Source organism: Schistocerca gregaria, chromosome 1 (genome assembly GCF_023897955.1).
Source record: "Schistocerca gregaria isolate iqSchGreg1 chromosome 1, iqSchGreg1.2, whole genome shotgun sequence".
Lineage (NCBI taxonomy): Eukaryota > Metazoa > Arthropoda > Insecta > Orthoptera > Acrididae > Schistocerca > Schistocerca gregaria.
Genome location: NC_064920.1, coordinates 257510459 through 257760864, shown reverse-complemented (window position 1 = coordinate 257760864; position 250406 = coordinate 257510459). Strand labels below are relative to the sequence as shown.

The 250406-nt window shown below is 41.5% G+C and overlaps 1 protein-coding gene across 2 annotated transcripts; it reads right to left on the bottom strand.

Annotated features, from left to right (window-relative positions):
* Positions 1-33834: 33834 nt before the first annotated feature.
* On the bottom strand, positions 33835-187982 carry LOC126339466 (uncharacterized). Of its 2 annotated transcripts, none has more exons than XM_050001634.1 (2): positions 187421-187982; positions 33835-37038 (listed from the first exon to the last, which is right to left on the bottom strand). In XM_050001634.1, exon 2 carries the CDS (start codon positions 36987-36989, stop codon positions 35331-35333), a length of 1659 nt encoding a protein of 552 aa, XP_049857591.1. In that variant the 5' UTR covers positions 36990-37038; positions 187421-187982; the 3' UTR covers positions 33835-35330. The 2 variants fall into 2 exon arrangements, with proteins under 2 accessions (XP_049857591.1, XP_049857592.1); XM_050001635.1 differs by lacking the exon at positions 187421-187982 and adding an exon at positions 187089-187183.
* Positions 187983-250406: the final 62424 nt, after the last annotated feature.

Genomic DNA, 250406 nt, shown 5'->3' with positions numbered 1-250406 from the left:
ATCTAAATTATCATCACGATTTGAAAAGATTTAAAATTACGATCTGAAAGAGTAGTAATAAACTTATCGTCTAAAAGTAATAAAACTTTTTCTCCAAATGTAGTTGGTAAAATTTTCGCTTTTCAAACAAGATTTATATTTGTTTGGGTGTTGATAATTTAGCTATAATTGTTAAGTTCAGTTAATAATTATTCAATTAAGTTCTTTTCTATTTATATAAAAAAAATTAATACATCAAAATTCAAAATGTTTTCGTTTCAGGAATGTTTTAATTTTTGAAAAACTAAAGTTGTCTGTTTTTATTTTCTCTAGTTTTCTAAAATATTTCAAAAGGGAATGAAAACAAATAGTTAAAAGTTCTTTAATTTTTCTAGTATTATGTAAACAGAAATTTTCTTTTTACTGTACATACTAACATATGCAATTGTATCATTTGGGATATTTCCCTTAAAGGACGCAAATAATTTCATTGTTGTTTTTGAGTAATTAAAACATCCATTCTTCTAGATATATTAAATACATAAATAATATAATTTTGAATAAAACAGCAAGGCATATGAAATACTGCAGAATAATTATAGTTAGTAAAATCTGTTTCAATATTTCTTTTTCCCTGTAAACCAGAAAAATTCGATTGTTTACAGTTTGAAAAAAGAACTGGAATTTTTGAATTTTGAAGTCTTTCTTGTACTAATTCAGGTGAATATTCTGAGTCATATTTAACACCAGAAACAAGAATTTCCACACATTTTATAACAATTTTACCTTCTTTTGGAAGTGTAGAATCATCATTTTCAGTAGTTCAACGAAGAATAGACTCTTCTTGATCTTTTATCAATCTCCAAGTTAAATCACCTCCAAAAATACTTTCTTTATAATCTTTAAAATATCCACCAAACAATTCTAAAAGATAAATTACTTCATTCTGTTTAGTTTTAATTTAATAAGAGTTGAATAAGAAATAAAATGATATTCGATTCTAGTTAAAATATTATTTCCTTTTTTAATTTTAATAACACCAAACAATTTTAAAACATAATTATCAATTAGTTTAATATTTGATTAACCATCTTATAAAGTTGTGTACTATTAGGGCGAATCCAACCATAACCAATCTTAATATTAATTTCTTTTTCCATATTAGGAAGATTTAAATTATTTTTTTTCTTTTCTCAATAATGATAAAAGAGTGAAGCTGACAACTTTCGACCCATGATGGAATGGTGTTGTGTTGTGTGGCAGCACTATGGTGCAATTTTTTGGAGTTGGTCATGTTTGTAGATGACGTGTTGTTGTATATTACAGTGCCTTCTGCTGGTGTGTGCTACATGCGGAGTTTAGCATGTGCTGTGGGGTTCATCTGAGTCTTGGTTATCACTGTGGTAACATCAGCTTATTTGAACCTAGGTAGTCAGTACAGTAATGTGGATTTGGAAGTGTTTGGTTTGTTTCCAGTGAGTTATTACGTGTTTCTCTCTCTCTCTCTCTCTCTCTCTCTCTCTCTCTCCCTCTCTCCCCTCTCCCTCCCTCTCTCGTGCTCTCTCTTTCTTTGTGTGTGTGTGTGTGTGTGTGTGTGTGTGTGTGTGTGTGTGTGTGTGTGTGTGTGTGTGTGTGTGTGTGTGTGTGTGTGTGTGTGTGTGTGACTTTTGTGTTAGGTTTGATTGGTTTCGTGTTTGTCGTACAAAATGAAATTTAATATCTTTTTTGTCAGTGTTGTATATGACTGATAAGTTTACCAGCTTTTCATTACATGGCACTCCGGGTGGCAACGTGTTATTGATGATAAAGTTTCTGCAAACTCTGAGGATTAATAGCAGAATATCTTAGATGCCATGCCTGTGGGCAGTGCATGATGTTGATAAGATATCTGGCACCAGAGAGCTATACAGATGGCTTTGTCAGCTTCACATTATCTGGCATTCAGTATGTCATGTTACATCTAGGTTGACTATAAGAGGGTTTGCTTTGGTTACATGTTACTTTTGTTATAGGTGCATGAGACAGAGAGGAGTGTTTGAACCGTTTTAGATTGGTTTTGCTTTTGTTGAGATGTTTTCAAAGTATGTGAAGTGTAGGGGGGAAGTTAAGTGTGCCAGGGGTCATTATTAAAATTGATGGGTCGCAGTTCAGTAAGAGAAAGCATGGAAGGGATGGTTCTCAGGTTGGTTTGTGGGTGTGGGAGGGAGTTGTTATTTCGGAAGGTGGGTATGCTGATTGTGTTTTTAGGGTTTTGTGGAGTCATAGTAGCAGGAAACTTGCAAATTCACTAAGTGGGGTAGAATTGGTACATCAGACACATTTTCATTGCATAGGGGTTTGAGGAAGAGGAGCTATAACACTTAGCAGTTGGCCATAGTATTCAATTTAAAGATAATGACGTTGGATGCTTGCATTAATACATAGAGGGGGTTTGGGGTGCAATTAAATATGTTTTAGGAAGTGAAAAGTTATGCTCTTCCAACCCGCAATGAGAATGTATGGGCTGAGTGTGTTTAGTTGAGGGGCTTCTTGTGTGTATTTGCGGGGAGTGGAGGGAGGTTGTGGGTATTGTTTGTGAGGTTGATGGGGCAAGTTATGGTTTGGGGGATGGGAGGTTGTTTAGAGGTTATTTAGGAAAGGATCAATTTATTTGCTTTTTTTAAAGGAGTGATTCATTTTGATTTTCGTTTGTTCTTTTATTTTGTTTGTTTTGTTTCTGGGAGCGGTATCAGCTGGTTTTGTGTTCGTTTATAGGTGGGAGGCTGTGTGTGTTTCTGGAGAAATTGTGTGTATGTGTTTTCATAAATGTGATGTTTTGTCTGCTTTATAATTATGATATTTCAGTTATCATTTAACTGATCTCATGAACATGGGGCTTTTTGGGTTTTGGAGTTCTTCGGGGTTTTGGTTTTGGTGGTGTTTTGTCAGCTTTGTAAGAGTGTAGTTTGTGATTGTGGGTCTTTTTTGGAAATTTTCATTTCGGCTTTTAGGAGTTGAACCATGGACCTTGCCGTTGGTGGGGAGGCTTGCGTGCATCAGCAATACAGATGGTCATAGTGTAGTCGCAACCACAGCGGAGGGGTATCTGTTGAGAGGCCGGAAAAATGTGTGGTTCCTGAACAGGGGTAGCAGCCTTTTCAGTAGTTGTAGGGGCAACAGTTTGCATGATTGACTGATCTGGCTTTGCAACACTAATCCAAACGGTCCTGCTGCGCTGGTACTGCGAATGGCTGAAAGCAAGGGGAAACTACAGCCATAATTTTTCCCGGGGGCATTCAGATTTACTGTATGGTTTAATTATGATGGCGTCATCTTGGGTAAAATATTCCAGAGGTAAAATAGTCCCCCATTCAGATCTCTCGGTGGAGACTACTCTGGAGGATGTCGTTATCAGGAGAAAGAAAACTGTCGTTCTACGGATTGGAGCATGGAATGTAAGATCCCCTAATCAGACAGGTAGGTTAGAAAATTTAAAAAGGGAAATGGATAGGTTGAAGTTAGATATAGTGAAGTTCAGTGGCAGGAGGAACAAGACTTTTGGTCAGGTGACTACAGAGTTATAAATACAAAATCAAATAGGGGTAATGCAGGAGTAGCTTTACTAATGAATAGGAAAATAGGAGTGTGGGTAAGCTACTACAAACAGCATAGTGAACGCATTATTGTGGCCAAGATCGACACAAAGCCCACACCTACTACATTAGTAAAAGCTTATATGCCAACTAGCTCTGCAGATGACGATGAAATTGATGAAATGTGTGATGAGATAAAAGAAATCATTCAGGTAGTGAAGGGAGACGAAAATTTAATGGAATTAAACGAGTAGATACAGGAAGACAAGGAAACATAGTGGGTGAATATGGATTGGGGGAGAGAAATGAAAGAGGAAGCCGTCTGGTAGAATTTTGCACAGAGCACAACTTAATCATAGCGAACACTTGGTTCAAGAATCATAAAAGAAAGTTTATACATGGAAGAATCCTGGAGATACTAGAAGGTATCAGATAAATTATATAATGGTAAGACAGAGATTTAGGAACCAGGTTTTAAATTGAAAGACCTTTCCAGGGGCAGATGTGGACTCTGACCACAATCTATTGGTTATGAACTGTAGATTAAAAATGAAGAAACTGCAAAAAGGTGGGAATTTATGGAGATGGGACCTGGATAAACTGACTAAACCAGAGGTTGTACAGAGTTTCAGGAAGAGCATAAGGGAACAATTGACAAGAATGGGGGGAAAAAATACAGTTGAAGAAGATGGGTTGCTCTGAGAGATGAAGTAGTGAAGGCAAAAGGGGATCAAGTAGGTAAAAAGACGAGGGCTAGCAGAAATCCTTGGGTAACAGAAGAAATACTGAATTTAATTGATGTAAGGAGAAAATATAAAAACGCAGTAAATGAAGCAGGCAAAAGGGAATACAAACGTCTCAAAAATGAGATCGACAGGAAGTGCAAAATGGCTAAGCAGAGATGGCTAGAGGACATATGTAAGGACGTAGAGGCTTATCTCACTAGAGGTAAGATAGATAATGCCTACAGGGAAATTAAAGACACCTTTGGAGAAAAGAGAACCACTTGCATGAATATCAAGAGATCAGATGGAAACCCAGTTCTAAGCAAAGGAGGGAAAGCAGAAAGGTGGAAGGAGTATATAGAGGGTCTACACAAGGGCGATGTACTTGAGGACAATATTATGGAAATGGAAGAGGATGTAGATGAAGATGAAATGGGAGATACGATACTGTGTGAAGAGTTTGACAGAGCACTGAAAGACCTGAGTCGTAACAAGGCCCCGGGGTAGACAACATTCCATTGGAACTACAGACGGCTTTGGGAGAGCCAGTCATGACAAAACTCTACCATCTGGTGAGCAAGATGTACGAAACCAGCGAAATACCCTCAGACTTCAAGAAGAATATAATAATTTCAATTCTAAAGAAAGCAGCTGTTGACAGATGTGGAAATTACGGAACTATCAGTTTAATAAGTCACAGCTGCAAAATAGTAAGGCGTACTCTTTACAGACGAATGAAAAAACTGGTAGAAGCCGACCTCGGGGAAGATCAGTTTGGATTCTGTAGAAGTGTTGGAACACATGAGGGAATACTGACCCTACAACTTAACTTAGAAGTGAGATTAAGGAAAGGCAAACCTACGTTTCTAGCATTTGTAGACTTAGAGAAAGCTTTTGGCATTGTTGACTGGGATACTCTCTTTAAAATTCTGGAGGTGGCAGGGGTAAAATACAGGGAGCGAAAGGCTATTTACAATTTGTACAGAAACCAGATGGCAGTTATAAGAGTCGTGGGACAGGAAAGGGAAGCAATGGTTGGGAAGGGAGTGAGACAGGGCTGTAGCCTCTCCCTGATGTTATTCAATCTGTATATTGAGCAAGCACTAAAGGAAACAAAAGTAAAGTTCAGAGAAGGTATTAAAATCCATGGAGAAGAAATAAAAACTTTGAGGTTTGGCGATGACATTGTAATTTTGTCAGAGACAGCAAAGAACTTGGAAAAGCAGTTGAACGGAATGGACAGTGTCTTGAAAGGAGGGTATAAGATGAACATCAACAAAAGCAAAACAAGGATAATGGAATGTAGTCGAATTAAGTCGGGTGATGCTCAGGGAATTAGATTAGGAAATGAGACACTTAAAGTATTAAAGGAGTTTTGCTATTTGGGGAGCAAAATAACTGATGACGGTCGAAGTAGAGAGGATATAAAATGTAGAATAGCAATGGCAAGGAAAGCATTTCTGAAGAAGAGAAATTTGTTGACATTGAGTGTAGATTGAAGTGTCAGGAAGTTGTTCCTGAAAGTATTTGTATGGAGTGTAGCTATGTATGGAAAAGAAACATGGACGATAACTAGTTTGGACAAGAAGAGAATAGAAGCTTTCGAAATGTGGTGCTACAGAAGGGTGCTAAAGATTAGATTTGTAGATCACATAACTAATGAGAAGGTATTGAATAGAATTGGGGAGAAGAGGAGTTTGTGGCACAACTTGACTAGAAGACGGGACCGGTTGGTAGGACATGTTCTGAGGCATCAAGGGATCACAAATTTAGCATTGGAGGGCAGCTTGGAGGGTCAAAATCATAGAGGGAGACCAAGAGATGAATACACTAAGCAGATTCAGTAGGATGTAGATTACAGTAAGTACTGGGAGATGAAGAAGCTTGCACAGGATAGAGTAGCATGGAGAGCTGCATCAAACCAGTCTCAGGACTGAAGACAACAACAACAACAACAGGCATTGTTTTATTGGTATCGAGCGCATCATTTGAACTATATACAGTATGTTAAGGGAAATGTCCTATTCCAGTTTTCATGGTTGGGGTTATTGCTTTTTTGGTATTGTGGGCTTCGTTGAGCTGTACAGGTCGACTGAACCGTACGATTCAGGTTTAATTTGAGTCTGTAGGGCTCCATTGTAAGTTGACCGCACTTTTTTTGCTTTACGGAGTGGTGGGGTTCAGAATGTTGCTCAAATTATGAAAAATTCAAATTTCTTCCATTTGCCATTGTAAGATACACTCCTGGAAATGGAAAAAAGAACACATTGACACTGGTGTTTCAGACCCACCATACTTGCTCCGGACACTGCGAGAGAGCTGTACAAGCAATGATCACATGCACGGCACAGCGGACACACCAAGAACTGCGGTGTTGGCCGTCGAATGGCGCTAGCTGTACAGCATTTGTGCACCGCCGCCGTCAGTGTCAGCCAGTTTGCCGTGACATACGGAGCTCCATCGCAGTCTTTAACACTGGTAGCATGCCACAACAGCGTGGACGTGAACCGTATGTGCAGTTGACGGACTTGGAGCAAGGGCGTATAGTGGGCATGCGGGAGGCCGGGTGGACATACCGCCGAATTGCTCAACACGTGGGGCGTGAGGTCTCCACAGTACATCGATGTTGTCGCCAGTGGTCAGCGGAAGGTGCACGTTCCCGTCGACCTGGGACCGGACCGCAGCGACACACGGATGCACGCCAAGACCGTAGGATCCTACGCAGTGCCGCAGGGTACCGCACCGCCACTTCCCGGCAAATTAGGGACACTGTTGCTCCTGGGGTATCGGCGAGGACCATTCGCAACCGTCTCCATGAAGCTGGGCTATGGTCCCGCACACCGTTAAGCCGTCTTCCGCTTACGCCCCAACATCGTGCAGCCCGCCTCCAGTGGTGTTGCGACAGGCGTGAATGGAGGGACGAATGGAGACGTGTCGTCTTCAGCGATGAGAGTCGCTTCTGCCTTGGTGCCAATGATGGTCGTATGCGTGTTTGGCGCCGTGCAGGTGAGCGCCACAATCAGGACTTCATACGACCGAGGCACACAGGGCCAACACCCGGCATCATGGTGTGGGGAGCGATCTCCTACACTGGCCGTACACCTCTGGTGATCGTCGAGGGGACACTGAATAGTGCACGGTACATCCAAACCGTCATCGAACCCATCGTTCTACCATTCCTAGACCGGCAAGGGATCTTGCTGTTCCAACAGGACAATGCACATCCGCATGTATCCCGTGCCACCCAACGTGCTCTAGAAGTTGTAAGTCAACTACCCTGGCCAGCAAGATCTCCGGATCTGTCCCCCATTGAGCATGTATGGGACTGGATGAAGCGTCATCTCACGCGGTCTGCATGTCCAGCACGAACGCTGGTCCAACTGAGGCGCCAGGTGGAAATGGCATGGCAAGCCATTCCACAGGACTACATCCAGCATCTCTACGATTGTCTCCATGGGAGAATAGCAGCCTGCATTGCTGCGAAAGGTGGATATACACTGTACTAGTGCCGACATTGTGCATGATCTGTTGCCTGTGTCTATGTGCCTGTGGTTCTGTCAGTGTGATCATGTGATGTATCTGACCCCAGGAATGTGTCAATAAAGTTTCCCCTTCCTGGGACAATGAATTCACGGTGTTCTTATTTCAATTTCCAGGAGTGTAGATAGCTAACGTATAACTGACATGGAATAAATTACAGCTTGGTTGCAAGAAGAAATTGTCCATGTCCTGCTTCAGAAATGATTCTTGCATTATGCTAAAGTGATTTCGGCAAATAATCCAGAATAAACATTCAGACACATCTGCCGAATAGGGACGAAGGCCATAAACAACTATACAACACTGTATCACACCCAGGAAACTTGGAATTAAGGAAATTCAGTTAGTCAGTATGTACCTGTGGTATAGCAATATTTATGGGTAAACATCAGATGAATAAACAGAATACGAAGCTGTGTCTTCGCAAGCAAGCAATGAGGCATCGCCACAAATCGTCCTAATATTTTTTTTGTATTCAGAGTCTCCTAGCAGAACAACAACTACTTCCAAACTTCATAATTTTCATACAGCTACAAGTGTTCCTCTAGACTTTTTTACTATCTGTCATTCATGAATCTTTCAATCAGAAAAAGCACGAAAGGAACTCACTTTTGTGAATAACTTTTGTGTAATAGCTTTCACTGTCACAAGTACACAACATTAACACGCCACCTTTCTTATATAATTTCGTGCGTTCATGTCGCACTGCGATACAAAATATTCATAGGCAATACTTCTTTCGAACTGGAAGGATCTACGATGGATTATCGATCTAAAATCATGGTACACACGCAACAATATGTGTGCTCAAAATGTGGGCACAAAACATCAGTGCAGAGAGATTGTATCAAGTACGCAGATATTAAATGTGGCGGAATCGCAGTTGAAGTGATTTGTTGACTGAGGTTTTGCTTGTGTGCCGTGTTTGACAGCGTGAGCGTTTGTTCGTCGCCTTTTTTTAGTGTGTTGCAGAGAAAGAATTGGCCTTTTCCTCGCCTTTTTGCAGTCCACTTATTTTACTTCGGTTGCTTGTACTAGGAGTATTGTGTAGTTAAAGGTATTTAAAATGAGTGCATTTAAGTGTGAATTTTGCGTAAACGAATATAATTACCTGAATACTCTGAGGCGGCATATTTACAAAGCACACCCACAGCATCTGAACGATTTCGTACCTCATGTTAGAAATAACGAACCTCCATGTTCCTACCAGTGCCACAAAACCGACAAGAGTTTGACTCGCAAAAGATGTTTAAAACGCCACAAACAAAACATTCATGGCGTAACGCAGCAGGAGAAGAAGTTGTAGTGTGTGATGGGTACATTTGAAGCCGAGTTTTGGATTGATCATTTCCAATCTGCTCAGCAAATAGAATGAAATCTGGAGTTCTCTAATGAAGGTGAATTTTTAAAGTGGGAAGAGGAAATGGAATGCATTACACAATCCAGTATCCTCAAACACTATTGATTGCAGCTTACATCCTGTGGCAATAAGCCCAACACTTCACTTTTTTTTCATAGTGGATTTTAGAATAATGACCAAATTTGGATGTATTTGGATCACTACACTGCTTCTGGAGTGCTTTTTGCATCGATTCTTCGAACATAGCAACTTCTCCCACCTGCATTAATATTTTAACAAGCTTGTATACCTCATTTCTGTTTTCCTTGTGCAGAATTTTACTTTTGGTGTTGTTCCTCCATGCTCTACCCATATGCCAAGCAAAGAAAAGTCTCATTTTAGGAGCTCCTATTATTCTGTTCCAAGCAATACTGTATGACTCCGACAGATCTGACATTAATACCTTGGGGAAAAACTGTCCAATCTGTGACTTCATATAGTTGAAAAATACAGGCAACACATCACTGTCATTTCTGCCAGAAACGAGGAAAGTGCATGGAAATCTTTGCCTCGTATCATCCAGTACTGTTATCATCGTAAATTCAAAATCATAGTCATTTAGACTGAGAGTCCCATTAACACTAATATAATTATTTCCGTATTTTTGCCAATAATTCACCATGTGCATTATTAATTGTCACTAGCATGAAATCTTCCCTTGTTAATTCCAGATTACTATGGCTTATAAAAGCAGTACATATGGATCACTGCTTTGCTTAACTTTGTGTACTTAAGCTTCAATGATGGTGATTGCATCATTCGTGAGAGACTGACTATGAAGCCAAATTATAAGAAGCTACAACATTATGCAAGCCCTACAGCATTGTGAGATGTAATATCACCAAATTTGAATCCTGCATTGTTGATCAAAATTTGTCAAGAACAATGGAAAACAGGAGTCCTACATAAAAGTGTGCAGAAATGCTCTGGTTCTTGTGGTGTCAGATTTAGATACTTGAGTCTAAATTGTGTCCAACATGAGTGGATCAAAAATTAACAAGGCACTTTCCTTCCTTATAGAGGACTTTCATCTCTGCAGTACATTTTCCATTGATTTTGTTTCTTCCAAAATATTTGGTGTTTTGTCCTTTCACCTTTGGAGATAAATTGAGCTGAACAAAGGCAAACATACTTAAAAGTTGAGCAATCGTCAATAAATTTAGCAGCATGGTGTTTGACGAATTTGAGTTATGAAGTGCATTCCCTTTCCTCTTTCAACTTACAATCAAACCAAAAATTTTGAGAAACAGCTTAAAATATACACATCATACAGTTCAATGTTTTCTGCCACACTATGCCATGAGTATTTCATTGGATGTGTTTTAATTTCTTTTACAAGTAAAATTCTTGTCGAATATGGAGCACTGGTAAGGAACATGAAGATCCATTATTTGTAACATGAGTTATCTTTTCGTTCAGCTGCTGTGGGTTCACTTTGGTCCCAGAATCTTGCGATAATTGTACTAGTTTCCACAAACTTCACACTTAAAAGCACATATTTTAAATACTTTTAACTACACAAAACTGCTCAATGTCATATACAAGCTACTCAAGAGATTCCTGTATAACAGACTCAGCCCAAAAATACTGGAATCAAATATTAGATGAACAATCAAGATTTCGACCTAATAGAACCTGCACTAATCAAGTACTTTGCCTGATGTCATATATAGCCAGGCTACCGGAAAAAGTAAAACACATCAGTTGCATTCATAGACCTGTGCACAGCCTATGACACTGTCTGGAGACAATGCCTGCTGTACAAACACATACAACTAACCCCATGCAGAAATATCATCAGACTCGTCGATAACATGCTTGCCCGGAGAGTTCTTCAAGTGATTACTGTAGAACAAATGAGCTCTACCAAAATTCTCAATAATAGGCTACCACAAGGCTCAGTCCTTGATCCATTGTTCTTCAGCCAGTGTGCTCCCTGCCGCCGTTGGATAAGCAGCTGCAGCAGCAAGTCGTATACCCCTAGATTACTTATTTGTTACATAGTTTAATTCTTTATTTCTTTGCGTGTTTTTGGGTACTTGCATTGTTTAATTCATAAATTTCGGGCGTGCTATAGTATTTGAGAGTTGTAGCATCGCGCTTTAGTGTTTACTTCGTAGATTCTTACTTAAATTGCGTGTGAGTTTCGTATAGGAGGTGTAATTTCGAGTTTTAGCTACTGTAATTGTAAATTCAGGAAGGTTGTAGTGCAGTCATTACGCATTTGTACAGGTTAGTTAATACATTCTTTGCATGTTTTCCTTGCATTATCTAGGCACGGACTCATGTTTCAGTAACTGTTGTTCAACATCGATTAGAATGGACAAGGACTGTGATTGCTGTGTTCGGATGAGGGCTGAGTTGGCATCCCTTCGCTCACAGCTGCAAGCGGCGCTGGCTTCGGTCACGCAGCTTGAGGCTGTTGCCAATGGGCACCACTATGGGGAGCCGGACTTGGGGACCACGGGGATGTCAACCTCGGCCCACCTGTCCCCAGATTTGTCTGCCGCTGTGGTTGCCCCGGCTGCTGCCCGTAGTGGGGCTGAGCTCTCACCTGTGGTTGATTGGGAGGTCGTTCAAAGGCGTGGCAGGCAGCGAGAGACGTCCCCAGAGGCTGATCAGAAAGTCTCCCTAGTCCGTCTGACAAACAGGTTTCAGGCACTGTCTCCGATTGAGCCAGATGCAGCTGCCTGCCCTGTTTCAGAGGATGATTCTAAGCCTTCAAGGTCCGGGCAATCACAGGGGGTAGGCTTATTGGTAGTTGGGAGCTCCAATGTTAGGCGTGTAATGGGGCCCCTTAGGGATATAGCTGCTAAGGAGGGGAAGAAATCCATGGTGCACTCCGTGCGCATTCCGGGTGGAGTCATTCCTGATGTGGAAAGGGTCCTTCCGGATGCCATGAAGAGCACAGGGTGCAGCCAGCTGCAGGGGGGGGGGGGTAGCACATGTCAGCACTAATGACATGTGTCGCTTTGGATCTGAGGAAATTCTCTCTCAATTCCAGCAACTATCTGATTTGGTGAAGGTTGCCAGGCTTGCTTACGAGATGAAGGCAGAGCTCACCATCTGCAGCATCGTTGACAGAACTGACTGCGGATCTTTGGTGCAGAGCCGGGTGGAGGGTATGAATCAGAGGCTCAGATGGTTTTGCGACCGTGTTGGCTGCAGATTCCTTGACTTGTGCCAAAGGTTTGGTGGGGTTTCGGGTTCCGCTGAATAGGTCAGGAGTTTACTACACTCAGCTGGTGGCTACACAGGTAGCGGAGGCTGTGTGGTGTGTACTGGGCGGTTTTTTAGGTTAGAAGGCCTTGGGAAAGTACGGGGTGGGGTGCAATGTCAAAGGGTGCATGGCAAATACAGGACGTGCTTGGATCAAGGAACAGTCGGAATTGTAGTTGTAATTTGTTGTAGTTGTGCTGGGAAAGTCCCTGAGCTTCAAGCGCTAATAGAAATCACAGAAGCTGAAATCGTTATAGGTACAGAAAGCAGGGTAAAGCCTGAAATAAGTTCTGCAGAAATTTTTACGAAGTCTCAGATGGTGTTCAGGAAAGATAGATTAAGCAGAATTGGTGGTAGAGTGTTTGTGTCTGTCAGTAGTAGTCGAAGTAGATACTCTGTACGAATTGGTATGGGTGGAAGTTATACTTAACAGCCGAACTAAGTTAATAATTGGCTCCTTCTACCGGCCCCCAGACTCTGATGATATAGTTGCTGAACAGTTCAGAGAAAATTTGAGTCTCGTAACAAATAAATACCCCACTCATACGGTTATAATTGGTGGGGACTTCAACCTTCCCTCGATATGTTGGCAAAAATACTTGTTCGAAACTGGTGGTAGGCAGAAAACATCTTCCGAGATTGTCCTAAATGCTTTCTCCGAAAATTATTTCGAGCAGTTAGTCCACAAACCCACGCGAATTGTATATGGTTGCAAAAACACACTTGACCTCTTAGCCACAAACAATCCAGAGCTGATAGAGCGCATCATGACTGATACAGGGATTAGTGATCACAAGGTCGTTGTAGCTAGGCTCAATACCGTTTCTTCCAAATCCACCAGAAACAAACGCGAAATAATTTTATTTAAAAAAGTGGATAAAGTGTCACTAGAAGCCTTCCTAAGAGACAATCTCCATTCCTTCCGAACTGAATATGCAAATGTAGACGAGATGTGGCTCAAATTCAGAGATATAGTAGCAACAGCAATTGAGAGATTCATACCTCATAAATTGTTAAGAGATGGAACTGATCCCCCGTGGTACACAAAATAGGTCCGAATGCTGTTGCAGAGGCAACAGAAAAAGCATGCGAAGTTCAGAAGAACGCGAAATCCTGTAGATTGGCTAAAATTTACAGACGCGCGAAATTTGGCATGAACTTGGATGCGAGATGCCTTTAATAGGTTCCACAACGAAACATTGTCTCGAAATTTGGTAAAAAATCCGAAGAAACTCTGGTCGTATGTAAAGTACACAAGCGGCAAGACGCAGTCAATACCTTCGCTGCACAGTGCCGATGGTACTGTTACTGACGACTGTGTTGCTAAAGCGGAGTTATTGAACGCAGTTTTCTGAAATTCCTTCACCAGGGAAGACGAATGGAATATTCCAGAATTTGAAACATGAACAGCTGCTAGCATGAGTTTCTTAAAAGTAGATACCTTAGGGGTTGCGAAGCAACTCAAATCGCTTGATACAAGCAAGTCTTCAGGTCCAGATTGTATACCGATTAGGTTCCTTTCAGATTACGCTGAGACAATAGCTCCCTACTTAGCACTCATATACAACCGCTCGCTCACCGATAGATCTGTACCTACAGATTGGAAAATTGCGCAGGTCGCACCAGTGTTTAAGAAGGGTAGTTGGAGTAATCCATCTAACTACAGACCTATATCATTGACGTCGGTTTGCAGTAGGGTTTTGGAGCATGTACTGTATTCAAACATTATGAATCACCTCGAAGGGAACGATCTATTGATACATAATCAGCATGGTTTCAGAAAACATTGTTCTTCTGCAACGCAGCTAGCTCTTTATTCGCACGAAGTAATGGCCGCTATCGACAGGGGATCTCAAGTTGATTCCGTATTTCTAGATTTCCGGAAAGGTTTTGACACCGTTCCTCATAAGCGACTTGTAATCAAGCTGCAGGCCTATGGGGTATCGTCTCAGTTGTGTGACTGGATTCATGATTTTCTGTCAGGAATGTCAGGAAGGTCGCAGTTCGTAGTTATAGACGGCAAATCATCGAGTAAAACTGAAGTGATATCAGGTGTTCCCCAGGGAAGCGTCCTGGGTCCTCTCCTGTTCCTGATCTATATAAATGACCTGGGTGACAATCTGAGCAGTTCTCTTAGGTTGTTCACAGATGATGCTGTAATTTACCGTCTAGTAAGGTCATCCGAAGACCAGTATCAGTTGCAAAACGATTTAGAAAAGATTGCTGTATGGTGTGGCAGGTGACGTTAAATAACGAAAAGTGTGAGGTGATACACATGAGTTCCAAAAGAAATCCGTTGGAATTCGATTACTCGATAAATAGTACAATTCTCAAGGCTGTCAATTCAACTAAGTACCTGGGTGTTAAAATTACGAACAACTTCAGTTGGAAAGACCACATAGATAATATTGTGGTGAAGGCGAGCCAAAGGTAGCGTTTCATTGGCAGGACACTTAGAAGATACAACAAGTCCACTAAAGAGACAGCTTACACTACACTCGTTCGTCCTCTGTTAGAATATTGCTGCGCGGTGTGGGATATTTACCAGGTGGGATTGACGGAGGACATCGAAAGGGTGCAAAAAAAAAAAGTGCAGCTCGTTTTGTGTTATCACATAATATGGGAGAGAGTGTGGCAGATATGATACGTGAGTTGGGATGGAAGTCCTTAAAGCAAAGACGTTTTTCGTCACGGCGAGATCTATTTACGAAATTTCAGTCACCAACTTTCTCTTCCAAAAGCGAAAATATTTTGTTGAGCCCAACCTACATAGGTAGGAATGATCATCAAAATAAAATAAGAGAAATCAGAGCTCGAACAGAAAGATTTAGGTGTTCGTTTTTCCCGCGCACTGCTCGGGAGTGTAATGGTACAGAGATAGTATGATTGTGGTTCGATGAACCCTCTGCCAAGCACTTAAATGTGAATTGTAGAGTAGTCATGTAGATGTAGATGTACTTCTGACATCCCAAACACACAATCTAGGAAGTTTGATTATGCAGACGATTGCGCTATAGCTGTGCAGCATGAATCATTCGAGGCTACTGAAGACACCTTGTGCTCTGACTTGAAGCTGCTGAGTGGCTATTTTCGCAAACAGAGACTGCAGCCGAATCTAAGACTGAAATATCATGCTTCCACCTTTGCAACCACTGAGCAAGAAGAGAGCTTAGTGTCATCTTTGAAGGGAAATGTCTTAGCCATAACAACTACCCCAAACACCTAGGACTCATATTGGACAGGACGCTCTCTTACAAGAAGCACCTGACCAAAACTGCAAATAAAATGAGGACAAGAAACATCATCATCTATAAACTGTGTGGCACCACTTGGGACTCCACAGCAAGCACACTCCGCACATCAGCAGTTGGGCTTGTCTGCTCGGTGGCAGAATACTGTGTTCCTGTGTGGATTAACAGCCCGCATACAAGTAGTTGACACCATGCACATCATCAGTGGCACAATACAATCTATGCCCACTGTATGGCTGCCAACACTGAGCCACGGACCTGGAATGCGACAAAAAATGGTATTCTCAGTGAGTTCAGTAAGATAATTAATAACCCGTATATGCCCATACACAGCGACATAGCTGACTTGGAGAGCAGAAGACTTAAATCAAGAAGACCAGCATTGTTGTTGTTGTCTTCAGTCCTGAGACTGGTTTGATGCAGCTCTCCATGCTACTCTATCCTGTGCAAGCTGCTTCATCTCCCAGTACCTACTGCAACCCACATCCTTCTGAATCTGCTTAGTGTACTCATCTCTCGGTCTCCCTCTACGATTTTTACCCTCCACGCTGCCCTCCAATGCTAAATTTGTGATCCCTTGATGCCTCAAAACATGTCCTACCAACCGATCCCTTCTTCTAGTCAAGTTGTGCCACAAACTTCTCTTCTCTCCAATCCTATTCAATACCTCCTCATTAGTTATGTGATCTACCCATCTAATCTTCAGCATTCTTCTGTAGCACCACATTTCAAAAGCTTCTATTCTCTTCTTGTCCAAACTAGTTATCGTCCATGTTTCACTTCCATACATGGCTACACTCCAAACAAATACTTTCAGAAACGACTTCCTGATACATAAATCTATATTCGATGTTAACAAATTTCTCTTCTTCAGAAACGCTTTCCTTGCCATTGCCAGTCTACATTTTATATCCTCCCTACTTCGACCATCATCAGTTATTTTACTTCCTAAATAGCAAGACTCCTTCACTACTTTAAGTGTCTCATTTCCTAATCTAATTCCCTCAGCATCACCCGATTTAATTTGACTACAAACAGCGTAGTGAACGCATTGTTGTGGCCAAGATAGATATGAAGCCCACACCAACTAGACCAGCATTACTATCGGCTAAAGAGATGACGAACTCCAAGTTTGATGTCGAAAATCTGTGGAAGCAACACTGCCCTCCAAAATTCCAAAGTCTCATGACACCTGAGAAACCACCTGGCTCCAACCAGTCACGCAAAGTGGGGACAACTCTAAACCGCATATTTACGGGCCACGGAAGATGTGCTGACGCCCTCTACAAATATTTTGATCAATGGTATTTGCACGTTCTATTCCCAATTTATTATATTTCTGGTGTCCAGTTATTTTATTTGATTTGTGTAATGTCCGTGTGATCTCATGTCCCTATCCTAATCTATTATATTTTGACATCTAAAGCAGAGTGTAATTTAATCTACACAGTACATTCTTTTTTAATTTTTTGCATTTGCCTGATACATGTTTGTTTTGTGTGATCTTTACTAAGCAAACACTGATTTTCAGCTTTAAATAATTGTATTGGTAGGTATTGTAATTTGTTTCAACCACACTATTAATTGTGTTTTACCAGTTAAAATACTTGACTCCCTTAAACAGTAATCCCACGAAACTGTCTTACTTGTTTCAAAGCTTAAAAGAAATTTAAATTTTGGGTGCACTAGGAAAAACGATTTTGTTTTCGTGAAATTTTCAGAGTTTAATATTTCATTTTAGTAAGCACTTTAATTCCTCTATCACATTCAGGAATGAAATCATTCCCAACTATTAAACTTTGTCATTAACAAATTGTTGAGTGTATTGCCCTAAAAAAGCCAGCTGATTGACTATTTTGAACTACAGACGTCTGATAGTAGGTCACACACAACTTATTCCCGCATTTGTTTTACTCAGAAGTCTTTAGTAGTTATAAGAATATTACTGAGTCAATAAAGGTATGTTGTTACAGAATTTGTATCTTGTTGATACTTTCCCATTTTACATAATAAATAATTACCAATTGGAAATATGAAGTGGTACCATTGAAAACTCATCATCTATGAAGATTGATAAGTACTTATTAATGAAACTGTCAACCTACCAATTTTTTGTTGTGTTGCTTCTCTGTTAAAGTGCATAATGTATGGTCTCAGCTCTCACTCATCACAAAAATCTGGCTCTCTTATAATGTACTGCCTATATCCTTCACAGTACCTGTGGTTGCCTGAGTTGTGAACTAGTGTTGACAACTTCCAGAGCTATCTCATTATGTCTTTACTGGACATAGTTCTTAATGTGTAGTTCTGAACAGCTAAGATGATTTCATCACAAGGATTCTTTCCGTTTAGTCAAACATGCACCACAGTGTGAAAATACTTTCAAAATTGAAATCAAAGCATCGAAAACTCAGGATGGAATAACAATGATAGTAAGAAAAGGGTAGATTCATAACATATAGATGAGGTGTTGAGTCACTGGAAGGTACAACAAAAATACTGCTATACATGTGAACTTGTGGCCAGAAGGCTTTCTTCTCTCATAGAAAATACACATACATATTCCTGCAACCACAACTCTCTCACAAATGAGCAGTGTGTCTGGCCACGAACAAGACTTTTTGGTCAAAAGCTCACATGTGTATCAGTCTTTTTGTTGTCCTTGTCTGTGACTCAATATCTCCTCCATGTGGTGAGTTGTAATCTAGCCTTTTCAAAATTAAAATATTAGATCCCAAGCAGCAAACCACTCGTAAAATTGAAAGTCTCATTGAGATTTGTGAAAACTTGTAGAATAATTTCCATCTCCATTTGTCATCAGCTGATATTTTCACATGAGACTTGGGAACTCATAGCAGTTACAGTGAACTTGATATTCAATTAGGCCTATTATCAAACTGTCAGGAAACAAAGCTAAAAAATTCTTTGCATGAGAGGAGAGGTAAGTAGAGTGTTTTCCTGTGAGTATTGATTCTGCATAAAATTCCATTCACAACCTGCAGAGTTTTTATAGCCACTTAGTGTGACGTTCTGCATCTGGTTACCGGATATCCTTACAGCATGCTGTTACAAAATACTCTTTATGAATGCTACAATAATCATAAACACACACAGTGAAGCAAACAGTTTTCTCAACATACATTGTGTTTTGTGTTTTTATGGCTGTAGTGTGTTCTCTGAGTGGCCTACTACTTTTACTGCAGCCATGATACATTTATTTTAGCTTTTATTGACCAAGGGCAAAACACATTGTATTATGTGTTGCAGCCTTTGTTTTGTCTCATTTCTTCAGTTTATGGGCAATTCTAAAGTCTATAAACAAGAGTTTTATTTGAAAATATCGTGAAAAGAACAAATTGCAAGTCACGGTCAAGATGACACACTGAACTGCAGACAGACATGATGAAAAAACTGTCCACATACAAAAAAAAAATCACTCCCATACAGACTGGCCACCTTGGGATGCCATGTCTGTAGTGGTTGTAGCTCCCTTGCCTGGAAGACTAAAAGTTTCACAAAGGCCTTCACAGACAGACACTACCCTTCCGGAAGATCCATGTGCAAGACCTGCCCAATCCACTCCCTCTGCACTTTCTGTTCCAGTCCTGTCACAGGCTTGTCCTAACACACCAAAGAGGTCAGGCCTCTTTTGAAAACAGCTGTTATATGCAACAGCTCGCTGCAGTCACTGTTCAGTTTTTTATATTGTTGTGACTACCAACCAGCTGTCCACAAAGATAAGTGGCCACTACGAAACTGGCCAAGAACAAAGTGGACCACCTTGTAGCACAACATGCAGCAGAAGTAAAATACTTGATTTCAATAGCTGATTCACAACCCAGGCCATGTGGTTCCCCTTCAACATCAGCATTTCTAAACTGCACAAATGGGAGACATCCTTATAACATATTGTCTGCTCTGAAATCATCCCATCCACAACCTACACTAACCTAATGACCCCACACCCTCCATCCTACTGTCTCCAGCCACCTCTGTCCTGTCACCTCACAATTCGCCTCCCCTCACCCTAATAATGTGCTGTTCTCTGCCATTGCGTCCATTGTTCTTTTTTGCTTCTCTGCTTACTTTCTTTCTGCTCCCCATTTTTCCCCATCTTCTCCCTCTCCCACAGCTGCATCTGTCAAACTTATCTTGTCATCTTGTCACCTGTAGTCACAGTGTGCTCTGCCAGGCAGGGCCAATACCTGTTCCCTCACACATATCTCACTGTCCTCCCTCCCCCCCCCCCCCCCCCCCAATTCCCTGCCAAACCACTGGATTGTTGCTCCTGTTCAACATGTTTCTGTTGCAGTCTGGCTGGAGGCAGCAGTCGTGTGTGTGAGGTGTTCTAACTTGGGTGAATGTGTGCGCATTTCTCTTTTCTGGAAAGGGCATTGGCTGAAGCTTATATGTCACAGTCTCTTCATCGTGTATGCCTGGAACTCAATGCATCTTTACAGAGAGTGGCAATCTGCCGTTTTCATAATACTGTTGACTTTCCATTCTTATATTTTTATTTGAAACAGTAACGGAAGATCAAAATTGTGTTTTGGCAAGGGGTTCAATGAAGGTGCCTGATTATCTACAGCAGTGGGGATATTTCACCTTCCTTCAATGTTTGAAAAACAGCAGCATAGCAAATGATTTCATCTGGAGACAAGACAATTGGAACAAAAAATGCAAGGATGAAAGCACACGAGAGAAATGAAAGTGTGAGGTGAGTGGAAACAAAAAAAATCAACTGAACAGTGGTCTTATAAGGGAATATATACAAGAAAGAAACACATTGTACAATCTTGTATAATCCACTTTAGTTATGTGTACATGACTGAATAAAGAGCAATCTACTGTGTTACTTTATATGGGGAATCTGTCATCAGCTTGCTGTCCTTATGGTAACATATTTATATTGATATCAGCTATTATATTAGGAATCCTCTGACAGCACAAACAAAACTTAGTGTACATTATAATGTTGTTGTGGTCTTCAGTCCTGAGACTGGTTTGATGCAGCTCTCCTTGCCACTCTATCCTGTGCAAGCTTCTTCATCTCCCAGTACCTACTGCAGCCTACATCCTTCTGATTCTGCTTAGTGTATTCATCTTTTCGTCTCCATCTACGATTTTTACCCTCCATGCTGCCCTCCAATACTAAATTGGTGATCCCTTGCTGCCTCAGAACATGTCCTACCAACTGGTCCCTTCTAGTCAAGTTGTGCCACAAACTCCTCTTCTCCCCAATCTTATACAATATCTACTCATTAGTTATGTGATCTACCCATCTAATCTTTAGCACCCTTCTGTAGCACCACATTTCGAAAGCTTCTATTCTCTACTTGTCCAAACCATGTATCGTCCATGTTTCAGTTCCATACATAGCTACACTCCATACAAATTCTTTCAGAAACGACTTCCTGACACTTAAATTTATACTCAATTTCAACAAATTTCTCTTCTTCAGAAATGCTTTCCTTGCCACTGCCAGTCTACATTTTATATCGTCTCTACTTTGACCATCATCAGTTATTTTGCTCCCCAAATAGCAAAACTCCTTTACTACTTTAAGTGTCTCATTTCCTAATCTAATTCCCTCAGCATCACCCAACTTAATTCGACTACATTCCATTATCCTTGTTTTGCTTTTGTTGATGTTCATCTTATATCCTCCTTTCAAGACACTGTCCATTTCATTCCACTGCTCTTCAAAGTCCTTTGCTGTCTCTGACAGAATTACAATGTCATTGACGAACCTTAAAGTTTTTATTTCTTCTCCATGGATTTTAATACCTACTCCGAATTTTTCTTATGTTTCCTTTACTGCTTGCTCAATATACAGATTGAACAACTTTGGGGAGAGGCTACAACCCTGTCTCACTCCCTTCCCAACCACTGCTTCCCTTTCATGTCCATCGACCCTTATAACTGCCATCTGGTATCTGTACAAATTGTAAATAGCCTTTCGCTCCCTGTATTTTACCCCAGCCACCTTCAGAATTTTAGAGTATTCCAGTCAACATTGTCAAAAGATTTCTCTAAGTCTACAAATGCTAGAAACGTAGATTTGCCTTTTCTTAATCTAGCTTCTAAAATCAGTCATAGGGTCAGTATTGCCTCACGTGTTTCCATACTTCTACGGAATCCAAACTGATCTTCCCCAAAAGGTCAGCTTCTACCAGTATTTCCATTCATCTGTAAAGAATTCGCGTTAGTACTTTGCAGCCATGACTTATTAAACTGATAGTTCGGTAATTTTCACATCTGTCAACGCCTTTTTTCTTTGGGATTGGAATTATTACATTCTTCCTGAAGTCTGAGGGTATTTTGCCTGTCTCATACATCTTGCTCACCAGATGGTAGAGTTTTGTCAGGACTGGCCCTCCCAAGGCCGTCAGTAGTTCTAATGGAATGTTGTCTGCTCCTGGGGCCTTGTTTCGACTTAGGTCTTCAGTGCTCTATAAAATTACAAAATGGGGACACGTGTTTTTACATTTTTGTGAGAAAGTGCAAATGGTTACTAAACTGTAGAGCAGCTACAAAGGTGGGTGGGGGTCGGATGCACAGAAGTATGTGGAAGTGTACCACGTGACTCACTGCCAATCGCACGCCGTGTCATTCTTGTCTTCGTTCTGTGGGGTTGTACTGTGTTCGGAAGTTCTAACTTTTTATTTCAGTCATTGTGTTCTGTGCTCAGTGCTGACTCTCTTCATAGTGTTCATTATGAGTAATAATAAGTAATCGCACCAAGTGCTACGCAGACAGGCAAGACGAATAGTGTTCCGTGTGTACCAATGCTTTAAGAGACAATCTTCCGCTGAATCCACGCCGGCACAAGGCACGCGTCGCGCCATTGCCAAATGCCTGGAGCAAACAGCTGAAGCCTATGGTTTTGGTTTGAGGACCATTCAAGGAATATCTGGTGAAGCTAAGATGTCTATGCAAGCCTGCGGCTCAGTTGTTTTTAAATCACCAGGGAAGCAAGAAGAAGTTGGTGAGCTAGACGATTTTGTGAAAAACGTTTTGCAGTGCATAGTGTTTAGCATGTATGCTGAAGGCAAGTATCGAACAGCAAAGAACCTAGTTTTGTGTATGAAGGAAGCTGAAGATTTTAACAGAAGCAAATGGACCATGTTGAGGATACTGAAAGACATGGGGTTCAGGTATCAGAAAACTAACGATTAATAAATGGAACGAAGCGATATTGTAGCTGCAAGGTCTGTGTTCCGTTAATCAGAACCACGCAAGGACTGTGCGCTGGAAAATGAGTGATGGGTACGGTGGATTAAAAGTTCCTGTGGGTAAGGATAATAGCACTACAGGGCTTCATGTCGGTTCAGCAAATACTGGCTTTATTCCCTAAGAGTGATTTTTAAGACATCTAAAGCTAAGAATTCTGAATTTTAGCACTCTGAAATGACATACAGCGTCTTCAACAGGTGGTTTAGACATCAATTATTGCCATATATTCCTTCATCTTCAGTTATAGTCATGGACAATGCGAGCATCCACTCAGTGCAAGTGAAGAAAGCTCCAAATACGAACTCCAAAAAGGCAGACATTATTGTATGGCTGTCATCTAACAGAATACCTCATAGCTCTTCGCATACCAGAGGAGCAAAATTGATGGTTCTTGTCAATCAGCACAAGCCTGCATGCAAAGTTTATGACAGAGATGAAATTGCAAAAGCAGTATCGATACCGTATCGTTAGATTACCCCCATACCATTTTCATTACAACCCAATCGAGCTGGTATCGGCTCAGGTGAAAGTATATATATTGCGGAAAAGAACAATACATTCATAATTGTAGATGTTGAGGGACTTACACATGAGGCAATAGACAGCATCTCAACATCTGCATGGGCAGCTTGCATAAGACATGCAGAAAAACTGCAAGATGAAGATTACAACAGGCAAACAGGCAGGAAGACGATTATGGAACCATTCGTCATAAATCTTGCTAAGTCTGCATCATCTGCGTCGGACTGCTACTTATGACTTTGTGTGACTGTGCCTGCAGCAGCATAAAAATTATTAGTAGTTCAAGTTTCACCTTCGACCTCGTAACAATGTCATTTCCTTCATAAAACATGTTTCGCTCGATTAAGTACACACACTAGGACATCATAGCAAATTGCACAATGAAAGAAAATTAGCATTTAGTAACACATTAAACGGTCTGTTTCTGATATCCTTATGGTAGCAAATTATTAAAACTTGAAAATGCTTTAAATGTATTCGATCACTGTGGGTGTCTAATATCAGCAATGCAAAAAAACATTTGATTAACGAAACAAATTGTTGTCGTTCAAAGGACAGAACATTTCACTCAACCTTTACAGATAAGCTGTGTACTTTCTTTTCAATTCCATCAACCTTTACAGCTAAGTTATCTACGTTATTTCTCAGAATGAACCAGGTGTACATCTCTGGTTCCTTAATCCTAGCATCTAATTCGCTGATCAGACTCAGAAGGCTTTGGGCATATGTCTCTACCTTCTTAACTTTACATTCAAAAGACTGAAATTTTCCATCCATGTACAGAGGCACTCTCTGTCTATGTACACCTATCCTCTCAGACTGAGTGCCTGACGTGTGTGTGAACTTGTTCATGGTGCAATGTATACTAACATATTCATCACATTTTTCATAACTACATTCCTGGAAATGGAAAAAAGAACACATTGACAACGGTGTGTCAGACCCACCATACTTGCTCCGGACACTGCGAGAGGGCTGTACAAGCAATGATCACACGCACGGTACAGCGGACACACCAGGAACCACGGTGTTGGCCGTCGAATGGCGCTAGCTGCGCAGCATTTGTGCACCGCCACCGTCAGTGTCAGCCAGTTTGCCGTGGCATACGGAGCTCCATCGCAGTCTTTAACACTGGTAGCATGCCGCGACAGCGTGGACGTGAACCGTATGTGCAGTTGACGGACTTTGAGAGAGGGCGTATAGTGGGCATGCGGGAGGCCGGGTGGACGTACCGCCGAATTGCTCAACACGTGGGGCGTGAGGTCTCCACACTACATCGATGTTGTCGCCAGTGGTCGGCGGAAGGTGCACGTGCCCGTCGACCTGGGACCGGACCGCAGTGACGCACGCACGCACGCCAAGACCGTAGGATCCTACGCAGTGTCGTAGGGGACCGCACCGCCACTTCCCAGCAAATTAGGGACACTGTTGCTCCTGGGGTATCGGCGAGGACCATTCGCAACTGTCTCCATGAAGCTGGGCTACGGTCCTGCACACCGTTAGGCCGTCTTCAGCTCACGCCCCAACATCGTGCAGCCCGCCTCCAGTGGTGTCGCGACAGGCGTGAATGGAAGGACGAATGGAGACGTGTCGTCTTCAGCGATGAGAGTCGCTTCTGCCTTGGTGCCAATGATGGTCGTATGCGTGTTTGGCGCCATGCAGGTGAGCGCCACAATCAGGACTGCATACGACCGAGGCACACAGGGCCAACACCCGGCATCATGGTGCGGGGAGCGATCTCCTACACTGGCCGTACACCTCTGGTGATCGTCGAGGGGACACTGAATAGTGCACGGTACATCCAAACCGTCATCGAACCCATAGTTCTACCATTCCTAGACCGGCAAGGGAACTTGCTGTTCGAACAGGACAATGCACATCCGCATGTATCCCGTGCCACCCAACGTGCTCTAGAAGGTGTACGTCAACTACCCTGGCCAGCAAGATCTCCGGATCCTTCCCCCATTGAGCATGTTTGGGACTGGATGAAGCATCGACTCACGCGGTCTGCACGTCCAGCACGAACGCTGGTCCAACTGAGGCGCCAGGTGGAAATGGCATGGCAAGCCGTCCCACAGGACTACATCCAGCATCTCTACGATCGTCTCCATGGGAGAATAGCAGCCTGCATTGCTGTGAAAGGTGGATATACACTGTACTAGTGCCGACATTGTGCATGCTCTGTTGCCTGTGTCTATGTGACTGTGGTTCTGTCAGTGTGATCATGTGATGTATCTGACCCCAGGAATGTGTCAATAAAGTTTCCCCTTCCTGGGACAATGAATTCACGGTGTTCTTATTTCAATTTCCAGGAGTGTATTTACTTCAATTTTACTCCAAGGTAAACTAATTCTGGCTGCAATAAACCCTCCACTACCAACCATATCTCTCCTTTCTGGACACATTTTGGTCCTTTGTAAAAGTTTCAGCTGAACTCATTTCTGGATTTATGTAGCTTTCCGCAGATTGAGATTTAGTGCTTTCTGTGAACACTTGGATTTCCGGTTCTTTTCCAACACAGCTAAGACAGTTTACAATGACAGTGTAGATTGTTCGTATGTATACCCTCTTACTGTGTTTGTCTAACACCCTTTGAAACTGAAGCCGTTTCTACACTTTCCTGAGACACTCTAAACTAAAACTCCACCCACTCCCTTCCACAAAGGACCTGCCACATTTGTAGCCACTTCCTGCATGTAGTGGGCTCCTGAATCAATTACTGGATCTCGGAAACCCACCGCCCTATGGCACAAGTCGAGGAATCTGCAACCTACACAATCATAGAACCACCTGAGTCTGATTCACACTTTCCACTTTACTCTGTACTAAAGAACCACAGTTGGTTCTGTTGATGATGCCAGATGGTGAGCTCCTCCTTCATCTTGCAAGCATGACTAGCTATCCTTACTTTTTCAACTAGCCATACAAAATCAGAGAGAATCTCTTCCGATCCGAAGCAACAGACATTGCTAGTAGCAACATGAGTCACCATCTGCAGTCTGCTGCACCCTGTAGTCTTCACGGAATCCAGAAGCACCAGTTTCCCTTCTGAAATAACTCTTGACATGTACATAGAGTGCACATTGGATTCCTTCCCCTTCAATGCAGCCATATTCCTAATGGACCCCACTGCATGCCTAGTGTTGGAGCTTCCAACTACCAGTAATCCCACCCTCAGTGAATGCCCTGACCTTGCAAGCCAACAGGATTCCTCTCGAACATGGTGAGAAACTTCACCTGGCTCATGGACTTTGTCAGCCACAGACAGCACCTGACACCTTTCATCAGCCAAACGGTGAAGCCCTTCGATTAGCCCCTCTGAAAGTCTTTTGCTGCCAACCACACCTAGGAATGACCTCCCACTCAACCTCAGTGCAGGCAGTACCTGGTTGGCCACAGTAGTGGACTGATTGGGGGACAAGCGGATTGTGCTCAGATCGTCCCGTCTGGCTCCCCACAGTGATTCCCACTGGCAGCAGCCCCAAGCTGCCTAAATGAAGCAAAAAGTGCCTGGAGCTGTGAGCACAGGGTCACCAACTCAACTTGCATCTGAACCCACAGCAATCACAGTTCTTATCCATACTAAAAGTATAAAGTATAGGAGTTGAACACTAACAAAACATAAAGTAAGTTGCTTTTTATGAGAAGCTGTGTCAACTCATCTTGCTGAAGAAATGTAAGCAGAAGGCACCAGAAGAGGAAATGAAGAAGCTTGCATATTTGTTCATAAAGAGACATAATACAATTTAATTTTCAGAGCCTGTGCAAGAATTCAACAATTAATGAGTCCTGTGAAAGACAATGTAGGTCACTGAATGCCAGGATGTATAAAATACATGTGTATGTGGACAATTTTATGTTGGACAGACTGTGCATTCTATTGAACAGTGTCACGTAGAACATGAGAGATGTTTTCACCTATGGTATCCTGACAAATCAGTGGTAGCAGAACATGCTCTAGAAAATGGACACCGTATTGTATTCACCAAGACACCTATTGTTACACAGACTAACAATTTCTGGAACAGTGTAGTAAAAGAAGCAATTGAGATAAAATTTCTGACAACACCATCAATAAAGATGGCGGCTTGCAGCTCAGCACAGCTTGAAACCTAGTCATCGGCAGGTTGAAATGGGCACTGCAAGTGCGCAATGAAAACATTACCACATAAGGTGCTGGAGTGAGCACCAATGATGTCATTGAAGACAGGGCAACTGTATAAGGATGGCAACAGCATTCATTCAACAGTCACCACTTGACAAAAGCCAAGGAACACTCAGCCGAAAGCCAATGGATTTTTAACCGCTTGACGCAGCTGGAAGCTCGAGAAAATTTTATCAGTTGTAAGTGTACTTCACAGAAATAGCAAGGTGTGGCTACTTGTACGTGACAATGTATAACTTGACTCACTTTAGATCCTCAGTGCCACCTTTCACGATTGCATTTACAGATCACGATTATGAACTATATAAAAACTGCATGGGTTACATGTGGCAGTATGAATGGAAGATGGTAGCTGTGAGAAACTAAAACTGGTCATATTTTTAGCTAATTTGTGACTCTGTCAGCCAATAAACAAATATTCAAACTAAATACTGTCTTTGAAGTTACCACACAATAAGCACATAAGAGAGACACCTAGATTCACTGATACACTTTAATTTCTCTTCTATCATTGCTCACAATGTACAGAAAAGTTTGAATCAAACGTATTTCAACTTAAGAGTGTGTGTGCAGTACCAGTCTCACCACCACATGGTTTCTCTCTTGATGACCTGATGAGATAAAAAATTCTGCCTACATAAAAATTAATTCTTGTTCATTCTCTGCTATGTTATAATGACTATCTCTTGGAAATACCAACTTATGCATTGCAGCAATTTGTGATTTTTTTTCTGAAAATTTGTGTTGTATGTTATTAGTAATTGCTACATTGTGGACCTATTCATTGCTTTTCCTTTCTGTCTCATTTACGATAACTTCAGATATCATCTTATTGCAATTGCATTAATCTACTGTGACTTGATGTTGACACTATTGTGAGTAATTTTAACTTTTTTGCCCTTTAAAAACCAACTTTGATAATTTCAAGTGATCTTCACTCAGAAAATCAAAACCTCTAGATGTTGCAATAAAATCAGACAATGAAAGCCATCATACAAACCTTATTGTTATACTACATATTAAAAAATTATTTTGTTCCCATAAAAAATGATCCGTAGGGAGTTTGAACTGTTTACATCAGCATCATCATCCAATATTGAAATTCGCTGTATAATACTAATCAGATGCTACACCCACTTTTCCAACAGAAGTTCACAGAAAAAAAATCTTGGCTTGATCTGATGGTTGCTAATTATCAACAATCACTCAAAAATACAGTACAAATATGACTTACTACTTACACACTGATTGGTACATAAACTTGAGACTTATTTTGTATCAAGATTTGGTTGTTGAATATCGTTGCTGGACTGAACCCGCCATCTGCAGCATCACAGAGATGTATAGAGCAATAAGGACTGAAGATGCTCGGTAAAAGAGATAAAGGATATGAACCGAGAATGGACAGGAAAATTAATAATCTAGAAAGAAAAACCTGTCATATTCTTGGAAGAAATACATGGGTTTATATAAAATAGAATGAATGAATGGCAGGAAGGAAAGGAAGAAGAAAGATACAGGTTTGAAATTCAGTTGATAAGGGCTTTAAAGACTGAGCACAAGCTCACATGAGAGGCATCCTTACACTTACTTCTAAGTATTTATCTTAAGCACAGAGTACTCAATCTGGATTGTTTGAAGGGGATTGAACTATGCTCCTACAAAATGTGAGTCTAATTCTTTGATGACTGGGTCACTTCACTCACCATGAATGACTATTAACAAACACGAAGAGTACAGTGTATGAACATAAACTTGGGATGGGAAACTATGCAGCTAGGTAAGATGGAGCCTGGGCCATGGGGAAGACGATGATGGGCAGGTGCTCAGGTGTAATCAGGGACTTAAGAGGAGAAAAGCAAGTGATGCACACAATTGAAATTTGCTGTAAAATGGAACTGAATTTCACCATCTACTCTTCAAACAATAAGTTCTATTAATTTAAAAAAATAGCTCTAAGGACTAACTGAAAGCATTCCTACTCAGGAGTCCTCCTTTCTGACTACTGGAATTCTGAACAGATAACAAGTTTACATGTACAAGACATTTAAGTAAACAGCTGGCAAAGAGCAATACAAGGCAGGGGTAATTCTACGCCAAATGATACAGAAATTTTAGGAACTGACACCCATCAGCTGCTACACATATATTGCATCATCCAGTTCCTTTGTTTTGAGTCCTGTGTTCATTGAGCTTGCAGTTCTGAGCTCTTGTACTGATCTCTACCCAGAGTCAATTATTGGTTAAAAATTCAATTGTTGCACTTTTTAACCATTCATTCCAAAACAAAAGTAAGTCCCCTAATGTTACAATGATAATGTGAAAACATAAGTGTGAAACAATGGGATAGTATGATTTTTCATTATTTAATTACTTTTTAGGTTACACCAATCATCTTTTGAATTATTTATGACAAATATTGGTTTTATGATTGAAGCAGCATGGAAAGTACAAGTAGTCAGTGCTTTCTTGGATACTATCTGCAGGACATGTGTTATAATGCCCTGACTTGTGTGAAGGAACTGACCAGCGAAGAACAATAACTTTTATTATGGTGGAGCAACAGTCATTCTTACTGTGATACCCGCGCTAATTCTCTCTACATAAGGAAATTTGCTGTGATCCCTTCAAGTGCCATAAATGATCTGTTTAATTTGGATTGCATGAAATTAGTTTAGAAAAGGCACAGACCTTCAAAATGAGAGGCTTTAGTGTGATTCCTGGAGAGAAAATGTGCCCAACCTGCATCAGACTTATTAATGAAAAACAAGCAAGTGTTGACTCATCACCAGACCACATAAATGACAGTAATGTGAAGGTGCAGACTCCTGAAAAATCTGTGCTCAATAATAGCTTAACTAGCTTAGGAGTATCTCCTGCAAAGCTGCATTCAGTTGCTTGGCATAGTCATTATGCAGCAGCCAACCAAAAATTGGAATCAGCAGTTGGGACCCTGAAAACTATAATTTCACATACATATCAAGTTGAGCTGGCTGCTGATGCAACACGATCCCTGACAGTGATTTAACAGAACTGGAAGAAAAGGCAAAACATAATGATGAACTCATGTACAAAATCAAACAGAAAATTGAATATGCAAATAATCGTGAAAAAATTCAGTTACTTGCTCTTGTGCCACCAACTTGGTCTCAACAGAAAGTCAGTTCCAAATTTCAGGTCTCTGAACATTTGGTATGAGAAGCAAGAGCTCTTTTAATGGAGAAGGGTGTTCAAATCACTTATGTAACAGAATTCTGTGACACACTAGTTAAGAAAATTGAAAAACTTACTCCACACTCTTTAATTTCTCAATCAAAATCTGATTATCTGAAAACGAAGCAGGAAACACTTGATGAAGGATCAGTGTTAATTTTAATGGATTTCAGTGAATATCTCAATTTTTGTTGTTCAAGACAAACTACAGGGGAACCATTGGAACGAAGGCAGCTGCACTTTTCACATTGGCCATATATATTACAAAAAGGTCAAACAGTTGCATGCAAAAAGTATTCGTTTTGTTTCTGGTGATCTAGAACATGGTGTTACCTTGGTGTACCAGACTCAGAAGTCTGTATTGAATTTTTTTAAGTGTGTATTTCCAGAAATTCATCTTGCATATGTTAAATATTTCACTGATGGTTGTGCTACACAATATAAAAATTGTAAGAATTTCAGAAATATCTGCTACCATGAACACAACTTCAACGTAAAGTGCAGCTGGTGTTTTTTGCTGCAAGTCATGGCAAATCTCCCTGTGATGGTATTGGTGGCACTGTTAAAAGACTTGTCACAAAAACAAGTTTGCAAAGAGTTTGTTGTTGTTGTTGTTGTTGTTGTTGTTGTTGTGGTCTTCAGTCCCTGAGACTGGTTTGATGCAGCTCTCCATGCTACTCTATCCTATGCAAGCTGCTTCATCTCCCAGTACGTACTGCAGCCTATATCCTTCTGAATCTGCTTAGTGTATTCATCTCTTATAAAGGTCAAATACTTACAGCTTTACAGGTGTTTGAATTCTGTTGCGAGAACCTGCAAGGCATTTCAGTTCTCTTTGTTTCAAAAGATGAAATGGTACAAGTCAGACATTATCTTCCTCGGTGCTTCACAAGTGCAAAAACAATTCCTGGAACACGATCTACGCATCACATTATAGCAGAATCCCAACCAAGACTTAGGAAAAAGGCTGAACTGTGATACGGATTTTGGTATTGTGTACACTTTCTCAGATGCACTTCCACCACTAATGCCAGAATGCACTGTGCAGCCCAACTGCTATGTTGCATGTGCATATGACTCTTCTCGGTATTTGGGAATTGTTGAGAAGGTGAATTGTGAAGAAGATCGTTACAGTAAGGTTCATGCATCCTTGTGGACCATTCCTGTCCTCCTATTGGCATGATAATGGAAGTTTTTGATGTTTCTTTTTCTTGCATTCTGTGTGAAGTTGATATCACCACAGTAACAAGCCATACATATTCTCTGAGCAAAGAGTCCTCAAAGTTGGTGGAGTCTCTGGGTGTAGCACTCTCATACCTCTAAACAAATCACCTTTTTTTAACCTATTGGCTAAGGACCCCATACAGCAAATCTCCACCTTGGTTTTAGACAGTCTCTCCGCATCTTGTAACTGTTCCTCAGTCTCTGTCCCACCCTCCCTTCAGCTTTGGCCATACAATCATTATAATTTAAGTCGCAACTGAGTTGAAGTTGGAGAACGCTGTATCTACCTCTTTCTGTATCCTGTGGAGAAACTAGGTGAGCTGAGTTAAATGTGACAGGACTATGTTTGACCACTCAGTGAAAATGGGAACATGTTGTCGTAGCTACGCCAACAATGTGCAGTGTGTAAGGCCAGAGCCAAACGAAGCTTCCTCCTGCAACACAAGATGGTAGAAATGACAGTATTAGCAGTTATGGAGGTGTTTCTCATTGGGAAAATTAGGAAGACTTCACATCATACGGGCACTGGAAGAAGGATGAGGATTTTGCTACTGCACTGAGGTGTGTTTCCAAACTACATACAGATACTGCAATCTGAAGGGGATCTGCATCACTTAGGGTGCATTCATGCCTGTCACCCAAATCTTCTCTCCCTCCTCGTTATTCTGTACCATCCAACGAAGAAAAACTATGAACTATAAAAACTTCACTAACATCACCCAGTACAGAACCCAATAAGATATTACCGTGTTCCTCTCTTGTAATATATAAAAAGCAAATACCATCCATGTGATGGCATCAAGCCTATGTGGTGATCCTATTAACGATACAGGTATTGGTCTATTGAAGCAGGTGGACAGTGTAAGGTATTGTCGCTGGTACTAGAGGAGGACCATATCCCACAGATATCACTTACAAGAGAGAATTCCTGTGTTGCTCTTTCATAAGCAGTTTGATGCATCGTTTTTCCGCTGTCACACATCCAAGCAGAGTACGACCACAGCTTTGTTCACTGCCATACATTTTGTTTTTCCACCATGCCTTTGACACTGTGTCAGGTGCTAGACTGAGAGTGAGTGAGTGAGTGAGTGAGCGAGTGTGTGTGTGTGTGTGTGTGTGTGTGTGTGTGTGTGTGTGTGTGTGTGTGTGTGTGTGTCTATAATTTTTTTCCCTAGTGGCATTCATTTCTCAAAACTGATTTCTGTGTGGTGAAACTTTATTATTTGTAGATCACTTTAAAATTTTTTCAGTGTTTTCCAGAGGGGGGCAATTCATACAAAAATTTAATTCAACAATTCTAATATGTTCTCAGGAGCTACATGACCCAAGGATATTCAGGGAAAAAACTGTCAGTTTTTTTTTTCTTTTTTTTTTTTTTTAAACTGCAGCCGGTTATCAAATTTTTACAGTTTGCTTTGCACTGCACCCAATTTTAAGCAATTTCTACCAACAGAATTTATATAAAGCAATAAAAATTGGCAAAAATTCATGATATTAGATACAAGAGCAGTACATAAAATCTCATTTCACAACTAGATAATGGGCGTCATGGTCTGGATGACTTGATATGAAATGACCCACAGGGGAAAATTTATCATAATTAAATGAAAGATAAATTCACCTGTAAAGAATAGCCTTCCAGTTAACCACTGAAACATCCAAACTAATGGCTACAAACTACTTTAGACAACAAATAATAAAATGCACTTAAAGAACTGCGGGAACAGCAAAATAAGTTTATGAGGTGTGTTCAGAAAGTACATATACTAGCTTTTTACATTTTTAAAAAAAAAAAAAGTGTATTTGAATGAAAACTTTGGAATATTGTTGATACGCTTGAAGGCTAGTTTACCACACAATCACCATCTTGTTCAGTGCATGTGTGAGCTGTGGCACAAGCTTCTTTATGCCCTCCTCATAGAACTCTCCTTCCTCCACTTCAGAACCTATTTCTGCATCTGCTCATATGTTGAAAATTTAATTTTACTCTTGTAAGCCTTCAAGGAGGTGAAAAGATGATAATCTGAAGGCACCACACCAGGGGAATACAAGGGAGAGAGAATGGTTTGTCAGATCCCATACAAATAATAGGTCCAAGAGCAGCTTAGTGGCTGAGGCTGTGTGAGGACAGGCACTCCTCTCGTCAGCATTCTCCTATTATTGTTTTGAATTCTCCTTTTGTGTTTTTTAGGGTCTCAAAGTATCATTGCACTTTTTTTGTCTGAAAATGTGGTTTTAAATTTTTTTGCAAATTGGGAATTGGTGTGACACCACTGTGACATTTCATCTCCAGTCACAAAAGAGCTCAGAAAATCCTTATCTTCCAATTCAAGACACTCAATAAACTCATGGGTGCTACTGACCTAATTTTTCTTGTGCAGCTACGTCAGCTGTTTTTGGACCCAACTTACACACAGTTTGCAGTATTCCAGCATTTCTACAAGTGTTTTACATAAGAGAGTCATGGAGAGTTGTGGAAACACTGAAGAAATTTCATCCACAGTCAATCATCAGTCTTCACAAACAGAGTTTGATTTTTTGCACCAACTCATCAGTCAAAATGTAAGGTCTTCAACTCGTCTGTCCATGATGAACATTTTTCCTGCATTTACTAAGCTCCCTGCACCATTCAAACACACTCATTCTGTTCACAACTCGTTCACCATTAAATGTTTTGATTCACAAAAGACTTTCGGTAGTTATTCTTTCTGTGAGTAGGAAGCAGTGCACACCATGTGGCAGCACTTGGCGGGATTTCTTACTGACATCTTTTACACAACTGGACTCTACAATATGAGTTTACATACTACGTGTCCTGTGATATTTGCACTGGTCAGTGAATCCTCTACCACTGACTGTCGCCAACCCTCAAAAACCAAAAAACTACAGCCTGTTTTGGTCACAGTATACTTACTTTCGGAACATGCCTTGTATGCACGGCAAGTGTCATATAAAACATAGAACAGGAATCCAAAATGTAATGGACAGGCATCTCAAAACAAGTTCGAACTTGCTGTCGACAAATTACTGTGCTTCAAAACCTTTAATTAATATATCCCACCCAGTTTTTCCTTGGTAAATTGCATTTTCCATTTAACTAACTTTCACGTTTTTATTTTCACACATTATTATCACAATGTAAATTTTTATCTTAATTTAAAACAAGGTGCCTTCTTAAAAATGAGTTCCTTGAAAACACTTTTTGCTGATGGATATAACATACTAACAGCAAAAATGACATTATAGTCCCACATAAATTACCTTCACTGTTTCAATTTCCTGATACTATACAGATTTTTTAATTTCATCTAGCTTTTTGCCATGGCTTTCACCTGTCATGTGATTTAACACAACTGTATTTTCACAGAAACAGTTGCACACACTACAAAAGAAACCATAGTTTCTCAAACTAAACTGTGTTGCAGGAACAATGTTCTCTAGGCTGCCTGGTACATCAAACATTTGTATATTGGAGGATTTATTTTTCAAATTCATGTTCCGTAATGTATTTATCCGATCCAGATGACTTACTTTAGAAATGTGCTTCCTCACATCGAGTATGTACCTTCCTGTCTCTTCATAACAAAGGTAACAGATTATTCGCTCCGAATGAAACCTAATGAATTTTTTGTTAAAGTGAAATGGTGGATCAAAATAAGTCCATATATGCTCTAATACAACTGCACGTTTCATTGATGCTACCTTGTCTTTGTCCTCTACAATAGCAACATTATCAGCCAGAGAGCAGAAAACAGGACTCACAGAATCAGATGCTGTACTTTCACTGCTGCTACTTGGACCAATTTCAGCAGGTGAGCAGGAAACAGCAGAACACACAGAATCAGACATTATACTTTCACAGCTATTACTTGGAACAGTATCAGTGATTGAGCAGGCAACTGTAGAACACATAGAAACAGATGCTGCACTTTCACTGGTGCTATTTGGAACTTCAGCAATTCTGATTGAACAAGCCTTGCCAGCCAGTTTCTTTTGATGCTTCTTTCCTTGCACATGACTATACAGTGTTTTCAAGTCAGAAACTACACACATGCACAGTGTACACTTAAAACTATTTTTCTTGTGCTTTTTGATACCATATAGTTCATGCCTCACATTACACACTTCTTCTACTCTCTGAACAGGTACACGTGTTATAGGATCTTTACTAAGAACAATGTCACTATCTTCACATTTCTCTTGACTGCTAATCTCACTTTCTACATTTTGTAATGGAACACATGCTTCATTGCTTTCTGTGTGAATAGTACTGTCAGCAGATTTATCATATGTATTACCCTTCACAAATCTATCTGGCACAGATTCACTTTCTTCATCATCAGTCTTTTCATTTTTTGTAGTGTCACATGATTTCTGAACAGCATGAATCTGACTATTAGTTATAGGCAATTCATGTGTATCTTTGACTTGCTTTGAATCTTGTATCTCCATTTTTGTGTTTTTGTTCCTGTGTATGTCCGACTTCTGATTTTGTGTATTACTTGTTTTTTCACTACCCATTAATACTATATTCTCCGACTGCATATTGATTCCAGTCTCTGAAGTTAATGCAATGGAATGCTTTGCATTGTTGGTAAATTGCACTTTCATTTTTATATTTTTGGTCTCATGTCCACCTAACTCGAGCAGATCATTCATTCTTCTCTTCCTACCTCCTTCACACAGAACAGACTTCCCTTTTTGTTCATATGATGAGTTACCATCATATTCAACTCTTAGACTCACAAGGTATTCATTTAACTTGTTTAACAGTATATTAACTTGTACTAATTTGTGACGTGTTTTAGAATTTGTTTCCTTTTTCCCAAGGTATGGCAGTAAGGCTTCATAGTTCCTTACGCAACATTTGAAAGTATCAGTTATCAGAGTGGTTAATTTGCCCTCTAATGTTTCTAAATCTTCTGTTGTCTCTCGGTAACTCATTGTGCCAAACCACAGAAGTTAGTGACCCTGAAGACAACAGCGGCAAACCCTGAAACAGTAAAGAGATTTTTCAGGCATGTTGTTCACTGAGACCTATTTCAATAGTAGTTCACTTGCAAAATTATGATATATTTAATTTTAACAATTATACAGGGATGAAATAAAAAAGTGAGTGCAAAAATTACTTTCTCTGATTATGAAAGAGGAAGTGCAACGGCTTTGCAAAGTTCAAGACAATGTAACTACACCTACAATAACACTTGATAAATAAATGTAGATTCTGTGTTGTGTATATTGTACTTTGTATAATTCTCTTTAATGTACAATCTCTAAGTGAGCAGAACATACTTAGACTACTCAGGAAAAGAATTTTCCAAATTTTGGAAGAAATGTTACAAAAGATGAACATTATCTTTATTGAAGCTTCTGCCAATGACTGTTATTTCATTTCCTAAAATGTTCTCATTAGATCTCATCAAACGAGTGACCTTAGTCCTATTCTGCACAGATCAGTTTCCCCAATAGTCCAACTTTGATAGATAGCATTTAGTAAGTCGTTATGAGTTTGTAGAAGATTTTCAGAAAACTGTCATCCACACAGTCCAGAAGACAGCAAGGCCACATAAGTGTGAGTACTATTGCACAATAAGTCTAATGGCACACACACTTAAGTTGCTACCAAGAATAATATACAGAAGAAAGGATCTTTTAGATGATGATCAGTTAGCCTTTGGAAGACAGCAGAGAGCAGTTCTGATGTTGCAATTCATAATGGAAACAAGACTTACAAAAAATCAAGATACCTTGGCAGTGTTTGTACACCTAGAAAAAGCATTTGACAATGTAAAATGGTACAATATGTTCGAAATTCTGAGAAAAATATGATTAAGCTGTAGGGAAAGACAGGCAACATACAATATTTACAATAAGAATGCTTGGATTAAAAGAGCATATGACGAGGATGTAATCTTTCATCTCTTCTGTTCAACCTATACACTGAAGAAGCAATGACAGAAATAAAAGAATTGTTCAAGAATGGGACTGAAATTCAGGGTGGAAGGTTATTAATAATAAGATTCACTGATGCCATTGGTCTTTCAGTGAAAGTGAATAACAATTACACAATTTGTTGAATGGAATGAACAGTCTAATGAGTACAGAATACAGATTGGGGGTAAACCAAAGAAAAATGAAAGTAGTGAAGAATAGCAGAAGAGATTGGCAATAAATTTGATATCAAGACTGGGCACCATGAAGCAGATGAAGCTAATGAAATCTGCTACTTTGAACCAAAGCAACATGATGGACACGGCAAGGAGGACAAAAAAAGCAGGTCAGCATATGCAAAGAGGAAACACCTGGCTAAGAGAAGTCTGCTGACACCAAAAATTAGCATTAATCTAAGGAATAACTTTCTGAGAATGTAAGTTTGGAGCACAGTGATGTACTTACTGAATCATGTACTGTGAGAAAACTGGAAAAGAAGAGAAATGAAGCCCTTCAGATACAGTGTTGTAAAATGATGCTGAAAACTTGGTGGACTGCTAAGATAAGTAATGAGGAAGTTCTTCAGGGAATGGTGAACAAAGGAACACATGGGAATCACTGAAATGATGCAAGTGGATAACAGAACGTGTGTTAAGACATCAGGAAATAACTTCCATAGTACTAGAGGGAGTTGTAGAGGTTATAAACTGTATGGGAAGACAGAAATTGGATTACATGTGATTAATACTTAAGGACATAGGGTGCAAGGTTGTTGGTACAGGAGAGGAAGTTGTGGTGGGAAGTACCATAACAGTCAGAGGACTGATTAAAAAAAATTATGATATATTCTAGGACAATACCTAGATTACCATGTGTATTACCAACAACTTGCAAATTACTATTTGCTGGTAGAAGACAATCTGTAGTTCTGGACTGACATTTGTCAATGCAATTGAACAGATCAACCAAATTTATTTATGGGATATATAAATGATGTAGTCCAAGGTGTGAAATATATTATCGCCAACTTGCAATTGGTGACCGAAAATTGGCAGCTGGCGACCCAGGCTACATGTATAATTTATGAACACACTAGGGCTAGGTTCAGAACTGTACAGACAACATAAACTCATACACAGTGGGTGTGCTACGGTACTGTACATATGCCATATCAAGTGGTAGCAATGAGAAAATCCTGATTTGTGAAACAAGAGAGCACTGCCACCTGTTAAAAAAGGGAGTAATGTGTGGTATGGTAGTTCTTTGTTGATTAGTTGGCATCCTCTGGTGTTGAAGTTTTATGGTTATCTATACTGTGTCATGACTAAACATGTATTATTTCTAATTTTGTGATGAATTAGTTGTTACTATGAAAAAAAGCAGACAGACATACAGTCGTTTCTAACTGTAATACCCCCAAAGTGTGAAGGACATTGTGAATGTTCCCGAATTACAGGAAAAACAAACTGTGGTTTGTGAGACAGAATCAGCCAGTAGTAATAGTAGTCAGCTTATATCACCTTCCTGCTATGCTAAAAGGAAATGTGATACTGCCACTACTATCCCCAAATAAATGGAAATTTATTAGAGACTGTATGATAACACAACAAAGCTGGCATTTTGCAAATTTTGTGAACAGGTGCAAACTATTAAGCAGAAGTGCATGAAAGGGTTTATGCACCTGTTTACATGTTGCTTGTGTAAAGGCAAAGGAGTGACCCACAGAAATATCAATTGCCAGCTACATTTGAAGTGGCTCCCACTGTATACAATCCGCAATACAGTGGTGTAGACTGTACGAGAGTCCAATGTTTCTGTGCTGCATTGTGTTTATTGTTTGTTCTTGATTATACATTTGTTCCGTGTTTTGTCTTGTTTAACAATGAATGTTATGCAGACTGCATACTTCTGTGTAATGAATTTATATGTTGAAATAAATCTTATCACAAGTTAACCAAATATGATTGGTACCATCCAAATAATTGTGCATAACAGCACTTCCACACCAGTTTGATGCTCTGCACTGTGTCGAAACTACAACAGTTATTCTTGCACCAGCCACACTGGTTTTTCATTCAGCACAAAAATGAATTCCTCTCCAGTGTCTACTGAGCCAGCCTTAAGTAATGGAGAATCGGCAGCATTACGATCAAATCACTGAATTTTTTGGCTGCATGACCCCTGGCTTTGGTTCACATAATTAGAGAGCAAATTCATCTTAGCACACATTACAGCAGATGAAATAAAATAAGTTATGCAGGAGCAGTGTTAACAGAAGATCTTGCTACAGAAGTCCAAGACATTCTCACTACGCCTCTGGAAACCTACGATATGCTGGATACAGAATGCACTGATTACACAGGCCAATGGAATTTTTTTTGGAAAAACTTTCTTTACTTTGATATCTGATCTATATAGATTTTATGAGCTGAATCCAAATCTAGCCTTAGATTTTTTTGTATCACCCATAGTTTTCAAGCAATATGCTTTTTTATTATATAGTATAAAAACCCTATGCTATACGGTAAATCGTGAAATTAATGAAACGCTTTGTTACAACATAAGCATGATTTGTATTTACAGTAAGCTACTTAAAACAATCACACGTGTTAATAGAGGTTTCACTTGTCAGCTGGAATTGGATTGTATTTTCTTTCTCTTTTCTCTTTGAAGCTTCTTGTGTAGCATTTTCTAAGATGAGTCGCTTGCTGAACTTCTTGGTGAAGTGACCAACAGTAGTCCCCCATCGTTTTGGTGTTCCAGCAGCCTTGCTAGCGTTTTCCATCACTTTCACGTCCTGGTGAAAATTCTCTCCTTGCTCCTCACTAACATCTCCGATGTTGTCCAGGAAGTAATCAAGGTGACTGTTCAAAAAGTGAACTTTCAGACTCATTAAACATCCTAAAGTTTTAAACTTCTTTAACATTGTAACTATAATAGAAACATATTCTGGGTCTTTTTCATGTCCTAAGACCTTTGTAACATCTTGCTTGAATGATACCCATGTTTCTTTCTCATTTAAGATCATTGCGGATTCAAAGTTAACATCAAACATCAATTTTCTAATGTCAGGTCTGACAAATATGCCTTCTTTTAGTTTAGCTTCTGAAAGGTGTGTTAACTTTCGGCAGAGATACTTAAAACATGGTCCCTCTTTAGTCAATGCCTTTACAAACTATTTCATTAGGTCTGACTTTATATGTAGAGGTGGTAGGAGTACGTTTTTTTTTTTTTGGATCTACAAGGTTTTTGTGTAGAATGTTCTTCTCACCAGGTTTTACAGATTCCCTCACAGGCCAGTTCTTTCTGCACCAGTGTTGATCCCTTGCCCTGCTGTCGCATTCACACAAGAAGCATGGATATTTGGTAAAGACACCTTGCTGACCAAGGAGCATGCATGTTACTTTTAGATCGCCCATATCATCCAACCATGAGCAGAGTAGCCTATTTTACTTAGCATTATTTCTAGGTTTTCATAGCTTTCTTTCATATGTAAAAATGTCCAACAGGTATAGATGCGTACATGTTACCATTGTGTAACAAAAACAGCCTTTAAACTAGTTTTGGATTAATCAATAAACAGCCTCTAGTCTTTCTTTTTGTATTCAATACCAAACTCCTTCATCAGACTGAGAATGTCTGAGCAGTACACTAAATCACCTTCTTGTTGGAAAAACTTGGAAAATTGCTGCTCTCTCTTTTTATACATGCATATGCTGGTTCCAACAGCCAATAAGTTCGTTTCTTTTAATCTAGAGCTAACAATTCAGCTTTTTTTTCGTTAACCCCAGACCCCTAAGCAAATCGTTAAGCTTGGTCTGAGTAAACAATTTGGGCTCTAGACTTTCTGTACCACAATGGAATTCATCATCATTTGGTTCATCTAAATCATATTGTACATCAGAAAATACTTATGTTGGAATAGAATTTAAATCATCTGGTCATTCAGGAAGTGGGAAATCTAGACTGGTCGGATGGCGGACGGAAGGTTAGGGTAGCTTATCACCTTCTTGTTTTTCAAATTATGACCAGAAATATCAACACTGCAAAAGTAGCAATCTTCGGAATGATTTCTTGGCTCCCTCCATATCATAGGAACAGCAAATCTAAAGGTTTTTTCCTCCTTTTCGGACCATTTTCTCACGTCTTCAACACCCACATAACACACCTTACGTGCGGCGCCCAAGATTTATCTTGATCACCAAGTTTAGATCCAAAGTATGATATATAAACCTTTTTCACAAAGTCTGTAATGTTTCTTTTTAACTGTCATCAGAGTTTTTACAACCATGATTAGATATTGTACTGAGCACATGTACAGGAAATGAGAAAATGAGGTTAGGTTGACAGTAAACAAAACACCATCTGTTAGCACAAAAATTGAATTAACCTCTTTTTGCCAGCAAATGTTTTTCAGCTGCAGCTACCAAAGTCATCTACATTCACTACACCTCCTTTTAAAATTATTTTAACTATATAAAAGCTGTTAAGTACTTTAAAAAATCACGTAATTTAATTAATTTAACTGTAAAATGTGAAGAAATGGTGGGTGATACAGTTTTTTTTTTAGTATTATATTTGGATTTCCCACCCTAAAAACATAAGAATAAGGTATTTTCAGCAAAAAGTTTTTCTGTCATTGGCCTGTGTTATGTGAAGTCCCAGTCAGAAGCTAAACATTTGGAAATGCTTTTATGAACAGAGGAGTTAGGTGACAGAAATCCATTGCAACTGCTTTGTTGCCTGTGTACTCTTACGAGTAATATTGTCAGTGACAATGTATTATGCAATATTTGACTATCCCAACTACCGGTGGGTGCACAGGAAATTTTAATGATATGTCCCAGAGATTTGAACACATTAACACAAACAGCTGATTGGATAGCGGAGATGTATCAGACAACAATTGTCATGATGATGGCTACTGCACAAGATAACATGACCTATTAACATCGTCATCGCTACAGTTTCACATAGCTGAGCTTACAATACAAGTAACCTGCTACAATAATCACACAAAAGGCAATGTACACATCGATGATCAAGGAGTCGAAATTGTTCACCAGCGGCATACAACACATATTGGTGGCACAGAAAATTTGGGAAAGACGCACAGAAATGTATACCACTACATAAAATGAATCATGATGACAATGCAGTAGCTGCTACAACCATGTCCACCAGTAGCACACAACCTTTGTTTATTACGGACCACGACAGAAAAGTGCAGTATCTGATAGAAACAGGAGCGGAAATATCAGTGTATCACACAACCAAGTTACAAAGACAATGCTTTGCTGTATGCTGCAAATGATCAAAGATTATGACATACGAACACATCACTTTTCTACTCAACCTCGGACTGTGTGGTACCTTTAAGTGGGGGTCTACTGTGGCTGATGTATCACACTCCAAACTAGGAGACTTCCTGGCGTTCTACAATCTGGTACCCAACCCACGTCAGCATCAATTAAGCGGTGCAACAACAAACATGACTGCATAAGGTAAGGTGAATAGTACTGCTACTATGACAGTCAGAGTGATTGCTGGTGACTCGAAATGTTCAAACTATTAAAAAGTTTCTCAGAGATCATGAGGCAATCAACAATGTTTGCACCTGTCAAACACTCAAGGATTCATCACATCCTCACTACCTTAGGCCCGCCAACATATGCACTCCCTGAATGTTTAGCACCAGATAAATTACAAATTATCAAACAAGATTATGTTTATCCATTACAGATATTTTATAACCTGTGACTGTTAATTAAATGTCACTTTTTTGAATAGTTAGGCCTATTTATTAGTCCATGAACTGGTTTTCAAACCTTTGCAGGCTCATCTTCAAATGGTTTACTGGAAATTACATCACTATTTCTATCATAATAAAGAGTGCTGGATCTCTAACAAAGAGGGAACACGCTTTAATGTAACACCATGAGTATTGTTTATCTGTCGATGTGGATGCAAATTTTTTTAGTTTTGTACTTGCTGCGACAGTATGGGCAGCTTTTTTTTCTATTAGTGTCCATCTGTCTGCTTCCACTAAAATGGCCAGTTGGTACATCACTTCACACATGTTACACGGATTGTGTAACAGTAACAACAGGCCATCAAAATGGAAACAGACAGATAGACACTAACAAAACAAAAAAGCCACCGATACTCTCACAGTAAGTACAAAGCTAAAATTTTACACCCATATCAACAGATAAACAATACTCATGGTGATACATTAAAGCATGTTCCATCTTTGTGACAGAGCCAGCACCCAGCATTATGCTAGAAATAGTGATGAAATTTCCAGAAAACCATCTGAAGATGGACCTGAAAATGTTCGAAAACCAGTTCATGAAGTAATAAATAACTATTCAAAAAAGTGACTGGTTGCAGTTTTATGTATTTACATATCAAACAAGAGTTTTGTAGCATCTTAGCTCAAGATATTTGCCACTCTTCAAGTAACAGCTGAGCAGCCCCTCTTCAAGTGGTATCCAAAAATAAGAATGGTTGACAGCCCTGTAGTGGTTACCAACAATTAAATGCGAAAACCATTCTGGGCTGATATCTGATGCCACATATAGAGGATTTCTTTGCTGGGATACAAGGCAAAATGACTTTTCCAACAAGATATTTGGTCAGAGTGTACTATTAGATTCCGATTGCTCCTGAGGACGTTCCCAAGACAGCTGTCACCTTTCCGTTTGTTTTATTCGAGTTCACATGAATGCTATTCAGGCTCTGTAATGCAGAGAACACTTTTCAGCAATTTGTGGATGGCAGATGCAGCTGTACTACCCCATTCTGTAACAAATGCACTGTTAGCATTAATGGTCAATGCTTCCGTGAATGCCCTTGGTGCACTGTTGCAACAGAGGATAAACCAGTCCTCACAACAGCTTGCTTTCTTTAGCCAAAAGCTGTCTCCCTCACAATAGAAGTGAGTGATGTATGATCACAGAGCTGTACGCAGCCTATGCTGCAGTAAAAAAATTCAACCATTCTTTGGAAGGACACCATTTCAATATCTTATGGACCACAAGCCGTCAGCTTATACCTTCAAACTGAAGCCAAGTCAGACACCTCCAAGACAGCCACTGCATATTTACTACAATGGCAAATTTACGACCAATATCGTACATGTACAAGGCAAACTTAATGTACCTACTAATGCATTCCCAGCTGTTGATTTTGATACCATGCCCTTATCACAACAAGATGATGAGTAGCTGCAAACATTGCTTGTACAACAATCATGTTTCCAACTACTAAGAGTGACAATATCGGGCACGAACACAGAGTTATACTGTGATGACAGCAAGCTAAAGGCTTGGCTGTTTGTTTTGCAGCAATTTCGAGCCCAGGCAATCGCTTCAATACACAATCTAGCACATCCCAGAGTCTGAGGAACCATGAATGTTTTGTCTGGCTCAGCATGAACGTCAACTGTAAGTTGCATGTCCGACAACATACTGCCTGTCAAAAGAACAAAATCACACAACATGTCAAAAGAACAATCACATAACATGTCAAGGCACAGCCAGGTACATTTATACTGCTTAACCACTGATCTGACCATGTCCACATGGGTATTGTAGCCCACTATCAATGTCCAAAGGCTGCAGTTATTGCCCTATGATCGTGGACAGATACACAAGATGGCCAGATGCATTACCTATGACCTATTACCAGACAGCACTGTAGAGACTGTGGCAAAAACCTTTTTCCAGAGGACGGATTGCATGTTTTGGCGTGCCACTGAGAATAACAAAAGATCAAGGACGTCAATTTGAGGTGTACCTCTTTAAAGCCCTTGCCAAATGGTTAGATGTCAAGTGAATAAAGACCACTGCTTATCATCCCACAGAAACAGCGCAATGGAATGCCTGCACCTACAATAGGAATCAGCCCTTCAACGTCATGCAACAGGCAAGTGGACAGAAACCCTTCCGATTGTTTTACTAGGATTGTGAACAGCCTTCAAGCCTGCCCTCCAAGCTACAATAGCAGAGCTGATGTACAGCCAATTGTTGTGTCTGCATGAAGAGTTTATCCATGATATGTGAGATGAAACAGTTGCACCATTGATCTTTGCTACCAAATGGTTATCCCACATGTCAGTTTCACCCAGTACAGCCTCAGGAACGAACTGGACACCACATGTTTGTCTTTGCAGATTTAGCCACCTGTTCACATGTACTGTTATGTAATGATGCAGTGCGCAGACCACTACAACCCTGTATGAAGCTCCATATGCAATAATTAGTTGAGGTGACTAAACTTTCAAGTTTGACACGGTCAAGAATCACAGCCAACACAGAAGGAACTAGCATTAAAAAATAAGAAGAAGGGAGATGTAGCAACTAAAGATCCTCGGGCATGGCAAGCTGCACAGGAGCCTCGCTGAACATTGGATGCTGCCATGCAAGAAACATCAGCAGGCACTACCACCCCGCAGCTAGAAGAACACACAGATCCCAACGAGAAGCCCCCACATTTCAAGAAAAGCATGACAATGCAATCTGGACAGCATGTAGAGAATACACTATGACACTGGGGGTGGGGGAGGGTTGGGGGTGGGGATGGGGGTGAGTGGGGAGGGGGGGGGGGAAGTGTAGTGGCTCCATTATATACTTTCCCCAGTACAGTGGTGTAGACTACACTTGAGTCCCATGCTTCCATGCTGCACTATGTTTATTCTTTGTTTCTGATTGTATAGTCATTCCTTGTTTTGTCTTGTTTGACACTGAATGCCATGCAGAATGCATACTTCTGTGTAGTTAATTTATATGTGGAGATATATCTTTTCACAGGTTACCCACACATTAAAAAATAAAATCAGCAGCCAAATGTTTTCAAAACTTACAAATATGTTTAATGTAGTGTACTACATAGTTATGCATGAGAAGCCATTTAAAGACTTTGTGCACCTTCTGTGTTTTGCACAAAAATTAAATGTAACTGTGATAGCACAGTATGACTATGAAAAATAGTGCAGAGAATTCATTCATTTTATAGTTCTATACTGAAGCAGAACCTCACACACAATTTAAAAAATTGTAAATACATCAGCCTTTCAATTGATAGTTTCACTGAGTGATCTGCAATCAATCACACAAATTTGTATGTTAGACACACGTATGCAAATGACAGCCACATCAAGGAGGACATTTTAAATGTAATGGAGTTATCAGACCCCACTATTTTGGTTATTTTACAGCTTTTTAACAGAGTATTTAAAAAGACCATACATCCACATGAACATAGAGGAAACCATTATATTATAGATTTAGGTAAAGATGGTGCTACAAATATGGTAGGGCACAAACCCGGATTACCTGTGCAAATCAAAGGTCTTTTCCTAAGAGTGATAAGTACTGCAACTACCAATTGTGTGCACCACTCCGTAGTTCATGCATGAAGTGTGCTTGATACAGCCACTAGAGGACACTTGCCTGCTAATATGACAGCAGCTGCATGTGCAGTCTGTCGGCAGCCCCGCCCTAATGTCTACATAGGCCAGAGTGCAAGGCCCTGCTTGCTGCTTGTGTACTGCTAATTGTATTGCACCTTGTCTTCTATGTATGTGTACTGTTCAAGCAATAAATTACAGTGTTCTTGGGTTAGAACAATAAGCATTCATTGTCTTGCACACCACTTGCAGTTAGCTGTGTTAGATGCATGTAGGGAATGTGAACATCTAAAAACATTTGACTCACTGTTTATAAAGCATTTTCAGATTCTACTACGGATCAATAAAAAGTCTTCAGACACTAAGAGAAACAGCACAATTTCTCGGGAAAGTAATTTGTAAATTGAGTGACATTCAAATTGTCAGGTGGGTAGCCAGCAAAGAGTGTGTCACTCAAGCTCTCCTGCAATCATGGAAAGCTGGAAATGACAGTGATGCTACTAAAGTTATGAGTTTCCTTAAAGTTTGCTGCAGTGAAGCTCACATAATACTAGGTACAGAAAGCTTGTTGAAACCTGAAATTGATAGCAGTGAGATTTCTGGGGAAACTTTTAAGTGTATATCGAAAGGATAGGCAAATGTGAAATGGAGGTGGTACTTTTGTCACAGTAGGCAAGGAACTCAAATCCACTTTGAGGTAGAAATTGAAGCTGCATGTGGGACTGTTTGGCCAAGAGTCAGTATCAGGAGTGACCATAAAATGATAGTTGGATCCATCTATAGCCCACCAGACTCATCTCCTGACATAACCGAAAACTAAAGAGAAAACCTTAGTTCACTTGTACGTAAGTTGCCCAATCATACTGTAATCATTGGTGGAGATCATCCAACAATTAAATGGAACAATTACTGTTTTGTTAGTGGTGGGTGAGATAAGACATCCTGTGAAACTTTACTAAATGTCTGAAAACTACCTAGAACAGATAGTTACAAACCCCATTCATGATGGAAATATGTTGGATCTAATTGCATCAAACAGACCTGACATCTTTGAGGATGTCCACGTTGAAATTGGTATGGGTGACCGCGACATGATTGTGACAACCAAAGTACGAAGGACAACTAAAACTAGCAGAAATAGGAACTTGAAACTTTCAGCACAGGGCAGGAGCATAAAGCAGAACAATGGCTCAAATTTAAAAGAATAACTGACCATGCATGGGACCAATATGTAACCAGTAGAACAGTTCATAAATGGAGGGAACCTCCATGGTACACAGCCACTGTAAAGAAACTTCTAATGAAACAGAGATTACTGCATTAATATTTTTAAAACAAGGAGTGGGGCTATAGATAGAGAGAAGCATTTGGCTGTCAGTGCATCATACCTTCAATGACTACTGTAGCAGAATACTGTCAAGTGATCTTTCACAGAAGCCACAGAAATTCTGGTCATATGTAATGGTTGTTAGTAGCACTAAAGTTAGTGTCCAGTCCCTAGTAAATGAGACAGGAACAAAGATTAAGGTTAGCAAAGAAAAAGCTGAAATTCTTAACTCAGTTTTCAAATGTTCCCTTACATAGGAAAACCCAGCAGGATTGCCCCAATTTGATCCTCATACCACTCAAACAATGAATGAAATAAGTATTAGTGTCAGGGTGTTGAGTAATAGCTGAAATCATCAAAACTAAACAAAGCTCCAAGGCCCAATAGAATCCCAGTCAGAGTCTATACTAAATTTGCGGCTACAGATAGAGAATCCCTCTCAGATCCTATACTGAATTTGCGGCTGAGTTAGCCCCTCTTGTAACTATAACCTATTGTAGATCCCTCAAACAAAATATCATGCTCCTTTCACGAAAAAAAAGGCACAGGTCACATATGTCTACAAGAAGGGTAGTAGAAGTGAGCCACAAAACTACCATCCAATATCCTTGACACTAATTTATTGTAAAATCTTAGAACATATTCTGAGATCAAACATAATGAGGTATCAGAACAGAATAACCTCCTCAATGTCAACCAGTGTGGACATTGAAAACATCAATCATGCAAAACCCAAATCACACTTCCCTCACAAGACATACTGAAAGCTTTGGATAAAGGCAGTCAAGATAGATGTTACATTTTTTGATTTCTGAAAAGTATCTGAGTCAGTACCACACCTACACTTATTGTCAAAAGCACGATCATCTGGGGTATCAAGTGAAATTTGTGACTGGGTTGAGGACTTTTTGGTAAGGAGGACACAGCATGTTATCCTGGATGGAGAGACATCTTCAGAAATAGAAGTAACTTCGGGTATGCCCCATGGAAATGTGTTGGGACCCATGTTGTTCATGTTGTATATTAATGACCTTGCAGACAATATCAATAGTAAAATCTGGAATTTTGCAGATGATGCAGTTATCTATAACAAACTGCTACCTGATAAAAGCTACTTTAATAATTGGTCAGACCTCAATAATATTTTGAAGTGGTGCAGTGACTGGAAATTTGCTTTAAATGTTCAGGATTGTAAAATTTCACACACTTCACAATATGAAAACACGTAGTATCCCATGACTTTAATATCAATGAATCACTGTTGGAACTGGCCAACTCATACAAATATCTGGATGTAACACTTAGTAAGGATATGAAATGGCATGATCGCATAGGTTCAGCCATGGGTAAAGATGATAGACTTAAGTTTATTGGTAGAATACTAGGGAAGTCCAATCAGTCTACAAAGGAGATTGCTTACAAATCATTTGTGCGGCCTGTTCTAGAACATTGCTTAAATGTGTGGTACCCATACCAGATAGGACTAATAGGGTTTACTGAACATACACAAAGAAGGGTAGCATGAATGGTCACGGGTTTGTTTAATCCACAGGAGAGTGTCGTACAGATGCTAAATGAACTGAACTGGAAGACTCTTGAAGATAGACATAAACTATCCTGAGAAAGTCTATTAATAAGGTTTCAAGAACCAGCTTTAAATGATTACTCTTTGAATATACTACAATCCCCTATGTATTATTCACATAGGGATTAAAATTAATGATGATGTAAATAAAATAGAAAGAAACTTCCACATGGGAAAAATATATTAAAAACAAAGATTCCAAGACTTACCAAGCGGGAAAACGCCGGCAGACAGGCACAAGAACAAAACACACACACAGACTTACTAGCTTTCGCAACCGATGGTTGCTTCTTCAGGAAGGAGAGGGAAAGACGAAAGGATGTGGGTTTTAAGGGAGAGGGTAAGGAGTCATTCCAATCCCGGGAGCGGAAAGACTTCCCTTAGGGGGAAAAAAAGGACAGGTGTACACTCGCGCACACACACACACACGCACACGTCTTTCCGCTCCCGGGATTGGAATGACTCCTTACCCTCTCCCTTAAAACCCACATCCTTTCATCTTTCCCTCTCCTTCCTGAAGAAGCAACCATCGGTTGCGAAAGCTAGGAATTCTGTGTGTGTGTTTGTGTGTTTTGTTCTTGTGCCTGTCTGCCAGAGTTTTCCCGCTTGGTAAGTCTTGGAATCTTTCCAGAATGAGATTTTCACTCTGCAGCGGAGTGTGCGCTGATATGAAACTTCCTGGCAGATTAAAACTGTGTGCCCGACCGAGACTCGAACTCGGGACCTTTGCCTTTCGCGGGCAAGTGCTCTACCAACTGAGCTACCGAAGCACGACTCACGTCCGGTACTCACAGCTTTACTTCTGCCAGTATCCGTCTCCTACCTTCCAAACTTTACAGAAGCTCTTCTGCGAAACTTGCAGAACTAGCACTCCTGAAAGAAAGGATACTGCGGAGACATGGCTTAGCCACAGCCTGGGGGATGTTTCCAGAATGAGATTTTCACTCTGCAGCGGAGTGTGCGCTGATATGAAACTTCCTGGCAGATTAAAACTGTGTGCCCGACAGAGACTCGAACTCGGGACCTTTGCCTTTCGCGGGCAAGTGCTCTACCAACTGAGTTACCGAAGCACGACTCACGTCCGGTACTCACAGCTTTACTTCTGCCAGTATCCGTCTCCTACCTTCCAAACTTTACAGAAGCTCTTCTGCGAAACTTGCAGAACTAGCACTCCTGAAAGAAAGGATACTGCGGAGACATGGCTTAGCCACAGCCTGGGGGATGTTTCCAGAATGAGATTTTCACTCTGCAGCGGAGTGTGCGCTGATATGAAACTTCCTGGCAGATTAAAACTGTGTGCCCGACCGAGACTCGAACTCGGGACCTTTGCCTTTCGCGGGCAAGTGCTCTACCAACTGAGCTACCGAAGCATGACTCACGTCCGGTACTCACAGCTTTACTTCTGCCAGTATCCGTCTCCTACCTTCCAAACTTTACAGAAGCTCTTCTGCGAAACTTGCAGAACTAGCACTCCTGAAAGAAAGGATACTGCGGAGACATGGCTTAGCCACAGCCTGGGGGATGTTTCCAGAATGAGATTTTCACTCTGCAGCGGAGTGTGCGCTGATATGAAACTTCCTGGCAGATTAAAACTGTGTGCCCGACCGAGACTCGAACTCGGGACCTGCCAGGAAGTTTCATATCAGCGCACACTCCGCTGCAGAGTGAAAATCTCATTCTGGAAACATCCCCCAGGCTGTGGCTAAGCCATGTCTCCGCAGTATCCTTTCTTTCAGGAGTGCTAGTTCTGCAAGTTTCGCAGAAGAGCTTCTGTAAAGTTTGGAAGGTAGGAGACGGATACTGGCAGAAGTAAAGCTGTGAGTACCGGACGTGAGTCGTGCTTCGGTAGCTCAGTTGGTAGAGCACTTGCCCGCGAAAGGCAAAGGTCCCGAGTTCGAGTCTCGGTCGGGCACACAGTTTTAATCTGCCAGGAAGTTTCATATCAGCGCTCACTCCGCTGCAGAGTGAAAATCTCATTCTGGAAACATCCCCCAGGCTGTGGCTAAGCCATGTCTCCGCAGTATCCTTTCTTTCAGGAGTGCTAGTTCTGCAAGTTTCGCAGAAGAGCTTCTGTAAAGTTTGGAAGGTAGGAGACGGATACTGGCAGAAGTAAAGCTGTGAGTACCGGACGTGAGTCGTGCTTCGGTAGCTCAGTTGGTAGAGCACTTGCCCGCGAAAGGCAAAGGTCCCGAGTTCGAGTCTCTGTCGGGCACACAGTTTTAATCTGCCAGGAAGTTTCATATCAGCGCACACTCCGCTGCAGAGTGAAAATCTTATTCTGGAAACATCCCCCAGGCTGTGGCTAAGCCATGTCTCCGCAGTATCCTTTCTTTCAGGAGTGCTAGTTCTGCAAGTTTCGCAGAAGAGCTTCTGTAAAGTTTGGAAGGTAGGAGACGGATACTGGCAGAAGTAAAGCTGTGAGTACCGGACGTGAGTCGTGCTTCGGTAGCTCAGTTGGTAGAGCACTTGCCCGCGAAAGGCAAAGGTCCCGAGTTCGAGTCTCGGTCGGGCACACAGTTTTAATCTGCCAGGAAGTTCCTTGGAATCTTTGTTTTTAATATATTTTTCACATAGGGATTATGAGGATAAGATTAGAATAATTACTGCATGCACAGAGTCAGTCAGACAATCATTCTTCCTGTGTTCCATATGTGAATGGAACAGAAAAAAAACCCTAATAACTGGTACAACGGGACAAATCTGGGTGATTTCATATCAAATCATACAGGTCGTGTCAACTCATGGTCATGAATTTCTCTGAAAAAATTTATAGTAGACCTCTATATCATAAGTGTTACGAAATAAAGTATTTTCATTGTATCTTAATTTTTGTGAATAGTAAGGCACTTTGAAAAATGTATATTTTGTAAATAACTCTTAAAACATTAGACAACAAAAAAAAAACTAATAAACCAAAATTACTGGAGACCTGGCTGTTGTTCAGCATTAAAGCTCACTCTTGGTGTGTTGAAATTTAGTTGACACCTGCATATTTATAGGCTTTCTTTAATTTACAAATTTAAGATGAAAAACAAAATTTAAGTTAATTTTTCCAGTTACAGCATTTTTTTTTTCTAATTTGGAAAGTCACAGAAGGCCATCTTTTTTGTCTATTACCAGATACTACTGATGCAATTATAAACAGTATCTTCACTGCTACAGCTATCTGTATTACGTAAATATTACTAAACGTGTAAAAAAATTGCATTTTTATGACTTTTCATGAATTATTTACCTGAAAAACTTTTGAGAATTACACAAAATATTGTTTGGTTAATATGATATGTCAGTAGTCAGTGCAAACACAGTGGAAATATTTTTCTGTGCAAAGTGTTAAAAAATGTTCAGTATTCTGCATATTTCGCATCACTGAATTTCTGGTGTAAAACATGCATGTTGACAACACTGTTTCCAGCACTCTTCTGTTTATTCAAAAGAAGTGAGAACTTGCACGTAAACTATTCCACATCGAGTTTTGTGTTTGGTTATAACTTTTTGTTAGATACAATGTGAGTGAGGAAATACAGTAGTGGAAGAGTGAGGTGTGTGTGTGGGGGGGGGGGGGGGGGGGGGAGGATGTGGTGTTTAAGAAAGGTGAAAACACTTCACAGTTGTCGGAAATCTGTCAGAGGTATTGCAGAAATATCTTGGTGCTCAAGTAATGGTATTAGCATCACATTCACTGTGCACGGATTGCTACATTTACTACAAGAGGAAATTTAGTGACAACCCACCTGAATGATCATCAGAGGAATGTGCAACTGAAGAAGACAGTACAGACATTTGTATACCTGGATGTGAAGTTGTTGATGTGTTGTATGTTAGCATTTATGCTGTAGCCCCTACTATATCCACCCTTAAATGCCCTCAAAGGAAAGAAGCACAAGAAGAAAACAGTATGTAAAAAAGAAAAGTGAAAGAAATTGAAACAAGTTTTACACAAGCAACATCTTCAAAACTTCGTGAAATATATAATGTTGGTACACTTGGTGCAGAATCTGAAGATAGTGATATGTGCATGCAATGTGGTGTTTGGTTTCAATACTGCTATCTCAGCAGCCACCTATACTGAGAAGGTACAGTTACTGACGTTGACAGCAGGTAGCTACTCTTAGCAGCAGATACAGAAATACATATCCACTTCCTCACATTATTTGATTTCAAAAGCTCATAAAATAAATAATGAGGAAGGTATTTGGGGGAAGAGACAAAACAGCGAGGTCATCGGTCTCATCAGATTAGGGAAGGATGTCGGCCGTGCCCTTTCAAAGGTATTTGGGCATGCCCAGATTCTTACTGTGGGTATCTGTTGCAAGATGATACACTTACTGTTGCTCTGGAATCTTACTTATGTGGTGACAAAGATTGCAGCAGGCAAAGTCCTAAGCAGGGTGATGTTATCTCTGTCAGTGAAAAGTGGGGAAAATGTTAAAAAGGTAAAAAGATATATGACAAGATCAATAAGAGAAGCATATCTCCTAATGAAAAAGGAGAACCTGAATTTAAAAACTGGTCTCACAAAATTCTACTCCTTACAACCAAAATGAGCAAAATGCCAACCAGTGAAGGAAGAATGCACATGTATTTACTGCACTAATTTGAAACTTATTTATTTTGCCATAAGCAGTGTCATAGGAAAGAAGTACACAGAGATGGGCCTCATGTTTTTGTGTAGATGTCAAGAGCCGCTAGGTAAATGTTGGTTGCAGGAGTGTGAAATGTGTCCTGGTGGTGAATTAATGACTGTTGAAGCATTACACCTGCAGGATGCTGACAATGATATAAGCTATGCACTGTGGGAGGGAGATGAGTTGGTGGAGAAGACAGTAGAGCCAGAGAAGTTTGCTGCAGAGGTTAGACATTTTGCCATGAAAGAAATAGTTCACCATCATATCCGGAGAATTCAGAGACAAGCCTTAAAAGAAGTAATATCAGCCACATCCCAGAATACCAAGACATTAATTCTTCATTTTGACTTTGCTGAGAGCTGGTCTGCTGTTTTGCAAAATGAAATACAAAATTACCACTGGCACACATACCAGGTATCAATATTCACATATGTTGCTCACTTCCTTGGAACATCACACTATTTTGCTATTGTCAGTGATGATCTCATTCATGACAGCACACATACATGCTATGCTGTCAGCATGATAATTGATGACGTAGCATTTAGAGGCCTTGCATTTCCTAAAGATGTTTGTGTGACTGATGGTGCAGCATCTCATTTTAAAAACTGATTTCAGTTTTATGAGCTTGGTCAACACTGTGGTATGTGAATTAAGACAAAAAATTGATATTTTCAGCACAAGGTCATGGAAAAAGTGCATTTGGTGGAATGTGAGGTCTCTGTAAACTTCTTGCAGTAAGATTTGAGCTCCAGCATGAAGCTGTTGATACTGTAAGGGATGCTGCTAGATTTGTACACAGCATATCAACATTAGTAACAAACATGAAATGCTTAATTCTAAACGAAAGTACATTAAGAGATTTCTGTTTAAAAAAAGAGAGAACAGTGATCTGCTATGAAGCCTGCGGTAGGAATTCCATGATGTCATTGCTGGGTTGCATCCCAGAGTGGCACAATGCAAGAACGGTTCTCCATGAAATGTATCCTGTTACTGTGTGTGAAATGCATAGACCACAGTATAAATTAGAAGACTTGTAGTGAGCCACTTCATTTCTAGTGTGTATGATAATCAGTGATGGGTGGGACAGATAATAAGTGTCTCACATGAGCTGCAAGATATAACCATCTCCTTTCTGACACCTCATAGTCCTGCTAATGCTTTCAAATGACCATCATCAAGAGATCAGTGTGCAGTTTCCATTTCCCAAGGACTGTTCTTGTTGGATCATTCTTGTCCGTGTGAAAATGCAGCTTGCTATACATGTTCAATGGGACAATATTAGAGGAGGAAAGTTGCTATTCACCATATAGCAGAGATGCTGAGTTGCAATAGGCACAACAAAAAGATTCACACAATTATAGCTTTTGGCCATTAAGGCCTTTGTCAGTGACACACACACACACACACATCTGCAGTATCAGATAACTGAAACCAGTGTGAATCTTTCTGTTGTGCCTATCGTGAAGCAGCATCTCTGCTATATTGTGAGTAGCAACTTTCCTTCTCTAATACTGTTACATTCCATCCTGGATTTTACATTGTTTCAGTTCAATGGGAAGCAGATGATAAAAAAAATGAACTCTTTTCAACAGTGCAGTGTTGATTGTTACATTGTATGCAATTTTAATTCATGGGAAGCCATAAAGAAGTAAAATCATGACAGAAGACAATAACAATTTGCCAACAACACCATAAAAAGTAAAATGGGTATAAGTATTCTATGTCTCACTTTTGTTATAAAATGCTTTTGAACAAAATTATGAATTGTTTTCCCACTCACTTATAATGCTGTAAAGGAATTATTTTGATTCCAAAATACCAGTTCTGCATGACATTTATGTAAAATCAGCAATCAGTTTAAATATTTAAGTGGCCATGATTTTTTGACATTGAAACAGGAGCTAGGTCTACCTAAAAATTTTCTCACATTTTGTATAGACACTCTGATTGTACATTCCATAAGTACAATGAGCAACTAAAGTATTATAAAATTTTCAGAAGGTTTACAATGGGGGTTTTGGAGAGAATAATTGCAACATAACCAAAAAATTTCAGATTCTTTCATCTTTACATACAAATATTTTGACACTTTAAGTAGTTCATACATTAATGTCATAGCTAACAGCAGTCCTTCCACTTCATCATTTCTCAAGACAGTTAAGATCCTACCACTACTCATATTTTCAAAACATAATTTGCAGAAAGATACCTATCACTCTTGGTTTCTTTATTACAATTTTTCAATTTTCTCTTTTGTTAGGATATTTTCACAAATCTTTAGAGAGATCTGTAGCATGTTATGAAATTACTAGAAAACCAAAGAGTTTTGGAGAGCTATGATGTGGAGCTTCAACATCTATTTTTTCAGCAAACTTTGACAAAGAGATGTGACACATACACTCTTGACCTGTATGATTTGCAATGAAATCTCTCTCTCTCTCTCTCTCTCTCCCCCCCCCCCCCCCCCTCCTCCTCCTCTGGCATGCAGCTCATGGTGGTTTGCAGAGTATACGTGTAGATGATGTAAATGTAGATAAATAAATATAGATGTACAATTTAAATTTGTTAGGCTTCTCTGCTTTCTCTTAGACTTCTACCACAAACTGGATCTATTAAGTGTGGCACTACAAAATCAGAAACTCCTTATTTCATCCCTGAAAATAAAAACTGAATACTGCAGCTCAGTTTTGGAGAACCTACACTCTACTGTTGGACCACACGAGCAAAGGTTTTTGGACCTGGCATCCATTTCAAGCAAAATTAATTATGTTCAGCTGACACGCATTCATACTGGGGTGTAAAAGTACCAGGCTGTAATAGGTAACTTAATGAAAAAAAAAAAAAATGCAAAAGTGAACATGACAGAAAGGTTGCAATCTGGCTAATCACATGTTATTACCTCTCTACATTTATTTTGACACCTTGTGCTGGCTGTACAAAGACAAAATCCCTCCATTTCGGAATCAAGAGATAAAAAGGCCCTTTATGTATCTGAATCCAACTCTGTTGGATGAGAAACTGGATGTTCTGTTAGCAGAGTGGGCAATATACAAACTTCTGTTTCCCCCACTTGAATCAGATGCTTCAGAAGATTTCCAATAAAAATTTTCCTACAAGATTCCCTAATCTGCTTCATTTTCTGAAATTTTCTGCTGTTCTATCAGTGACTAGAACTTCATGTGAGGGAGGTTTCAGCTGTCACAGCAGACTAAAAATTGATGACTAACTGAAACCCTCAGCTGCCGACAGGTGTTGTTGATATACCTCGATGTGGACAGCTGAAAATGTGTGCCCCGACCGGGACTCCAACCCAGGATCTCCTGCTTACATGGCAGACACTCTATCCATCTGAGCCACCAAGGACACAGATGAATAGTGCAACTGCAGGGACTTCGCCCTTGCACGCTTCACGTGAGACTCACATTCCCAACTGTCCACAATTCTACATATGTAATGTACCTCACAGACATTTGCCCATCCACTCATTACTTGCGCACGATTTTGGCGATTCCTGTAAAAGTTTGGGCAACCTGTGCGCATTCGCACAGATGAAGGTCAACAGCTGGGTAGCCTTCAACTAGATATATATGAAGACAGTAACTGTTTTCGAAAGAACACAATACTGTTGATGACCGTGCAGCTTTTCCCTGGAATAAATGATGACTAACTGAAACCCTCAGCTGCCGGCAGGTGTTGTTGCTATACCTTGATGTGGGCAGCTGGAAATGTGTGCCCTGACCGGGACTCGAACCCGGGATCTCTTCAAGGTATATCAACAACACCTGTTGGCAGCTGAGGGTTTCAGTTAGTCATCATTTATTCCAGGGAAAAGCTGCACAGTCATCAACAGTATTCTGTTCTTTCGAGAACAGTTACTGTCCTCTTATATATAGACTAGAAACTGCATACGACTTGGCTGAAGACAGACACACTGGAGGATTTGCTGATGATATACGTAAAAGGATGTTCTCTGTTGGAGTTTGACCCAAGAACTGCCATTGCTAAGTGGTATTTCTCTGCAGAAACACAATGAAGTGCTAGACTACCATACCGGTATGTATTTATGTTACAATGCTTTCGTTGAAACTTAGCATTCTATTAAATAATATGATATAGCGTTATGTACAAAGGTACTGTTCGAACAGCTTGTCTGTCAAAAGAACTCCATAAACAGAGACAGAGTGTGGGGTATTTTTTCATATTCAGATAAAGGAGTTGTGGTGAGCAAAATTGTTAGACTGTCTAGGAACTTCATTATTCAAATTTTGCAGCCTGATGTAGTTAGTATCCTCATACGATTGTTTTTAGTAGTAATAATAGTAGTAGTAGTAGCAGTAGTAGCTTTATACATCTGTAGATCTCTTTTTACAAGGATATAGGATATGTCAAAGTATTTACAAATTTATATTAAAAACAAAGATTCCAAGACTTACCAAGCAGGAAAGCGCCGGCAGACAGGCACATGAACAAAACACACAAACACACACACAGAATTGCTAGCTTTCGCAACCGATGGTTGCCTCTTCAGGAAGGAGAGGGAAAGACGAAAGGATGTGGGTTTTAAGGGAGAGGGTAAGGAGTCATTCCAATCCCAGGAGCGGAAAGACTTCCCTTAGGGGAAAAAAAGGACAGATGTACACTCACGCGCACACGCGCACACACACACACACACACACACACACACACACACACACACACACACACACGTATCCATCCGCACATACACAGACACAAGCAGACATATTTAAAGGCAAAGAGTAAGGGCAGAGATGTCAGTCGAGGCGGAAGTACAGAGGCAAAGAAGTTGTTGAAAGACAGGTGAGGTATGAGCGGCGGCAACTTGAAATTAGCGGAGGTTGAGGCCTGGCGGATATCGAGAAGAGAGGATATACTGAAGGGCGAGTTCCCATCTCCGGAGTTCGGATAGGTTGGTGTTGGTGGGAAGTATCCAGATAACTCGGACGGTGTAGCACTGTGCCAAGATGTGCTGGCCGTGCATCAAGGCATGTTTTGCCACAGGGTGATCCTCATTACCAACAAACACTGTCTGCCTGTGTCCATTCATGCGAATGGACAGTTTGTTGCTGGTCATTCCCACATAGAAAGCGTCACAGTGCAGGCAGGTCAGTTGGTAAATCACGTGGGTGCTTTCACACGTGGGTCTCCCTTTGATCGTGTACACCTTCCGGGTTACAGGACTGGAGTAGGTGGTGGTGGGAGGGTGCATAGGACAGGTTTTACACCGGGGGCGGTTGCAAGGGTAGGAGCCAGAGGGTAGGGAAGGTGGTTTGGGGATTTCATAGGGATGAACCAAGAGGTTACGAAGGTTAGGTGGACGGCGGAAAGATACTCTTGGTGGAGTGGGGAGGATTTCATGAAGGATTGATCTCATTTCGGGGCAGGATTTTAGGAAGTCGTATCCCTGCTGGAGAGCCACATTCAAGGTCTGATCCAGTCCCGGGAAGTATTCTGTCACAAGTGGGGCACTTTTGGGGTTCTTCTGTGAGAGGTTCTGGGTTTGAGGGGATAAGGAAGTGGCTCTGGTTATCTGCTTCTGTACCAGGTTGGGAGGGTAGTTGTGGGAGGCAAAAGCTGTTTTCAGGTTGTTGGTGTAGTGGTCGAGGGATTCAGGACTGGAGCAGATTCGTTTGCCACGAAAGCCTAGGCTGTAGGGAAGGGACCGTTTGATATGGAATGGGTGGCAGCTGTCATAATGGAGGTACTGTTGCTTGTTGGTGGGTTTGATGTGGACGGATGTGTGCAGCTGGCCATTGGACAGATGGAGGTCAACGTCTAGGAAAGTGGCATGGGATTTGGAGTAGGACCAGGTGAATCTGATGGAACCAAAGGAGTTGAGGTTGGAGAGGAAATTCTGGAGTTGTTCTTCACTGTGAGTCCAGATCATGAAGATGTCATCAATAAATCTGTACCAAACTTTGGGTTGGCAGGCTTGGGTAACCAAGAAGGCTTCCTCTAAGCGACCCATAAATAGGTTGGCATACGAGGGGGCCATCCTGGTACCCATGGCTGTTCCCTTTAATTGTTGGTATGTCTGGCCTTCAAAAGTGAAGAAGTTGTGGGTCAGGATGAAGCTGGCTAAGGTGACGAGGAAAGAGGTTTTAGGTAGGGTGGCAGGTGATCGGCGTGAAAGGAAGTGCTCCATTGCAGCGAGGCCCTGGACGTGCGGGATATTCGTGTATAGGGAAGTGGCATCAATGGTTACAAGGATGGTTTCCGGGGGTAACAGACTAGGTACGGATTCCAGGCGTTCGAGAAAGTGGTTGGTGTCTTTGATGAAGGATGGGAGACTGCATGTAATGGGTTGAAGGTGTTGATCTACGTAGGCAGAGATACGTTCTGTGGGGGCTTGGTAACCAGCTAAAATGGGGCGGCCAGGATGTTTGGGTTTGTGAATTTTAGGAAGTAGGTAGAAGGTAGGAGTGCGAGGTGTCGGTGGGGTGAGGAGTTTGATGGAGTCAGGTGAAAGGTTTTGTAGGGGGCCTAAGGTTCTGAGGATTCCTTGAAGCTCCGCCTGGACATCAGGAATGGGATTACCTTGGCAAACTTTGTATGTGGTGTTGTCTGAAAGCTGACGCAGTCCCTCAGCCACATACTCCCGACGATCAAGTACCATGGTCGTGGAACCCTTGTCAGCCGGAAGAATGATGATGGATCGGTCAGCTTTCAGATCACGGATAGCCTGGGCTTCGGCTGTGGTGATGTTGGGAGTAGGATTAAGGTTTTTCAAGAATGATTGAGAGGCAAGGCTGGAAGTGAGAAATTCCTGGAAGGTTTGGAGAGGGTGATTTTGAGGAAGAGGAGGTGGGTCCCGCTGTGATGGAGGACGGAACTGTTGCAGGCAGGGTTCAATTTGGATAGTGTCTTGGGGAGTTGGATCATTAGGAGTGGGATCAGGATTGTTTTTCTTCATGGCAAAGTGATATTTCCAGCAGAGACTACGAGTGTTGGACAGTAAATCTTTGACAAGGGCAGTTTGGTTGAACCTGGGAGTGGGGCTGAAGGTGAGGCCTTTGGATAGGACAGAGGTTTCGGATTGGGAGAGGGGTTTGGAGGAAAGGTTAACTACTGAATTGGGGTGTTGTGGTTCCCCAACATCACCACAGCCGAAGCCCAGGCTATCCGTGATCTGAAAGCTGACCGATCCATCATCATTCTTCAGGCTGACAAGGGTTCCACGACCATGGTACTTGATCGTCGGGAGTATGTGGCTGAGGGACTGCGTCAGCTTTCAGACAACACCACATACAAAGTTTGCCAAGGTAATCCCATTCCTGATGTCCAGGCGGAGCTTCAAGGAATCCTCAGAACCTTAGGCCCCCTACAAAACCTTTCACCTGACTCCATCAAACTCCTCACCCCACCGACACCTCGCACTCCTACCTTCTACCTACTTCCTAAAATTCACAAACCCAAACATCCTGGCCGCCCCATTGTAGCTGGTTACCAAGCCCCCACAGAAAGTATCTCTGTCTACGTAGATCAACACCTTCAACCCATTACATGCAGTCTCCCATCCTTCATCAAAGACACCAACCACTTTCTCGAACGCCTGGAATCCGTACCCAGTCTGTTACCCCCGGAAACCATCCTTGTAACTATTGATGCCACTTACCTATACACGAATATCCCGCACGTCCAGGGCCTCGCTGCAATGGAGCACTTCCTTTCACGCCGATCACCTGCCACCCTACCTAAAACCTCTTTCCTCGTCACCTTAGCCAGCTTCATCCTGACCCACAACTTCTTCACTTTTGAAGGCCAGACATACCAACAATTAAAGGGAACAGCCATGGGTACCAGGATGGCCCCCTCGTATGCCAACCTATTTATGGGTCGCTTAGAGGAAGCCTTCTTGGTTACCCAAGCCTGCCAACCCAAAGTTTGGTACAGATTTATTGATGACATCTTCATGATCTGGACTCACAGTGAAGAACAACTCCAGAATTTACTCTCCAACCTCAACTCCTTTGGTTCCATCAGATTCACCTGGTCCTACTCCAAATCCCATGCCACTTTCCTAGACGTTGACCTCCATCTGTCCAATGGCCAGCTGCACACATCCGTCCACATCAAACCCACCAACAAGCAACAGTACCTCCATTATGACAGCTGCCACCCATTCCATATTAAACGGTCCCTTCCCTACAGCCTAGGCCTTCGTGGCAAACGAATCTGCTCCAGTCCTGAATCCCTCGACCACTACACCAACAACCTGAAAACAGCTTTTGCATCCCACAACTACCCTCCCAACCTGGTACAGAAGCAGATAACCAGAGCCACTTCCTTATCCCCTCAAACCCAGAACCTCTCACAGAAGAACCCCAAAAAGTGCCCCACTTGTGACAGAATACTTCCCGGGACTGGATCAGACCTTGAATGTGGCTCTCCAGCAGGGATACGACTTCCTAAAATCCTGCCCCGAAATGAGATCAATCCTTCATGAAATCCTCCCCACTCCACCAAGAGTGTCTTTCCGCCGTCCACCTAACCTTCGTAACCTCTTGGTTCATCCCTATGAAATCCCCAAACCACCTTCCCTACCCTCTGGCTCCTACCCTTGCAACCGCCCCCGGTGTAAAACCTGTCCTATGCACCCTCCCACCACCACCTACTCCAGTCCTGTAACCTGGAAGGTGTACACGATCAAAGGGAGACCCACGTGTGAAAGCACCCACGTGATTTACCAACTGACCTGCCTGCACTGTGACGCTTTCTATGTGGGAATGACCAGCAACAAACTGTCCATTCGCATGAATGGACACAGGCAGACAGTGTTTGGTGGTAATGAGGATCACCCTGTGGCAAAACATGCCTTGATGCACGGCCAGCACATCTTGGCACAGTGTTACACCGTCCGAGTTATCTGGATACTTCCCACCAACACCAACCTATCCGAACTCCGGAGATGGGAACTCGCCCTTCAGTATATCCTCTCTTCTCGATATCCGCCAGGCCTCAACCTCCGCTAATTTCAAGTTGCCGCCGCTCATACCTCACCTGTCTTTCAACAACTTCTTTGCCTCTGTACTTCCGCCTCGACTGACATCTCTGCCCTTACTCTTTGCCTTTAAATATGTCTGCTTGTGTCTGTGTATGTGCGGATGGATATGTGTGTGTGTGTGCGCGAGTGTACATCTGTCCTTTTTTTCCCCTAAGGGAAGTCTTTCCGCTCCTGGGATTGGAATGACTCCTTACCCTCTCCCTTAAAACCCACATCCTTTCGTCTTTCCCTCTCCTTCCTGAAGAAGCAACCATCGGTTGCGAAAGCTAGCAATTCTGTGTGTGTGTTTGTGTGTTTTGTTCATGTGCCTGTCTGCCGGCGCTTTCCCGCTTGGTAAGTCTTGGAATCTTTGTTTTTAATATATTTTTCCCATGTGGAAGTTTCTTTCTATTGTATTTACAAATTTAGATCAATTTAAAATAAGCTAATTCGTTTACACATATATTTACAGACTTCTAGTTAGAGACAATCATTAGATTTACTCCTGGTATACAATACTTATTTTACAAATAACTTATTTAATAATGTAATGCCACATTGTTCAGTCATATCTCACTGTCAGTCACCGCACACACTGTACACACATTGTTTCATAACACTTCACTCACTACACACACACACACACACACACACACACACACACACACACACACACACTGGTGATCTCTGGGCCATTTCCTGTACTGCGGCTTCCCATTTGCTATCCTGAAAAGCTGAGTCAGCATCCCTCCATAATGAGTGAGATGTTGAGCTCAGAAAGAGGAAGAGGTGTTAGTATTGTGCTACACATAGCTTGGGGGTAAGCATTTCTAGAACGGAAAAGAAAGAAGGAAAAAAACATAAAGTGAAAGTGTTATGTGGAATGTTGGATATTTTATAATCATTATTATTATCATTTCTTTCTTATCTCAGACATTATGTCTGGTCTAAAGTGGAAAGTGATGCGGACCTTGATCAAGCGTGACTTCCTTTTAACTGTACGGTAGATGTTATATTGCATTTAGGAACTTTCGGGTAATTGAACATGTATCAATAATTATGGATTTCTGTAGTTGTATATGTAAGTTTGGATGTAGCTGTATTGCATCGATGTACTGGTGGATATTGTGTGGTATGACTCCTGTAGTTGATAGTATAATTGGTATAATGTCAACTTAATCCTGTCCTTGACTTCCTCAGCCAGTTGGATGTATTTTTCAATTTTTTCTCCTGTTTTCTTTTGTATATTTGTTGTATTGGGTATGGATATTTCGATTAGTTGTGTTAATTTCTTCTTTTTATTGGTGAGTATGATGTTAGGTTTGTTATGTGGTGTTGTTTTATCTGTTATAATGGTTCTGTTCCAGTATAATTTGTATTCATCATTCTCCAGTACATTTTGTGGTGCATACTTGTATGTGGGAACGTGTTGTTTTATAAGTTTATGTTGTAAGGCAAGCTGTTGATGTATTATTTTTGCTACATTGTCATGTCTTCTGGGGTATTCTGTATTTGCTAGTATTGTACATCCGCTTGTGATGTGATCTACTGTTTCTATTTGTTGTTTGCAAAGTCTGCATTTATCTGTTGTGGTATTGGGATCTTTAATAATATGCTTGCTGTAATATCTGGTGTTTATTGTTTGATCCTGTATTGCAATCATGAATCCTTCCGTCTCACTGTATATATTGCCTTTTCTTAGCCATGTGTTGGATGCGTCTTGATCGATGTGTGGCTGTGTTAGATGATACGGGGGCTTGCCATGTAGTGTTTTCTTTTTCCAATTTACTTCTTCGTATCTGTTGATATTATGTGATCTAAAGGGTTGTAGAAGTGGTTATGAAATTGCAGTGGTGTAGCCGATGTATTTATATGAGTGATTGCTTTGTGTATTTTGCTAGTTTCTGCTCGTATTAGAAAGAATTTTCTTAAATTGTCTACCTGTCCATAATGTAGGTTTTTTATGTCGATAAATCCCCTTCCTCCTTCCTTTCTGCTTAATGTGAATCTTTCTGTTGCTGAATGTATGTGATGTATTCTATATTTGTGGCATTGTGATCATGTAAGTGTATTGAGTGCTTCTAGGTCTGTGTTACTCCATTTTACTACTCCAAATGAGTAGGTCAATATTGGTATAGCATAAGTATTTATAGCTTTTGTTTTGTTTCTTGCTGTCAATTCTGTTTTCAGTATTTTTGTGTCATTGTCTATATTTTTCTTTTAGTTCTTCTTTAATATTTGTATTATCTATTCCTATTTTTTGTCTGTATCCTAGATATTTATAGGCATATGTTTTTTCCATCGCTTCTATGCAGTTGCTGTGGTTCTCCAATATGTAATCTTCTTGTTTAGTGTGTTTTCCCTTGAATATGCTATTTTTCTTACATTTGTCTGTTCCAAAAGCCATATTTATATCATTGCTGAATACTTCTGTTATCTTTGGTAATTGGTTGAGTTGTTGCTGCCAGTAGTTTCAGATCACCCATGTATAGCAAATGTGTGATTTTGTGTGAGTATGTTCCACTAATATTGTATCCATAATTTGTATTATTTAGCATGTTGGATAGTGGGTTCAGAGCAAGGCAGAACCAGAAAGGACTTAATGTGTCTCCTTGGTATATTCCACGCTTAATTTGTATTGGCTGTGATGTGATATTATTTGAATTTGTTTGGATATTAAATGTGGTTTCCCAATTTTTCATTACTATGTTTAGGAACTGTATCAATTTACGATCTACTTTGTATATTTCCAATATTTGTAGTAACCATGAGTGGGGTACACTATCAAAAGCTTTTCGGTAAGGTGCGTAGTGTAGCGACCTTTGTTTAGTTTTAGCTTGATATGTTACCTCTGCATCTATTATCAGTTGCTCTTTACATCCTCGTGCTCCTTTGCAACAGCCTTTTTGTTCTTCATTTATAATTTTGTTCTGTGTTGTATGTGTCATTAATTTCTGTGTAATGACTGAAGTTAATATTTTGTATATTGTTGGTAGGCATGTTATGGGGCGGTATTTAGCTGGGTTTGCTGTGTCTGCTTGATCTTTAGGTTTCATATAAGTTATTCCATGTGTAAGTGTATCAGGGAATGTGTATGGGTCTGCAATGTAACTGTTAAATAATTTAGTTAGATGTGAATGTGTTGAGGTGAACTTCTTTAGCCAGAAATTTGCTATTTTATCTTTTCCGGGGGCTTTCCAATTGTGAGTAGAATTAATTGCTTGGTGACTTCATGTTGCAAAATTATCATTTCAGGCATTTGTGGAATCATCTTGTATGTGTCTGTTTCTGCTTCTATACACCGTGCATGCCTGTTATGTTGTACCGGGTTTGACCATATGTTGATCCAGAAGTGTTTCATGTCTGTTATGTTTGGTGGATTGTCTATTTTAATGTGTGTGTTATCTATTGTCTGGTAGCATTTCTTTTGGTTTGTGTTGAATGTCTGGTTTTGTTTCCTTCTATTTTCACTTTTTTTTTTGTATCTTCTAAGTCGTTTGGCCAATGCTTGTAATGTCTGCTTCTTTTCATCTACTTGCTCTATCGCTTCTTGTTGTGAGATTTTACCTAACCTTTTTCGTTTTTTTTTCTGTCATTTGATGTCTTATAAATTGTGTTAGCTGTCCAAGGTCTTTTCTCAATTTTTATATTCCGATCTGTAGCCTGTGTTGCCATGCTGGTTTTGTGGGTTTCTTCTGTGTGTTGGTTGGTTCTGATCTCTGCCTGGTGTGTATATTTAGAGTAGTGAGTGCTCCTATATAAACCAGTAGTTGTAACTCTTCCATAGTTGTGTTTTCATTTATTTTGTTGTGTATGATTGTGTTGATAGTTTTTATTGTTGTTTCGACTTGTGGGTTATTTGGCGGTCTATGCAAGAATGGTCTACTGTCTGTATTTGTGTCTTTGTATTCTATATATGTCAGCTGAAATTTTTCTTCTATATCTAACATGTGTGTCACTTCGTGTTCTATTTGTTCTGGTAGCAGTCTTAAGATTTCGTTTTCCTCTGATTGTTTAATTGATGCGTGTTGTTCTTTGTTTGTTTGCTCTGGGATGTGTGAGTCCATCCCTGTATTTTCTTCTTCTGATTGCACATTATTTTGTTCCAGTATTTGTTGTACTTGTTGTTTGATGTTTTCTAATTCTGACTGGGGTATCCTGTTATTTTTGATTATTACACGGATCTGATCAGCTAGTCATTGTTCTGTTAAAAATTTTAATTCTGGGTATCTGGTAATAAAGGTTGTGTATACTTGTGATCTGTATCCAGTTGTGTTGGTTCCTAGGTTTGTTGCTTGGAAATAACAGAACATGAGGTGTCGATTAACTTCATCCGACCATCTCATCCTCTGTCTTTGTTTTCCTTCTATGGTGGTTGCAGGAAGCATATCCTGCAAAACACCTCTATTTGGATTTAAATCATTTTCCAGTTGGCTAGCAGTGTTGTTACCATTGTGGGCGGGCATAGGGTTCAAGCGTCGTCCCCGACCATGACGGCACTTGTCCGAGGCTTCTTTAGTTGTGTCCTGAACCAACTAATCACACTTAAAGGGGGATTAGCCCTATTAGCGGTTTGTTCTTTTCGTCGCCTTTTACGACTGGCAGAACATACCGGAGGCCTATTCATTTCTCAGGCCTCCACGGGTATTATTATTATCATTATTATTATTATTATTATTATTACTATTATTATTATTATTACTACTACTACTACTACTACTATTATTATTATTATTTATTTATATAACTCTGTTTTAGCTAACTAATGCTTCAATGTATAAAATGTATTACAAAACAGGTACATTTAGCTACCTTTTTCAATAAGTGAATTTTTGCAATTTCTTTAATCTCTTACAGTAATTTATTGTACAGTTCTATTCCTTGGTACAAAATGGTGTTTTGAGTTTCATGTTAATTTTTTCTTGGTAAATGTAACTTGAGCCTATCTCTTGTTGCATGAGTTTCAGGGAGAGCATAAGGGAACAATTGACAGAAATGGGGGAAAGAAATACAGTAGAAGAAGAATGGGTAGCTCTGAGGGATGAAGTAGTGACTGCAGCAGAGGACCCAGTAGGTAAAAAGACGAGGGCTAGTAGATATCCTTGGGTAACAGAAGAAATATTAAATTTAATTGATGAAAGGAGAAAATATAAAAATGCAGTAAATGAAGCAGGCAAAAAGGAATACAAACGTCTCAAAAATGAGATCGACAGGAAGTGCAAAATGGCTAACCAGGGATGGCTAGAGGACAAATGTAAGGATGTAGAGGCTTATCTCAATAGAGGTAAGATAGATACTGTCTACAGGAAAATTGAAGAGACCTTTGCAGAGAAGAGAACCACTTGTATGAATATCAAGAGCTCGGATGGAAAGCCAGTTCTAAGCAAAGAAGGGAAAGCAGAAAGATGGAAGGAGTATATAGAGGGTCTATACAAGGGCGATGTACTTGAGGAGAATATTATGGAAATGGAAGAGGATGTGGAAGAAGATGAAATGGGAGATATGATACTGCGTGAAGAGTTTGACAGAGCACTGAAAGACCTGAGTCAAAACAAGGCCCCGGGAGTAGATAACATTCCATTAGAACTACTGACGGCCTTAGGAGAGCCAGTCCTAACAAAACTCTGCCATCTGGCCAGCAAGATGTATGAGACAGGTAAAATACCCTCAGACTTCAAGAAGAATATAATAATTCAAATCCCAAAGAAAGCAGGTGTTGACAGATGTGAAAATTACCAAACTATCAGTTTAATAAGTCATGGCTGCAAAATACTAACACAAATTCTTTACAGGTGAATGGAAAAACTGGTAGAAGCCGACCTCGGGGAAGATCAGTTTGGATTCCGTAGAAATATTGGAACACGTGAAGCAATACTGACCTTATGACTTATCGTAGAAGAAAGATTAAGGAAAGACTAACCTACGTTCCTAGCATTTGTAGACTTAGAGAAAGCTTTTGACAATGTTGACTGGAATACTCTCTTTCAAATTCTGAAGGTGGCAGGGGTAAAATACAGAGAGCAAAAGGCTATTTACAATTTGTATGGAAACCAGATGGCAGTTATAAGAGTCGGGGATCATGAAAGGGAAGCAATGGTTGGGAAGGGAGCGAGACAGAGTTGTAGCCTCTACCCCAATGTTATTCAATCTGTATATTGAGCAAGCAGTGAAGGAAACAAAATTCGGAGTGGGTATTAAAATCCATGGAGAAGAAATAAAAACGTTAAGGTTCACCGATGACATTGTAATTCTGTCAGAGACAGCAAATGACTTGGAAGAACAGCTGAATGGAACGGGCAGTGTCTTGAAATGAGGATATAAGATGAACATCAACAAAATCAAAATGAGGATAATGGAATGTAGTCGAATTAACTTGGGTGGCGCTGAGGGAATTAGATTAGGAAATGAGACACTTAAAGTAGTAAAGGAGTTTTGCTATTTGGGGAGCAAAATAACTGATGATGGTCGAAGTAGAGAGAATATAAAATGTAGACTGGCAATGGGAAGGAAAGCGTTTCTGAAGAAGAGAAATTTCTTAACATTGAGTATAGATTTAAGTGTCAGGAAGTCATTTCTGAAAGTATTTGTATGGAGTGTAACCATGTATGAAAGTGAAACATGGACAATAAATAGTTTTGACAAGAAGAGAAAAGAAGCTTTTGAAATGTGGTGCTACAGAAGAATGCTGAAGATTAGATGGGTAGTTCACATAACTAATGAGGAGGTATTGAGTAGGATTGGGGAGAAGAGGAGTTTATGGCACAACTTGACAAAAAGAAGGGACCGATTGGTAGGACATGTTCTAAGGCATCAAGGGATCACAAATTTAGCATTGGAGGGCAGGGTGGAGGGTAAAAATTGCTGAGGGAGACCAAGAGATGAATACACTAAACAGATACGGAAAGATGTAGGTCACATTAGGTACTGGGAGATGAAGAAGCTTGCACAGGATAGAGTAGCATGAAGAGCTGCATCAAACCAGTCTCTGGACAGAAGACCACAATAACAACAACAACAACAACAACAACAACAATACCTGACTGGTAAATGTATTCACATGGTGCAGTTAAAATCCCCAGTGTTCTGAAGAGATCTTTACAATGAGCCGACTAGTATTTTTGGTTATTATTCTTATAACTCTTTTCTGGAGTTTGAAAATTTTGTTCATATTTTGTGCATTTGTTCCCCAAAAAAGAATGCCATAGCTAAGAATTGAGTGTACATATGAATAATATGCAACTAAAAGACGCTGATGATAGGATTCTAAGGGCATAACATTCTGTTTGCAAGTACCTTTGTGTGTTCACACCACTTCAACTGAGCATCAATATTCGTTCCTAGAAATTTTGCATTTGTTACACAGTCTATAAATGTGCCATCTACATTTAATTTAACATTGTCATTTTTCCTCTTCAAATTGAAATTCATGGCAATAGTTTTCTTTACGTTCAATGTCACTTTATTACTTTTTGACCAAACGAACTTCCTTGAGAGCTTCATTTGCTTTCTCGGCAAGGAGTTCTCTTGTTTTCTCAGTGACTATAATATTGATGTCATCAGCGAAGAGGATTTTTTTCACCATGCGTAACACTACTGGGAAAGTCATTGATGTATACCAGGAACAGTAGCGGTCCTAATATGCTACCTTGTGGAACCCCTATATTAATGCATTTTGGTTCTGATAAGTGTTTTACTAAATGTTTGGATCTATTTGAAGTATGTGTTACCTCTACTCTTTGTACCCTATCTGTTACGTATGATCGAAGTCAGTCATTAGCTATCCCTCTTGTTCCTAATGCTTCTAAATTATTTAATAGAATCTTGTGGTTGACTATATGAGATGCCTTAGAAAGATCCAAAAATATGCCTGTGACACACTCATCTTTATTGAGAGCATTAAGTACAACTTTTGTGAATTCTACTATGACTGACTCCATACTTATGCCACTTCGGAAACCAAACTGTGATTCACTTAAAAGATTGTATTTATTCAGGCAATTCATTAATCTGTCTTTCGTAATTGCTTCTATTATTTTTGAGAATGCCGACAGCAGGGAAATGGGCTGGTAATTTTCTATGTCTTCTGGATTATCTTTCTTAAGCAAAGGCACAACTGTAGCCTGTTCTAACTGCTCAGAAAATGTCCCTGATGTGAAGGATTCATGTATTATATTCGTTAAGGGGGCGTGTATAATCCCTATGCATTGTTTCAGAACACACACTGGTACTTCATCTAAACCTACAGACCTTTTATTTTTTAGTTTTTGAATTGTTTTACTGACTTCACTCTCTGTGGTTGGAAGTAACATCATTGCATTCAGTGCAATAGCACTGTTGTGACTGTTGTGATCTTCTGTGAGCAATACATGGCTTTCATGAGGGTTTATCAACCATGGTTACTGTGGTGACTCCCAACTCTTGAAATATAATTACCCACAAAATAATACCGACAGTGAGATAATATCCTCTGATAAATCATTAATTGGTGACATCACATGGATGCTTACGGTTCATGGTTTAGCATGATACACAAGACATGACTATTCAGTTCTTACAGTGATATCTGTAATGGGCAACCAAGCACTAATTACGAAGCAAAGTGTACTGGAACAACCTACCAATATCCTGTAACACTGCCCTTTCATTTGAAACTTACATCACATCTGACAAAAAGTGATCCCACTAATATGTCTGCCAAAGATTATGGAGGTTCTAGAGAGCAAATACAGATGAAGATGCTTAAACATTATTAACACTGCCCACATGAGACTGAATGCAGCCTGGTTGCATCACAGACACATGACACAGTTAGGATCGTATGTAAATGAAGTAGAGACAAATGGAAAATCATGCTAGCTATGATTTGGATAGAAAATGTTAAAATCTACTGACATAAAAGCCTCTGACAAAAGCCCAATTGTTATAGCCTAACACTTGGGAACATGCATCTCTGAAACTGGGAAACTAGTCAGCTATTTGCCTCTACTAAAATAAGAATATGTAGTAGTTGAATATGTAGTAGTTGAAAGATAAAGAAATGCCAAGGAGGTGACAAGTGTTGGACATCTACAACTCATCACAGAATATGGAGATCAGAGGCTTGATAGCTCTGTAAAGCAGAATAGGTACCTTTCACATAGAGATGATGAGTATAAGATTAGAACAATTACTGCACACAAAGAGGCATTCAAACAATCGTTCTTCCCGTGCTCCAAACGAACAGTAAGAAATCCTAATAACTGGTACAATGGGACATGCCCTCTGCCATGCACCTCATGGTGGTTTGCAGAGTATAGATGCACATGTGGCAGATCTGATCACCGAGTAGAATGCCGGTGCAGGCACAAGTGTTTCAGTGCCCTTCACTGAGACCACATTGCTGGACATGGGGCTCTACAGCAGATGACACCTATGTGTTCCCATGTTGACCCAATGTCACAGTCTGCTGCAATTGCAGTGAGCACCGAATCCTTGGGATTGCACTGTGCATCGATGGCAATGTATCGCTGGTGGAATGAATCACGTTTCCTGTTAAATAGAGTGAATGGTTGTTTGTGGAAACTGCATCATCCACGAAAACTGTTGTTAAAACATGGACTGCGTCACAGATGCACACTACTGGGGGCATTATTGTGCTATGGGAGGAGGAGGGCACTGGATCTGCATGGGACCTGATTTAGTAATCAAATGTACCATGACAAGTGTGGACTAAATGAACATTATTGTAGACAATCCACAAGTTTTATTGTCTGGGCTGGAATTCCAACAACAGATGACTCAATGTAAAGAGCCTATACACAGAGAGGGAGTGGCTAGTGGTGATATCAACACTGATTGGCTAGGAGCTCAGGACACCATGTCTTTTCCAGACTTGTGTTTACTGTTGTTGTCATAGGAGGTGTGGTGCAACTGTGACCCATACAGAAATACCGCAAGTCTTGGGGCACTTCTGCATGTCATTTGTTGGTTCAGATACTGTAATTTAACACCAATAAAAAAGCTCTCATATTGTAAGTCATACCAACAACAATAATTTTCAAATTAGATTTACACACCAGTTTTTGTAGATTAAATGTTATTCAATGGGATTTACTGAATGTATGATTCACATACTTACAAAGGACGGTTGAGAACAACGTCGGGTTGTGCCATTATTAATTGAAAAAACTGAAGTGAAGGCTTCATGATGCTGGTATTTCCAAGAAATGAAGATAGGTGGAAACAGCTGGCACTGAAATTGGACAGGGAAGATGGGAATCATAAAGGGACCTTGTGGAAATAACTTATTTCTTCTGTGTGAAGTATGTATTTTGTGCTCTAATGTACCATCAGTCATTTAATATTAATAATTTGTAATATCAACTGTTCTTCAAGTGTTTGTCTGCTTTTGCAGTTTAAATTTATATGTTGTTAGCAGAACAACAAAAGAAATGACATTTTCATTACCAAAGAGTCATCATTCTGTAGATTTAGTAGTCAGGATCCATCCACATTGTTAAAAGTATTTCCCATTTACTGCATTGTGCTCTTAATGTTACAAATAATTAATGCTCATTTACTGCACTGTGCTCTTAGTGTTATGTATAACTAATGGTCTCTTTTGTATGTATATGGTGGCTTAGCGAGTAAGTTACAAATTACAGCTCTGAAGGGGTAGGATTTTAACCTTAGTATGTCCAATTTTTATTTTTATTTACTTTTTCATATATCACTTCCTTCGGCTCTGGTAATGATATACAATTGTGAAAAATTCCAAGCTGCTCCACGACTGCGAGACTATAATGTTTATGCTGGGGTAAATAACATGACTGAAATATGTATGTCTGAGTGCAAGGCCTTAAATTCCATATCTGCCTCACATGCATTTTAGTACATAACAAAAGGACAAAATCTCAGAACGGGCAAGGATGGGGACCAATATCAGCAATGGGTCACCCACGTAACTGGCTGTGTATGTCATTTCAAAGTTTGTAAACAGCAAAGGATATACAATCTATTACAGGACCATAGCTATATTTATCTATCCAGTGAATCTAGAACTGCAGGTATTGGTCCACTGCTTAAGTGCTAAACATCTTTCTTGAACTTCCCCACAAGACATAATATTACACAATATATATTGTTAATCTCTATGTACACTTCACTGACACAATCTTAATTGGTGCTACAGTCTTGTTTTCCTATATACTCTACCACTGAATAAACATAGGGCTTCACTAAGTTATCCCTCACTGCTGATCTGAAATTGCCCACATACACCTGTTTTTTGTGGACTTGGGTAATGCTGTACATGTTGTACATGTACATCATTTATTTGTCTTTTGTAGTAGTTGAGTACACATCCACTACAAGCAGTGCTAGGACTCTTACTAATTAATTTTTATTTTGTTATAATCACATTTTATAATCTATAAATACATGAAAGTTGTAGAATTTGACTTTTTTAAATAGTTAGCACCATGATGATCTTTCATTAGTATAATATTATTTCTCTGTAATCTAATTGATTGCACACTGGTGCCACCATTTCCCTAAAATACCCTCTGCTTCCAAAATTCAACAACGAATGAGCATAAGCAACATGGACAGATTTTGTAGCGGGACTTTGAATTTCGCCGCACTATACTCGTTCCCTCAGATAAAAATTATACCGTCGCAGCGGTATGAACGCTCAACGGCAGAGAGTAATTCTTTTTTGTTTTCTATCCGTTTCATTATTGTCTCTTGATAGCAGAAGCTTAAGGCAGACATGATCTGATTAACACGAAAAAACTTATTAATGTGTAGACATTGTGGAAGTTGTTATGAAATTCGGAGGATGGAGAGAAGCAACTAAAATAAATTGCATTTAATATCAAGACGGTTTGGGATACATTAGAAATTCCTGGACAATGAAACTTATTGCAAGATTTCAGAGCAGACTTTTCACGCAGAAATGAAGGAGATTTTTGAAGACCTGGATGCCGCACGGAAGAAAGACAAGTTAACCTGGTAAAGGATGAACTCTTATCTATGCCATTTCCCCATCAGTTACATTTTGTTATTCTCTGTTCTTTTTCAATAATTTTTGTAGTGGAAATTGGCTTAACTTTTGCTCAAAAACACCACAAGGACCACCCCAACAATAGCTTTACCGAATCATGAAGTCCGATAGCTTTTCTGTAATATGAAGTCCGATTTGCTTTTCATTCTTTCCCTTTTCAACGGTCATTTGCGATTTTAAAACCCCTTTTTATTCACCATTTCTTCCCACCATTTTCAACCTTTTCTTTTCTTCTCTTTTTCTTTTTTTATTAACCACTACAATTTAGAAATTACATATTTACCTTACTGCCTACTTCAAACTAAAAACTCGTTTTACTCCTAACAGAAAGGTTTTGCTGACGACCAATGGGAGGCTAAGTTTTTCCAATACTGTGAGCAAGACTCCAAGAAGGCAGAAGAATCACCTACTGTGTCCTGTGTTATACAGCAAAGAGGTAACCAATTCTAGAAGTGCATGATGCTCCACATGCCACCACCTATTGCAGAAGCTCAAATTGCTCTATATGCCACTTTCTATACTGCAGAAATACACTATACTCCAGTCATCATCTTCAGCATATACACTCATGCTCATTTAAGGATAATTGCAGAATATGGTGCCACACAACGTGGTACTACACAAAACTGATGCTAATAGCATAGGCACAAAGGGAACACACGACACAGGTCTGTAAGTCCACAGTACTGGTGATAAGTTGAGAAAACCGTCCCGAAACACATTCTACAAAACGCCACTGTTTCCTACACATGTACCCCGACATCAATATGGGATATGATCACCATGCACATGTACACAGCCCACACAATGGGTTGGCATACTCTGGATCAGGTGGTCAAGCAGCTGGTGGGCCTCCCATGCTTGCACCAGTGCCTGTTTGTGCTCCTGAAGTGTCCTAGGGGTTTGAAGACTGTAAAATTTCTGGCTGTCAGCCATCATATTAGGCTCCAAGAAGCTGTTCCCAGAGCACCAGAGCAGTGGAGATGCAAGGAGTATATAGATGACGAAATGTGGTGTGAGGTACCTATGACAGATGTTAGATTCGGTACCATTCCTGTGAGAAAGACCGCCTGCATAATGCTACTGCTCTGTGATTGGCTGCTGTGTTCAGAGCAAGGGCACCAAAACATTAAAGTATAGTTATTATTATTAGTTAAACTACTCATTGGAATGACTTCACTTTTTAATATAAATACCTCTCAACAGCTGACTATCGATCAGTCATTTTAGAATTAATAAAAACAATTTAAATCAAAAACAAAAGACTGACAAAATTGCACACGAAACACTTCAGAAGCATTCGGGTCACTCCTTTTCTGGTATGGCGCACGAAGTGTTTCGGGCTGTTTGTCACTCTGGATTAGGCAGTCAAGAAGAATAGACATGTTGTCTGTCATAGGATGTGTTTCCAATTTTTATTTAAGTTCCTGTTTGTCACTCTGTATTAGGCAGTCGTGATGTACAGTCCTTTTGTCTGTGGCAGGATGTGTTTGCCAGTATTCAGTATTAAAAGATTTAACTCCGAGATTCATGAGGCACAGACACGTGCCACAAATAGTGTAAAGATACATTTTCGTAAACATTGTGGTTGATCATGTACTTTGCTGCATCAGAAGGTGTTATATTAAGATCATTTAGTCTTCTCGTGTCGCTATATTAAAATACACGAGTGGCATCCCAAAGAAGTGATACATTATTTCAGAACAGAACCTCGCTAAAAGTCAGTTTCAGCCTCAAGTTACAGAAACTATGACCTGCGTGGTGTTTTTTGCGCTGGGGACATAAACATGAAGACAGCAGGTTAGCGAGCTATAACAGAACCTTCGTATTCCACACAGTGCAGTGGAAACAACTAGGCACCTCACGTTTACTGTATGCACAGAACAAATGTGCTCAGAGACACGTCATCTGCAGTAATGCATAGGAGGTAAAGAAGGATGATCGTTAATAACACCAACAATCAATTCATTCTTCCTTTCTTGCCGTAAAACATGCAGCGATATGTCGATCGAGAGCATCCCAGACGTGGTCGATGAGGTTTAGGTCTGGAGAACAGGAAGGTCACTCCATTTGTCTGATATCTTCTGTTTCAAGGTACTCCTCCATGATGGCAGGTCGGTGGGACCATGCGTTATCATCCATCAGGAGGAATGTGGGACCCACTGCACCCCTGAAAAGGTGGACATACTGCTGCAAAGTGGTGTCCCGATACACCTGACCTGTTACAGTTCCTCTGTCAAATACATTGTGTGGGTGTACATGCACTAATCATAATCCCACCCCACACCATCAAACCACGACCTCCATACAGGTGCCTTTCAATGACATTAAGGGGTTGGTATCTGGTTCTTGGTTCACACCAGATGGAAACCCAGTGAGAATCACTGTTCAGACCATACCTGGACTCATCCTTGAACATAATCTGGGACCACTGTTCCAATGACCATGCAATATGTTTTTGACACCAGGCTTTACAGACTCTCCTGTGACCAGGGGTCAGTGGAATGCACCTTGCAGGTCTCTGGGCGAATAAAACATGTCTGTTCAGTCGTCTAAAGACTATGTGTCTGGAGATAACTGTTCCAGTGGCTGTGGTAAGGTCCCGAGCAAGGCTACCTGCAGTACTCCGTGGCCATCTGCGGGCACTGGTGGTGAGATATTGGTCTTCTTGTGGTGTTGCACATTGTGGAAATCCCATACTCTTGCACCTGGGCATGTTTCCTGTCTGCTGGAATAGTTGCCATAATCTTGAGATCAAACTTTGTGGCACACGGAGGGCCCATGCTACGACCTGCTGTGTTTGACCAGCCTCCAGTCACCCTAGTATTCTACCCCTCATAACGCCATCAATATGTGTTCTTTGAGCCATTTTCAATACACAGTCGCCATTAGCACATCTGAAAACATCTGCACACTTACTCGCTGCACCGTACTCTGACATGCACCAACACACCTCTGCGTATGTGGAGTGCTGCCAGCGCCACCGTGCGACGACCGTAGGTCAAATGCACCGCATTGTCATACCCCGAGGTGATTTAAACCTGCAAAACCCACTAGAGCATTGTTTCACCATGTATCAGCATTATCCTTAATTTATTAGCATGAGTGTGTTTTTCAGTGTTGATAAATACTGACAGAGAACATCCAGCCACTAGAAATGAATTGAGTGGAGTGAGACTTTCTATTCAATGTTCTTGACTTACAGGCTGTTATTTGAGTATGAGTTGTTACATATTTCTTCTTACAGACTGGAATATGCAAGATTGCCTTTAAAATTGTTTTCTTGCATTAAAAGTTTCCAGAGGATATCAATGCCGCTTTACAGTTTAAAAACAATCTAAATTTAATTTGTGTGGCTCAGTATTTGATAAATAAATCTAAATCCAGTTATGACAACAGTGAAGGACTCTATTTAACTGGTTACCTAGAACTTATGAAGAGTAAAACTCCAGTTGTATGCATGAACAAATGCATTTTTAACCTTCCAAAAAGTTGGGACAAGAAGAACAATTACATCAGTCAATGAACTGAGCAGTGTGTAGAAAACTGCACTGTTCAATATTGCTGGAGCTCAGTTTATGAAGTCCTAATTTATACTCAGAATCAAACAATAGAAAGTCCACACTGGAATATCAACAATATTATGAAAAGAGTTGATTGCTTCTTGCCATAAAGATGACACATCGAACTGCAGACAGGCACAATAAAAAGACTGTTACACATTGAGCTTTTGGATAATGCTTTCTCCAGAAAAGAAAACACACACAAGTAAGCACTCCTCTTTGACAGCTCCAGGCTGGGAAGCAATTGCCACATTGAACGAAAGCAGCAATCCAGAGTGGGGCATGGAATAGCAGATAGCAGGGATGGAGGAGGGTAGAGAAGAGCAATCTGGTGGAATGTGAAGGAACTAGATAGCAGCATGACAAGACTGTCAGGTGTAGCGTCAGGAGGCTGTGGGGGCAAGGAAGTCGGATAGGAGGAGGGATGGGGCATGGGGAGCAGAAAGATAGAGGAGCAGAGAATGAAAAAAGACGGATGGATGCATTAGCAGAGGACAGCACACAATGACACACGAATAGGGAGGAGGTAATAGGACGGAGGGGGTGGAGAAACTGTTGGGTGGAGGGCGTGGGGACAAGCGGAATATTTTTGGGAATGGAGAATGTATTGTAAGGATAACTCTCATCTGTGCAGTTGAGAAAAGTTGGTGGCGGAGGGGAGGATCTGAATGGCCTAGGTTGTTAAGCAGCCATTGAAATCAAGGATGTTATATTCAGCTGCCAGTTGCCTGGTTGATTTGGGGGAGCGGACCAAACAGTGAGGCCATCAGTCCCATCAGATTAGGCAAGGATGGGGAAGAAAGTTGGCACTTCCTTTCAAAGGAACATCCCAGCATTTGCCAGAAGTGATTTAGGGAAATCATGGAAAACCTAAATCAGGATGGTCAGACACCGGTTTGAACTGTTGTCCTCCCAAATGCAAGCCCAGTGTGCTAACCACTTCGTCACTTTGCTTGGTTATATTCAGCTGCATGTTGTGTTATAGGGTGGTTTACTTTGCTCTTGGCCACAATTTGGCAGTGGCTGTTCACTGTGATGGACAGCTAGTTGGTAGCCCTACCAATATAAAAAGATGCACAATGATTGCAGCAGAGCTGGTATATGACATGACTGGTTTCAGACATGGCTTGGTGTCTGAAGGGGTAGGATAAGCATGGGACCGGACTGGGATAGGAAGTGCTAGATGGGTGGACTGTGCAGGCCTTGCACTTGAATCTTTCACAAGGATATGAACACTGTAGCAAGATGTGGATATTGAGAGTGGCATAGGGATGGACTAGAATGTTGTGGAGGTTGGGTGGGCGATGGAAAACCACTTTAGGAGGAGTGAGAAGGATCTCAGGTAGGATGTCTCTCATTTCAGGGCAAGATGATAGATAATCAAAGCCCTGGCGAAGGATGTGGTTCAGTTGTTCCAGTCCAGAGTGGTATTGGGTGATAAAGGGGAGCACTCCTTTGTAGTTGGTTCTTGAAGACGGTGGGATGATTTGGGGGAGGGGGGGGGGGGCGCTTGGGAGATCTGTTTGTGAGCTAGATATGGTGGATAGTGCCTGACTGTGAAGGCCTGCGAGAAACCTTTCGCATATTGGGCATGGGAGTTCTTGTCACTGTAGATACACCATCCCTGGATGGCCAGGCTGTATAGGTTTTTTTTTTTTTTTTTTTTTTGTGCGGACAGGTTGCCAGCTATCGAAATGCAGGTAGCGTTGGTAGTTGGTGGGTATAATGTGGACAGAGGTATGAATGTAGCCATCAGAAAGGAGAATGTTAACATCCAGTAAGGTGGCATGCTGGATTGAGGAGGACCAAATCAAGCACATGGGAGGGAGGGTGTTGGGGTTGGGGTTGATAGCATCAATAAACCTGACCCGACGAGCGGTTTAGGGTTTTGGGAGGCTGGGAAGTTTTCTCTATATAGCCCATAAACAGACTGGCATAAGAGGGTATCATGTGTGTGGCCATGTCTGTGCCGCAAATGTGTTTGTATACCTTGCCTTCAAAGGAGAAGTATTAGTTTGTTAGGACAAAGTTAGTAAGATGTACTAGGAACAAAGCAGTTCGTTTAGAGTCTGAAGGATTTAGGATGAAGTAGTGTTCAATAGTGGCAAGACCATGGGCATGAGGGATGTAGGGAAGAGGCATCAACAGTGACAAGCAGGGATCCAGGCAGTAAAGGGGTGGGAATGGTGGAGATTCGATGGAGGAAGGGGTTGCTGTATCTGACATGAGAGGCTGGATTCTGGGCAATAGGTTGGAGATGTTGGTCAATGAGAAATGAAATTATTTCAGAGGGCACAATAACTAGCTACAACGGGGTGTCCAAGAGTGTCGGGTTTGTGGATTTTTGAGGAGCATGTAGAAGATGAGTGTGCAGGGTATAATAAGAGTGAGGAGGGAACTGGATTCAGGAAAGAGGTCATGGGAAGGTATTGGAGATTATGTTGGGCTTCTGGGATGGACACACACTGGCAGAGTTTATGGATGGGAGAGCCAGAGAATTGGCATAGACATTTCACTAGGTAGTCACCGAGATACAAAATGTTGGTGGTGGCACCTTTGTCTGCAGTAGGGCAATTAGCTCAGGATCTGTTTTGAGGCTGTGTATATCTGTCCTTTCTTCTGTTGAAAGGTTGGCATTTTTAGGAAGGGATTTGGATGGTAAGGCCAAGTTGGTGGTAAGGAATTCATGGAAGGTGACCAGGGGATGGTTAGGTCGGGGGAGAGGGGAGGGAGTAAGAATCATGGCTGGATGGTAGTATGAACTGGGAAAGGCAGGGTTCAATGTTGGGATTAGATTGGCTTTGGTTGCAGGGAATGATGACAGAGAAGTGTAACCATAGCAGAAACCTGTAGAAGGAGAGTCGAACATCGTTTAATTTGGGTATGGGGCTGAAGGTGAAGCTTTTACATACTACTGAAACTTCTGTGATGCTGAGGATTTTGGTGGAAAGGTTAGCAAAAGTGTTTTGCATTTAGAGGAGTTTTCAGGAGTGTAGCAATGTGATAGGTTCAGCTAGGCAGGATCTGAATGATCTGGATGCAATGAGGGGTTGACTAGGAGGAGCGCAGTGGGTATGATAGAGGTTGGATTGTGCTGTTCCAAGATGGCAGTAAGATGTCAGCAGGCTGGATAACTTATGGAGGTCGTGTCTCGAATGCTCTTCCAAGTTCTGGAAAGTAAGGGATTCAGTTTTACATTTACTCAGTTTTACCAAGGTCAGGTTTCATTGTTAACCAGAAGTTCATGTTTTTCAATTCATCTACATGACTCCATTATTTGCTGCCGATATCTGTACTACCATAGGTGCAACTATTACTTCCATACTTCTGATGACATAGCAGGAATTAAAAAGTTGCTGTCATCTGTGAACAGTAGATTTGCACTTGGATAGTACATTATGCGTTATCATTAATATAAATATGGAACACTACTGTGGCCAACACAGTGTACCCTGTGTGTCTACATACTTGTGATCTGAGATATAGTGCTAAACTCAGTTACATGTTTTGCAGTATGAAAGCTCTCAGGCCATTCCATTATGTTTCCTAAGTACAACAAAAAATCTTTTTCTCTTCCCATAATTCTATTTATGTTTTAAAAAATTTAGTACATGGCTGGAACAGCAACTGTAGGATTAAATCATCTTGTAGTAAATAGCCAATCAGTTACAAAATGGAACAATTATTAAAACTCCTTTATCATTATTCAGAAGGAAGTATTGTCAACATAAATAAGTTAACAGTGAAAACATGTTAATGTATACAAAAACAACACACACACACACACACAGAAAAGTGTTCAAGTGTACATACAATCGAGTTATTCCATCCCAAAAATGTACAATTTTCAACTTGATCCTCTTCGATTTTCATAAAATTTCGTGTGTTCATTGCACATAACAAGAGAATGAAAAATAAAAAATTACAGAATTTTAGCATAAGTAAGACAAGGGTAATGGCCACTCAAAGTTCTAAAAATGTGTGGAGAATTTAACATACACTGCTGACAAAAAGAGCTGTAACTTCTAATAAAAATGGAACAGTGAATCAGGTAATTTTGGAAAGGTCTTGAAACAAGCTTTTCAGTGGCATGCAATTATGTCATATTTGAAGACTGTAAACAATTAAAGTCAGTGACTTTGATCTTTGACCTTAAACATGTCATCTTTGAAACTGACAAACAAAACACATTTGTTTCTTCCTGTGAAAAATGAAATGCTGTGTGACGAGGGCCTCCCGTCGGGTACACCGTTCGCCTGGTGCAAGTCTTTCGATTTGACGCCACTTTGGCGACTTGCGCGTCGATGGGGATGAAATGATGATGATTAGGACAACACAACACCCAGTCCCTGAGCGGAGAAAATCTCCGACCCAGCCGGGAATCGAACCCGGGCCCTTTGGATTGACAGTCTGTCACGCTGACCACTCAGCTACCGGGGGCGCACTGTTTCTTTCTGTTACACTATAGAATATAATAAATAATCAAATTGGGACAACAATGGGATCAGGAGATATAAATTAATATGTACAGCAATGAGTTGCCTTAATGCAAAATAAATTTAATTCAAACTCCAACAAAATGAGACAAAGCACTGGAAAACACACTTATTGATAAAAATTGGTGTTAAAATAACACACAGTAAGGTAACAATGTAGGAGGCCAATATCAAGCTACCAAACATTGGATGGCAATGTGGCTGCAGTATGTACACAGATAGTTGCTACAAAAGCTGTTGTGCATTGAAATTATACAAATCTACCTTCAAGAGGGAGTTTGAAATGATTATGTATTGCTGTAATCCATTCAGGAAAGATGGATACAACAGATACAGGAAATAACTGCTGGTAAATCTTTCAGGATGTGAGGTTGTGGTCCAAGAAACTCTTCTGTTCCTGACAGTTCGTCCAGAGGTGCTCCTCCGCTGAGTCTTGCCGACTGACTGTTTGGACGTCCAAGAGCGACATATATACAGTATGAACTGGGGTTTTGTCAAAGTAGCACGTGATGAGCAGAGATAATCATTGTCAGAGCTAGAACTTAACGATTGATTGCCATCTTGTCAAAAATAAAATTGTCTAGCGATTCTGCAGAGCTACTGCCCATAGGTCGCTAAATTTCATTGCCTCCTCTTTCCTATTAAAATTATCCTGATGCTTATAAATTTCAATGGCTCCTCTACATAGTTATGGATAATAATTTGATGCTGTAGATAAAATTTCTGTTTCAGAAAGCTTCACTTTGTGGTTTCCTGACTGAAGAGCATGCTCGCAACAACAGATTTCTCTGTTTTTCCTAATCAGCAAAGACTTGTGCCCTTTTAGCCATGTATTTACACTCCTATTGGTAGTTCCAATAAGCATTACCACACATACATGGAATTTTGCATACACCACATGCCGACAGAGGAGGGCATTTATCCTTCACAGACCGAAGTACCTGGCTAATTTTCTTTGTTGGTCTAAAGACCAGGCTGATGTTATGTTTCTGTAAAATCTTACCGATCCGTTACTTTTTTAACAAAAGGGAGAGAAACTGTATTGAGCCATGTGTGGCTCGTGTTCCCGCCATCATGTATTTTACACCTTGTTTTAACGTACTTCCACCTTACTAAGTTAAATCTAAATTACTACTGTCACTGAGTTGCTGCTGTGCCTGACCCTGAGCATACTGATATATCCCCTCTCGTAGTATCTTTGCTCGACTGCTATTACTTCCCGGCCCTTGTCTGTCAAAGTTCAGTTTGTCGGCAGTGTGGGTCACAATTTCAGATCTGCCAGCCTGTTGGAACGCAGTCCGGACCTACCAGTCAGGAGCTGCAATGCAGCACTAGTGCAGTCGGGTTGAAGCAGTGCCTCGACATGGCTCACCCGAATGTTGCCACCATGCACCACTTCTGGGCCACGGTCTTGGTGGATCGTCGGTTGGTCGTCTTACCGGACGAGGCATTTTGGCTCACCAATCGTTCATGAGTCGGTTGTGTGGGTGTCATCGTCTCCCAATTTGTCTTCGCGTGTGCTTAGTTACTGTTGTGTATCATCCAGGTCTTCGTGCAAGTGTTTGTCAGGTTGCGTGTGCAGTTGGCGTTAGTTCCACTGATGACTATTTCAGATGGTGTCATCGTACTGGCCCTGAGAGGTCGGTCGTCTCATCAGGGACATGTAACCGGTTCTCTGAGTGCTTCTGGGTCTCTTCAATTACCACCTTATGGAACTTGGGTCAGTCCTTTCCTGGTGCAGGGATGTCATTTACCCAGTGGGCGTGTTTCCTCTGCAGGGATGGGTCCGGGCCAGTATTTCCGCCATTGTGTGCTGGAAGCGAGTGGGCAATGCAACAGCAGTGCAGTCGTTATGGAGCAGCAGTCGGTGGATGGACCAGCAGGAAGTTGGTCGGTTGTTGCGGATGAGGGAAGTTACCTCCATGCGGTGCAGTAGACTGGGGCCGCTGGCAGCCCCTGCACAGTGTCGGAGCGTTTGTGGATCCATCCAATCACTACGAGCTTCGTCGTTCACCGACCCAGGACGTCAAAGTTGAGTAGTGGTTTCAACTACTCAAACCATGTACATTCATGTTGTGGTGGTTTGTTTTGGTGGTTTGCTGTTGGTGAGGTTTTCCTGTGAGTGACATCGAGTGTTTCTACTGCTGAAATTTAGCCCCCAAGCAGTGCAATTAACTATTTTGGTCGACTACAATTTGAGTGCACCAGTGGAATTTTCTGTCTTGTGGCCATTAGTGTCCTGGTTACCTGCCCTGGGCACTGATGTAAATTCAGGCAATGTTCTTTTGAGTGTAGTTAAGTATATTACCGTGTTTCAAACTCAAGTGTACCAGTGGAATTTTCTGTCTAGTGGCCGTTAGTGTTCCAGTTACCTGTCCTGGTCACTAACATGATTTCAGGCAGTGTCCTTTCCTCACATGTTGTCGCTGTCCAACATGGTGTATAATTTTGACAGCTAATACATACTCCATTGTGGATTATCACAATTGTAACCTATCTGGTTTGAGTTCTCATGTACTGATTGATGGGAAGCAAGTCGTGTCGGTCGTGCCACAGCTGTCCCCTGGTTGGGTTCCGACGGATCAAGTATACTTGGGCTCACCACCTGTCTCGCCAAAGTGAATGAGGGCAGGCCGACTTCCCTGGAGGGTTCTGAGTGCCACCGGTGTTTAATTCGTCAACTACCTTAAATTCAAGGCTTATGGTTATTTTTTTATTTTCTTAAAAATTTGGCAAAATTTATTTTTAAATTTATCTTTCAAGCTTAAACATTGCAGCCTTCTGCCTTTAAAGATTATGGTAATATATTTTAAAATTTTGAAACTTAATTGTGGCCTTCAGCCATTGGTATTGCACCTTGCATATGTATGTTCTATCTGCTTAGCCCCAGCTTTCCACATAACCGTGATACATTTATTTACTTATTTGATTTACCTCTTTAATTGCATTTTAATCTCGTTGATTTTTAAGATTTCTTGTTGTTAAACATTCTGGCCTTCTGTCTTTAAAAGTCTATGGTAATATAGTCTAAAATCTTGAAATTTAATTGTAGCATTCAGGCATTTGTATTGCACTTTGCTGAAGTTTGCTGTTTTTTTTATTATTTTATTTCTATCTTAATTGGTTTTTACCTTGTTGATTTGTTAAGATTTCTTGTTTGGAGGCCTTCGGCCGTGAAAGAGTTGCATTTGGTAAAGGTCCTGCTATGTGCCGCTTTGGTTGTAAAGGTTATTAAATTACAATAAGTGACAGTTAGAAGGAGAAACTGACCTCAACCTCTGGCCCTTTCCACAATCCTATTACCTGTTCTGCCCAGCAGGTTTAGCGGGTGTATCATGTATTTTTCTGTTATTGTGATTCATCCTTGTCCTTTGGTCTTCTGTTCCTTGGTTGAAAAATTCTATTTCTCTCTTTCCCTGAGTAGCCATTTTTCTGTTCCTTGGTTGGGAAATTCTATTTCCCTCTTTCCCTGAGTAGCCATTTTATTTCAGTGTCCAGGTGTTCCAATGTGCATATTCATTTGGCTCTATCAACAAGATTTTTAATGACACCTCTCTTTTGTTGTGGGTGGTGATTGGAGTTTTTATGCAAATATCTGTCCGTATGTGTTACTTTCTGAAAAACTTTATGTTCCAAACTTCCACCGGACTGTCTCATAACTAAAACATCCAAGAAAGATATTCTGTTATCATTTTCCATTTCCATGGTGCACTGGATTTTTGGATTAGTTTGATTCATCCAAAACCTTTCTACCATGGGACCAAACCACAACTGTGTCATCTACAAATAGACACCAGCGAGATGGTTACTTATTTGCTTTGTCCAGAGCTGACTGTTTGAATTTCTGCATACAGAAATTTGCGATCGCAGGACCTAATGGGTTACCAATTGCTACACCATTAAGTTGCTCATAAAATTCATTGTACCACTGGAACTGACTCGAAATAAGGCAATTCTAAAAAGAGTAGTCAAATCTTCTGAAAAAATGTCCATTATAAAGATCATAATTCCATTAACTGGAATCATAGAAATAAGGACACCATGTCAAAACTTACAAGAATATCTTCAGGAGCCAGAATTAGTCCTCCAAGTTTCTCCATAAAATGATGCAAGTCTTTTACATATGAGTCAGTTGCCCCAATATATGGTTGTAAATGGGTTCCCAGATACCTTGCTACTTCGTATGTGGGAGAACTGATGGCACTAACTATGGGTCTCAAAGGAAAATCTATTTTCTTTTTATCTCTGCTCATCATGTGCTACTTCGACCACACCCCTTTTCCTACAGTATATATGTCACTCTTGGATGTCCGACCAGTCAGTCAGCAAGACTCAGTGAAGGAGTGCCTCTGAGGATGTCCAGCATGCAGTCCTGGACTAAATGTCAGGAACATAAGAGTACCTTGGACCACAAACTCAAGCCCCTAAAGGTTTTACTGAAGCTATGTCATAGGGTCGTAAAAGCCTTCATTCTAAGATACAGAAAATTCTACATAAAATACAAATGTGGATGGTGGCATAGCGACAGACAGCAAAATATGTGATCAATATAGAAAAACATTAACTCAGGGACAAGGGCTTGTGACTGATCCAACAACACTGAAACTAGTGGAAACTGCAAACCTGCACAGCTCCTCAGACGAGTCAGACACAACTGTAGCACCAAAAATTGCTTTAGACGATAGTCTGGTATCTCTTGGTGAGTCCCAGTGAAAAAGAAGAGACTGGGAGACAAAACATACGCGCAGAAACAGTTCAAGGAAATGCTTGAGGTATTCAGAAGTAAATACATAACTAGTGTGGAAAAAATGCAGAATATGAAACCAATCGTGAATCTGAAATGATAATGCACTTGAAAGAGAAATTCAGTACCAGGAGTGAAGATCCAAATTCTGACACTTCTTCTGAAAAGTTGAAGCATTCAAAGGATGAAAATTAATTTGGAACCTCTAACCATTTAGTGGGAAAAGCAAAACAATTAATCAAAGAATGTGGTATTTTAACAACTCACAATCCAAGACCTAAACATGCCTTAAGTGAACAAATTGTGAACAGTGTCACAGAATTCTACAACAGAGACGATATAAGCTACTGTTTGCCTGGGAAGGACAATTTTGGTTTCTCTCATGGACGGTGGTTCCGGGACACTTAAACAAAAAGACTTAGAGTTGGGAAACCTGCATAAACTGTAACACACATTCAAAGAGGAACATGTGGGGACTGAAAATAAGATTATCAAAATTCTGCTAGTTGTGATCCAAGAACTGTGTCTTGGCTGGTGCAACTGGTACCCATAGTGTATGTGTTTGCAGTATTAACCAAAACATGAAGCTAATGTTGGAAGGTTCCAGATTAAGAGTTGAAATGTAATGCAGACTTTCAGCTTAGCACCTACAAATACTGTCTTACTGTCTTGCTTGGAACATTTTTAATCATGTTCATCCAAAATGCTGTATGTCCACATGTGAAAATTGCCCCGGTACACATTCTATCATGACACACCTCGGACAGAAGAACTCTCCTGACAAGCATAGCATCTGTGGATGACTATTTGGAAAACCTTTGCAGACAAATTAAAAAAGCTTCTGTTGCATTCCTTTACAGACACCCAACAGTCTGTATTTCTACAGCATCTGGAAGAGACACTTGGTAACAATGAGTACAGTCTAATATGTGATTTTGCAGAAAATAATGTGTTTGTCCTGCAGGATGACGTGATTTCCATGTCCCTGTAGAGTGGCATTTCTTTGCCACATCACATGGCAAAGAACCATGTGATGGTGTAACTGGTATCAAGAGACTTGCTGCCTGTGCCAGCCTGCAGTGCATCTAAAACTCACCAGTAATAACACCCAGACAGTTGTTTGAATGGTTCTCGAAGAACACTGCAGTGTGTAACTTTCTTTATACAACTAGCAGTGACTATGATGAAAAAAATCTCTCCCCTTCAAGAGTGGTCTGCACAAATTCACACAATTGTAGGTACCCACGAGTTACATTGTTTTAGTCCCGTTGGTTATTACAATATCCAAACACAAGTTTTCTCCAATTTGCCAGATATCAGAAATGAACCGCTAACTAGGACCCAATGAGACTCATACCTCTATGATATCACAGGGTTTGTTGCATGCATGTACAAAGGCCACTGGTGGCTTGGATGTGTTTTGAATATTAACGAAGATACCAGTGGGGTTTCAATTAGCTGTCCACCTGCTTAGCTGAGTGGTAACATGCTAGCCTCCCACACAGCGGGCCCGTGCTCGATTCCCAGCTGGGTTGGACATTTTCTCCGTTAGTGGAGTGGGTGTTGTGTTGTCCTCATTATCATTTCATCTTCATCACTGGTACGCATGTTGTCCAATGTGGTGTCAACTGAAATAAGACTTGCACTTGGCGGCCAATAATGCCATACGCTCATTTCATTTCAGTTAGTTTCCAACATCTTCATGGGTCATCACCTTTATATGTATACCCTGAGAAACCTGACATCTTAACTGTGGACAAGAAGGACATTCTTACAAAGGTAGATGTGAGAACAGCAACAGGGCAAATGTATTTCCTTTCAGCAAATGATGCACACACACAGCATTATATGTTGTTTCGCAGTATTGAGGCATAGCAAGTCTTGATTCTGGTATTGGGCTGTGCGGACGTTCAAAGCCCGATGAAGAAAATGGACCTCAATGGACGATAGAGGGCAATGTTGCCACAGTGCTGCACTCACCTAGTTTGCATCTCGCCACTTGAATACACCGGCCAATAGTGTCCCTTGCAGCCGGCATAAATACCACCACACATTGACTGCTCAGTCGGTCATGTATCTCATCTGATATCATCTGTTACTATCTCCACTGTACTGCTGATTACTCTTCAATGACTTTCATTTGGTTTGGTTTTTACTCTTTGTTCTTGATTCAGATTGTGGCTCGCACTTCACCTGTTGTTAGGGTTATGGCGAAAGTTTGTTGCACTTTGTTGTTGCCTAGGTTGCTATTGACTTGCTCTTGTGGTGTCGTGTCCACTGTCCGGCCAGCCCTGTTGGTCGAATCCAGCGTGGGACTGAGTCCCATCTTCAGACGGTCTTGCATTGTCATTATTTCTCTCCTGTTTTTATGACATGTGCAATGGTATCTGGTGACCTGTGGATGTAGCATAGATGATACATTTGTCTTATTTGTTTCTATAAATATGAACCTGTTTACCAGGGCTCCAAGCATGTGTTCAGCTGGGATGGCTATAATGTGTTTTGCAGCACTGGTTGGATGTCACACAGCATATTATAAATGCTTGCTATTGGCCCGTTGACTGCACTAACTTACTGTGCTATGTTATAACACTGTCTTTTTAACAATAAACATGTTTTTCAGTGCTTTGTATCATAATGTTGGGGTCTGAATACAATTTATTTTGCAATGATGCAGTGCACAGCTGCATTTATATCTCTTAATCCCAACATCATTCCAACTTGATTTTTTACTATGTTATATAGACTGACATGAAGAAGCAAATACATATTTTTTGACAAATTTGAAGGGAAGGTATTCTGAGATATTCAAGGTCAAAGGTCAAGATAACTGACCTTAATTGTTTATATTCTTCAAATATGGCAAAATTGCATATCTTTGAAAAGCCTGTTTCAAGACTGTTCCAAAATTACCTGATTCACTGATCTACCTTTATTAGAACAGAATTTACAGCAGTTTTTGTCAGCAGCATTTGTCAAATTTTCCACACATTTTTAGAACTTTGACTCCCCATTACTCTTTGTCTTACTTATGCAAAAATTCTAATTTGGTATTTTTCATTCTCTTCTTGTATGCAATGAACACAGCAAATTTTATGAAAATGAAGAGGGTCATGTTGTTGACTGTTGACTGTTGTTGTTGTTGTTGTGTTGATTTGACATGGAATAACTCAATCATATCACATTACAAATACAAAAACTTATTCAGACTTACTGGATTACATGTTGTGGGAGCCACATTAAGATATAGCTGAAAGATGTCAGGCAAATATGAAATTTCATCTCCATAATAATTAAAACATACACAAATATGAAATTTCATCTCCATAATAATTAAAACATACACAATATGGTTGTTGCTGTTTGGTGTTTCCTCACCAATGTACAAATAGTTCACCAGCATCATGTATGAAAAAAGTGCACTAAGAAAAGCTCCTGGCAAAAGATGGCACTAGTCATAAGTGCAAGAAGGGTTCACGATAGTTAATGAAACTTTATTATGCTTATCTTGCTTTGAACATTAAAATTAAAGTTATTACATTGAAAACTACATCACATTTAGCTGTGTACATATTTAAAATTAATAACATGGCAACAAATAATAAGTTACTGGCTAAAAAAGGTCATTGTGGTAAAATCAAATTACATAAAACTGTGAACAGTGCAAATAAAAACAATAACAAAAAGAATCAGAATGGGGAAGAGGGAAAGGGGGAAGGAATGGCAGTAGAGGGAGGGAAGGGGGATGGAGAGATGTCGTGGTGGGGGGTAGGGAGATGGTAAAACAAGTACAACTCTCAAATACAACATATCTGAAAAACTGTGGACATCAAACCTCTAGAAATATATGTTACATCATAACAAAAAAGAAATACAAATACCACTAGCATTAATAGTCAAAGATAATCACATATTCTACAGTCATTTGGAAGATTGAGTCATTTATGTCTTATTGTAATGAAAGTAGAGGTATAAAACTATCTAGAAAATTCCTATTTTAGATTTGTACCTGTTCATTTAAAGTGGATCCATCTTTATGAGTACAATGTTTAAAAATCTCTAATTCTTCTTGCAGGTCAAGCCAGTGATATTTACTTGCTTTAGACAAAAGTTCTAAGTCTTCTAGTCTCTGTGATGCGTTTTGGAGAAGTAGCAGATGTTCAGCAGAAGTGGAACTGTACACATTTCCCCTGTCTTCACTCAGCAGGTGCCCTTTATAGCTTACTTTGAACGGTCTCCCTGTCCATCCTATGTACCAGTTAGAGCAGTCACTTCATGTAATTTTATAAACACCAGAGTTCCATACGTTTCACACATCAAGAAAAGTGTTAGCTAAAGGTTTTAAATATAATTTTGTACCTCAGCTAAATGACTCTAAGTTGCCAGATAATTTTATTGTAGACCTTAATATTACTCTTGATTCTGCTAAAATAGAGAAATCTCACTAGACCAGAATTGTTCATGCATACAATGAAATTTAAAAAAAGAAATAAAGTTAGCCAGAAATAAGCATTTGCAACAAGAAAAAGAGGCACTACTTCTAGTGTTAATTGTAAATTAAAGAACAGTGAGGCTCTAGTAACAAGGGCTGATACAGGAAATACACTTATCACCTAAGAAAGTGAATATGTAACAAAATGTTCGAATTTTTAAGAAAAATGAACTTTCCAAGATTATTAATGATGCAAACCCTAAATTACAAAAAAGAAATTAGGTCTATTTTAGGTACAGCTAAAAATCTCATGAAAGAATCTTAAAAGAAAAGTTAATTAACATGTACCCTAAGCCCCCTATTGTGAGAGACCAGTACGAAGTACATAAAGAAAACCCCTCAGTTCACCCGATCATTAATAGGATAAACAGTCCACATCACAAACTAGCAAGATTTTTGTAACTAATATCAAAGAAGCTTTTGTATTTGAAAACAGTTTTCCATTAAAAACACCCGCTGATTTATTTAATAAGTTAGAAATGAGTGTGCTCCTTCCTCTCAGTTGATATCCTATGGCATCATAAGAGTATACTAACGTGCTGGTAGATTATACTCTCAAAATTATTGAAAATAATATCTGGCAACAAAAATATTAACAGTGGTACTAGTATCTGAAATACTAACTTTATTACAGACAGTACTGAATTGCAATTATTTTCAGTCCAATGGGAAATTGTATGAGCAACAATTCATTTAGCTATGTTACATGGAATTCCACAGGATCTTTTTGTAAATGTGTTGAAAGAATATTTTTCAAGAGTAATCCATTTTTGAAGAGTATGATTTCTTTCTATGCTCATTACACAGACGACACTCATAGTGTTTAATGGCAGTGACCAAGGTCTACAACAAATGTTCCATGCTTTTAACAACTATCATGAGAAAATCAATTTCACAAAATACAAAATGGTAACAGAGAACTTAATGTTCTGGATCTGAAACTAAGGTTAGTTAACAACAAAATCAACTTTTGACATTTTCCATAAAATTACTTTTGTAGGCAATATCATTACAGCTGTCTCATGTCATCCACACACCCATGAAACCACTTTTTTCCACCCTGCAATACATCACACTCTGCGCACTCCCTTAAAACTGCATACTTCCAAAAGGAAATGTCCTAGATTTGTTGAACATATTGTAGAAGAGAGAGAGAGAGAGAGAGAGAGAGAGAGAGAGAGAGAGAGAGAGAGAGAGAGAGAGAGAGAGAGAGAGAGAGAGAGAGAGAGAGAGAGAGAGAGAGAGACCTGGTGTTAGGTGTTCAACTTCGGTGAATAGAAGTTTGAAGACAGGAAGTGAGAGTTATAAGTATATTTCTATAAATTTTATAGAAAATGTAATGCACATGATAAGTAGACTGCAAAGTTTCTTTCATTGTATACAATAGCCTAAAACAAAAACTAAACGATTCTATCACGACCCAAGTCGTTTCACAAACACTGGTGCTTATAAAATTAACTGTTACATAGAGCAGACAGGGAGGCCATTTAAAAAAAGATGTAAAGAGTACCCTGAGTAAAGGTAGGGGGGGGGGGGATGTGTACAATTCCACTTTTACTGAACATAAGCTTCTTCTCCAACACACACCAAGGAGGCTAGAAGACTTAGAACTTTTGTATAAAGTAAGTAAAGTTTACAGGTGTTACCTGCAAGAAGAATTAATAATTTTTAAACATGTTGCTCAAAAAGATAGGTGCATTTTAAATGAACAGGTGTAACTAAAAAATAGAAATATTCTAAGTGTTTATTAACAATTCTGTCAACAATTGCAGTATTTTTACATTAGATGACCAGTCTTGAACCTTAACAGTTTCATTTTCAAGCCTGAGCTACTGAGGCTACAAAAATCAGTACATAGTTGTCAGTGAGCAATGAATAAAAAAATTGATATTGAAATAATAAGGTCAAATGCAACAGAAATTAATTATTTGAATACAAACGTACCTGCACTGACAGTGCCTGATCATAATAATAAACATCAAAGTGGCAACACATACTTTATAAATGCCTGTAGAACCAATGCCACAATCCAAACATACCTCTTACCAAGTCAAAATCAAACTGGAGGTCAACATAGCCAACAGCACAAGGAAACTTTTGATTATGCTAGTGTCATGCCTCATGTAGAAGCGCACATCTTCAGTCAATGGGCCCGTCACATTTAAAGTGAGGATACATCTATATTTAACCTAACATCACTACAGTAAATGACAACCACAAATGTACATGTATTCCACAAATACAAAGTCACATGTACCACTTACATATTTGAACATAAGATCAGCATTTCATGTTCAAGTGTGCGTTCATGGCCAATGGACGCATCGAATTAAATTAGCGGGCATCGCAGTGCCTTTATTAACCAGTCACATTTAATATAAAGTCCAATGAAACATGTCACATCTATTGCTCCATCACAAATTTTGCATTATACATACAAATGGTTGTCTTCCAAAAGTCCGCATACTGCCCTGTGTATTATCAAGACACTGTTGTAATGCAGGGATTGGCATGTTAAACTTCGTACACTCTAGGCTCTATCCTTGTGGTAAGCAATAACACGATGTACTATGCCAGTGATCTGTAAGTGAAGTAGTGGCAAAGTTACGTCATGGTCACACAGACAACAGCCAAACAACAACCTCCATTTTGGAAAGTCCACACTTAAAACAAGAAATGCCCACTGACTGCAGATATGCACTTGTACGTGAGGTGTGGTGCTGTTGCCACTGAAAGTTTCCTGGTGCTGTTGGCTTTGTTGACCAAGATCTTGAGTTTGACTTGGTAAGAGGTATCATTCTGCAAACATTTATAATTAATGTGTTGCCACTTTGATGTTTATTATTAAGATCAGGCACTGCCAGCCAATGCAGGTGTGTTTGTATTCAAATAATTAATTGCTGTTACATTTGAACTTTTCATTGTAAAATCACTTTTGTAGTCATTGTTCACTGTCAACTAAGTAGGCCAGACTTGAAATTGAATCTGTAAGGTTCAAAAGTAGTTGCCTGATATAAATACTGCAACTACTGACAGAACCATTAATAAACACATTAAGGAATGTTAAAAAGTTGCTTGTTCTCTTTCCACAAAATGTTGAAAGAGAAGAAACTTTCTAGATAGTTTTGTACGCCTACTTTCATTACAATAAGAGAGAAATGGCTCAGGCTTCCATATTACTATAGGATATGTCATTTTCCTTACCTGTTTATGTTAAGTGGTACTTGCGTTTCTTCTTCGTTATGATGTACCATATATTTCTATACGTATGATGTTTGCAACTTTTCAGGTACAGAGTGTTTGAGAATTACACAGGTTAACTATCTGTTCCTCCATCCACCACCATCTCTTTCTATTTCCCCTTTCCTTCCCTCCCTCTACCCCCACCATTCTTCTCCATTTTCACCCTCTTCCACACCCTGGTTTCTTATGCTATAGTTTCTATTTCCACTATTCACAGTTATACATAATTTAGTTTTACCACAATGACTTTTTTAGATGGTAACTTATTACTTGTTGCATTTTCATGAATTTTAAACATGGACACAGCTAAATATGGTCTGAATTTTAATATCATAATTTTAATTTTAACATTCGAAGCAAGTTAACATGAGAAAGTTTAATTAACTATCACACACCCTCCTTGCACATACTACTATAATTGGAGCCAGAAATGATGGCGATGGAGTTTAAGCTTGTTTCGCCCACTTACATCTTGCATTCTCCAATAGTCAATGACTGTTCAGTACTGGTCTGAGCATTCTGCTGTGAAGGTCGTATCCAACGAGAACATTAAACGTTACTGTCGTGAGTTATATACTGAATTTTTATTCCATTTATTGCAAGTTGCCATGGCTGATAATGATGGTAAGTTACAGATTCTACACAAGCGAAAGAGAGACATAATTTGCAAAATATGCTGATCAGCCACTTACCTAATATTCTATATATCCGTCTTTGGCACAGATAATAGTGGCACTGTGTCATGGCATGGAAGCATTGAGGTCTTGGTAGGTCACTTGAGGGATTTGCCACCACATCTGCACCCCCCCCCCCCCCCAGCACCCAATTTCCATAAATTACAGGTGGGGGGGGGGGGGGGGGGGGGAGATGAGCTCTGACGTCATGTTAAATCACATCCCAGATGTGTTTGATCGGCTTTGGATCTGGCAAGTTGAGTGGCCAACGGATCAACTGGAACTGACCACTGTGTTCCTCAAAGCACTCCATCACACTCATAGCCTAGTGAAACGGCACATTATCTTGTCGAAAAATGCCACTGCCATAGGGAAACATGATCTTCACAACGGGGTGCACATGGTCTACAACCAGTGTACTCCTTAGCCATCATGGTGCCTTGCACAAGCTCCATTGGGCCCATATGAATGTTCCCTCGGGGCATAATGGAACCACCACCAGCTTGTCTCCGTCATGCAGTACACGTGTGAAGGAGCTGTTCCCTTGGAAGAAAATGGATTCACGCCTTCCCATCGGCACGATGAAGAAGGTATCAAGATTCATCAGACCATCAAATGCTCTGCCACTGTGCCAATGTCCAGTGCCAGTGGTCACATGCCCATTTCAGTCAAAGTTGCCAATGTTGTGGTGTTAACACTGGTACATGTATGGGTCATTGGCTGTGGAGGCCTATTGTTAGGAGTGTTCAGTGTACTGTGTCCAGACATATTTGTACTCTGCCCAGCATAAAGTCCGACACTAGTTCCAAAACAGTTCACTACCTGTCCTGTATTACCATTCTGCCCAGCCTACAGCGTCCAATGTCTGTAATGAAGGGTGGTCACCCTACCCCATAATATCTGGACATGGTTTTGTCTTGGTTTCAATAGGTGTTGAAGACACTCATCATAGCACTCCTCAAACAGCTGACAACTTGTGCAGTTTCATAAACGTTCCTGCCGAGCTTCCCAGCTGTCACAATCTGTCCTCGGTCAAACTCCGATAGATTGCGCGCCTTCCCCATTCTACACACAGACAGAATGTTCACTGATATTACTGTCTGTGTAGCAGTCATTCCTCACCAGGTGGCACTGCTGTCACCTGGACAGGTTTACATCGATAGTAGGTCAGTGGTCATAATGTTCTGGCTAATCAGTCTATATGCTTACATCGACTGCACAATACATGTATGCATGTAGAGTGCACGCAAAATAATGTGACTGGCAGATGCACTATTGACAGGGCACATGGGGGGAGAGCAGTGGTGGTGGGGGTTGCGGGCAGACTCTGTAGGGGAAATGCCGAGCACTGGAGGGGAACTGCCATTCTAAACTGAAGCCTACATGCATCTTTTTGTAGACGTAGAGTGGAGCCCTGCCATACCCACACAGGCATGGTGATCATTCAAAAATAACTACTGTGAACTCTGCTTTGGTTAGTATCTAGAAAGAATTCCACTGAAAATGCAACAAAAGCAGCAATTTATTTTAACCTGGCTTTTTAACCATTTATAACTTTCAGAGTAGTGTCATGAGTGGCGAATTTTGAGTGAAACGTACACTTCTCTTGTTGCCATGTTGAAATTTGGTTCTTTTGCCACAACACAGTGGAGTTTGCACAATGTCACCTCATTAACATGCTGTGCACGTGCAACTGTGATTGAATTCTGGAATTATTGTTTATTAAGATTATTAAGTGAGGCCTGAGAAAAGTAAGGTCAATAGCTTATGAAAAAGCACATCCTCAGTATGAAAATTAATGTGTAATGTCTTTACTTATGCTGTTCCAAAACCCACAGCATTTTTTTACCTAACCAGCTATCAAAGGCCCTTACATTCTTTCATCAAAAAAACTCTACAGTTAGTGGAATAACATGATAGGTAATGAAGTTTTGCATAATAACCGTTTTGGCAAAATACTCTTCTCTTTGCATGCTATAATTTGTCTAAATCTCATTTCAGTATCTCAAACCATTTATGAAACAGAGGAATGTTACGGATATTTCATTCTGGCGTTATTCTGGTGCACATGGCCACAAATGAGTGTGCTGCATTAGATCAATTGTCTGAGGATTGGTGACAGCTAGACACCTTCCACTGAAGTCTAAAGAAAGATTTAAATGTTACCTACATTTATTATGGAGCAACATATTAACTAACATTCACCAAACGCAAAATCATAATGGCTCCTATTTTTCATTGCAAACTTTTTGGGACTATGCAAAGTGTCTTACTTAAATGCAAAGATTAAAACAATTGAAGTTGACACATAAAGCTATAAGTAACACCAAAATGGAATATTTTTACCGAATGGCTCCTGTAAAATCATGTGAGAAAAACTGCAGGGTGTGCAGCTCAATTCTGTCATCACAGTTCATAGACGACCAGCCAAAAGCAGGCAAACAATGTTGGCTTCCCCTTCTGAACAAATGAATGAACTCACCTAGTGCTTCCAATGAAAACTGGTCACTGTGCATTGGTCACCGTATCTTGTGTGGACTCTACTGCAGCTGTCACTTGGAATCAACAGTAATGCAGTGCCCACCTGTTTCTTGACCTGCGCGAACCACCATCATTTGTGGATCAGACTATAGTGCCCTCTCTTGCCAGAAGCTTTCCTTATGCAAGTGTTGAGTATTTGACACTAGTGCACTACCTGTACATTGATGAGGAAACACCAAACGACAACCATCATGTTGTGCATATTTTAATTATTATGGAGGTGAAATTTTATTTCTGGCTGATGCTTTTCAGCTGTATTTTAATGCATCTCCTTCTAAAGAAGACTTTCTATAAATGTTGAATCCATTGTAAAAGAGTTTTAACAAACCTTCCATTTTGCAACCAATTAGCTGTTTCCTATTTCTACAAGAAATTCTATGTATGTTAAATTTCTTCAAAATTCCATAGTCTAATGTGTCAGAGGTTTTAGTTGGGTCAAGGCAGATGCCTGTTTCATGTTCTCCTTCATCTAACATTTCTTGAATTTGTATTGCAATGAATCACTCTGATGAAGTTATGTGCCGCACAAGCATTTTTTGAACCGATGAATGATGATTGTCACCGTAAAAAAGTTTATTTTTGTAATGTACTAAATAATCTACTACTTGGATGTAGAATGAGTATGTAGCACGAGGCGGATGGACTCAGCCTATCTGCAAGCTGGGACGATGGTAAACATCATATCACGCTCACAGTACCTGCTGGCCAGGCCGTTTATTCTGTATTGTTAGATCCTACCTTGTAGATATGGTATGTGCCGCAGAGGAAGAGAGGCCGTGACAATGCCTATGACATCATGGGGACAAGAGCAAAGTTGTTACATGGATATTCTCAAATATAATCTGTTGAGTAAAGCAGAATGTTTTTGGACTTTGTCTGCAACATGGGGCTTTTCGGTTCCCCATATGCGCCAGTTCTGTTTATTGACGAAGCCGTCCAGGTAAAAATAAGCTTTGTCAGTAAACCAAATGCTGCCCACATGCATATCGCCGTCATCAATCCTGTGCACTATATCGTTAGCGAATGTCTCTCGTGCAGCAATGGTAGCGGCGCTGAGGGGTTGCCGCGTTTGAATTTTGTATGGATAGAGGTGTAAACTCTGGCGCATGAGATGATACGTGGACATTGGCGTCATTTGGACCGCAGCTGCAACACGGCGAATGGAAACCCGCGGCCGCTGTTGGATCACCTGCTGCACTAGCTGCGCGTTGCCGTACGCGGTCGCCCTACCTTTCCAGCACGTTCATCCGTCACGTTCCCAGTCCGTTGAAATTTTTCAAACAGATCCTTTATTGTATCGCTTTTCAGTCCTTTGGTTATATTAAACCTCCGTTGAAAACTTCGTCTTGTTGCAACAACACTGTGTTCTAGGCGGTGGAATTCCAACACCAGAAAAATCCTCTGTTCTAAGGAATAAACCATGTTGTCCACAGCACACTTGCACGTTGTGAACAGCACACGCTTACAGCAGAAAGACGACGTATAGAATGGCGCACCCACAGACTGCGTTGTCTTCTATATCTTTCACATCACTTGCAGCGCCATCTGTTGTTGAAAATTGTAACTACTGTAATTTCGAAAGTTTGTCCGCCTGAAAATGTACTGTTGCCCCAAGCATATTGCAACAAAGGGTGTATTTCTATCACTGCTCGTTTAGTTTTTATTGCCGTTTCAAATATACTGGTCATTTTTGAAACACCCTGTATACTAGCCATACATTACATAACAATCCAGAATTTCTGCTATGGTGCAAGTGTCAAAACTATGTCTTGTGATGTCAACAGGTGACAGTATTTACCGTACAAATTCAGACAAAACATTGGCAGCCACCTGGGCATACTGTCTATCACCTATAGAACATCGACCATTGTCTGTACATCGCCTGTCTAACTTGTTGTATTGTACACAATAACATTAAGGACACAATGTTTGGAGCTGAACAGTTATGACTACCTCTAAAAATATAAATGTTATTTTCAGTTAGCATTTCAGAGCCAGTCATATAATCCTTCAGTAATGAATCGACACATCTGAGGCTAGTCACTATCAACATACACTGTCAGTTCAACTCAAACAGAAAAATCAACAAATAATAAGTTAATCATTTACATTACATTCCACATCATTTAAAATACCCATTAAGCTACTTGCACACACAAAAATGTTTGAATCACCTGCCGACATCAGTGATCAGTGGGAGATAATCTTCCCCCTCCCCCCCCCCCTTCCCCCCACGCATACGATTATTTGGGGATAGACAGGATGCACAATCTGGTACACCTGGGAATGGGATCAACTGAGCTTTGGTGAAAGATACATATATCTTGGTCCACACTGCTCCAGCTTCATGACTGTGAGTCATAATGGTTGGCGAGTTGTGGCACATCAGACTGTCTGCAACCCGTGGCCAGTTGTTTTCAATGAGTCAGAAAACCTGAGGACATGCTGTCCTGGGCAACAGACTAACACTATCTGTATTGAATCATCTTAGGACCATACACACAACATGAGTTTTTGCATTACCCTGCTGAAAGACATCACAGAGACCTTGAGGATAGGGTATCACCACCAGCCTTAAATTACACCAGAAATATAATACCTGCTGTCCTAATTACCAGCTATATGAAGCAGAGATGTGAATTTTACGTATCCAATGGCACCCCACACTATCATATCGTATGCTGGGCCCGTATGATAGTGCAATCCGCCAATCTTTGTCCTTTTCAGAGCCTTCACACAAGGGTATGTCTATTGTGATACTATATGCAGAATGAGGGCATGTAAGGAAAGACAATGTAGTGCCACCCTGGGTGCACCACTTTCAGTGCTCCTGTCTCTACTAACGCATCAAGAAAAACTGCAACAACAGTCACATGGCTGAGAGAGAGTGATGCACCAGACGTCTCTACACTGGCCATGTGGATACTCATCTTGCTGCGACAAGTCAGTTTCTTAACTTACAGTACATGTCATGGTGATACAACACAAAACAACAATATGTCTATCCCTTCAGGCAGATGGGGACATAGAATCATTGACATCTCATGTCGCCTTGAGTATGGTCTTCTCAAACACATTGGCCCCATATTCACAAGACAGTCATTGACTTTTGACCAGCAAGAAAACAGACCAATAAACTGCAGTTTGATAGGCAACAATTCTGTTGCTGTTGAACCTCAACACACTTACTGCCAGACATTTCCCTTTCTTACACGAGGCATACCATGACATTCTCACAAAGAACCAACCTTCAAATGTGATTTCTGAATGTCAAACCTGCTGCTTAATCTTTCCTTACATACAGAATATAGATGGTGTTATTCCTAACTATGCTGTGCAGTTGTACTGAAGTGCTAATTATTTGCATATCCAAGCATGTAGTACATTTGATGACTGTTTGAAGTTTATCACATGCCGCTTTCATCGTGTTTCAGTTTTAATTCCCGGAAGTTTATATTAAGAAAATAAACGGACGCAAAACAGACTCATGTGAGACATCACACCCAACAGCATGCCTGTGTCACATATGAAACTGTTCCCAGTTTGTTGACACAGAAGTACAATCTTCCATTTCTTATTTTGATATTGTTCAGATTCTTCCACCATTCTATAGTTTTCCAGCTTATACAAAAGTTTTATTAAATGAGAAAAGATACCCAGTGTTCTTAACTTGGCATTTCAACCTGAAAGTATCTCACACACAAAAGAAACCATATTTCCTGTTGACACCCTTATTACTGAAGCCATACTCAAGTCTGACAGCAAAATTGTGTGTACTGAAAAGCGTACATGGCTTTCTCAAAAATCCTCAACTACACCGACTGCAACAATAATGGTTTGTAATTGTCTATGTTAGACCTTTCTCCCTTTTTTACGAAACAATTTTACTAATGACTATTTTAATCTGTAAGTAAACTCACTCCATCTGAAAGATACATTACAAAGATGAGAGAAAAGAGCTTACTATGTGGTGCACTGATAGTCTGCTTGACATTCTATCATATCCACAGTGAGTCGTTACTATTCACTAATTTAGTATCTGATCCAGTTTCCTCTGTGCTTATTTCCTGTAGCTGCATGTGATATAATTGTTTCAGAATACCAGTTTCTGGAAGTTCTAAAAACTTTCCTGTTCAAATAAAATTTTGATTTAACTTGCCAGATACTGACAGGAAAACGTTATTAAGTCTTTTGAACAATCCTTGTGGATCTTTGTCGACACCATTCTCCTATAGACGACATGCAATATGGTACGGACCCACATTCTTACCCAGTACTTCTTTAACAAGCAATCACATAATGCTAATTTTATTATGTCACTGCCTTCTTTTCTCGATGTTATGCATTGTTTCAGCCAGTCGAATGACATCCACAACCACTTTGCAACATCGTGAAATCTGTAGCTATGTTGTGACTAGTCTTATGAGACAGCTCTTTTGTCCTACATTACATTCAAATGTCAATATCATGAGTTGTCCAAATAGGTTGCTTATTTGTACTACATTTTAACGGAAAGAAATTTCTCGGAGAAAGCGATAAAGGTTTATAGAAATCTAATTACATTTGTTATTCTAGTTGTCTGTATTGCAGACTTACTAAGTGTGTCTCTTGGCAGAGCCTTTGAATGTCTGCACTGGAAGTGGGCTCATAATTTTAAATACTGATTGCCTCAATTCCTTTCAGTGTTACAATTTGTGTATCATGTTTTAACAGGCCATTATTAATTTCGCTGAGACAGAAAACAAGCTGTGAAAATGTTATCTATAACTGGGCTACTGTTTCCATATATTCTATTGGAAAAGTTCACTAACTGTGTCAGGTTGTATAATTCAAATAATTCCATTGACATACTTTTTCTTGCAGAATCAGTCAAAAATTTTACAAAGTGACAATTGCTGTATTGGTTGTAGGATACATATATACTGTTAAAGGTCTGATGTCATCGAAGCACTAGCTTCTAATCTGGTGCTGGTTGGGGAGATCATTACTGAGTTCAAGACAGATTATTACATTTGAATGTAAGAGGTATGTTGAAAACATAACATGAATTTTGTAACTTTGTGTGGTTTATTTGTCTGATTCATGCATATTTTCATTGTTGTGTTGGTAAATACATCTGAACAGTACATGTACAGTCTTAGCTATATAGGATTATTTAGTCTGTTGTCAGCTGTTAGAAAGGTGTTTGTTCTGGCAGTAACAGCAATTATTTATTTAGTATAAAAATTGATCAGTATTCTGCATTAATTTTTGATGTAAGACCAGAATAAAGTGTAGCAAAATTTTAGAACTGTTGTATCCTGCTTTTGGCAAGTCTGCTGTAAGAAAAACAAGGTTTTATGTGTAGTATAAGTGTTTCAACGAAAGCTGTAAAGACATTATAGATGATGAGTGCCCTGGATCAGATGAAATTTTTAAAAAAATGATGGTCACTGAATTATGATCAGTGAAGTCAATGATGAAATTCGCATATCAAATGGTGCGTAGCATGCAATTTTTTCAAATGTTTCGGTATGAAACATGACAGCAAAACTTGTTCAAAAATGGTTGAATTTTAAACAACAACAAAATAAAATAAAACAAAAATAAAAGCAGAGACTGCAAGTTGCTCAGAAGCAATTAAATGAAATAAACAATGATGCAAATTACTGAAACATGTCATAACAGATGATGAAATGTGGGTTACAGATATGGCTTCAAATCTAAGGCTCAATTGTGCCAGTGGAAGCATTATGGGTCACAGAAACCGAAGAAAGCTCTACAAAATAGTCAATTGTGAAGGTTATACTCAGTATGTTTTTTTTTTTTTTTCATTTTAGTAGCATAGTTCATCATGAGTTCTTGTCACGAGGTTGAATGATCAATAAGGAATACTGCTTAACCTTTCAACGCCATTTGTGTGAAGTAAACTGAAGGTGTGGAGAATGGATTTGTAGCAAAACAGTTCATGGCTTTTGCATCACAATAACAGACCTGCTCATATTTCAATGCCTGATTGTGAATTTTAGGTCAAAACCAATAATGTAATGATGTCCCAGTCTCCATACTCACCAGACATAGGTTCCATATGACTTTTTTTTCTAATCTCCAAAATAAATAGCACTTATAGGATCATCAGTTTACAAGTATAGATGACATTAACATGCATCACTGACACAGCTAACAATGCTGTCCCAAAGACTGAGATCTAGAAGTCTTTTGGATACTGGAAAAAAGTGCTGGCATATGTGTGTAATATCTAACAAAATGTGTTCTGGAATTCACATCCAGAAAGTGTAAAAAAAAAACTAAGCTAATTTTGTATAACCATTTTACTGCCCCAATTAGGGACTACTTTGAGTAGGTTTATCAGGGACGACTTACATGGATCAAACATTCAGAAAAAGTAACACTACAAGAAGCGAGTGAGTTATTTGCATGTTTGATGGATCTTAATTGCAATCTCTCACTATGATGAATGTTTGAAACAATTTCTCCATGGTTTGGTGCTTGGAACAAGTCTTGGGACATGCAACAGACTCCTGAGAATGCAATAGAACTGAAAATGCATTTTGTTAAAAAATATCAGTTAGAACATTTAACACTGCCACTATTCAAATAATGCTGAAGAAATTGTTTCCATTATTAACAATATGTCACGAATATATTAAACGTCAAAAAGGTTAGTTGTGACTCTTAAATAACTTTGAAATGTTCAATGCAACTCTTTAATTACTTTATCATTGCTGTACCAAAACTAATATTTAATCTCTATACTGATTACCTCCCCCTATGCAAGAGCAAAGGTTCCATGAATTCCAACAGTGATATTCTAACATCCAATTCATATTTAATGGTAGTAGAAGGTAATTTCATTTTCCTTTCAGTGTCCTTTCAGAGTAGCAACTGAAGTAAATGTACAAAAAGTTTGTGTCTTTTACATGCAGTACACTCAGTGGAGTCCCACTATTCTAAACGCCGCTATTCCAAAAATCTGCCTATTCCAAACAGAGTTAGAGAAAAATAGCGACTTTTATACCTTACAAACAGGAGAAATCAAAAGCAAATTGGAAGAAACGTACATTTATTATTATGCAAAGATGTTCAATAGAGACATATATAGAGCCTAAGCTTAAGAAAACTCCTGAAACCATACTGGAATGAAAGCTGGTTAGTTACAGTACAGTACACATTGTCTTCATTTCTTCAGTTCTGAGAGTCACTTTAACCACTGCTAAATACAAAAATCAACCAATTTGCACACACTTAAGAAATGAAGTCTGTCCTTTTTTCTGGTGAAGAGCACTGAACTGATTTGAGGATGCAACGTTCTGCCATTCCCGCATGATCATAACATCATTTGGTGTTGATGAAGCACGCTGTTTGACATAGCATAAGGCAAGTTCAAGGGCATTTGCCATGCCTGTGTGTGTGATATGAGTTCAGGTTGAGTGTTCACCTCCTCCTCGCTTTCCTCTGAGTCGATCTGAGCTGATGAGCCCTGCACCATTACTACAATGTCTTCGTCTCCAGACTTCTCGTGGCCATTGATGTCAACAGCAGCCCATTCCTCAACACAGCTTTCTTCAGTCTCTTAACACCCAGGTATTTTCTTGACTGGCAAGAAGAGGTCACAGACTTTCACTGGTGTAAAAGTTGTCCCAACAAATTCCAATGTACAATAAGAGGTTTTTTCATGATTTTTGTAATGCACCTTTATAGTGTGTTATCTCATGCTTCAGCCAAACAGCAAATCACATCTTTTATTGTAATTTTCTGAAGTTTCTGTGGGATTGTGTTCCATTTTCATCCTCTTTAAGTAAGGCTTGGAGCAGCATTTTTGTTTAACGGCCTGCAACACACCCTGGTCCTTAGGCTGAAGAATTGAAGTTAAATTCTGTGGCAGAAAAACTGCTTTGACATCTCCACAAACAAGTTTCATTTCTTCTGGTTGGGATGGAGCATTGTCTAGTAACAGCAAAGCACAGTTAGGCATTGTCATTTTAGGGACAAATTGGTGCTCAAACCATTCCTTGAGTAAGTCGAGCTCCATCTAAGCATCTTTTTGATTCTTATAATACACAGAAAGTGAGTTGATGTTAATGTTTTTGAACAGTCGTGGTTTCACTGATTTGCCTGTTATTATCAACGGAAGTTTGTTTGTTGCAAAGGTGTTACTTCAAGCTAAGACAGATGTTGCTAGTCCATTTTAAACCATGCGGCAGATCTGTCTTCTTGCAAAGCAAGACTTTTGGTAGGCAAAGCCTTAAAGTTCAATCTGGTTTCTTCTGCATTGTAAACTTGCTGCAGTTGGCATTACTGAGAAGAAACAAGGTTTTTAAATTATTTTACGTAATTGGCAGCTGCTTCATTGTCAGCTGACGGATTGTCCCCAGCAATTGTGAGCTGTCTAATTCTGTCTTTTCTTCCAATGCTCCAAAACATCACACTAGCTGAAAATGACCGGTCACGATCCATAAGCTAAGGACCTGAAATTGGGATTCCTTTTGCTCTTTCTTAAGTGATCCACATAAATAAGGCCTTGTCAAGTTTTTCATATAAGGCACAGTCGTTTTTTTTTTTTTTTTCTTTTTACCAAGAATTATTTCACTCGAAGAAGAACAAAACTGCTCAATTTTAATGTAATTTTTTCTCAGTAACTAATTGTTGTGTTTCCAACACCATATTTGAGTTATAATTTAGTAAGCACTTTCTCCTTTATCCAGTCTTTTTAACACTTGAAGTTTTTGTTTTAAAGTAAGCAAAGAACGACTTCATTTACTTGCCACTTTTAATGTTTAACAGTTTACATCAAGGGTTACGAACATAAAAAAAAAAAGATACAGTGACTCGGTAAAGTAACTCAACACTTAAAACAAAGCTTAACAATAAATTTGCAATAATCTGTTTGGAATGCAGAAAGTAGTGGGATAAGTAGAGTGTCTGTACTATGAGTCTTTGAAGGTCACTAGCAGATGTTACAGCTCTAAGTTTACACCTTAACAAGTTAATAAATTGATATTATTGATGAAATAAGTCTATTCCAAATTCCTGCTAAACCAAACAGTATTTGGTCCCAATTAAATCAGGATAGCAGGGCTCTGCTGTACAAAGGTTCCTCATTTTCACTGCTTTTCACACTGGGTGGGCACTGCTGTCACAGCATGTTTCTGCCTGTTTTGTTTACCTATAGCATAATTTCTGAGCATGCAGATTAATACTGTCATGTCCCAACCCGAAAACAGGGTCATCAATGAAAACACTTAGCACTGAAAGCACATTTGTTATGAAGACCAACTTACAGACAGAACTTCCTCCTGGACAGCATGTGCTGTTATTTACACAGATATCAAGAAACCCAGAATATGCAAAGATAACACATTTTGATATCAATCTGAAAATAACAAATATCTGCTGGTGATCGGACTTGACAGCACGCCAGCCAGTAACACTAACCGCTATTACGCACTGCATCTAGCACAACTCATGGTATTCCTCTCTCTCCAAAATAAATAGCAACCTGCTGTTTCAGAAGTTCTCACTGAATACAATTATAGCATCCCACGCATTGGTCCTCTGTACGGCACTGCTGGAGGATCCATGCTTTCAATCATGTTGTCACAGCCTCTTCAATATGCTAAGCATCAAAGGTAGGCCCTCCTGCCGAAGCTTCATGGTTGCCAAGTCGGTCTTCAGTTTCCTGGAAAAGTCCCATTAGTGATATGTCCTCTGGACTGTAGTGGGGTTCCATACATATGAAACAGACAATATCTCTGCACTTTTGTTGACACCTTGATGAAGAGCATAATCCTTGCCTTCACACACCATGTGATCAAAAGTATCCAGACACTCCAAGAAACATATTTTTTTTCAAATTAGGTGCATTGTGCTGCCACCAACTGCCAGGTACTCCATACCAGCGACCTCAGTAGTCATTAGACATTGTGAGGGAGCAGAATGGGGCACTCCACAAAACTCATGGACTTAAAACGTGGTCAAGTGATTGTGTGCCACTTGTGTCATGTTTCTGTATACAAGATTTCCACTGTGTCTGATGTGATAGTGAAGTGGAAACACAAAGGGAGACGTACAGCACAAAAGCGTACAGGCTGACCTCGTCTGTTTACTGATAACTGCCGACAGTTGAAGGGGGTCGTAATGTGTAACAGGCAGACATCTATTCAGACCATCACACAGGAATTCCAAACTGCATCAGAATCCACTGCAAGTACTATGACAGTTAGGCAGGAGATGAGAAAACTTGGATTTCATGGTCAAGCAGCTGCTCATAAGCCACACATCATGCCGGTAAATGCCAAAAGACGCTTTGGTGTAAGGAACATAAACATTGGACAATTGAACAGTCAAAAATGTTCTGTGGTGTGACGAATCATGGTACACAATGTAGGGCATTCCGATGGCAGGGCGTGAGTATGGCAAATGCCTGGTGAATGTCATCTCCTAGTGTGTGTGGTGCCAACAGTAAAATTCAGAGGTGGTGGTGTCATGGTGTTTTTCATGGAGGGGGCTTGCACCCCTTGTTGTTTTGCGTGGCACTATCACAGCACAGGCTTACATTAATTCTTTAAACACCTTCTTGCTTCCCACTGTTGAAGAGCAATTCAGGGATGGCAACTGCACCTTTCAGTACTATCGAGCACCTGTTCATAATGCATGGTTTGCGGCAGAGTGGTTGCCTCACAATAACACTGTAATGGACTGACCTGCACAGTACTGTATCCCAACCTCTCTGCTCAACACCAACGCACATTGAGAGTATATTTGCGTCTTTACCAACATCTTATTAAAGCACTCTATGAGACCATTTGTTTGTGTGTGGTAGGCAGCTGTCATCATGTCGCTGATATCACCACATGGGATGCTCCATGCTTCAAAATGACATCTTCTATGAGGAACTTCGCAATTTCTAGAGCTTCAGATGTTGGCATAGCTTTGGAGAAAGCAGGACAGGTGAGGTAGTTAATGTATACTATTAACCATCAATTCTTCTTTGTCAGCTTTGGGAAGCTCTCCCAAAGGTTGATGCTATTTTGGTGGAATGGTGGCGCAGCAGGTGGACCCGGTATCTGATAACCTGGCAGGAATTACAGATGTGCTTCCTTGCTGACATTCTTGTAGTGGCTCACATAATGTCTAAATGTTTAAAGGATCAGTAGAGACCAGGCCAGTAATAGCATCCCAGGTGACTTGTGATATAATATACCAAGCAACTATTATTTTTACAAAATATTAATATAATTTTCACTCAGAAAGGCATAATTGAAGTTCAGAAGTGTGTGTGTGTGTGTGTGTGTGTGTGTGTGTGTGTGTGTGTGTTTTACACTAAGTAAAAAAAAGTCCTCTCATTTATAGCTACAAATCTGAACTGCACTCATTGTCAATAACATTTGTTTCCTGTTACAAGATTGTTTATACAGGGTGGTCAGAAATAGTCTGAAAAGCTTGTAAGGGTGTTGCAGGGTAGGTCACACAGAGAAATAACTGTTAAGAATAAAATTCAGTATGTTGAGTCATTTTCGAATTAATTAGCACTCAATTTAGCTAATGAGGCTGTTACATGCACAAATTCTCATGGCTCACCAGATACAATTACTGTCAGTTGTCCTCACAAAGCAGATGATGGCACACAAGATGGTTCAGACTGACTATAGTTCAGTCCTTACAACAGTCCCAAGACCAATTTTTGTATTGCTCTCTTGTCAGGTTTTAGAACGCAATTGGTAACACTGTTGCATGGTTTTCCACATATTATTCAACTGAACAACTGCAAGAACTGATAGGTAAAGTTCTATGGTGAAATTCCATATTCCCCAGCCTGTCTGGATAGCTATGTAACTAACTGTACCTGCCAAAAACACGGTCAAGGTTTATTACACGTTTCTGCAAGTAACTAAACAATACAGATATTATAATTCCCAAAAGCATTCTTTTATATTTGTTTTTAATGACAATTTCTCAATTACTTTAACTTTATTAGTACTATTTTTTCTGTTTGTTGCATCTGGCAAATGCCCCATCAGATGTTGAAACACCATGAAAATACTTCAGGGTAGTTGGCTGTAGATGAGTTCAGATGATAGGATCATAGTTCCTCTTATACAATCTTCCTTCATTAATTGCACTTCTCCTTTGTTCACTGCTCCTCCTTTAAGGTTTCTATGGTTTTCAGCAGTGATGGATCTTCCCCCTGTTCTACAGTAATGTCAATCAATGCAGCGATGACTCAGGTTTTATTCATGTTTCTGCATGCCGCCAAAGGATTTCCTGAAAGGCAGTTGGTGTTTTTGCAGTTAAGTCCACATCTGCGTGCGACTGTGCCGTCATACCCCTGAAGCCTTAGCACCCATCTGGCCAGCACAGTGAAATGTGGTCCTTCATAATTGTGATGTTATGCCAAATAAATATGACTGCAACTCGTTGCTGGTTTGAAGAACTGTAAGGCCCTCTTTATCAATTGTAAACTAGCTCATCTTAGTCTTGGGGAGTACTCTGGAAGCATAAACTATCACCTTATCAACACTTTCCTGAATTTGCATTAGAATTTGATGTATTCCGTAACCACTAAAATTAGTCTGAAGATCTGCCTTGGCATTATCGTCATACTAAGCTAAGACTCAAGATGATGATATCACTTCCACAAAACAAGGAAGCATTTTTGTTGCATCTCTTTCCAGGTAAATTTGGCATCTCTGTGCAGTTCTTGCAAGGAACGATTCTTGGTACTGATATCCTTTTCTACTAAAACAATATAAATATGCTGAAGAGTTGGAAAATTTGTTACAGCTCTTAGATCCTATGGCCTGGTACAGACTCCATCACCAATAACTACACAGTGGATCTTAAAGGATCAGTTTTTAAAAACCTCATAATTGTCTTCCATTTTGATGCATAAGTTTGAAATTTGACTTAAAGAAGCCTACAACCTTCCTTTGTAATGGTGCAAAACCATGGCATCCTGGGATATCACTCGTGGAAAGCGTCAAAAAATTAAATAGACTACAGCTCAGAAATTCACGTATGCTGTGAAGTGGATCAATGATGTCACATTGGCACCAAATTTCACCACAATTCTACCAAACACCACCATGCATGCATCACACAATTCAAAGGTCGTCAAACCCTCTTTTATCCACATTTAACCTCTTCCTTTGGCACCTCAGCAATGAATGTCAGAACTATGACCACCAGCACTGAAATCACATGGTTTTCCTTATGGGTGGCCGAGGGAAATGTTTAAGACACACCGTCAATCAGAACTGACACGAAAACACCTCAGGGGGAGTGACATAATGGGCTTCAATGAAACCACCACTTCACTTGCAGCATTGATTTCCACACATTATGTGATCAAAAATGACGATTCACAGGGCAAAAAGCAACAGGATGTGACACTTTGTTGTTCGAAGCATCGGTGAACTTGAGTGTCATGTCACACAGTGCCACGCTTTTGCATTATTACAGAGGAAGGCTGAAGGCATCTATGAGCCAAATTTTAAATTTATGCATCAGAATGAGAGACAATTACAGGGATTCAAAAAAGTGACTATCTAATTTTGTTGTGCAGTGTAGATGTCCCAAGATAATTATTTATTGGGAAATGAAAAGGCACTTTTTAATTCAGGCAGTGGCTTGCACTCTAAGCACACCTCAAAATTTTTAAAAATCAATATATTGTCAACTGGAAGTATGCAACTTTTTAAGAAGTTTTTATAATAATTTACTGCATCAATATTCACATTACCAGTTTAGGCAAGTAGTTGCCTTCTTCATGTGAGCTGAATCCCACCACAACGTTTCATCAGATATAAGAGGCATGGACTGTGTGGTTTTTTTTCTTTCTCTTTTTTTTAAAAAAATAACTGTTTTGAAATAAAAATAAAACAAATAGACTTTTATTGGTAATTTTATATTCACATGAGAGCCAGTACATGCATCTACTTTTCTACTCAATTCCCACCAATATTAAGGCAATTATTATATAGAACAACCAGCTTTAGAATACTATACTCATAGGAAAGGCAACAACTGCACAAGCGCACTTCTTGACACCTGAAGAAACTCATCACGTAACATAAAAATTGCAAAGTGTCTATTCTTTCTCACTTTCTCATCAACTTTATGCATCAAATCATCAGCAATGCCTGAATGTCACCCACTTCATTCCTCCTCATATACATTCATATGGCCATCTTTCTCACCCATTTCCATACCGTTCCACCCACCACAGTGTTTTCTCCATACTCTTCACTGATCTGATGACGAATTTTAGCCACTTTTTAGTATTAAGGAAATGAATTACAGCATGTATTTCACAGTTGACGGGATTCTCCATTGGGGGAGGCATTTCAAGCACTCACGAAGAAACATAAACACTCCAAATTTGGTGAGAATTGCATAGAAAAGTAGATTACAGCACAGGCTGAGAAAGGTCTACTTGTTTTAGTTTTATTTCAAAATGGTGCTTACTTGAAACACACACCTTCTATAACAGAAACAACTAGGCACACCAAAAATTATGAAGTGGTCTAAAAAGTTTCAGTGAATGTGCATCACCTCATTACATGGCAAAAAGACATTTTACCGAATAATAATGTATATTTCAGATCACTTCATGATATTCAAAGTGCCTAACAGTATTTGTTTTATACCCTTATGAAGCTTTTTAGTGGATTAAGCACATCTGAATACAGAACCTACTTGCACAAACCTGGAGAGAGAACGGGGGAGGGGGGGAGAGAGGAGGGGGGGAGAGAGGAGGGGGGGGGGAGAGGAGGGGGGAGAGAGGAGGGGGGAGAGAGGAGGGGGGAGAGAGGAGGGGGGAGAGAGGAGGGGGGAGAGAGGAGGGGGGAGAGAGGAGGGGGGGAGAGAGGAGGGGGGGGGGAGACACGCACACCTCTCTCACTAATGCAGCACTCAGTTGTATGGCCTCTCAGTATCTGGCTCACATCCATGCTCCAGTTGCTCGAGCAGAAATGACACATACAGTAATGAATTCTCATGTGTAACAAAGTTGTTAGTTAAACAACGCTACACATGTTTGAAATTATGGCTTTATGTATGGTTTAGTATTGTGGCTTAAAAAGCAACACATTATGCTAGACCTCAAACAGAAACTCAAAATTAGAGACAAGTTGATCTGAGGAGCTTCACAGAAAGCCATTGCTGCCGAGTACAATACTGGACGAGCAGCTATTTATGACCAAACTTTAATAGATGAAGAGTTAACCAAAGGTGTGAGGAAAGTGATAAAGACGAGAATGCAGGAGGAGAGAATGTTACAATATCTCACACTGCTGGTGCTGTAGCTGGAGACATCTTCCCAGAGTATACTATGTACATACCCAAGGACTACATTTTCTATGAAAATACTGTGTCTTTGGATTTAATGAAGTATAATCTCTGTGTGTTTACACTAAATTTAAGACACAGTCAATAATGCAGCTTCCACTAATTCAGACCCACATGAGCAAGGAATGGCTGGATTAGCAGTGTGTGTGTGTTGAGAGAGAGAGAGAGAGAGAGAGAGAGAGAGAGAGAGAGAGAGAGAGTGTGTTTAAGAGATTGTTATGCAATAAATTCTTATACAATGTGAACATGGTTGTCAAGCAGAGTACATGTTTTTTGAATATTTCTGAGAAAACAATGCCACCTGGAGAGCAAAGACACATCATCCATTTAACGTGTCAAAGCAGGTTCTCAGCATATGCTCGAAGGTGGTGGGAGCATTAAATAGCCCAAACAGCATACCTCTGAACGTACAAAGACTGTCAAGTGTTGTGAATCAATCTCAATTTGCCAATAGTGTGACAGCATGTCCATAATTGAGAAACACTTTGATTCTTCCAAGTAGTCTAAGGTGTCACCAATGGGCAGCAGTGGGCACACATCTTTTCAAAATTTTGTTCAGTTGTCCACAGCTGACGCAGAAATACCATGTGCCATCCCCCATGTTCACAAGTACTACAAGAAAAGACCAACAACTCTCTATGGTATCATCAATGCCTGCACCATGGTGCCTGCCACCACATGGCTGCATGTAACATGTCACACAACCCACTGCCAGCAGTTTCCGGCTCATGCAATGCCACTCAGGCGGACACTGCAGGTGTGGTCCCTGTGCATAGTTCTCTCTGTGGTATCCACACAGACACTGCTCCAGTCACATTGTGCCATACCAAAACAGACACATGTTGGCAGGCATATTTGTGCCCCACCAGGGCTCTACAAGTGCACATGGCACCACACTCTGGAAGTCTCTGCCTTTATTAGGCCTACACTACCACTGCTGCCTTAAAACCTCCCCACATGGTTCAACCCCATCTGGATTTTTACTCTGCTTGGTACTGGACTTTCTTAGGATTTTTGCTATACAGCAACCTGACATCCAGATTCATCCACAGACTTTTCTACTTGGCGTCCAAGTTGTGCAGCATTTAGCCTGTGAAGTTGTATACATTTCTTTTTGTCTTCACTTGTGGAGAAATGAACCACGCTGTTTACTCACACAGTTTATTATTTGTTGTACTGCCTTTTCTGGATACAACACTGCCTGAAGGTCCAGCAACGATGTCATCTTGCAGCATCTTCTCCATTGCCTCCCAAATTGTCCCCCCTTCAGCTGACAACATCCTATGCGAGCACTGGCTAATTGGTGGATGATCTTTAGTGTTGATATGGTGTTTTAACATGGAATGCTTAGTGTGTCTTTCTCCAGTACACATTTCAAAGCTTCCAAAAAATGGTGCAGAATGGCTAACACTTGCCAACATTGTTCCTCAGTCGGGCCATATCTTATTAACAGTTTGACAATAGCTCCCTTCACTGCACTGTCAACAGTGGTGGTGCAGCGGATTCCATTGATGGCAATGAGCTGCTCAGGCTTGACTGATCAGCATTTCCTGCACACATACTTTTACAGATGAGTTTTCATTGCTTGTCACCATTTGTGATCCAGAGTTATCTTTGACCGCATGTAATGCTTATAACTGTCAGTGGTACATATATTTTTTTGTGGACCTGAGTAGATTATTTCAGTCAATGAAAGCTTCGCAGTTTGACTGAACATCGATACTGACAGCTGGAACTCATCTCGTTTTTAAGGGCAAGACAAAGTCTTCAACAGCAAACTACCACCCTGAGCAATCTTCGCTATGTTTCCCGTTTGAATGGCTTTGTCAGTCTGGGGGTCTGACCTTCAACAGTCTATGACTGTTTGTGATGCTCCCAAGAAGTCCCGTCCAAGAACTACATTATGACTAAACTCCGTTAAAATTACAAATTCAAAGGGCTGAGTTCTGTCATTGATAGTTGTACCTGCAATACATGTTCCTTTCGGCTGGATGGATTTCCCACTTGCACACTTCGTCACAATCACTTTAATATCGTGGAACATTGTCTTCTTCAGCTGGTGATAATAAGCATTAAACATCAAAGAAAATGGCTATGCTGTGTGGGCTTCATCCCACATGTAGACTATAATCATCTGCAGTTGACTGCTGTTGCGATGATTGATGCCTTGGGGCATAATAGTTGTCAAACACACATCATCTTTCTATGTGGTAGTATACATTCCACGCTGTCCACAGCTGAACAAACCACTGTGTTATCTTCTGTACTCCAAATGTCTTTTCTTCTGAGGGGCATTTTTCTTGGTGAAGGAGTTGGTTGTAGCTGCATTGGCAGAATGCTGGGTTGTCGTTTGATAGCTGCAGTGTAAAAGTCCTAGTTTGTCAAATCCATTGTACGCAATGTGTTTGACTGGTGGTGGACACTGGTGGTAAAGACCTCCTACTCAGCATTCTCAACTACTTCCTGAAGTATGGAGATTGGCATGTATGCCTGCTATCCGTTGAGTACTCAGTCTGACATTTCTGGCTGTTAGTGCAACTTAGGTACTGCAATTACGATACGTTTGAGGTCACTCTCCTACTACTGAAGAAAGCACTGGATTTACCTGTGAAACACTGGTGCAGAAACCTTTTGCATTGTGTATCCTGCTGTATCTTCTCTTATCAACTGGCATACGTGAGAGGTAAGGTCATAGTACTCTTACACAAGTGCCACAGTGGCTTTCGGAGTCTGCCACACTTATTTAATCCAAAACTTTTTCTGTTGCATTTTCTCATGTGCTGGCACAACTTGATGAATCTATCTGTTGCTGTAGCAACCTTTACCATAAATATCTTGATTAATGTCTTCCACAACTCCTTGCATCAAACATCAGATTTAATCAGCTTCTGTCATATACAGATTCGCAATGTCGCAAGTTGTTGTTGTTGTTGTTGTCTTCAGTCCTGAGACTGGTTTGATGCAGCTCTCCATGCTACTCTATCCTGTGCAAGCTGCTTCATCTCCCAGTACCTACTGCAACCTACATCCTTTTGAATCTGCTTAGTGTAGTCATCTCTTGGTCTCCCTCTACGATTTTTACCCTCCACGCTGCCCTCCAATACTAAATTGGTGATCCCTTGATGCCTCAGAACATGTCCTACCAACCGATCCCTTCTTCTGGTCAAGTTGTGCCACAAACTTCTCTTCTCCCCAATCCTATTCAATACTTCCTCATTAGTTATGTGATCTACCCATCTAATCTTCAGCATTCTTCTGTAGCACCACATTTCGAAAGCTTCTATTCTCTTCTTGTCCAAACTATTTATCGTCCATGTTTCGCTTCCATACATGGCTACACTCCATACAAATACTTTCAGAAATGACTTCCTGACAATTAAATCTATACTCGATGTTAACAAATTTCTCTTCTTCAGAAATGCTTTCCTTGCCATTGCCAGTCTACTTTTATATCTCCACTACTTCGACTTTCATCAATTATTTTGCTCCCCAAATAGCAAAACTCCTTTACTCACAGAGATACTTAGGGAGATGAACTGAAGACTTGAAGATAAACAAACTGTTCTCAGGAAGTCTATAAGTAAAGTTTCAAGAACTGACTTCAAATGGTGACTAGGAATATGCTACATACAACCCCTAAGTATCACTCGTATAGAGTCATGATGATAAGATTAGAATATATGCACAGAGGCACTCACTCATTCTTCTCTTCGTCCATATGTGAAAGGAATGGGAAGAAACCCTAATAAATGGTACACTGGGACGTGCCCTCTGCCATACACCTCACGGTGGTTTGCAGAGCATAGATGTAGATGTTCATTTATTAGGTTAAGAGCAATGTTGGATCCAGTATCAATCATTTGCTACTACATATGTAATGTTCCCCCATTTGAAAGTTAGTTTAACTCTCAGGACATACTTTCTGCTATCAAAAATGAATCAGTATGCTATCATTGACCACATCCTCAAAAAAATTTTAAAATATTGAAAGGAGTGAAATGCGTCTGTAATAAAAGGGGGTTTGATTATCTCCAGTTTAACAGATGGTATTGATACAGCACATTTAAATTACTCAGAAAAAATTGTCTGAGTTACTAATTACAAAGATTCCTTAAGGATATCTCTATAAATTTGGCACATCATTCTTCTCTGCTAGAATAAGCAATGTAGCAATTTTTCAGTGACCACAATATTTATCATCTCCTTTGGAGTCATATTTTTGAAAGTAATGTCTCCTGGTGGTGCATGCAGAATCTGTCAAAGAAATCTAATGCTTCTGTATGCCGTTTTCTATTTATTTATTTATTTATTTATCTAGTTCACATGTCCAGGACATGAAATTAGTACAATAGTTCAGTATTGTTTCTTCTACTCTTCTACAGCTGCTTTCCTACAAATACATGGTGGTGCTATACCCATAATTCGGTACACTTTACTGACAGAAGTTGATTGTAGACAGCCTGTCACAAAGCGTCCAGTCTACAGGTGTTTACACGTTTTGCCAGCCTGGTGCAAAATATTCTGTTGTGGAGAAACATAGTGCCAGGGCAGATGTTCCAAGCATTTTTGGTTGAGTGTGCCATGCAGTTTCTGAAAGTTTATGGATGATGATGTTCCATGCAGATACTTTGAACTTTGCTTCTTCACAATGTCCACCTCATCTCCACGATATTAAGGAGAGCTACAGTGAAGTAGTTCTCCTCTGCAAGAGATGTTCAGTTTTCTTATGGCATCCTTATTTCATAGATGGAAAGCACAAACTTCTATCTTTCTAGAATTTAACTTTGTACATGATTAGCAGCACAATACTTTGCGAAATCTTCAAGATCTTATCAGCTTTATTGCCACTCACTTAAAGGTTTTGTCTACGGCAGCAACTGCCATAGCAGCAAAAAAATAAATGCTTTAATTCCAGAGCTAGCTGGTTTGTTAGTTATGTACATGTTATACAGCAGCAGGGACAACACACTTCCCTGAGGTAGGCCGTTTTTCTGAATCCTCCAACTTTTCTTGATGTGCACCTGTCTGCTGGTGGGTGTGATGTTTTCTTGCATTTCTCAGGAAGGAACCTTTGAATGATTTTGGTGTCATTTCAGGTGATTTAATTTCATTTACTTTACTATTTTTTCTCATTTAATAATGTTTCCTTCTTTTCTGTAGTAGTCCATTTTTTCTGCTTAGTGCAAGTATTTCACTTTTTGTGAAATTCAAAGTGGTCTGATTGCAAAATATTTCCTTTATTCTATGACCAGTTCCGAGTGGTGCCACTTTTGGCCAAGCTGTGAAAATATATAGCCACTAATTTTGTGACATTTTCCTTCCACTACAACAATTAGCATCATTTGACTGCCACCTCATGGTGAAATTACAAAGCAACAGAATTGTATTCTGGTTTACTTATTAGTTAAACACGTATCCAGTGAATCTGAGAAAGAAAGTACCAAGGATTCTGATGGCAGTACAATTTCAACTTGATCATGAATATCTAATCACCTATTACATTAGAGCGCTTTTAGTAAACAAACCATAACTCCAAAATTAAATACGGAATAATCTTAATATTTACAATACCTCTGACCCCTAATTGAGCTCACTGATATGGAATGCAAGAGTGAAAGTATTAACATTCAAGGCATTGTAAATAGCATCCAAATCAGTCTTCAGAAAATAGTATATAGTATCCAATACTTCACATAAGAACTCTGAAATTGTACTTTTGGGAATGTCAAGTACATACTGGAGAGATGATGGTGGTTGTCAGACGTCGTATCAAATTGTCAGTTGTAGTTCACTCAAGCCAGTACTGCATCTATAATGTGTTTGATTTTTTAACAGAGCTCATTACACAGCAAGTACTCAAAATCTGCTTTTGTTTTTCTGAAAGTTGTTCATGAACTGGTCTTCATTCACAAGTGCTATTTACTTTGTAACTGTCTTTGATGCCCCATGTTATTTCTGTGCAAACTTCACTTCCAAATCAAACATTTGTACTTTCTTCTCTTCTTACTGAATTCTTGGCTGAATTATAATGTCACAAACTGAATGATAACATAAATGCCCATTCAAATAATCTCAGTTGACACCATATTGAAACGGTGCCATGAGAACTTTAACAGAAGCTTGCAAAAACAGCCATACACGATGCCACTGCTAAGTATCATATTGCATCTTGCCATGGTAACACTTTAGTTTCATGTGGAAACCTGTCTTAACTCTCTTCACATTTCTTGATTGTCCAATAGCCTTCAAATAAGTTTCTGTGGAAGTTGTATTACAATGAGTGACAGGATTAGGCACGAATATTATTGTCACACATACGTTTTCTACAGATCCCAAATCTATGCCTATTATTAGTTTTAGGGATCGTCAGATCCACATAGATAACAGACTTATTGTTTCACATTTAAGTAGTGAAATCAATTTTGGGGTGTATGGAATAGAGTTCTTGTGCAAAAGCATCAGTACTTCTTGGATTGCCTTTTATCACTACTAAGATGTTATCTATGCAGAATTTATAGTAAATGATCTGAATATTAAAGTTTGAGAATTTACTGAAATGTTAGAGCTCTACGTCATTAACAATAATATCTGTAAGTGCGCCAGCTAAGCTACTGCCCATTGCAAGGCTTTGTTTTTGGCAATATATTTTAGTATTAAATGTGAAGAATTGATAAGAAAAATCAAGTTCTAGAACTGCAATGAACTCAATACATTACATATTATAATCTCAGTGGTTTTATTAATAAGGAGATTAGTACAAAGATTAATAATATCAAGCGATGCCAAAGTTGCATCATCAGGAAATTTTATATCTTTAACAGCATTAGCCAGTTCATAACTATTTCTAATTCTGACCTTTTCATTCATGAGACATGTATCCTATTTTTAATTTCACATCTAGCATCTTACTGTGTTTATAACTAGATCACATTGTTCACAATAGTTCGAATGGGGTTACCACTGAAATGTACTTTCATTTGTGAGACCCAAGTTTGGAGATAATGAGGGCAATGAGGGTCATAATTTTAGAAGTTTCTCTCTCACAGACAATGAGGTCCATAATTTCTCTCTCATTCTTTATAAGCAGTAATAGCATCTGCTTGCAATTTTTTACTAGGACCCTTATGTAAAACCATTTTTCTGCAAAAAGGTTTTGATTTTGCTACTGTAATCATCTTCACATATTATTACCACAGCATTACTTGTATTGGCTTTAGTAACTACAGACTTTTTGTTTTCTAGTTTAGTGCTGGGTTTTCAGATTGCAGGCATCAGAATTTTAATGTTAATATAATTTTGTTCCACATACAGTTTCGTTAACTTTGACAGCAGTATCTGAGAGCCCAAGTGTACCCAGTAAGCTTCTTCAACAGCAACTTTAGTTTCTCCTAAGGTACATACGGTTGCAAGTGTGGACCTCTGTAACAGACACACTGACTTCAGTCAAAGTGATTTCACTCAGATAAGTTATTCTTTTGTAAAAGGACAGCTGTACTATGGCATTTTCTCCTCATCTTTCACTAACACACTTAGATTTGGTCAATTTTTAATGTCTTTTTTCTATCTTTTTACCCTAATTCTTTCACAAATTTCTTTCCATAAAAACTGATATTGTGCAAAGGAAAATTCATTGCTAAACTGTAACTGCAGCTTTTACACTTCTTTATTTAACAAGTTTTTACTCTTAAACAATTCACTGCCTTAATAAAAGCCTGGAGGATTTTACAGTAGTGGTAGTAATGGAATTTGAACTACTGACTAAAGCTTGCTCTCTGATTTATGTAGAGCTCTCTTTTCTTGGACAAGAGACTTTAATTGGAGGAATTATCCATCTTTTATCCTTGTTGCAGTTCAATTTAATCTTTCTTTGTTTGAAGGAAAACAATGACCCAAAAGACTGTTTGCGTATGTTCATGGAGAAATATGTTTTCCATCTACACTGTCTGCTCTATAAATCTCATATTTTAACACCATGATCATGATCATTCTGTGATATAATAATTTTCATTTAAGTTTGAACCTAAGTGGCCAGCATATTTTAGTGTCAACATTTGACCAACTTGACTATCACTTTTGCAAATCTATAACTTGTTCGGCCTGGTGGTCTTGTGGTAAAGTGCTTGTCTAGAAACCGAAAGATCATGGGATTGAATCCCAGCCAAATTTTTCAGTTTGTGGTGTATCCTGGCCTTTACCTCTCAACAATGTGAGGAATTTGCAGAAACAACACATGGTTCATATTCCATGTTAAACTCTAGGTCCCCTTCCCCCCGTTTCAATAACTGGGGTGGCTTAGGGACATACAAGTGACCAAAGTGGTGTTTCACTGACTGACCTGCAACCAGCCACTGAGCCACACGAAATTATCACCACCACCATCTTCATCATCATAATAATATCATCATCTATTCCTTCAATCCTCATTGGGAACTCTGAGCATAGTATATGCTACTTTCTCATCTGGTGGTCCAAAGCCATGGTTGCACAAAAGGTATCACTGACTGCAGCTTACTGCTCCTTGCTTTCAGCTACTAAGCCTCCCGCCAACACATGATGATCTGGATCATGTATGTGCTCACTGCCCAAGGGGGGGACTGAACACGACACAGGATGTTGAGGGGAGCGAGCTTCCTTGGTAGCCACATCAGTAAGTTCATTTCCCTGGATCACTCTGCACCCTGGAACATAGCAAACTATTTCCTTTTCGTCTCTCTACAAGAAGAAGAAGAAGGAGGAGAGAGAGAGAGAGAGAGAGAGAGAGAGAGAGAGAGAGAGAGAGAGAGAGAGAGAGAGAGAGAGAGAGAGAGAGAGAGAGAGAGACCTTGAAGCGAAAAAAGTGCTATATTGTTGGTGAGATACAGAGGTGAGCGAGTGTGCCGGGACTTACCCCAGTTCACTGCGAGTAGCGCCACACAACCTTAATGAGTCTGCGCATAGCGCACAAGTATTGCACCATAATAAAGTATAAACTTAAAAGTCAAAATTTTATATTCAAACTTTGTCAACATTTACTTTAATATAATATTGTTTTAAATGTCAAGTCTTAAGGTAATTAAGTCAATAGTTTTCAATAAAATACAGTTCTACGGAAAAAAATAAGTGGCGCTAAATAATAAAGCTATAAAGCCAGAATGTGCCTATGGAGGTAATAAATAAGTGGTGCAAGTTTCAAAATAATAGAATAAAAATTACAGTCAGAATCCACGTTTTTAAGAGAAACTGAAGGTGCTAAATATTAGACTTAAAAATGTAAAAATTTCTTTGATGCTTCAGGTCAATCTAAAAACAATAACAAGAGACCACATTAAGCTACCTCTTATAGTTTTTCAGTAATTCAATGAAAACCAGAATTGTAACAAAAATATACAAATTTGTAGTAGATTAAGTACCTGTAATTTTAATGATAAAAAATGTTGAATACAGCATGATAAAACCTACTACATAATAGAGCTATAACAAATTTTAGAATTATAGTATTAACAACAACCAATACAAGTTCTACTAAAGTTTCAGTCCAGAGGTAACGATGTACCAAGCACTCAAGAGAGCTGAAACTACTACTGTGATTTCACATAACTTACCAGAATGCAGGTAAAAATTAAGAAGACTCTAAATTAATTCATAACTTTGGTATTAAAGGTTATGTGTTCAAGAAAGCGGCCTTTCAGTGGCTGCTGCTGTGTGCGTAAAGCAGATGACAGCAGATGTTCCCTTGGCTGCCTGCTGCGGCACATATATAAATACAGCCTGAGAGACAGGAACAAGGTTCACTCCGCACTCAGCCAGTGTAGGATCCACATCTGTTGAATATCTGATTGCGCTCTGCCTCGGATGATGTCAGAGAGAGACTGTGACAAAACACTTATTTTTAAAATAACTAATAGTGAATCCTTTAAGCCTGTACACCATCCTGGATCACTTAGATTTTGCTAAAGTAACTGTTAGCGTGCCGTCTGTGAATAATTACAAATCTGCATGGCAAGTGGTGACTTATTTCCACTTTTGTGGTGAGCATTTATTTCGAACATTTACTTGAGTATTATTACTCAGAGCAAAAGATAACGTGAAGAACATGACCACACTATAACACCATTGCTTCCGAATTTTACTGTTGGCCCTACACACATGGGCAGATGACACTCACTGGGCATTTGCCATACCCACACCCTGCCATCAGAGCGCCACATTGTGTACCGTGATTCGTCACTCCACACAACGTTTTTTCACCATTCAATCATCCAATGTTTACACTACTTACATCAAGTGAGGTGTCGTTTGGCATTTACCAGCGTGTTGTGTGGCTTATGAGCAGCCGCTCGACAATGAAATCCAAGTTTTCTCACATCCCGCCTAACCTTCATAGTACTTGCAGTGGATCCTGATGCAGTTTGGAATTCCTATGTGATGGTCCAGATAGATGTCTGCGTATTACACATTATGACCCTCCTCAACTGTCAGCGGTCTCTGTCAGTCAACAGGTGAGGTCGGACTGTATGCTTTTGAGCTGTACGTGTCCCTTCATGTTTCCACTTTACTATCACATTGGAAACAGTGGACCTAGGGATGTATAGGAGTGTGGAAATCTCGCATATAGATGTATGACACAAGTGACACCCAATCACCTGACCATGTTCGAAGTCAGCGAGTTCTGTGGAGCGCCCCATTCTGCTCTCTCATGATGTCTAATGACTACTGAGGTCACTGATATAGAGTACCTGGTAGTAAGTGGCAGCATAATGCACCTAATATGAAAAATGTATGTTTTTGGAGGTGTCATGATATTTTTGATCACATAGTGTACTATCCACTGGATACATCTAACCAATAATAAGAAAGGCACTTTGGGAGTCAGAGCACATGAGGCATTTCTTGCCACAATGTCATCTAATCTACTCCAGTGCTACCAGGACAACAACCAATTTTGCACAGCCAACTGAAAAATGCTCTGAAAGCCCTGTCATAAGGATAAATTTGGGGAACACAATGGAGTAACGGATAAAGTACCCCTGCTTAAACCTATCAGTGTGAACACACCCAAGTGGCAGTTTCAGATCTCATAAAATTTAGTTTCAAGAAATATAATCTGGGATAAAATTCTTTCTGTACTCAGGAGTTTCTAAAATTAAATTGGTCCTCCTTAGAGCCAGAGGGTCCCTTACACCATCCCTTGTTTTGGAGTTTAATGGCATCCACTTGTAATAACTCAAGGCTCTTCCTTGCATGGATTCCAAATGAGCTTGTTGAGTAGGACTGTTAAGGAATAGACAGTCCAGCAACAGCAAGGCAACACAAATTGATGCCCACAATTTTTGAACAGAGATGCCCTGAATGCTTGGCATACCGTGACGAAGAGACTTCTAATGGACAGTGCAGGTTCACTAGTATCTGCACACAAGCTAGAAACGAATGGACAGAGGAGGATCACTAGTCTTTGCACACACGCTAGAAACAAGATTTGTTTGATAAGCCCCTCTTGACAGACTCTAAATGAACCGCATCCAGCATTTTGAGGGACGGAAGTCTTGCTGATCCATAAATCTCGCACCTGTATTCAAGCTGGGGGCCCACAAATTCTTTATAAAATTGGTGCATTCATGCCCTGTCTGCTTCCCAAGACTTGTAACTAGCACATCTGTGAATGTTTAAAGCTTGAGTATTTTAAGGTGTGGTAGCCATATCAGTCCATCACCAAAAGTGGGGGTCCAGGTTTTTCACCTCTACAGAAGAATTGTTTCCCAATTTCAAAACAGGGAAACTAACAAGAGAACAGGGATGACTAAGACCAAAACAAACACTTTTCTCCCAAAGTGAACATGAAATCTGTGGTGTTAACCCACTCCTCAAACTACCTGTCATCAAAGGTGTGAGTTTCAGGCAGCAAGGTTTGAGGATGCAGAGAAAATGAAGACATCAAGGAACAAGGAATATTGTGCAGAAGTCCTTAAAATGGACACAATACTGTTTCTCATGTGGTGAATGCGACTGCATCTGAGACACTCCCTGAGGGAAGTCAGTTTCCGTCTTCATGTTGCTCATTCAGGATGTTCTTGACACTGTATCTAAAATACCTTTCCGATTGGAGTGTTACATGGCAAAACAAGTATTGAAACATCAGAGTACAATTTTGTGTGGAAGTGTCACCAGTTACAGCTGGGAAGCATAAACATTTCAACACTCTTACTGGGTTACAAAGACATTAGCTGCCAGAGAGCAATGATTAAATCAATGGTGAAAGATGAAAATTTGTAGCAGATTGGGATTCGAACCCAGTCTCCTGCTTACTAGGCTGGACACAGTGGTAATTGCAACTGCATGGACCACTCTTGATGTCTCCTATCAGCCTGATTCTCAATTTATCCACACACTACTAATGTAATGCCCCTTGCTCATTATCCTCATTACTAATGGGCAAGAGGCACTGTATCAATAGTGTGTGGATAAGTTGAGAATCTGAGGCGGACAGGAAGTGCATCAGGGTAGCCCGTGAAGTTGCTATGACTGCTGTGTCTGGATGGTGCAGTGGTCAGTAAATCTGTCTAGTAAGCAAGAGACTGGGTTTGAATCCCAGTCCAGCAAACATTTTCAACTTTCCTCACTGATTTAATCAACACTCACTGGCAACCAATATCTTAATTAATGTGTGTCTTGATTCATAGTGGTTGCAGGATCAACATAATATCTGTTCTTTTGACTAGGCAGAAAATGGTTCAAATAGTGCAGACTGAACCACCTTCGTTACTCCTGTCACATTAGATAAGAGACTGTGTGTGGTATGCAGCAACATCTAGCAGAAGTTTGATGAAGCGGTAAATACACTGTAACAAACTTGTTAAGCAAATGCGGTGGAACTGCAGACCACTGACAACTCAGGAAGAACAGAATCAATTTGGTCATTACGAGTGATGTCACAGAACAGAACGCCTCGGTGACAAAAATACTCAACTCCCACGAGCTTTTGCCCAGTCTAAAGGGCAGGCTATCTGTAGGATCAATTGCATTCGTGTTGTTTGTACTCATTTCTTTGGTAATGGGATGCTAACATCTCGTGTGTGAGAATGTTCTAGTTCAGCATTCAGCACGACTAAAAGGCATCTGACATTGTAGTCCAACTGAGATGGCAATGTGGGCAGCAATTTGGGAAAGACAGTATTCCCTGAAAACAAGGTGTGAATACAAACATGCACATCATGGACACTGCCACTTCCAAGCAGAGCTACCAACAAGGTTTACCTACCACACCAGCGGGGCAGCGAAAACACAGCATCAGCGTGTCATCGACTTTCACTCTGAGCTGATGCAGCATCCTTGACAGTCACGAGTCCACTACTGAATTCAGCAGATTCTTTTACGGATTATGTAGCCACCAGTCAACATAGAAGAAGCAACAATGATTCATATTTTCAGTAATAAATGGAATAATTGTGAATATTGTTTTATTGTGTTATAACATCCCAGCTTCCTCAACCAAATTATAACGTCCCAGGACTTTCTGCACCAAATTATAACATTTCAGCTCCTCAACACCAAATTAAAACATTGCATTAGGAGGTGTCTGCTTCGTGCAAAAGGTCTTGAGTTCATATTGACGACAACAAGTAATTCTTCATTACAGACGTTTATTTACAAACAGAACTGACAGACTTCACAGGCTCAACAACTGACTCTCCGAGCTAACCGCACTGCATATCCGAACTGAACTGGCAACTGACAACTCCTAGGTGTATTAATATCTTTCCAAACAATGAGAGTCTTTGACAATGTTTTGTTTACAATACGATAGCAATTCACGACTTAAAACTAAATTAGACATTACAGAATTTTAGTACAGATTAAAGTAAGTAAAAGGATCAGTACATATAAATTCTTACAAGCATAATTTCCAAAAAGATTTTATAACATTTTTCTACCAGCTTCTGGATAACCTTCACCAGATTTGTACCGATGTTTCCAGAAATATCTTGACATTTGATTCTGGATATTTCTTGAGTGATTTAGAACAACTATCTATATGTAAGATGATTTAAATCGTGTTTCAAAACGCAAACAAATCTTTTTAGCAATATTTTTTGATACAAATCGTCTTTCGAAATTAGATTATGAAACAGTTTTCACAAGTTTTCGTATTTTTGCGATCATAATATAGAACCTCTCCATAGAAAGCTCCAGAAGTGCACATCAAACGCTCATTCACAGACTTTCTCTTTAGCTGGTGAGTTTTTAAAAGTATCTTGTCCATATTATACGAAATAATTTAGCTCAAAACTGATAATTTATACAATTAATCAGAGCTACAGCAAACAGTGAGTCTTTCTTTTACAAAATGAAATATAATTACAAAATTGAATGAAAATAGGTTACTAACACTAATATATATTTACATTAATTCTATTTTTGTTCTTTCTGTGCAAAATGTCCTAATATTGACACAGTACAATATTTAAACATCACCAAAGTTTCCCTTTACATTTTGCATATCTGTATCGACATCCCCTAAAACTCTGCAGTATTGAATACTTCAATATGTCCCAATATGTCCTGTAATGTTACAGTGTCTAATGATGGCGGCAATGGTCCTCGGTCTGCATCCTGACAAATTAGTAGGGGTTTCCAGCCTGCAGAGGGCACCACCTACAAAATGGTGTACAGAAGTGCTCCAGTGAAGTGCCAGTAAGAATTGAGTGCCCTCCAATGACCCGGGACACAAATGTCAGCAACAGTCACAGAGTTATGAGTCAAAGAGAAGAGAGCTTTTTGTTTTCATCTACATCTACATGACTACTCTGCAATTCACATTTAAGTGCTTGGCAGAGGGTTCATCGAACCACAATCATACTATATCTCTACTATTCCACTCCCAAACAGCGAGCGGGAAAAACGAACACCTAAACCTTTCTGTTCGAGCTCTGATTTCTCTTATTTTATTTTGATGATCATTCCTACCTATGTAGGTTGGGCTCAACAAAATATTTTCGCATTCGGAAGAGAAAGTTGGTGACTGAAATTTCGTAAAAAGGTCTCGCCGCGACGAAAAACGTCTATGCTGTAATGACTTCCATCCCAACTCGTGTATCATATCTGCCACACTCTCTCCCCTATAACGCGATAATACAAAACGAGCTGCCCTTCTTTGCACCCTCTCGATGTCCTCCGTCAATCCCACCTGGTAAGGATCCCACACCGCGCAGCAATATTCTAACAGAGGACGAACGAGTGCAGTGCAATCTGTCTCTTTAGTGGACTTGTTGCATCTTCTAAGTGTCCTGCCAATGAAACGCAACCTTTGGCTCGCCTTCCCGACAATATTATCTATGTGGTCCTTCCAACTGAAGTTGTTCATAATTTTAACACCCAGGTACTTAGTTGAATTGACAGCCTTGAGAATTGTACTATTTATCGAGTAATCAAATTCCAACGGATTTCTTTTGGAACTCATGTGGATCATCTCACACTTTTCGTTATTTAGCGTCAACTGCCACCTGACACACCATACAGCAATCTTTTCTAAATCGCTTTGCAGCTGATACTGGTCTTCGGATGACCTTACTAGACGGTAAATTACAGCATCATCTGCGAACAACCTAAGAGAACTGCTCAGATTGTCACCCAGGTCATTTATATAGATCAGGAACAGTAGAGGTCCCAGGACGCTTCCCTGGGGAACACCTGATATCACTTCAGTATTACTCGATGATTTGCCGTCTATTACTACGAACTGCGACCTTCCTGACAGGAAATCACGAATCCAGTCGCACAACTGAGACGATACCCCATAGCTCCGCAGCTTGATTAGAAGTCGCTTGTGAGGAACGGTGTCAAAAGTTTTCCGGAAATCTAGAAATACGGAATCAACTTGAGATCCCCTGTCGATAGCGGCCATTACTTCGTGCGAATAAAGAGCTAGCTGCGTTGCACAAGAGCGATGTTTTCTGAAGCCATGCTGATTACGTGTCAATAGATCGTTCTCTTCGAGGTGATTCATAATGTTTGAATACAGTATATGCTCCAAAACCCTACTGCAAACCGACGTCAATGATATAGGTCTGTAGTTAAATGGATTACTCCTACTACCCTTCTTGAACACTGGTGCGACCTGCGCAATTTTCCAATCTGTAGGTACAGATCTATCGGTGAGCGAGCGGTTGTATATGAGTGCTAAGTAGGGAGCTATAGTATCAGCGTAATCTGAAAGGAACCTAATCGGTATACAATCTGGACCTGAAGACTTGCCCGTATCAAGCGATTTGAGTTGCTTCGCAACACCTAAGGTATCTACTTCTAAGAAACTCATGCTAGCAGATGTTCGTGTTTCAAATTCTGGAATATTCCATTCGTCTTCCCTGGTGAAGGAATTTCGGAAAACTGCGTTCAATAACTCCGCTTTAGCGGCACAGTCGTCGATAACAGTACCATCGGCACTGCGCAGCGAAGGTATTGACTGCGTCTTGCCGCTTGTGTACTTTACATACGACCAGAATTTCTTCGGATTTTCTACCAAATTTCGAGACAATGTTTCGTTGTGGAACCTATTAAAGGCATCTCGCATCGAAGTACGTGCCAAATTTCGCGCGTCTGTAAATTTTAGCCCATCTTCAGGATTTCGCGTTCTTCTGAACTTCGCATGCTTTTTCCGTTGCCTCTGCAACAGCGTTCGGACCTTTTTTGTGTACCACGGGGGATCCGTTTCATCTCTTACCAATTTAAGAGGTATGAATATCTCAATTGCTGTTGCTACTATATCTTTGAATTTGAGCCACATCTCGTCTACATTCGCATAGTCAGTTCGGAAGGAATGGAAATTGTCTTTTAGGAAGGCTTCTAGTGGCACTTTATCCGCTTTTCTAAATAAAATTATTTTGCGTTTGTTTCTGATGGATTTGGAAGAAATGGTATTGAGCCTAGCTACAATGAACTTGTGATCACTAATCCCTGTATCAGTCATGATGCTCTCTATCAGCTCTGGATTGTTTGTGGCCAAGAGGTCAAGTGTGTTTTCGCAACCATTTACAATTCGCGTGGGTTCGTGGACTAACTGCTCTAAATAATTTTCGGAGAATGCATTTAGGACAATCTCGGAAGACGTTTTCTGCCTACCACCGGTTTTGAACAAGTATTTTTGCCAACATACCGAGGGTAGGTTGAAGTCCCCACCAACTATAACCGTATGAGTGGGGTATTTATTTGTTACGAGACTCAAACTTTCTCTGAACTGTTCCGCAACTGTATCATCGGAGTCTGGGGGTCGGTAGAAGGAGCCAATTATTAACTTAATTCGGCTGTTAAGTATAACCTCCACCCACACCAATTCGCACGGAGTATCTACTTCGACTTCACTACAAGATAAACCACTACTGACAGACACCAACACTCCACCACCAATTCTGCCTAATCTATCTTTCCTGAACACCGTCTGAGACTTCGTAAAAATTTCTGCAGAACTTATTTCAGGCTTTAGCCAGCTTTCTGTACCTATAACGATATCAGCTTCTGTGCTTTCTATTAGCGCTTGAAGCTCAGGGACTTTTCCAGCGCAACTACAACAGTTTACAACTATAATTCCGACTGTTCCTTGATCCAAGCACGTCCTGTAATTGCCAAGCACCCTTTGACATTGCAGCCCATCCCGCACTTTCCCGAGGCCTTCTAACCTAAAAAACCACCCAGTCCATGCCACACAGCCTCCGCTACCCGTGTAGCCGCCAGCTGAGTGTAGTGAACTCCTGACCTATTCAGCGGAACCCGAAACCCCACCACCCTATGGCGCAAGTTCTCGAAAGAAAAACTGTATTCTTTGATATGTCCAGGTTAGGATTTAAAGACTTTGAAGTAACATTGCATAGAATAAGAGAAACTGGCAGATTTATCACAGTTCAAGAATAACAGTTGACAAGGCAATCTTGTTTCGATATTTTGCAAAATCTGAAATGTAATGGAACATAGTGCACTGAGTGACAGATTTGTATCAACAACTGTACTACTTGTAGAAAGTACGGTCACATGGCAGGAAATTGTTCAGAGCATTGTCTATAAATGACTGCAACGGCAACCAGTATGGACTCTGAAAACACTTATCACATTAAACCCAACTCACACTTCTCTCACAACAGATACTGAAAGCTTTGGATCAAGGCAGTCATGTAACTGCAGTATTTCTTGTTTCCAAAAAAGCATGTGACTTAAGACCACACCTACACTTATTGTCAAAAGTTTGATCACACAGGGTATCAAGTGAAACTTGTGACTGGAATGACTCTCTGGTAGGGAGGACACTAGTGTGTTATCTTGGATGGAGAATAGCAAACTGCCTTTTTGCAGATGATGCCGTATAATGAAGTACTATCTGAAAGAAGCTGCATAAATATTAAGTCAAATCTTGAAATGATTTCAAAGTGGTGAAAAGATTGCCAACTTGCTTTAAATGTTCAGAAATGTAAAATTGTGCACTTCACAAAACAAAAAGTGTAGTATCCTAAGGCTACAATATCAGTCACTGTTGGAATTGGCCAACTCTTAGAAATACCTGTGTATAACACTTTGTACGGATATGTATGACATGATCACGCAAGTTCAGTTGTGAGTAAAGCAGGTGGTTGACTTGAGTTTCTTGGTAGAATACTGGGGAAGTGCAATGAGTCTACAAAGGAGATTGCTTACAAATCATTCGTGTGACTGGTTCTAGATTATAGTTTTCGTGTGACTGGTTCTAGATTATAGTTTTCTTGTGACTGGTTCTAGATTATAGTTTTCGTGTGACTGGTTCTAGATTATAGTTTTCGTGTGACTGGTTCTAGATTATAGTTTTCGTGTGACTGGTTCTAGATTATAGCTTAAGTGTGTGGGACCTGTACCAAACAGGATTAACATGAGATATTTCATGTATACAGAGATAGGAAGCACAAATGGTCACAGGATTGTTTGATCCATGGGAGAGTGCCACAGAGATAATGAAGGGACTCAACTGGTAGACTCTAAGACAGACGAAAACTATTCCAAGGAAGTGTGTTAACAGAGTTTCAAGAATCAAGAAAGTGTATTAACAAAGTTTCAAGAACCGGCTTTAAATGTTGACCTTAGAAATATACAACCCCCTACGTAGCTCACATAGGGACCGTGAGGATAAGATTAGAATAATTACTACACACATAGAGGTATTCAATCAATCATTCTTCCTGTGCTCCTGAGGTCAATGGAATGGGAAGAAAGCCTAGCAACTGGTACAATGGGATATACCCTCTGCCATGCACCTCATGGCAGTTTGCAGAGTACAGATGGAGATACATTCTCTAGAATCTCAAAACTAACTTTTAATTCTACAAGTAGTGCAAAAACAGCCAATGATTCTCACAGGCTTACAGGAAAAGTGGAAAATAAGGAAAATAATTAAAAAACTTAATGCTCAAAATTACAAAAAAAAAAAAGAAAAGAAAAAAAAAAATGGTTTATGGAAGGTCCAAACCCAACACCAGGGAAATGTTTATCAACAGAAACTGTCAAATCTATTCGTATTTTATTGAAATGATAAAGGTAGCCAGGAAAAGCCAGCTGTTATTGGGTGCATGATGATTACATAACTTAATGGAAGAAAAACCAAAATATCAAAGAGACTTATTTTGTGCAACCTCAAAGCAGCTTACAAACACTTTAAGCACAAGTTTCCTATCGTAAAAATAGGTTTCATTAAACCTGCTGAGTTGGGCGAAAGCATTGTTTATTAAATGGACAAAGTGGCATACAACAACCTGTTTGTGTGTGTACAATTCACCAAAACCTAAAATTAATGATAGTGAATGTCAACTAAATGCAGTAACAAATATCAACTTAAACAATTACAAGCAATGCATTGCAACCCATCATCAATAGATTGCACTATAGGAACCTGTGAATATTGCCCAGGAGAAACTGTAATATGTTAAATGTTACAAGAATCTTTTGATGAAACTTTAATTGAACAAGTTGTATTCTGCCAATGGAAGTCAGTTGACTGCTGTAATCTGTAAATCACACAAAAAAACTTCAGAAGAATTTATAGATTTATTCTGTAATAACATGTCCTCTTTGGTTCAGCATTACTTCATTCCCAAGAAACAAAGAGCATTCCTGAACTCCCCAAAAGAAATTCTTAACGAATCTGAATTCGTTGTTAGACCCGATTTTTTCAGGAAATTATAGTCTAGTTCTACAGGAAGAAGCTCAGAGTTACCACTGAACAAGCCAACAAATTATTATACATCCTTTTGTTATACATCACAAACAGGAGACAAAACTGAGTATGTGACCTTTGTCATTGTTTCCAATTGCCTAGAGCACAACACAATTGCTGTTTACACCTTTCAAATGAAACTTATTTCATATCTAACAAATTTCAAAATCTTCTAAAAAGCTTTTAGGAGGGGGGACATTTTGTCCAATTCCCTTCCTTCCTCCAGATCACTAAGAACACATTCCGATTCATGACTGCTTTAGCCCCTTTACTAAATTCAATCAGATTATCAAGAGGATTAGCCTCCCTCAGTCTTTTGGATGAGTGGTTTTGAATACTCCAAGACAACATTATGTGTACCCGATTCACTATGATAGTTCCATGAGCAGCTAGGGATACAAAGAACCAACCAGACAGAGTCCTGATTTCCTGGATAAGCTTAAAGTGCCCCTCCCCAACAATCAATAATATTGTGCAATCTTTTTAATGTTCTCCCTAGACTGCTCAATAATATTGTGGTCTGCAGTGTGGAACAATGGACTACAAAGTCACTGCTGCTGTGATAATTCCTCTACTTTGTTGCAAGCCGAAAAAGAAAAGTAGATGGATGAAAAACTGATTCTAGGAACATCAAAGATTCACTCATGAAAACTTGTCAAGAGGATTTAGGCTGAGTGAGTGAATAAAAATATAATAAGTTTTTACAAGCTGATGGTCCAACATTTTGTACATTAATGTAAATGATTGCCCCATGATCAAAACACTACAATGAGACACCCAGTCCCATCAAGACAGTGCTTATCTGTTATGACAGGATACCGTGCTAACACCAGTTATTTCAAACACTTGAAATTTACAAGTGCAGTTTCATCTCAAAGTATTGAAGACATGCTAAAAAGAAAAGACTTCAGATTTTTTATGTGAAAACTCTAAAAGTTCATAAACCAAACTTTATTAACATTCCACATCTTTATTCTTCATGTCTACATATTTATTTCACAACACTGTCACCTAGCAATGAACACATTTTTCCCAATGAGAGACCAGTTTGTTGATACTGTCAATGTAGTATGTTTGACACTGTTAATGGAGCCACAACCTCACCTCTGCTTGCATCACTTCATCACTGTCACAGTGGAGTTCTTGAAAGTGTTCTTCATGGATTGAAAACTGGTTAAAATTGAATGGGGCCAGGTCGGGATTGTATGGAGGATGATCGATATGTTGTGATGGGCCCTTATTTTTTCTGAGGACAAGAATGGCCATGGGATTCTAATTACATTGAATTTTTACACTACCATGCTTAGGACCTTTGTTGTGCAATAGCTACAGAGATGTATGCATTCTAAAATGACATTGTTACTATTAAATGAAATAAACAATTTTTTAATTTTTCAAAATTTGTTTTCATGTGATTAATTTTCAAAATTTTCCATTTTTCGGAATCACCCTGTACAAACACTTTTTCAGTACACAACAATAACAACAACAAATTTTTGTAGAAAGAGTTATGGAAACATGCCATGCAATAACACATGCACTAAGGGATTATATTCGGATAAGTCATGTATACAAGAGCCTAAATATCTACATACATTTTATTCATTATTTGCATTTTTTATGTCAATATGGATAAGAGTGCAAAAACTAAATTATTAAAGAAACAGAAACATAATGAAAGATTGCTAAGAGACTTTACTCACAAAATACGGTATCTCACAACCACAAAGGAAGATGTGTTAAAAACATTTAATCCTTTAAAGTGGAATTCTTGGAAAGGGGTGAAAAATAACAGATTCCAGAAAAAGTGGTACAGGCTCCGATGGAGTGTTAGAATCTACTTTGTAGTATTTCAACAAAAATGCCATAAATGCACTAGTTAATTTCTGAAAAATACCATGCTGCATGTTCTGCACATATTGTTGCAGCCTCCTGAGCACTTGATGCTGTTGAAGGATGTGGATGTATCTCTACAATGTTCCTGTTTTTTGAATCATCAGTCCTCTGACTGGTGTTTGCTACCCAGCACAAATTCCTCTCCTGTACCAATCTTTTCATCTGAGAGTAGTACATGCATCCTATGCCTTAAATAATTTGCTGAATGTATTCAGGATGTCTACAGATTTTCAGAGAATCAAATTCATGACCTTTTCATTAGCTCTTTAGTTTTATTCATACCCTCTCAAAAAGATGCATGGTACAATGACAAAAATACTTTTTTATGAACCTTCAAGCTGAATGTAATAATTCTTGTAACACTTAAATGTCAGCATGAATAATGTAACTATTTATGATTTGTAGCATACCACCCATCAAATGCTATAAAAACATTAAACTCTCGCATATGATGGGGAATGGCTATTTTCAAATATATTTATCTTCACATTAATTAAAATACAATTTTTTTTTAATATAGTAATGTAGAGCAAACTTAAAGTTTCCTTAACACAATGTAAAAATTTTGAAGTTACAAACTTTATGTAAAATCTTAAAATTCACAGTGAAAGATTTAGTGTTTAAGTTACTTCATTAAAATTTTAAATTTCAACATCAAACTTTAGCTGTTTCTTTTGCCTTTTCAATAACCATTCTTTTTTATTTCCGAACTCTTATTTCTTATACTGTTCTTTTAGGATTGATCATTTCTTCTTTTTTAAGGCTTATACTCTTTTTGATGAAGTATTCTTCACAGGTAGTACCATTGAATTTGTAATGTCACCATTCAGTTTTTTCTCATCACCTAATTATTGCATTGCATTGTTAACACTTTTTTCTGCAACAATTGTAGCTTATTCTAAGTTTTCAACTACAACTTCTTTGTTAACAGAAAAGCCTCTTTCAACTGTATCATTCCCATGAAAGATGCATAACAGCTTCTGCGAAAAACTTGATGAAGTCATAGTTCGCACTTTGCAGTAAATTCCTCAGAAAAAAGATGTTTGTCGTTCTTAGGATTGAACTGTTCAGTTGTTTTTCAGAATATTCACAACTTTTAATAGTGTGAATGTCGATCAAGACTTTCTCTAAATGGAGCTCTGCGTAACTTCAGATGATAAAAATGAGCTGCCTCGGATATCTTGAAGTTCAAAGGACTCTTCTCAGCAATTTTTTGATGTGATCTACGCAAAATACCTGTGCTTTGTTTCTGAAATTAAGGATAAACTTTTGCGTGTAGTTCTTGCCAACAGCAGTGACACCAAATCTGAGATACACACAATGACTTGTTTTATATACATAATGACTTGTTTTTATGACAACATGCTTTGGTAAATTCAATAGCAAATAATTTGTTACAATTTTTGCCATTTCTATGACATTTTAGTTTATACGAGGGTCAGTCAAAAAGTAATGCCTCCTATTTTTTTCTGCATTTAATTGTCAGGAAATTTAAATGCAATTACATAGGTTGAAAACCACAACATTGAGGATCATTTTGTCATTTTTCAATGTAATCTCCGCCCATCTCTACAGTTTTGGTCCATCTTTGAACAAGGGCATGTATCCCAGCACGGTAAAAATCACAGCTCTGCTTCCTAAGCCATTGACGCAAGGATGTTTTGACGGCCTCCTCATCTTCAAAATGAATCCCATGATGAGCTTCTTTTAGTGGCCCGAACAGATGGAAGTCTGATGGTGCCAGGTCAGGGCTGTATGGGGGATGAGGCAAAACGTCCCATCCAATTTTGACAATCTCGTCAGAGGTGTGACGACTGGTGTGTGGTCTTGCATTGTCATGCTAAAGAAGAACATCTGCCATTGATTTTGTTGGGCGAACTCGCTGAAGACGTGCTTTAAGTTTTTTGAGGGTTGTGACGTATTGAACAGAATTTATTGTGCATCCCTGCTCCAAAAAATCAACCAGAATCACACCCTCTGTATCCCAGAAAACTGTTGCCATAACTTTCCCTGCCGATCGCACAGTTTTGAATTTTTTCTTCCTCAGCGAGCTTGTGTGATGCCACTCCATTGACTGCCTCTTTGATTCGGGTTCAAAAAAATGCACCCATGTTTCGTCCCCGGTCACAATTTTTTTCAGAAACTCATCTCCCTCCAAACGGAAGCGCTGCAAGTGTTGGGAGGCTATTGTTTTCCTTGCCTCTTTATTCTGATCGGTTAACATTCTTGGAACCCACCGTGCACAAACTTATGAGTACCCCAATTGTTTAATAATCGTGGTCACACTGCCTTTACTAAGAGAAATAATGCGACACACTTCATCTGCATTCACCCGACGGTCACCACGAATGATGTCATCAACTTGCTCAATGTTGTGTGGAGTCACTGCACTCACCGGCCTGCCGCTCCGCTTTTCGTCAGTCAACGGTGTTTGCCCTTCAGCTTCCTTACAACGACGAACCCATCGTCTAACAGTGCTGACATCCCTGTCACAACACCATACACCTTCTTCAGTTTTTCATGAATGCGTATGGGCGTTTCACCTTCTGCATTCAAGAATTCAATCACACAACGCTGTCTCAAACGAACATCGATGTCGGCCATCTTACAAACTTCTGCTGTGCTGCCACCTGTTGACACAGAAAGTTACTACTGCAGTGGATTGCAGAAGAGGGTTTGAGGAAAGGCGCCAAATTCAAATTTTTCACTTAACTTAATTTTTTTAAGTAGAAAAAAATGGGAGGCATTACTTTTTGACCGACCCTCGTAAATCAAGAAGCAATGCTATACATTAAACTGAACAAACCTTTGCACAAAAAGGGGGTCTTTGATGTACTTCAGCAATATACTTCTTCAAATGTGGTGTAAGTTCAAGTGCTCTCTTCATGGCTTCAATGTTTCCATCTCATCTTGTAGAACAAAATTTGAAAGAAAACTTGGAAAACCATGTGATGCTTGAGAAGGTTACCCTCTTTGAAGGAAAATTCTTCATAATGTACCATATCACCCTAATAAATTCATGAACATTCCAAATTATTTTATTATGGACAGTTTTCAAAGCCCTGTGTACTACACGAAGTGAGCAAGTACCTCGACGAAACATTTGTGGTTGGTTAAATTCTTCATTGGTTAGAAATGCTTGCAAACCATGCAACATCTTCAAGTTCACATTTGGCCCATCCATTGAAATTTGAATTATATTCTTAGTGACAAATTCAAATCATTCAGATCCTCTAGAAAACTTGACTGCAAATCAGAAGATGTGTGCAGAATTCAAAAACATAATTATATGTTAAATATCTTGTAGATACAGACTGATTTTGTTCAGCCCAGAAACTAACCACCAAATCCAACTGTCACTTTTGGATCATATAATTTCAGATTTTACTTTCTCATCAATAACTAAAAAATATTTCAATGAATTTGTTTTGGAACTCTCTTCAGCTGAAGTTCTAGACGTTGCACACAATCAAGTGATGGTAATTCATTACTGCTATGAAAATTCTGTTCAGAAGAAAACTTGTGACCATGCTAGCGCTGTTTTTCCTACACCAAAAGACAACCCGTTTTGTTGCCTTGAAGCCAAGGAATGAGCCAATGCTGAATGCCTCTTCTTTCATGAGTTTTTACACCAGAAATGCCACTGGCATTAATCTCAAAGACACACTTGCACATGATGCTCAACAGATGCCATGTCATAGTCTGCGAGTATTACTAAAATGGTGTGGGAAACGTTTTGCTAGTGAGAAATTAATTTTACTCTGATCGTCCTTGACATCTTTCAAGTGGGATAAAATTACAATAGTTTTATATTATCTAATGAAAACCTTTCAGGAAATGTCTTTCCAAGAAAGACACGGATTAAAGAGTTTTAAATAGAAGTGGGAGTGGACAGAATTAATGAAACAGCTGTTCTAAATGAAGACCCTCCTGCAACACATGAGATGACAGCACTGCCATAGGCTGACCTACAATTTATACATCATTTCCACTATGTGTACAAACCACACACAGCTCAATGAAGCCACACCTCCAAATTTATCCATCCACACTGTAGTACCTGAAAACAAAGTCTTTTTTGTGAATCTTTATACATGATTTGTTATTAAATGAGCTGCTGGACACAACATTTTTAGGGGTAGCTCTAACTTCCCACTCCCTTCTATAATGGCACTTGACTGACACACTAAACAAAATTCATGGATACCCACTCAATTTCATTACCTTTTCATTACTTTCAAGAGCACCTATTCATTTTCATTACTACTTCATGACTTCCGTAACCTGTAGGCACCCTGGTATTTCAGTTTCTGTCTTCCCTACAGATCTTACCCTCTAAAGCTCCCTCTAGTACCGTGAAAGTTATTCCCTGATGCCATAACAGATGTCTTATTATCTTGTTCCTTCTTCTTGTCAGTGTTTTCCATATATTCCTTTACTCACCTATTCTGCGGAGTACCTCCTCGTTGCTTACCTTATGAGACCACCCAATTTTCACAATTGTTCTGTAGCATGACATCTCAAATTCTTCAATTCTCTTCTGCTCCACTTTTCCCGCAGTCCATGTCTCACTACCATACAATGCCATGCACCAGACATACATTATCAAAGATGTCTTCCTTAAATTAAGGCTGTGCTTGTCTTTGCTAGGAATGTCCAATTTGCCCTGGTTAGTCTGACCCCCATCCCCTTTTTTTTGTCCGCCTCGCTCTATTCATCATGAATTATTTTGCTGCATAGGGTTGCAGAATTCCTTTCTTGATCTACTTCATCACCAATTCTGATCTCAATTTTCTCATTATTCTCATTTCTGCTACTTCTCATTACTTTTGTCTTTCTTCAATTTACTCTCAATCATTATTCGGCACTCATTAGACTCATTGAACACATCCTGCAATTCTTCTTCACTTTCACTGAAGATGTGAATTTTAATCCCACTCTTCAACTTTTATTTCTGTCACTGCTTCTTCAATGTACAGATTGAACAGAACACTTCATTCTTGGCCTGCCCCTCTCATTGTGCCCTCTTGGTTCCTGTACATAATGTGTGTTACACATCTTTCCCTACCGCCTACCCCTATTTTTTTCAGAGTTTCGAACATCTTGCACCATTTTACATTGTCGAACACTTTTTCCAGGTCAATACAACCTACAAACTTCTCTTTATTTTTCTTCAGTCTTTCTTCCCTTATCAAGCATAATGTCAAACCTGTCTCTCTGGTGCCTTTACTTTTCCTAATGCCAAACTGATTGTTATCTAACAGATCCTCAAGTTTTATTTTTCTTTCTTCTCTATATTCATCTACATCTACATCCATACTCCGCAAGCCACCTGATGGTGTGTAGCGGAGGGTACCCTTAGTACCTCTATCGGTTCTCCCTTCTATTCCAGTCTCGTATTGTTCGTGGAAAGAATGATTGTCGGTATGCTTCTGTGTGGGCTCTAATCTCTGATTTTATCCTCATGGTCTCTTCGCGAGATATACGTAGGAGGGAGCAATATACTGCTTGACTCTTCGGTGAAGGTATGTTCTCGAAACTTCAACAGCAGTCCGTACTGAGCTACTGAGCGTCTCTTGTCGGTATCCTGGATGCACGAACTGTTAAGATGATTATACAATAATTCTCACACTTGTTGGCTCTTGTGAACTTACGAATTGTCCCTACCTCTCATAGGCATGTTCAATGTACACTTTCCACCTATCCACTTTTTCTTCTGCATTTAACTGTGAAATCCCCATTCCACTTTCAATGTTATCACCTTCACTTTTAACTCCACCAAAGATCATTTTCACTTTTGTATATGCTGTGTCAATCCTTCCAAAAATTATTGCTTTTTCAGTTTCTTCAAATTTTTCATGCAGACATTTCACCTTACCTTCCGTGCATTTCCTGTTTATTTTGTCCCTAAGCAGCTTGTATCTCTGTATTTATGAATTTCCCTGAACGTTTTTGTATCACCACCTTTTGTCCATCGGCTGAAGCTTTACCCATAATTTCCTTACAGTTATCTTCTCTGTACCTACATTTTTTTTCCCTGACTTCTGTGATTGTCCTTTTTAGGGAAGTCCTTTCCTTTTCAACCAAACTGCCTACTAAGCTGTTCATAATCACATTATCTATAGTCTCAGAGAACTACAAGCATATGTCTTCAATCTTCAGTATTTCTGTATCGTACATCTTTGCACAAAGTTTCTTCTAGACTAGCCTCTTAGACTTCAGGCTGCTTTCATCATTACTAAATTGTTATATGAGTCCATATTTACTCCTGGGTATGCCTTACAACCCAATATCTGTTTTTGGGATCTTTACCTGACCATGATGTAATTTAACTGAATTCTTCCCAAAGGTCCTGGACTTTTTGAAGTATATCTACTACACTCGTGATTTTTTTAACCAAATATTCACTATTACTAGCCTAAATTTACTGCAGAGCTCAATTAGTCTTTCTCCTCTCTCATTCCTACTACCAAGTCCATATTCTCCCGCCACCCTTCTTCTTCTCCTCCTCGTAAAACTGCATTCCAATACTTTATGAATACTGGATTTTTAACTCCCTTTATGTACTGAATTACCACTTCATATATTTTCTCTCTCTCTCTCTCTCTCTCTCTCTCTCTCTCTCATCTTCTGCCATATAACTGAGATGTTGAGCCACAGACAGGCACAACAAAACGACTGCTAAACAAGTAAGCTTACGGCCAAAGGGCCTTCTTCTGAATTGGACAACACACACACACACACACACACACACACACACACACACACACACACACACACACACACACACACACACACAAAATCCCTGTCTCTGGCTACCTGGCTGCCGAGGCCCAACTGCGAGCAACTGTGCATAATGGAAGAGGCATTAGAGGTGGTGGACGTAAGGAGGAGACTGGGGTGGTCAGGGGGAGGGAGAGCAGGGTAAGGGCGGAGGACAATAAACTGCTGCTTGTGGGAACACAAGGATTGGGTGGAGAGAGGGTAGAGAAGCTTTATTGCAGTCAGGAGGTTAGATGGAGGGTGGGGAAGGGAGGGGGGCGGGGGGGGGGGGGGGGTAGCATGAAAGGAGAGAAGTAATAAGACAGTTCCCAACAACTGACAGATTCCAAACCTACAACCACCTTTGTGGTCACCATGACCAGCTGTATTCTCACTCACAATTATTTCTTCTTTGAAGGCATCACCTACAAACAAATCTGTGGTACACCTATGGGCACCCACATAGCACCTTTCTATGCCAATCTATTCATGGGCTACCTAGAGGAATCCTTCCTACCCACCTAGAACTCCAAACCCTCACCTGGTTCAGATTCACTGATGATATCTTTGTGAACCAGAACCTCACTGCCTTCTCCCCCATTCACTTCACATAGTCTTCCTAAACCCAGTAACCCACCTTCCTTTATGTTCCTACCAATTATCCTTCCCATCCCTCCCACAGTGGTATTCAGCTGCCCACCCACACCTACACTATATCCTTGTCCATCCCTATACAACCCCTGTTCCCAGCCCCTTGCCTCATCGCTCATATCCCTGCAACAGACTAAGATGCAAGACCTGTCCCATACATCCTCACACAACCACATACTCCAGTCCGGTCATAAGAATCACCCATACTGTGAAAGGCGGGACTACATGTGAAAGCAATTTTATGATTTACAAGCTAAACTGCTATCATTGTGCTGCATTCCATGTGAGTGTGACAACCAGCAAACTGTCTGTCCGCATGAATGAATGATCACTGGATGAACTGTGGCCAAGAAACAGCTACACCACCCTGTTGCTGAAGATTCTGTCCAATACAACACTCTTCATTTCAATAACTGCTTCACAGCCGCCCTGTCCTCGACCTTTATTAGCCATTGTCCTTAATCCACCTATCTCCTTCCTTGTTCCCAATCCAGCACTACAAAGCCTTCTATTCCACAGTGAACCAACTGTCTTTTTATTTCCTTTCGTGCTACCTTCACCCTCCACCCATCTAATCTCCTGAATACACCTAGCTGCCCTACCCTTTCTCCACCTTCTCCCTTTACTGTCCTCCACTCCTACCCTACTATCACTCCCATTCCATGACCTAACCTCCTCCTCCCTCCCACCATCCAGAACGCTTCTCCCATCACATACAGTTGCTTGCAGTTGGGCCTCGGCAGCCAGTCAGTGGTCATGTGTGTGAGAGTTGAGTTTGTGTGAATCTCTCTCTCTCTCTCTCTCTCTCTCTCTCTCTCTCTCTCTCTCTGTGTGTGTGTGTGTGTGTGTGTGTGTGTGTGTGTGTGTGTGTGTGTGTGTGTGTGTGTGTGTGTGTGTGCGCGCTAATTCAGAAGTAGGTCTTTTGATCTAAAGTTCCTTTAGCAGGCTTTTTGTTGTGTGTCTGCAACTCAACATCTCAACTATATAGTGAGTAGCAATATATCTTTTTCATAATACTGTCATTATTCCATCTAGGATTTTGCACTGTTTGATTCTTCATCTTCTGCTTGTGACATCAGTATGTATACCCGAACTAGTGTTGTTCAACTCGTGAAAGTCCATCCTGCCTGTGGATGTGGGACAGCTAACAATATAAATACTCGAAATGGAACACCACAACCATCTTTCCAAAGTGTTAAGTTATTCAGATGACTAATTTCAATGTCACGTTGGCATCATCTCCAGTTCATGCTATTAAACAAATAAGTACTTCCATTCACTGACTCATGGTATAATAGGACCCGAACATAACTAAATGTCATGGACCACTATTCACTGGAAGTGTATATTTCAAATGCGTAGTCACCACTTGACTTTCCACACACCCTACAACATTCAAACATCTGACATTTCACGCCTCCACTCACAGAATGTTTCCTTTTGTTAGTTATTTGATCTTTTCCTCATCGTCATCTCATCGTTGACAGTTCCCTCCCAGAGTTCCTGTGTAAATTACCAGGTTGCCCTTCACTGACTGCCTTCTTGGCATGTGTCTGCTGCACTGGAGTCATTCTGTCCAGCTCCACAGCCCAAGCTCTGTCAATTTGCATCGAGGTTGCTTTTCACAGTAAGCAGTCGCTGATGGACTAAAGTTGGAATCTCATCTTCGGTTGCTGTTTCCTCTTCCTTTTGCCAGGAGGCAATACAGAACCCGCAGTCTAGTTTCACTGACCTACAACAAAGGTTATTAGTAATTACAATGACACTAAATTGAATGCCTAAAAAGTTTCTTATATGTTGCAACTGCCTGGAATACTGTAAGTGTGAAAAGAAACTGCAAAATAATTTGAGCCACAATGTCTCAGTGCTATAAACAGGAAATACATTGCCATCAAGAAACCATCTAGCTCCGGACCCCTTTAACAACTATAAACCCTTTTTCAGCAAATAATCAGAAATACTTTCCTTAATTACTTCACAAAAGCAAGAGTAGAGAATACTGGGAAGACAAACCTTGTTAATATTGCTTGATGACTCTTGATTATATACACACACGCCATATCAATAAATGATATGCATTTCACATGAATATAATAACCAAGCTCACCACATCTGGGTCAAAAAGGTAAACTCATTTCATCAAAATATGAGGGTGAGTCAAATGAAAACTTTAAATTTGAAATAACAAATCAAAATTTTGTACTGTTACCCTGTAAGTTGGTAAGCGTGCAGAATGGCCTGTAGGTGGCAGCACAGTGCAGATGCACAAATACCATTGCAGTATCTGTATAAAAATGGCCGCCCTACTTGCGACTTGCACCAGGGAAGAACAGCATTCTGTTAGTCGAGTCTTGCGTAGTGAAGGTGTGAAACCTACTGTAATTCAACAACGAATGTAGGTTCAGTATAGTGATGCATGTTTGTCACAGCAGAAGTCTATGAATGGAGTAAGAAGTTCGCAAATGGTGTGACTTCAGTGGAAGATGCTCCTTGTCTAGGTCAGGCACAACGAGTTGTGACTCAGCAGAACATTGCAGGAGTTGAAGCCATAGTGAAGGAAAACCACCGAGTGACACTGAATGATACTGCACCGTATTTATGCAGGTTGCTATCAGCAGGTGTCCTTTTGCAACATGACAATGCAAGGCCTCACACTGCCCGTACAACAGCTGCAGCAACCAAAGACCTGCATTTTGAGTGTCTTCCTCATCCACTATACTCACCAGACCTTTCCCTTAGTGATTTCCATATGTTTGGGCCACTCAAAGACACAATGGGAGGAAAGAAGTTCCGTTCTGCTGAAGAGGTACACCACGCAGTGCACGAGTGGTTGTGCGGACTGTCAAAAGAATATTTTTCTAAAGGAATTTATGCACTTTGCAAGTGCTGAAGGACTTGCATTGAGTGTGGGGAAGATTATGTTGAAAAGTGATACAGCTTTGTACCACTTCTGCACAATAAATAAAATATAAAAATATATTTAATGTTTTCATTTGACTCACCCTCGTACCATAGGGAAGGTTCTCATACTTGATCAGAACCTGCATCACTTTTCTTGGAATCATTTATTCGTTTCACCTTCTTGAAAATCTGCCTAAAAAAAAAAAAAAAAAGAGAGAGAGAGAGAGAGAGAGAGAGAGAGAGAGAGAGAGAGAGAGAGAGAGAGAGAGAGAGAGAGAGAGATTATAAGGTATCTTCCTTCATGGCTTTGAAATACCATTCCCTATATTTTGTGAGTACAACCTCATAGCAATGATTCTTTATGTCTTTTTTCTTTTTTAATCATCTACCTTCATGTCCTACAATGCTAGCACTGATTTACTGACCTCAATGCACACTAGTAAAAATGCTCATTCTCCCTGTTTTGTGTTTATTTTCACCTTTCTGCACTAAACGCCAATGACAAAAGCAACAAAAAACAGCAAGTACAAATATGCCCCAAGACTGTAGCATGTGAAAGACTGTCAAGAAGATTGTTGTCAATACCGCCCAGGGACGACACAACATTTCCAGGTAGCACAATATATTTCTGAAGTTTTTGATGTTCTCAATATTATTGTGCAACCTCTCAATCTCACCCCTAGATATTCAATATTACTGTGCATTAGGAAATATTGTGCAATACTACTGACCATCTAGGGGGACACTTTTTACAACTGAGGTACAGCAGATTCCCCAGTGGTTGCCCATTAACTGTTCTACCTCAATAGCCATGCATCTCATCGGCACTTAGCACATCTTAAGACAATTTTTTTTTTAAAGAGGCTTTTTCCATCCTTGCAATCCAGGCAATAAAACCCATTTCCCTATGCCCTGTGACACACAAATTACACCACCTCGCACTGAAACATTCCCAGAGCTTACAGTGGTGGAGAACTGGCAGCACTTATTGGTCACTAGCTCAGTATACCAAGCTTCAGCAAGCCAGCAACTGGAGAAAAAGTGAGGTTTAGTGCCATGAGGTGCCCACCATTTACAAAAATGGAGGGGGGGGGGGGGGGGGGGGGGGGGGATGCTCCTTGTCGAGGTCAGGCACAACGAGTTGTGACTCCACAGAACATTGCAGCAGTGGTAACATCGAAAATACCACCGACATGGAAACCATTGTCTCTCCCCCCCCCCCGCCCCCCCCAATTAAGTTTACATAATCACATTAAAACTGACTATAGCGGCTTTATGACGTTTAAGGTACTTCTTGCATGTGGCCTTACAAACTATCAGTACTACTGTCTTGAGTGTGCCTCATCCACTATTATGGTACAGCATAAAAAAAAAGTTGTTCACATCAATACTAATAATCTTAATCGTCTGGGACCCGAGGCTTCTTTTGTGTGTAGCGACAAAACCCTTCCTCTTTTGGTTCCAGAGTAGTGCGATATTAGTCCGCACCCAACAAGTACCACCTCTTTAATGTGGTTCTGTAATTCACACACCACAATAACATTCCATAAAATAGGAAAATTTACCACTTACCTGTAGTGGGCTGATGCATGGAGCATGGAGCACAGAGGCACATCAGGAAAGAGCACGCATACTGGCTTTCAAGCTGTTGCTCTTTCTCTAGCATAAGTACACATACTCGCACACATAGCCACCCAAATGTAAACTCCTGTGGTCATCATTATTGATACCTGATTACTGAAAGCAGTTGCTTGAGCTGATTGGAGGTGGAAAGGGGGTAGGAAAGCATGCAAAGAGGGGATAGTGGGAAAGAGGCAGATCTTGGGACAGGAGACGCTGCAGCCACTGGACTAAATGAAAAGAGTACAGATAGGAAGAGGGAAAAGGAGGAGAAGTTGTGAGAGCTGGTGCGAGAGTCTGGTAAGAGGTGTAAAAAAGGGGGGGGGGGGGGAGGGGAGGGGGGGAGAAGAAAAGGACAGTGCACAATCTGGATGGGGAAGGAGTTTTGGGGACAGAAGAGAAAAGGGAAAAGGTAAGGTGAGGCAGTGGTGAGTGGTCAGCAGAAGTTTAGGACAAAGGGACTGTGAAAATGTAGGCGACAGAATTCGCATCCGCTTATTTCAGAGAAGCTTGTGCTAGAAGACCATGTAGTAAAGCAGTAGCTGGAAGTCATTTGTGTTGTGGTGTGCAGCATATTTTGCAACTGGATAGTCAAGTTTGTGGTTCGCGGTGCCAATTCATGCGAGTCGACAGTTGGTTGCTTGTAATTCCCACATATAATGCTGTACAGTAACTGCAGCACAGCTGAAATAGAACATGGCTGCTTTCACATGTGACCCGGTCTTTTATTGAGTAGGAAATGCCTGTCAATGGATTGCAGGAGGAGGTCATGGTTGGGTGTATGGACAGGTCTTGCACCTGAGTTGACCACTGGCAAATGACCCAAGGGGAACAGGAATGGTTGGATGGGTGATGGAACACTACTTTGGATGTTGTAGTTAGGATTCTGGGTAGTAATCCTTCACCTCACAGCACAACGAGAGGTAAACAAAGCCCTGATGGAGGATGTGGTTGAATTTTTTCAAGGCAGGGTGACACTGAGTCATCAGGACAGGCTCCAGCAAGGTTATTGGCATAAACCACTCCTGCTTTCCACTGCAGATGAGACATCCAAAGGTGGAGGGAGAGACTTTCCAGCATGGAACAGATGAAAACTGTGGAAAAGGAGATAATGTTAGTGGTTGGTGTACTTGACATAGACGGACCTTTATGGGGCCATCTGAGAGGTGGAGATTGACATCTAGGTAGATGGCACAATGAGCTGAAAAGGACAAGGTGAAGAAGAATTAGAAGTGGGTATTGAGGTTATGGAGCAAAGAGTAAAGGTTGTACTTGCCATGTGTCTAGATCGTGAAAATGTCATCTCTGTATCTGAATCAAACAAGTGGTTTTAGGTGTTGATTGGATAGGAAGGATTCCTCCTGATGGCCCATAAATAAGTTGGCATAGGATGGTGCCATGCAAGTAACCAATACAGTATCACAAATTTGTTTGTAAATTTGACCTTCAAAGTGAAATAACTGTTTGTCAGCATGTGGCTGGCTATGAGGATTAGGAAAGGGGTATCAGGTTTGATATCAGGAATTCATTGGGAAAGATAGTGTTCCATGTCCACAAGATCATGGGCACAGGGGACATGAGTAGACATTCATTCTGTGAGAACACTGTTCCCAGCCACCATGGGACAACCTAGATGGAGATCCTTGGGATTGGAGCTTTGACTACCTCTTGTCATGCCCTGAGATGTTGCATATACTATCTACGTTGCCCAAAGTAATATTCCAACCAACACAATATCTTTGTCCATCCCTATTCAAATCCTACGCCCAATCCTGCACCCCAAAGGCCATTCGTCCATAGTCAACACAAGTGCAAAACCTGTCCCACACACCCACACATAATCTGCTACACGGTCACAGGCATTTCCTACCTAATAAAAGGCAGGGTCATGTATGAAAGCAGTCCTATTACATATCAGATGCACTGCAATTATTGCACAGTATTCTGTTCGGGCATGACAAGCAACCAATTGTCTATTAACATGAATGGTCACCACCTAGCTGTAGCAAACTGCAAATGTGACCACCTAGTTGTCAAACATGCTGCACACCACAACACTATGACTTCAACAGCTGTTTCACTATGGAGGCCACTGGAAACTGCCTTCCAGCACAAATTTCTCTGAACTCTCTCTCCAGCATATCCTGCATTTTTGCTCTCCCCCTGGCCCAAACCTCTGCTAATTTGTTCCAATTGTGTTGCCTTACCTTCTCCCTTCTTGTCTACATCATGCCCTGCCTCCCCCCCCCCCTCCCCCCCCCCCAAGTATTCTCTCTCCCGTCCCCTTTTCACCTTCCCTTCCCTCTTTTTATCCTTCCCTACTCCCTCCCTACCGCCATCAGCACAGGCAACTGCTTTCAATAACCAAGTAGCAAGAATCTGTCTTGTCTTGGCCACAGGAGTGTGCGTCTGGGTGTCAGTGTGAATGCTGTTTCCTGATCTGAATCTCTGTACTCCACATATCAGTCAGCTAAAGGTGAGTGGTTGCCTTTCCTATTTTCCGTATTGTTCCATCCATGAATTTCCATTAGTCTTATTTAATAACACTCTATTCGCCCTTTTATACTCCTGAATGTCTATGTGTATAAATTTTATTAATGAGACATCTAATGTGATGGTGAGAAATATATACTGTTTTAAAAAGGTCTAAGAACAAAATTGAAAATATCTTGAATAGGACGAATGCTACTTTAATCAGATTGCTTGGTTCTGCTAATATGCCCCTTACCAACCGCATTCAGACGCAAATCACACCACATATGAATACTTATCTCTCCTTAATAATTCTCCAAGCTTTGTAATTGCATATTCCACATAATGTTTCATTTAAGGGTTGTTACACTGCTCTACAAGTTACCTTATCCTCACACTAGTGAGAGGAACACTCTCATAATTGTTAGTAATGGTTTATTTATACGAGATTGTAAAAGTTATTTCCAAAAGATAACATTCAAATGGTTTCGCGAGAGCAATTTATTTGATTGAAATAGTTGACTGATATCATCCTACAGATGAAAGGGTTTATTGACAATGAAACAGATGCCAGCTTACATCATTTTGAAATAAACCACGACTTGTCAGGTTATATACTACTAACAGTTTTATGTACACAAAGATGATGATGATGATGATGATGTTGTTGTTGTTGTTGTCGTTTCCAGTCTGCAAAACTACTGCAACCAATATACAGCTAAACCTGCTTACTACAGTCAAGCCTTTGTCTCATCCTCCCCCCCCCCCCCTTTTCCACCACACGCCTCTCTTCTCTCTCTTTGTTCCATTACAAAACTGACAAATCCTTGATGCCTCAAGAAAAAGAAAGACAATAATAACATATATATTATTAAGTTTTAGCAAACTAAAAACTAAAGCTTAGCTTGTAATTCATCACTGTAACAAGCTATCTTCACTCTACTAACAGGCACACTAAATTTGTGATAGCTACAGGTACACTAAAATTTCCCTCAGGGACTCACACCTAGTGAGTACATGGCTGGCAACCATGAGGCCCCGAGCTGAGTCCTGGCATTGCTTCCACTTACTTATGCCAGGTTCCTCACTTTTATCTTTCCTATCTGGCCACACTCGGCCAGCTCTTGTTCTTTTCCGACCCAGACACTATTAGGTTTTGAGGGCTAGGGGTCTTTCATTTTCCAACCTATACTTCTCATGCTGCGTCTGACCCGGAGTGGGCGGCTGCAAAGGCGTCTGTATCCCATGTTGGGGCAGCCTCCAGAAATGCAGAAGGCAATGGAATACCACCGCAGATTATCTTCCCTGCATAATACACAAAAATGGCTTCCTCTCATGTCAAATCACTGTCCGGAGGTAAAGTAGTCTCCCATTCGGATCTCCAGGGGGGGGGGGGGGGGGGGCAAAAAATCAAAATGATAATTGGTACCTGGAATGTTAGAACTCTGCTACAAGTAGGAAAATTAGAATACCTTAAAAGAGAGATGGAAAAGAATCATATGGACCTCGTAGGAGTTGCTGAGGTAAGATGGAATGGACATGGAGAGTTACAGTCAGATGAATATGTATTGTACTACTCAGGAGGAGAAGTAAAAGGAATGAATGGAATAGGAATGATTATGACAAAGGAATTGGCTAAATGTGTAAAATATGTAGACTATGCAAATGACCGGGCTACTGGTGTAAGACTGAAAGGAGCACAAAAAAATTTACTGATTGCCCAGGTGTATATGCAAACTTCAGAACATGATGACCAAATTGTACAGGAAATGTAGAAAGTAAGAGGAAGAATAATGGACGAAAATAAAAAATGCTGCAAAATAGTAATGGTACACTGGAATGCCACTGTGGGAAAAGGGAAAGAGGGAAACATAGTAGGCAGTCATGGTCTTGGAAAGAGAACGGGTAGAGGTGAATGGCTAATTGACTTCTGCAGGGAAAGGCAGCTGATAGCGGCAAACATGGTACAAGAATCGCAAGAAGAGGCTCTACAATTGGAAATCAACAGGGGATAAATACAGAAACCAAATCAATTTTATACTGGTAGAAGAAAGATACAGGAATGGAATCAAAAAAGTGCACACATTACCAGGTGCAGATATTAATAGCAACCACAACTTACTTATGGCAGAAATAAAAATAAGAATGAAAAAACTGAAGAAAGTGACCATGTTGAAGTAGTGGGATCCAGAGAGGATAAAGTGCAAAAAAGAATGCTGTCACATAAGTTTCTAAACACATTACGAGACAAAGAACCACTTGATAATGTCAACGAGTACTGGAATAAAAAGCAGGACAGCAAAATATATGATACGTAATTAAAAAAAACATGGGTCACACAAGAAATGATTTCCAAGATGGAGGAGAGAAGAAAATTTAAAAACAAGAGCACTAAAGATGTAAGAAAGATATACCAAAGGTTAAATAATGAACTGTGAAGAGGAACAGAGCAGGCTAGGAAAAAATGGCTAAAAGTGATGCAATTGAAGAACTGGATAGGAAAGAAAGATACGACTTACTATACAACGGAGTAAAGACTATGACATGGGAACAAAATAGAGCAGGATGTGCTACTATCGAAATTTTGAGTAAAGATGAAGAGGTAGTGTACAAACATCAGGACGATGTCCTCCAGAGATGGGAAGAATAACTAAAAGAGCTATATGACACAAATTGCAAACCAGAAACTCTGGAAGTTGAATCACACAGCAGTGTAAGTGATGACGAGAAAGGGCAAACCATCATAATAGAAAAAGTAAAGTCTGCCATAGCTCCAATGAAAAAAGGGAAAGCTGTAGGTACAGATATGGTACCGGGAGAAATATTAAAATGCTTGAACCAGGATGGAATAAGAGAAATGTTGAGGTTATGTAATAAAATATATGACAGTGGTGAATGGCCTGAGGACTTTCTGACAACAGTAATGAATCCATTACTAAAAAAACAAGGAACCAAGAAATGCAGTGCGCACAGGACAATCAGCCTCATTTCACATGCAGCCAAAGTGATGTTAAGAATAATAAATAAAAGACTTGAAAAAGTAATGGAGGAGAATCTTGGCTTTAGATGGAATACAGGCACCAGAGATGCAATAGTCCTACAAATCTTGGGAGAAAGTTTTATTGAAAAAGGAAGAGACCTCTATACATGTGCTTCATCAATCTAGAAAAGGCATTTGACAATGTGGTTTGGGACAAGCTGACAACTATAATGAGGGAATAGAGAGTGGACTGGAACACCAGAAGATTTGTAAACTCATCATATCTTAATCAAAAAGCCTCAGTTAAAGTGAGAGGAGAAAGTACAAACTGGATCGGACTAGGAAAAGGAGTAAGACAAGGATGCTGTATATCATTTACTCTTTTCAACTTCTACTTGGAAAATATGATTGATTGATGTTCATTAGGTGACAATGGAGTAGAAATTGGAGGAAGAAGAGTAGGGTGTTTGAGGTTTGCTGATGACATGGTCCTTCTAGCCACAGGGGAAAAAGAATTACAGGATTTGGTGGACACCACTGAAGCTAACAGAAATTATGGAATGAAATTTAACACAAAGAAAACAGAAGTATTGGCACTAGGAGGAAATAAGGAAATAAAAATTATGCTCAATGGAGAAATACTAGAACAGGTGCAAAATTTTAAGTATCTTGGCAGCAGGATAGACACCGACTGGAAGTGCACCACAGAAATTAAAACAAGGATAGCAATGGCAAAAAGAAGCATTTTATAAGAAAAGGAGAATTTTCTGCAGCGGTCTGGACAGAGAACTCAGGAAGAGACTCATAAAATGTCTTGTATGGAGTGTTGTTCTACATAGCGCTGAAACATGGACTTTGAGGAATAAAGACAGAAAGGCTGGAGGTTTTTGAGATGTGGACATTGTGGAGGATGGAAAGAATAAGTTGGACGAACACAGTAAGAAATGAAGAGGTACTGAGAAAAGTGGGAGAGAAAAGACAGTTACTAGATGTAATAAAAAGAAGAAAAAGAAACTGGATTGTGCATATATTAATAAAGAATGGCGGACTGATAAAAACAGTTTTAGAAGGTTAGATAGATAGGTTAGATGGGGTACTGTCCATCAAACCAAATCTGATTGAAACAAGAGAGGATCTGACCTTTCGCTTCAGGGCACAGATGACAAAGCATGGTGTAACGAATCTCATCAGGACCTGGAGCAGTGTCTCTGGCTGCAGATAAAGCTGATTCAGTTCCCACAAGGAGAATGGAGGGTTGTAGACTTCTTCCTTATGCGAAAAAAAATTGAGCTTCCTCATCTCTGCAGTCCGACGGAATACCTAAACAGCAGAATCTTGTCTGGATGACTTAGTAAAGAAGTGTTCAGCTAAAATGTGAGCTATTTCTTCTGGCATGTCCACCAAGACCCCATTATTTGGCAAGGCCGTAAGGGGATGTGTACTACCCTTGCCTAAAATCCGTCTTATTGATTCCCAAATGTGTGCAGCATAAGTGGACCGATTCTGTTCTTTGATCACTTGCCTTGCATGTGCTCTCGCAGACCTGAAGACCTAAAGATTGTCTGTATTTGGGCACAGATTGAAGTTCCGAAGAGCTGTCCATCTGGCCCTGATTGCCAATCGACAGTCATCATTCCGTCAAGGCACAGGCTGTCGTCTGAGGTGGTTACTAGACCTGGGGAAGGACTCTGCGGCAGCCCTTTGGATCTCATGAGTGGTATGGGGCGCCGCTTCTAGTGCACAATCCTTTCGGTCAAAAGTAGCCTATCGACTGTACTGTAACCAATTTGCCCTTTGTATCATCCACCTGTGTGGTCTCCTGCTGGTCACTGTCCTAGGTGGCAGACAAATCCACACTGGGAAGTGGTCACTAGAATGTAAATCTGGAGCCACTTTCCACTGAACTGTAACTGCAATAGCTGAGGAACAAAAGCAAAGACCAATAGTTGAAAAAGACCCTGTAGCTGTAGAAAAGTGAGTCATCTGACACGCATTCAGAAGGCAGATATCCTCATCAGAATGGACGAGTCGCTCGATCAGCCGACCCCTGGAGCAAGTAGCAGCTGAGCCCCACAGCATATTGTGGGCATTTAAGTCCCCCACAAGAAGGAATGGGCGTGGGATTGCCTGGAAGAGGTCTGCCAGTGTGGCCGCATCCCAAGTGTCATGGGGGAGGGGGTGGGGGCAGGTAAGAAGAACACATTGTGATAGTAAACGTTGAGAGAACTTTCACAGCAATTGCTTGGATGGTCATGGTAAGAGGGACAGAAGAGGAGTAGTATCTGTCATCAAGAAAAATAGCCAATCCACCTTTAGCCCTGTCTCCAGTAGTATCGTCCTTCCTGTATATGTGGTAGCCCCATAATGTAGGTGTGTCTGTGATTAAGATGCGTTTCTTGTAAGCAGATGCAGAAAGGCCTTTAAATATGTCTGCTTGTGTCTGTGTATGTGCGGATGGATGTGTGTGTGTGTGTGTGTGTGTGTGTGTGTGTGTGTGTGTGTGTGTGTGTGTGTGTGTGTGTGTGTGTGTGTGTGTGTGTGTGTGTGTGCGCGCGCGCGCGCGAGTGTACATCTGTCCTTTTTTTCCCCAAGGGAAGTCTTTCCGCTCCCGGGATTGGAATGACTCCTTACCCTCTCCCTTAAAACCCACATCCTTTCGTCTTTCCCTCTCCTTCCTGAAGAAGCAACCATCGGTTGCGAAAGCTAGCAATTCTGTGTGTATGTTTGTGTGTTTTGTTCATGTGCCTGTCTGCTGGCGCTTTCCCGCTTGGTAAGTCTTGGAATCTTTGTTTTTAATATATATATATATATATATAGCGGGAAAGCGCCGGCAGACAGGCACATGAACAAAACACACAAACACACACACAGAATTACGAGCTTTCGCAACTGGCAGTTGCTTCGTCAGGAAGGAAGGAAGGAGAGGGAAAAATGAAAGGGTGTGGGTTTTAAGGGAGAGGGTAAGGAGTCATTCCAATCCCGGGAGCGGAAAGACTTCCCTTAGGGGAAAAAAAGGACAGGTGTACACTCGCACACACACACACACACACACATATCCATCCGCACATACACAGACACAAGCAGACATATTTAAAGGCAAAGAGTTAAGGGCAGAGATGTCAGTCGAGGCGGAAGTACAGAGGCAAAGAAGTTGTTGAAAGACAGGTGAGGTATGAGCGGCGGCAACTTGAAATTAGCGGAGGTTGAGGCCTGGCGGATATCGAGAAGAGAGGATATACTGAAGGGCGAGTTCCCATCTCCGGAGTTCGGATAGGTTGGTGTTGGTGGGAAGTATCCAGATAACTCGGACGGTGTAACACTGTGCCAAGATGTGCTGGCCGTGCATCAAGGCATGTTTAGCCACAGGGTGATCCTCATTACCAACAAACACTGTCTGCCTGTGTCCATTCATGCGAATGGACAGTTTGTTGCTGGTCATTCCCACATAGAAAGCATCACAGTGCAGGCAGGTCAGTTGGTAAATCACGTGGGTGCTTTCACATGTGGCTCTCCCTTTGATTGTGTACACCTTCCGGGTTACAGGACTGGAGTAGGTGGTGGTGGGAGGGTGCATAGGACAGGTTTTACACCGGGGGCGGTTGCAAGGGTAGGAGCCAGAGGGTAGGGGAGGTGGTTTGGGGATTTCATAGGGATGAACCAAGAGGTTACGAAGGTTAGGTGGACGGCGGAAAGACACTCTTGGTGGAGTGGGGAGGATTTCATGAAGGATGGATCTCATTTCGGGGCAGGATTTTAGGAAGTCGTATCCCTGCTGGAGAGCCACATTCAAGGTCTGATCCAGTCCTGGGAAGTATTCTGTTACAAGTGGGGCACTTTTGGGGTTCTTCTGTGAGAGGTTCTGGGTTTGAGGGGATGAGGAAGTGGCCCTGGTTATCTGCTTCTGTACCAGGTTGGGAGGGTAGTTGCGGGATGCGAAAGCTGTTTTCAGGTTGTTGGTGTAATGGTCGAGGGATTCAGGACTGGAGCAGATTCGTTTGCCACGAAGGCCTAGGCTGTAGGGAAGGGACCGTTTGATATGGAATGGGTGGCAGCTGTCATAATGGAGGTACTGTTGCTTGTTGGTGGGTTTGATGTGGACGGATGTGTGCAGCTGGCCATTGGACAGATGGAGGTCAACATCTAGGAAAGTGGCATGGGATTTGGAGTAGGACCAGGTGAATCTGATGGAACCAAAGGAGTTGAGGTTGGAGAGGAAATTCTGGAGTTGTTCTTCACTGTGAGTCCAGATCATGAAGATGTCATCAATAAATCTGTACCAAACTTTGGGTTGGCAGGCTTGGGTAACCAAGAAGGCTTCCTCTAAGCGACCCATAAATAGGTTGGCATACGAGGGGGCCATCCTGGTACCCATGGCTGTTCCCTTTGATTGTTGGTATGTCTGGCCTTCAAAAGTGAAGAAGTTGTGGGTCAGGATGAAGCTGGCTAAGGTGACGAGGAAAGAGGTTTTAGGTAGGGTGGCAGGTGATCGGCGTGAAAGGAAGTGCTCCATTGCAGCGAGGCCCTGGACGTGTGGGATATTTGTGTATAGGGAAGTGGCATCAATGGTTACCAGGATGGTTTCTGGGGGTAACAGACTGGGTACGGATTCCAGGCGTTCGAGAAAGTGGTTGGTGTCTTTGATGAAGGATGGGAGACTGCATGTAATGGGTTGAAGGTGTTGATCTACGTAGGCAGAGATGCGTTCTGTGGGGGCTTGGTAACCAGCTACAATGGGGCGGCCAGGATGTTTGGGTTTGTGAATTTTAGGAAGTAGGTAGAAGGTAGGAGTGCGAGGTGACGGTGGGGTGAGGAGTTTGATGGAGTCAGGTGAAAGGTTTTGTAGGGGGCCTAAGGTTCTGAGGATTCCTTGAAGCTCCGCCTGGACATCAGGAATGGGATTACTTCGGCAAACTTTGTATGTAGAGTTGTCTGAAAGCTGACGCAGTCCCTCAGCCACATACTCCCGACGATCAAGTACCACAGTCGTGGAACCCTTGTCAGCCGGAAGAATGATGGTGGATCGGTCAGCTTTCAGATCACGGATAGCCTGGGATTCGGCTGTGGTGATGTTGGGAGTAGGATTAAGGTTTTTCAAGAAAGATTGAGAGGCAAGGCTGGAAGTGAGAAATTCCTGGAAGGTTTGGAGAGGGTGATTTTGAGGAAGAGGAGGTGGGTCCCGCTGTGATGGAGGACGGAACTGTTGCAGGCAGGGTTCAATTTGGATAGTGTCTTGGGGAGTTGGATCATTAGGAGTGGGATCAGGATTGTTTTTCTTCGTGGCAAAGTGATATTTCCAGCAGAGACTACGAGTGTAGGACAGTAAATCCTTGACAAGGGCAGTTTGGTTGAACCTGGGAGTGGGGCTGAAGGTGAGGCCTTTGGATAGGACAGAGGTTTCGGATTGGGAGAGGGGTTTGGAGGAAAGGTTAACTACTGAATTGGGGTGTTGTGGTTCCAGATTGTGTTGACTAGAATTTTGAGGTGTTGGGGGGAGTGGAGCTGGAAGTGGGAGATTGAGTAGATGGGAGAGACTGGGTCTGTGTGCAATGAGAGGAGGTTGAGGTTTGTTGGAAAGGTTGTGGAGGGTGAGTGAGTTGCCTTTCCGGAGGTGGGAAACCAGGAGATTGGATAGTTTTTTGAGGTGGAGGGTGGCATGTTGTTCTAATTTGCGGTTGGCCTGTAGGAGGATGCTATGTACAGCCGGTGTGGATGCGGGAGAGGAAAGATTGAGGACTTTGATTTGGGATAGGAGTTGACGGGTGTGTTCATTGGCCGAGTCGATGTATAGGTGAAGGATTAGGCGGGTGAGGGCTATGGATTGTGCTGTTTGGAACTGGTATAAGGACTGATGGAAAGAAGGATTGCAGCCAGAGATGGGAACTTTAAGTGTGAGGCCTTTGGGAGTAATGCCAAATGTCAGACAAGCCTGAGTAAATAAAATATGGGAGCGTAATCTGGCTAGGGTGAAGGCATGTTTGCGGAGGGAATGTAAATAAAATTTAATGGGGTCGTTGTAGGGATGTTGTGAGGTTGACATGGTATTGGTAGGTGGAAAGGGTAATATGAGGTTAAAGTGAAAGTAAAGAGAGATTTATATAGGGAGAGATAAAGGTGTGAAAAAAGTCGAAAAAGTGTTGGTTTGAGATGAGCTATGTTGATCACGTGCTGAACTTAGGTTGGTGAACAACAATGGGTGCAAAGGTTGGGTAGTTATGTTGTCTCCAGATCACGTTAAAGGGTCCATTCGCATGAATGAACACAGGCAGACAGTGTTTGTTGGTAATGAGGATCACCCTGTGGCTAAACTTGCCTTGATGCACGGCCAGCACATCTTGGCACAGTGTTACACCGTCCGAGTTATCTGGATACTTCCCACCAACACCAACCTATCCGAACTCCGGAGATGGGAACTCGCCCTTCAGTATATCCTCTCTTCTCGATATCCGCCAGGCCTCAACCTCCGCTAATTTCAAGTTGCCGCCGCTCATACCTCACCTGTCTTTCAACAACTTCTTTGCCTCTGTACTTCCGCCTCGACTGACATCTCTGCCCTTAACTCTTTGCCTTTAAATATGTCTGCTTGTGTCTGTGTATGTGCGGATGGATATGTGTGTGTGTGTGTGTGTGTGTGTGTGCGAGTGTACACCTGTCCTTTTTTTCCCCTAAGGGAAGTCTTTCCGCTCCCGGGATTGGAATGACTCCTTACCCTCTCCCTTAAAACCCACACCCTTTCATTTTTCCCTCTCCTTCCTTCCTTCCTGACGAAGCAACTGCCAGTTGCGAAAGCTCGTAATTCTGTGTGTGTGTTTGTGTGTTTTGTTCATGTGCCTGTCTGCTGGCGCTTTCCCGCTTGGTAAGTCTTGGAATCTTTATTTTTAATATATTTTTCCCATGTGGAAGTTTCTTTCTGTTTTATTTACATCATCATTAATTTGAACCCAACAATTACGTTTGTTATTGTCTCTGTTGCATTTCGAAATCTTCTCTATCGTCTTACTTTCTCTTTTCGTTTGTACAAGAAGTTCCACTTTGTATTCATCTTCCATTTTTCCGTAATCTACCATACATTTTATCCTGCCTAATTATACTCAATAATACGTAATTTACTTCCAAACCATAACCTAAAATTTTCAACGCTTTCAACATAACCGCTGCTATAAAATCCATTGTTCCAAGTTTACAAACATTTCGTGTAAACTCGTGAATACTATTTCACAGCTTCAGTTCCTTTCACCCATTACACAACCATCTCAGTTTTTTTCAACAACTTTCGTTTTATTTCCATTCCCGTTTTTCCCACAAAACCGATCATTTTCTAGCAGCTTCCCACAGGTTTACACGTTATTATTTCTTCATCAAACAATTGTTAGCCTCATTATCATAACCTGCCAGTATATAACCAGTCCTTTGAATACATTTACACACATATTCTTCGAGATTTTATTCAAAAATTTTTTTCGAATTTTATTTTTTCGCAAATCATTTTTTCGAAACTTTTTTCGAAAAATTTTTTTGTCGAAATTTTCTTGAATTTCTCGAAATTTTCTTGAATTTCCCCACCCTTTAACGTGATCTGGAGACAACATAACTACCCAACCTTTGCACCCATTGTTGTTCACCAACCTAAGTTCAGCACGTGATCAACATAGCTCATCTCAAACCAACACTTTTTCGACTTTTTTCACACCTTTATCTCTCCCTATATAAATCTCTCTTTACTTTCACTTTAACCTCATATTACCCTTTCCACCTACCAATACCATGTCAACCTCACAACATCCCTACAACGACCCCATTAAATTTTATTTACATTCCCTCCGCAAACATGCCTTCACCCTAGCCAGATTACGCTCCCATATTTTATTTACTCAGGCTTGTCTGACATTTGGCATTACTCCCAAAGGCCTCACACTTAAAGTTCCCATCTCTGGCTGCAATCCTTCTTTCCATCAGTCCTTATACCAGTTCCAAACAGCACAATCCATAGCCCTCACCCGCCTAATCCTTCACCTATACATCGACTCGGCCAATGAACACACCCGTCAACTCCTATCCCAAATCAAAGTCCTCAATCTTTCCTCTCCCGCATCCACACCGGCTGTACATAGCATCCTCCTACAGGCCAACCGCAAATTAGAACAACATGCCACCCTCCACCTCAAAAAACTATCCAATCTCCTGGTTTCCCACCTCCGGAAAGGCAACTCACTCACCCTCCACAACCTTTCCAACAAACCTCAACCTCCTCTCATTGCACACAGACCCAGTCTCTCCCATCTACTCAATCTCCCACTTCCAGCTCCACTCCCCCCAACACCTCAAAATTCTAGTCAACACAATCTGGAACCACAACACCCCAATTCAGTAGTTAACCTTTCCTCCAAACCCCTCTCCCAATCCGAAACCTCTGTCCTATCCAAAGGCCTCACCTTCAGCCCCACTCCCAGGTTCAACCAAACTGCCCTTGTCAAGGATTTACTGTCCTACACTCGTAGTCTCTGCTGGAAATATCACTTTGCCACGAAGAAAAACAATCCTGATCCCACTCCTAATGATCCAACTCCCCAAGACACTATCCAAATTGAACCCTGCCTGCAACAGTTCCGTCCTCCATCACAGCGGGACCCACCTCCTCTTCCTCAAAATCACCCTCTCCAAACCTTCCAGGAATTTCTCACTTCCAGCCTTGCCTCTCAATCTTTCTTGAAAAACCTTAATCCTACTCCCAACATCACCACAGCCGAATCCCAGGCTATCCGTGATCTGAAAGCTGACCGATCCACCATCATTCTTCCGGCTGACAAGGGTTCCACGACTGTGGTACTTGATCGTCGGGAGTATGTGGCTGAGGGACTGCGTCAGCTTTCAGACAACTCTACATACAAAGTTTGCCGAAGTAATCCCATTCCTGATGTCCAGGCGGAGCTTCAAGGAATCCTCAGAACCTTAGGCCCCCTACAAAACCTTTCACCTGACTCCATCAAACTCCTCACCCCACCGTCACCTCGCACTCCTACCTTCTACCTACTTCCTAAAATTCACAAACCCAAACATCCTGGCCGCCCCATTGTAGCTGGTTACCAAGCCCCCACAGAACGCATCTCTGCCTACGTAGATCAACACCTTCAACCCATTACATGCAGTCTCCCATCCTTCATCAAAGACACCAACCACTTTCTCGAACGCCTGGAATCCGTACCCAGTCTGTTACCCCCAGAAACCATCCTGGTAACCATTGATGCCACTTCCCTATACACAAATATCCCACACGTCCAGGGCCTCGCTGCAATGGAGCACTTCCTTTCACGCCGATCACCTGCCACCCTACCTAAAACCTCTTTCCTCGTCACCTTAGCCAGCTTCATCCTGACCCACAACTTCTTCACTTTTGAAGGCCAGACATACCAACAATCAAAGGGAACAGCCATGGGTACCAGGATGGCCCCCTCGTATGCCAACCTATTTATGGGTCGCTTAGAGGAAGCCTTCTTGGTTACCCAAGCCTGCCAACCCAAAGTTTGGTACAGATTTATTGATGACATCTTCATGATCTGGACTCACAGTGAAGAACAACTCCAGAATTTCCTCTCCAACCTCAACTCCTTTGGTTCCATCAGATTCACCTGGTCCTACTCCAAATCCCATGCCACTTTCCTAGATGTTGACCTCCATCTGTCCAATGGCCAGCTGCACACATCCGTCCACATCAAACCCACCAACAAGCAACAGTACCTCCATTATGACAGCTGCCACCCATTCCATATCAAACGGTCCCTTCCCTACAGCCTAGGCCTTCGTGGCAAACGAATCTGCTCCAGTCCTGAATCCCTCGACCATTACACCAACAACCTGAAAACAGCTTTCGCATCCCGCAACTACCCTCCCAACCTGGTACAGAAGCAGATAACCAGGGCCACTTCCTCATCCCCTCAAACCCAGAACCTCTCACAGAAGAACCCCAAAAGTGCCCCACTTGTAACAGAATACTTCCCAGGACTGGATCAGACCTTGAATGTGGCTCTCCAGCAGGGATACGACTTCCTAAAATCCTGCCCCGAAATGAGATCCATCCTTCATGAAATCCTCCCCACTCCACCAAGAGTGTCTTTCCGCCGTCCACCTAACCTTCGTAACCTCTTGGTTCATCCCTATGAAATCCCCAAACCACCTCCCCTACCCTCTGGCTCCTACCCTTGCAACCGCCCCCGGTGTAAAACCTGTCCTATGCACCCTCCCACCACCACCTACTCCAGTCCTGTAACCCGGAAGGTGTACACAATCAAAGGGAGAGCCACATGTGAAAGCACCCACGTGATTTACCAACTGACCTGCCTGCACTGTGATGCTTTCTATGTGGGAATGACCAGCAACAAACTGTCCATTCGCATGAATGGACACAGGCAGACACTGTTTGTTGGTAATGAGGATCACCCTGTGGCTAAACATGCCTTGATGCACGGCCAGCACATCTTGGCACAGTGTTACACCGTCCGAGTTATCTGGATACTTCCCACCAACACCAACCTATCCGAACTCCGGAGATGGGAACTCGCCCTTCAGTATATCCTCTCTTCTCGATATCCGCCAGGCCTCAACCTCCGCTAATTTCAAGTTGCCGCCGCTCATACCTCACCTGTCTTTCAACAACTTCTTTGCCTCTGTACTTCCGCCTCGACTGACATCTCTGCCCTTAACTCTTTGCCTTTAAATATGTCTGCTTGTGTCTGTGTATGTGCGGATGGATATGTGTGTGTGTGTGTGTGTGTGTGTGTGTGCGAGTGTACACCTGTCCTTTTTTTCCCCTAAGGGAAGTCTTTCCGCTCCCGGGATTGGAATGACTCCTTACCCTCTCCCTTAAAACCCACACCCTTTCATTTTTCCCTCTCCTTCCTTCCTTCCTGACGAAGCAACTGCCAGTTGCGAAAGCTCGTAATTCTGTGTGTGTGTTTGTGTGTTTTGTTCATGTGCCTGTCTGCCGGCGCTTTCCCGCTTGGTAAGTCTTGGAATCTTTATTTTTAATATATTTTTCCCATGTGGAAGTTTCTTTCTGTTTTATTTACATCATCATTAATTTGAACCCAACAATTACGTTTGTTATTGTCTCTGTTGCATTTCGAAATCTTCTCTATCGTCTTACTTTCTCTTTTCGTTTGTACAAGAAGTTCCACTTTGTATTCATCTTCCATTTTTCCGTAATCTACCATACATTTTATCCTGCCTAATTATACTCAATAATACGTAATTTACTTCCAAACCATAACCTAAAATTTTCAACGCTTTCAACATAACCGCTGCTATAAAATCCATTGTTCCAAGTTTACAAACATTTCGTGTAAACTCGTGAATACTATTTCACAGCTTCAGTTCCTTTCACCCATTACACAACCATCTCAGTTTTTTTCAACAACTTTCGTTTTATTTCCATTCCCGTTTTTCCCACAAAACCGATCATTTTCTAGCAGCTTCCCACAGGTTTACACGTTATTATTTCTTCATCAAACAATTGTTAGCCTCATTATCATAACCTGCCAGTATATAACCAGTCCTTTGAATACATTTACACACATATTCTTCGAGATTTTATTCAAAAATTTTTTTCGAATTTTATTTTTTCGCAAATCATTTTTTCGAAACTTTTTTCGAAAAATTTTTTTGTCGAAATTTTCTTGAATTTCTCGAAATTTTCTTGAATTTCCCCACCCTTTAACGTGATCTGGAGACAACATAACTACCCAACCTTTGCACCCATTGTTGTTCACCAACCTAAGTTCAGCACGTGATCAACATAGCTCATCTCAAACCAACACTTTTTCGACTTTTTTCACACCTTTATCTCTCCCTATATAAATCTCTCTTTACTTTCACTTTAACCTCATATTACCCTTTCCACCTACCAATACCATGTCAACCTCACAACATCCCTACAACGACCCCATTAAATTTTATTTACATTCCCTCCGCAAACATGCCTTCACCCTAGCCAGATTACGCTCCCATATTTTATTTACTCAGGCTTGTCTGACATTTGGCATTACTCCCAAAGGCCTCACACTTAAAGTTCCCATCTCTGGCTGCAATCCTTCTTTCCATCAGTCCTTATACCAGTTCCAAACAGCACAATCCATAGCCCTCACCCGCCTAATCCTTCACCTATACATCGACTCGGCCAATGAACACACCCGTCAACTCCTATCCCAAATCAAAGTCCTCAATCTTTCCTCTCCCGCATCCACACCGGCTGTACATAGCATCCTCCTACAGGCCAACCGCAAATTAGAACAACATGCCACCCTCCACCTCAAAAAACTATCCAATCTCCTGGTTTCCCACCTCCGGAAAGGCAACTCACTCACCCTCCACAACCTTTCCAACAAACCTCAACCTCCTCTCATTGCACACAGACCCAGTCTCTCCCATCTACTCAATCTCCCACTTCCAGCTCCACTCCCCCCAACACCTCAAAATTCTAGTCAACACAATCTGGAACCACAACACCCCAATTCAGTAGTTAACCTTTCCTCCAAACCCCTCTCCCAATCCGAAACCTCTGTCCTATCCAAAGGCCTCACCTTCAGCCCCACTCCCAGGTTCAACCAAACTGCCCTTGTCAAGGATTTACTGTCCTACACTCGTAGTCTCTGCTGGAAATATCACTTTGCCACGAAGAAAAACAATCCTGATCCCACTCCTAATGATCCAACTCCCCAAGACACTATCCAAATTGAACCCTGCCTGCAACAGTTCCGTCCTCCATCACAGCGGGACCCACCTCCTCTTCCTCAAAATCACCCTCTCCAAACCTTCCAGGAATTTCTCACTTCCAGCCTTGCCTCTCAATCTTTCTTGAAAAACCTTAATCCTACTCCCAACATCACCACAGCCGAATCCCAGGCTATCCGTGATCTGAAAGCTGACCGATCCACCATCATTCTTCCGGCTGACAAGGGTTCCACGACTGTGGTACTTGATCGTCGGGAGTATGTGGCTGAGGGACTGCGTCAGCTTTCAGACAACTCTACATACAAAGTTTGCCGAAGTAATCCCATTCCTGATGTCCAGGCGGAGCTTCAAGGAATCCTCAGAACCTTAGGCCCCCTACAAAACCTTTCACCTGACTCCATCAAACTCCTCACCCCACCGTCACCTCGCACTCCTACCTTCTACCTACTTCCTAAAATTCACAAACCCAAACATCCTGGCCGCCCCATTGTAGCTGGTTACCAAGCCCCCACAGAACGCATCTCTGCCTACGTAGATCAACACCTTCAACCCATTACATGCAGTCTCCCATCCTTCATCAAAGACACCAACCACTTTCTCGAACGCCTGGAATCCGTACCCAGTCTGTTACCCCCAGAAACCATCCTGGTAACCATTGATGCCACTTCCCTATACACAAATATCCCACACGTCCAGGGCCTCGCTGCAATGGAGCACTTCCTTTCACGCCGATCACCTGCCACCCTACCTAAAACCTCTTTCCTCGTCACCTTAGCCAGCTTCATCCTGACCCACAACTTCTTCACTTTTGAAGGCCAGACATACCAACAATCAAAGGGAACAGCCATGGGTACCAGGATGGCCCCCTCGTATGCCAACCTATTTATGGGTCGCTTAGAGGAAGCCTTCTTGGTTACCCAAGCCTGCCAACCCAAAGTTTGGTACAGATTTATTGATGACATCTTCATGATCTGGACTCACAGTGAAGAACAACTCCAGAATTTCCTCTCCAACCTCAACTCCTTTGGTTCCATCAGATTCACCTGGTCCTACTCCAAATCCCATGCCACTTTCCTAGATGTTGACCTCCATCTGTCCAATGGCCAGCTGCACACATCCGTCCACATCAAACCCACCAACAAGCAACAGTACCTCCATTATGACAGCTGCCACCCATTCCATATCAAACGGTCCCTTCCCTACAGCCTAGGCCTTCGTGGCAAACGAATCTGCTCCAGTCCTGAATCCCTCGACCATTACACCAACAACCTGAAAACAGCTTTCGCATCCCGCAACTACCCTCCCAACCTGGTACAGAAGCAGATAACCAGGGCCACTTCCTCATCCCCTCAAACCCAGAACCTCTCACAGAAGAACCCCAAAAGTGCCCCACTTGTAACAGAATACTTCCCAGGACTGGATCAGACCTTGAATGTGGCTCTCCAGCAGGGATACGACTTCCTAAAATCCTGCCCCGAAATGAGATCCATCCTTCATGAAATCCTCCCCACTCCACCAAGAGTGTCTTTCCGCCGTCCACCTAACCTTCGTAACCTCTTGGTTCATCCCTATGAAATCCCCAAACCACCTCCCCTACCCTCTGGCTCCTACCCTTGCAACCGCCCCCGGTGTAAAACCTGTCCTATGCACCCTCCCACCACCACCTACTCCAGTCCTGTAACCCGGAAGGTGTACACAATCAAAGGGAGAGCCACATGTGAAAGCACCCACGTGATTTACCAACTGACCTGCCTGCACTGTGATGCTTTCTATGTGGGAATGACCAGCAACAAACTGTCCATTCGCATGAATGGACACAGGCAGACACTGTTTGTTGGTAATGAGGATCACCCTGTGGCTAAACATGCCTTGATGCACGGCCAGCACATCTTGGCACAGTGTTACACCGTCCGAGTTATCTGGATACTTCCCACCAACACCAACCTATCCGAACTCCGGAGATGGGAACTCGCCCTTCAGTATATCCTCTCTTCTCGATATCCGCCAGGCCTCAACCTCCGCTAATTTCAAGTTGCCGCCGCTCATACCTCACCTGTCTTTCAACAACTTCTTTGCCTCTGTACTTCCGCCTCGACTGACATCTCTGCCCTTAACTCTTTGCCTTTAAATATGTCTGCTTGTGTCTGTGTATGTGCGGATGGATATGTGTGTGTGTGTGTGTGTGTGTGTGTGTGCGAGTGTACACCTGTCCTTTTTTTCCCCTAAGGGAAGTCTTTCCGCTCCCGGGATTGGAATGACTCCTTACCCTCTCCCTTAAAACCCACACCCTTTCATTTTTCCCTCTCCTTCCTTCCTTCCTGACGAAGCAACTGCCAGTTGCGAAAGCTCGTAATTCTGTGTGTGTGTTTGTGTGTTTTGTTCATGTGCCTGTCTGCCGGCGCTTTCCCGCTTGGTAAGTCTTGGAATCTTTATTTTTAATATATTTTTCCCATGTGGAAGTTTCTTTCTGTTTTATTTACATCATCATTAATTTGAACCCAACAATTACGTTTGTTATTGTCTCTGTTGCATTTCGAAATCTTCTCTATCGTCTTACTTTCTCTTTTCGTTTGTACAAGAAGTTCCACTTTGTATTCATCTTCCATTTTTCCGTAATCTACCATACATTTTATCCTGCCTAATTATACTCAATAATACGTAATTTACTTCCAAACCATAACCTAAAATTTTCAACGCTTTCAACATAACCGCTGCTATAAAATCCATTGTTCCAAGTTTACAAACATTTCGTGTAAACTCGTGAATACTATTTCACAGCTTCAGTTCCTTTCACCCATTACACAACCATCTCAGTTTTTTTCAACAACTTTCGTTTTATTTCCATTCCCGTTTTTCCCACAAAACCGATCATTTTCTAGCAGCTTCCCACAGGTTTACACGTTATTATTTCTTCATCAAACAATTGTTAGCCTCATTATCATAACCTGCCAGTATATAACCAGTCCTTTGAATACATTTACACACATATTCTTCGAGATTTTATTCAAAAATTTTTTTCGAATTTTATTTTTTCGCAAATCATTTTTTCGAAACTTTTTTCGAAAAATTTTTTTGTCGAAATTTTCTTGAATTTCTCGAAATTTTCTTGAATTTCCCCACCCTTTAACGTGATCTGGAGACAACATAACTACCCAACCTTTGCACCCATTGTTGTTCACCAACCTAAGTTCAGCACGTGATCAACATAGCTCATCTCAAACCAACACTTTTTCGACTTTTTTCACACCTTTATCTCTCCCTATATAAATCTCTCTTTACTTTCACTTTAACCTCATATTACCCTTTCCACCTACCAATACCATGTCAACCTCACAACATCCCTACAACGACCCCATTAAATTTTATTTACATTCCCTCCGCAAACATGCCTTCACCCTAGCCAGATTACGCTCCCATATTTTATTTACTCAGGCTTGTCTGACATTTGGCATTACTCCCAAAGGCCTCACACTTAAAGTTCCCATCTCTGGCTGCAATCCTTCTTTCCATCAGTCCTTATACCAGTTCCAAACAGCACAATCCATAGCCCTCACCCGCCTAATCCTTCACCTATACATCGACTCGGCCAATGAACACACCCGTCAACTCCTATCCCAAATCAAAGTCCTCAATCTTTCCTCTCCCGCATCCACACCGGCTGTACATAGCATCCTCCTACAGGCCAACCGCAAATTAGAACAACATGCCACCCTCCACCTCAAAAAACTATCCAATCTCCTGGTTTCCCACCTCCGGAAAGGCAACTCACTCACCCTCCACAACCTTTCCAACAAACCTCAACCTCCTCTCATTGCACACAGACCCAGTCTCTCCCATCTACTCAATCTCCCACTTCCAGCTCCACTCCCCCCAACACCTCAAAATTCTAGTCAACACAATCTGGAACCACAACACCCCAATTCAGTAGTTAACCTTTCCTCCAAACCCCTCTCCCAATCCGAAACCTCTGTCCTATCCAAAGGCCTCACCTTCAGCCCCACTCCCAGGTTCAACCAAACTGCCCTTGTCAAGGATTTACTGTCCTACACTCGTAGTCTCTGCTGGAAATATCACTTTGCCACGAAGAAAAACAATCCTGATCCCACTCCTAATGATCCAACTCCCCAAGACACTATCCAAATTGAACCCTGCCTGCAACAGTTCCGTCCTCCATCACAGCGGGACCCACCTCCTCTTCCTCAAAATCACCCTCTCCAAACCTTCCAGGAATTTCTCACTTCCAGCCTTGCCTCTCAATCTTTCTTGAAAAACCTTAATCCTACTCCCAACATCACCACAGCCGAATCCCAGGCTATCCGTGATCTGAAAGCTGACCGATCCACCATCATTCTTCCGGCTGACAAGGGTTCCACGACTGTGGTACTTGATCGTCGGGAGTATGTGGCTGAGGGACTGCGTCAGCTTTCAGACAACTCTACATACAAAGTTTGCCGAAGTAATCCCATTCCTGATGTCCAGGCGGAGCTTCAAGGAATCCTCAGAACCTTAGGCCCCCTACAAAACCTTTCACCTGACTCCATCAAACTCCTCACCCCACCGTCACCTCGCACTCCTACCTTCTACCTACTTCCTAAAATTCACAAACCCAAACATCCTGGCCGCCCCATTGTAGCTGGTTACCAAGCCCCCACAGAACGCATCTCTGCCTACGTAGATCAACACCTTCAACCCATTACATGCAGTCTCCCATCCTTCATCAAAGACACCAACCACTTTCTCGAATGCCTGGAATCCGTACCCAGTCTGTTACCCCCAGAAACCATCCTGGTAACCATTGATGCCACTTCCCTATACACAAATATCCCACACGTCCAGGGCCTCGCTGCAATGGAGCACTTCCTTTCACGCCGATCACCTGCCACCCTACCTAAAACCTCTTTCCTCGTCACCTTAGCCAGCTTCATCCTGACCCACAACTTCTTCACTTTTGAAGGCCAGACATACCAACAATCAAAGGGAACAGCCATGGGTACCAGGATGGCCCCCTCGTATGCCAACCTATTTATGGGTCGCTTAGAGGAAGCCTTCTTGGTTACCCAAGCCTGCCAACCCAAAGTTTGGTACAGATTTATTGATGACATCTTCATGATCTGGACTCACAGTGAAGAACAACTCCAGAATTTCCTCTCCAACCTCAACTCCTTTGGTTCCATCAGATTCACCTGGTCCTACTCCAAATCCCATGCCACTTTCCTAGATGTTGACCTCCATCTGTCCAATGGCCAGCTGCACACATCCGTCCACATCAAACCCACCAACAAGCAACAGTACCTCCATTATGACAGCTGCCACCCATTCCATATCAAACGGTCCCTTCCCTACAGCCTAGGCCTTCGTGGCAAACGAATCTGCTCCAGTCCTGAATCCCTCGACCATTACACCAACAACCTGAAAACAGCTTTCGCATCCCGCAACTACCCTCCCAACCTGGTACAGAAGCAGATAACCAGGGCCACTTCCTCATCCCCTCAAACCCAGAACCTCTCACAGAAGAACCCCAAAAGTGCCCCACTTGTAACAGAATACTTCCCAGGACTGGATCAGACCTTGAATGTGGCTCTCCAGCAGGGATACGACTTCCTAAAATCCTGCCCCGAAATGAGATCCATCCTTCATGAAATCCTCCCCACTCCACCAAGAGTGTCTTTCCGCCGTCCACCTAACCTTCGTAACCTCTTGGTTCATCCCTATGAAATCCCCAAACCACCTCCCCTACCCTCTGGCTCCTACCCTTGCAACCGCCCCCGGTGTAAAACCTGTCCTATGCACCCTCCCACCACCACCTACTCCAGTCCTGTAACCCGGAAGGTGTACACAATCAAAGGGAGAGCCACATGTGAAAGCACCCACGTGATTTACCAACTGACCTGCCTGCACTGTGATGCTTTCTATGTGGGAATGACCAGCAACAAACTGTCCATTCGCATGAATGGACACAGGCAGACACTGTTTGTTGGTAATGAGGATCACCCTGTGGCTAAACATGCCTTGATGCACGGCCAGCACATCTTGGCACAGTGTTACACCGTCCGAGTTATCTGGATACTTCCCACCAACACCAACCTATCCGAACTCCGGAGATGGGAACTCGCCCTTCAGTATATCCTCTCTTCTCGATATCCGCCAGGCCTCAACCTCCGCTAATTTCAAGTTGCCGCCGCTCATACCTCACCTGTCTTTCAACAACTTCTTTGCCTCTGTACTTCCGCCTCGACTGACATCTCTGCCCTTAACTCTTTGCCTTTAAATATGTCTGCTTGTGTCTGTGTATGTGCGGATGGATATGTGTGTGTGTGTGTGTGTGTGTGCGAGTGTACACCTGTCCTTTTTTTCCCCTAAGGGAAGTCTTTCCGCTCCCGGGATTGGAATGACTCCTTACCCTCTCCCTTAAAACCCACACCCTTTCATTTTTCCCTCTCCTTCCTTCCTTCCTGACGAAGCAACTGCCAGTTGCGAAAGCTCGTAATTCTGTGTGTGTGTTTGTGTGTTTTGTTCATGTGCCTGTCTGCCGGCGCTTTCCCGCTTGGTAAGTCTTGGAATCTTTATTTTTAATATATTTTTCCCATGTGGAAGTTTCTTTCTGTTTTATATATATATATATATATATATATATATATATACACACACTCCTGGAAATTGAAATAAGAACACCGTGAATTCATTGTCCCAGGAAGGGGAAACTTTATTGACACATTCCTGGGGTCAGATACATCACATGATCACACTGACAGAACCACAGGCACATAGACACAGGCAACAGAGCATGCACAATGTCGGCACTAGTACAGTGTATATCCACCTTTCGCAGCAATGCAGGCTGCTATTCTCCCATGGAGACGATCGTAGAGATGCTGGATGTAGTCCTGTGGGACAGCTTGCCATGCCATTTCCACCTGGCGCCTCAGTTGGACCAGCGTTCGTGCTGGACGTGCAGACCGCGTGAGACGACGCTTCATCCAGTCCCAAACATGCTCAATGGGGGACAGACCCGGAGATCTTGCTGGCCAGGGTAGTTGACTTACACCTTCTAGAGCACGTTGGGTGGCACGGGATACATGCGGACGTGCATTGTCCTGTTGGAACAGCAAGTTCCCTTACCGGTCTAGGAATGGTAGAACGATGGGTTCGATGACGGTTTGGATGTACCGTGCACTATTCAGTGTCCCCTCAACGGTCACCAGAGGTGTACGGCCAGTGTAGGAGATCGCTCCCCACACCATGATGCCGGGTGTTGGCTCTGTGTGCCTCGGTCGTATGCAGTCCTGATTGTGGCGCTCACCTGCACGGCGCCAAACACGCATACGACCATCATTGGCACCAAGGCAGAAGCGACTATCATCGCTGAAGACGACACGTCTCCATTCGTCCCTCAATTCACGCCTGTCCCGACACTACTGGAGGCGGGCTGCACGATGTTGGGGCGTGAGCGGAAGACGGCCTAACGGTGTGCGGGACCGTAGCCCAGCTTCATGGAGACGGTTCCGAATGGTCCTCGCCGATACCCCAGGAGCAACGGTGTCCCTAATTTGCTGGGAAGTGGTGGTGCGGTCCCCTACGGCACTGCGTCGGATCCTACGGTCTTGGCGTGCATCCGTGCGTCGCTGCGGTCCGGTCCCAGGTCGACGGGCACGTGCACCTTCCGCCGACCACTGGCGCCAACATCGATGTACTGTGGAGACCTCACGCCCCACGTGTGGAGCAATTCGGCGGTACGTCCACCCAGCCTCCCGCATGCCTACTATACGCCCTCGCTCAAAGTCCGTCAACTGCACATACGGTTCACGTCCACGCTGTCGCGGCATGCTACCAGTGTTAAAGACTGCGATGGAGCTCCGTATGCCACGGCAAACTGGCTGACACTGACGGCGGCGGTGCACAAATGCTGCACAGCTAGCGCCATTCGACGGCCAACACCGCGGTTCCTGGTGTGTCCGCTGTGCCGTGCGTGTGGTCATTGCTTGTACAGCCCTCTCGCAGTGTCCGGAGCAAGTATGGTGGGTCTGACACACCGGCGTCAATGTGTTCCTTTTTCCATTTCCAGGAGTGTATATATATATATAATTCCAAGACTTACCAAGCGGGAAAGCGCCAGTAGACAGGCACAATAAAATTTCGAGCTTTCGCGACCGGCAGCTGCTTCGTCAGGAAAGAGGGAAGGAAAAGGAAAGATGAAAGGATGTGGGTTTTAAAGGAGAGGGTAAGGAGTCATTTCAATCCCAGGAGCGGAAAGACTGTAGGAGTGACCCCTGAGGGGTGTAGGAGTGGCAAAGGTGAAGCACTGATGGAAGAGGTGAGGCACAACTTAAAGAGAGGGGAAAGCATACTGGTCAGGGCTGGTTGGTAGGCCAGTTAGCAGATGAGGCATCCCTCATGGCTCATCTGCAGGAAGATGCTTTTCACATGGCTCATCCCCACCAACTCGATGTGAGGGAAAGACAGTAATGATATAAATAATTCCTTTTAGGCAATTCTGTAATAGTAAATGTGAGAAAGCATCCGTGCCCGGGGCGGGGTTCGGGCCTGCGACCGTGGCGGTCCCATGGTTCCGGACTGGGGCGCCTGGAACCGCTCGGCCGCTCTGGCCGGCTCCAGTCGCACAACTGGGCTATAATGTACGGGCTCCCATTGTGGTTAGCAGCCACTTCTGAGGAACCGTGTTAAGGAATCTTTTGGAAATTTAGAAATATGGAATCAATTTGAGATCCGCTGTCGACGGCATTCATTTCTTCTTGTGAATAAGGATCCAGTTCTGCTTCACAAGTACATGTCAATCCGTGCTGTTTGTCGATGGATTGTTTCCTTCGAGGTCATTCATTGTGTTCGAGCGCAGGATACGTTCCGGGATCCTACTGGGAATCGACGTAAGTGATATCGGTCTGTAATGTAACGAGTTATTTCTGTTTCCTTTCTTGTGTGTTTGTGTGGCTTCTGCGACTTTCTAGTCCTTGGGTACGGACCTTTCAACGGGAAGCGGTTATGTGTGATTGCTGATAATGGAGCTATAACGTCAATATTCTCTGGAAGGAATGTAATAGATTTGAGTTTCTTTACTATACCGTTGACCCCTGTATAACTGATAGAGCGTCAATCACTTGTTGGAAAAAAAAATGTAATATCAACTGTACTTCATATTGACGATGTTCTCAGTTTACTTTGCTAGACTTTCCAGGTACGGGTGGAACGAACTATTGTTCCGATTCCTAATTATCAAATACCGATGAAAAGTTGTACAAATGTCATGTAAGAACAGAAGAATATTCACATCAGATGATATTAGTAAACGGCCTGAATGAATTTAATAAGTTGTTCCTATAAGAGATGTAGCACGAGTATTTCATTTACTTTAAATTTCAGATACGTTAATTTACAGACACGGTAACAACAGTGTTTATGTGCCGTGGTTGACAGTAGTTCTGATACTCACAGTGAATGTTATGCAGTAACACTGCGAAAACCCATTGATAGTAGCGTCATCAGAGTTACACCACTGCCTGTATAAATTAACGACACAGTCATTTCCGTCACTCTTTCCAATATCAATGAGCAAGCAAATGTGACGCTATAGTTATCATATTTATTCAATTTGTCTTCCGTAGGACCAAACTGAGGAGAAAATCTCCAAGTTCATGGAATGCAACGTGTCTGTACATGAAATTACAACATAAAAGTAATAACAGATAAAAACAAATTGTTTATGAAGCCGAAAAAAGTCAGTCCATAAGTTTAAGTAAACGAAATCAACAATACAACAAGAATCAGCATAATTTTTTGAGGAACTCCTCCACAGACTCGAAGGAGTGACCCATGAGGAAACTCTGCAGTTCAGATCATGCCCGTTATCAAGATGGGACGTCGAACAGATGTGCAGAACTATAGACCTATATCTCTAACGTCGATCAGTTGTAGAATTTTGGAACACATACTATGTTCGAGTATGACGACTTTTCTGGAGACTTGAAATCTACGCTGTAGGAATCAGCATGGGTTTCGAAAAAGACAATCGTGTGAAACCCAGCTCGCGGAATTCGTCCACGAGAGGGCCATAGAGACGGGTTCCCAGGTAGATGCAGTGTTTCTCGACTCCTCAAGGCGTTCGATACAGTTCCCCACAGTCGTTTAATGAACAAAGTAAGAGCATATGGACTATCAGACCAATTGTGTGATTGGATTGAAGAGTTCCTAGATAACAGAACGTACCATGTCATTCTCAATGGAGAGAAGTCTTCCGAAGTAAGAGTGATATCAGGTGTGCCGCAGGGGAGTGTCGTAGGACCGTTGCTATTCACAATATACATAAATGACCTTGTGGATGACATCGAAGTTCACTTAGGCTTTTTGCGGATGATGCTGTAGTATATCGAGAGGTTGTAACAATGTGCTGTACATAGAAAGAAAGATCCCTTATCATTTAGCTACAATATAGCAGGTCAGCAACTGGAAGCAGTTAATTCCATAAGTTATCTGGGAGTAGGCATTAGGAGGGATTTAAAATGGAATGATCATATAAAGATGATCATCGGTTGAGCAGATGCCAGACTGTAATTCATTGGAAGACTCCTAAGGAAATGCAATCCGAAAACAAAGGAAGTAGGTTACAATACGCTTGTTCGCCCACTGCTTGAATACTGCTCAGCAGTGTGGGATCTGCACCAGATAGGGTTGATAGAAGAGATAGAGAAGATCCAACGGAGAGCAGCGTGCTTCGTTACACGATCATTTAGTAATTGCGAAAGCGTTACGGAGATGATAGATAAACTGCAGTGGAAGACTCTGCAGGAGAGACGCTCAGTAGCTCGGTATGGGCTTTTGTTAAAACTCCGAGAACATACCTTCATCGAAGAGTCAAGCAGTATATTGCTCCCTCCTAAGTGTATCTCACGGAAAGACCATGAGGATAAAATAAGAGAGATTAGAGCCCACACAGAAGCATACCGACAATCCTTCTTCCCACGAACAATATGAGACTGGAATAAAAGGGAGAACCGATACAGGTACTCAGGGTACCCTCCGCCACACACCGTCAGGTGGCTTGCGGAGTATGGATGTAGATGTAGATAGCTACACATATAACGATAACAATAGGACCACATATAATGAGAACAACAGGACTAACAATAGTAAAACAAGGTGAGAGTAACAAACATGCCAGTAAGTCAGTGGGCAGAATTGAGAGTCCCTCGAGGTTCCGCATTTGGCAGGAGCACATCTCTCTCACAACTGTCCAACCCTCTACCCACTGTGGTCAAAGTGTTACAGATGAGAATAGAAATCATTCTCTAGAAGGAAACATAAAAACCTGTTCAACTATTAGCCTCAGTTGCAATAGAAAAAAAGAGCTAACAGCTACAAAAAGCAGTTTAAAAAAAAAAAGAGTGAAAGAGGGATAACCACTGCAGCTGACAAATGGGGTAGGATTAAGGGCCCCTGTGCCTAGCATGTTGCAGGAGATACTCAAGCCCAACTATCATGCCCCTGCACTGAAAGCAATTTGAACAATTATATCTGAGAATAAAATCCACTTTCTCACAGGAAATAATGAACTAGTTAAACTGTTAACATGTGACTTACAATATTAGAGGCTAAGAATTTGGAAAACCATGCTTGGGGGTGGAGAGCCTTAAGGAGAAGGTATTCCAACAGGATACGAGTGCTAATCTGTAAGGTTTCATGATCATAATATTCTGTGGCAAATTACATTACATAATTCTCTGGGTTAATTTGGTAGGATCGATCTGGTGTATTCCTTCCAGGAGGAAGATGGCATGAAGGACCAGGTGAAGGAGATTCGAGAGTAGGTGCTGAGGTTATGGAAGAAATAACAAAGGTTGTCCTTGCCATGAGTCCAGATCATGAAAATGTCATTAATGAATCTGAACCAGACAAAAGTTCATTTTGATGATCCCAGGCACACATCTATGACTGCAAATAAGACCTCTATTCACTCAAGAGATGGAAAACATCTGTTGGGCTAATGCTGCATGATGCTTCTTTCACTTACCTTCTGAAGGGAAACGCAGTAGCTCATGGGGTGATTTATCACGAAGCACTTTTGCAGAACAAAATTGTTGGTCTCTTGGCAGTGTTGTGCAGTGGCAGAGAGTTCATTTTTTTTATGGTGATAAGAGTGGTGGGGGGAGGAAAGTAAGAAACAGAAATGCCCCTCGACCCACCTAAGAACCAAATCCTGCACCCATGTCAGACATTTGAAGTGATACATTCAATCTGTGCCTGACAAGGAGACCACCTGACAGTTATTTGTAATTTTTAAATATATCAGACTCAGAATCAAATTTCAACTGCTAAAAGCAGTTCAATGAAACTCTCAAAATTTTTGGAGAAAATAGACTGACATTTTCTCCGCAATTTAGTATGGTAACCTAAAGCAAAATCATTTTCTTGTAGGGCTGCAAGGCTCTGTGGCAAAATGTTCACCTGCAACATGACGCTCAGGTTCAATTCCTGGCTGATGTAAATTTTTAAACAAAGGTGCACATTCCACAAGCATTTCCACAAAGTGTAAAATACATAACGACCAAAAATTAATTTGTAAAGTTTTTAATTTAAACAATCTTTTTTATCAATCCTTTATGAGAGGCTGGTAATTAATAATTTATATCTGCCATGTACAATGGTTTCTTGTGTGCATTATGTAATTCACACATTATAAAAGTGCATGTGTTTTCCACAGCTCTTCCTAATCCACTTAATCGTAAAGTAAGGACCAACTATATGTCAAAGGGGTGAGGATGAAAATGGGATATGTTATACCCAGCTACAGACAACATAGCTCTTCGAGTGCCCAATGTGTATGGGTCCCCTGTGAATGTGGTAACACCTACACAGATCAAATTATTCGCATTGTTGCTGAGTGTTGTGTTGAGCACAAACAACGTGTTATAAAGACAGGAAGCTTGAAAAGACAGCCATAGCTGAACATTACCTGGAAAATTGACACGGAATAAAATTAAAAAAGGCAAGAGTCTTGCTAATACGTCACCGTCTCGGGTTTCCATTACAAAAGAGACGACCAAGATTAGAATAAACCTTAACAATTTTTAACAGAGACCAGAGGTATGGCATGGAGCTTTAGATATAGAGTGAATGGCAACATTAATGTTTGACACTTATGGGAAGGTGGCACCAACAGTTTCAAACACAGTGCTGGCCCCTCATGCCGCCTGATGTCACTGGTAATGCAGCATATTGAAGCAGCTACAAGCTGTCCAACTCGCCTTCCCCACATGCAACACTTCAATCCTTCCGGAAGGTCACAGATTCTGCTATCGCACCAATGTAAGACAGGCACCGTGGCAGCCCTGGCAGTCTGTAGGTTTTACTCCTGATGATGCTGGCAGAGACAGCTGTTGAAAACTCAAAAGTTTTATACAAAATGACTTAACTTGTAAACAGAGAATTTATTCAGAATTCAAAACTACTGAGGCTGTTATAGCCATAAAATCTAAGAATATACTGTAATCATTAACATATCACTCACATAGGGACCATGAATACTAATTATTGTGTGTAGACGTATTTAAGAAGCCATCCTTCCCATATTCATACACATTTTGAACAGGGAGAAACCTTGGGACTAAGGAATAATCTGACATTATGCCGATAGATTGATGATGTCACTAACATAGAAGAGTCATGAGTGTTAATGGACAATCAATGGTTGACATCAGAAACAATATTAAAACATTAACAAAGTAAAATCCAACAAAATAACTGAACCTCCAAAGAAAATGCAGTTTTGAGCCAGTATTGCTATCTCATGGGAAAACTGGAGTTCCAATCAAGGCCATACAAGTAACTACTGAATGAACAATACAAAAAAAGACAAACATATTGGTTTCACCACGTTATCAATCAAACTGACCTAGACCACAAGCTACACCAAAATTCACCCTGTCACCAATTTATAAAGAAAAACACACAGGTCATCTATTAGAACACAAAAAAGCAGTTGTTCCCATCAATGGATCACTTTCTCAACTAGACTTATATTCCGAGATCTAGCAATGACACAATCTAGATGTTCCTGTAAAGAATCAAACTTGTTTGTTAATTTTGTTAGAGGCTTCCCCCAAGTTTGTCAAACACATGTGCAGCCTTACCAACAAGTCTGTCACATTTAACCTCACTGTTCAAGGAAACTCCAAGCTTTGTAAATCATGTCAAAGTATTTTGACACTAGAGGGCAATGTACAATGTGCAAAGCAGGACACAAACATTGTTAGATCATGTAAGGGGGCCTCCAGGCGCCACCCACAGTAATAAATTACTTATTATAAGCAGAACATACTACTTGTTATTGACATCGACAACTGAAATGTAAAAATAAAAAACATCACAATTCCCATAAACTTAACACGGGATTTCACCATTCAAAGAATATGCCACCAGATCACATTGTTCACTACATCCAAAACCCTTATGTGTGGTACAATGCCCTCTGTCACACACATCACAATGGTTTGTGGATTACATATGCAGTAGATGCAGATACAACTGGTAGGTCTCACATTATTTGAATTCAATATACAGCTATAATATATGGTTGGCAACTTATGTGCCCAGCAAATGTAACACGTAATAAAGATCATTTTGAAACAAACTAATTTGCAGCAAGGTCAGAAGTCTACACTCTCCACAAAATAAAAGCTAATCTGGTTCTGATGGAGTTTCTAATAGAGTACTAATGACCTGTTCCCATATGATAAGCCCAGTCTTATCTGAAACATGTAATGTCACTATCTCAAACCATTTTTCCAGAGAGTCTGAAATATGCCATTATCAAACACCTAAGAGGGGGTGAGCTGGTTGGTCCTAGTCCTGCCCTGGATTACCATTCAAGGTGTGAATAGTAAACTGAATGCCAGCACCTAGTGATGGCCGAACGCCTCTGTGCCTCCCGGCCTAGCCAGATATGCAAGAAGCAGCGTAAGCGCAATCATCACTAAGAAAAGATGAAACACACACTGATTGTGTGTCAAGTTAATATAGAAGGTTACAGTGGAGTGGAAGGAGATCTATAGACCAAAATCATGAATGACAATAAATTGGACGTCCTTGCATTGCAAGAAACCCACCTAATGGATGACAACATCTCCAATATCAAAGGCTTCACGACAGTTGCCTATGCTGGGCACGAAAAACATGGCATAGCCACCCTGGTAAGGAACAACATGTTGAGCAACACATCAAAAATAAAGAGTAGCCACGACTTCACTGCGGGAATCAAGATAAACGACATTACGGTATTTAATGTGTACAAGCCACCCTCCATCTCTTTGTCCTCCATTCATGCTCCCTGTGATACTCTACCCCTCTGTCTACATAGGAGACTTCAACTCTCATCACTTCAAGTGGGGATATAACAAGAACAGTGATGGCGTCTGTTTGGCAGACTGGGCTGAAACGAACAACTACCACCTTCTGTATGACGTCAAAGATAAGCCCACTTTTCACTCGAGTGCATGGAAGACTAAAACTACTCCTGACTTACGTTTCATGTCCAGCACAAATACAGGAGCAGTAATGTCAGCATCACGGACAGTATTAAACTGCCTGCCTAGAAGCTAACACTGCCCAGTCTTAATAAAAATAGGCCCACAGCTACAAATTGGAACGAGCCCTCCTATCCCACATTGGAATCTGACAAAATCCAACTGGGAAGCATATCGAGAAAGCGTGGAGAAAACGATGATGAGAATACCACCTACTGCTGCAAATTATGCACACTTTTATAAGTTACTCATTCACGCAGCTCATAAAAATATCCCCCGAGGAAGCAGAAAATACCACATCCCATGCTGGTCTGAAGAATGCAGCAACCTACTGGAAAAATTTAACAGAACAGAAGATGAGGGCACTGCCCAGGCTCTTACCGACCTACTGGACAAGGAACGAAAACAAAGATGGCATATGCTGATGGAACAAATGGACTTCACACATTCAAGCCGTAAAAGCTGGAGTCTCATGAGAAAGCTGGGAGGAGCCAACCACAGGAAGTCAGCAAAGGCCAGTATCCACCCAAACAAAATCAGCAAGAAACTCAGGGATAACGCCAAGATAACAGTGACTCCTGAGCAAAGGAAAAACAAAAGCTCAGATGGCTGTGGCACTGCAGGAATGTGAAAAAAAAAGCCGACATGTTCACGGAAGCAGTCCAAGAAGAAGAGGTGAAGATGGCATTCTAATACACACGGGCAGGGAAGGCAGCTGGACCAGACAACATCCTCCCTGAATTTTTGAAAAATATTGGACCAAAAGCGCTGAAATGGCTAGACAAGCTATTCACGAGAATAATGGAAACCTGTGAAATCCCAAGAGAATGGAAAGCAGTCAAAATCATTGCCATTCTTAAACCAGGGAAGAGTGGAACTGACACAGGGAACTTCAGGCCAATTTCATTACTGAGCATAACCTACAAACTGTTTGAAAGGATACTGTTGGAAAGACTTAAACCAGTACTGGAGGAACAACTACCAGTAGAGCAAGTAGGTTTTAGACAAAGAAGAAGCTGCTGCAAGCAGGTGCTGGCACTTAACATTCACATTGAACAAGGCTTTCAGGAAAAGAAGAAAACAGGAATAGTCATTGACCTGACATCAGTGTACGACACTGTATGGCTAAATGGTCTCATGTTAAAACTGGCAAATATAGTCAAATGCAAAACACTGTTGAAGCTCATGAACAACATGCTGAGCGAAAGGAAGTTCTGGGTCAAATTAAATGGTGAAACCAGCAAGTGCCATACACTAAAAAATGGTCTTCCACAAGGATTAGTCTTAGCTCCCTGGCTCTCCAACATCTATACAGCAGATTTGCCTGGTCTGCACTCGCGTAAATTTGCCTACACAGGTGATTTAGCTCTTACAGTGCAAAGTAACTCATTTGGAAACCTGGAATAAACACTACATGAAGATCTAGCTACACTGAAAAAATACTACGACACATGGCATCTAAAAATCAATGTAAACACAGTTGTGCATCTAGACAACAAGGAAGCAAGAAGGGAACTGCGCCTGGTTATAAATGGTAAAGCTGTCAAGCCACGAGAATTTCCCAAAATATCTCAGTATTAAGCTAGATCACAGCATGACTTTCAGACAACACCTAACTGATACTGCCCAAAAGCTAAAGACAAGAAATAACCTGCTCAACAGACTGGCAGGCACCACTTGGGGTTGTGATGCTGCCACTCTACGAACCGCTGCACTGGCAATGGTGTGTAGTGCTCCAGAATACTGTGCCCCAGTCTGGAGCAGAAGCCTGCACACCAAAAAAGTAGATGTACAAATAAATGCCACTCTGAGAACCGTCACAGGCACTCTCATGCCAACCCCCCTTGAGTGGCTTCTGGTGCTGGCAAACATCGCTCCTGCTTCCATATGTAGAGAGAAAGCAACCCAGGACACAGTAGATAAAATTGAAGCAAACCTAAGGCTACCCATACATGCAGACATGGGGGGCCCCACGAGACTCAAGTCCAGGAAACCTACCATCTGGAGCAGAACATTGGGTACAGAGGGTCTCAATGCCGAATGGAAGAATGCATCGCAGGGTCTGAGAAAAGGCGGCATGGAAAACCATCACCTAACCCACGGCCCAACCAAAAGGATTGAAGTCTTCAATCTCAACAGGAAACACTGGTCGGCTCTAAACAGGTTTCACACGGGAATTGGATGATGCAGACAGCAAACAACCAAACAGGGCTATACATAGGATTTGTGTTGTGACTGTGGCGAGGTACAAACAATGGACCATCTTCTGGTTTGTAACATTCATGGTTTCAGAGACGGCTCTCTGATGTCGGTCCACAAGTTAAAGGACAAAGTCAGGAAATGGCCCCATAACCTTAATGTTACTGTGTAATTAATTTTCTTGAATTTGTGAGATTTTTTTTCCATTTACTGTGATAATGTAGTTTCCCTGCCATAACTAATGTAATAACCGATATAATTTGTTTCCACATTGTAAGTTCCAAACGTTTATTGTGATTTATATTAATCTTATCACCTCTTTGTAAAATGTATCTGGCAGATAAAACGAGAAATAAATAACATATCTAAGAAAGGTGATAAGAGAGATGTCAATAACTACCAACCTGTTTCATTGCTGACATCAGTTTCCATAATTTTTGAGACTGTAATGTAGTCTAGACGAGTATCTCACTTGAGCAACAATAATATCCTCAGGTAATCACAATTTGAATTTCAATTTAGATGTTCAATCACCAAATTTTACAAGCATTAAATAATAAAATAGTGCCTGTTGGTATTATCTGAAACCTACCTAAGGCACCTGACTCTGTGAATCACAGTACTCTCTTGCATAAGTTGGAAGTTTTATGGGACTGATGATATAGTGACAATCAATGGATAATCTCATACCTAACGAAAAGAATCCAGAAAGTTGTACTTAGTAATTCAACCAATATACTCTGGGTACATAATGGTGACTGGGGAGAGATCACTTATGGGGTTCCTCAATGCTCAAATTTAGTCCACTATTGTTCCTAAATACGCAAATGATCTTCCGTGTAATATACAACAAGCAAAATTACTTCTTTTGCAGATGAAACTAGTATCGTAATCAATATAAACATACATACAGAAACAGAAATAGGAAACAATGCTCTTGAAAGTATCATTGATTGGTTTTCTACAAATGGTTTCACACTCAGTTTTGAAAAGACACAATATATTTAGTTCTGCACATATAGAGGTACTACATAAATGACAGGTGTAACATATGGCGAAGAACTAGTAAACAAGGTAGAAACTTCAAAGTTCTTGGGTGTCCATAAAAAAAGCACACTTTGGATCTCCTAAAACAACTTATTTCTGCCACATTTGCTCTTATAACCATTCCAAGAGAGAAATCAGTAAGTTGACATATTCTGCATATTTCCATTTAATAGTTTCATATGGATTAATGTTCTGGTGTAACTCAAGTATAAGAAAGAAAGTCTTCACTGCTTAAAAATGTACTGAAAGAATAATGTGTTGCACTCACCCACGAACATTTTGTTAACATCTGCTTAACAAGTTGGGCAAAGAGACAACTGCTTCACACTACATTTATTTTCTCAAAAAGTTGGTAGTATAAACAATCCTCTGCAGTTCAAAAGGGGTAAAATTTACATACTGGATCCCACTTTCATTTCTCAATACCACACAGACATATACACTAAGTTTCACTACTGGTCAATTAGTTACCACTACCAGATCCTCTACTTTCACATTTGTCGACTTCGCTAACTCACAGTCAAATTGTCACCTCCCAACTTAACCTAGACATTGGGCTGTGCTACAGATCAGTCATGTCACTCACCAAGATCTCACAAGAGGCCCAGTAAGCAACCTCAGCCTCAGAAGGATCAACGATTACACACACACACACACACACACACACACACACACACACACGCCCGCTGCGCCACATTCTGGTTGTCTTTAGCACAAAGAAAGGGTTGCACAATAGCACAACTAAAATTTTGGATTATTCATCAAGTTAAATAAAATGTCTAATAGTTCACAAAAAAAAATGAGAACTGAAAAAACTTCTCCCCGACCACTCCTATTACCAAAATGTGTAAAAATAGTTCTGTATACACTGTTGGACTATTTTTGTCGGTTTAGCATTCAACAGCTATTCCCCAAGGAGAAAAACATATACATTCCTTATGAACTGAGTAGGCAAATAACTGTGGAACCTAAAATATTACTTCGGGAAAAAAACTCGTTACATATCAATAACCTCTCTCTTTCATGGTTAGTCTTACCTTCATAATAGAAAACTATAGGTTACATTTTGGAAACACGAAAACATGTGACACCGCAGTTAAATTTCACAAAAGTCAACGAATACTACATACATGATGCAAAACGAATATTACAGTTTCACCAACGTAATACGAACATAAAAATGAAATTACACCTTGGTTGGAACTGGAAATCGTCCGCTGAAAATATTTAAGGTAATAGTCCGGAATGAAACAGATAAACGGTAAGCCACACGGAAGAAATAGTGTAGGTCTTAAAACAATTGTTGAATACTGTTAGATACAAAGAAAACGACATAACTTGGTAATAAGTGACATTGGGCAATACGTACCTGAACGATGACGATTTTACTTAGAAACAAAACATTGTACCAACTACGTGCAACGTTCTGTATTCTGAAGTTGCAATGCAGCATTTCGTCAAAATCTAAGGTTTTTTCCTTGTATTCAATTTCCAAGTTCATTAATTTTTCGTCGGAGGCACATAACACCAGATAGATTTTATTACAATTTGTCACCCAAAAACTCTCACATTAAAAAGATCCGTAATAATTTTACTTTTGTAAAACACACCAATTAAAGGCAATAGCTTAAACTCCCAAGACAAATCATCCACTATCACTTATAAGCAAAATCAACAACACAGCATGAGAACTAGGCCGCCACTATTGAAATTTGAAACGTTTCACCGAATGTCGATACAATATATCGACATTCACGATGAATCTGCATCTCTAGAGATCGATTTGCATCGGACTTCACAGATCTGAACAGACGTGGCGGAACGTCCCGCGGACTGAGCATGGAATTCAAATTGCATAGAGAGGCAAACTCTCCTTGCAGTACCCGATGCAATTACGCTAACTCGATCGCCATTTTAACTATGGTCAAAGCACAAAAGCTAATTTCCGTTCTTGGGGTCAAAACATTGAGTGTATACAGTGAACAGATTTTAGCACCATGACAAGAAGGTGTTTTGTATATTTGCTACAGCTCAAATCCTCAAACAATCACATTAACCTGCACCAAGAAGAAATATTTAATTATATGGTACAATAAAATTAAATCTGAATATTTTGTCCCACTCGTAAATTTAAAGCAACGGGAAGGTTTGCAACTTTGCATCCTGCAAACAAACTTAGGAGTCAATGGGCTCCTTCTTTGTAAACATACCCCCTTTTTGAAAAAAAAAATGAAGGTGACTTTGTCAGTCCAAACACTTAGTAATTCTTCTGCAAATGTAATGCAATTTCAAAAAAAAAAGGGTCAAAAGAACTTGATGGGTGTGAGACCACAGTACCAATTATAAAATGACAATGCATTTGCCTTACTTAATTCCTACACATCCTAGGTAAAGGCAGTAACACGGTGATTTATAAAGGGAACAGGAACAGATCTGTGTAACAATGACCACAAATTATTTCAAATCTTCGAGGCTCTCTGGAGGAACTTCTGTTATTGTGTCCACAGAAAAATGTCTTTCTGCAGATTTATTCTAAATTAAATGAGCATACAAAAGCTTGCAGAACTCTATGTGTGGCAGGAAAATGCAGAAATGAATTATTTTTTAACTTGAAAAACAAGTCAGGACAACTTAGAACAATTTTTTTTCCAACATATGTGGATGAGATGGAAACAGGAATAGCCCAGATCCCATCCCGTTTAGGTCAGCATACAGGAAGTGCTTAATTGCTCAAATAGATGGGTCTCAATATACACATTGTCTGGATTCAAATATAAATATGCTACATCCTGTCACTATACCACCACCTTCTTTTTGCCATGTGAACTCAATGGCTTAAGGTCATGATTATATACCGGACTATGCATCACTAACATGTCCTCCAAGTACGTAACTGAGTGTATAGTTCGAAGCATGGCTAGGCAAATAACCAAAAAAATTCATTGTACCGACTGTTGGAGCACAAATTATTTAATAAGATTCCACAATATGTACATGAACTCCCTGAACAAGCATTCAAACAAAAACTGTATGAATGGCTAATTGCTCTCTCAGACTATGATATAAATGATTATTTCAAATGTAATATAATTTTGTAGTATTAATTACATGCCTCTTCTTATCTTTGAATTATGTTGTGTCATATGCTTGATGTTCATTGCTGTAATGGCCTAATGAAAATAAAATTACTATTATTATCATTAGAAATGTTTTTGTTTCTAGTGATGTCGACAAAACTCAATTGTTCATGATGAAGGATGTCAAAAGCACTAAACCAATCAAGCTAGGGAAATTATTAAATTTTCTCATATTTCTGAGAAAATTTTTAGGGGCACTAAGAACTTAATACTTAAATGTAAGATGAATGTATTGTTATGGTATCAAACAGAAGAAGTACAGTTGTTCACAGATTCGTTGTATGTAAACTATGACAGTATTTATGGCCACTGAATTTGGGGAAGAAATTTATTGTGTTAAACATGTAAAACATCTGCACAAGCAATATTTTCTCTGTAGAATAAACCATTTCTGCAAATAGAAAGCTTTTGAACAGAGGTCGAATGTCATAAGGCGATTTTATACCAAGCTCATGCTGTTTCATGTGCAATAAAAAATTGTAAATAAGGGAATGTTAATAAATTAATTTATTGTTTTTGATTTCCATGTTATTTATTTTTAACCCACGATATGTTTTTAAGAAAGTGAATTTTTCAGACCATTCTGTTTGTTCACCTTAAAACATTATACATGTAATTGATCTGAATATTTCTCATATATAGGAAATAAGTCAACGATATTGCTATGAGTAATATAGTGTTTCATTTGAAAAGTCCAGGATGGATTGTCTATTGCTGATGAAGCCCAATAGCGTAAAGCTTTAATTGTGAGAGTCTTTTGTTGTGCCTATCTGTGACTGTGCATCTCTGCTATATGGTGAGCAGCAACTTTCCTCCCATAATATAGTGCTGCATTTACTGTTTAGCGTGTAACAACTTACAATGTGGCAGAAGACATTGATAAATTCGTATCTTTTAATTTGTACTCCTCATGGGCTACTCTTTTAAAAGGTGTAAGCATTTTACTTAACAATTCAGCTAAGCCAATGTTAGATCTACTCTATGGAACAAACCACTGCTTTTAGGAGTCTACTTAAAATGCGTGAGACTAATAAGTTATTTTTAGCTGTGGTCTCAAGTCTCCTCATATTCCAGTGTGTATTTTAATAAAGAGTATAATTTGTGACAACATTACCTGAATATCATTCCAAGTACTCACTGCTACTGAATTCCTGCAGATGTATAGATGGTGAAAATTCAAAATGTATGACTAAGCGCCAGTGATTACTTACATAATTAAGTATATTGGTAACTACATGAGGACCGGAATTATGTATAAGAGATGAAGCTCATTCCATTGTTTATATGATCAATAACGAATAAAAAAGTGAATGAATTAAGATATGTATCAGGTTAAAGGAAGCTGAGGCTCACACATGTCTCACTGTGTAGTGTTAAGGTTACTGTAATGATATCTATTGACTCCAAAGAAAGTACACAAAAATTTATAGTTGATTAAAGGCAAAGAACAGTCCTATGGAGACCACTTTTGAAGATTATTTGAATAAAAATTTGAGAAGAGGTGTCCTAAGCATCAAGTATTAGCTTGATCTTGGCAGAAACCATAAATAAGTTAAAAAGTCTCAGATCATATTACTCTAAAGAATAAGATCAGCCTCAAAGTAAGAAAACAGGGAATAATCAGACTACACATTTATGGAAGGTTAATATAAACATTGTGGATGAATGCTCATAGTATGGCAGCTTAATAGCATAAGAATTGAGGTTCCTTATATTTTAAAAAAGCAAAGAAGGTATAGTTGGATCTCCTCAATGAACTACTAGAAACTGAAATGAAGCACACCGATGATTCAAAAAATAAACCCAACCGCCAATCAAGTGGGTTATGGGATCTATGACATACCCAAACTTGTTGAGTACATGATTGTTATTCTATATATAAACTGCTTCGATTGAAGTTGTATACATCACTTTTTTATAAAATAAAACACTAATGAGTTATTGGAAGTTAACTAACCTCCACATCGCGAAAAGAACTTGCATCAAGTAATTTTTCATTTCAGAAATAATCACCAAAATGCTTTGTTTTGAAATGTGAAACAAATAGCCAAACATATATATATGACTCATCTTTTGCTAGCTAACACAATTTTCTTGCTAACCTTATTACCATAATTTCCCAAGTGGAAAGTCTAACACCTAGCCGTGGCCACCTCCTGAAATTTAGATTTAAATTGCCGCTGCTATTTTGTATTTATTGTACCTCCGTGAGAAGTGCCGAATTTGGACAGTGAGTGAGGGTGCATATAGTTCTTTGGCTGACCAGTCATGCTTGCATTCTTATGTTTGCTGTTAGTTTTACTGTGACAGTACTCTGTTAACTGTAGTTCTCAAGCTGCATTCTGATTAATCAAGTGACTAAATACCATTAACTCTAATTTGTGTGTGTCTCTGTATATTTATACCTGAAATAATGGAAGTTGCCTGTAAACTGGTGACCCCAAAATTACAAGAAAAAGCAGAGACCGCAAGCAATGTTTAGAGTGAAACAATGACTTCACATGACGATATTTAGCAAAGACACATAGAGGGACTGCTTTTACACCCGCAAGTGGATTTACAGAAGAAGATTAGCGATCTGCAAATCGAATTGCAACACAAGGTGACATGAGTTTATCCCAACAATTCTTGAATATGAGAGACAGATTGCCCGCAGAGTCTAATGTGGTTTCTGCTCCAAAGATGAAGGCACAAATGGCGAAGTTCCTGTCAGAGAAGCCTGAACAGTGGTTCGCAGGGCCAGATTTTGGGCTTATGTAGAATAGCGATGTAGCGATTATACGGAGTTTTCAGTGGCGCTTAGCATGCAGGATGTCCAAGTGGTCGAAATGTTATGATATGTTATTTTGAATCCATTCTTGCAACAATAGCATCGCTACTTGAAGGACACTTTGGTCACACAGATGAGTAAATCGTTGGATCAATCAATGCAACAAAGCCTTCACTTCGAGCGCATATGCAGTGAAACGCTATTTGGATTCTGGTAACACAGGAGGAACATTGTGGAAGAAGAAGCAATGACAGATGAAACACTATAGTATGTGCGGCTAATCCAACTATCGCTTTTAATGACAACGGCGGTCATGTTGTGTGAGAAGAGCGACATTAATTCTGTGCTTGCAAATGGTTCAAATGGCTCTAAGCACTATGGGACTTAGCTTCAGAGGTCATCAGTCCCCTATACTTAAACCTAACTAGCATAAGGACATTACACACACTCATGACCAAGGCAGGATTCGAACCTGCGACCGTAACAGCAGCGTGGTTCCGGACTGAAGCGCATACACCTGCTCGGCCACAGCAGCCGGATCTGTGCTTGCAGAACATAGAAGATGCATACTATAGTGGGGCAGGCGAGTGCCTTGACGGTGACATGAGTAGCTAGCAACATCACAAGCAACAGACGAACATCAACAAACAGATCGAAAGTCTAAAACAACATATGGAGACAATTCAGATGCAATCAATGGCACTAGTGATGAATAAGTGGTCCCTCGTTTCATAAACACACAGACTAGTTTGAAACCATCCACCAGTCATCCTTAGCACTAAAATAAAAATTCTGGGGGAAGAAAAGCCCCAAGGTCAATGGTAAGGACATGGAAAATGGAGCACAGCAACAAAAACAACATATAGAAGAAAGGCAGAAAGAATTAAAAGTGTACAGCAGAGCACTGTGGCTGGCTGGCACCAAAATAAAAGGATGAGCCAGACACTCTGCAACACGTTAAAACCTCCAGCCTAAAAGATTAGGGTGTAGTCGAATTACAACACAAAACTCAGTAAAAGATACAGCACAAAAGATGGTGACGCAATAAAATTAGATGGACCTATAAAAGCCGCTTGCGCGAATAAAACTTAAAACCCAATCTGCCATAGAGACATTTGTAAGGTGTCAGGCAAATCTAACACCTTCCACTAAAATCCTGACATAAGCAAATCCAGTAGTATTCATATAGCTCCGAATAAATCGTGACATTAAATTAACCAAAGTAATACGAGTAACGAGTGAGCAAATGGAATATCACAGACTAACACAAGAATGCCTAAATGCATGTCGTACCTTCCTACCGTGAGACCGACGCAGTTCCGAGGGGAAAAACGAGAACAGAAGCCGAGAGCAGAACCGTGTTAAGCTAGAAGGCCCTCGATAAGGGACAGACTGGACACCCACGTCGCCAGCTAACCACTAGCGCCACACAACCCGCATGTTTTAGCGTGAGACTGTTTCGTGTCTCTGTTACGTCAAGGACCACCCCCCAGCCCATGTTAAAAGCTATAGCCCTCCAGAAAAACAGTATCGATCTTGCGATAACACAAAAAGGGCCACTACCACCCACAAGTTTTAGCGTGAGCCTTTTTGCGTGTCTGTTACATTAGGACCACCCGCCAGCCCATGTTAAAAGACAGAGCCCTCCAGAAGAACGGTATAGATCTTACGATAACGCTAAAAGGACCACACCAGCTGCAGGTTTTAGCGCGAGACTTTTTCGCGTCTCTGTTACGTTGCAAACTTTAAAAACATTGCCCCAACACGAAAAGTATAACGTTTCCCATTGGATAGACAGAATTTTTGTAGGCGGAGCTTAAGGTTAACATTGAGACCCTGATTGGTCAGATGAAAACACAGCCAGATAGTTTTTTTTTTTAAACCAACTTCGGTAAATTGTAGTAAGGAGAAGTTAGGAGGGAGTTAGTTCCGAGACGGCGAGGTGAGCGCAGCTGCGCCGGCCGCTGCCCCCCTGAAGCTGCCTAACCAACGACAAGGTAATGAACGCATGCGATGCCGCATAACAGCGCATAAAGCTTCACTCAGAACTGCAGAAATCTCATCTGTTACACCCCGTTTTTGCATAATACTAGTGTCGATCGTCAATTAAAACTCATGGTGTTCACATTTGCCACTTGAAGAACAGATCTGAAACGCGATGATTTTTCTTTTATATAGTTATTGAGGAGCCACATCAGCCACTGTAATTTACGACAAGTCAGATAAGTAATTAAAGATAATTAAGGGTCACTGTAGATCATTTTGATAGTTTTTTTTTCTTTTGTGAAACTTAAATTAAACCTAGATTATAGATGTGATATGGCATAGGTCATCCTTCGATCCATTGTAGAACTTGGAAACCCATTCAGGGAATATTCGTTCACATTTTTGTTGAACGCAGTTGGTTTTTACCATCCTGTATTAAAACATTTCCTTTTATCAATAGTGCAATTTATAAACGATGTTTTGTGAGTAGAATAAAATTTCCAATGGTAAACGTAACTGCTTTTTCGACGTTATTTTACCAGCTAACTAAAAATAGGAAAGCCTTGAACCCCTTCCACTAAATTTAGTTAGTATTAAGATTCTTTTACAGGGAGTGCAGTGGAGCTGACGCTGAGATCATTAAGTATTTGGTTATATCATCGCTAGTCTCACTGAACTCTTCTGAATTCTACATGTCATGTGTGGTCTGGCGTCTCCTTACCAGCAACAGGTCCCAGGTTCAAACTAGTCAATCCCCTAAAAACACGCTCAGAGCGACGTTGCGCGAAAGTGGTAGGGAGACACCATATAGAACAAACATACACCACCTTGAATGTTTAGACATTGTCACCTAAAACAGATGATAAATCACCCAGGAGATTAAAAGTTCGCCTGAGGGCGGTTGAAATAGGACATTCCAACAACATATGGGCCACCGTCATGTTTGCACCTCAGTGACAATGAGGGAGGTCCTCTCAACGCAGCGGATGACCATGTGTCAGCCAAGAGTGACCATTGCGGAGCCCTACAGAGAACAATAGAATCCCTGCGAGAGGCCCGCGTGGAGGAACCCCACACAGTCGTGGTCTCCTTTACTCGCAGTAGCTTGTTGGGTGCAGACAGGGTGCGCCATGCGTCTCCCCACATCCCAAAGACACGACGGCGCAACACCGATCGGAGATCAGTTGCTGGGAGGCCGATCTCCAGCGTCAGTTTGCGGGTAGCCTCTGTGGCTAACTTGTCGGCGAGGTCGTTTCCCGCTATCTCAACGTGTCCCGGGATCCATATGAAAACCACCAAACGACCATGCTGTTCAAGAGCGTGAACGGACTCCTGGATGGCAACAACAGATGAGTTCGAATGCTAATGTTTATATTGATTTGAAACGTAATTCTTACAATTACCCCATATTTGTGATTATCTTGTGTCCTACAGATCATGGGAGATATAAAAACATGCATTTCAGGACAGTTTATATTCAATTCTCTTGGAACGTTTAGACATTTACTGAATAATGTCACTTTCCTTTAATAACATAAAATTGCTAGTAAACACCAGAAGACCTGACCTTTTAAGGAAAGATATCATATACCTATCCAACAAAGTAGACTTTTTCTTTGCTACACTTTCAGCCAAATCAGTGAATGTGGAACATATGGAACGTAATACCTATATTATTTAACGCATTAAATAAACCACCACAACTGTAGCTTAAAGGAAAACCACACAGATGTGATAGTAAATAGTCAAAAGCAATAAAACTGTTTCCCATCACAGGAGAAACCAATTCCGCAATTTTTGCTAAATCTGAGCCACAAACAACAAGAATCTTCAACATATTCACTTAGGAAGAAAAATTAAATACCTATACAACTTATGCATGAAATGTGTTACTATTCTCTTACTTTCAACAGAGTAAGATGCAAATGTAGACATATTCGAAAGTATTTCTTCATGTGTGAGTTGTAGTTTATGTCACTGGATCAGTGTCATTTGGCTGTTTTTAAATGTATTTCACGATAATTCATGCCTCTTGATATCTTCTTAACTCATGGAATGCAAAACTGCAACAACTATTCTGTTAATTAAACAGAAAATAATCAAAAACGAACATTATCTTTATAAAGCATGGGACTGTCTGCTTTCTCACCACTTGGAGCGCTAGTGTCGCTCCAGCTGTCAAACAACTTTCGCACCAGATGGTGTCGTGACTGTACCTATTAGATTGTAGTATCGACCATCCAGGACGGCTATCAACTCTCATGTTCGAATCTTATTTGATCGCGGTGGACCTCCAATGTATTGGTCATCCATCTTGTATTTACAGACTGGTGTCACTGTAGTGAGGCTACAGTCTTTTGGTCATAGGGCTGGGTACTGGCCCATCCGACCGGTTAGCCTGTTAGTTTGCGATAAATAACGCACAACGCTATCTCCACTGCTGAGATGACAAGATCTGTATACACTCGTTCAGCAGTTAATACAGGACGTATTTTAGATCCAGTGTACGTCAAGGCGAGAGTCGCGCGAAAATGAATAAGAGACTTGATGACTGGTTACTCAAGAACTAAGTATAAAAAAAGGTACTTAAGAACTAACATGGAGAAAACAAGAACATATAAAAAACTATATACTAAGAATAAACAGCACAGAGTAATGCTCGGTTAACACTAGCAAGTTATTGCAGCAATTTACTTGCGTGGAGGAACTTGCCGCGCGATTTGCGAGTTTAAACTATCGCCAAGTCGACTTGCGACCAAAGCAATTTATTGCAGACGTGAATTGCTGCACGTTTTCCACTTCCAGTGTGAACACCACGCAAGAAGTATCTGCAAGTAACTTCCAGCTTCTAGGATTTATTTCCATTTCCTGCAAGTTGGAAGCGCAAGTTATAGTAAGTATGTCGTCTGCATAACACTCATGTTTAACATTTTACTTGATGTGGTGACTTAATTTTGTACAACCATCTTACGTACTATATGCAAAAAAATTTCAGAAATGGAGGAGAAACGGGTATGGATGAAAATGTTATTGAAGCCGTGGGGAGCTACTCCGAAATATGGGACATGCATAACTGGGACGTAAAGGATGGAGTGAAGAAGATGAGCGCATTAAATGAAATCTCGTCGATGTTCGACACATCTGTAAGAAGTACACAGAAAAAGTAGCATAACTTGAAGCCGCAGCCCAACTTGCATCCACTCGCTTGTAGTTTTAGGAGCCTAGAAAAAGACGATGTGTAATTACTACATGTTCTAATCAATTAGCTTGTCACTTTCCATTTTATGAGCATTAGGAAAAAAAACATTTTTATAAGCAAATCATTCTGTAAAATGAGATTTATTTCAATAAAAATTTAATTTCATTGTTGTGTTTTCACGTACCTTAAAATAATTTTCCCTTTTCAAGACGTCAAAAATGGCTCTACATACATCGGGTACAATCAGAGAAATTGTGCTGACGGGAATACGAAACAGAACATCAGGGACTTGTATGAGTCTCCTACAAAGAAAAGATTTCAGAATTCAAAATTTGTTTGGTTGTATGTTCTCCCGTAGCACTCTCCATACCGTGACGCGATCAGCGTTACCTTGTACAGCAGCAACTTCTCTGACGCTGACATTAGGGTCATCGTCAACTGCACGAAGAATTGCCACGTCCATTGCAGGTGTCCTCGTCGCTCTAGGTCTTCCCCACTCGCGAGTCATAGGCTGGAATGTTCCGTGCTCCCTAAGACGCCGATCAATTGCTTCGAATGTCTTCCTGTCGGGACACCTTCGTTCTGAAAATCTGTCTCGATACAAACGTACCGCGCCACGGCTATTGCCCCGTCCTAATCCATACATCAAATGGGCATCTGCCAACTCCGCATTTGTAAACATTGGACTGACTGCAAAACCGCGTTCGTAACGAACACTAACATGTTGATGCTATTTACTGATGCGCTTGATGCTAGTACTGTAGAGCAATGAGTCGCATGTCAACACAAGCACTGAAGTCAACATTGCCTTCCTTCAATTGGGCCAACTGGCGGTGAATCGAGGAAGTACAGTACATACTGACGAAACTAAAATGAGCTCTAACATGGAAATTAAGCGTTTCCCCACACATATCCACATAACATCTTTTCTTTATTTTTGTGTGAGGGATGTTTCCTGAAAGTTTGGCCGTACCTTTTTGTAACACCCTATATATCAGGCTGTGGACTTAAGTCTACAACTTCGCCAGGCAGTCGTAACGCCTCGCAGTACACTACTTCTGCAGTAGAACTGTCTAGGTCTGGCTAGTATGAGTTTCGTAAGCCTAGCAGGGCCATCGGGAGAGCTTCTGTCCACCCATTCTCTTGGGACATCAGGGATGCTTTCAAAGTGTGGTGCCAACGCTCTATAATGCCGTTACTGGCCAGGTGGTAACTCGTGTTGTGGTGGCTCATCCCACAAAACTATCAGATTCAAATTGTGTACCACGATTTATGGCGATGTGTAAAAGACAGCCAAATCGTGACACCCAATTTAATGTGAAGGCATACGCCAAAAGATTTCTGACGAGACAATGTCCACTGGAGCCGCTTCTGGCCAACGCGTGAATCGGTCGATCATCGTCAACAAATATCGACGGCCCTTTAAAGGAGGTAAAGGTCCCACGACGTCGATGTGTAAGTGTGTGAAACGGGTGAAGAATTCAGGAAAGTTTCCGACAGGTGCGTGCACGTGCCGGCCGACCTTACTGCGCAGACACTGTATACAACATCGGGTACAGTCACGGCAGTCTTTCTTCAGCACCAGTCACACAAAGCGATTTGAGATTAGGCGTATTGTAGTTCATGCTCCAGGATGGCACAGGTTATGTAAACATGTAACCGCGGTTCTCCTGAGTGTTGCGGGTAAAAACGTTCGTGGTTTGGCTGCAGACAGTTCGCAGTACAACTTGATGCCTGTACCGGGAACGTTGACTAACTGCAAATCCAATGTACACTCCTGGAAATTGAAATAAGAACACCGTGAATTCATTGTCCCAGGAAGGGGAAACTTTATTGACACATTCCTGGGGTCAGATACATCACATGATCACACTGACAGAACCACAGGCACATAGACACAGGCAACAGAGCATGCACAATGTCGGCACTAGTACAGTGTATATCCACCTTTCGCAGCAATGCAGGCTGCTATTCTCCCATGGAGACGATCGTAGAGATGCTGTTTGTAGTCCTGTGGAATGGCTTGCCATGCCATTTCCACCTGGCGCCTCAGTTGGACCAGCGTTCGTGCTGGACATGCAGACTGCGTGAGACAACGCTTCATCCAGTCCCATACATGCTCAATGGGCGACAGATCCGGAGATCTTGCTGGCCAGGGTAGTTGACTTACACCTTCTAGAGCACGTTGGGTGGCACGAGATACATGCGGACGTGCAGTGTCCCTTGCCGGTCTAGGAATGGTAGAACGATGGGTTCGATGACGGTTTGGATGTACCGTGCACTATTCAGTGTCCCCCTCGACGATCACCAGAGGTGTACGGCCAGTGTAGGAGATCGCCCCCCACACCATGATGCCGGGTGTTGGCCCTGTGTGCCTCGGTCGTATGCAGTCCTGATTGTGGCGCTCACCTGCACGGCGCCAAACACGCATATGACCATCAGTGGCACCAAGGCAGAAGCGACTCTCATCGCTGAAGACGACACGTCTCCATTCGTCCCTCCATTCACGCCTGTCGCGACACCACTGGAGGCGGGCTGCACGATGTTGGGGCGTGAGCGGAAGACGGCCTAACGGTGTGCGGGACCGTAGCCCAGCTTCATGGAGACGGTTGCGAATGGTCCTCGCCGATACCCCAGGAGCAACAGTGTCCCTAATTTGCTGGGAAGTGGCGGTGCGGTCCCCTACGGCACTGCGTAGGATTCTACGGTCTTTGCGTGCATCCGTGCGTCGCTGCGGTCCGGTCCCAGGTCGACGGGCACGTGCACCTTCCGCCGACCACTGGCGACAACATCAATGTACTGTGGAGACCTCACGCCCCACGTGTTTAGCAATTCGCCGGTACGTCCACCCGGCCTCCCGCATGCCCACTATACGCCCTCGCTCAAAGTCCGTCAACTGCACATACGGTTCACGTCCACGCTGTCGCGGCATGCTACCAGTGTTAAAGACTGCGATGGAGCTCCGTATGCCACAGCAAACTGGGTAACACTGACGGCGGCGGTGCACAAATGCTGCGCAGCTAGCGCCATTCGACGGCCAACACCGCGGTTCCTGGTGTGTCCGCTGTGCCGTGCATGTGATCATTGCTTGTACAGCCCTCTCGCAGTGTCGGGAGCAAGTATGGTGGGTCTGACACACCGGTGCCAATGTGTTCTTTTTTCCATTTCCAGGAGTGTATAATTGGTTTCTTGCAACAGCTCTTGTAGTTCCGAGTCTGTAAGTTGTGCTTCTGCGAGTTCCATGTAGTCTATGGTGGAGACTCTGCTGACACGGGAGAGACAATTTGCTACTACATTATCAATCCCGGATATATGCTGGATGTTCGTGGTGCACTGTGAGATACACGGTAATGGGTTGTGCTGCCTTGGTGGAAAGTTAATATTGTTGGGTCGAAAGTCATTTGTCAGCGGCTTATGATCTGTGAATATGGTGAACTCACAGGCCTCCAGCTGAAAACAGAAGTATTTGATTGCCTCGTATATCGCTAAGAGTTCTCCATCATAGGCGCCCCACTTACATTGAGACAGCGACAATTTCTTCGAAAAGAAGGCTAGCGGTTGACACGCGTCATTGTTGTATTGTTGCAATGCTGCACCTGCAGCTGTCTAGCTTGCATCTGGAACCAATGCTAACGGTGCACTTTGCTCAGGATGTGCCAACAATGCAGTGTCCGCTATTGCTTGTTTAGCCTGTTCAAACACAGCAGTCATGCGGTCTGCCCACTGTATTGTTGCATTCCCTTTGCATTTCGGACCTGCCAGCACAGCCATTAAGGGTTCGTGAATATCCGCTGCGTGTGTTAAATGTCTGCGATAAAAATTCCACATCCCAAAAATCGTCGCATCTCCTTAATTGTGGACAGCCGTGAGATCTGTAAGACAGCTTCCACTTTGTCAGGTATTGGTTGTGAGCCAGACAGAGACATTCGGTGGCCAAGGAAATCTACTTGTGGTTGACCAGAAATACATTTTGCTGTGTTGAGAATGACACTGTTTAAAAACTTGTATGAGATGCTGGCGATGTTCTTCCGCCGAGACTGAAAAGCAAGCAAAACAGAAGCAACACTGAAGCAATAAATCTATGCCATGTCTGTACAGCGTTTCTGAGGACGAAAGCCACGAATTTACTTTGAAACAGGCCGAATGGCGTAATTATGGCCGTCTTCAGGGTGTCTTCCTCGGCGACAGGTATCTGTGTGTATGCCTTAAGACCCGTCCACACGCAACGATCTGTCTGCGCAAATGTATGCGCACATTACATCTGCGCAGACAGGTCGTTGCCTGATCGTCCACACGCAACGAACTGTCTGCGCAAATATCTGCGCACATCACATCTGCGCAGACTGATCATTGCGTGTGGACAGAAGATTTGCACCAACCTGAAGTATGCGCAAACCTGGAAGTTGGAGTTGGAGGTTTGAGCGAAACCTCTCAAATCTGTGGGTTCAAACCACATCTGCACAGACAAGTTGGAGCGTGTGGACAGGAGATCGCCGCAAATCTGGCGCGAAACAACTCTTAGCTCAATCTAGTGTTTGTATTTGACCGCACAGGGCATTAAAATGGCTGATACTCAGTATTCTCTAGAGTTTGTAAGTGAATTCACTGAAATATATAGAAACCACCCATGTTTGTGGAAAATTAAAAGTAAAGAATATAGTGACCGAGACAAAAAGACAGCAGCATACAATATTATAACTGAAAAATTGTGGGCAGTTGACACCTCGGCAAACAGAGAAACAGTAATAAAAAAAATTCGTTGCGAACTGTTTACCGAAAAGAGTTATCCGAAGTTCAGAAATCTAGAAGATATGGTGTAGGAGTAAATCAAGTATACCAGCCTACGTTATAGTATTTTGTTCTGCTTGGCTTTCTTAGTGATCAAGAAACGCCAAGACCAAGCAGGAGTACAACTGAAGATGAAATTGGAGTGTCAATGTGCGAGGAAATGGAAAACGAGGTAATGTAAAACATGTTTCACATACGTTTATCAAAGGTTTATTCAAAATAATATATTTGTATGCAAACATAATAGAAAATTAACTGCTGTTATAATAAGAAACATGAATATACTTGGCCATGGTTTAGGTTCGCCCTGCAACTCTTGCAGTAAATTTACGTGAGAAAACTGCTTTCGCTTTAGCAGCCACTGTGTACACCATTTTGACCGCTTTCTCCGTTTCCTGTGGTTGGTTTGAATGTTTCTTGCAACACAAGTTGCAAACACAGACCCAACAGAACTCCCTCCATTTCTATATTTCAAAATAACTGAATTAAATGTTTGACGTTTACGGAGAGCGTAGTCATTTGCCACTGATATTTCTTTTCTACACCGACAGATGGCGTGCGAGTAGTAGATTGGGGTTTGTGTCTTGTAAACAGACCACATTTGTAGCGATCTTTTGCATGTACAGACATCTGCGCCGATGTCTGCGCAGACAGATCGTTGTGTGTGGACCAGGCTTTAGCGCAGTCCAACACGCTGTACAACGCGTAGTTGTAATCACGGAGCAATGGAACTGGTTAACGATCGGGCACTGTATAGGCGGTTAGTGCTCTACAGTCCCCACACGGACGCCACGCACCGCACTTTTTAGGCACAAGATGTAACGGCAATGACTAAGGGCTACTGGACAGTCGCATGATGCTCTCTCGAATTATACTATTACTCTCGGCCTTGGTGATCTTATATAGTGCACTGTGCTATGTGTCACTTCCGTAAGCATACCTGGAGGTTTTATCAACGCCGGAAAATCCCGACGTAAGGCGGCGTACTCACTGTCTCCTGCTTCAGGCAACTTGGCGTATTGGATGGCTCCTTGGCGTCGGGATCCTGTTGCTGTCAGTCCAGTTGTTTGGTCGACCAGACGTGTATTGGCGACGTCAGACAGGAGGTTGTAATGTGCCAGGAATTCCGCTCCTATTATAGGGTGGGTGATGTCCGCGATCGTGAAATCCCACGAAAACGCTCGGCGTAGGCCTAAATGTAGTTCAAAACATGTATACCATACGTCGCAATAGGAGAATTGTTTGCGGCAGCTAGACAGAAAGACGTACGCGGCCTATACGCTGTAACACTGTTCGCGGAAAAATACATAGATCAGAGACAGTGTCAATCAAATATTTCTTGCCTGAGCGCTGGCCACTCACAAACAGATGCTGTGATGCAGAGTGGCAATTGGATGAAGCGTCTACACCCGATCGCCGCTGGCATTTGGTATGTGCAGGGTTTGGTACAGCGACCAACTTGATCACCAAAACTTCTGGTGGTGGTGGTGGTGGTGGTTGTTAGTGTTTAACGTCCCATCGACAACGAGGTCATTAGAGACGGAGCGCAAGCTCGTGTTAGGGAAGGCTTGGGAAGGAAATTGGCCATGCCCTTTCAATGGAACCATCCCAGCATTTGCCTAAAACGATTTAGGGAAATCACGGAAAAACTAAATCAGGATGGCCTTAGACGGGATTGAACCGTCGTTCTCCCAAATGCGAGTCCAGTGTGCTAACCACTGCGCCACCTCGATCGGTACCAAAACTTCTGTGGTACCAGCATATGCCCTGCTGTGTATCACACAGGCAGATGAGGCAGTTGATGATCTGCTGCGTGAGCATTTCCGGTATCTCGGTCGTACACAATCACTGTTGCTGTTACACCGACACATCACTTGGCTAATCTGTTGCGTCAACATATCGACCTTTGTCGTCAGAGCATCATACTCGGCGCGCGAAAGTGTGGCCGACGTGCTCGCGCATTGCACGGTAGCTACGTTAATAAGTACAGGTGAGACAGCGTCCTGTACCTTGTCTGCCAGCTTCGCCACCATGTCTAAAGGCGATTCCGGGTGCGACGCTATTATTGCTTTGATGGCAGGTGGCAACCGATTGCTCCAGATGGTTCTCAGCAGGCTATCAGGCACGGTTCTAGCTTCGATCTTAATTCACAGGTACCGTACTGAGACAGTATACGATCTCCGATGTCCTCCTAAATCAGAACTTGGCGGAGGTGGTGGTGTTCTTACGAAGCTGAGACTCTGTGGATAAGTTCTGTCCTGAACCGGCCGTAGGCATTACTCTCTGGCGGCGCGGAAATCACGTCTTGCACTTCGGCTGCGTACTGATGATCGAGCTGGCTCACGACCGGTGCAAAGTCGGTAGCGTCCGCAGTTATTCCAGAGTAAAAGAAACTAGCTTCAACTTGCGCAAACATAGCGTTGGATTGTGAGGCCAAAAGGGTGGTAGTCTAACGGCGAGTCTGGACTCAAGCAAAGTTGGTCGTTATCCGATTTTCCGCCATCTCACAGTATCACCTTATTTTGTGCTTCAGGCAGGCGATAAATCACGACAGGGCCACCAGTTTGGTCTTAGGCCCGTTCGACCGGTTAGCATTTTTTTTTCTTTATTGTAATTTTAAAACCTGTACAACAGGCAGCCTGTCAGCAGCGTTCTATGCTGCTCTTCAGCCAGAGGATACACAATGAGGAAATACAGAAAGATTATACATAGGTTACAGAACGGTGGGCAAGAAAACAGTTGACACAGAAAGACAAACACGGAGCTGTTCACACTCGACGATAATACACACTTGAAACTGTTGATACGACGCACAAACACTGAAGACGACGACGGCACAGGTGAACGATGGAGTGCGACAGTGAACACTGAACACTAAACATGACGGCACATACGAGACACTGATGGCGATGATCTCCGGCGAGCGAAAGTCCACGTAGCGTGTGCGAGTCTGGGGACCTGCCAGGAGGGGAAGAAGGGCGGTGGGGGGGGGGGTTGAGAGGGGAGAACAAAGACGCCAATGGCTGAGGAGATGGGAGGAGGAGTAGTAGTAGAGGGACAGGGGAGGGGGAGCCCAGGGGAGGAGTGGGGAGAATGGGAGGAGGGAGGGACGGTGCCCAAAGGAACAGACACAGGAAGAGGGAAGGAGGATCAACGTTGGTAGGAGGGGTATATGGAGGGGAGGAGAACATCATCAGGGAAGGGGAGGGGAGGGGACCTGGCGGAAGCCACCTTGGGAGAGGGTTAGGAGGGTGGAGAGATGAAGACTGGGTGGGATGTAGGAATACAGGCGCGGCAGCGGGCAGGGGTGGGAGAGGATGGGCGAGACAAGCGGGTGGGGAGGGTCGAGTTTGCGGGAGGTGTACAGGATCCGTATCCTTTCAAGGAAAAGGAGGTGGGAGAAAGGAATGAGATCGTTCAGGATCCGCGTGGGGGAGGGGAGACTGATGCAATAGGCGAGTTGGAGAGCATGGCGTACAAGGATTTGAAGGGATTTATAAAAGGTAGGGGGGGCGGAGATCCAGGGGAAGGGGTGGCTATCGACCTGGGTGGAGAGGGTATCCCAGTAGGCATTCCAGTTGGCACGGGAATAGTCAGGGGGAGGGTCATGACGAGGGTCGGGGTGGGGGCGACGACTGTCTGAAACGGTGAGGAGGACAGGGAGATGGTCGCTACCAATAGGTTCCAGGACATCCACCGTTATGCGGCCAAGGAGGTTGGCGGAGCAAAGGACAACATCAGGAGTGGAGTTGGATTCGGGACAGGTGTGCTGGGGGATGGGGATGAGGTCGCCTTCAAGGGAGGAGAAGAACCGATGCCACCGCCGTAATTGGGTGGCGGAACAACTGTGGATGTTGAGGTCGGCGGCGATCACATAGGAGGAGAAGGTACGGTCAACGTGGGAGAGGAAGTCGAAGGGAATAGGGGCGTTAGGGCGGACATAGATGGTGGTGCAGGTAATGGTAAGGCCAGGGAAGAAGAGACTAAGGATCAGGTGTTCGGTGGGGTCGGGAAGGAGAGGTTGGAGCCAAACAGGGATCTGGCAGTGGTGACCAATGGCAACTCCGCCACGCGCAATCGGGAGGGGATTATCAGAACGGTGATGGAGGTATGGTGAAGTGTGGATGGTGTGGTGAGGTTGGAGGAAGGTTTCATTGAGGAGGAAGGCGTCCACGTGGTGGGTGGCAAGGGTGTGCAGGAAGAGGTTCTTGTTGGCGGGAAGGGAGCGGATGTTGTTGAAAAGGATACGGTGCTGTCGCGCCATGACAGAGATTTAGACAAGGGTGTCAAGGCGGGAGTAGGGGAAATGGGCCTCGTTGTTGGAGTAGGTGGCATACATTTTCAAGTGGAAAATGGAACGGGCAGTGAGGGAGAGCTGTTGGAGGGTGTGAGGGCGCTGGAAAGGGTGGAAGTTTTGTAGGACAATGGTGAGGAACCTGATGATGTGCTCAGCGGTGGGGGAGGACGAAGGGAATTGCCAGGAGGGGTGAGGGAGTCCAGAGGACAGACAGGTACGGTGAGTTCAGGAGTGGTCGGAGGGGGTCGGCCTTTACACTTTTGGGAGTAGGTGGGATGGGGGAGATTGCAGGTATTGCAGGAGGGAGGGGATTGGAGGTTAGGGCACTGCCGGAGGAAGTGCGCTTGTCTACAATGTGGGCAGGTGGGAGCCTCGCGGCACTCGGCTGTTGGGTGTGCATTATAGCACAGTCACCTCTGGCAGCGCAGGGATTGAGGGGGGGAACGGAAGGGGTCGACCTTGTAGCGCTGGTGGAAGAGGAGGGCACCCTCCTTCAGGAGATGGTCAATGGAGGGGGCGTCCTGAGAGAAAACCCGCATAAGGCGGGTGAGGCCGGCCGAGTTGAAAATGCGGCGGACCGCCCGCACCTCCAGTGTGGGATGGGCCTTGAGCTCCGCCAACACCTCCTCCTCCCCGATTGACGGACTGAGCCGAGTGATCACGGCAGTGAGGGCCGGCGAGCGACGCGGAGTTCGGGGCTGGCGGGTGGGAGATGGAGAAGGAGCAGGGGTGAGGGACGCATGGGAGCCAAAACGGGTTTAGGGAGGCGGCAGAGGATGTCAGTATGGAGGGTAGCGCTTGGGGAGGAAATGAGAACTGAATCCTGTCTGGGAGTGAGGAGAGAGATGGGAGCACTAGGGAAGTGTTGGCGGAGGAGGAGGGAGAGATTCCGGGCCTCAAGAAGGGAAGGATCGGGATGGGAGAGGAGGTATTTGTACAAAGAGGGGGAGAGGAGTAGGAGGAGGAGGCGGCAGGAACAGGGCCAGGCGGGGAGACATCCATGGCATCCTGGGGGGGGGGGCCTTTTTGGGAGCAGAGGTGGTGGTGCCACTAGGGCGCTTAACGGCGGCAGATGGATGGGTGGTGATATGAGGGACGGGAGGTGGCGGGAAAGGAGCGGAGGACCGGAGGACCGGAGGACCGAAGACGGGGAGAGTGGGGCTTGGGCAGTGGCCCGACGGGCCACCACCCTAGCGGGAGCTGCAGTGACAGGCTGGGGGAGTGGGGGGAAAGGATCAGAGGGAGAGGAGCGGTAGGAAGAAGCTGGAGGGGCGACGAAGAGCGAGGGCGAAGGGAGGGTAAGGAGAGGAGCGATGGAAAGAGGGGGGTGAGACTGGGCACACCATGTAATGGTGGTGGTGGTGGCGGCAGAGGGGGAAGTATAAACTATGGCTGTGGTAGTAGTGGTCGTAGTGGTGGTAGGGGCTGACACGACGACGAAAAAACTGGGAACAGACGAAGACGGAGGGGGACGAAGACGGACGAGCTGCTGGCGCTGCCGCCGACGACGGCTGGCAGGAACGCCGCCGCAGCTGCTGCTGCCGCAGACGGGGCGGGGGCCGCCGCTGCTGCTGCTGCTGCTGCTGCTGGAGGGGTGGCTCGCTGCTGCCGGCTGGACCGCTGCTGCTGGCCAGGACCGCTGCTGCTGCTGCTGCTGCAGGGGTGGCTGGCTGCTACCGGCTGGACCGCTGCTGCTGGCCGGGACCGCTACTGCTGCTGCTGCTGCTGCCGCTGCTGCACGGCTGGACCGCCGCTGCTCGGCTGGCTGGCTGGCTGGCTGGCTGGCTGGCTGGCACCTGAAACCGTAGCGCTTCGATTATTGCGGGAACTGCACAATCGAAGGGCGGTAACCTTACGGAATACCGCCGGAGATGCTGGACCGGTTAGCTTGCTGGTTTACGATACATAACGCTCAACGACATCTCCAATGCTGGGATGACAAAATCCTTATACTTTCGTTCAGCAATTTATGCAGGACGTCAGGGTGGGACTCGCGCGAAAACGAATAACTGACTTTTTGATTGTTTACTCAAGAACAAAGCATAAAAAAACACGGAGAAAACAAGAACAAGTAAAAAAACTGTATACTACGAATAAAGGGCACGGAGTAACGGACACAGCACAGCGCTCGTGGCGGACGGCGCGGAACTAATTTATCCGCGCAAAATAAAATAATTGCGTGGCGGGTGACGGATTCGTGAACCGAACTGCACTGGACTGGACTGGACTGGACTGGACTGCGCTGAACTGCTAATTGTGGTCCCTACGGAGTTGGTATCATTATCGTGTAGATATGTGCCACCACATTGAGAACGTTCCTGTAACAGCAGATTTCTGATCTAAAATAATGAGACTGGCTGCTGTAATCAAAACCTTATTATTTCCAAGCATGAAAGTAATGTGTACATAACAAAGGTATGTTCTTTTCAGAAATGGTCTGCGAGTACCCAGACATTCTGTTGCCTCATTAGTATTCAAAAACTGAGAGATTTATTGGCTGCATACCAGTGGATTAGTCACACCTTCCCTCATCTTATTCGATTTGACCTTTTTATTGGCTTCATTTTAATTGATATTTTTATTCATTTGAGGATAAATATGCAACATAATTTTGTCCAGTTACGTATGCTAAATTATACATGCTTTGCGAACTAGAATAATACAGTATTACCACAACACTATCATGAAACTGCGGAAAGACTATAAATTATGAAGTATCGTCGTGACTGTGGTATGTAGCCATTCTTGTTCATGAATTAAGCATCAACTGATATCTTCAGTTCGTACGTTGATAGCAATTTTGGAAACTATTCCTTCGTAAGAAAGGAAGAACCTGCACACTTCATACTCTGTATTTACATGCCGTAATTATGTTCTACAGAAAGTACTTAACAGCAGGCCTAAGCTTCCCAATGACGAAAGTGTGATGGTTGTGTGAAGTATGGTCTAACTTGTGCAAAAAATTACAATTCCCTGTGAGAAAAATGAACGTCTCCCTTCTCAGTTTTGAAAGTAAACGAAACAGCGAGAAAACCAGCTGGAGGTACATTTTCAAATCAGTACCAGAATACATTACGTTTGCATACTTGTAAGATATGTTTGTTTGGAAAAGAAGTTGTGGTGTCACCGCCAGACACCACACTTGCTAGGTGGGAGCCTTTAAATCGGCCGCGGTCCGGTAGTATACGTCGGACCCGCGTGTTGTCACTATCAGTGATTGCAGACCGAGCGCCGCCACATGGCAGGTCTAGAGACTTCCTAGCACTCGCCCCAGTTGAACGGCCGACTTTGCTAGCGATGGTTCACGGACTTCTACGCTCTCATTTGCCGAGACGATAGTTTGCATAGCCTTCAGCTACGTTATTTGCTACGACCTAGCAAGGCGCCAGTATCCGAACTATTGATGTTGTGAATCATGTACCATAAAGAGCGACGTTCTCCATTAATGGATTAAAGTTACGTGTTCCATAAGCTGCGTCCGTTTTTCTGAATTCTAATTCCCTTGTCATGTTCCAGACCTCACGCCAGCCTGCGTGAGCTAAAACGCGTGCATTTCGGCCTCCTTTAGGAACGCGGTTGGGTCTCCTGCCAACCACAACAGGAGTCTCTTAAAATATCTAGCTTTTAAATTTTTCATAGTTTATGAAGAGCTGACTAAGTTATGTTTTAATTATTTCTCAGATCTATCTCTTTTCTATGCTTTTTATCTTGAGTGGTACTTCCTTTGTTTTACCAGACGATCACTGTATTACAATCATGTACTGGCATTTCATGCTTAATTTGTAAATTATTGACAGTTAAAACTCACTCTAGGGACAGAGTGCTCTTATACATCCATAACATCAAACTTACAAAATATACATTCTTTAAATTAATGAGTCCTAGAATATTTTAAAAAGTGAAGAGGAAAAAAATGTTTGAAGTGGCAGGATACGAACCTACACATCAACTACGGTTCTTTTCGTAACCCTCATGCTAACCGCTATAAGACCTTAAAGCCTTGTTACCTCCATCTCGCCTTCGAATTTAAACATTGTTAAGACTACAACAGCCATTAAGTTTTAACCTTACATTTCATTATAATAAATCATGACAACAGATACGCGTTTTCAAAAGATCCTCATTATTTGAAGGCGCGTGTATTAATAGGACATACGTAGCAGTTTAAAGGCCAATTCACAGTGGCTGTCACGGCACCGTCACGTCACGGCATGTCAAGCGAATGCAAGTCACGTGATCTCAACTAGCAAGGCTGTCGTCAGTTTTTTTCGCACGGATTGCGATCTTCGCAAGATGATTTTCAACTATTTCTATGCGCAAAGTCCACATACACGACGTGGTAGCTGGATGCTGGGACACATTTACATAAAAATGACATTTGTTGTGTCGTGTCTTACCCTCTCGTCGCTAATACCATGCCTACGGGATGCAGCGTTCTCGAAATGCTATACAATAATTTCAAGCAGACAACATGAGTAGTTTTATTTCTAGAAAAGCAAATTGGCAATACTTAATTTTTACTACATCAAATGTCGCTAGCGAGAGGTGAAAACAGCACAGTTCCTGCTATACGCCAAGTCCAAGGAACCACTTGAGACGGATCTGTACAGTGGAGAACTAATCCCGTTGCAGACTCAGGCCGATCTTGTGCGGCCGAGGAGAGCACAAGCTGCGTTTATATGTTGTTGGAGGTGGTGCGCCTGGCGCAACGCAGTCCGATTCCACGCACCACTGGCCGCCTTTTTTTTCACAGCCTTTTCTGCTTTTGCGTGCCGCCTCTTCGTTCTGGCGTCGCACATTAGATATCCCGCTGGGATCTCTACAGCAGTACCAGCAGAGCTTGGAAAAACAAATGAGCTTCGAAATGACGTGTAATTTACGAAAGGCTGTAGTGTGCCGATGCTTTGCACGTCGGCATAACCACACTGTATAGAAAGGTGAGATTCCTGTTCAAAATGACAGTGCATAGTCGTGTATTGGTCCTTAAGTTTTGCAAAAAGAAGTTCAAATAAGAGACTAATAAGAAGCTATGGCTGACAATGGAAGACTGACGACACAGCAACGATCGGCAATTGTGTTACTTTTTCATGAAACGGAAAGCCTTGTGAATCAGAGCCGTTTTGGACAACAGTTTAACACACTATGGGTCTCTTGCAAGAAGACCATCCAAAGGTTGTACGATAAATTTGTACAGGAAGGAACAGTATTGGAAGCGAAGCGACCTCGGCCTAAGCCTGTTTGTTCGCCGGAGCATATTGAAGCGGTACGAGTTGCTGTACAGAGCAGTCATGGGAAATCGTGTAGAAAGGCAGCAGTGTAACTGGGAGTATCCAGACGCTCCGTTCAACGCATTCTTCAATGTGACCTCCATATGTACCCATACAAGATGACCTGTGCACAGAAGCTCACTGTAGAACACAAGCAGCAGAGACTACTGTTTGCTCAGTGGGCGGAGGATAGGGAAGAAACTCTCAACAACGTTTCGTTTTCAGACGAGGAGCATTTTCATTTAGACGGTGTGGTTAACAAACAAAACGTACGCTTTTGGGCCACTTAAAACCCACAAGTGCTTCATGAACGACAACATTGTGCTCCGAGGATTACAGCGTGGGCAGCAATTTTCAGTCACGGTCTTACTAGCCCTTTTTCTTTGAAGACACTGAACAGCGAGGTTATTTAATCATGTTTCGCAATAGCTTCATTCCACAGCTTCTGCCTACTGCCTTGCCCTTCAACACGCAGTGGTTCATGCAAGATGGAGCAAGCCACATACTGCAAACACTGTGTTGGAGTTTTTACACGAGCTTTTCGACATGCGGATCATTTCACTCAGATTTCCAGGTCGCTTCAATGACGGACAAAATTGGCACCCGTCTGTCCAAACAAGGGGACATTCTTGCTACGCAAGCGATACAATGGAGCTGCGATTTGTGCAGCATTCGGTGTAAAACGAATATTATAATAGTTCATTTTTCCTAAAACTGACTGCAATTCTGTGATATTACGGGGAACTAGCAAGTCTCGTATGGCTAACAAATGCGACTGCAGAGGATATACAACTTGACTGTTTATGACATGACAAAGATACAGCAACTGGGGTTTAAAAAATCACGCTTGTCCAGTCTGCACTTTAGTCCTGCATCAGATAACACACGAAACAAAGCACTTAAGTTAGCAATATATTCTTCAGGTGTACGACCTGTTGATACAATATCGTCCAAATACTTTGAACAGTTTGACACTTGTGCAGTCAGCTGTTCCAAATATCGTTGGAAAATGGCAAACGCCAATATTTAAGCAAGGCCTAATGAGTATTTACTACACAAACTTTGAGATTTTTCATCGAGCGGTATTTGAAGATGTGCGTCGCGCAAATTTATTTTTGAAAAATAGCGTCCAACGCCTAATCTGTCCATGAGATCCTCTAGCCGTGGCAGTGAATCAGCTTCAGTCACAATTTGTGGGTTGACTGTAGAGTTGAAGTCAACTCAGAGGCGAATGCGACCTGAAGGTTTGGGGAGCAAAACAAGTGGACTTGTCCACCGACTAGCTGATATAGGCGCAATAACTCCGCTTTCTTGCAATTCTTTTAAGTTCAGTAGCGACTTTGTCCAACGATGGGATGGGGACAGTTCTGGTCTGGCAAAACTTCGGCTGAGCATTGTCTTTCAGCGTAATACGTGCAACAAAATTATTAGATTTGCCTAAATCTTCAGAAAAGTATTCTGGGAATTCTTTTAGAAAGCTAGCTGCACTGTCTTTTGCATTGAATGCAGACACTGGCAACACATTGTCCTGAATGTTAAAGCCAGCAAATTAAAAGAGTCGAGAACAAATATGTTCTCACACTCACCTGGTTGTAGCACTGTAAAAGTCATTGTTCGCGTATGCGAGCGATACAAAGGCAGGCAAAGTACATGTTCCGACAACGAGAATGTCTTGCCCATTATAAGCCGCCAGTTGCGTGCTACTTTTAGACAGGCGTGGGGAGACTAATAGTTCATCTGTGCGACCATTTAGCAATGTGATAGAGGCACCCGTGCCCATCTGAAATTTCACACGTTTGCAACATAAGTTAATGAACAAAACGTTTGTTTGACTGACGTATCACTGACGAAATTGCACGCTTGCTAGTTGCAGACTTTGAAAATGATGCATTAATAACATGCGCCTTCTAACGAGAGTTTTGTGAATGGGCTAAATGTTGATGTTTGTTTCGTTGCAAACATAACGGATTGTACATGTCCTTTCCTACCACAAGCGTAACACTGAGCTTGTCAGGAGGGGAAGTCTTAGCGTTTGTGCCGTGTATAACAGCGACGGCAAGACTAATTCTGTTCGCCTGTGTAGCCGCCTCTTTAGCGAACTGCATAAGCGGCGTGGTCGGCTGTTTATTAGTCGCAGCTAGCACACGCCGTCGGTGTGGAATGGGGCGAGCACAGGCAAGTGACTCAACCCGACAAACAGCTGGCTGCTCAAATGTATGAGCCGACAAGGCACCGGAATCGTACTGGTCTAGTATTTGCACAATCTGCTGAAATGTTGGGTCGGACTGTTGTAAAATCTGTTCTCTGATTTTGCAATCAGGCACTTTGTACACGATCGCATCACGCAGTATTACATTTGAATATAAAGAATCGCAAGCACATTTAAATTTTCATTATCTTGTCAGACCCTGCAAATCTGTGACCCACACGCGATATGATTGTTCTGACCGCTTTTTTGCGATTGAAGAATTGATACCTAGCTGCTACCACATTCCCTTGCTGGTCATAATAGTCAATTAGTGAAGAAATAACCGTTTCATAAGACAGTTCACTCAGAGTGGCGTTAGGAAAACGTCTGTCAATAAGACAGAACACTGCACTTCCCACTATTGATAATATATGGGAAGTTTCACAGTACCTGGAAAATCGTGGGCGAGAAAAATGCGCCTCAAAGTGGGCCAACCACTCATCTTGTTCGCAAAATTTGCGAAAAGGTCACCACCTTTGCTGCTGTAGTAGGCGGAGCTGGCTCTGTCTGCCGTGCAGCGTTGGCGAGTAGCTGCTGCACCGTGTTGAGAAGTGTAGATATCTGGGTAGTTTGAAACTGAGACATGTGCATTGTCTGTGTGGCATCTAACGCTTGCGGCTGCGGCGCTTGAGCAAGGGGGCGGGAAGGCCGTATTGGAAGACACAAACGCAAGAAAGATATATGACAAAAAATCTAAATAACGACAAAGAGACCTTTGGAGGAAACAATCACTTGTGTGAATATCAAGAGCTCTGATGGAAAACCAGTTCTAAGCAAATATGGGAAATCAGAAAGGTGGAAAGAATATACAGAGGGTCTATGCAAGGGCAGTGGACTTGAGGACAATATTATGGAAATGGAAGAGGGCGTAAATGAAGATGAAATGGGAGATATGATACTGCGTGAAGAGTTTGACAGAGCACTGAAAGACCTAAGTTGAAATAAGGCCCCAGGAGTAGACAACATTCCATTAGAACTACTGATAGCCTCTACCGTCTAGTGAGCAAGACGTATGAGATGGGCGAAATACCCTCAGACTTGAAGAGTATAATAATTTCAATCCCAAAGAAAGCAGGTGTTGACAGATGTGAAAATTACCGAACTATCAGTTTAATAAGTCACAGCTGCAAAATACTAACGCAAGTTCTTTACCGACGAATGAAAAAACTAGTAGAAGCTGACCTCGGGGAAGATCAGTTTGGATTCCGTAAAAATATTGGAACACGTGAGGTAATACTGACCCTACGACTTATCTTAGAAGCTAGATTAAGGAAGAGCAAACCTACGTTTCTAGCATTTGTAGACTTAGAGAAAGCTTTTGACAATGTTGATTGGAATACTCTCTTTCAAATTCTGAAGGTGGCAGGGTAAAATACAGGGAGCGAAAGGCTATTTACAATTGGTACAGGAACCAGATGGCAGTTATTAGAGTCGAGGGACATGAAAGGGAGGCAGTGGTTGGGAAGGGAGTGAGACAGGGTTGTAGCCTATCCCTGATATTCAATCTATATATTGAGCAAGCAGTAAAGGGAAAAAAAGAAAAATTTGGAGTAGGAATTAAAACCATGGAGAAGAAATACAAACTTTGAGGTTCGCCGATGACATTGTAATTCTGTTAGTGACAGAGGATATGGAAGAGCAATTGAATGGAATGGACAGTGTCTTTAAAGGAGGACATAAGATGAACATCAACAAAAGCAAAATGAGGATATGCGATGTAGAAGAATTAAATCGGGTGATGCTGAGGGAGTTAGATTAGGAAATGAGACACTTAAAGTACACTCCTGGAAATGGAAAAAAGAACACATTGACACCGGTGTGTCAGACCTACCATACTTGCTCCCGACACTGCGAGAGGGCTGTACAAGCAATGATCACACGCACGGCACAACGGACATACCAGGAACCGCGGTGTTGGCCGTCGAATGGCGCTAGCTGCGCAGCATTTGTGCACCGCCGCCGTCAGTGTCAGCCAGTTTGCTGTGGCATACGGAGCTCCATCGCAGTCTTTAAGACTGGTAGCATGCCGCGACAGCGTGGACGTGAACCGTATGTGCAGTTGACGGACTTTGAGCGAGGGCGTATAGTGGGTATGCGGGAGGCCGGATGGACGTACCGCCGAATTGCTCAACACGTGGGGCGTGAGGTCTCCACAGTACATCGATGTTGTCGCCAGTGGTCGGCGGAAGGTGCACGTGCCCGTCGACCTGGGACCGGACCGCAGCGACGCACGGATGCACGCCAAGACCGTAGAATCCTACGCAGTGCCGTAGGGGACCGCACCGCCACTTCCCAGCAAATTAGGAACACTGTTGCTCCTGGGGTATCGGCGAGGACCATTAGCAACCTTCTCCATGAAGCTGGGCTACGGTCCCGCACACCGTTAGGCCGTCTTCCGCTCACGCCCCAACATCGTGCAGCCCGCCTCCAGTGGTGTCGCGACAGGCGTGAATGGAGGGACGAATGGAGACGTGTCATCTTCAGCGATGAGAGTCGCTTCTGCCTTGGTGCCAATGATGGTCGTATGCGTGTTTGGCGCCGTGCAGGTGAGCGCCACAATCAGGACTGCATACGACCGAGGCACACAGGGCCAACACCCGGCATCATGGTGTGGGGAGCGATCTCCTACACTGGCCGTACACCTCTGGTGATCGTCGAGGGGACACTGAATAGTGCACGGTACATCCAAACCGTCATCGAACCCATCATTCTACCATTCCTAGACCGGCAAGGGAACTTGCTGTTCCAACAGGACAATGCACGTCCGCATGCATCCCATACCACCCAACGTGCTCTAGAAGGTGTAAGTCAACTACCCTGGCCAGCAAGATCTCCGGATCTGTCCGCCATTGAGCATGTTTGGGACTGGATGAAGCGTCGTCTCACGCCGTCTTCACGTCCAGCACGAACGCTAGTCCAACTGTTGCGCCAGGTGGAAATAGCATGGCAAGCCGTTCCACAGGACTACATCCAGCATCTCTACGATCGTCTCCATGGGAGAATAGCAGCCTGCATTGCCGCGAAAGGTGGATATACACTGTACTAGTGCCGACATTGTGCATGCTCTGTTGCGTGTGTCTATGTGCCTGTGGTTTTGTCAGTGTTATCATGTGATGTATCTGACCCCAGGAATGTGTCAATAAAGTTTCCCCTTCCTGGGACAATGAATTCACGGTGTTCTTATTTCAATTTCCAGGAGTGTAGTAGATGAGTTTTGCTATTTGGGGAGCATAGTAACTGATGATTATAGAAGGGTCCACTCCCGGTAGCTGAGTCGCAGTCTGGCTTTAGCTGTCGCAGCGGTCGCACACTCCTCAAGTTTGCTCCGTGAACGTTGAGTGTTTACACCAGTGTTTTCGTGTTTCGTGATCGTTTATTGACATTTTTGCACGTGCATTAAGCGTTATCAATTGAGCATTTGGTCTTCGTTCGTGTTGTCTTTCTATGTAGTGCCGTTGGGATTTCGGCGTTGTCCGAGATTTCTTCGCTGCAGAACACCATGGCAAACTCCGTGAGAAAAAACACCGTGATTTTCACCTTCGACAAGTACACCCGTCGAGTACAGCCCTCTGCACTTGAAATACACGACTGGATTACCGAGGTGATTGGCCTTCATTCTGAATCTGTTCATACCATGCAGCTAGACGCTGATGAATACTGCATTTTTGTAAAGTTTAACGATTCCGTGAGTGTAGACCGCTTTCTGGCAAAATTTGGTTATGAAACGGAATTTATACACCGTGATGGTACTAAAAGTGCTGTCAAACTGAGGAATTCTGAGTCTGTAATTAGGAATGTTAGGGTTTTGAATATTCCCATCGAAGTTGACAAGTCGAAAATTAAAGATGTCCTTTCAAAGTATGGGGTTGTCAGGCAAATAGTCAACGAAAGGTGGGCTTCGCATTTCAAGCTGCAGTGCTTTAACGGCATTCGCTCCGTGGAGGTGGAAGTGAAGGCAAACATTCCCTCCCACATCTTTGTTCACGGGCACAAGGCGCATGTTATGTACTCGGGGCAAACCCCAAATGGTTCAAATGGCTCTGAGGACTATGGGACTTAACATCTATGGTTATCAGCCCCTAGAACTTAGAACTACTTAAACCTAACTAACCTAAGGACATCACACAACACCCAGCCATCACGAGGCAGAGAAAATCCCTGACCCCGCCGGGAATCGAACCTGGGAACCCGGGCGTGGGAAGCGAGAGCGCTATAGCACGACTACGAGATGCGGGCAAACCCCTACATGTCATGTATGTAACGAGTCTGGTCACCTCCGTCAGGACTGCCCTCGCCGTGTAACCTTACGCAACGCCGGAAATTAACACTCAACGATTTGTTGCCAGCCAGTAATACAACAGAGCTGGCGGCTGTCGTGGATCCTGTTACTACCTCTGAAAATGGTGCACTAAATGTTAATGACTTTCCGCGTTTAAAACCTGCATTAACTGCTGAAATTCCTTCCCGTGACAGCGAGATTCCACTAAGAAGCGTCCTCTAGAGGACACTGAAAAAATGTTGATGAGGACTCTTCGTGTGAAACACCTGTTGCCAGGAGGCCGAAGACCAGTCCTGAAGATCTGTTGGAAGTGGAAAAAGATGGAATGCACGTCGATGTGGCTTCCACTTCCGCACAAGGGCTTATACCGCCACGAACAGATAGTGACGCAGCTGGTAGTGACCTTTCACGGAAATGTGGCCCTGAGCCTGAGGTCACGGCTGAAATAACTGCATCAAGTACACAGCCCATACAGTGCGAACAGTACAAGTACCAAGTAAACAACCTGCAGACTCCGAAGCGCAACGCCGCGCCGAAGGAGGGAACAAACAAGCATCACCGCCTCGCCAGCAAGACAACACAACAGACACCACGCCGGACCCACATATTGACGACTCGCAAGCCACGGCCGTTGCCCCATACAATCACCGCCGGCGGCAGCGACCGACACCGGGTCTTGCTGTCACGCGTCATCAAGCGAAAGCCACACCAGAGAAGAAAGACATCAAGAAAAAGAATATTAAACATGAAGTCATCAGGGCCCACACTGACGAGGAGAAAGAGAAGGGCCACAGTGACTCATAGCCATGCATTGTCAGTATTTCAGGATACTTCTCTTCTCAACCTCTTTGTTTAAACGCAGTGCAATTTTTCTAGGAAGTTAGTACATATAATGGGCACACAGCTTGTAAAGATCGTGCCTTGTAGGGAAGCACGTTTCTGCTATAATCATACCGATCCTAAACCCAAATAGCTTCTTCTGGTATGTCTGATGCAAGCATATAGCATTACTACTATTAACATTAGTAAAATACAGTCACCCTTGAAATTGGCAGCACTAAAAGAATTCTTGTACCAGTCCGGGACAGATATCGCATTTCTACAAGATGTTGCCATAACGGAATTTCGGATCCCAGAATTTTTTGAAATTGTTAGTGTTTCCACGGAAGCCAATATCGGTACAGCCATTCTTATAAGGGAAGGCATTCCGGTGACTGAAATCGAACGACTAGAATCAGGAAGAGCCATAGTGTAAGTAGGCTGTTTAGGTTTTTTTGTTGGTAACGCCGCCGCCACGTAGCGCTCTGTATGAAAATCACTGGCTGTGCCGTGTGCAGTCTGTGACTGGTTTGCATTGTTGTCTGCCATTGTAGTGTTGGGCAGCGGCAGCTGGATGCTAACAGCGCGTAACGTTGCGCAGTTGGAGGTCAGCCGCCAGCAGTGGTGGACGTGGGGAGAGAGATGGCGGAGTTTTGAAATTTGTAAGAATTGGTATCATGAACTGCTATATATATTATGACTAGTGAGGTAAATACATTGTTTGTTCTCTATTAAAATCTTTCATTTGATAACTATGCCTATCAGTAGTTAGTGCCTTCAGTAGTTTGAATCTTTTATTTAGCTGGCAGTAGTGGCGCTCGCTGTATTGCAGTAGCTTGAGCAACGAAGATTTTTGTGAGGTAAGTGATTTGTGAAATGTATAGGTTAATGCTAGTCAGGGCCATTCGTAGGGATTTTTGGAAGTCAGATTGCGTTGTGCTAAAAATATTGTGTGTCAGTTTAAGCACAGTCTTGTATGATTTTTCTGAGGGGACGTTTCATATGTCGACCCTTAGCCGAGGATACCTCACTGGAATCTTCTGATTTTTTCTTGTAGTTTGTGTAATTAATGTAGATTTTTTTATTGCTAGCGCATAATCATAGAGAATTTCCTTTGTAGTTGTGTTTCATTGTTGTACAGTACAACAGTTGTGGCATGCATGTAGAGTTGCACCAAGTATTTCGCAGCTGCGCTTGCAATTAACTAGATATTATTTTCAGTGCTATGTTAATGTGTGTTCTTATTTTTGTTCTTTAAATTGTGTTTTTCTGTGTTGTGTGGAATATTGTGACAACAATGGCGTTTGAAAAACTTAATACTAGGCTCCAAAGTAAACTGAGAAATGACAGTGAAGACGAAAGCAGTGTGTTAGCGCCACCATGTAATGAATTAACTAATGTTCAAAGTAGTAATTTGCTAATTATGTATAGGGAAATAGAGCGGGTTGCAAATAATGGTGTAGGCAGTGAAACAATTAGTGAACAGGGAAGCGTTATCGATCGATCGGCAACAGCTCGCCTCAGGATTCCGAAATGATAGGACACAATCTTGCAAATACTGTAGATTCAGATTTTGCGTCCTCACCGTTTTCTCAAATAAATCAAGACACATTTTCTGCTTTTCAAAATGCGAATATTGCCGGTTGAAATGCACTGCCGAAAAGCACTGAGGAACATGTTTCAGACACCAGTGCACTGTTATTACAGTTTATGCAACAAATGGGACAAAGGCTACAAAAGTTAGACACAACGCTTGAACAAACACGTGAAGATTTTAACTACTGAGTTACATAACATTGAATCGAAATGTCAAAAAATCTGTAATGACGTAAAAACACAAATTTGTGAGCATTTTCAACCTATTTTTTCGCGGCATGAAAATGCATTACAGAATCACGAAGCAGCCATAAAAGAATTGCGAACTGTTGTTCGTGAAAATCACGACACCTTGCAAGCTAAAATGGAGTCAGTTGCATCCACCGATTCGGTTACGCAACTAGCAAGAACTCAGGAAATCTTAAAGGACACAGTAGATTCGATTTCAAAACAAATGGACACTCTGAAACTTGGTTCAGAAAAAAAACACTGAGGAAATGTGTTCACTATCGGAGAAAGTAGCCGAACTTTCGGATCAGTTCACTAATTTATCTACGAAGGTAGATGATAATCTGAATGACACAAAACCAGTAGTCTTTAATGACACAGAAGAGTTCGAACAAATTAGGAAATTCAAACAAAATCAGAATCAAATTAATACACAACACCAAAGAGAAATCCGGGAAGTACAAGATCAGTTGACACAGGTAATACAAGAATTACGTATTTCAGAGGACACTCACTCCAATATGGGAAGAGGGACATAAAAATACGGAACTGCCACAAAACAACAACACAGGGCACTTTGGAGATTATGAAAGAAATTGGCAAAGTACACCGAATTTTGAGATGGAACCGCCGAAACGACGTAACAATGACCGATATGCGACCCGCCGACACGATGATTTTGACTATAAGCTGTTCATTACTACACGTACATTCAAAACATTTAAGAATTCTGGCAACGACATTCATCCACAAGCGTGGCTCCAATTCTCTCATTGTTTTCCTGCCAACTGGTCACTAGAGCACAGATTAGAATTTATGTGTGGCTACTTAGAGAATGAACCAGCTTTAAGAATGCGATCGGTCATTCACGATTGCCACAGTGAAGGAGAATTTTACCATGCCTTCCTCTCAGCATATTGGTCCCAAGCCACACAAGACAGAGTAAAACATGGCACCATGATGATAAAACATTTCGAACAATCTGAATTTTACAGTCTTGTGAAATATTTTGAAGACATGTTGCATAAGAATCAATATCTTTAAAACCCATATAGCCCTTCAGAACTCATCCGCATTTGCATAATGAAATTACCGGAACATTTAAGGAATATTATTTTGGCACGCCGTTGCAAAGACGACATTGAAGCTTTTCAGTGACTCTTACAAGAATTAGAAATTGACACTGACAATCGCGGAACGCGAAAACAGGAACACAACAGCTACAGGTCACATCCGTCGCAATTCCGCGATGAAAGAAATAATAACTGGACACGACAAGGCTATTCTCACAATACAAATCGTGACCAAAACAGACACCACCCGTATGACAACCGTTGGCAGATTAGTAATAATTACAGGGAAAGGTCACCTCTCCGCGGTAGTGACTATCACAGACACAATCAGAAAAACAGACAATACGGGAACCAAAATAATTATCACGGGAGACAAATAACTTCAGACGCAACGGTCCAGCGCGCAGTTACGATTCAGGGAGAAATTCTCCACCACGTGGCCGACAAGAAAGAAACTATGGAATCTACCGACAAAATGACAGACCTGAATTGCATCAGAACTGGCGGGATTCCTGCAGGACAGGGCCCTCTCGGCAAGGTGAATTGGTAGAAGTTAGGTCTCCTAATCCCAATAACGGCGCGCGCCAACAAAGACAATGACTCGCACCGCAGGCAGCCGCGTGCTCCGGCTGGCGCAGAGAAAAATAACATAGACGCTAACCTTGAGCAAAATTCCAGTGTTCCTTACCGACGTAATCACATGATAATTGCTTTTCAGTTGACAGTCTGCGTGCTAAGAGGAGTAAAGGTTTACACCACATTTCACATGTAAAACCATTTATTGAAAGATAATCTGCTTTTTAACTTTGTCTTTGCCATAAAGCTGTTCACATCACGTCACTAGTATACTTTGTCACACTAAGAATCTTAACATGCAACAATGTTTTGAAGTTAACTATCCAGTCTAGAACCTAGGGGACATTTTTAAACAGAAATTACGAATGCATTGTTACAGTGAACAGACGACACAGTGTTATTTGTACATTCTTGCTTATACTGTTAATGAGGTTTTAATGCAACATTTTGGTTTACTTGAAAACACATTCTTTATTTGAAGTTCATTCGGTGAGATTAAAGATGACTTAGCATTTGGTTTCTCTAATAGCTACACGATTACATCACGACGCTACTAATATGTGACACGATTTACATTGTTGCTTTTGCGGTGTATCTGTTTTATATCTGCACAGTTTTTCTGTATTATTCTGGAAAGTAAAACATGTTTTAGTAGTAACGTTTGTGGTATAGCTACAATAAGACAGCCTTTTCTGTAGCACAACAATACGTACAGTACAGTACTTACTTCATCACGGCAATAAGCGTAATAACTAAGATATCTATACGCAAAGCATTTCACCTTCGTTTATGATGAGGTAAGTACATTGACGTCAGCAGAACTTAGCTTACAGAGGACGATAACTACGACAGTTCCACAGAATTATCTTACAGCAAAACGCACATTTAGCACTACAGGGCACGCATTTGAGTGATTAATTTGGTACTTAAACCATTTATTTATCAATATTGTTGAATTAAAAAGAAAGTTTGTGACATTTCATTCCATTGCTATAATCTGTAACACCTGAGGGTATAATTACATTAATCCTCAGGGGGGTACACGCTTACTTTGTGTACCATGTGTGTGGCAAGCACAAGGAGCCCTAGCTAATATGGTATTTGTTTATACAACTTTACAAATCGGTACCACATTTCTCTAACACATAAATTACACAGCTATCTGATCATTTAACTGAGAGAGACAAACATTTACTTTACTACATCTGTGACAGATGTTTACGTAATTACACCATTGGATAACTTCACACTTACGAAGTTGTACTTTGTCTGTACTTTGTGAACTGTTCATATTTTTCGGAACCATTGTGATACTATGAGAGCTTTGAATGACATTTGGTATGGGATCACGATTTTTAAAGTACGTTTGAGGCAGATGACACTTTTGACATGAGCAGAGAATTTTTTTTAGGTTTTGAAATTATTGGAGGAAGCTACGGAGATTTTGAGAATTTGACTGTGGTGTTATGATATTACGACGACGATGTGAATTATGCTGCAGAGGTATGTTTAAGCTGATGCTATATGAGTTATTTGGTTATGCTACGTATCTTATGATGAAATATTGAAGTGTCGACGAATATATATATATATGTGTAATAAGGTAAGAAATAATGAGTAGTGGTTAGGGACTCTGATTTGTGAAAAAGGATGTTGGAAACCGAGAATCGTTCTTTAAGAGTTATGAAATGAGTGTATATGCGTGAATGTATCACTATGCTGGCGAAAATTTTTTGGACACAATTATGTTTAAATGATTTTATTTCTACAGATTTGTAACGCAAATTCTTGACCTGTGAATTTTTTTTATATGAGACTGCCACTGTAGCGGAAACTGGTGTCGTAAATATTTCGATAAGACAGTTAAGTGACCACCTGCATGTAATGCGTCGTGGGCACCCAGCTGCGCGACAACCACCTGACAAAAGAAAGCCATTAGTGTGTGCCTGTCAGAGGCACAGGTGGAGAAAAAACAAAGAGGCCATTATCCTCGCTATTGAGATTCCTTTGTAGAAAGGATCGTAAATACTACACTCCCAAACTTGAAAACATATGGTTACACTGTGGAGCTCTTAATTTATGATATTTACTAAAATGCCTAATGAAACGACGAGAAACATTTCATGGCTATTGTCCTGCTAGTTGAGAGAAATGCCATGTGGCTTGCTTTATGCATTTATTTACTCATTTTGTTTAATATCTAGTTTCTAACTGCACTGAAGCATTGGTTAAAATAAATTTTATTGATGTACTAATATAAATATTTTATGCCTACAGATCCAGTAAATAATAACTTTATGATTTACTTAAGAAAAAACGAAGTAGCACAAAAGACATTTCCCTTCACAGAAATTGCATACAGAATTGTTTTTTTAAGTACATGGTAATATTTTTTTACAATAAATTTTTGTGGTGCACCACTTTAATTGCATAGACATTAAGATGTGAATAGACATTGTCCTTATCTGCATTGTTGTCTTTAGTGTAACATTTTTTCTGATTGAGCTTTGTCATGTTTAGGTATAAGTTATAGCATTTGCTGCGGCTGTTTGCCATTCATAGTGCTACTGAATGTCACTTTGTATTACCGATTTATTTTTCTTGTTTGCTGCACAATGCCTTATATTAGATGTAATATTGCTGCCTTTTTTTTTGCCAATTTCCATTTTTTAACATTGCTGTTTGTGTAAATTGTTTTGTGCTGCTGCATTGCCTCATCCCTTAGTTAAGCATCTGAGCTCAGTAGATTTAAGTTAGCTTAAGAGGGGGTAGCCTATATAAGAGAATGATTTGCGATGGATTGGAAGAAATGCATTGAGAAGTTATACGAAAAAAGTACAGAAATCAGGTATAGATAGGACTTTTTGGAAATAATGAACGAAGGGAGATCTCCAAGAAGTAAAGGAAGTTTTGTTTGCAAAGTACTGCAGTAAAACAAACCCTGTCCTTTCCTTGTGTTATCCCACTATGTGTTTGTGTACCCTTGTGTATTTATGTTCTTCCTGTCTTTATATGTTTATCTGATAAGACTTATGTTGCAGAATTTTTCTAAGACTAAGCTACATTCACTATGATGAGGAATACTGTTATCCTCAAATATAATTTGCATTAATAACATGTTATTTACTTTGTAAAGATGTTTACACGTTATTTATTCTGTTTTGTTCTAATGCTCATGTGTGAAGTTGATGTTTCAAAAGTTATTCTGATCTTTTATGTATGTACTTATGTCGTAATTTTTGTAACACTGATGTATTTGCTATTTCGATTCTTTTGTAAAGCCTGTATTACTGCAAATGTTATCTATATTGTTATGTTCTTTAAAGATGTATTTGTACCTTTGTTATTGTATTCTTATGTTATAAAATTGTAATTGACACCAGTTCATCAAATTAAATAACTTGTAAATTACATGTCACTGCACACGTTTCTGTTGGTCATAGTATATGGACAATATGTGAGAAGTAGGGACTGAGTGTTTACACGTGTGTTAATAACTCAGTAAGGGACTGGATAACAGCATTGCTGGTTCTAAGGACATTTCAAAAACAATTTTTCTGAGTGCACAAGTGGTGGTTATGGACTTGCTATACTATCTGCAAGACTCTTCAATGGTGATTGTGCGCCTGCACAGTCAAACAGATGGCTGCTGGCCATCTCTACAAGGACTACAGTGGGTCTAAACCTTTGATGACCCACCAATACCATTATTTCTACAATGACTGCAGTGGGTCTGTACCTCTGGTGGCCCACCAATAGTAATCTCTACCAGGACTACAGTGGGTCTGCTCTGTGATGACCTACCTACCAATATTCTTCAAAACTTCGACTGATTCTGCTTTGGGTTTGCTCTGTTGTGGCCCATTGCCTGTCTGCATGTCAAGAGTCAACACTGTCTTTCCGTTGGAAGGACAACACTACTTCTTCAAGACTGCTTAGAAATCCACTACTTCCAAGTGCAATTTCTTTTATTGCTCAGACTTTGAGAAAAACTCTGCAATTTTACTGTGATGAACGATCAGGACTGTCTTTATGGACTGTGAGAAAATTTTAGCTTTTGACCAACATTGTATCGATAAGTGTGTGCATTTCATTTCTTTGTCATTGTAATATTGAAAAAATTTTTCAAATCTGTATTGGCCACTGCCCAAAACAATTTGTAAATTTTTTTGTGGGGAGCATGGGTGCTATCTAGGTAGGCTGTTTAGGTTTTTTTATTTGTAACGCCGCCACCACGTAGCGCTCTGTATGAAAATCACTGGCTGTGCCGTGTGCAGTCTGTGACTGGTTTGCATTGTTGTCTGCCATTGTAGTGTTGGGCAGCGGCAGCTGGATGCTAACAGCGCGTAACGTTGCGCAGTTGGAGGTCAGCCGCCAGCAGTGGTGGACGTGGGGAGAGAGATGGCGGAGTTTTGAAATTTGTAAGAATTGGTATCATGAACTGCTATATATATTATGACTAGTGAGGTAAATACATTGTTTGTTCTCTATTAAAATCTTTCATTTGATAACTATGCCTATCAGTAGTTAGTGCCTTCAGTAGTTTGAATCTTTTATTTAGCTGGCAGTAGTGGCGCTCGCTGTATTGCAGTAGCTTGAGCAACGAAGATTTTTGTGAGGTAAGTGATTTGTGAAATGTATAGGTTAATGCTAGTCAGGGCCATTCTTTCGTAGGGATTTTTGGAAGTCAGATTGCGTTGTGCTAAAGATATTGTGTGTCAGTTTAAGCACAGTCTTGTATAATTTTTCTAAGGGGACGTTTCAATAGGCATAAAAATTTTCCATGTGAAAGTGCTTAACCTTTCCACTCCATCAGGAAATTCCCACAAATTGGATTGTGCGAAGTGTTTTCAAGATGAACTGATTTATTTATTGAGGAAAAATCCGTGTTCTCTTATACTAGGTGGAGATTTTTGCCTGTTTTAAATCAGAAAGATCAACAACCCAACTTCAACTACTCGCCACAATTTAAAAAGTTAGTAAGTGATCTACACCTTAAGGATGTGTGGGAACTTCAGCACCTGACGTCAGTCGGGTTCACTTATTTAACCAGCCACTCCTGTAGCAGACTAGATAGAATTTACGTGTCACCAAATTTGCAAAATTATTTATTAAACGTTGAAACTATTCCCGTGTACTTTAGCGATCACAGTACACTTTTAACTTGCTTTAATTTAAGTGTACAGCCAACCCGTCAATTCAGAGGCCAATGGAATTTAAATATCTGTTTTAACTGACGAAGAACTGGAACAGGAAATAAGAGTAGCGTGGACCATGTGCCTCCGTGCAGTAGACGAGCACCCAACAGTCATTGACTGGTGGACTAGGAGGGCTAAACCAAGGCTGGGGAAAGTTGTCCTGCAGTATAGTGCAGCGAGGCACAGGGAGTTGAGTAATACAATGGAGTTTTATTATAAAGTTTTAAGAGACATATCAACAGGCCCATGATGATGTAATTCGTCTAAATGATATCAAAAAAATAAAAGCCAAGTTATTAAGCATTAAACAGCAACAGATGGAGGGACTTAAAATTAAATCAAAAGCCACATCAGTCATAACTGATGAAACAGCTTCTCTGTATCACTTGGTGCGGCATGCTAAAAACAGACGTCAAACTTTAATTGATGAAGTCCAGGCGCATGCTGGTACGAGGCTCACATGCCAGAAACAAATACTGGACGAAGTCCACAGGTACTATGAAATGTTATATGCCCCTACCAGAGTGGAAGATGCAGCTATCGAGGACTCTCACTATTTTAGGTCCACAGTTGTCGGGAACAGACAACGCTGACATCCTGTAACCGATTACTGAAGATCAAGTGCATGAGGCAGTGCGTAACTCACCTCCCAAAAAATCTCCGGGACCTTATGGCCTCCCTGTGGAGTTTTATGCCCGCTACTGGTCTATAATTGGGGACAAGATCACTTCCATGGCAAATGAGATCCAGAACGGAAAACCGGTCCCTACAGATTTTAAGGAAAGTAAAATAGTACTGATTCCAAAGAGTAAAGGCAAAACCAACTTAATTTTCGGCCTCTTTCGCTACTAAATTCTGATGACAAAATAATTTTGCGTCTTATCAACAAAAGACTCTGCCTTTTCCAACAAAATATTGAGTCATCATCAATCTTTTTCTCCGACCACAACGATATTCGAAAGTCTATCTGCATACAGATACGTCATTGCAATTACCTCAGTGACAAGTATAAAATGTAAGTTAATCTTTATAGATTTCAACAAAGCTTTTGACTGTGTTAGTCACAGATACCTCTTTGCTACGCTGTCAAGAATGGCTTTCCATCCCCAGATTGTGAACTTGCTAAGGAATATTGCAACAGGTATAAATGCGAAAATAGCAATCAATGGCCAAACATCTAAACCCATACAGATAAGGTGAGGGGTTCCACATGGCAGTCCCTTATCTATGTTTTTATTTTCCGTATCTTTAGAGCCCTTCCTCCGCACTGTCCACGCAAGATTAACAGGCATAACATTGAGTGGTGAGAAAACTGTCATACGAGCTTGTGCTGATGACGTGGGCTTTGTAATAAGGAATGAGGAGGAGACAGTTACACTGGAAAGAGAAATCCAAAGGTATTGTCTAGTGTCGGGAGCAACAGCAAATGAAAACAAAAGTCAAATATTGAATCTACGGGGCCTAGATCACATTCGACTGGCATGGGCAAAACAAGACAACAAACATAAAACTTTGGGAATAACCTTAATGGCATGTCCGATGAGGATGGCTGCTTTTAACTGGACGGAAACTAGGAGGAAAGTTCATGGTGCTGTAATGGAGAACATCCATCGAACTATGGACCTGGTGCAAAAAGTCAGATTCATCAACTCCTGCGTTTTGTCTAAAGCTTATTTCACTGCGCAGGTATTTCCAATCCCTACACTAGTAGCGAAAGGCATCATGTCCACTGTTACCAATTATTTATGGCGAGGAGACATTCAGGGTTGGTGCGACTACCATTATACTGGATGTCTAAAACGGGGTCTCGGTTTGGTGGATATTCGCAATAAAGCGTCTGCTCTGTTCCTCAAACGGACTTTCCATATACTCAGAGAACTTCCACAATGTATAACCGCGAAGCTCTTTGAGGCTGTGACACCCCATAGCCTGCAAGCACCGATTGATGTGCTAAGGATTAATGCCCGTCTGCAGTATGTGAGGAGCTTTTTCCTCGAAGCAAGTTATCTTAGTGACGAAATCAGAAGCAACACACGTGTCACAGCGCGCGGCATCATACTTGAAAGGAAGTTAAATGAGGGCAGAAACAAAATTGAAATGAAATTCCCAAATCGTAACTGGAAAGCTGTATGGCGGAACATCAACTTTGCCGGGCTACCTACAGACGCTACTTCCGCATGGTACAAAACAGTTAATAATGCCATCAGCACCAACGAGAGACTATATGGGATCGGTTTAAACTAGACACACATTTGTGGAAAATGCAATCTGGTTGATACACTCCACCACAGATTCACCTGTGGTGGCAATGTGCATAACTGGAATTGGATCAGGCAACAATTCGCCTTTCTCACCAGATCCTCTACGGAATATATAACGCCATCGCTCCTCCTGAGACCAGACATGACATACTTTCCGAAATTAAAAATCAACGCCATTAGCTGGTTACTGGGAAAATGTGTCAGTTATGTCATCCACACACTTGGGTCGGACAACGAGATAGAATTCCGCGTTTACATGAAGTGTGAATACGCAAAAATCAGCATGCATCGCAACCACAAGAAGCACTACGGCAACATGCTGAAGATCATTTTTGAAAGAATGGGTGTTGGTTAAATGTGTGGAACCACTACAACACCTTGAACGAGAACGAACAGAAGAAAATTAAAAGTAACTTGGTTTCTTATTATTATTTACTATTACCTTGCTTCCGGAACTTTTTTGTGCTTCGAGAAGAATTGTTAAGTTTATATATATATCAGAGTTCAGTTTTCTACTCAGAGAAGAGGTTTCTTTGTCTTTCTTACATCGCAGAATGGGAATATTTTGTGTTAACATTTCTGCACACTTAGTGCTATGACCCAACAGGGAACATGGAAAAGGGATGGGAGGGGTTTGGGCCTCGACGCACTGGCCGTGAAGAGACCCCACTGCTAGTGCGGCGTGTACCACGCCCTGACCATCCTAAATATACAAAAAATAAATAAAAATAGTGGATTGCAGGAAAAAATTTTAAAAAAGAAAAAGTAAAAAAAAAGATGGATTGAGCAAAAAAAAGTGGTCAGCGCGACAGAATGCCACTCCAAAGGGCCCAGGTTCTATTCCCAGCTGGGTCGGAGATTTTTCTCTGCTCAGGGACTGGGTTTTGTGTTGTCCTAATCATCATTATCTCATCCTCATCGACGTGCAAGTCGCTGAAATGGCGTCAAATCGAAAGACTTGCACCCGGCAAATGGTCTACCTGACGGGAGGCACTAGTCACACGACATTTATTTATTTATTGTTGAAGTAGAGTGGATGTTGTGGTTGGCAGGAGAGCCAACCGTGTTAGTAAAGGAGGCCGAAATGCACGCGTTTAGATCACGCAGGCTGGCGTCAAGTCTGGAACATGACAAGGGAATTAGAATTGAGAAAAACGGCCATAGCTGGTGGAATACTTAACTTTAATCCATTCCTGGAGAACGTCGCTCTTTATGGTACATGATTCACAATATCAATAGTACGGATACTGGCGCCTTGCTAGGTCGTAGCAAATAACGTAGCTGAAGGCTATGCTAACTATCGTCTCGGCAAATGAGAGCGTAAAAGTCAGTGAACCATCGCTAGCAAAGTCAGCCGTTCAACTGGGGCGAGTGCTAGGAAGTCTAGACCTGCCATGTGGCGGCGCTCGGTCTGCAATCATTGATAGTGGCGACACGCGGGTCCGACGTATACTAACGGACCGCGGCCGATTTAAAGACTACCACCTAGCAAGTGTGGTGTCTGGCGGTGACACCACATTCCTCCCCCGCAAATCGGCGGACGGTTGTGGCATAAGGCTTCCACCCGCCGTGGGGAGGACCCCATGTTGACGTATGCGACGAGATGGGGAGCCCAACAACAGGCGAAGCTGTGCCAACCGCAACCTGCCATTCGGACCGCGGGTAGCTAGGAAACGCCTGAAAACATGCTCCAGGGTGCACGTCAACATGCGGTGTATGCGCCCGTAGAGAGACAGGAGGGGCCGATGGGTCGACCTCCATCGGGCCGGGGCACCCGACGGGCGAAGACGACATATGGTCCGGAGCGGGCAAGAGTTCCATGTCGGAGGACAACTCGTCACGGGAAACGATCAGCGGCGCGTGACCCAGGGAGTCGCCCGGCGCTTGCAGCGACGGGTCCACTGCGGGCGTCGCCGGTGGGAGAACAGGCGGCGGCGGCGGTGGCGGCGTCGCGTCGCCATGGGGCAAAATGGAAGGCAGCATCGGTAACACCTCGGGCTGAGGGGAGCCAGTAGATAGGTCCCCAGGGCGCTGACCGGACGGCACCGTCGCTGAAAGCAGACGGCGAGCGGCAGATCCCGTGCGACGGCAGAGGCGCAGCTGATTGAGATGCCGACGCACCTCACCAGAGGCCCCCAAAACCAGATACATAGCGCGTCCGAGACAGCGAAGAATGCGCCCTTCAAGCCAAAGCCGTGAACCTCGGTAGTGGCGATAGTGAACAACGTCGCCTGGAGCAAGAGCAGGTGTCTGCCGCTGCACGGGAACCTGATGCGGCGGATGTAGCAAAGACATCAAGGTTCGATGATGATGACGACCGTAGAGCAACTCAGCCGGCGAGCGACCATCTCGGGGCTGAGAGCGATACGAGGACAAAAAGAGCAATAACACGTCCTCCCGAGAATTCGACTCCTTCAACTTCAACATCTGTGACTTGAAAGTCCTGACCAATCGTTCAAAAACGGCGCGGACGTCAGATGTTGAATACCATTGGCCTTGCAGAATGACAAATTCTGCTGACGAATTGTGGACCATTGTCGGTAAAAATAGTCTGTGGAAGACCTTCAATGCAAAAGATAGCAGATAACGCTTGGATGGTGGCAGATGTCGTGGAAGGCATCCGGAGAACAAAAGGAAAATTACTGAATGAATCTACCACAACCAACCATCGAGCATTCCAGAATGGACCAGCAAAATCGATGTGTAAGCGTTGCCAAGGGGAAGTGGCTTTTGGCCATGCAAAGAATTTCCGCGGTGGTGCTGATTGTTGTTCGGCACACACCATGCAAGAAGAGCACATATTCGTAATCGCGGCATCGATTCCGAACCAAGTACAGTGCTGACGAGCAAGTTGTTTCGTTCTCACTATACCCCAATGTCCTTGGTGGAGAAGCTGTAAGACAGAGGACTGTAACGAACGTGGTACCACGACCCTAGACTGATTATTATCAGAACACATCAGCAAATACCACGTCGTACAAAAAGTCTCCTTGTGAGCAAAAAATCGGCGAACCAACGAGTCCCCGATCCGTGACTGACAAGGGCCATTGCGTAGCAACAAAACGCAGAACGGGAGCAAGGATAGGGTCGACAGCTCTTGCTGTAGCTACACGACGAAAATCAATCGGAAACAATTCGACCACGTCATCGGTTTCCGCATCAATGAACATGCAAGCAAGTTCGGGGGAATCGAATACCCTATCCTCAGCAACAGGCAAGCGGGACAACGCATCGGCGTTTCCGTGCTTAGCAGTGGACCGATACAATATATCGTAGTGGTACTGCGAGAGGAAAATAGACCAGCGAATGAATTTCTGCGCTGTACGTGGAGGTACAGGCTTGGTCGGATGAAAAAGCGATGCCAAAGGTTTGTGGTCTGTGATTATGGTAAAGTGACGACCATACAAGAAATCATGAAACTTTGTAACACCAAATACGAGAGCCAATGGTTCTTTCTCGATCTGTGAATAATTTCTTTGCGCAGACGAGAGCAATTTGGACGCAAAGGCAATAGGGCGATCGTGCGATCCATCTTTGTGCGCAAACAGCACCGATCCCGAAATCAGATGCATCCACCAGCAACAAAAGGGGCTTCCGGGATCGAATGGCGTAGGCAAGTATTGGAAAGCAACGCCGATTTTAACTGGCGAAAGGCGCGTTCGCATTCCGTCGTCCAGTCGAACGGAACACCCTTACGGCGTAAGCGATGAAGCGGGGCTGAAATGGAAGAGGCATGCGGCACATATTTATGATAGTTGGTTTTTCCCAGCACACACTGTAGCTGCTTCAAATTCTGCGGCGACGGCAAGTCTTGTATGGCACGAAGGTGCGTGGGACTGGGATGTACGCCTTTGGCATTGAGTACATGTCCCAGGTATGGCAAGTCCCGAGCAAAAAACACATTCGTCCTTCCGCAAGCGAAGACCGTTTTGTCGCAAGACCTGAAATAATGTTCTGAGATTGGCCAAATGTTCTTCCGTCTTTCTGGAGATCACAATATCGTCCAGATAATTTGCTGCAGTAGGGACCGACGCACAAACAGTTTGTAGATATTGCTGAAACAATGCAGGGGCGGATGCACACCCGAATGGCAGTCGTTTGAATCGATACAAACCAAGATGCGTGCTAACCACCAAAACGCGCTGGGATTCTTCGTCCACCGGTATTTGCAAGTACGCATCTGCTAGGTCCAACTTCGAAAAATATTTACCCGGGCACAGTTTGTCAAAAAGATCTTCCGGGCAGGGTAAAGAAAAAGTTGCAATCACTAGTTGTGGATTCACTGTTGCCTTGAAGTCTACACAAAGTTTCAACTATCCGGAAGGTTTTGGCAAAATTACTAAGGGTGATGCCCAGAGAGAAGCCTGCACACGTTCAATTACACCTTGTGATTCCAAATCGTGTAATGTTTTTGCGACCGCATCACGCAATGCGTGGGGAACATTGCGCGCTCTGAAAACTTTCGGTTGCGCGTTTACTCTCAGTTCCAAATGTGCTTTATAGTTCTTAGCGCAACCGAGGCCCGGTGCAAAAATGTCTGCAAATTATTCACATAGACGAGAAACACTGTCTGAAGGCACCGTCTGGTTCACTGATAGGACCTGATTTACTATAGACAAGTTAAACAACTGAAATAAATCGAAACCAAACAAGTTCACTGCAGAAGAACGAAGGACGTAAAATGACAAGTTTTGTTTGTCCTTTGTATGTTGCAAGAAGGCTGCACTGTCCTAACACAGGGATACTTTTTGTCCTGAGTAGCTAGTTAATTGAACATTTGCGGCACGCAACGGAGGTGTTCCCAGCAGTTTGTAAGTGTCTTGATTGATAAGTGAAACTGCAGCTCCGGTATCGAGCTGGAATGGTATCACTTTGCCGTTAATGTCCTAGTCTACAAAAAGTTTGTCCTGCTGACGACAAGAGCGACTTTCGTGCAGTGTGAACTGACACTGGTACATAATCACTTGCGACTTGACGGGAGTTCCGGCGATGTCGACGCACACTATTTTTGGGACGAACACAGTCACTGTTAGAGAGAGTGGCACTGGGCGGAGTGGAATGAACTACATGAATATCCATGGGCGAAGTTTCGCGAGCATGAGTACCCATGGTTCGATTCCGCTCCGGCGCGAAGCAAAGGGCCTGGAACGGTTTTGAGCTTCCGATCTGAGCTTTCTCTGGCAAACACTCTGAACATATCCTTTTTTATTACAATAAAAGCAAACAGCTTGGCGTGACGGGCAATTCGCACGCGAATGTTTAGTAGCACACCGCGGGCATGATTTGATCACTGCATTTGCTTGCCGGCGCGGCACACGTGGCTGAGAGCCTGGCGGCAGCGGCGCGGCCGGCGCGAGGGCTGTTTACTGCTCCGTGCAGCTCGCCCGCTGGGCCGGTGAACCTGGCACACTGCTGGCGAAGTTTCAAATGACTCCTGAGCAAAGGCAAGTGTGTCCTGCCGATCCAATATGTTCATCACTTGTTGAAGGGAGGGATTGACTAGTTTCAAAATCTGTTCCCTTATACGAACATCAGAAACGTTCTGTGCAATTGCATCACGTACCATAGTATCTGAATAAGGGAGTCCACATTGACACTCAAAAGCACAATCCCTAGTAAGGCCTTGCAAGGTTGCAACCCACTCCCGATTAGTCTGGCCCGGCGTACGTTTTGTACGAAAGAAGGTATACCGTTTGGCAACTACATTGACTGATTCCTTGAAATATGCATCTAATGCAGACAAAATTTCTTCGTAGGACAGAGTTGCTACGTCGCGGCGGGGAAAAAATTTGACTATCACACGGTACGTGGTCACACCTACTGAAGAAAGAAGAAACGGCTGTCGCTCGTTACCTTGAATTATGTAGGCGGCGAGATGGAATCCAAATTGGCGGGACCACTCCGCTCAGCTTTCCAGCGCAGCATCAAAAGGTCGAAAAGTTGGTGGAACAGCGTGTTGTGGCAGCGTGAGCGGTGGAGCGGCTGCTGCCGCATCGTTTTGCATCGCACGTTGACCCTGGACGAGCTGTCCAAGGGCATCCAGTAAGGCCTGCGTCTGCTGATCCTGTAAGCGATAAAATTCGGACAGTACATCTGGAGATTGTGGCGAAGCCATTACACAAGTAAATCAGGGAAATTTAGAAAAGAACGCGGTATTGCCTCGTCGACAATGTTGTGGTTGGCAGGAGAGCCAACCGTGTTAGTAAAGGAGGCCGAAAATCACGCGTTTAGCTCACGAAGGCTGGCGTGACGTCTTGAACATGACAAGGGAATTAGAATTGAGAAAAACGGACGTAGCTGGTGGAATACTTAACTTTAATGCATTCATGGAGAACGTCGCTCTTTATGGTACATGATTCACAATATCAATAGTACGGATACTGGCGCCTTGCTAGGTCGTAGCAAATGACGTAGCTGAAGGTTATGCTAACTATCGTCTCGGCAAATGAGAGCGTAGAAGTCAGTGAACCATCGCTGGCAAAGTCGGCCGTTCAACTGGGGCGAGTGCTAGGAAGTCGCTCTATACCTGCCGTTTGGCGGCGCTCGGTCTGCAATCATTGATAGTGGCGACACGCGGGTCCGACGTATACTAACGGACCGCGGCCGATTTAAAGGCTACCACCCAGCAAGTGTGGTGTCTGGCGGTAACACCAAAGATATAAAATATAGACTGTCAATGGAAAGGAAAACGTTTCTGAAGAAGAGAAATTTGCTAACATTGAGTATAGATTTAAGTGGCAAGAAGTCGTTTCTGGAAGTATTTGTAAGGAGTGTAGCCGTGTATGGAAGTGAAACATGGACGACAAGTAATTTAGACAAGAAGAGAATGGAAGCTTTCGAAATGTGATGGTATAGAAGGATTCTGAAGATTAGATGGGTAGATCACGTAACTAATGAGGAAGTACTCATTAGAATTGGGGAGAAGAGTAATTTGTGGCACATTTAGACTAAAAGAAGGGATCAGTTGGTAGGACATTTCCTGAGGCATCAAGGGATTACCAATTTGGTATTGGAGGGAAGTGTGGAGGGTAAAAATCGTAGAGGGAGACCAAGAGATGAATACACTAAGCAGATTAAGAAGGGTGTAGGTTGCAGTAGGTTATTGGAGATGAAGAAGCTTGCACAGGATAGATTAGCATTGAAATCTGCATCAGACTAGTCTCTGGACTGACAACCACAAAAGCAATAACAACGACAAAATCAAATAAATGTTCTGCAATGCCCGCCTGAAAACAGTGATTAGCAAAAACGATAAGAAACGGGTAATGCAAAGCGAGCGCCCTTGCAAGTAAAGACAAGAGAATTAGGCGTCGGCACAATATACACAAGAAATAGAATCCGTGGCCAGTACGGACAAAGTTCGGTGACAAAATTTGTCCCCAGTTGTGGTGTCTTGCCGTCTCGTCGCTAATAGGGTGCCTCTGGGATGCAACGTTCTCGAAACACCATTCAACAACTTCAAACAAACAACATTAGCAGTTTTATTTCCAGAAAAACAAATTGACAATATTTAACTTTTACTACATCAAATGTAGCCAGCAAAGGGGCTATATGAAATCAACACAGTTCTTGCTATACACCAAGTCCAAGAAATCACTTGATACAGATCTGTACAGCGGAGCACTAATCCCGTTGCAGACTCGGGCCGATCTAGTGCGGTCAAGGATAGCAGGAGCTGGGCTTATATGCAGTGTTGCGCGTGGCGCGGCGCGGTCCGACCCCAAGCACCATCACCCATCTTTTTTTCATAGCCTTCTCTGCTCTTTCATACCGCTTCTTCGTTCCGCCTTTCGTGGTTATGCTAGAACATATTGGATTCAAAGGGTTACAGCTGTGCTCTTATGTTAGATCAAAGGCAGAAGTGCCCAAGAAAGAGTGTGGGTCCGAAAAATGTCATAAAGTGTCATACAGATGAGGAATTCCGCACGCAATACAATGAGCTCAGGGAAGAAAAATCTTAATTTTACATTTCAGAAAGTCGAGGCATCATTTTTTCATTTATTACGTCAAACTGCACTCAGAATTACTAAAACGAACACTATGTTATGTGCTGCCATCGCATCCCATGAAAATTTGGTTGTTTGGGGTTAAGTTTAGTGGTGGTCCAGGACAATGTATTATGCGATTGTCATATTACCCTCAATACCTTCCCCTTCAAGATTTACAGTTTTTCTTTATGTCTTTTATTTGGCTTTTAAGTACCTTATTTCTACTGTGGTAAGCTAGTGAAACCACATAAATACTGACCACTGACACTTGCAAAACTGTTTCACATACAATCCAGAGGCATATTTAACAATAAACAAGTCTGCCACAAACACATATTTTAACATACAACTTGCAGTTTCTGAATGTTTCATGCTATTTCTTTATAAAACACTTCTAATCAATCTGATTCTACCCATACTACTTTTTTCACTTCAAGTTCGAGCCAAGTTGCAATACATTTCGTAGTAAAATATTAAATACTGTTCCAAAATGTATAAAAATCCACTTTATAAATGTAGTAGAGGACAGTAATTTGGTACACTCATGTTCCACAATTCAGACTGCTACCTCACTGCTTCAATTAATCCTTCGCCATTTATTATATTTTTTCATAAATCAAATAACGAAACGAAACAATTTATAACAAATAATGAACAAAAACAACTGTTATTAACCATGAAAGTCACAACGAAACGAAATATGGAGATCTGTATATGGCCATGTATTGGGAGGAAATGAGTTTGGCGATCACATGATCAATAACGGACGGATGACGTCAGCTGGCAAAACTTTCTTCCTGAGAAACATTTGACGGTGGCATTATGTCACGTGACAGACTGCCAGTGTGTATGCCGCTATTTGAAATGCATTTTAGAATGTTTTGACGGGACGGGATGTGGCGTGGCACGACAGCCAGGATGGACTGGTCTTAAAACCAATCTAATATGACTTCTTCCCCTTCTCAGAACTCGATACGACCACGAAAGTCGACTGACATCCCCGCAGTAGAAACGAAACGGTGCACGTACAGCGCGTAGTGATATCCGGAGACGTGTTGCCGAGATGAGGTGAATGTAGCGTCTCCTCTGCTGCTTCCCCAGGGTCAACGTCATCTCCTCAGCTGGAGAAATTGCTCTACTCATACAAGAATTTTCCCGTATTATACCTGGAGACGTGGAGTTTTCAAAGGCACATTTGCATGCTGAGCTTTTCTTTGCAGAAAACGTAATTACAAGTAACGAAATAAATCATTTGAGCCATAGATAATAGTCCACAGATGTATAAATATTGTATGCAGCCGCTGGAAAGATTTGAAAATTTTTGATCGTCATATTATTGGCGAAAGAGGAAGAGTCAGCTTTTGTTTTCTAGGTGTTGTCCAGATCGGACGTATGTGGTACACCACCATTAATACTACAAATATTTCATTATTTTATTCACGAGTTGCAACCAAACAGCACTCGTAATTACATAATGCGAGCGTAATTTTAATTGTGTTTTCATTTCAGAATATAATTATTACTAAGCAATGTATGTTTCATACTGTGTATTTAGTTATTGTGAGATTGTTGGGTGACTTCGCATGGCAGAAGGTTCTGTACTTTTGGGCAAAAAGTCGTCCAGCTCGAACCACAGTCGTCTTTGGATGCTGTCTTTTCACGCAGTCCGATATTAGAAAAAAACACACAGAGAAGAAAACGGTTAAAAATACATGAACGGACCTTTAACGAAAATGCCATGCACAAGCGCCGAGAGTTTGTATAAATTTACTTAAATTGAATTACTTTATTTCATTGTATTTTCTCGATCCAGATACAAAGATCGCCCCCCCCCCAAACCCCCCTCCCCCCGCCAAAAAAAAAAAAAAAAAAAATTAATCGGCGACCGCGACAGGACGCACTGTATGTGTACTATATTGTCTTCCTTTCGTTACATGTTTATTGCAAACGACATACGAGAGACGAGACGGGAATACATTGAAGTAAGACTAATTACTGGAATTGTAGTCGACACCTAAAATACGTTGCAATCGCGGACTATGCATTACGAAGTACAAATAATTTCCACTACTAATCAAGGTACCGCATCTTTGCATCAGCAATCTTGGCCAAGCGCATTGTATTATCAAAGCTTGCTTGGTAGATCTATCACAATTTTCCGTTTCCTTAGCAGTGATTTTAAGCTACATCGCGATTTCCAAAATTATTTTCATTATTCATACAGTGCAACAATAGAGTTATATCAGTTTACAATATAGCCGACTGTAAGTTCTGTGCGGCGTAATATGGCGTGCAGCCATTAGTATTCAAGATTCCACCATTACTTTCGACCATCAATTTTCTTGTTCAGACAGTATCGTACAGCGAGATTAATTTCTACATTTATTCTCATTACACATACGAGTTTAAATTTTTATTGTGTCACACATTACGTGTGGCATGGTATTGACCATAAAAAAATTAGGAAAGGTGGAAAACCAGAGACCGCAAACACAGACGTAATCCGACTCTGACATGACATTAAACAATGAAAGTGACGTTACGGTTGACTCGAATACTAACGAGCGACATGTAATAGACTATTCTGGTGAGGTAAATTTAGAAAATAGACAGTCCACCAGTAATATTCCTAAGCCTAGCTCCGAACCAATTTTTGTGTCTGACGTCATGTCTAACGACGTGGCGGGGGCGGAACAGTTTCGCATCACTAGATTTGCCAGAATGTTCGATGCTGATGTGAAAAAAATGACACAACACAAACAGGACACTAACGCACGCGAAGACCAACAGATGACGTCTATTAGGCGCCGCATTGAAAACAGCTCATGACGAGATAAAAACACGACATGATGAAATTAAATCAGAATTAGCTGCACTTAAAGCGTCAAACGAAACTTCGTGAGGCCGTGTTGAGGAGATAAATAACAGACTGACCGGACAAGTGCCCGAGCTCAACGCGAAATTTTCAGAGCTTTCATTACAACAACAAAACACAAATAAAGATGTGACAGAGATCCAAGCACAAGTAAACAATCTCAGTAAAACATGCGAGTCTGTAGTTACTCAGATTAAATCTTATCCGGCAGTGCGTGATAATATACAGGGTGTTACAAAAAGATACAGCCAAACTTTCAGGAAACATGCCTCACACACAAAGAAAGAAAATATGTTATGTGGACATGTGTCCGGAAACGCTTAATTTCCATGTTAGAGCTCATTTTATTACTTCTCTTCAAATCACATTAATCATGGAATGGAAACACACATCAACAGAAAGTACCAGCGTGACTTCAAACACTTTGTTACAGGAAATGTTCAAAATGTCCTCCGTTAGCGAAGATACACGCATCCACCCTGCGTCGCATGGAATCCCTGATGCGCTGATGCACCCCTGGATAATGGCGTATTGTATCACAGCCGTCCACAAGACGAGCACAAAGAGTCTTTACATTAGGTACCGGGGTTGCGTCGACAAGAGCTTTCAAACGCCCCCATAAATGAAAGTCAAGAGGGTTGAGGTCAGGAGAGCGTGGAGGCAATGGAATTGGTCCGCCTCTACCAATCCATCGGTCACCGAATCTGTTGTTGAGAAGCGTACGAACACTTCGACTGAAATGTGCAGGAGCTCCATCGTGCATGGGCCACATGTTGTGTCGTACTTGTAAAGGCACATGTTGTAGCAGCTCAGGTAGAGTACCCCGTATGAAGTCATGGCGGTGAATGGAGGAAGTACAGTACATACTGACGAAACTAGAATGAGCGTTTCCGGACACATGACCACATAACATCTTTTCTTTATTTGTGTGTGAGGAATGTTTCCTGAAAGTTTGGCCGTACCTTTTTGTAACACCCTGTATAAACGCGTGTTGCCGATGTCGAAAACAAGGTTGACACAATTGACAAACAGTTTTCTGGTAAAGTAAGACTACGCACTGACAACCATTTCTCATGCATCAATAGAGAATTTCACAGTTGGAAAGATAAAAAAAAAAAAAGTATTTTGACGAGTGCTTAACAAGGAAAATTACTTGCTGTTGTCCACGACACTGTCGCGGAATTTATAAATAACAACAAACACGTAATCAGTCAAGCAGCACAATCGAAACAATTTGACAGACGTACAACCAAAGTGCAATGACGGTAATAGCAACCAAAACACACAGTTTGACAATGAATACAAGTACATTGACGACGCATACACACCGCACACCACGTACTCGCAACGACAGTACGCACCTCAACATGACACACTGCATTGCAGTCGTGATAATTATCAACAACATTTTCCGTGCCATTCGCCAGTTGAACATTAACAGTAATCATTCTGAAACTAAACATTACCACAGTGCCAAGGAAGAGGAGAGCTTCAATAAACAGACAGTTTCAGTCATTTACACCCGAAAAATAACCGTACATCCTGTCATCTTTCTTAAAGCCTTCAGAAATGCATTTCCTCGTACGTTGAGTGACCGTAAGAGGATATCTTATGTTGTCGGTTGTATGCAAGGCGACACAACTGTATGAGTGTATAATGAAGCCGACATGCCTTACATACGAACAATTTGAGAGAGCCTTTCCATCTAAATTTTGGTCACAATCTGTACAGGAACGACTTCGTAGGCACATTGTGTATCCTGAACCATTCAATCCTAACCACGGCAATATGCGCCGGTATTTCGAGAAATATTTAAATATGGGACATTTGCTTCACGAGCCTGTTGCAACGCGCGACATCTTCCGCGCATTTAAAGCAAGACTGCCGCTTGTTATCAGAGAAAAACTTCTGCATATCCCAAACAACGACGCAGAGCATTTTCTCACAGTGCTCGATTCAACTGATATGCTTTTTTGCTAGAATGTTTACACCAGCGCTGTACAAAATACGCAGGGTAGACAACCCAATTCCGGCGCACTGGCTGCTGTCGGACACGCTAGCCAACAGAATCAACCGCTTCACATGGCAAATGTATATACACATCAGAACCAACATTCTCAACACAGCACAAACAGTATTTAAACACTTCTTATTCTACTGGCGGCAATCCAAACAAGAGACCGCGCAACAACAACAACAAATACAATGGTAAAAATAATTATCAGAGTGGTAAGAAAATTTTTAAGAGAAGCAAAACTAACCATTAATCCCCACCAAAACAGCAACAGAGCTGCAGTAACAGCAACTAGGCTGCCCAGTGTCAACACACTGCGACACCACCACAGCAAAACAATAACACAGGACAGTGGCAATTGCCGCCGCCGCAAATACAAACTCAGAACTGGAATGCATTTACAAACCCGCAGATGAGCCAAAACAAGAAAACGCAACGACCGCCACAGTTCGGAGACTGGAACAAACAATACCCAAATGTAAATATTATCGAAGTAACTAGTGATACTCCACCTCCGTCTGTGCCTGCACCCACTACAAATGTGACGACATCAAACTAAAAACAGTCACTACTGTGCCGCAGGTCGTCGCTGTGGAAGAGTTGCGTGGCGACTTCAATTTAAATATTTGACACACCCATATTGCAAGCGCACAATGATCATGTACCTGGCAGTTGTATACAGCATCCATTATTACTCATAAGGTATTATCATGACGAAAACTTGTCTGATGAACTGTTACAAGAGAACACACAATCTTGTTCATCATCCAGTGAAATAGTTTTGACCTCAACTATTGGTGTTGTGGGTTGTATTCCCACTACTATTATTCTGGACACAGGAGTGGCTGTTAGTGTCTTGTCCTATGATTTTTACAAGAAAATGTGTGAGTTTGAACTGTGTCAGAGTATCCTGTCCATAACTGTAAAATTTTAACTGCCATAGGCAATAAGTTTCAAGGGTTAAGAAACAGGTATTTGTGACAGTCATGGTAGGTAATGAAATCGTACCATGGTCATTCCTCTTCGTCCAAAACCTGGTCACTAATTGCATTTTAGTTTTAGATATATTGTGCGAGAAGGACAGCACTATTGACTTCTCCCACTGTAAATGTATACTTAGAGATAAGGGCAGTGAAATTTCAACTGACCTTAATACCAGGACTCTGAAGCACGATACATACTGTGCAGGGTATAAGATTCAGTTAATACAGGACTATGATGGTGTTGCCACACAGACACATGCGCCTGATGCCGAGTTTGAGGACTTGAAAACTTTAATTAGTAATAAGTTATCAGAAACTGCAGTTGTCACACATGATGAACATAATGAACTATATGATGTTTTGTCCAAGTTTATACAGGTATTTAGCAAAGGACCAGGTTTTATCAATACATATGTGTATAAAATAGCAGTTAAACCTCGCCAGATTTTCTTCCACAAAACCTATAATGTGCCACTATCCCAACGACTTGCTGTGTGGCACGAATTGAAACAAGTGTTAGAGTAAAAATTATCGAATGTTCCACTTCACCTTACAGCAGCCCTTTAGTTGTTCTAAAGAAACCGATGGGAATATCAGAGTTGTTTTGGATGCTCGTGCAATTAATGAGATTATTTTACCTGTTCGTGTGAAACCTGAGAATTTAGAGCAGCAACTCCAGAAATTTTTAGGTTATAAGTATTTTTCTGCAGTAGATCAGACGAATTCGTTCTGGCAAGTCCCAATCACGCCAGATTCTAGAAAGTACGCTGCAGAGGGCGAACCTATTAGTTTTGTGTCTCTCTGTCTGGTCTGAACGTCAGTTCAGGCGTGTTTATCACCAAACTGGATACTGTACTTGGTGATGAATTGGTTGAATAAAAAAAAATGGTTCAAATGGCTCTGAGCACTATGGGACTCAACTGCTGTGGTCATTAGTCCCCTAGAACTTAGAACTACTTAAACCTAACTAACCTAAGGACATCACACACATCCATGCCCGAGGCAGGATTCGAACCTGCGACCGTAGCAGTCGCACATTGGTTGAATCAGTTACTCACAACATTCATGAACTGCTCATAGCTAGTAAGACTTGGTCTGAACACAGTGATACTTTGCAAAATATTCTACATAAATTCGCACAAGCTGGCGTGACGGCTAATCTCAAAAAGTCGAAATTTGCTTACAGTGAAATTAAGCATCTTGGACATATTATTAATGCTCAAGGTATAAGGCCTGACCCAAGTATGATAGACACAATCAGGAATTTTCCTAGTCCACGGACTAGAAATCAACTTAAATCTTTCCTTGGACTTCGTTCTTTCTTTCAACTATTTTTACCACACCAACTATTAAACAGATAACATCTATGGTACCTACTCAAAAAGAATCAGATACATATATGGTCTGATCAGTGTCAGTAAGAGTTTGATAGTATTAAGCATGCTCTGGTTACATCAAACATTTTTGGATCACCCTGATTTTAATTTAGATGTGTGTATGACACGTTACGTCTCATCCTACGGTTTAGGCTGTTGTTTGTTTCAAGTTATAAAGAATGGAGAACAAGAACATGTGAAAATTATTAGTTTTGAAAGCCGCACACTTAGTGAATGTGAATGCACATACTCTACCATAGAACTTGAAACAGTCTCTATATTGTGGGCCTTTAAGAAATTCATTATTATTTATATGGTAAGCACACTAAAATGTATACTGACCACCAAGCTCTAACATTTCTGTTAACTTGTAAGCTGGTACATCCCAGATTGTCAAGTTGGGCGTTATCTTTGCAAAACTATTCGTTTGAAATTGTATATATTAAGGGTAAAGACAACATCATTCCCAACACTTTGTCTCGTCTGCTTCAAGGCTTGAATGAGTGTAACTCTGACTTGGAGAATGTGAATGATTACCGAATACTTCTTATGCAGCATAAGCTATATTACCAGTATTATATCGACTTATGTAGAAATATGTCAACATTGCAGAAATCTGAACCGCACTGGAATAAGGTAAGATTACAAATAAACCTGAGCATCCTCTGTCCAACCGATATTTGATACATAATGGTATATTATTTTATTGCTGTCATCCATAAGCCACTACTTGGTGTGTTTGTATTCCTAAGGACTCAGAATACAACCTGGTTTGGCACACACATTTTGTTTGGGGTCATTATGGTACCAAGAAGTTCATATCAAAGCTTAGCACCTATTGTTACTTTAGCAATATGAGACGTAAGATCCACAGTATACTCAAAGCATGCATCATCTGTCCAAAATCTAAACCGCTGAACTTGTCTACAAAGGCAGATTTGCATTCTGTTCTACCCAGTAAACGTCTAGAAATTGTAATTCTGACATAAGTGGTCCACATCACACAAGCCATGGTGGTGTGAAATATAGTCTTGCATTTTGCGATTTATTCTCCAAACATGTTAAACTGTATGCTATAAGATGTGCTACTGCCACTGCCATCATTCGTCGTTTCTCATGTGACTACATTCCTCACACGGCAAAACTAAAAGCTATTTTATCCGACTATGCTGCATACTGTACTGGGTACAACTGGCGTAAACTTCTCACAGACAATAGTATTAAGAGTATTTTTATCTCAAGGTATAGTGGCCAGTGTAATCCGACTGAACATGTTTTCTGTGAGATTAACAGATTTATGAGAACCTACATTTCAACCAAACATACTAATTGCGTAACATATTTGTATTTATTTCAGGAGGTACACAACCACCTGAATGTTTATGAAACTCGATACACTCCTAATGAGCTCATGTTCTATTGCAAAGAAGACAACGATTGGACAGCACTGATACCAAAACTTTCTTTTCAGCAAACAACACACGACGAAAAGGTAAGTGAAATCTGTGCAACACTGACTGCAGAAGCCAAAATTAGGAACAAAACTTACGTGCGCACTGTCAGGAGGAAGCAGGAATTTAAAGCTTGTATGTTAGTGCTTTTGTGTACTCACCGTAAGTCGTCTGCTCTTCAGTGGCGTAACGTGAAGTGGCATCTGCTGTACGACGGTCCTAATATTATTGTCAGAATTATTGGACTATAAGCTCACTGTGATCTTAGAGTGTATCATGCTCAACAGTAAACACATCTATGGATCATGCTTGAGTTATACACAACTATCAAGTACACGTACCTCACAGTACTTCTACAGAAAAGCTACGTAGTATAAGAGTTTTATTTCAGCTATTCTTGTCAGCAGCAGAAGGAGAAAGAAGAGATTCGTCTTCGCCAAATACTTACAGCAGTCACTTAAAATTTTAAAGCAAATTCTATATTCACTTTTATACAGGTATGAATAAGATGTATTTTCAGCCTACAAGACTGATTATCCGCACTGTCAATCTTCGACTGACTGGCGTGAATAATTGATCATTCTATTCCCATACAGTTTCACCTTGAAACTGATTGAATACGCATCTCACCACTGAACACACACACTTAGAGTAGCTAAGACCATGCTTAGACTGCACAGTTAACTCATGTCGCAAGTGTTTTTGTGTTAGGTGTTAGGTCATTGCTTTTGTTATTTGTTCTTATTTTCATGTATTTATCTGCATTTAGGTAAAGCTAAATGGTATATGCTCACTTGTATATGTTATTTGTACTTGTTAAATGTGTCCTTATGGAAAAGTTATGAGACTTGCATGACATGAAACTATTTGTGGACGTTTACCATATGATGCTGAACTTGTGACTATGAGGAAACTGATGTGCAAACCCACATAATTGAAAAAAGGCTATTCATGATATATTGCTTTGCATCAGACTTGATGAACTATTTACGTTTGAAATTTGTTTACAAACTGTTAATGTAGAATCGTTTTACGAATTGTTTGCGTAAAGACTTGATGATGGAGATTTGTTCTACGTCACAACTACTTGTGAACGAATATGTGTATATCGCTCGACAAACTATGCATGTGGAAAAACTGTCATAGTGAAGTGCACTGACACTTTTGAGTGCATCGCAAATTGACATTTACTGCGTTGCATCTCTGCAAGTCTGAATAGCAAAAACTGGTTCCCTACTGCACCTACAGTCACTTTGTTCCAAAATGAGGAAGACCACTCGATGGGTGGAGGGATTTTGGACGGGCCCTCAGGGAGCAATGTGTTCTCGGAAATGACAGACACTATTACCTGGTATAAACGACGATCGACCATGCCTTCACGAACTTGTGCTGTGGAATGGGAATCCACCAGTCTTCTATCAGGCGGTGTACGACCTAGGACAAAAACAGTGACATCAGTCTAAATAACAGTGTAACTAGTGCAAAAAATATAAACTGTGCTACAAATGATCGGGCACACGCATCTGTATCAAAACTGCGAACTATGACATTTAACTGCCATAAACAATGATCACCTTTATAAAGTTATCGTATGTTTTCGGTTCATGGAACTGTGAACGACGATACGTTGTAAAAAGACGTTCGATCTGAAACAAAAAGACATTTCAATCGAAATACTGTGTGAAGAAGACTCAGTAACAAGAACTTGTAATTTCGTGTTAACGAGTGTTGGTACTTTAGGGTTTTGTACCTGTTCTAAATGTTAATCCACATTTGTGAAATCCATGATGATAAACGTTGTCTCTGCGACGTTTTGTGCACATGAACACATGGACTAGGAACTTTACGCGGTAGGCGCAATGCCAACATAAAACGGCACATTCAACCATTGGAAATCTGTTTCGTGTTAATATTAGGTTATGATATGTGTGTTGTATATGATATGTATCTGTATTTGTAGACTTTATATATATGCAATGTGCTTTAGAGTGAGTTCCTCGGCTGCAGGTGTGTCCTTTCACCTCCTAACTCAGGGGGCAGTTTAAAAGCACATTTGCATGCTGATATTTTCTTAGCAGAAAACATATAAGTAATGAAATAAATAATTTGAGCTATAGATATAGTCCACCGATGTATAAATATTATACGCAGCTGCTGGAAACATTTGAAGATTTTTGATCGTCATATTATCGGCGAAAGAGGAAGAGTCACCTTTTCTTTTATAGGTCTTGTCCAGATCAGACGTATGTGCCACACCACTATTAATACTACAAATATTTCATTATTTTATTCACAAGTTGCAACCGAACAGCACTTGTAATCACATAATGTAAGTGTACTTTTAATTGTGTTTTCATTTCAGAATATAGTTATTACTAACCTACGTATGTTTTATTTTGGGTCTTTAGTTATTGTAAGATTCTTGGGTGAAACTCTATTGGTTCACAGAGTCTATGATACACAAGTCTATTTAAAATTACTTTAGTATTGACAGCTGCGACGGAAGTGGTAGGGAGGCGGCCGCGCCAGAGGCATGGTTCAGATTCAGCCAATCCCATAATGGCTGGAACCGCAGTCCAGCGGGCACGTGCACCCTGAGTTGCCAAATCTCAGTCCACAGTACTTCCTCTTTTGCCGCTATTTAGTTGCAGTGAGTGAATCTGTGCGATCGCTGAGCGCTGTGTTTGTTTCGTTGCAATTTAGGAGTTACTGTATTGTTTCTGAGACAGTTATTTGTTGTGTCTTATTTAACATGCCAGAAGAAAGTACACCGAAAGTTAGAAGTGCAAAAGTTCGACCTCGTTATCGTGGACAGGTGATTGCTTTACGAGGACACTGTAGAGAAATGGTTTGTTCGTTAAGAGCTTACTTTGAGAGTGGATAACTTAGCCATTTCAGACCTGATTTTTTATTTACTTATAAAATAATACCTGACATCATTTTTACATTGAGGTGAGTTTCCTGGCAATATTTTTCTAAGAAAAAATTTCATATGATCTCTAATTTTCAAGATATTTAAAGTACACAATTGTGTTCATCAGGTCTTGAGCTTCCTTGGTTAAGGTGGGTAACACTACAGATCAAGTATGCCCTCTTTATTTCACTTTAAAGCAGAAGAAACAATAAAAATAATTCCAAATTACAGTTCTTATTTAAACAACAATGGTCAACCCACTGAATTTAAGATTTAGTATGAAACTGCAAAAAACAATTTTTGTTCTTTTGGAGACAAATGTACTTTACATTTTCTGCACCGAATTCTAGAATGTCCTGTACATTTTGGAAATTTGCAGCGACCTGGAGCTTCTACATCATGCAAAGGCAAATGGTCAGTGGAATCAAACTGTTTCTTTGTAGCTAGTCGTAATTCTCCTCTTTTTCTTGGTATGACTCTCCAGACCTAAAGTCAGTCCTTCATCACACAGATGCCGCCTCTTCATTTCAGTCACTTTCTTCTGGCACAGTATACCCTGATTTGAAAGGTAAGAAGGTCCATTTGCTTCTTTTTCGGGATAGACAGGTTGTCTGCATCTAATCTGTATTCCAACCAACTCTGCACGATGGCAAAGTCAACAGCATGAAAATTCATATGCAAAGGCCATTACTGAGATCTGATGAAAACTCTGTAGTAGCTTATCATTTGATCATATAGATCCACACCACCTGCTTCATGATTATATCTCCTCATTATTTCACATCTTTCTAATTTCACTTATTTACAGTGTTTTTTTTTCCCCAATACTCAATTTCACCCACTGAGCCTTTACCAACGAAGTTTGAACACAATACAACTCACCTATTGTCTAACCACTTACACATGGTAACGTCATCAGCACTAGTGATTTCTTCACAGTAACCTCCGGTTTGTTTCATTGTTGTTTTATTATCCGAAAAAGGCAAGTTCTTTCCAAATCTATTTTGATGGACAGAACCTGCTGCATCGATG

What these genes read in the sequence shown, in the direction of transcription:
- LOC126339466 (XM_050001634.1), bottom strand. Translation starts at nt 36,989, where the DNA reads ATGAGTTACCGAGAGACAACAGAAGATTTAGAAACATTAGAGGGCAAA.